The 252,472-nt window shown below is 35.2% G+C and overlaps 9 protein-coding genes and 3 long non-coding RNA genes across 13 annotated transcripts; 7 read left to right on the forward strand and 5 right to left on the reverse strand.

The window, feature by feature from the left end:
* Positions 1-30,154: 30,154 nt before the first annotated feature.
* On the reverse strand, positions 30,155-31,901 carry LOC136802131 (uncharacterized). Its single transcript, XR_010845966.1, has 3 exons — positions 31,700-31,901; positions 31,005-31,153; positions 30,155-30,840 (listed from the first exon to the last, which is right to left on the reverse strand). It is a non-coding gene; the product is annotated as an uncharacterized lncRNA (long non-coding RNA).
* Positions 31,902-41,695: 9,794 nt separating this feature from the next.
* On the forward strand, positions 41,696-44,056 carry LOC136802120 (uncharacterized). Its single transcript, XM_067058839.1, has one exon. It carries the CDS (start codon positions 41,696-41,698, stop codon positions 44,054-44,056), a length of 2,361 nt encoding a protein of 786 aa, XP_066914940.1.
* A 28,499-nt stretch (positions 44,057-72,555) lies between these two features.
* LOC136802121 (uncharacterized protein DDB_G0283697-like) lies at positions 72,556-74,103 on the reverse strand. The gene has a single exon (XM_067058840.1). It carries the CDS (start codon positions 74,101-74,103, stop codon positions 72,556-72,558), a length of 1,548 nt encoding a protein of 515 aa, XP_066914941.1.
* Positions 74,104-75,582: 1,479 nt separating this feature from the next.
* LOC136802090 (uncharacterized) lies at positions 75,583-82,395 on the forward strand. 2 transcript variants are annotated; one of them, XM_067058812.1, is made up of 11 exons: positions 75,583-75,710; positions 75,872-76,304; positions 76,405-76,651; positions 77,019-77,179; positions 77,295-77,478; positions 77,749-78,127; positions 78,296-78,532; positions 78,748-78,909; positions 79,125-79,610; positions 79,841-80,038; positions 80,573-82,395. In XM_067058812.1, exons 3-11 carry the CDS (start codon positions 76,473-76,475, stop codon positions 82,274-82,276), a joined length of 3,690 nt encoding a protein of 1,229 aa, XP_066914913.1. In that variant the 5' UTR covers positions 75,583-75,710; positions 75,872-76,304; positions 76,405-76,472; the 3' UTR covers positions 82,277-82,395. The 2 variants fall into 2 exon arrangements, with proteins under 2 accessions (XP_066914913.1, XP_066914912.1); XM_067058811.1 differs by having other exon boundaries at positions 76,245-76,304.
* A 4,485-nt stretch (positions 82,396-86,880) lies between these two features.
* On the reverse strand, positions 86,881-94,111 carry LOC136802092 (uncharacterized). Its single transcript, XR_010845960.1, has 4 exons — positions 93,903-94,111; positions 89,041-89,177; positions 88,603-88,706; positions 86,881-87,943 (listed from the first exon to the last, which is right to left on the reverse strand). It is a non-coding gene; the product is annotated as an uncharacterized lncRNA (long non-coding RNA).
* A 2,382-nt stretch (positions 94,112-96,493) lies between these two features.
* Positions 96,494-154,190, forward strand: LOC136802093 (uncharacterized). Its single transcript, XM_067058813.1, has 11 exons — positions 96,494-96,647; positions 107,219-107,726; positions 108,165-108,228; positions 108,531-108,596; positions 110,106-110,220; positions 113,849-113,916; positions 115,004-115,646; positions 115,926-116,428; positions 116,710-117,786; positions 153,533-153,597; positions 154,105-154,190. The coding sequence occupies exons 2-10, from the start codon at positions 107,244-107,246 to the stop codon at positions 153,568-153,570; spliced, it is 3,057 nt and encodes a 1,018-aa protein (XP_066914914.1). The 5' UTR covers positions 96,494-96,647; positions 107,219-107,243; the 3' UTR covers positions 153,571-153,597; positions 154,105-154,190.
* A 428-nt stretch (positions 154,191-154,618) lies between these two features.
* Positions 154,619-168,644, forward strand: LOC136802122 (uncharacterized). The gene is made up of 13 exons (XM_067058841.1): positions 154,619-154,762; positions 155,915-156,080; positions 157,127-157,363; positions 157,549-157,664; positions 158,068-158,127; positions 160,161-160,448; positions 160,771-160,950; positions 162,083-162,362; positions 162,676-162,732; positions 163,225-163,266; positions 163,657-163,716; positions 164,490-164,552; positions 166,729-168,644. Exons 1-13 carry the CDS (start codon positions 154,619-154,621, stop codon positions 168,642-168,644), a joined length of 3,609 nt encoding a protein of 1,202 aa, XP_066914942.1.
* Positions 168,645-175,742: 7,098 nt separating this feature from the next.
* Positions 175,743-185,217, forward strand: LOC136802123 (putative autophagy-related protein 11). The gene is made up of 24 exons (XM_067058842.1): positions 175,743-176,579; positions 176,901-177,114; positions 177,482-177,703; positions 177,883-178,051; positions 178,210-178,331; positions 178,504-178,688; positions 179,047-179,051; positions 179,315-179,407; positions 179,512-179,598; positions 179,700-179,786; positions 180,076-180,135; positions 180,383-180,457; positions 180,755-180,829; positions 181,339-181,404; positions 181,680-181,864; positions 182,283-182,355; positions 182,731-182,967; positions 183,090-183,164; positions 183,327-183,353; positions 183,453-183,536; positions 183,681-183,737; positions 183,851-184,030; positions 184,173-184,229; positions 184,777-185,217. The coding sequence occupies exons 4-24, from the start codon at positions 177,991-177,993 to the stop codon at positions 185,130-185,132; spliced, it is 2,247 nt and encodes a 748-aa protein (XP_066914943.1). The 5' UTR covers positions 175,743-176,579; positions 176,901-177,114; positions 177,482-177,703; positions 177,883-177,990; the 3' UTR covers positions 185,133-185,217.
* Positions 185,218-191,904: 6,687 nt separating this feature from the next.
* LOC136802094 (uncharacterized) lies at positions 191,905-209,835 on the forward strand. Its single transcript, XM_067058814.1, has 9 exons — positions 191,905-192,070; positions 193,958-194,087; positions 194,673-194,908; positions 195,092-195,234; positions 195,905-196,219; positions 198,217-198,981; positions 209,011-209,061; positions 209,485-209,535; positions 209,806-209,835. Coding segments are annotated over exons 3-8 (1,443 nt in total). The 5' UTR covers positions 191,905-192,070; positions 193,958-194,087; positions 194,673-194,741; the 3' UTR covers positions 209,487-209,535; positions 209,806-209,835.
* Positions 209,836-210,226: 391 nt separating this feature from the next.
* LOC136802124 (uncharacterized) lies at positions 210,227-218,638 on the forward strand. The gene is made up of 15 exons (XM_067058843.1): positions 210,227-210,310; positions 210,670-210,695; positions 210,924-210,957; positions 211,291-211,377; positions 211,539-211,583; positions 211,719-211,808; positions 212,045-212,116; positions 212,383-212,442; positions 212,616-212,651; positions 213,267-213,615; positions 214,446-215,498; positions 216,256-216,785; positions 217,004-217,067; positions 217,673-217,746; positions 218,397-218,638. Exons 1-15 carry the CDS (start codon positions 210,227-210,229, stop codon positions 218,610-218,612), a joined length of 2,820 nt encoding a protein of 939 aa, XP_066914944.1. The 3' UTR covers positions 218,613-218,638.
* An 11,439-nt stretch (positions 218,639-230,077) lies between these two features.
* LOC136802095 (uncharacterized) lies at positions 230,078-245,442 on the reverse strand. The gene is made up of 22 exons (XM_067058815.1): positions 244,595-245,442; positions 244,324-244,371; positions 243,225-243,377; positions 242,496-242,714; positions 242,020-242,061; positions 241,344-241,453; positions 240,712-240,956; positions 240,357-240,566; positions 239,789-240,234; positions 238,537-238,689; positions 237,808-238,026; positions 237,332-237,373; positions 236,656-236,765; positions 236,024-236,268; positions 235,669-235,878; positions 235,101-235,546; positions 234,713-234,961; positions 234,465-234,526; positions 234,076-234,211; positions 233,828-233,889; positions 233,511-233,574; positions 230,078-233,221 (listed from the first exon to the last, which is right to left on the reverse strand). The coding sequence occupies exons 1-22, from the start codon at positions 245,372-245,374 to the stop codon at positions 233,006-233,008; spliced, it is 4,467 nt and encodes a 1,488-aa protein (XP_066914916.1). The 5' UTR covers positions 245,375-245,442; the 3' UTR covers positions 230,078-233,005.
* A 3,230-nt stretch (positions 245,443-248,672) lies between these two features.
* On the reverse strand, positions 248,673-249,457 carry LOC136802096 (uncharacterized). Its single transcript, XR_010845962.1, has 2 exons — positions 249,288-249,457; positions 248,673-248,997 (listed from the first exon to the last, which is right to left on the reverse strand). It is a non-coding gene; the product is annotated as an uncharacterized lncRNA (long non-coding RNA).
* Between the last annotated feature and the right edge of the window lie 3,015 nt (positions 249,458-252,472).

The raw sequence follows: 252,472 nt of genomic DNA on the forward strand, positions 1-252,472 counted from the left end.
TTTACGTTTACTCAGTTCCAAGCGATTCAAGTTGTTATTGTTTTGGGTTTCATACGTTTAAAGTTTGTTGTAAGTTTACCATTCGCATACGTTTTTTAAGGACCGTTTCTAGGGGTGACGTTAAACGTTTTCAAGTTTTATGGGTTTGTTCATTATATTCCTAGGTTTCGGACTGTAACCCTCTACGGTTTTTATCTCTAGCAGCCCAGTTTTCAGAGACAGTCAGGGCACCCAAATTGGCGAACGGGGCTAGAGAGTTTTTAATCCAAGAGGGTCAAAGAACGAGATTAGCACTATACCATCGTGTTTAAGCGTTTTTAAAAGGGAGAAAGTTAGAGTTAAGGAAGTGTTTATGATTAGGGTTAGGATTAGGGTTAGGACTAAGATATATATTTACGATTAATTTTTACTTAGTTAGGATATTAAATTAATTTTTATACGACTCAGGATTTGGTACGGCTCCTACAGGATTTGGTACGGCTCCTACTACCAGAATACATAAAACTGTCTCGAAATCGAGATTTTTGGTGTCAGCTTATTCTTTCCGTTTTCGGTTTTCGTTTTCGTGTTCTTCATTTGTGAGTTTTTAGCTGTTGAATAGAGTGTCTGTATTATTTTCGGAGAATTAGGAAATAAATCAATTTGTTTTCGGTTCGTAGATAAGAAAATAAGTTCTCTTAATGTATGAAATTGAAAGCCGATAGCACAAAAAAGCATTTTAACTCCTTCAGTACTGCACATGGCGTTCTAAATCTAGATTTAGAGCGCCATGGTACTGCGGGAAACTGAAATTTAAGGATTATTCATAGCCACGAAAATAAATAAAATGTTTAAATTCCTTGGAGAGCTCTTCCAATATCTATCCCTCCAGCGTGCCATCTTTTAGAATTAGGTCCTCGATCATCAAAATTACCGGCAGCCGAAAGAATCGTTCATAAATGAAGGAAAATTTAGCTGGGCCGTACAGAAAGAATTAGGCTTAAAGGCAATAGGTTATTTTCTTCTCTACTATGAATTCTTGCGTAATACTTTTCCCCAAATTTCTTTATATTTTCTACGGGATGTGATTAATAGCTCATATAAATTTATCTTTTTTAATAACTTCAAGAATATTGTACTCCAAAAATCGACATTGAAAAGCTCCAGGAATCCCACATAAAAATAGCTCAAAAGCATGTCTTATTTTTCGAATATCCCGCTAAGGAAGGTAGATTATTAAGAGCTAGCTGAGAACTTATCCTGTAGAGCCAATTTGTTGTCATAACAACCCTATTGAGTTTTGATTTACAAAATATTTGATCAATATATTATCATAAAAAGTTATTTTTTCGGATGAATGTACTTTATTATTTCTTTATTTTATTTTCTCGATAATATCTGAAATACTTATTTTTGATGGACAAAAAGAATTTTTTGGAAAGGAATGCGTTGAACTCTTTGTCTAAAAACATTATTTGCCTCGAAAATAAACTTTTTTTTCATTTTCAATCGCCATAAAAGTTCATGGATGGTAAATTTTAATGTCGTTATGCCGCGAACCCAGTCCCTCAATTCGCTAACTTTATGATGCTCACAAAATGTTTGTGTTTATTAAGTCTATCAGTACACCCCTGTCTCACAGCCCCGGTGGAACATTTTTCCTCAGTGGGGATAAAAGCTTATATCGAAATCCCAATAATGGACAAATTCTATTGTTCAAAGTTAAAAATCCAGAAACTTTGAATCAAAATCAATATCCCAGTGGGCTGAAATTTCAGCCAAATTTCCCAGTGGGGCTGGGGTCCCAGTGGGTCTGTAACACAGAAGTGTTTCAGTGAAATCAAGTGACTCTGGTCACAGATTGCCAAGATTTTAAAAATGATTTGTAGTGTTATTTCAGTTATCAATTGAGAGCAGGATCTACTTTTATGCCTTATGAGCTTCACATGTTTATGGTTTCACGAACTTCACAAAATTTAGATCGAGAATTTTTTACTTATACTGTTTCGAAAATAATTTGACCATTTCGAGTCAAAGTTTGACCCATAGAGAGACTGAATTTCGAATCTTTTGTCCATTTTTTAACGTTATTTTTGCCATCCTTAAACTTAAAGAGACTATTTCCCAAAAATTTCAGCCAAAATTTTCAAATTTTAGTCCAAATTTCAAGAATTTACGACCCTTTTTTATTTTCGTAATTTGTTTGTTATTCGTGTTTACCTATGCTATGGACAAAAAATATAAACCACTAGTTTTGAACAAACAACAACAACGGACTTAAAACTTGACTATTGCCACGCCCAGTGTAAAGGTCCTAGAGGTAAATCTCAAGTCTTGTATTTTAGGTTGTTAGGCGGGGCTAGAGCCATTCTGGGTTATAATTTGCGTGATGTCTAAACTATTTTCTTTTCTTAGGGAAAAGAGTAATAAATAGCCCTAATCCAAAATATAAAAACATTGAAAACAAGTTTTAACCCTGTCTTATCACGGACCGCGTGTGTTTTCAAAAACGTCCGTCGCGACTTGAGATCTCGTTCGAAGGGACTTTCGAGCGAACTGAGTCATAAGAAGAAATAATTGACAGTGAATTACTGTTGACGGACTGTTAAAAGTGATGGACAGGAGGAATATTGGTTCAGCTTTTTGGCTCGCATGAACAGCTGGTGAGTTTTAACATAATTTTAAATATCCAGGGGAGAAAACAGTAGTACAGTATCGGTCAAAGTATAGTATGTTAAGAATTTGGGTTAATTCCTCGTTTTTAGTATTTTAAAGTTCGGGCGAGAAAGTTGCTTTTGGGCTATTTGATAGAATCTAATATTTAAATTTGGGGGGGGATTTATAGACTTCCAAGCCATATTATGAGCCCTATCGGACCGTTCTTGAACTTTCGGATCCTCAGATCCTGAGGTCCTAAGTTTTAAGTTTCATGTTAAAACTCTGAGTTAAAACTCTACCCTTCCAACCTAAGTTAGAGCGCTTCCAAATCGATTGTGGCTATAAGCAAGATTTCGTGGGAATTTCCCTTTTTTCTCAAATATTACGACCATGATTGTAGACGTCACGTCGCATTTTTTCTACGCCAATTAACGAGATGAAAAATCCCGGTTTTTGGTGAGGTGCTCGCTATTCATTCTTTCAATCACTTTTAAAAATTAGTAAATTAGTACTTTTTTCGTTTTTTAGCTTTGGCGTTTTGCGTTCTACTGACGCAGGGAGTCCCGGTTGCCGTCAATAACGCAGACAACGTCGAAATGTATTTAAGTTACGGAATTCTACAAACCATAAAAGTGCCGGAATCCGAGCAATGCTTCGAGAACTGCATCGCAATGAGTGAATGCCGATCTTTCAGCATATCAAAAGAACAATCGCTGTGTATCTTGAACAATGTGACAAAGGAGGACGTACCTCATTTGGGATACGTTATCACAAACGAGACGCATGTTTCTACTCTACCACAGCCTAAAGGATTTCGATATTTCGAGATATTACAAAATTGGGGACAAGCTGGAGTTTTTACAAGCTCCTATTTGATTTGGTTGGTCGTTTAGATGTAATAAAAGAATCTCATTACTTTTTCTAAAGAACGCGTCATCTCTATCACTTTAAATGACCAATTAGTGAAGTATCTTGTAAAAACTCCAGCTCATCCCCAAAATTGAAGATATCTCATTTTTGATTTTCTTAATTTATACTATTAATATTGTGGAAAATGGTGTTGATGCATGTATGACGTGTGAAAATTAATAGTTGATATTGCTTTGGACCAAGTTAATAGATGGTAGTCTTCGGAGGCTTTTTTTAACATTTCAAGGACTTTGACTAAAACCATTTCCGATGCAAATACAGTTGATTCTCTCTAATTAGATTTTCAAAGGGGATCATTCATAGGCGAAGCGAGATACCCTGCAAAATTTATAAGGGAGTGCAGACATATTCATTTTTTTTTATAAAACAAATACAACCAATCAAATTAGATTTTCAACCCTAAGTGACTAAATTTTGGCTTGGTGACTAAAATTAGGGCCGACTAAAAATTTGGCCCAAATTAAAACTTTATAATTAAGCTTTCCTTAATCCATTTTTCATATCGGTATTTCCTTGGAGCAGATAAAGAGGAAAAGAGTACTTTAGTTATTAGTCGGCTCTTAGTGACTTACTAAATTTTGACGAGGTGACTAAAATTAGGGCCGACTAAAATTAAGGCCAACTAAGACTATGCGAAGAAAACCGAAATACCCAATTAAAACGTTTAAAAGAAAACGTGTGTGCAAAAGGTTGTCACTTTGCCCGTACCTCTCACAGACCTTTTTCACTAGTTCAGGCGACAATGGCTCTTTTTGGTTTGAAACTCTATGCTCTGAGGCTAAACGTAATGCTCCTTTGAAAGTTAATTCTACGCTACAAGACAATCATCAGTAGGGGATTGATATCCTTTTCTCAAATGACCCCATCTAATCCCTGTCAAAGCGTTAGTAATTGTTCCTGGTTGTTTTTTCTCTCTTGATAGGTCGTTCAGGTACAAACAGACGTGAAAAGGGTCTGCTGGTATGGCTATAACTTCATCATATTGGTCACTCCACTTTACCCACGCATTCCATCCATACGAATACTTTCTAGCTGTGCTCTCTGCCCAGTTGGCGTCAATTAGTTTACACAAGTTCTTGCTTTTCTCACGAAGCTCTTTATTTTGAATACTTTCCAGTTTCTCCTCCAAACTTTGCTCTTCCGTGTTGAATTCATAGTCGATGGAGGTGGATTTAGACAGAAACTTGAGACATTAGCATCTATGCTAGAAATTGTGCTTTTTTATTAGAACTAGAATGTTCCGTGCAGCTAATCTGCCATTATGGAATAAAATACGGAACCAAAGCAAAATAGATAAAATAAACAAAGTAGATACTGAGTATCCTTGTAAATATTAACATCCCCCTTGAGGGCAACTTTCTCCTTTTTACTTTTGTCCAAAGAGAAATTGTTCGAATTTGAGTAGATACTGTTTCTTTGGTGGTTTCGTAAAGATATCAGCAACATTGTCCCCGGACGGGACATAATCTAACAAAATACTTCCTTCATCATAACATTCCCTAATGAAGTGGTAGCGGATATCTATATGCTTCGCTTTCGTATGCTTCACAGGATTCTTTACGAGTGCTAAGGCACCCTGATTGTCATTTTTGACAATAATTGGTTGCGTTTTCGATTGGAGTAATTCGTTGATCAAACGATTGAGATAAATTGTCTCTTGACAAGTAATTGATATAGCCATGTACTCAGCTTCACACGTTGATAAAGCGACAGACGACTGCTTCTTAGACTTCCAACTGACAGCAGGACCTTCTGGGTTGAGACTAATAGAGTATCCGGTAACGCTTCGGCGGTCTTCCACAGATGTAGCCCAATCGGCGTCGCTGAATGCATGAACACGAAGAGGGGTTGATGACTTTCGGAAGGTCAACTTGCGATCAACAGTCTTCTTGACGTACTGGAAGACATGTTTTATCATTGCGCAATCTCCAGGATCAGGACAGGAAAGATGTTGAGATAGTTTGGTTACGACAAACGATAGATCAGGTCGGGTACAAGTCATCGCATATATCAGGCTTCCAACCATTTGACGATATTGGTGGTTGTCGTATATTTGGTGTGTGGCTTCAGCGTACGAATTGATGTTCTGCTCACACGGTGTCGTTCTTGGTCTACAGTCATTGAAACCAAAAGTTTTTAGAATGTTCTCCAAGTAGTGACTTTGTGACATGGTGATAGTTTCATCTCGGTGTTCAAATGTTATGCCGAGGAACGTGGATAATTGTCCAAGATCTTTCATCTCGAACTTAGTAGATAAGCTTTCTTTGATTGACTTCAGGAGTTGCATTGAATTTGCTGCTATAATAATATCATCGACCCAAACTAGTAGAATGACTGTGTCTCTCTCGTTACGTTTTGAGAAGAGACATGGATCGGATGCAGACTGTTTGAAGTTAAGTTCATTGACAACATAGTCATGTAAGAGTTTGTGCCAGTTGCGGCCGCTTTGCTTAAGGCCATATAACGATTTCTGCAACTTCCAAACTTTATTTTCGATGGCATAACCGATTGGTTGAGATACGTAGATGTCTTCATCGATAGGTGCGTGTAGAAAAGCTGTTTTGACATCCATTTGATGAACGATTAAATCTTCTTGAACAGCAAGTTGGATCAGTGATCGGATTGTCTCCATACGAGCGGTAGGTAAAAAGGTTTCAGTGTAGTCGATTCCTTCGATCTGGCTATAACCTTTGGCAACATACCTTGCTTTAAATGTTGGTTGATCTGGGTCACCTTTGACTTTGTATACCCATTCCCCATCGACAACGGCACGGTTGGTTGGCGGATCAGTTAGTGTGTAGGTATCATTACGTTTCAGTGACTGTATTTCGTTCTCCATGGCCATTTGCCAGTTTGATGCTTCAGTGCAATTCACAGCTTCATGGTATGTGACTGGAGTTTTGACATGATAGCAAAAATCAATGTGGACGTGATTGACAGAATCTTTGTCTTCGACTTTGGGTTCTTGCCGGTTCCTCAAAGGATACGACTTTGGTTGTGATGGTTCAGCTCTGACTGGTTCTGCTTTGATTTCGTGGTCTTTGGCGTCGACCTTAACTTCAGCTGGGTTAGCTGGTTCAATATGGAAATCTGGCTCAGATGCATCATCACTGTGCTCGAAACGATCAGTAAATTTAACAAGTCTATGTTTCATGACTGTTCTGTTTTCAGGGTAGTAGACGAGAAAGGATGGGCTGTTTCGATCGTAGCCCACAAAATAACCTTTCTTGCAACGTGGATCTAGCTTCTTCACGTAGTTGTGGTTGTATGAGTAACACACGGTACCAAAGATGTGGAGCTGGGCAATGTTAGGTTTTCGTCCTGTGATAAGGCTGTAAGGAGTGGTCTTGATGCGTTGAACATAGTATCGGTTTCTGATGTGTGTTGCGGTCATCAATGCGTAGGTCCATAGATATTTTGGTAAACCTGAATCAATGATGAGTGCCCGGGCCATCTCGAACAGGGTACGCCAATTTCGTTCAGAGGGGCTCCCCCAGGGGCTGGCGTGACGCGTGAATGACCCTTTTTTCTGTCGTGAATACGTGAATTGGACTTTTTCAACGCGTGAATACGTGAATTGAGATATCCGCGTGAACGTGAAAATAAGATTTTACCAGCGTGAATTCGTGAATCGAGATTTTGAGCGTGAACGTGAAAAGCAAATTATTGTCTAAAACAAAACTGAACAAGACGACTAGAAGTCGAAAATTTCGCCTTAAATAAGACGAAGAAGAAAATAACATTGAACTCCTTGGAGAACAATACACATAATTAAAACTTAAAGAGGAATGCGGAAAATTAATAAGATAAACCTATTTTGAGTGAGTTTAGAACGAAAGGCAAGGTAAAATTTTACGTCATTTCCGGTCGAAAATATCCAATATTTTGAATTCGAAAAGACAAAATTCAAGATTCCAAGCAATCCGTACGAAAGTTTTCTTTCGTTCTAGCCGAAAATCTGCTTTCGTTTTTCAATGAGCAGAGAAATACTGGTTGGTACAGGGGCAAAAACGGGTAACTTCAGTCTCGATCTTATGAATCTAAAAATGATATTTCCAAGTATTCGTAATTCCTAAATTTCGATAGTTCATAGTTCATAGAAAATAGCTAGCAATTTACAAAACTACAAGTATTGTGCAAATTTGGCTTTTTTTCACATCCGGTGGATTTCCGGCTTCCAAAATAATAAAAATTAGTTTTCAGTTTTTCGTTTACATAAATGTCACATTTCGAGTAATCAAACCATACAAAGTTTACATACCAAATCGTTTTTTTTTTCAACAGGAACAAATCACCAGACATTTCGAAGATTGAGGTCAAGTCTGGATACGTACGTCGAAGAAGTCACAGTGGAATCATGGAAATCGCGATAAGAATTGTTATTTTTGTATTATCAATGGTCGGTTGGTGGCTGAGCGCGACAGTTGATATACTATAGAAATGCAAATCATAAAATTTTATGTTTCCGATGAGCAAATACAGCATAGGTGAAAACGGATGAAACGATAATATAATACAATGACTTTATGCACATATTATGCAGTATCGATGTTGGCGATTGTATCGAATGTTGGTGATTGTAATGAAAATTTTCGAAGCCATTCGACTCTTTGTTTAATAAAGACTGAAAATGACGACCATTTAGGATAATTTGAGATTCAATGAATTCAAGCTGCATTAGGATAAAATACAATTACATCGATTGTAATAATTCCAAAATAGAGAATATATATCCACTTATACCACTATTCAACGTTTCAATAATTATCCTTAGATATCAACCAAAATGCATACATATATAGATGAATCAATTCACTTGCAATGCACTTCCATATTTTTTTCATTCCATATTTTTCCATATGTCTAGTTTTTAACTCTGTGACAGTCTTTTTGATTTTTGAGTAGGCAAATGAATAACAAAAAGAATACAAGAAAATAATAAAACAATTAACAAAAGCCTAAAAAAAAAAAAAATTAAAAAAATGTAGAAATATTACTTTGTTCTGCTTTGTTTTGAAATATAACAATTTAAAAAAATCTAATAATTATGAAAAACAGAAGAAAAATGATAAATATAAAAAAAATAGGAATAAATAGGAATAAAAAATAAATAATAAATAAAATATACAATTAAATAAAATCATAATTGCCATATCCATAGGTATGTAAGTTTCCTGACGAGATAGTAATCAAAAATGAATTATGAATGAATGAATTGCATCTTTAAAAAACTAACTGACCTTGTTATTATATAAGATTTTTTTCTACCATAGACCATCCATAAAAAGACACTCAAATATATTTGACCAATTTCTCACACTCTCCCCAACTTCATCTGCAAATGTCAAATTCAACAGAGCAACAGAGCCCTCCTTTTGGTTAATGCAGAAAAAAAGCCTTTCTCCCCAAAGAATAAATGTCTTTTAAGTATAGTCTTTAAACGTCAGAAAACTTACATAATAATGGACGGGGTGGTGGGATGACCTTAATTGCATACTTCCAACAGAGTTAAAGCTTCAATCCTTAATTACAAAGTTCATATTTTCCAGAATCAAACATGTACTGATATCATATTAACAGATTTTCGATAACATCATTGCTTTAAAGAGTATTCCTAGTTTACTCAGTCTATCACAAAAAATTTCCTTTGATCAATTCATAAAAAAGCACCTATGACAACAAAAGCAAATGTATCTGAATCGTTGGCTAATTTTCTGATGATTAATTTTTAAGTTAGGTAGAATTTGCTATAGGAGAAAAGGGATACTATACCCTTTTTATTTGAGATAATTTTTTTTACTTCCTGCAATTTTGACCACTCAAAACTAATCATCAGAAAGTTGAGATCATCCACCACCCCCAGTTTTCAACCCCCCCCCTTGTCCCGCCGGGAATGGCCTCTGACGGGTATTCTAAGCTAACAAAGTCAGCGATAATTTGATTCCATCATGATCGGATAAGTTCACACATTTACGAATAACTTCAATATCATACTCGTGCACCAATTCCTTATGTGTCCAAATTTGATCAAGCATTTTCCCATCGATATGTGTTGGAAAGTTCGGAACTAAATCATAATCTTGGAGAATGTCAGCCAACAATTGATCATGCTCCATTTCAAAGCCGTCCATGTTAAAGTCTCCTAAAATGATATCAATTGTGTATCTTTCAATAAATTGAGCAAGATTGTAACAGAACCATCACGTTGAATTCTTGAACTTTTATAGAGAACCCAAAACACAAAAATTCCTTTTCAGTAAATTCAGCTTTTCTAAATTTTACAAGAGAAAAGCATGATGAATGATCATACTCATCAATGTCAATAAAAGAAGGAGAATGACAGACAGTAAACACTGTTGAATTTATGATGGTCAATTTATGACTAAGAATATAATAAGGAAGCTTTTCATGAATATTTTGTTTGTCTTCCTCAGAATGCTCATAACTCATCTGTGTCTCTGTCAGACATAACAAATCATTTTCATACAAAAATCGGTCCTTTTGAATATCAACTGCATGTCGTTTTAAAGATCTTACATTCAATAGGCAAACATTTAAATTAGAACTGCACCTCATAATATCTGCAACTCTTTCAACTTTGTTCTGACGCAATCGTGTGTATTCTTCACTAACTTTATCACTACATACAAAAGCAACGTCGATATTGACCAGTAAAGTACAAACCATTTAAATTTTTCACTCTGCTCATTGCAACATACATTTGGACCAGCATTGAACTTTCTTTGCCTTGCAGGTCAAAACTAACGACTACTGAATCCAAAGTCAATCCTTGAACTTTGTGCACTGTACAAGCATAAGCTAGCTTAAGAGGAAATTGTGGTCCGAGAAATGATAGGTGAAGTGTATGGGTTTTTTTTGTCAAAGGAAAATTTACCTCACTCTTTTCAATGGGAACAGTTTCAGTGGCCTTAGCATATTGGTCTTTACTTTGAGCTTTTATTCCAGCCGTCTTATCGTCTAGTTTAACATAAATTAGCTCTGCTTTATTATTTCTGAATTTTACGTCAGTGACGGTTCCAAGTTGACCATTGATCAACCTATCCTCTATATCAATATTACTAATTAGCATTACTCTTGCCCCTATTTTCAAATCAAATAGAACTGATAAGCCACCTGTATCGTTAAGTGGCAGGTTTTTTAACCTTGGTAATTTGAGATTCAGTAAAATCCCTTGGATAAACGTCTATAGCTTCTACATTTATTGTTTCCGAGGGCAGAGTATCTAATCTTTGAATATTGTGAAGATGGACTGAAAGCATTTCTGCAAACAAATGCAATGATTCTATTGGATAATCAGGATGTTCTCGTGTTATCAGTCTAGATTTAATCATACTTTCATCATTACTATTCAATTCACCTACTCTTACATTGTTCAAGAGATCAATGAAGTCAGAGTCATCCTTTTGACGCATAATCTCATCTAATTCAGCTAGTTTGAATAGGTGCCATAATTTGAATGCACCAATAATAGGTCCCTCAGTTGAAAATACTGGACTTTGAAAAATTGGAGGTAATTGAAAGAGGTCTCCACAAACAATGATACTTTTCCCTGCAAATGGTGTGTTGTCATTTACTCCAAAAATTTCACACAATCTTGTATGGATGTTTAAAAGCTGTTGCGACGAAATCATAGATATTTCATCAATTATTATCAACTTTACATGATGTAATTTATTTCTAATGACAGTCCTTTGTTTGTCAGCCATTTTTCTGAATTTTCCAACTGGAATACTCAATCCTGTGTGTACTGGGGTGCCAGATATATTGATAGCTGCTATACCAGTTGGGGCCAATTTAATAATACGTGGCTTCTCTAGCTCATCACTTTTATATGCTAGGACTTTTGACAAACAATTGTAAATACATTTAATTAAGTGAGATTTTCCTACGCCCGCACCACCTGTTAAAAATATTCTCAATGGTTCTAGTAGTACAGGATTATTGGACTTGGAATTTTGCACATACATTTTTCCCCCCAATTTAGTACTATATCAAAAATATCTCTTTTGCTTAGAATTTAAAAGATCTTATATGGGTATTGATTTGGTCATCAGTTTGCAAGCCATGAACTGTTTGAGTAAATGGTGCAAAATTTTGTTCGATATCATGACTTTCATCATCATTTTCACTGTCTGATGAGTTGCTCATTAGGTCTTGTACTTCATCATTTTCTTGTTGAGCAAAGGCATCTTGATTATGCATAAGGTCATTGCGATAGTTTTGAAGTACTAAATCAACAAGATGACCATCAGGTTCAAAAATTTGCTTGTTTTCGTTAACAACTGCATTGACTTCATCTAAATTGAGCTTCAACACATATGAGCCATCAAGTTTCAAATCATTCTCTTCTGATCTAAATGGGTAAAACAACATTAGAATATGGTGGGGAAAATTTTTCTGGATGTTTGTTTTTTTGTTAGGAGTGTAGTATCTCAAAACTTTTGGAACTTTACGAAGCTTAAGTTTTTCCTTACTGTTGAGTAATTTGGCTGATTTTGGAAGTGTTTGGGGTTCTTGATGATTCACTGCACTTGTTGAATCATCTAGTACAGTAGGCTGCCAATAATTTTCATCATTTGTATTTTTTTTTGTGTCTAATGTATAGTTTTGCACAGAATGTGGCCATAACACATAGTATTGAATTGCCCCTGTGTTTGGACGGTCAATATATCTGTTTAACATATTTCGTTTGAAAAGATCATCAGAATCCTCAGGCAATTCCTCAATTTCTTCTTTTGACTTGAAAATTCTGTACCTTTGATCAGGTAAGTTAGTGTTAACGAATGAAATAGCAGGAAAGCATTTTCTAAGCCACAGTTCAGGCATTGTTAAGTAAACTGCTTCCTGGATTGAGCATTCTCTATTAGAGTTGTAAACTTTGGCAATTTTAGACATTTTCTCAAACTGACTGTCATTTGAATCTTTGGCCTGTTTTAATGCTTCTTGCATTGCAGTTGAACACTTATCTTATCTTGTATGCATTAAAAACTGGCTGAATATCGATATTGGCCTCCCATGCTAGGAGGCCTTCTGCAAAATAATTGTTGACAAAACAAGAATATGGGTCACGTTTTAGAAACAAATGCTGATCTTTGTCTGGTGAGATTGATAAGTAATATTCATACGTTTCATAATTTAACCCTAAAGAATCCAAAATTGTATCAATAGATCCAATTTCAATATAATCAGGCTTATCAGGATCCAGAATGTTTCTCTTTTTAGGATGCAAATTTGTATCTATATACTCTTGAACAGTTTGGATCACATTATTTCTAGCAACCAAAATATCATGTTTTTCAGTTTCAGGTAACCCTTCAGGAAGTGGTTCAGACAAAATAGTACGCTTGCAGAAAAGTTTTCCAAATTGAAATCGGCATTCATTTTTGCGATATTTACTACACGTTCTTGAATGGGAGTGTATTTGATACTTAGTGACTAAATGCCATAATTCAGGACTTTCTTCCCTATCAGGAACATTAGCAGAAATAACACTATCTATGTGTTCAATATACTTTTCTTTTCCATCTTCAAGTTTTGGGACATCTTTAGCCCAAAGCAAACAATGATCATGTGGACTACCCCTGAAAGTAAATTCTACTCTGAGAGCATAGTATGTAATTTTTCCAAGTTGGCCATCCATTATTATCTCTTTGAAAAACAACTCTTTTCTATATTGATATTGACGCACAAGCACAATAGGATTGCTATTAAGTAGGGCACATCTAGATTGGTAATCAAGAAGTTCATGATCAGTATCAGCATCCCCGCTTAATTGTCTGATAATGGTAACAAATTCCTCCCACCGTAAATCTGCACAAGAGAGAGTCATAAAGTATGTTGGGACACCAAGTTGTTTAACCATTGCAAGAACATCAGATAACATATGTTGCCAGTATGCAGGGGTTCCTTTTATAGTACTCATAAACTTGTATGCATTATCAGATGCTACACAATTTTGAATTGTATCATTAAAATTATTTGCTAATAGTCCCGCAGTCAAGTTGGAATTTGAAATTCTCATTGCGATATTGATCTTACTTCTAAGGTTAAGCTGTAGTAAAGTTTTGTGAGCAAAAAAAATGTAATCTGAATCCGAAGCAAACTTTTGAGTGTAATTTAAAAGACGCTGATTAAAGTACTTTGTTGGCGACAATTTTATATCTCGCTCTACGTTATAACCAAATTTCCCAGTAGGAAAAAGATGAGGATGGGCTAGCTCTTCACAGAACTCATCTTGTGTTAATGAATTGGGGGTTTGACCTTCACCTGGAGCTAAAATTGCATTTTCATCATCTAAAATAATATTTGGCACTTCTGATACAATAACTGTTTCACATGTTGGTGTCCGATACGCACTGAGTGGATCATCAGAATCAAATTCATTCTCTAATTGCTCTTCAAAAGGCTTAATTAAAGTAACTGTTGTATCATCTACAAATCTTATATCATTGGAAGAAGCGCTTGATACAGAAACCATTATTTGATAAAACCCTTTCAACATATTCATCATTAGTTACTTGGTCGATGATTGACATATCAATATGTATATCATGATACAAAGGATTATTATTCACTAAAAAGTCCAAAATTTCAAAAACTTTTTGTCGTCTTACTTGCTGCGAAATAACAGGGTTTTTGTAGGATATCTTTCTTTTTAATTCAACATTTATTACCCCACTACTATCACTTCCTCTAGGAAGTACTTTGCATACACCTGGTGTTTCAATGGGAACATTGCATATTGCACCTTGTAATTTAGGGGAATTCTCCTTTACGCATTATCATGACTTTAGAAAATAAAATTCTTTGAGCCACTAAAATTCTTTCCAGTTTTCGTATATCATTTAGATTATCTGGGAGATCAAAAATTTGAAGCTTGTTAGTAACAGACTGACATGGGATTTCTCCCTTTGTTAATTTTCTATGACAGGTTGTGCATACGTAGAAATTACCATCGAACGAGGTTACAGGATTAAAATTTTCTATTTCTTCAAAGTTGATTAATGAGTACTTTTGTTCATCAAAACCAAACACAGATTTTTTAAACATACTGCGGTTACACATCACACAGATGTAAGAAGGACCCTCCTGTTTCTTCTGCCTGAAGTTTTTGACCCTTTTTCCTGAATTAAGTTTCTTGTTGTTAATGTAAGTGAATTTTGCAGCCTTGCGCTTATTTTCTTTTTTTCGTGTTCATGTTTTTTCTGATCCTTTATATAATTCGCGAAAAGATTTTGCAGCCTTGCGCCTATTTTCTTTTTCGTGTTCATGTTTTTCTGATCCTTTATATAATTCGCGAAAAGATTTTGCAGCCTTGCGCCTATTTTCTTTTTCGTGTTCATGTTTTTCTGATCCTTTATATAATTCGCGAAAAGATTTTGCAGCCTTGCGCCTATTTTCTTTTTCGTGTTCATGTTTTTCTGATCCTTTATTTAATTCACGTGAAGATTTTGCAGCTTTGCGCTTCTTTTCTTTTTGGTGTTCGTGTTTTTCGCTACCTCTAAGTTCTTCAAACCTTCTTTTGCGGGACGCTTTTTTTTGCCAACATAATACCTCTTTTGAAATCACATTTTTGGTATTTTCGTATGAGTGAAAATTGGTTTTCAAATAAATGACATTAAACAAATTTGCCTTATACTCAGATCTTATGTAATTCTTTATTTCAGTAATATTTTCAAACTGCAAAAGTACTGACGTACCGTACCGATTTCACCAGGAACTTGATGGCCCTTTACATCTCTACTATGGGAATCAAATACAAAATATTTTTCATTGTAATGGAGCACACCTAAACAATTTCCAGCTATTACTAAGACTGCACCAGAATGCTGCAACAACAGTTCTTCATTGACAAAATTAACTGAAATACCTTCGTTCTCAAAATATCCTTCAACGATGTTGAAATCTAGTGAACAGATACTATTTCCAACTGCAATAACTTTCTGGAATTCTTCAATTAATGGTGATTGTCTAGTGATGCCAAGATTTTTAAAATTTAGATCCCCTTGATTCAAAACATAATCCAAATCATGAGTCTTCCAAAGTGATAATTTTCTGAGCTGTGCATAGCAAATGGCAAAAAAACAATTGGATGAACATTGTATACCAGCAGCCTCGCCAAACTTTGAATTTCCTTGATGAAATGAACCTTGAATACTTTTTATCTCTTCCTGTGGTGGACCTGGATTAAGTTCTACATCACCTGACAATAGTAATGTATAGTTCGCTTTAAAAGTAATAAGAACTGGCTCTGGTAAATTATACCCTGCATTATTTGGATACTGAACAAACATTCCATTCTTCGAAAAATGCATAAGGTCAAGAGGTGTTTGAATTTCAACTATTTCGTAAGAATTAGGGATTGCAAAAAATAAAAGTGTAAAAAGTGCTATGAATCTAACGGGTTTCAATAATCGAGAAAAAGTGTTTTTAGAAAATTTGGAGCCGATAAAAATGGACTTAGAAATTGACTTCACATTTCTCTGAGCTGTGTAGGCAAAGCCTCCTATCAACGCACGGTATGATTCAATGGATATCATTTCAAAACTAAAAAACTATATCTAAATCTCTCTGAGACTCAAATATTTTCTAAGGTATCTAAATAAGATATTTGTAAAAGCTGACAATGCAGCTTGGTATTGTAATCACTGACAATGCAAGTGAGTTTCTTTAAAGCTGGTCGATACGTACACAGCTGATGCCTCAACAGAATTCAGTGGCCCGTAGTGCATGAACCTGAAGGGAAAAAAGGCCTCAATCAGATTTAGTGGCCCGTAGTGCATAAATCCGAAGGGCAAAAAAAAAGCAAAAAAGAAAAAAAATGCCACAATCAAATTCAGTGCAGTTAATGAATGAATATGAAGGGGCAAAACAGGCTTTGAACAGTTCTGAGGAGCAGAGCTGCTATGCAAATATGAAAGTAAATACTTACTATTTCTTCTTTAATTTAAAGTAATTTTGATTAAGTTGATCTCACGTTAACAGCTGTGGTCACAACACGACTGGACTGGTTTGGACTGGCAGTATACTGGCTGGCAGCCTTAGCTACCATATTTGGCACATTTGATAAAAAAAACTACCCGGATGTGGGATTGTGAGCATTGATTGGCTAAACAGATTGTTTTGATCACGTGCTCACGGAAAACAGAACGCCCGACAAAAAACGCCCACACGCCATTATTTCGCCCGAAAAATTTTCTCGCCACGCACGCACACACACAGAAAGGCTATCGTAATACTTTCGCTAGGCGAAATTAATAAAGAACGTCATGAATTCTTTAAAGCATAATAAATTTCTGATTTTCGGAAATAATGGTTGTAACTACTGCCTACTAACTGCCTTTCTACATGTAGTTTATCTGAAGCTTTTATTAGATTTGTTTGCAAGGGTCCCATAAGCTCTCATTGAATTGTTGTAAGTTTAGTTCGTTCAAAATCTCTTGTTCCTTTGCACCTAAATTGTTGAGTTGTTTCTGAAAAGACAATTTTTTTCCTTGACAAGGATGATTAATTTTTCAAAAGAATTTATGTCCTCTGCAAGCAAGGCACTGATGCATTTTAGTCTAATCGATTTCATGTTCTGAGAGACACTCACAAATATAATGCCCCCATTTGTTACACGAATCGTATTGAATCCAATCACGATTAGAATCATACTTTGATGTTATACACTGTAGGGATTCCCATTGTTTAAGCTTAACCGAACGATTTTTGGTAGAATTTTTTACATGCTCATCGCACTTTTTCAATGTCGGGTCTTTACTGGCCAATTTAAATCTGTCCAAAAGATTTTTCAAATCTATTACACACACAAAGATACTTGAATTATTTTTTTTTGAATTTAAATCAAATCTTGCTCCAGCTTTTTGATTTTAATATGAGATTTGTTTGTATCATCAAGTTCAGAGCAGTTTTGCTCTATCTAATATACTTTATTGCAGGTACTAAATTCTTAAAGTTTTCTAAAGGAAAGATTGTGAAACCAACTATAGAGTTGTGGTCCTTCTGTTTTCTGAATTATGGCCATCCTGAATGTTTTCAGTAAAATTTAGCACATAATCATTCAAGTCTCTTTTTTTCAATGCCACATGCCTTGCCATTCCCACCATGGTCTCGTAGGTGAGAAAGCACAACTAAGTCGGTCAAGGATAGGAAAGTCCTTGATGAGCTAGTGCTTTGTCTAAAAAATCATAATCTCCTCCAAGAAAAACCTTCACTTTTTCCCTCTTAATCTGAAATTTGGATTTTGCATTTCAAGAATTTATTCTTTATAAGAAAACATTTTTCCAATGTTTTCTGGATTATCTGGTGCTCATTTTATTGGTCGAAAATCTGAGCAATGAAACCATTTCTGTGGCCTGGGCCACTGACATTTTGCCTTGAATATTTATACCTATCAAGTTTGCAGCTTTGATAAGATTAGTTTTTTTCAATTTTATCAAATTGGCAATAAATTTCTCAACTTCTTTATCTTCCTGTAACTTATAATAAGATCATAACTGTGATAAATATATATAATCTAGGGTTACGACACTTCTTGGATCCCCAAAATGGAACACCTTTATGATTATGGACCCATTATGGACCCGTTACAATTGCGTAATATTCAAGAAACATGATGTAATTCTTTATACGGAATAAGTATTCGAGAATAAATTTAAAGGTTTTCCTCGGAAAATTTAAAAATCCTTTAGGTTATAATCTAATAAGTGATTACACATTTTTATAACCAACAGAGTTGCGAAGAGTCCAGCCCTGAAAATTAAGCAACTTGGCTTAGCCCCGAAACCGATTATGAACTAGGCAAATGGAACACATGGCATTTCCGGCATTATTTGGCGTAAAAATGCGTACTGGAGGGGTATTTTTAATTACCAAATTCAAGATATTTTAGCATGATTTTAGGTAAAAAGTAAAAATTTTGAAAGTTTCTAAGAATTTTTGGTTCAAAACTCATAAGGAACTTTAGCTTTAGGGCTGAAATCCTGAAAATCCTTAGCAACTCCAGCACCGAGCCGTGGTTGCTTACTTTTAAAAATATTTGTATGGCCTTTTTGTAGAAAGGGAAGAAAATTTCGCAGCATTTAATTTCGCGATTGAGCCGAAACTTAGGCTGCATCTATCCCGAAATAGTTTTTGATATAGGGGATGCAAATCGGGCCCACAAACAACTTGCAGCTTAGCCTGGAGATCCATGCTATGATTTTTATTTTTGATATATTGATGGCGAAATATATAGAATGGTATGGGCTGCGAGTTTTAATTTCCGAGATAGCCAATCAAATTTTGTTATTTTTTTACTGGTCACACTTTTTTAGAGGAAGCGCAACCTCCGAAATTAGATTTTTGTTTTAGTAAGTGAGGACAGCGCTAAATTCGAATTTCCCACTGTAAATGTTTTGAGGCAGATTTGTCTCACAGGTCATACCCGTCCTGTATACATCAGATTATAAAAATACAGGATGGGTCTCCTGTCTACTTGCAAACTTCGATAACGGCTATGAAGGGTGGAGAAGGGGTGTTAAGTAAATCTGAATTGGACTGATATGAATGTTCGTCAAACAAATTTGATGTTTTTTTACTTTTGAAGAACTACAAAAAATATGAATAAAAGTAAATTTAAAAGTGAAAAAAAATAAAGTCTAACGTGGCTTGTTAGTGCCATGTATCAGAAGCAGCCGCCGGCGGAATTTTTCGATATATCTGTTCTTTTTTTCCAGGAGAGAAAATTTAACAAAAAAATCTAGGAACCATGTCCTTTCGGAACACCTGCTTAGAATCCAGGAGTCGGCTACAAAATATCTGTTCTCAAAATCCAGGATCATGTTCCAGAAAAACCACCTCAAATTTTCCAGCATCCCCTTGGTCGAAAATCCAGGAGCAAGTAATCAAATAACACATCAAATTTTCCAGGAGCCTCAAAATACCGATTTTTTAAAAATTTCGCTGATTGGTAATTTTGTTAATTTTCGCGGTTTTAGACCCAGATCTACCTTAAGAGAAGAAATTTTATCGAATTTGGCGAATTGCCTGAAAATTCGTGTTTTTACCCTTTTTCAGCTAAAATATTAAACAAAGTCATTCGTGCAAATTAATTCTCGCCAAATTTAGAAATATTTTTGAATCGCCAAAATTTCTTCTCTCAAGGTAATATATTTACAGATTCAAGACTCGCGAATCTATCAAATAGAAGGTTCCTGGGCTTAATTACATTTGGCTTTATTCGGATTAAATTACGCGAGCCAAAAAAGTCGTGAAATCTTTTGGTTTTAATTTCGCGAGTCAAGAGTTTTGAAAATTTTAGCGAATAAGCCTGAAGCTTAAAATGGCCATTTTATGTCGAGTACGGACACTTTCATCGGTTTTCTGCCGAAAATTATTCAAATTTTGCGTCAGCAATCTCATGCGTTTTAATGTAGCGGAAGTCCGAAAAATGTTAACTTAAACAGATTTTTTTAGTACGAAGAACACTATATGTACTGATATCATTACTTTAACGGGGTCGGAATACCGTAGAAAATAATCTTTAAATACCATCACCGACAATTTTTAGGCCTATTTCGCAAGGATAGGTATTTCAACTGCAACAATTGTTGATGAAATAAGGAGCAAGGAATACCCTGCTGAAAATTTCATTTTTCAACTGTTATTATTATCTCATTATATCAAAAGAACGTTCTAATTTCGATGTGCAATAAACATAGAGGAGGTGAAGTTTAGTGACTGAGGAGGGGCAACAATGGTTTGTGCCAACGGGAGTATGATAGAGAGATTTGACTGAACATTCAAAATTGGATAAAAGCAGAGAGCTGCCTTCTCATCAAAAGCACAACACCTAAAAACTTCAAAGAAACCGAATACTTTTTTGAGAAGACCCCACTCACGGGGGTGGAGGGAATAAAGACAGAAAAGTACACATTGAGTTTTAATTATTTTTTCTTTTTCTCGAATTATTGTTTGGGCGAGGTCGGGGCTTGGACAAACCAAACCCACGAACCCAACGCCTGGTCGGAGTTGTCGTTGGTCCCGTGCTCCCTGACCTCGTAAAGAAATTCGCGATACGTACGTTCTGTAATAAAAAAAAGAGTATGATTAATCTAAGTTTAGATAACCAAAACCAGACATGTTCATATTTAGACGAGTCTAGGTAATGTTCTAGTTGGTGAGTTGGGGAGTTGCTAGTTTCGAGTCGGGGGGTTCGTAAAACTTTACGGCGACCGAAAATTTTCTAATTTAAACTAATGTAGCCCGAAAGTACAAATTTCAAATTAGCCAGTACCAAACATATTATTGACTTTAAGATCATGAAAATGGTAAGGTGCTGGCTAGCAAAGCCAAAATACCTAGTACTGTTATGTCATTGTCATAATGCTGACAACATGACACGTTCTTGTAGAAATATTGACAAAATCTTTAAATACAATGATTGTCAAACAAAGTCCCCAAAAAATATTGATCATACTGCAAGTGATGCTTATTGTATAAAAGGATATAAGTTGACAGTCATCTTAGCCTCAAAAAATTCGTAGAGATTATAGAGCTAGAAAAATAATGACACTTTCTTTTGTCATTTTATCATTGGAATTGACACTTTTTAATAAAAATTTTGATCACATTATAAAATAAAATGGTTCTAAAGTCACTTTAATCAAGAATTATATTTATACTCAATGTGATGCAGGAAATATAAATGGATATGAATTGACAGTAGAAAATAGCTCAGCGCACGTGTTAAAGGCAAGCATATTACAGGTGGTATATGTATTATACGTATTATCCGTATAATACGTATTAACCGTACATCCTGTGCCCAAGTTCAGGAGTTGCCAGAGACTAGTAAACTAGTCGGTTATTGCTTATAATAAAACGTAAACACTAATTAAATATTCAGCGCGCATGAGAGAAAAGGAAAATAAATGAAATTCAGAAAAGACACGCAACCTCACCTCTTCGATTCTTTTTATTTCGAGCTTGAATTTTTTGTGTATGGGTCTGTTTTCAATGACTAGTTTACTAGTCTAGAGTTGCCATAAAGCCATTATGGTAATAACCGGGAGGGCACATTGCTATACATTGTATTATACGTATTATGTGTTATATATTACTCTCATATTACATTTACTTTCAAAATCGTACTTTTGATGTATGTTATTCTTTTTCGGTAGCCGGTAATTTTTTAACTCCCCAGCTCGAAACTAGCAACTCCCCAACTCGAAACTAGCAACTCCCTAACTCGCGACTAGAATAGTTTCCAAACTCTATTTAGACCAATTCATTTTAGCACCCATTCATGTTATGTTAATACAAGTTATAAACCGTTTAGTGCAGGGGTTATGTATCAAAAAAGCTTCTCGTGTGCACAGGTTTGTTACAAGCAAACTAACTTTTGATCTGATGCATTGACCCCTCAAGGATTAAGAAAATCTTGGGCTACAAAATTCTAACACCCCTGTTGCCATGGAAAATGACGTCATTGGTTACCATAGCAACAAAAAAAGCCGTCAAATTCAAAAGTTTTTTTGTTCCATTCGAAAGAGCATGAAAAACTGGTAAAGAAAAAGGTCACAACCTAAATGCAGATATCTCGAGATGTTAAGTAAATGTGACAAAATGACGTCATAAATGATGACGTCATCGAAAAATGAAAAAGGGTCCAAATTCAATTTTTTTTGGCTCATTCGAGAGAAAACCTTCTAGGGAACAAAAAATATTACTACGAAAAAGCTTGAAAATCATTTAAAGAAGCCAAAATTGATATTTTTGATTTTTGCCTGTGAAAGGTTGGAGCTTGGGGGCACGCCCAGCCAGCAGATTACAGGCAAAAATTAAAAATATCAATTTTGGCTAATAGCCTCTTTTAAAATGATTTTTGAATGGTCCCTTAGCTTACGTAATTTTGAAAAACGAAATGTCCTGGAGCTTCCATATTTTCCTGTCATATTGGAGTATAAGTTTCACTTACCGATGCATTGCTCCACGGGATGACTACTGATTTTCTTTGCTTTCAACTCTGAAAAATAAAACAAATTAAATTATCCTTTCCGTAGAGATGCAAATGTTTCAAATAATATTGGAAAAAGATTTCACTTGCAGAAGAAATTGTAAAATTTAGTTGATTGCAAATCTTGCAAAAATCTTCTTTTGACTTGCACAGCCGTAAATAAAAATACTCACCGGCTAATTGAGCTTTTAGGCTTAAAATTTCAGCTTCTTAAGCCTCGATCGTCGCTTGGTCGGTGAGCTCGGAAGACATTTTTATTAGGAGATAAATCTAGACGAGAAAGATGACAATTTCAACATTGGAACTCCGAGTGGTTTACAACAAACTTTCCCTTGATATATCCGCCAAATATATTAACAGCCAATTCGATTGACTTCAAAATATGCCATTTTTGCCATGATTGCCAATTATTTTGCATTCGATTGACAAAAATTTGGCAAATGTGACAAAATTTGAGTGCCATAAATGCCAAATAAAAAAGATGTGGTGAATCTGGTCTCCATACAAAACACTGTTCCCACGAGACCTGTGTTCTTTTCGCTCCAATTTTGCCACTTTTGCCAAAGATTTTAAAAAATAGAAGACCTTCCAATGATAAAGCAAAACAATGCCGATCGGCAATTTGATTGGTTAAAAAATCGTTCGCTTTACAAACGCCGACAGAAAACTGCTGACTAAGCATCACAAAACGGAAATCATAATGGCGGAGTAGCGATGTACAAATTTGCCATGAAGCTGTGATCTTTTGACATTGAAATTGTAGATTTGGCAAAGTTGGTGAGTATGGCAAATTTGGAAGTCAATCGAATTGGCTGTAACATGATTGCAATTCTCACGAAAGTTAATTCGGCGAAAAATTCTGAAAAGCTGATTCGCGAAAGTTTCTTCCCCTATAGCAATTGGATATATAAATAAACTACAGTTGACGCTCTCTAATTCGATATTCAAGGGAGATTGTATTTTCATCGAATAGACGGGCTTATCGAATAATAGAGCGTCGTTTGAAAGTGACTTTTAATTTTATCGAAAAAAGGAACGTATCGAATAATAGAACGTCGAATTAGAGAGCATCAACTGTAAAGTGAACAGCAGGAAAAGGGAGGCCCGGAAAACCCGAGTTACAAAAACCCAAGTTACGACGAATGTGACGTCACAAGTCTCAAATTATGACGTCATTCGTCGTAACTCGGGTTTTCCGGGCCTCAGGAAAAGGAATTGACAACTGTAATATCTCATTCGCTACAACAATAAGGCTCTCCAATAGACTACAATAGACTTTATAAAACATCCAATCTTCTGTGACATCTGATCTTTCTACCTGGAAAATCAGATTAAATAGTAAAACCAATATCAAATACATAAAACTTAACTTTCAATCTTTCTTACTGTATCCTTACTGGTAATGAAAGCTAAGTGATATGCTAAGAGTACTGAAGGTTTGACAAGATTCCAGCCATTTTCATTTGGATAATAACTTTTTACGAGCTTTATTTATGCGCTGTCAACTGTCAAAGCGCACACAATAATTTTTCACTTTCGTCTTCATGAGAGTATTTGTGATTATATAAAAATGCGTTCTGTTTCATGACCTTAACGTATCAGGGGGGGTCAGGGTCCAGGATACCAACCCAGGGCCCAAAAACCTGACTTTTTGAGATTTGAAATTAGTAGACACCACCACCCCCTAAAATGGTATCAATACCAACTTGAAAATCCCAATTTTCTAAAAAAGGGGGACCCCCCCCCCTAAGTTGGTATCGATACCAACTTGAAAATCCTGATTTTTCTGAAAAAGGGGGACCTACCCCCCCCCCTAAATTAGCAATCAGTAAAAATACAAGAAGTTATATGCATAGGATACTGCATACAAGGGACGCTAAACAAAATCTGTGTATGTTTTTAGTCAAAGAACATTCCTCTTATTAATCACTTATATTATGTACCACACTTTAGACTCCTGAAAATGAAAACAAGTTTTTCTCATTCTAACACAACGTAAATTAAGTTTCTTGAACTAAATTGGCAAAAATGTATCAAATTCATAAAACTAGTTGATAGACTAGACTAGATAAAAAACTCATTGTATTAGGCATGCCTAGAGTCTTTGTAACATAGCCTATATGATGAACGTTATGTACAGAAAAGTTTTATCACGACTAAAAAAGTTCTAAGATCTGCTAAGACTTGATTCAGTTTGTTCAACTCTATAAAGATTTAATTTCAATTATAGAATGAAGAATTCTTTCATATGGAATCAGGGTATAGTGTAGACGATTCAAAAAAGTTTTTATACTTGCATTGTACAATATTTCAAGTCTCATACCAATTTCAAATTCAGCAAAAATTTAAAAAAGGGGGATCCACACCCTCAATTTGGTATCGATACCAACTTAAAGATTACCTAATTTTCAAAAAAAGGGGGACCTACCCCCTCATTTTGGTATTGATACCAACTTGACTTTTTAAAATTTGAAAAAAAAAATTGACACCACCCCCCGACCCTGGGTTTGGTATCTGGATCCTGACCCCCCCTGAACGTATCTGATAAAAATCGTCAACAATTATTCTAAATGAAAATGGACGGACTTTAAGACAAAACAGGAAGAATTCAATCTAAAAAATTACAAACCATCCCTTACATAGAAATAGGTTAGTCTTGAATTTTCGATCCATTTGAGGTTACTTGAAGGGTAACAACAACCTGAAATTAAAAAAAAGCCAAGAAGGAAAAAGGCACACAGAAACCAACAGCGTTACACTTGAGGCTGCGAAGGTGCTGGGAACATAGAACATAGACCCCCCTGCTGAAAATTTGCTTCCATTTGCTGCTCTGGTTGTATCTTAAGTGGATTAATTTGCGTGAAGATTAGAGTTTTCCTCAAAATTCGCGAAAAACTAATCATATCTTTTGTTGAAACCCTTAGGAAAGAAAATAAAAGAAATTAGTTCAAAAAGGGGCTGATTCGCGAAATTTTATCCTCGCGTAAATATTTTCTGTGCTCGTGAAAATAAGTCCTTATTTTTGAAAGAAATTGGCTCGTGAAAACTTGGTGAAAACTTACATTTAATTTTCTCCATATCCGAGCCTGGAATATGCTTAGTGTTATGCTTATAAAAACATAAAAAGCGTCTGGTCCGCCCAACCACCCTTTCACACTGTGTTAAATTTCAAATGTATAGCAAGAACATGTGAAAAATAAAGGCGTAAAAGTAGTTTATAAGCTATGCAAAAATAACCACAGTCATTAGTTCCGTGTTGCTTCAAAACTTTAGAAAAATAAACATTGAGATAGGTAAATTTGACACAACTGCTTTTGTAATTTTATATCAGCTTTTGAGTAGATGCTATCATAAACATAGACCTTCCCATTTCGACCAGTCAACAACACCAAATGGTTATTTCTGACATGGTGAATTTGAATACTTTCATCATAAGTGTTGACTGGCATCAGGTTGTTCTTATCATTTTTAGAAATTTTAGCACCCTTAATAGGATCTTGAATACCCTTAAGGGCTGGGTAACTTCTTTCTAACAATGTCATTACCTCTTTCAAGAAGTTATCTTTTAGCCAATTAGTTTGACTCGAGGTGTAATTGACCGGTTGTTTGATTGGTTTAGTAAATGGGGGTTAGTAGTTAATATGGATAAAACCAAACATGTGAATTTCGGTACTAGTAAAATGTCAATTTGGGTTAGAAATGTGAGACAAATTCTTAGCACGGCGATCTCGCTCTTTACAGGATTGGCTTAATTAATGGAAGTTTAATTACGTTGATTTTGTTAACTTTTCTATCGTGATGTCTTGTTTCTAAGATTACTGACCTTTAAAGCAAAATAAGTCGCTGATTTTTTTTTTATTTGAAAGAGAAGTAATTTTTCTTCTTAGAACATCCATATAATATAGAGTTCTTTATTTTATTCTTGGTTTAAAACGCTATTAATGCTACTTAGATTTTTGCAGAGCTTTGTATAATAAGCTCAAAGCTAGGCTAAAAAAATTCATAAAGGAGTTCTAAACTGTGATGCAATGAATGATTTTAGCTGAGGATCCTATATGTATAGAGTTCGTTAATAACATTCAGTCCATTGTTTTCAATTCCAAAACCAATACCGCTTTCAAATACCTTATTGGGGGAAATAACGAAAATTCTGAGGGGGTGACAAAATTTTTCCCATACATTTATCACCCGACCGAAACTTTTACCCAATTTCTTTATCACCGATCGAAATTTTATCCCCCAACCAAATTTCAAATCCAAGTTTTTTACGCCTTTATCAACCGAAATTAGTGTTTTAAACATCGAATTGCAAGGATCTATTTTCAAGCTAGTGAAGGAAACCAATTCATTTGGACAATTTAGTCGGGTGGAAAATGCCTCTAGGTGACGAAATCTTTCCCCGAACTAATGAAAACCCCGACATTTCTTTCCCCGATAAGGTAGTAAACGAGTGTAGTAAATAATAATAATAAAAGTTCAATCTTGCTACATAGCTTTTTGGACCTACCTCCGGGTACCCCGGTGGAGGTCCTTTAAATTAACCCATGTCCGTCCGTTCGTCCGTTCGTTCGTTCGTCCGTTCGTTCGTCCGTCCGCTTGTTCGTCTGTTGCCAGCTTTTCTCGGGATTGCCTCATTAGTTTTTTCTGATTTTTTGCACAATGATGCAAAATGGCAATGGCCGAGTCCGATTTTTGAAAAAGAAAATTTTCCGGCCGAAAATGCCGGAAATATGCCGGAAATCGCCGTTTTTCTTGATTTTCATTGGACTTTTTCCTTATAATTGGTTGTTTTTTCACTCAAAAACATTATTAATAGCAATGCCCACCATCAAGCATGTTTCAATTTTCAATAAAATTGATATTTGAAGCCGGAACTATTCAAAAATCGCCGGAACAACCTCCTATTTTCGCCGGGAAGACAGTATTTCTTGAATTTTTCGAGCTGTACTTTATATTTTTTTATGAAATTTTGCACACTGATGCAAAATGACAATACCTAAAATGTGACGGAGCGAGATTTTCGAAAAACATTTTTTTCCGGCTGAAAATGCCGAAAAACCCGTTTTTTTTTTACATTTTCTTGAATTTTCATCCTTATTTTTCTCTGATTTTTTGTAGAATGATGCGTATTCGCAATGCTCAAAACATGACCGAATTAGATTTTTGAGAAAATGTTTTTTCCGGCCAAAAAAACCGGAAATTTCCGTTTTTGCAGATTTTCATTGAATTTTTTCGTTTCATGTCTTTGTTTTTTTCAAACAAAAACATCATTTATAAGAATAATTTCCACGATTAAGCATGGTTCAATTTTCAATGAAACTGATTTTGGTACAGGAACTTTCTAAAAATCGCCAGAACAGCCGAGAATCGCCGGATTCCATGAATTTCTCGAGTTGTTCTCGTATTATTCTGCATTTTCATACTATTGTTCTCATTTTTCAATTGTTTTATTACATCAATCTTCAGGTAGGTCCATTCAGCATGTAGCTTGTTTTTTTTGTTTTTTTCAATTTACAGTAATATATATTTCTCAGGTCTATCGACCTCTTTGAAATAATCATACAGTTATAGGCGCACGGTAGGCCTCTTAACCAGTCGTCTTTACAATATTTCATTTTCAGTAACGGGTTTGTTACAGATCTTCTTAATTAGAAAGACAAAAAAGTAATGATTAGATAAAAAAATCTGAGTCATTTTAGAGAAAAAGATTCAAAAAATAATATTCAAATTTCAATATTCAATAACATTTTTTCATTTGAAATATGTTAGCTTACCAGTTGAGCTTGTTGAACCTGCTTCATAATATTTTTGCAGATATCCTTTATGTCCAAGAAATATAATTTAACATCTGGATCCAGCTTTGTGCAAAAAATCAGAAAAAAAATAATTAGCCAATCCTGAGAAAAGCTGGCAACAGAAGGTTTTAAAAGCATGTTCCAAAGTTTAAAAAATTTTAAAGATTGCTGTTGATTTTTTTGTCTTCTTTTCATGATCAACAGCCTCACCTCTAAACATTGACGAGTACTTATATGCAAAAGCATGTTGGCTAACATTAGCAATCTGGATTGTCCTTGTGTGTGGGTTTGATGGGTTTGATTTTAATGTGTTTGAATCTCTTATTTTCTTGACAACATTCTTCTCCAGGTTTAATACAACATAATTGAGAATGTGCTGGTCTAAATAAGAGCAAACCATCATACACGGCTATTCAGCGCAAGCCATTCCCGCGAAGCTTTAGATTTGGGCGCTTTATGTAGGCGAGAGGGCGGGAGGAGCAAGCTTAGGGGCGTAAATTAATGCCCTTCATTAAAGTTGCTATTTTGAAGGGGTATTAAGCTATGAAATAAAGTTTTTTCATTTTAACAGGCAAGTAGAACCTTTCTTTAGAAAGAATTAATCAATATCATACCATTAAAACACTTTTCTTTGCTAAAATCAGTCTTTGAGAGCGTGCCTTTCAAGCTTGCATGCCCGGGGGGCACTGGGTTTGCGGACTGACGGTATGTGCGGGCCAAAAATTGGCTTTTAAAATTGCACCCTTACAGTGCAGCAAAAATCAGTGAAAATCATACCCTTAGAGTGCATTTTCCCCAAATTTTCGATCCCTTTCGTGCAAAAAATGGTCAAAATTCTAGCATTTTTGGTCAAAATATCTAGGTTTTTCAAGAATTTTCTGAAATTTCTACCTTTACAGTGCATCTCTAGTTTTTCCGACCCTTACAGTGCATTTTAAAGATGTTGGAAAAGGTACCCTTAGGACCCGCACATACCCGTCGGTCCTTTTGCCCAGCTGCCCCCCCCGGGCTTGCATGTCACCAAAAGAATGGCTCTGATTCGAAATACGAATGGAGATTGACGTCAAAGAAATATTTCATTGATTAGACTAAGGGCTGGTAATTCCCTTTTTAACAGTTGGCAAGTCATTGTCATTTTTTAAAAAGGCGTATTCAGCCAAAATAAACCACCTATTTCAGTAAATTTTCGCTTCGGTTGTTTCTTCTTTTAGCACCGCCATTCTGAATCCACGGGAAACGAAACATTCGAATTGGTCCAAAACATTCGAAAATCCTAGTTCCAGTCGGCAAACCGCGTTAAATTTGCGCGGGAAACAAAAAAAAAACAAGCAAACTCGTGGCCTAGTTGGCTTTAGAAGCTTCTATTGTTATACAATTGTATGTTTCTTTTAATTCTGAAAACAACCTAATTAAAAGCTGGAAGAAAAAGTCTTCAAAATTCCATGCAGCTACTTAGAACTGCTAATAAAAAGGTGAAAAGAGAGGGTTTACTTACAAAATAAACAAGACATATTTGGCCAAGGTCTAATGTGTCATCATTTAAGATATATAAAAATTACTACAAACGTTGACAAGACTTGCATTAGGTTTTAATTCATCTCTTGTAAATATTTTCAGTCAGTTGAGGATTTAATAGGTGTACAATAATGACTGATTACATAAGGATATATAAAATAAAAAACAATCGAAAATAATCCACAATATTAAATAACAAGAATATTTTTCTAAATATTATGCTAATTAGTGAAGCAAAAGCTCATGGAAAGTTTAAGGCCTGGAGGGTGGTCCAAAAGTTCCAAAAGCTTTCTAGGCTTTGATGGTCAAAGAAACCTGCCTGTTAGCTGTAGAATTCTCTACTTCAGGTTCTATTCCTTTATAGAAGTAAAAAGCTTCATTATCAAAAATGTTTGAAAAAGAGTTTTGGTTTACCAATATTATGAAAAGAGTTTCAAGCTACAATTAATAAGAAAATGGGGGACTAATCCAGCTGATGCTAAGTAGTATATAAATTAAAAATCATCGATCAAATATTGTCAGTCCAGTCATCTTTCACACAAGGTACATACAACATTCGCACCCTCGATGGGGGACTCTTCATTAAATGTTAATTTAATAAAGTATAGACTTTGTCTAGGTATATATTGAATGATGGACTGACTAAAAAGTGCAGGTTTAAATATAATTATGAAATACAATTATTCATTATATTATCAGATTATAATCGTGAGAAAAGGTAAATTTAATACATTTCTCATCCATGATCAACATATGTAAATAACAAAGGTCAGGTGTATAAGTTAATGTTCTAAAATACCAAGAAATCTATTCATGAAAGTCATCTACCACGTCATAAAGCCACGACATGAATTCTATTCTGCTGTGTATGTCATTTCCCAACCCGTAATCATAACGTCTGCTTTGAAAATCAGTATTCGGTTTGCAAGCAATAAATTGTACCTGAAAAAAAAAAGGATTGAAAATTATTATAATCATATGAAAAATTGACAATTTAAAAATGAAATTGGACAAAACATTGTTTGACAATTTAAAGGTTTTGTGAAAAAATCAGTTGAAAAGGTTACTGTACAAAATGTTCATCCAGTTTTAAAAATAAAACTTACTAGATCTAAGCCATTGCACGAACATTCAACAATGATTATTTGTACTGACCAAAAGTCAAGATGAACAATATGCATTATCAAGCCCATGGATTTCAACGCACAGCGCCATTTCGTACGAGCAATCTTGACAAACCATGCCAGTCAATTCCCTAAAATTGGAATACAATAATGATTGTGTTAAGTCTGTTATTGAAATATCCATCAATCAGACAAGAAAATTGCCGAGTGCTTGTGGTACTCTGTAGCTAATCTAGTCATTTTCACCCACAGTTACGCCCTGCGATATAAATGTCACTTTTGCATTTTACATATACCAACTAAGAGCTGAAGGTTGAATTATTTTTACCTATTAGGAATAGGGATGGCTGGCTCTACGTAGTAATGCTACTAATCAGATTGTAAGGAAAGACTTTGTTTATTGTGGCACTATTATATATCGCGGGATACAAAAATAGTTGGTAATGAAGCTTTAAATTAGCCTTTAAATTCTATAACATGATGAAGCTTGGTTCTTAAATAGGGTTTGACATCAATAAAAGTAATTTATAGGCAGTAGCTAGGTCTTAAACTTCAAGAATCACCTTTGAAAACCACTCACAAACAGCAGTAGTGACATAATTCTGGCGCAAAATATAGTGCATCTTCGAATAGACATAGCTTCACAGAAAAAAATGACAATGATGTAGAATTTTCACCTGCTGGTAGCATGATCTTTCTCCTTTCCAGAACATCCAAATCCATTCTCTAAAGCTTGGGCATTAAATTTCCATCAGCTTATCCCTTAAGCATACTTTGAAGGTGTCCTCAAACTATAGTCTAAAAAATTCCACATTGCTCGAAGTAGGATGCACTTTTCTGACTTCTGATTTTTGGTTTTTTACCTCCAAAGAATTTGGTTTCGAGAGGATTCTTCTCCAAATTTCTCCGATTTTCAAAATTTTTCGTAATTCAAGGAACAAGAATGAGCAAAAAAGATAAATTTTGAGGCCGCCAGCCACCCGAATAAAAACACGCGATTTAAGGCCCCATCTACACTGCGCGATTCTCTAAGCTTCGCAGCCGTGCATAAGCTGTGTGTTTTTTCCTTTTTTAATCTTGATATCTTCATCCTGGAGGTTTGTATCGTATGCTTTCCTATCTTTGACTGTGTGCATTATGAAAATCTGTTGTTTTTTAAACCAAAATATGCTTACGCAGCAAAACAAAAATAAACGCTGATAAGGCAAAAAATATAGATACGGGTAATTTGCAGAACGGATATGTTTTCGGCGGGAAAATGTGCGTGATACTTCCAAACTGAGATCGCAGTGTAGGTCCCTAACTCGACAAACAACAAAATCTGGTGTCCTATATAACTAACAAGATAAATAAATCATACCACCTTTTACATTTTCTTCAAACATTAAAAAATCAGTACCATGTACCATGTCCAAAAATTAATTATTAATGTTATACAAAAGCCTTTTGTGATCAAGGCTATAATATTCTCATATTTATTTATTTTCTATTTCTAATGCACAGATGTACAGTATGGAAAAAATACAAAATAAGGCATTAACCAGGCGGTGTCAACCGAACCCTATCGAACCGATTTCCGTAATCGAACCATGGAACAAAATCGAACGATAGCTGTTCGATTACCGAAGCCGATCGAACAGCTATCGTACTTTACGAAAATTTCTTGATACGTTCGATTTAGTTCGATGACTGTTCTTTGTTCGATGAAGTTTGATTGATGTTCGATAGGGTTCGATTGATGTTCGATGAGTTCGATTCAAGTTTGATGTGGTTCGATGATTGTGTCGGATTAATTCTACTTTTCTTTACCTTTCAGAAAATTACGAAGTTGTTTAATTTAATCAAAACGCCGGCGACGTAATTGTGCAGTGGAAATTAATCTTGCCGTCCAATATGAGGATTCCCAGCCAGACAGTGATGTAATTCGCATGGCAAATATATATCTTTGCACTTGCCAACTCATATGACTGGAGGAATTGAGTAGACACAAAGTCAAAGTCAAGAAGCTGTCAGTGATTGTGCTACAATTCCAAAACCTATTCTGGTTATTTTGGGGATACGGCACATCCTATTAATACTCCGCTCAATATAATCGGAAATCCTCGTGTGGACGATAATTCATGAGAGAAGTGGAAATTGAATCATCTAGCAGGATCCTAGGACATTTTATTTCAAAAGTTTATTTGATACGCAGTTAAAAATTTCTAGACAGATTACCGAAATTACTGAAGTACCCCCCCCCCCCCGTCGGGTGGGAGTAAAAATAATAATGTTCGAGAGAGATAAAGAAGATTTTCACGATTCTAATAATTTTATTTATTCTTTTGGTAAGGGATTTCTGAGCCTCTTATTGTTGAACCTGGAAAAAAAGAATAGGAAATGTACAAAGAACCCTCTCATCAATCACAATCAAAAGAAACTTCAACTACTTAGAGAAAGATCAACCGTCTATTCTTTTCCAATTCAACATTGGTTTGTAATCGTCATTTTTGGCCTTTTTTGGTTGTGATTGTCGTGGAGAGAATTGATTATCTAGAATAGAATCAGGATACACGTTAAAAAGTTTAATGAGTTCAATGATTTCAAGAGTTCTACTTTTTTCTGACTAAAAGTCATCAATTTAAAAGTCTCGACTTTAAGAAATAAGATTTTGAGCTTTAAAATTCACGAGTTTCTCATTGACATTTGAATCTATCAGATTATCCCCACTTGTCAAATATTTTTTATAGCCTCTTATTCTATATTATTAATGTAAACCCGAGTCGTATACCTCTTTACCGGATTTCCTCGTATAACCGTTCTTGTTCTGAATTGTCGTCCAGAAATCTCCTCATGTTATACCAAATTGTCCCAGGTCCAATAGACTTTGGCTCCTTCTTCTGTTTTAAAAGATCATTAAATGTGCCTTTCGAACGGCCGAAATGCTTTGCGCATTTTTTAAGGTTTGAATTCTTTTTCAGCCATGTATTCATTGACGCTTGAATGTCCGTCCTCTTGGAGTCACCATCAACAGCGGACAAGCTTTCTGAAATCTAGTAACGAAAATTGATTAACATATTAAGAGTTCAATATTAATTTAGAACATTTAGCTGAATAGGAGAAAATTCTCCCTCGAATTTTTCTTAGCAAAATAAATTTCATATTGAAAAATACCGTTAGTATGACGGTAGGGCTTTCTCAGAAATATCAACAACATGAAGCGATACGTAATTTCTCAATTAAGAACAATTGAGCCTCAGCCAAAATTTACTGGTTCTTATTAAAATGTGTGTAACCAAGTGCAATCAGAAAATAAACTTACAGACATGTCAATAGAGGACAGATCAGTGAAATCCAATCCTCCAGCAATGAGGTATCTAGTGACTTCGTGCATATCGGTGTTTTCAAATGGAAGCTCAAATGACTGAAATATAAGAATACAATCTTGTTAATTACGTAAACCAATACACCTATGTTTTAACATCGTTTTAGCGAAAGGCTCATCCTCCACATCCATATAAAACAATACCTTGAAAAAATGATTTAAGTCCTAGAAAAAGCAATAAAAAATAGCAGAGAGAAAAAGTTTGATTGGAAACCTACTGGAAAAGTAGAATTTTTTGGATGGGAAACGAGGCCACTTATTTTCGATCTGAAATGTGCCCCGCGCGTGTTTTTTCTCACGATTCTACTCGTTCCTAATGCGATTTTTGACATAGTGAGAGAAGTGACGATTGGTTGGACCAATTTTGGAACGGACAGTATCTGCAGTAGTTTATGTAAAAAAGTCACTGAAGCCATTGGCAACAATGCTTGGATCAGAGCTGAGATGGCCATTGACACGAATAGATGAAGGAGAAGATTTGGAATCAGATCCTATGATATCTCTGATCCCTTCCCAGACTTTCAAAATATTTGTAGCATGAACAGAGAAAAAACTGGAATAATAATTATTGTTACTCTTACGTGTAAGAGTAACTATGAGATTTTTGTATGTTTTATATCTTTGATAGTAAAAAGATTTCATAATAGGGTCCTTGATTTGAATATATTTCCTAGAATAAAATTGACGTTGTGAGATTGACTTAATAATTCCGTGGGTGATCCATGGTTTAGCCCGATTTTTTTGTTGGCGTTTGGTCACAATAACAGTTGGGACATATTGATCAATAAGGTCTTGGATAAGATCATAAAAAGTTTTGAAAGCTTGATCAACATCTGTTATATGATATAATTTATTTACCCAATCAATATTAAGAAAATCAAAAATAAAATCTTGTTGTTTAAAGTTTTTCCAGTCCTTTCGAAAGATTTTTTCATTCTTTGGTTTTACAGAGGGATCACAGACAAGATGAAATTGAGGAAGTGAAAAGTTACGCTTTTCAGAAATTGAAGAAAAAATATTGTCAATAAGTGTCATGGAGTGGTCAGTAATTCGGGTCGGAAGAAAAATATTAGGTATAATAGAGTGTGATCCAAGGTTGTTCAAATAAGATAAGATATTGGGATCCGAAGAAGTATTCAACAGATTAATTTTGAAATCACCTAGCAAAAGAATTTGTTTATTTTCTTTGTTGATTTTATTCAAAAGTGGTTATAGAATTCATCAAGCGAAAAAAGAGGGTGTTTATAGATGGATCCAACAATAGTATTATCAGTAGAATTTAGATGAAGGATTTCTGCAAAAGTAGATTCAAGAAAGGTTGGGCTATACCACATAGAGTCAAGATCTTTGCGGGGCTCAAAAGAGAAATTGTTCGAAATGTATAACATAGTGCCACCTATAGAAGCTTCTGAAGGCATGTAAATTGGTTCCTGAAAATTTTTCAAGATTAAAGTTGAAAGATGGTTTTTTCCCCTTCAAAATACGGGTTTCGGTGATCGCCATAACATCAAAATTAAAATTGAGTTTAGAAATAAGAGTGGTAAGATCATCTATGTGTAGAGCTAATGATGCAATGTTAAGGTGAAGAGAAGAAAAAGAGAAGGGCCCGCTTTCATGGGCAAGTTTTTGGAAGTCAGGAGTTTTGTAGTACTTACAGTCAGCAGCCATGAGATTATCAAGGGCCAGACAGTTGTTTTGGCATTGGTCAGAAATTAGGTGAGTATTACGAGCAACATCAATAAGTTTAGGGTTTATGGCACCAGGGGGGAAGGTTTAGATTTGAGATTAAAGGGAAGAGCCCCAAAGAGACATTTGGGGCAGTACCAGTCGTTAAGACTGGTAGATAAAAATTGAAATTCATCAAGAGTTAAGCCTGAGCATTTAGGCGAGTCTAAAGTTTGCAGGAGTCACAGAATATAGAGTTTCCTTCTTCTTTGACTGTCTTAGAACATACTGAGCATGGGAATAGTGTATGCATAAAGTAAACTTACTTAATCATGGTGAGTCACAAACAAGACACAAATAAAACACAAGATTTGTAAAACGATAAAAAGTGTGCAGCTAGGCTGCAATTTTGAATGAGGAAGCAAAAAATCAAAATAACAAAAAAAAAACCGAAAGTGAAAGTAAAAAGAAACTTGCGTGGTTGTCATCTAAACTAAAAAGTGGGTAATCACATCACAGAGCAAGCGAAAGGGAAAGAAGGAGTGTCCCCGTAAGATGAATTATCAAAAATAAACAAACAAACAGAGTTTTGAAGTTACAGTTGTTTTGAAATCAAATCCTTGAAATATTGACTGTAATTTCTCAAAATGTTCAATCTTCGTGTTGACATCTTCACCATTTTCTATGGTAGAAATAAAAATTGAACCGTTGTATGCCCAGAATCTGTCTATGAGTTTTCCATCATAAAGTTTTTTAAACTGACTCCACAAGAATCTGAAGTAGGGAGCTAAGTTACAATTTATAAAAAGTTTATCATTAATTCCCAATTGTGAGAGTTTCCCTGTCGTCTCGATTTGACTCAAGTTTTTCTTTCTCTGATGCAGAAGGTCACAAAATTTACGATTAACAAATCTCACGATGGTCCTTGGTGTCTTTTCTTTTCTCTTCTTTTTCAAGCGATGGCAGGCTTCGATATCTTGCTTTTTAATTTTGATTCCAATGGTATCTGCAATGCCTATCACTTTTGATTCCAGGCCTTCCTCATCATCCTTTGGGATTCCACAAAACTCAATGTTGGTACGCCGGTTGTACTGTTGAAGATTATTTAGTTCAGTTTCTAAATTGACAACTCTTTTTTGGGTGCTCTGAAGTTCACTTCTAAGCATTTTATTTTCATTTTTTCAGCTGTTTTATGATGTCATCCTTAGCTTTATCCTTAGGTTAACTGAGTGGTGAGATGTGTTGTAAGTTCCTCTTTAAGCTTAGTAGTCTCATTTGAAACATTTCAAGTGTGAATGATGGTTGTGGTTCAAAAACTTCCTCAGTTCCTGAAGAGGAGGATTGTTTTTTCTTGCTTCCTCTTTTAACCATTGTGAAGGTACACAAAATGTAAGATCAAAAATTAAATTTGACTCTCCCAGATGTAAGTTTTACATTAGCAAATCAAAAGTACGTCCGACCTCTATGAAATGACGAACACGATTGAAATTTTACACGAAGCCCAGCGTTGTCATGGACCCACTCGACCCCATTATTTTTTGCTAAATAGTAAAGGTTTATAAAGGAAAGAGAGAGGCATTTGGCTCTCCTTCGTATTTTATGGCCCAGCTTTGTCACATATACTTAGTACCCAGTCCACCTATTATATTGATAAATCTCCACCGTAGGGGCTTCCGCCTACGTACGTTTTACCACTCTGAGAAATTTTAAAAATATTTAAATAATTTGTGTTTTGTCTTGCTTTATTGTTTGGCTGATCAAAAGTTGAGAATTCAAAAAGGGTTTGACGTCAAACATTTTATCTAAAAATAGGAAGAAAGGAATTTTCTGTCTCCTGATTTTCTTATTGTCTGGTGCTTTTTACTGATTGGTTGAATGTTAGAATGAACACTTATTTATTATGGCACACTATTCCTTATACAGTGATCTTATTGTTTGTTTTTCTTTTAGTCGATTGGCCGAGGATTTATCTTTGAAATTTGAACAATAATTTCTCCTTATTTGGTGAGGCTACGTTGTTTTCCCCTTGCTTCCTGAAACTGCCCAAATTGCCCAACAATCCTTTGATTTTCCAGATTTTTTACCCTTGCGGTGCACACCTACTTTAACCGACCCTAGTGTTTACTTCCACAGTCCACAAAACCTGCCCTTTTTACGCCAGGTGTACGGCACTGACAGTAAAGATCAGTTACCTTGAGTGCCCCAACCTCAGGTATCCATGATCGGTTACGGGGGAGAGTGAGTGAAATTCAAAATTAGGGCCTCAAACTTACTTAACAGCTTTCTCTTTTGCTAATGGTGACAAGTGACCGCTAAACAAAGTTTAAAGGTTTGTTAGCACTTCCCTGAATTCATGACTTGGCATTAAATTTCGAAAATTCCCGACTCCCAAAGGATCACGCTTAGTAAGTATTAAGTTCATAAAGAAAGCTTGGAATTTTTGTCATAACTCTGGGCCATTGCAACCATTGAGTTTAAACCCCCAAGGGGCTATAGTCGAATCTCTAACCTTTCCCAGGCAAGGTTAAGTGAAACCTTACGATTTGCGCCAAAGTCATGGCGACGGATTGAATCTAGCAGTCGGAACCACTACATAGAAATGGCAACTATTGCCTTAACGGGAAGTATTTCCCGAACGGGAAGGTGAAAATATCCCGAATAGGAAACTGTTTCCAGATCGAAAATTTCATCACTTTTGTGTTTCCCGTTTTGGTCAAGAACTTTTCATCGTTCCCGAACGGGAAGTAAAATTTTGTAAACAAAGCAGATTTTTGCTTCCCGATCAGGAAAAAGTTTCCAAATAGGAAAGTTTTTAATTGGGAATGGGGAAAGTAGAATTAAGAAGCGATTACCCGGTGGATTTCTTAACTACCCTGTGAAAAGTATTTTTACACCCTATTTTACAATAGGCATCAGTTATTTACCTTCCACGACAATTTCCGGAGTGCGCAGAGGTCACATTCCCGATCGGGAAACTGGCTAATTTCCTGATTCGGAAACCCTATCCAGTGGTTCTGACTGTCTTGCAGTGGTTTCTTTCTTTTTTAATAAGTACATTTTTCTAATTCTGGCCTTGTCTAGCAATATATTTTACTTTCAATCCGGCGTTTGTGTAGTCTGGAGATCGATACTCTCTATTCAAACTTACTCAACACAAGTAAAAATCACATTAGAAGCTACTCATTGAGAGTACTACTGTTATTTCTATATTATAATGTTTTAACTAAATGCTACACTTCGAAATCACACGAACAGAGTAGACGGGTCGTATCATTTGAGTGGTACCAAGAGATTCGAGTCTAGCCCCTTCGGGTTTTCAAGTCAGTATTGTAACAATAAAAGCAACGTTTTGCCATTGTGACAATAAAAGTTGATTTCAAAATTGATTTCAGTTTTAAAGATAGTTTTAAAATGCATTTCTATTTCCAAATGAAATAAGAAGTGACTGTTGACTTCGATTTTGTATTTTCTTGAAATTTTCGCAACCAAATACAATAAAAAGCCATCTGTAAAGCGATGTCGATCAAGGTAAAGACGCTCGTTGTTAATAGTCGTTCTTTTCCTGTGGACATAAAAGAAACAAGCAACATGATGTATGGACCTACCTGATGACGAGAATCAGATAAAAATAGGACAAATAGCAAGAGAGTAAAAAAGTGTAGTGACCAGCTTGAATAGATTACCGTGAGTACACGTTTTTTTATAAGAATACACATTATAAGAATGTCCATGATGAAAATAGCCAAAAAACTAAGAATATGCTAAGAATATCACCATCATGGAATTTTGCTACTAAAGCTAAGAAAGCATGGATATCCAGGCTAAAGCTAAGAATGCCATTTTAAGAGCATTTTTAATTATAAATTATCAATCTTTCCCAAGTTAGGCTCACTCCTTTTACAAAAGTGCCATTTATGCTTGAGACGTATGTACTAAATGTTAAATCTAGTATGAATTAGGATTCTAACCTAAGAATGTGCTGTAAGAATATTTCAGGATGATTCTCCCAAAAAAGTTAAGAATATCCATGATGAAATGGATTTACACCATTCTTATAAAAAAAAGCGTGTATCACAGCTCAAATTAATATCGACCTGTGAAGTATTGTTAAAGTCGTATGACTTGTAGTCGTAGATACTGGGGTAAATAAATATTTTAGCGTGATTTCCCTATTGACGATAAAAGGAGATTTCCCCCAAAATTAAATAAAAGGCACTTTTTGGCACAAATTTGCCCAAATATTATATTTTCGAAATTCGGGCTCCGTCACTTTTTGGGATCACCACTTTACATCACTGTGCAAAAAAACAGAAAAAAACTAATGAGCCAATCCCGAGAAAAGCTGGTAACAGACGAACGAACGGACGGACGGACGAACGAATATCAGTTAATTTGAAGGACCTCAGTGGTAGGTCCAAAAATTAAATTTAAAAAAGGGCCAAAGTACGACCTCGTGCCTCGTTAGTAACAGATTTTCGAACAGATTTATTTTCGTCGCTCATTATTTTAATGCATCAATGAAATTTCAGATATCTATCAAAAAGACAAACAGATTTATTTGTTCTGAAATACACGCTTTTTTATAAGAACCAATATTCAGGCTGGGGTTAAATTGTCAGGCTTTATGTTCTTACAATGTTCTTATTATACTCAGTTTCTTTTTATAAACTAAAAATAGGCTTGCGGCCTGATGTCCCATCCGCACATATCCTTCATCTGCCAACCCTAGTACCCCCCTCCCCTCGGGCCTTAGCCGACTAAAAAACTGTAAAAAATAATTTTGATAGAAATTTGTTATGTTTGATGATATTCAAAATAATTTTCTTACTCTTTATTGTTTGTTTCACTGGGCTCCGTCATATATCCATGCTTGCAGTTGTAAATTGCTACTTTGGAGCGAAAGGGCATACAACCAATGGTAATCTCCCACTCATATGTTTCCAAAAGTGACGTTTCGAATGCCGTGTATTCAGTGGATAGTAAAAACTTAGTCTCATCGTCAATTTTAAGGAAGCGATTTCCATCGAATGAATAAAATGTAGTGAAGTCTGTTATTGAGCATTTCCTAAATCTACCTGAATATCTATAAGCCAGTGAAGTACCATACTCACAGTATAGGGTTAGAGGTTTCGCCTTCTTTTCTATTATGTAATTTACTCCTCCACATTTGAAACAATATTTATTAGGAACTATTAATTGATTGAACTCAAGAGTTTTCAAATTTTGCGCTAAATTCTTTGCTTCTGCAATAAATTGATAAAGTCCGACTTTACCGCAATCTTCACCAAATATTTGTTGAAAACATTTTTTAGCAAATACTTCTGATTCGAATGTTCTTTCGCCATACACACGGTAATACGGAAAGAAATTCCAGAGTGTTGTTTAACTTTATTTTATACTTTTCATCTAAATATAAATTATATACTTATTAAAACGGCTAATTTTATTTCGCAATGGTGTAACATAGATATTTTTAACGACTTTCTTTTATTAACTTTTTAACAGCTTTTAATTGTTTTTAGACTGATAAATTTGTAACTTTTTTGATTTCTAATTTTACTATCTATAGCACTGATGATGGCATAAGACCGAAAAGCTTCTACTTCAATTTTTAACAAATGTTGTTCTTTTTATTTAACTTGACATGGCAAATATATCGAATTCAACTAAACTACCGAAAAGGATTGCCGACAAATACAACAAGCTATATTGGTTATCAGTAAAGTTACGTAAAACATCAGCTAATTTTGGTTTTGTAAAGAAATGTTTAAATCTACATGTAACACCGAAATTTGCTCAAGTAAATGGCCAATTCTTGAATCGTGATGACAAAGACAATGCTGAGCGTAGCATTATACTCTCCAACGCGAAAAAACATTTTCAAACCTTAAAAACTGTGATTACCGAACACCGTGAAGCAGCGAATGACCTACTATCTGTTACTGGAGTTTTACTCTTCAAAATCCTTCACCGAAGAATCCTACATGCTTCAAAAGGTATACGTTCTTCCTCATTCAAAACAAAACTGAATAAACTATCAAACTTCTGTATTCACAGCAAAAATCATCTCAAACCCTATCGAATTCCTGTTATCAACTTATCTTCAAAGGATCTATCTGAGAAAGAACTTTTACAATTAAGCTACGGTTTGGATCAGAGTTTCGTTGACAAAAATAAACACGTGAGAAAGAACATAGCTGCAAATCTTGAGACACTCGCGCAATCGATCGATAAAGATGTGTCGAATGAGCAAAAGGAGGAGCTTCATGAATTCTTACGAGCATATTGTGATATGTTTGACAAAAACATTAAAAACTCAAAAGACTTTACTTACTCCAACTTAAAACGACTTAAAGAGGATGATTCTATCGTAATTATTCCGGGAGATAAAGATTCATGCGTCGTAGTGATGGATAAGGTTGATTATGTTAATAAGCTGAACACTATGATTGATGAAGGTATTGATAAAAAAGTATATGAAAAGTCTGAAGAAGACAATACTTTAGTTGATTTGAAACATTTTCAAGACTTTTTGTATCGCAATTTTCGAAAATATGAGCACTACAAAGATATGTGGCCAACTTCATATACGCCTGCTAAATTATATGGTACGGCTAAAACACACAAGTTTAATGACATTTCTAAAGTTACCGTCGAATCCTTGAAATTCAGGCCCATTATTGCACAGACAGGGACCTGTTGGTACAATGCCGCACAAGTGATTTCCAAATACTTGAAACCACTTTACACATGTAACGAATATATAATCAATAACACTCAGGATTTTCCCAAAATGATCCAAGACCAACCACCCCTTACAATAGATGACGAATATGTTTCATACGATGTTGAGTCACTATTCACAAACGTTCCAATTGATGACACGATAGACTACATTTTAGATCAAATCTATGTACATAAAAAACTCCCGATAATTTGTACACAGCTGATAATGAAACGTCTATTACTGAAACTGTCTAAAGATAGTACATTCATCTTTCAATCGCGCCTTTACAAACAGATAGATGGTTGCACCATGGGCGGACCTCTCTCAGTTACTCTTGCCAACATATACCTAACCAAGATCGTCCCAGTTATCAAACCACCTCTCTACAAACGCTATGTTGATGATATCATTACGAGAAGAAAGATTAGAGAACCAGATCATCTTTTCCACGCCATGGACAACTACCACAGAAACATTCGTTTCACAATTGAAATACAACCTACCAAGTTCCTAGACAGTAATATCACTCTAATCGATGGGAAAGCAGTAACGTCTGTACATAGAGAGCCAAACAAATTACCCACACATTGGTCATCGAAAGTACCCAAGAGATATAAGCGTAATGCGATAAATGGAGATTTGAACAGATCCTATCGTATTGGCAACGATTTTACAAATGAAAAAGACGTGATTAGAGATAAATTCAAGAATGCAGGTTTTCCTCCACGTTTCACTGAAAGTGTGATTAAAGATTTTGAAACTAAATTGAATGATGATCGTCTGATACCCGAATTTCTGTTTGAAGAGAAAAAGAAATTTGTCCTTATTGAGCTTCCTTTCTGTGAAAGTAATGAATTATTATTTAAACGATTTATATACAAATTAAAATCTTTTACCAATGATAAGATTGATTTCGCAGTTAAATGGTCTACAAAGAAAGTGAAGCAATTATTTAGTCCTAAGGACAAAAACCCACACCCAGCATGTAAGATTTATGAAGGTGTATGCTCGTGTGGTATGAATTACATTGGTGAAACAAACCGCAATGTGGAAACTAGATGGTCAGAGCATAACAATATTGCACATAACTCTGAACCAGCCAAACACCTGTTAAACCACCCTGACCATGAGTTCCAATGGAAAGTAATATTAAATGCACCTGGGAACACACGATTACGCAAAAACTTAGAGGCTGCTCTCATTGCCCTCAAGAGACCCATTCTTAATGACCAATTAGATTCAAAACGGCTAATTTTATTTCGCAATGGTGTAACATAGATATTTTTAACGACTTTCTTTTATTAACCTTTTTAACAGCTTTTAATTGTTTTTAGACTGATAAATTTGTAACTTTTTTGATTTCTAATTTTACTTTCTATAGCACTGATGATGGCATAAGACCGAAAAGCTTCTGCTTCAATTTTTAACAAATATTGTTCTTTTTATTTAACTTGACATGGCAAATATATCGAATTCAACTTATTAAAAAGAATACTTTAATAGGGTTGTCGTGCTATCAATACTACTGTATGTATGTTAGCCTGGGTATCCAGACTCAAAATTTCAGAAAAAAACACTCTTACCTCAACGTTCAAAGTTTCTAAAATTTTAGAGTCTGGTGCAACTAAAAAAGTTGGGTAAAGTTTGTTTGATACAGCCTGTGAGTGAACCCTTGTTGACAGACTATCAAAAATTTGTAAACCCAGGCAGACACACATAATTAACTTACTGTAAAACCTCTTTTACAAACTCAAAAAATTTTCAAAACTACTTTAAGCTACATCAAAACATCAGCCACATTTATAAAGGCTCTTTTCCAGCGGCCATTTTGTTTAGAAATGAACCTGCGTTTTCATTTTCATTTGTTTATCTTTTTTTGCAAGGTCAGCTTTTTCCATATGCAGGGACAGATATCCCTGCAGACGAGTTACTTGGACCAGACCGTAAACCAGAGACAAAATATTAAAAAAAACTAGACGGTAAAATAGTTTACGGTCTGGATATCCAGGCTATATGTATGTGTGATAAGAAGATAATTCTTTCCCAACCCTTCTATTAGAGAAATTAATTTTCGTTATGGATATTAATTCAGAAGCCCGTTGGTATGTGTGAGTCGTAAGATTACCTGATTACGTCAAACTAGGAAAAACCGCTTTTCAAAATTCCTAGTTTTCGAATGATCGGCTGCGAAAGGGTTAATTCTAAGGCGACTTTTTGTACTTAAAACCAAAATTTGGAAAACTTCTGAACCAAAAAAAAAAAAGATTTGAATGAAGACTGTGTATACCTTATAGTTTGAAACTTTGCAAGATAGGAAGTCAAGAATAGGTTAATGAGTATTTCTAAGAGAACAATTTCTGAAATTGTTTTTCATTGCTGGGTTCTGACAGAGTTGAAAGTTGTTAATTATGGCTATGTGCACAATTTTTTATGTCTTAAGCCCTGATACCCATCAAATACCTCCACTATACTAAAACTTAAAAGAAAGATAAAATTTAATGCACATGCATTGAGAAATTTCAATTGTCAATTTTACGTTCCTAAAATTAGAATAGTTGAAATTAAAAAACACAATGAAACTTTCTTCAAGCAACATTCGATATCTTGGAAGGATTTATGTACAATCTTATGCGAGCTTCTACGGTTCATATATGCCATTATTTCTACTTGCTAGCAATAACAGCAATCGAAATAGTCAATATGATATATTCAACCTATTCAACATATGAAAAAAAATCTTCCGCATTTCGGAAATTATAATCCTGTTCACCCTATATTAGTAGGGGGAATTTTGTTCGATTTTTTGGAATCGCTCGACTGTTTTGTTAGAAGCACTTGTTATACATTTTTGGAAAGCTAAGGGGTAGGGGAATCGAAATTACTATGTTTCCAATTTTTTTCGGACACTTTGGTGTGATTTCCGGACAAATATGACGGTCTCAGGCAAAAATCATAGGGTTAAAAATTAATGAAAATTTTAGCTCGAGAAAACGGAGACCTGTTGTATATTTTTGGAAAGCTCTCAAAAAATTAAGATAAGAGATATATTGCAAGTATAGGTGATTTCTGTACCTAACTCGAGATATTAACCCTTGAAAACCGTGTTTTTCAGCCAGAAAGGCTTTTTGAAGCTCAATATCTCGATCTATAATCTTTATACATAAGTTTTGAAACCCACTTTTATCAACCCACAGAATTCATTTATATTTTTATTGTTAACCTGTTACTTTTTGATGCGAGCTACACGGCTTTTTGCGCAACGTGATTGGTTCTTTTCGCATGTCGACGGGCCTACACTGCAGAGTTGCCCGTCGTTAGGTAAATTCATTGTGATGTCACTTTTTTCAAAGGAAAATGAACACTGCGTTGACATCATTCGTTCTATTTTTTCATTTTTCACGTCAGAAATCAGAACTATTTTTGATCTCCTTTCACTTGTTTTTTCGCTATTTTTCACTTTTTTTCTGGATAAAGCGCGAATAATCAAACGAAGCTTTTAAAAGGAAACGGTTAACAAATACAATAATGACCGTTTTTTCGGGCTGCACTGTGAAATATTACCCTTGGTCAACTTTGTAAGTTCGGTCGTTACTTGACCTCGGGCAATATTTCTCAGTACAGCCCTCACTAACCGGTCATTATTGTATTAATAACACCAGACGACATCTGGCACTAATAAAAATACACGTTTTTTTATAAGAAAATCCAAAATTTTTGATGCCTTCGGATGTTCTTAACTTTTTGAGTTTTAAGCCTAAAAGTTTTCTTATAATGTTCTTATTTTTATCATTTTTTGAGTGTTTTTGTCCATTTTCCTAAGAAATTAGTTGTTTTGGAGTCAAAAAGGCCTTAAAATGTTCTTAACTTGTTCTTATTATTTTGGCCATCAAAGATTTATGTTCTTATCTATATCTTATAAAAAACGTGTCTCAAATATCTCTCCAAAAACAAAGATAATAACAGAAGCCTAAATTTAAATTTGAATTTAGGTTGACCTAACCATATATCGCCGTGTCAAATCAAGACAGACTTAAGTCCATTTTTTCGAAAAATGAGTTAAAGGCATACCCCCCTATTTCAGCATGCCCGCTTTCAAAAAACGGCCTTAAGTCCCCCAAATTCCTACGGAAAAGTGGTGTTTTTTGCGATTCAAAAAAAATAAGGATTTCAGATTCCTCAATAATATCAAGCATAAAACAGCCTTAAGTCCTAAGGTTCAAGGAAAGAAAGCCTTAAGTCCAAAATTTTTTCTTTTGTGGACTTAGGGCTCTTTTAATTTGAAACTTTTATAATTTCATGTGACTTAAGCCAAATTATTTGTTGTGTTATATAAGTATCTCCATTCCACTGCAACGTCTTCATTCGATTCATTTTTCTTCAACAATATACAGTACAGTGCAGTTACTTCATAATTTTGTTTTTATTGATTTGTGAGTGTTTCAGAGGGTTGACAAAGTTTTTTTTTTAAAGTTAAAAGGATGATGCCAATTTCTTTTTGTTACAGTTTGTTTTTCTAAAAACTGAAAAGGCCAACCGCTAGCTAATTAAACCCAATTAAAAATGCCTGAAAAACAACGTAAACTACAGAGACGAACGTTTTGAGAAAAGAGGGCCTTGTTTTATTGCATTGACGTGTATCTTAAGAAGTCTTGAATTCATGTGGCCCCTTGTGTCTTTATTGTTTACAAAATGGAATAAAAAGTTTAAACCAAAAGTCGAACGAGAACACTCAAAACTTGATCAGCGGTGGAAGAAACCAGGATGTTCAGAATACAAAATACAGCAAACTGAAAATTTTTCTTTAAAACCCTAGGTTTTTGAGCCTGTCTGTGTTAATATTTTATTCCTTGGTATATGGCGATATACTACTGTATGAAAACAAACAGAAAGAAGAAATTTTTTACCACTTACTCTTCTATTATTTTGTTACTTGCATCCTCCACTTTAAGCAATCTTCTGAACCATAAAAAGAAGATGTCAAATCGCCAGAAATATTGACAAAAGGATTTCCATGACCATCTTTTCTTCGCGAAGTTTTGCTTTGAAAAATACTCTGTCGCCTCAAAAAATTTTATGGAGAACTTTTATAACCGGCCAGTCAGATCGCCGTATTTCATTTTTATTTTCAAGAAGTAGTCGGGGGGTTATTTCAACTAACTATTTATTAACTGACAATTAGTAAAAGTAATAGGAACATTTTTTTTATGCCTGAATTGGAAAGGTATAAAAATAAACTTCATATTTTGTGAAATTCTTGCTAAATGCTCCATTATTTGCATTTACAAAATCAATGTCATGAAATATTGCACCCCCGGCTACAGTCATGTTTGTATACACTCGTTACCAGACTTCCAATCACCGGTCTTAATAACATAATTTTGGGCGTTTTACGGACGTCTTTTAGACGTCCTGAACAAATCAAGTCCATTAAAGACGTCTTAAGGACGTCTCGATTGGACGGGGACGGGCTTTGGACGGGCGGACGTGATTTGGACGTCATATAGTCGTCCTCCGGACTTTCTGTGCCCACTGGGACGCAACTGAAGCAATTTTTTCTTTTTTAGTACTAAAAACTGAAATTCGGGGCACCAAAGCTACCCTTTGGTACCCCTTCCTTTTTTACTTTTTTACATTCTGCTGCATGGAAGACAATTAACGAACTTACAGGTCGTAAGGATCACCCTTCCATCCAGCTAAAAGGAGGCTCTTCCAAAAAAAGAAGAGAAAACTGGTTAAACCATTTCAAATCTTTACTAGATAATCCACCTATTCTTAATAATGATACACTTCCTCTGACCCAAATTTTTGATGAGCTCGATATTTCCACCTCTCTTTTTACCTTAGACGAGCTCACTAAAAGTGTCAAACTATTTTCGAATGACAAATCTTCCGGTCTTAACAATATCCCAACTGTACTCTGGAAAGACCCAGTCTTTCTTGATCTTCTGCTTGAGTTTTGTAATCACACCTTTGAAAACTGCAGTTCACCATCTGCTTGGTTAACAGGTGGTATTATCTCTTTTCCTAAAAATGGTGACTTGACTTTAGCTTCTAATTATAGAGGCATACCGTTGATGCCAATCGCTGCCAAGATATATAATAAAATGATTCTAAGGCGCATTTTGCCTGTACTTGATCCACTGCTTAGGAAAAACCAAAACGGTTTCCGCAAAGGTAGAAACACTCTTTCCCAAATCCTAGCAATACGGCGTATTTTAGAGGAAATGCGAAAACTCAACAAAGATGCCTTACTCTGTTTTGTTGACTTCAAGAAAGCTTTTGATTCAATATCTAGAGAAAAAATGTTCTAAATTTTAAAGTTATATGGTCTTCCGGGAAAAATTATTTCATCCATTAAGGCACTTTATGTTTCTACGAAGGCTAAAGTTGTCTCCCCCGACGGAGACTCAGATACTTTTAATATTCTTGCAGGAGTCCTTCAGGGTGATACCCTTGCTCCTTTCCTTTTTATAATTGTTATAGATTACGTTTTAAGAATTTCCGTTGATTTATCAAATGAAAAAGGGATCAAAATAAAGGAACCCCTCCGTACACGCGGTAAAGGTTTGTTTTTAACTGATCTTGATTCTAATGCTCTCAAACTCCAAACTTTTAAAGGTTTCGTCGAGCCAATTCTTCTTTACGGCTCCGAAACTTGGACAATGACAAAAGCTATGCTCAAAAGTCTGGACGGCTGTTATACTAACCTTTTAAAAAGGGTACATAACTGCACAACCCTGTAGACAAAATTTCTGTTGTAAAGGCAGAGTCGAAAGATGTGACATCCATTTACTATAACATCGAAAAGCTATTTTACTGGGGTAATGCGACACCAATAAGTTTTGTCGATTTCTCCAAGAAAGATCCGTTCAAAATGAAATCTAAAGCTGAATTGTCCACCTATTTCGACTTAATTGGATTTGAGCTTCAGGTTGATAAATCAAAGATCATAGAAATTAAAAGGAACTATCAGCCCGTGTATCAGCAAAACGGAAGGAATACAAGACCAAGAAATTTTCAGCAACACAACTCAACTTTGAAGACTCTGATCCCTGCTTTGAAGCAATCTTTATCTCGGGAGATGACATCTATGGTGCCAAAAGCCTATCCAAAACACTTTTCAAGATATCTGCAAAGTTTGATGGGTTATTATATTGATTAAATTTAAAATTGAATTTATCCATGCAAAGTGACATCATTTCTATTTCAGGAAAGGCGATTGTAAAAATGTATTGACCTACTTAAAATTTTTCAATACAGGGTGTCCTATAAAAAGTTCCTGTGTCAGAACATGACTATAAGTAGAAAATGTTTATAAGACAAAAACTATTATTTACGTGCATTTATATAATGTATTTATACAATGTGATCGTATATGTCTTTAATACGTTAACTACGTTTATATCATATAAAATTATTGCGTTTCTGTGTCACTGTCACCATTTATTAACTGTGTTTCCTTAGAGTAGACGTACACAAAAAAATTTTCTACTTGTGAACAGAAATATACGAAGAGAATGTGATGATAATCCGTTGTCGCACGCTTTATCCCTGTTTGGTTTAAATATTGTTTATTTACTATTTTCTTTGCTTTTAAGATACGGAATGATTGCGTCTTTAGAAGAAATCGGTTCCTACTCAACATTATGAAGAGAAATGGTGTAGCTTGTTTATACTTCACTGGCGATTCCCTGCTTTTCTCAGATTCAAAAAATGTTTTCAAATGCGGTATTTATGACTTTATATGCAACTCATAATTTATATTATGTCCATAATTAATTGATTTTATTGTCCATTTCACTTCTTTGAAGAATGTTACTGTCAATTTAACGTTTTCTAAATGACGAAATTTCTAAAAATTGAAAATTGAAAAACATCTTTTTCCTAGAACAAATTCACGGCGGACAGAAGAAATCGTTCTAACTGGAATCCTGAAACTTTCGTCGTGTTGAATAAGTTAACCCTTTATCATCTTAATCATATCTTTCTTAATCAGGTCCGATCAGGTGTGAAAAGATTTTCGACTTTGGAGCCCATACAATTGTACCCTTTAAAAACTGAATCTTGATTTTTCAGAAAAGCGTCAGCTATGTTTACGGAATTCTCACAAAGGAGTTTCAACCTTTATTGGCAATGGTAGAGAGGGCAATATAGATGGCAAGTCAGCTGATTGTGAGCTGTTTCAGCCTACAGGGATGTGTGTAGAATTTGGTCATGTTGTTTACATTTGTGATTCACGTACATCTTCCATAAATGTTGCTTCGACTATGAAAGAGACCGCTAGATTCCTGCAATCAATCAACTACCTGATGAGTGCTTCTACCTGATGAATGCGACGTTAGGTATCAGTTTTTTTTTTGGAACATGAGTACTTCATAGAACTTATTACTAATTCCAAATAAAATCAAAGCAACATTAGGTTAGAAAATAGATCTTTAAGAATCTTTTTTTTTCTTTATTGAAACAAAAACACGTGTACACTACGAACATATATTACAAAACATTACTTAAACATAAAATATAGTCCCTCCCCCCGCTAGGAACAAACGTTATATCGCCAGAGGTACTAGACTATGTAAAAAATAAATAAATAAGTAAATAAAGAAAAAAAAAAATCTTGGAGAAGAGAAGGAAGCTACAATTGTTAGGTAAAAGCCTAAAATAAAGCACCGCTAAACCTTCCAGTTTCGTTAAGAAATTCAACAACAGAACAAAGAATAGATTTATTTAGATTTGAACTCAAACTTTCATCCCCATATAATAAAAGCCGACAGAAAAAAGGAGGGTTAAGCGGCGAATGAAAAATAATGCCTAGGGTCTGAAGTTTGTCGAACAAAGATTGTCTTGCATGGGAATATATAGAGCAGTGCAGAAGAAAGTGCTAAGTGTTTTCAACAGAGTTAGTTCGGCAACCACAGAAAGGGTCTAAAGTGTCGCGGAAGCCATGTCTAAATTTATGCTCGTTGAGATGGCTGAAACCGACCCGAAGTCGATTAAGAAAGATCACTCCTTGAATGTCAGGAACATCAAAAACATGAGATTGCTTGGGTCTCAAAAATTCATAGATTGCTTTTTTGAAAGTTTTAATTGAAGGTAGATCTCTTATGTTACCTCCCAGAACATTCCACTGAGATATGCAGTACGGAAAAAAAGTGTTACGGAAACGCTCAGTTCGTATATTAAGAGGATAAATAGGATTTCTTGTTTTAAGGCCACCTGGTGCTGTAAGTCTTACTGGCAGGTAGTTACGTAAATACGAAGGGGCTAAATTATTAATAATTTTATAGAAGAATGTCATTCTTCTAGCAAAGCGTCTGTCAGCAAGACTTTCAAGACCAAGTTCTGAATATAGTTTTTCTTGAGACGTTCCACGAAAACAGCCTGTTATAGCTAAACAGGCATTATATTGAATAGATTCAAGCTTCTGCACAAAGGTAGCATTTCCTGGGCGGTCATATACGATATCACCATAATCAAGATGAGGCCTAATGAAAGATTTATAAATGGTTAGTAGAGATCTCCTAGGCACATGCTTGCGAAGTCGGTTAATAAGACCAATTCCTTTATTTGCCTTTTTTATCTTCTCGTCTAGATGGCGATCAAATGAAAGTTTTGAATCTAAGATTAGACCAAGATGTTTCTGGTACTCACTGGTCGCGATATTAGAATTATTAAAGGAGATTACTGGAACATTAGGAGGAGTGAGTCTACAGGTAAAATAGACTTCAATGGCTTGCTTAGATGGGTCAGGGTTAAAAAACATCTTCCATTGATGAGCCCAGTCAGTTATCCTGGAGAGATCTCTGTTAAGTACATCAAGGCTCAAGAGTTGATCAATCACAAGAGAGAATAAAAGAGGTATCGTCAGCAAAGATCTTTCGGTTTTTTGACTCAAGGTTTTTTGGAAGATCATTAATATAAATTAAGAAGAACAATGGACCAAGAATCGAGCCTTGAGGTACCCCAGCATTGATTCGCTCCCACTCAGATGTTTTCCCATTCAACACAACTCTCTGATGCCTATCGTTAAGAAAGCTGCGAATTAAGGAAAGCAACGGTCCAGTCACCCCATAAGATTTAAGTTTAAAGAGTAAGCCATCGTGCCACACCCGATCGAATGCCTTTGAAATATCTAAAAACACCCCCCCTGGTATCTAGAGAAGGATCTTTGTCAAACCCTGTATAAATATCATGCGTTATGGATAACAACTGAGAAATGCAGGAATCCCCCTCCCGAAAACCAGACTGACAAGGAGAAGATAAGTTATTGTTTTCAAAATACCTGTAAAGTGTATCGTAAATACACTTTCATATATTTTTCCAAACACAGGAAGAAGAGACACTGGTCTGTAGTTTTTGGCTATGCTCCTGTCTCCCTTTTTATAGACAGGAACCACGTTACCTTTCTTCCACTGTGATGGGAAGATGCCAGAGTTGATAGAAAGATTGAATATGCTAAGCAAAGGTTTTACTAGAGACTTACCACAGATTCTGACCATACGAGTAGAAATATTATCCCACCCATGGGCTTTGTTAACATTCAAAGAATTAATAATAGTCTCGATTTTTTCTTCTTCAAATACAAGATTATCCAGTCTAGAGTTAGTAAGAAATTGTTCAGGTGGCAAAACACTGCCAGTATCGATAAGTGAGCATTGGTTTGAGAAAAAAAGAGTTAAAAATATCGGCCTTCTCAGAAACATCACTTACAAGGACGTTTCTTTCATTTCGAATAGGTGGAATTTTCGGGGTTTTACGTACGTCCAGAAACTGCTTCAGAGTAGACCAGTATTTCTTACTTCCCATGTTTGGATCATTTAAAGAGTTGCCAAGACGAGAAAAATAACTATCCTTGGCAGTCTTGATGGCCAATCTGCACCTGTCAACCATGTCATCAAGTGTCTAACCATCTAAAGGACTTCCCCATTTTCTCCAACGACGATATATCTTAGCCTTATCCAAAAGCATCTGCTTAATCTCAGGAGTCATCCATAACGCATCTTTGTCTCTAATGGTGATATTTTTATTTGGAACAAATTTAGAAATAATATTAAGTATATATTCAGAGAGAAGGGAAACACGAGGAGGTTTCCCAATCAATGGCATTCAGGGCAAGCACGATTCCCCTCTCATCAGCACGAGAAAAGTCCCAAATCTTGCGTTTATAAGCTGGAGGGAATATAGTTCGAAAGTTTAGTTTTACGAAGGGTATCTGGTGGTGGCAACGTGGATTAAGTGAAGGTAAAACCCCGGAATCTAAAATAGGAGTCCGCGAAGATGAAAAAATAAGATCAATGCAAGTAGGAGAACACCCAGGGCGAAGATGAGTCGGCTCATCAATTAGTTGATGTAACCCATATTGTGAAGGTAACTCGCTAATGTCCTCTCCCTGAGAATTTGTAATATCACCAGTCCACCAAACTGAGTTTCTTGCGTTAAAGTCACTTATATTTTATATATATTCCTAGATGCCATACCTTTTATCTTGATTTACAGAATATTATCTGAGTTACAATCCAGACCCCCACCAAATAAAACAAATGAATCAACTGAGGTGCCAGATGATTTTGACGAGTCTGTGATAGAGAATGTTAGTGTAGCTATTTCATATTTTTTCTGTGCAAATCCTATTTTAAGGTTTTGAGATTATGATTAAAATTCTGAAAATATGGGAGCGCCAATCTCTTATAGTTGTTTTTCTTCATTATTCTAGTTCTTTCTTGTTTTTACTTGTTTGCCGTCCTTTCGTCATTTTCATATACGTCTCTTACTTGGTGCTCTCAAATTGGAGCTTACAACCACTCTCATTACATTTTTATTATAATTGTATTATTCTTTTTCTCAGGGAGATGACAAACATGAATTGGTCCGAAGTACCAAAGTCTATGTTAACACAGAAACAATGACGAAGGCACATTTAATGCCACTTGCTGGGGATGTCATCCCATTTCTATTGCGACGGTTAGTAAATCAGTTTAAGTCTAGAAAAAAATTGAGAGAGAAAAATATCCTTCATTCCCAATGATTTTTCAAACTTTTCTTTATGATCAAAATTTTTTAATGAGCAAATAAGTTGCTAAGAGCTCGGGCCTCAAAATGACCTCAGAAAATAGAGAAAAAGAAAGGAAGCAAGAATTTCTGAATAAGTGTTTTTTTTTCGCATTTGGCATCAAAAAGCATATCTGAGGTATTTCAATGCAAGATTTGATATATTGGGGATACTTTCATCCATCACACATGTTTGAAATAGTTACTTCAGTTTTTTTTGTATATATTTCAGACTATTTTCACTACAAAGACTGGCAGGTGCCTCCCTCCTTGAACCTAAGGAGGGGTCAAAACGTATCAAGAAGAATGGACTGAAGCCATTGCCAGAAAACATTAATTGATGTTTTTGAAAAGTATTTTTTTCCATACAGTGAAATGGCTTACAACTTTATCGTGGAAGTATAATTCTACTGATAAAGGATTTTAACCCTATTAGCCCCAGGGGGGGGTAGAATCTACCACGCTGGAGTTCTTTTGTTTATATCTCAAAGAAAAATTTTTCAAACGACTTGAAACTTTCTGACTTTTAATAAAATCTTATTAAGAGTACTTGTGCAAAGTTTTAGGGTCATAGGTTGTCCAGATCAGGTTTTATGACTTTATTGTGAAACATGACATAAAACCCAGCTTAAATCGCTTAAAACTCAAAATTTTAAAGTGCTGATAACTTCTAAACTATTTATTCAATAATTTTCAAATTTTGACACGTGATAGGCATTGATAATACAAATTTAAAAAATCAAAAGAAAATTTTTGAAAATGATGACGTCATCATTTATGACGTCATCAAATTTTGAAAATTTTACTCATCTTCAGCATAGATTTTAAGAAAAACTCTTCATGGAATTTGCAAAACCGGCAATTATGTTAAAGAACAGTCTTTTATCTTTCAGAATCTTCAAACAGAATTGAAATATCTTTATTGGTTCGACTGTAATAGACATTTTTGTAAACCATATATTTGGGCTTTTTTCCGACAGGTGGAAATTTTGTGATGACGTCATCAGTTTTTGAATGACGTAATCAAATTTTTTTTTCTTCCTGGAAAATTGTATCATGATGGAGAACATCTGTACCAAATTTCATGGCCATAGCTCTTCTAGATCGAAAATAATCGAGGGTGGTAGATTCTACCCCCCCCTGGGGATACAAAAGTCAAAAAAGCTTGGGGCTAATAGGGTTAAGATATTTGACTTACATTTTTCTAGCATTTGTTATCAGCAATAAACTTAGACCCAAGAAGGTCTACCTAAAGAAGAAAAAGAAAAGTAATGACAAAGGAGAGGTTGAAGTAGAGGAAGAAGAGGATAAGGAGTTCAAGACGGATAAAAAGGGGGGAAAGTATATTATTAAACTGGTTAAGCCAGACAATACTTCCTGTAATGAATACATCAGGAGAACATTTTATTCGGCTTGCCGTTATGCAGGCAACCCTAACCTGGTCTGGCCTGATAAGAAATAGGATGGTAAGATGTGATTTTTTGGAAATGTGAGAACTATTGGATTAAAGGAAGAAATTTTGGTGGGAATTTAATTTGGCGGATGGCTGAAAAAATTTTTCAGAGGGAATTTAATTTGGCGGAACGGTACTGAAATTAATTTTGGCGGCAATTTAATTTGGCAGACTTTGAGTTTAAAGGTTCAAAATCAGTTTGAAAATGTTGAAAATACGCCCATTTAGGGCCTAAATAGTGAAAATCGAACGGACTATGAGAACTTAAATTTGGCATGAACTTATTTAGGTGGATGGTGGAAAAAGGGAACCAATTCAGCAAAAACAGCAAAATCCGCCAAATTTTCTTCTTACCAAAATTTCTTCCTTTAATGTATCTCATGATAATATTTTTGATAACGCACAGTTTTGTTGATTTAATAACATTTGAATCATTTTCGATGGGTAAATTTAAACTTTTTTACCATCTTTATGAAAAAAGTGGTAGTGAAAGGATTTGAGAGATAGAGAAAATTCTGATTTCTTTTGCTGTAGATATTGGTTTAACATTTATCATATATTTTTTAATTTTCATTTCACCCTCAAACTTATGTAATTTTTCTGATTTCAGTTTTGTAAAAAAAATTGACAAATAAGACTAACTTGAAATGAAATCATGCCCTAATGTCCAGCTCTGCAAGTTTTATCTTACAAAAGTGAAAGACTTGTGTCTGGGGTATTTTTTTTGCCTAATGCAGCCTAATGAGCAAAAATTAATAGCACAATGTTTGAGATAATCTGCTTGAGCACAAAGAGATTTTTTTTTTGAGAAAGTTTTTTCTATACTCAAAACTGTATTCTTTAGAGGGAAAGGCATAACTTTATAATTACAAACATTGAAAGAATTTACTCTTAAGATCTTTTACCCCTTAACATTCTATTTCTAGACAATAAAACAAAAAGTATTACTATAAAATGAATTGAAAATGTTAAAAGTGTAGTCTGGTACTGGTTGTAATGGTGATCTGTTGCTGACTCCAGTATCAAGTCAATGAAGAGTCACGTTTTCTGTTCTGGTTATTCAAGTGATAATAGGCGAAAATGGTGGGAAAATGAAATTTAACAGAGCCGATATACAGTCAATATCTTTAAGAACTAACTTAGGTAGGAACTTAAACCAGTCAGTGTTTTTTAACAGAAAGCTTCTATTGGGGATTGACATTTTTCAAGATCAGAACCCCTTCTGCACCTTCTACACTATGAGCATACAGGGAAATTTGGGTTAAGTTGGTTCTGTTATTAGAAGTCTCTCGTCCTGGTCTCAAATTGTATTGCATACATGTTTTTTTTTATAAGCATAACGCTTATAAGCATATGAAGGCTCAGATTTGCAGATTTCCTAAGCATAACATAAGCATATACGCTAGCCTGAAATATTTTTCAAGTAGCCAATCTCTTTCTATTCAAAAAGGTTTGCAAGTGGTCAAGTAAAAAAATACATTCCACGGCTAGCCACATTCCACTGCTCAAAAGTTTAAATGCTTTTTGAATCGAATATTAATTTTACTAAAAAATTTCGTTGGGTGAATCAAAAGCATGATAATTCTTAAGCATATAATAAGCATATTCTATGTCTGGATGCTTTGAAAGCTTAAGCATACTCGAGCCTGACCAAGGGGCATACACTTGCTTATAAAAAAAAAAACATGTAATCTTTCTAAGTATCATTAGTCGAGCTGTATGTGGCAGAAGAATAAATTGAATTCAAAAGCTATTCAATAGCTATTCAAAACCTTTTTAAAAGCTCACCTGTAAAGCTTTCTAAGTAACATCCATAAAATCATCTGAAAGGCAGACATGAGACCATTCAAAATGCATCCAATGAATAATTTGAAAGCTATCCAATTATTGCTTTTGGATTACTTTCCAGATGGCTTTCTAATACCATTCCATCAATTTTGATCTTTTCATCCAGAAAGTATCCGTAAAAGCATCAAAACAGTATCTGTAATCACTATTCAAAAGCTATCTTGGAAAGCAATCAAAAAGCAATAATTGGATGGTTATTGAATTAGCAACCAACTAGTTTATGGATGGCTTTATTTAAAGCACAATGGATTGTTTAAGAATGGCTTTCAACCATTTTTCAGATGGCTCTGATAAAAAACTATCTTAAAGGTATCTCTGAACACAAGGGAAGGGGGAAGGGGTATCAAATTTTTGGAAAATCTTTGCGTACGTACTATATGGACTATATGGAAAATCAGTGTAACCACTCCAATATTCTTTATTATGACCCCCCATTTTATGATTTCTCTACTGGAGTGTCCACCCCCCTGCTTATTCGACCCCCTTACAATTAAGCACATAAGAGTAGCTCAAAAACATGGGTTGACTAAAAACTAGTGGTAATATTGAAACCTAGTGAAACATCCTTTCAAAAATTAACTGAAATTTTTTTTGTTATTTCAGGCTTCCTGTAGAAGTTACAAGTGGTTCTAGAACGTAAAGCCTCTATTTGATTCTATTGATTTTCTTTTTTAATTTACACTCCTCTTATACTCTTATATTCTCACTTTGTTAGTCCACTAACAAATGTTAATTAAGATGAGAATCTGTGACAAGTATATCTGAATTATTTTACAATTTTGTAGCCAATGGTCTATTGTTTGACATTAGAGGCCATCCATATTTTAAATACACAGTGAAGGGAAGAGGCGCTTTAGCCAAGGTGTACGTCTTTTGATTAAATCACATCATTCCCTTTGTTCTCTGTGTGTCAAATATTTGGAAAATATTTATTGATGCCCCCATGACTGCTAAGAAGAGAGCATATTAATGGCCATTGACCTGATACAGGTTTCAACAGAGTCTCTAATAAAGATTTCTTTTAAATTTCTTTATAGCTTTCAAAACCCGAATGTTGTCATTTGCGCTAAGTGTTTACACACTAAAATAGTCAACCAGAACTGTCTAATTTGCAGTCAAAACGATGCCTTTGATGAGTCAGCTCGAATTGATAAAGAAAAGGAAAATAAATCTACATTGTCTGCTAATCCAGCAACCCAAAATCAGTCTTCCGCATCCAATCAATCTTCCGCATCCGATCAATCTTTCACATCCAATCAATCTTCCAAACCCACTCAATCTTCCACACCCAATCAGTGTCATCAGTTGCTACATCTTCACCAGTTGCTACATCTTCACCAGTTGCTCCATCAACACCAGTTACTCCATCGTCACCGGCTGCACCATTGTCACCAGCCTCTCTCAGGCAGCAAAGGCTTTCTGTGATATCACGATCAGGTAAACTCTTATTTTTGTTGATTTTCGTTTTGTTCACTTTATTTTTATTCTGGTCTTTAAAGCGTTCACCATACATGAAGACTGTATGAAGACTTATGTCGAGGGTAGTGTTATCCAACTTTTCTTAGATGTAAAGTTTTGTAACAATAAACATCTACAACATCTGACAACAAACGTCAAAAGTCAATGAAGGAAAATGAATAATTCTTTTTTGGACTTAAAATCCTTTTTTTGGACCTGGAGGTCCTATAAATTAATCTTTATCTGTTCTTTCCTTTGTCCATCTGTCTGTTACCCGATGGAGGCAATTATGCAAAATTGGGTACGGGGATGTGCTGCTGATTAGGGTCCCTTTTCTAGGCTTTGAAACAATCTGACGGGGTCCCGTATTTACTAATGTTCAAGATGTGTACCTGACAGGGTTGACTTTTGGTTATTTTGAACAATTTTCAGGGTAGAAATTAGAAAATTTTAAACGTGTCGTTAGTCCCTAGTGATTATGCCCCTTTTTTTCAGTAATATGGGGAAAAAACTTTTACAATTGGAGGGTTTGCACTCTGAGAGGGCCCACGTCTAATTTCCCCAAAATTGAGAGGGTCCCATTTACTGACAGGTTTTTTTTACTTTATTTTTATAACATTTTCGCAATGTCAAATATATTGCAACGCTCGTGAAAATTTGACTCGGCACTAGACATTCCATTCGATCAATTGTACTCTATCATCTAATTTTCACCCATCAGGACTAAACAACAGTGTAACAGAAGATGAAGTGATCCTGAGAAGACGGGTGACATTGAACAGATTGAATATCAAAATGCAGCTCATTGAACTTTTCAGCGAGCCTAATATATCATCTCATGACTTGGACATAACAATTATTGCGCCTAATGGCAAAGAAGAGCTTGGAGTTGGCACGTGAAGCATTCTGTTTGTTTCTTGAAGAATTGTTTGTTAGTTCAGCAGGAAGAGAGGAAAAAATACCCACCATTAGAAATGATATGGGGCGTGAAGAATGGAATGCGATTGGTGAAATGCTTGTATATATCATAAAATGATATATGGCCTTTATGTCCTCTTGGTGAAGAGCAGATTACACCAGAAGATCTATTGTCATCGTTCAAAAATTTTGTAGCTCTTGATGAAAAGGAGGTGATGGAAAAGATTGGAAGGGAAGATTTCGATGACATCAAAGATGGCCTCGTGGAAATACTCGACGATTATAACTGTAAAACGATGCCATCAACTGAAAATATCAATGAGCTTCTAATTAAGATAGCTCATGCAGAGCTCATTCAAAAGCCGCGATATATCGCCAACTGTCTCGGCGAAGTACTTAAAAATTTCAAGAAAATGCCCCTGGATAGTATAGAAAGTCTTAGAGCTTTCTATAAAACCAAGTTACCAACTGTGCGTGCCACAATTAAATGCATTTCAACACGTCAAGACACGCCTGGCAAAGTCAGGGTGTTTGGTTTCTTAACTAAATATCTAAAAACTCTTAACAAAATGGACTTTTTATAAGATTCGTTACTGGTGGAGATTTGTTACCGGAGGTAATAACTGTTGATTTCGTTGATAACCAAGACCCCAGAATGCCAAGAGCACAGACGTGTACCGGGGTTCTGATGTTGTCTACCACGTATGCTTTGTTGAGTGACCTCACCCAAGATTTCGCCAATATTCTCCAATTCCCTGGAACATTTCGTTTCACTAATGGTTAATCACAAGTCATGAACTCTTGATTGGATGATACAGTTACCAGGATTTTTTAACATTTACTCTAATATTATTTCAATTTTTGATCTTAGTTTGTTTTGACAACCGATTATTAGGGTAAAAGTATTTGGTTGAGTGGAACAACTATAAGAAGATGCTAACATTTACATTTATATTCATATTTATGAAATAGTTTGAAATATTTCGATTTGTGTTTATTTTAGGTTGTTTTGACAACCGATTTTAATGAAAAAAGATTTTTATTGGATGTTACAATTGACAGTTTTTACATTTACATTTACATTTTTATTTACATTTACCATTATTTTCATTTTGATATTCGATTTGTATTTATTTTTATTTGTTTTGACAACCCAATTCCAGGGGAAAAGCTTTTGATTGCATTTTATAGTGTTTTATTAAGAGCTGTTTTCATTATTATATTTGGTAGAGTATTAATTGTTTAGATGTCAAAAAAGGATATAAATCCCACAGCCAAAAAATTGGCACCTGTTTGTATATTTTACAGACCAGAACAGGTTTCCAGGCTAAAATGAATTTCTTTTCTCCAAAGTGTGTCATTTAACATATCGTTGGAAAACATGACATGCTTTGAAAACTTTTCATTTTATCCTCCAAACCTGTTCTGGTCTGTAAAATACACAAACAGGTGCCAATCTTTAGGGTCTGAAATTTAAATCCACTTTTGACCACTAAACAAAGTTTCATGCTTGTTCATCTTTGTGCACAAATTATATGGCATTTAGCACAGCTTTCTTTGTACAACAGTTAGAGGAAAAGCTTACTGGGATAGATCTGTGTTTGTTGAAAAAGATTGTTACTTATCGTTCACATAGCTCTCCCTTTAACCTAATTTACTGTAGGTGTAGCCTAATTTTAGTTATATTTTGTTCATTATTATTTTATGAATTTTTAGCCTATATTTTATCAATCGTAATAGGGGTTACGCACGGAGAACGAGTCTCGTGTTCGCAAAGCGAAAGGGATTCTATAGAGCCCACTAGTTATATAAGAAGAGGTGGAGGCTATCAATCTGTTGCTCAAAAGAATATCGTACTTTTTCCCCGAAAATTCCAAATCACAAAGAAATTCCGAACGAAAATCTAAAATTCCATAAATCTAAAAATTACAACTTAAAACGGATCAAAACTCGGGATAATCAGTTTTTTCGTAATTCTGAAAATAATAACTCGGGAATTCCGGTAGCCTGGGTATCCAGACTCAAAATTTCAGAAAAAAAACTCTTACCTCAACATACAAAGTTTCTAAAATTTTAGAGCCTGGTGCAACTAAAAAAGTCTGATACAGTTTGTTTGATACTGCCTGTGAGTGAACCCTTGTTGACAGACTATCAAAACTTTGTAAACCCAGGCAGACACACATAATTAACTTACTATAAAACCTCTTTTACGAACTTAAAAAACTTTCAAAACTACTTTAAGCTACATCAAAACATCAGCCACATTTATAAAGGCTCTTTTCCAGCAGCCATTTTGTTTAGAAATGAACCTGCGTTTTCATTTTCATTTGTTTATCTTTTTTTGCAAGGTCAGCTTTTTCCATAAATTATGCGCGCGCATCGAAAAATATCAAAAACCCCGCGAAAATTCTGCTCAGTGACTGGGCGCGTACTGACCAATTAGAGACAATCGCATATGCAGGGACAGATATCCCTGCAGACGAGTTTCTTGGACCAGACCGTAAACCAGAGACAAAATATTTAAAAAAACTAGACCGTGAAATAGTTTACGGTCTGGATATCCAGGCTAGAATTCCGGGTCTCTATGATTTCGAATGTTTTTGTTCGAAAATCTTGTTAGATTCGAACAAAAAAAGTTCCCGCCGAAAATATAAACATCAAAATAAAGAAAAAAATTTTCGATCCCGAAGCTTCAAAATGCAGGAGCTTTTTCAGAGATATTATATTATACATTATACACAGAAAAAGAAGAGATATTGTATTTTTTCGATTGAGAAGAAATTCTTCATCGTTGCGTTTCTCTATCAGATTGATAACACTTTTCAATGTTTTTGTTTCGATGCATGGATGAGAGAAAATATGCATACTGGTTTAAATTATAGCTATATAAATCGTGGTCTGAAACAACCTTTTTGCAACAAAAACTATGGGGAACTTTTCGACTTTCAACTATCGCCAAGCTGTAATTTTCGAAATAAGAAGTGAAGTTGATTGTTGAAGAATTGATGCTGAAAAGTCAAAGACACAGTTTTGCGGAGGATTTGGAGAGACAGGAGAGACCTTTTTACAAAAATCCCTTTTTACCTGGTTCAATCAAAGACATTGAATTTCCCTTGTTTTGTTATGGAAAATATTCTTGACAAGTATTAAAGAATTTCAATTTTTTATGCATGCATTGATAAAAAAACTGTTGGGTTTTCACGAACGAAAGTGCCGAAAGCCGAATTTATTTGCTTTGGGTCGTAAAGTGTGTCCTGTAGTTTTGTAATAATTTCTTTATACTTCATCAGATTTAATTTCACTGAGATTTTGGAAAGAATAGAATAAGAGCTCATCAAAAAACTGTTCTTTTTACGTTTTCTCATTAATCATTCTGAGAGTTCAGTTCTTTTTGGCTGTTTTGTGTTGATTTTCTCACATCGCCTACCCAAATGTTAGCCAATTTTCATTTAAAGTCGTCCTAAAGCCTCATAACACCCCTCTCTCATTGCATTCTCAATAAATTTTCCGATCCAAAGAGGGGTTAGCCATTTTCAAACTCCTTTCCGATCTCGAGTTATCGCATTTTATTTGTTTTGATGTCATCAACTGAAAATGGCTAAAAATCCAGCCAAATTTGAAAGTCCTACTCAAGCCTTACAAACACTCCTATCTCATTCCCTTTAAAATTTCCGATCCAAAAAGGGATTAGCCATTTCCAAACTCATCTTCAAACTCGAGATATCGCATGTTTTCTATTTTGATGACGTCATCAACTGTAAATGGCTGAAAATTCAGCCAAATTTGAAAGTCCTACTCCAGCCTTATAAACCCTCACATCTCATTCCCCATAAAATTGCCGATATATTGAGGGGTCAACGACCTCCCAACTCCTCTTCAAGCTCGAGATATCGCATTTTGAAGTTTTTCCCAAACCCGTGACGTCATTGGGTCCCTTTACCCCTAATGTTGTCATCGGTAATTTTTGCGGTCAACGGGTACCTTGTGCCCCAAGGGTCCCATAAAAACAAAAAACGTCAATTTTTTCCAAGGGAAAGTGGGTTTTTGAATTTGCAAAAGATTGACACTGCAACGGCCTCTTCTTAAAGGACGCTAATTTTCCGAAAATTTTCAAAGTTGAAACATTCCAGAGGCTAAACATGTTGGAATAGCGGCTAGACGAAAAAATCGTGAAAAAAACAACTGAATTTCCATTTTTAGGTCCCGCATATTGTAAATTTTGTATATTTTGCTTACGCGCATGCGTTTGCCAAAAGAGTCGCACTCCGAAAATTTGAGAATCTATTTTCAAAAATTAATGAAATTATATAATATCCGTGTAGTAAAACACTGAACATTTTTCTGAAAACACCGACCAACCTCAAATTACATACTGTTATATGATAGACTGACCCTCCCCAGCTCCACCGGCTGATTGGTTATAAAATCATCAAATGTTAATGTTGGTGAATTTTAATGGAAAGGAAACTCGTTAACTACACAAAATGTCAGAATTTTCACTCTAAAACCTTATTAATGAAGAACTAGGAAAATCCTGATGGAATACAAGATAGAATGATATATTTCTTTATAAGAACAATTTCATGAGAATCGAGGCTCAAATCGCCAGGGTATAAAAACAACTTTAAACACAAAATAGCAGAATCACAAGAATTGGAATTGCAAGAGTTCTTACAAAATATTAACATTTGAGGTGAAATAAGCAATAAGCAGGTAGGTAAGATTTACAGAGCATCTTTTCCTTTCAGAATAGTGTCAATTCCCTCTAGCTGTTTTTTTCCAAGTTGGAAACCTGTAATGCTGGAACAGTACTCTTGTAAGGGGCCAAGCGATGACAACAATCCTTAAAGATATAACAAAAATTATTTTTTCGCAATTTAAAGGTTAATTTTGCAATCTTAAGTGATAGTCCCGCTGCTGAGGTCGAAAATTGTTTCGTTTCGTGATACATCTCTTAGATCTAACTTTTTTTGGTGGAAACTCGCGAATTAGTATGCGTAGATTACAAAATCGAAAAGTTTCCGCGATTTTCTAGTGCAAGTGTCGAGAAAATAGACTTAAAAGTTGACTTTTATCGAGTTAATCGATTTTAATCGATTTTCATGAACTTAACAGTTTCTAGGTCATGAGTTTTCACTTTTATGATGCATTTTGCTTGTAAATACTAAAAGCCATCAAAATATTACACTAATAATTAATTCAAGCGATGAAAATGTAGGAAAAACGGCTAAAATCGATAAAATCATCGATAAAACATCGAATGTCAACTGAAAAACTCCGAATGAGTCTGTAGACTTCAAAAATTGTCTGATTTGGCTGAAATTTTGCACACTTGGCCCTTGGGTGAATATCTGCAGATCTAAGTTTTCATTTTTTGAAAATTTTGATTTTTGGGGTCTGGGGACGAGTTTTTCGTCAAAACGAGGCTGAAACTTAGGGGTGGCCTGCAGACCTCAACAATGGTCAGATTTTGCTGAAACGTTGCACACTTGGCCCTTGGGTGAATATCTACAGATATGATTTGTCATTTTATGAAAGTTTGGATTTTTGGGGTCCGGGGACGAGTTCTTCGTCAAAACGAGGCTGAAACTTTAGGGCATACTGTAGACTTAAAAAATGGTCTGATTTGACTGAAATTTCGCATATTTGCTGCGTTAGTGAATATCTGCAAATCTAAATATCCAGTTTTTTAAAAATATTTATATTTGGGGTCCGGAGACGAGTTTCTTGTGAAAACGAGGCTTTGCGTGGGCAGCCTGTAGACTGGACAGGGTTAAATGGATGAAATTTTGCAAACTTTTCCATACTGATTTTCCTTTTTTGAAATTGTTTTGAAAGACCAGAAACATGTTTTCCGTCGACGACACTTAATCCATGGGAAAATTTTTACGTTAGCTCCAAAGAAAATAAAAATTACTTTGCTGGATCATCTTCAGTTAGCGAAATTTGTAGACGAATGAACAAACAAACTTTGACACGAGGAACAAACACTTAAAAAGATCTTCAAGATCTTTATGTGGAGTTATGATATGAGCGTATAGTGATCGTGTCACTGCCAGGACTGTCTAGAAGCAGCCGGCGAAGCAATTTTTTAGAAATATGTGTTCTTATTTGCTAGGAGGGAGCTTTTTATGGTCTTCAAGTTTTTTTATTCAAATGATGTGTTCTAATTTCTAGGAAACCTGTAGCTATGTCTCCCAAAATTTATCATTATTCCGTAGAGGATGTGTTCTGAAATTAAAGGAGAAACCTTTTGCCTACAAAGGGGCCCTACAAATGTCTAATTATTTCCTTGAAAGATGTGTTCTGAAGCTTTCTTTAGCTTTCTTTAGCTTTCTTTAGCTTTCTAGGGCTACCAGGCAACAAGAACACACCAATTTTTCATAATTTTTCGATACCCCTGTCTCATTGCATCTCAGAACACATCAAGTTTTCTAGCTCCTACATGTGTTCAGAACACCTCCTAAAAAAGATCACCTCGTCGGCTGCTTTTGACTGTCGTATATATTACTAATCTATAGTCTGAGTAGGTTTAAACGCCGTAGGATTTGTAGATGAGAACAAACGAGCACTCGTTTTAGACCAATATCGCATTAATCTTGTATATTTTTTCTTGATAGTGGTTGAAGCCTAGTTTTTTATGATGGATTATATTGATATACCTCAACCTCGATCCCTGCGTATTATTAGCTTTTTGATTCTTACTGATAGCGCTAGATAATACCCTGGCATTGGCTGGTTTTCGATCGTTCTTCTTTTTTGAAGTCGCTGCATTGCAGTGTAACTTTGTAACGTCAGAATATTTCATGACGTATTGTTTTGAGAAGTTCCCCCTCTGAGAGGGGGAACTTGCATCAGCCAACACCAGGGTATTCTCTGGCGTCAATCAGTAACGTAAATAAAGCCTGGGATACACGGGGACGAGGTTGGATATACCTATCTCGTATTGCAATATGAGGGGACCTGGTTCTTTGAGTAAAATAGATCTCAATCGCTTTCTTCACCCTTGAGGTTGAATCAAGGTTGATAAACGTCTTTAAACATTTCTTCATTTTTTATCAGCTCGATAAGACGTCGTAATTAATCCAGGAATATTGAAAAAGTGAGAAAGAATCACCAGAAAACAAAATTGATTTTGTAGATAATGTTTATAATAGCAAGCCTTTAGTTATTACCTCACTTTGTCTCCTTTATTATTCTACACGGGACCAACGTTCGGTATTCTCTATTCAGGAAAAATTCCTAGATTAATCATGCACTACTTTTAATAGCAGCCTAATAAAACCTCCCGTTTCCTCCTGTTCTCCCTTCCTCCTCCAATGAAAGAATGGTTCTAGGTCAGAGATCTCTGCCACTGAATCAAGGGATGGGGAAGTTGATGTTCAAATTATCGACCCTTTTTACGCCGGCTCTTATTGGCGTTATTTTAGAGCTCGTGGCCTAACGGACCGGCGTTAAAAAGGCCAACGTAAAAAGAGCCAAAATTATACATTTTAAACCTAAAAGCGGTGTTTCTTTTTTTTGAACCATTTTTTCGCAATCGAAGTGGCTTTCTGAACAAATTCAAGGTGGAAATTACCGAAATTCTTGCCTCGTATCCAAAACTTAATGTAAATAAGTGAATTTCGAATTTTACTCAAATTTTCCTACTCACAGATGGCATTTTGATGAAATATTCTGTCATAATTTTCTGTTTTGAAGCCTAAATTAAATTGCAGTTTTTGCAGGTTTTGGTGTTATTTGCAGCCCTTATTGGCGTAGGCCCAAAAATGGGCAGTGGCGTAAAAAGGACCGATGAGGTAATATGAATTGTCACTGCACTGAATAAAACGAGATATAAATCTTTCTTGAGAGAGAGAGGTACATCCCTGTGTCACGATCTGGTGGGACCACTCTACTCATTGAAAATAGTTGCCTTAAAATCGTCCCGCTAAGAAAGATATGCTGAAATTCCAATGAAGTACAGTAGTTCATGAGATTTATCTCCAGAAGGAAAAACTAAACTTTTGGGGCTGAATCTCCATCTCTACTTTTAAAGTAGAAACAGTAGGATTTTGCATTATATTTCGCCACATTAAAAATCTTTACCCAGTTATTGAGACAGAGGTGCAATTTTCGATAGATTTTTAATCATCGGGATTGATATGTCAAGATCAAGAATTTTCTTCAAGTCAGTAGCATGTTTATTTATTTCTTCAAAACAAAGCTAGGATGCGCGACATTTTAAATAACTGCGGCGGTAGCTAAAGCTTAAGGAATTTAGCAAATCAGAAAACTGAGATTTTCCCTTGAATTTTTAGCATACCTGCCGTACGACTTCTATACCTTTTAAGTTTTACTTTATTTGACACGAAATTCGATCATGATGTTTCAGTCAAATAAAAGACAATTTCATCAAAAAAAGTGAAGACCTTAAAAACATCGCAATCAATATCTTTGAAGAAAAGAAGTTGCATCTGCCCTTTAAAAATTGCGATTGCGAATTTTTCTTTTAGGGACGCTTGCTTCCAGGCCCTTTGTGCCAGAGTTTATGTAATATAAAATGTAAACTGTTGCCCCAAAAACATTCAGCCAAGGGAACAAGTCTGCTTCAAAATACTACTGCCACGCTGCCCCAAAGTTTCAAAGTTTCAGCCTCGTTTTGACGAGAAACTCGTCCCAAACTCGTCCCCAGGCCCCAAAAATACAAATTTTCAAAAAAAGGAAAAATTGGATCTGCAGATATTCACCCAAGGGCCAAGTGTGCAAAATTTTAGACAAATCCAACCATTTTTTAAGTCTGCAGTGTGCCTTAAAGTTTCAGCCTCGTTTTGACGAAGAACTCGTCCCCAGACCCCAAAAATCCAAACTTTCAAAAAATGACAAATCATATCTGTAGATATTCACCCAAGGGCCAAGTGTGCAAAATTTCAGCAATTCTGACCATTGTTGAGGTCTGCGCAGGCCGCCCAAGTTTCAGCCTCGTTTTGACGAAAAACTCATCCCCAGACCCCAAAAATCAAAATTTTCAAAAATTGAAAACTTAGATCTGCAGATATTCACCCAAGGGCCAAGTGTGCAAAATTTCAGCCAAATCAGACTATTTTTGAAGTCTAGAGACTCATTCGGAGTTTTTCAGTTGACATTCGATGTTTTATCGATGATTTTATCGATTTTAGCCGTTTTTCCTACATTTTCATCGCTTGAATTAATTATTAGTGTGGCCCTTTTGATGGCTTTTAGTATTTACAAGCAAAATGCATCATAAAAGTTAAAAATCATGACCTAGAAACTGTTAAGTTCATGAAAATCGATTAAAATCGATTAACTCGATAAAAGTCAACTTTTAAGTCGATTTTCTCGACACTTGCACTAGAAAATCGCGGAAACTTTTCGATTTTGTAATCTACACATACTAATTCGCGAGTTTCCACCAAAAAAAGTTAGATCTAAGAGATGTATCACGAAAATCGTTTTCTAGCCACTTTTTTCGATCTCAGCAGCGGGACTAATCACAGTGGAAAAATGCAAGTCTAGAAAAACATAATTTTTGTCAATAATTTGATGAAGAATACTTCAGCCTTTCTGAAATTTACACAGGAGCTGCACTTTAAATATATACTTGATTAATTTCCATTTACGCTTGATCCTAATTATCTCCAATTCAAAAAGAACAAATGCAAGTGTCTGCTTTCAAATCGCAGTGAAAACTTAAGTCTAGAAAAAATCATTTTTGCGTCAATATAATTTGATGAAGAACTTCGGTCTTTCTCGATTCACATAGGAGCGGTACTTTAATATACTTGATCAATTTCCATTTACGCTTTATAATAATTATCTCCAAGTCGGTCCAAAAAATTAAACGTAACTTCCAGTGAAAAACGCAAGTCTAGAAAAAAATCATATTTGCGTCAATATAATTTGATGAAGAACTTCGGTCTTTCTCGATTCACATAGGAGCGGTACTTTAATATACTTGATCAATTTCCATTTACGCTTTATAATAATTATCTCCAAGTCGGTCCAAAAAAACAAACGTAAACTGCCAGTGAAAAACGCAAGTCTAGAAAAAATCATTTTTGCGTCAATATAATTTGATAAAGAACTTCGTTCCTTCTCAAATTTACATAGGAGCTGTACTTTAATATACTTGAACAATTTCCATTTACGCTTTATCAATATTATCTCCAATTGTCCAGAAGAACAAGCATATAAAATGTCTATAAATGTATCAAATAATAAAAAAAACACTCAATTTCGAGAAAACATTATTTTTGTGAATAATCAGATAATTAAGCTGTGAACTGTAATATATATACACTCCATCAAATTCCAGCAATTGTTGGTGGTTATTCTATATTCAAGTCCAAAATGAAAAACTATGTTTTCATGCTACAAAATAATGAGGTCTAGCATAGGTAAAAGAATAACTCACAATTCAGGAAAAAACTTGAGCAAATAAGTTAAAATCTTCATACTTTAAAGAAAAGAACATCCTAATAATCTAACTCCAGTGTTGTATCTTCCTTAGTTATAAGTTTAAAAGCCACTTCAACAAAATATAATGATTGTATATAAAATAAAAGCTGGCAAGAGATAAACAACGAACGAACGAAAAAGCACCGCTTTGGCAGCCATATTGAATTGTTTTTAACACATATCGGGAAACCAAACTTAGCCCGATTGGATGAATTGAAAGCGTATCCCAACCGGAACACTGCCCTAAAAAAGCTTGAGAGTAAATACACAGATCGGGAGACCAAACTTAACCCGATCGGATAAAAACTTTAGAAATCGGAATAAAAAAACCAAACTCTTAAGGCCGGTTTCCACTTGCGCGCGCTACGATCGCACTTTTGGGCTTCAATCCTTTTTGCTTGGAAAAAAGATTACGTCATAAAAATGTAGCGCGCGCTTGAAAAAAAAGTTGAACACATTTCAACTTTTTTCAACCGTTACGTCAGTTCGCGCCAATGGAGTTGCTTCATTTTTCTTTTGACCAATAGCGTGGAAGCTTTGCTCGAAAATGCGCGATCGAAGCGCGCGCAAGTGGAGACCGGCCTTTAAGCGTCGGCTGGAAAAAAGGGATTTGAAGGGTCATCGGGGCTGACCAATTATCTGGCAAGATGGTGAAATTTTCATCCGACACGCTAAAGCTCTGAAGGTCGGGAAAATTGGCCCGCTCCCTTTAGAGCTTTAGCGTGGGCGGCCGCCAATCCGCCATCGGAATATCAGATAAATTTCTAAACGGCAATCTCCATTAACACGACCTCGACCCTGACCCTGACCCTGGAAAAAGGCCGACCCTCGACCCTTGGAAAAAAGCCGACCCTCGACCCAAATACAATAAAAAGCCGACCCCGGCCAAACACAACCTGACTCAACTCTGCGAGGGGGAGAAGGTTTCAAATCCGCAGATATAAAAAATGACGTATTTCAAATTAAAGACGCAATGTGATTGGTTGCTGGCTTCAAACTATCTTCACAGCTAAAATGGTAGATTTTTTTTTTTTTTTTTTTTTTTTCAAAATTGTACCACTCCACCTTGGTGGGCAAAAAAATTATATGTCTAATACAATTTTTTCGCAAGTACTTTCGGTAGCTGTTCTTAAGAAATATAAAAGATTTTTTTAAATTTTTGGAACTAGCCTAGAAAATTTGGCTTTGAAAAATTTTTGGAAATCACAGAAAAAAAATTTGAATGTATGGTGAAAGCTCCAAGAGGTGAAAACGGCATGAACTAGCTACCTACTATTCTTTGCTTTAAATTTATATAAAATGTTCTATCATTGTTTTGAAAAATTCTATAGTCGTATTTATCTTATCCAAATTATCCGTAATAAAAATATCATTCATATCTATCATTTTTTCGCCCGGCCACGAAATTTTCGTTTTCATATTTCTGCATTGTACCACGTGTTCAGTTGTTTCGTTTTCTATCTCACACCCTCTACATTTCCAATCACGCTCTGTTGCTTTGAAGTTCATCTTTAATTTTATCATATTTAGTTTTTGTATAGTTGTTTTGTCTTTTTTCTTCTTTTCTTTTTCTTTGGTTTCGTATTTCGTTTCTTTATACAGGTCTGTATGGCATCGGTGGGTTTACGTAGTTTACCGGCGTTTGATACTGGTTCATGATGGGGTCCCATTGTTGCATTGGTCCACTTGATGGTATCGTTTGCTCGTTTGATTCTGGTTGTTGTGGTGGTCTGTTCGTTTGGAATGTCGACCCTAAAAAAGGAATAGAGTTTTTATTAGGCATTTGGTCTATTTTTTTCATCAGTTTTGACATAAGTGTTTCTAGTTTAGTTATTCGTTCATTGTCATTTTTTGTTTGTCTTTCAGTCAGTTTGGTCAAGTCACTTATGTCATTAGTCTCCCTTCTTGCGTTTTCTGTATTGGTCGTTCGTAAGTCACTTTGCTGTCTTTGTCTAAAACTGTCATGTCTTTGTCTATAGTTGTCATGTCTTTGTCTATAGTTGTCATGTCTTTGTCTCGGTCCTCTTTCGTCACTTTCATGTCTGTATCCTATGTCAGCGTGTCTTTGACCGTACGTTGTACTCCCCATTTTTTGTTCTATTTGTCTGTGTTGTCCTAAGCTGTCACTGTAAGATTTGTTTGAAAAGATACTGTTGGAATTTTCTCTTCTTTGTTGGGGATGATTGTATCTGCATTTGTCTTCGTATTTGCACCATCCATTTTTGCTATAGAACTTGCAGTCCTCCACTTGTTCATGGTTATACCAGCAACTGTTTCCAAATATGCATTTTCCTTCTTTATAGAATTTGCATAGTTTTTGTTGAAGTTTGTCTCTTTGTCCTTTTTCTTTTTCAGATCCTTTTGATTTTTGTGATTTATCTTTACTTTCCTTTTCAAGTTGTTTGTTAATTTCATTTGTTTGATTAATGCAATTATTGAGGTTTCTTACTGTCGCATTCAGTTCTTCATTTTTTCCTAGTATTTCATTTACTCTTTCTTCACATTTGTTCAGGTCCTCTTGCTTCTTTTTTCCTTCTTTTTTTAGTTTTTTGTTCTCACTTTCAATGTTCCTCATTTTATCTCCTATTTCTTTGAGTTCTTTTTCTTTTTCCTTAATTTTACCCTCTAGGTTTTCAATAAGTTCTTCAATTTCCTGGTTTTTATCGTTTTTTGACCTGGTTTTGTCTTCACTATCGCGTGAATTCCAGTTTGTCTCACTTTTTCTGTTCTTTTCTTGACTCCCTCCTTCCATTTTACACCAGAAGAGTAGTCCTTCGCAATCTGTACATACCCAGTGTACTTCTTTGATGTTTATACAACCTTCATATTTTTTCTCGATTTGATGACACTCTCCACATACCCATGTCTCACATAGATCACACTGTATCCATTCAATGAATTTTTTGTTTCGTTTATTTGTCTCTTTGTCTACTCTACACTTTCCACATACATTCTCCCGTTGTTCTTTATCTGCTGGGTTTGGCTGTGTTATCGCCTCAGCAATTTCCTTCTTCCCTTCTTCTGTTTCTTCGTCTATATTTACAGTGTCTATATTTACATTTACATTTACATTATCAACATCATTTACATCATCATTCTTCGCTTTTTGCTTATTTTGTTTTGTTTTGGTTTTATCCGCCATCTTGTCTTTCGCAAACAATATCTTTTGTCAGAGATACAGATGCGACGGATGAATCGTGCACAAAAAGTGAAATGCTCTGGTCTGTCTGGTCCTGGTGTGGTGCTTTGATTATGCTGGATGTTTGGCAGCTTAGATACCAGTACTGTACTATATTTTGTCAAGGCCAGGCATTCCGCTCACAACTTAGCCACCTCAGCAGATACATTTATCTATTTTTTTATTTATACTAGTTATTATGTAGTGATATAATGAACATCCATACAGCCATAATAATATGAATGAGATAATGCTACTTAAAATAAAAATATATATAGCTAGCATAGATATATAGATATAGATAGATATATACTGTTGCTAAGCCTGCAATTAGGTGGGTTGTGAGTAAATACTTTCAACAGCCCCCTCTCTCTCTCTAATTCGGTCCTTAGTAGGGACTGAAACTTTTCCCTCCAGGTCCAGCGCGCAGCAGCCTCAGTCAGTCAGATATATGACCCTTCTGACGCACTTGACTTTACAAACACCGGACAAGCAAAGTCCGGTGTTTGTTGGACGAGGATACTTTTTAACACCGGACAATCTCAACATCGGACTGTCCTGTGCGTCCGGTACGCATTATTTTGAAAAACATGTGTCGGATGGTGTCCATCCAGAAGTAAAAAAAACAACACCAGACAAAAGGTTTCCAGTGTGGCTGAGGGATACTTTTTGGCACCAGAGTGTCCAGTGCATTGACAGGGTCGTCCTCAGATCTGATAACTTCGGCCTTCAAAAAAATTATGTAGATTTTTTATATAGATATTTTTTAAATTTGGGGCTTGTCAAAGTTCAAAGATCTTTCAAATGGTGCAAAATCTATTTCTCTTTGAATTAGAAGCACGATTAAGTATTTTTCTAAGCCTCTAGTCTTCAAATTTTAACCTGACAAAATGAAAGATTAAGCTTCAGAATGGCCGGTAGAAACTACGAAATGACTGGTAATTACCACCGGTCACCAGCCGTTATTTTGGCGATAGATAAGTTTCGTAACATTTGGTGGGGATTTAATTTGGCAAATTGGAAATTTTGTCATCACATTAAAATGGGCAAAGATTACTCAAAAATATACTAAAAAGTTGTAATTTTTCGCATAATTCTTTGTTTGTTAAATTTGGCGAATTGCTAAATTTGGAAATTTTGGTGAGGATTTAATTTGGCGAATTTTGGCAAAATGATTTTTTTCAGAAATTATATTGCTGGAAATAATCTTTTCAAGGATATATATATCATATGTTAAAATTCAATAATTTGTTTCAAAATGGCAAGCAAAACAAAGATTAGAGTACACTTCAAGCGAATGTACTTTAGAAACAAAATCATTTATCCTGTTTATACTGACTGAGGGCAAGAAATAAATGCTTTAATTAGTGCTTTGTTATTCAATACACCATCACATTCTCCTAAAGGTCTATCAAGCATAAAAAACCACCCACCTTCTATTTCAGAGATCTTAAAATGAAAAAAAAACAACTTTAAATCCCAATTAAATCAGGAGAAAATATCAAATACACAGTTTTGACTGCTCAAGAAATTTATATTCAGTTATATCATGGATTCTGAAACTATTCAAGGTACAATCTTTTTTTATTTTCTTTTGAATATGAAAAATATTAATATTTATTCAACAGCACACAGTTAATAGAATTATATGTTATGAGGAACAAAACTGAACCAATACATGTGACTAATGACATAACAATTGACATACATAAACCTCTCAATTTTTTTACAGATTAAATTGGTTGGAAACTTCGATTGAACATTTTGGTTTATGCCAGGGAGTCTTTTTTCCATTTAAATTTCAAATTATCGTTAGCGCTATTACTGTGCTCATCTTGTATACTGTATTAAAAGAATATTATTACTAAGGTTTGATTCAATTATGGCGTTAACTACTGTGACAAACAAATGACAACATGACAAATACATATACCAAATAAAAACATAGACCAAATCTTATTTTTGTTTAAAAGAGACAATGTGACAGAAACAGAACACCTTTCAATAATAAGAATTATGTTTGTACATATTGTTTTCTTTTTAAAAATTGATCGCACTACCATTTTTAGAAAATGGTGATTTATGAAATTTCTGTTAATTTTTAGTATCACAGCCCATCAACTCACAGACAGGATTATCTTCTGGTGAATCAAGTAGTGAACAAAGTAAGAGCAAATATTTCATTTGGTAAAAATCATAGCCTTGTAAAAGCAATTTTGGTTGAAATGTTATATTTATGTTATATAATCTTCATTTTCATTTCAGCTCTTCAGAATGAAGCAATCAGCCAATCAATACTTCTCTCGAAATGCTTGGAGGCTGCCTCTTTGGATATGCTCTATCAAAAAATAATAAGTGACAGCATCACTGATCTCCAATCTCAGACCCCTCCACTTATACTATGTGAAAGGAAATTGCTGACTTTATCTAGTCATGTTGGGTGTACGGATGGTATTCTGTATGCAATGCCTTTGATAGCAGAAATTAATGGTGAAAGACATTTATACATTAGGTAAATTTCGTTTCAAAATCTTTGATGACGCTTTCGGTGAATCGAATTGGGTAACCTGCTTCTCTAAACAGAACAAGCATCCCACACACTGGTCTTCTAAGATACCTAAAAGGTATAAACGTAATACGATTAATGGTGACCTAAATCGATCATATAGAATCAGTAACAATTATAATAAAGAAAAGGAAATTATCAGAGAAAAGTTTAGAGAAACATTAGGTAAAGAATTTGGCTTCTACTTTAAGTGTTCGCTCTAGAATTATTTCAATCTCTCTTTTCCCATGACACTTTGTATCAACAACTGCTTAAAATCGAAATGTTTTATTTTTTAAACTTATTGATTTTATTTGTTTGCATTAAATTTCAGGTGTTTTGAGTCGGGTGTGTACAAAGGCTACTTTGATCAAACTGAAATGTTTGGTGAACTCATGGATCAGTATGAAATCACCAAGAAGTTTGTCATCAGGATATACACAGAGTGGGATGTTCTTGCTGTTTATCACACTGAACGAAACAAACATAAAAAGGGTAAATAATTTTGAAATTTAGTCTTTTTTACCAATAGTTGTATTTTTGTTATTACTGAACTGAATTTTTGAAATTGTTGCCCAAACTATATTCTATTATATACTTTTTTATTCAGGGACTAAGCATTCAACAACATTTAAAAGGCTCACAACACTCGATAAACATTCAATCGATAAAACCATTAAATCAGCACACGACTCTTTAAAGGAAACATTTAAAAGTTTTGCACCTGGTTTTGTATTTTATTGCCGTAGAGACATGTCTCATACAAATCGAAATACTGATCCCAAAGATAACCAGTAAGATAATACTTTTCTTTGGTTCTCTACTGTCTTTTCTATTTGAAGAGAGTATTTTTAGAAACTAAGATTATGTACAAATTCGCCTCTGTGAAATATTCCACTTTTACATTACAGCTGTTCTTCGAACTCGAACTCGGAAATCTAATTTGTTGAATTACAGAGAGTTTTTTAAGAGACCTAGAAAATTCAATAGTATCAGGGATAGAAAGAATTAGGGAAAGTCTAGTTCGCTAAAAGAAATTTTATTTTATTTCTTATTTTTCACAGATTTTACTTGATTGAGGGTCTTGGTGCATCCGAACTCTGGTTTAGAAACTTTCAAGATTATGGAACCGAACATCCAAACGACCCATATCCAACCGTTCTTGAACAGTTCAAAGGAAAAGAAGAACTTTCACTGATCGAGCAATTCCAAGTTTTATCCCATGTCCCGAATCTTCATTCTTGGGCTTCTGAATCAAAAAGTGGAACGAAAAAACAACAATATTTTGCTTCAAATGGTTACTCCCCTCGAGATATCATCTTACGTGCTCTAGATGACATTCATTCTGACATGGAAGAAAAAGTCTCATCTATAACACCTATCTACTCGCTGATTTTATCCAAACAATACCATGTCCCGAAAGTGTCTATCCACAAACAAAATGTAAGTGTTAAACTTTTCACGTTATATGATTGATAAGATCCATTCATTTTCTAGTCTTCGGAAGACAAATCATAAAAATTGATATAATTACTACAAATAAGAAATGAAATTATGATGATTTTTTGCGATAAATCATTAATCTCGATATCCTAAATATTTTAAATTTAGAAACGGCGTACTTGCAATCAAACTCACCGGCGAAAAGTATTGGACAAGACGGCTTTGCTAGAGCATCTTGACCACCCTAATTTTGTTCAACCTGTGTATGAAAAGTTGGATGTTTACCCAAATTTTCGATACAATATTTTCAATCACGGGACGATCGTTTGGCGTGAACTATCACAAAACCAACATGTTGTGGTTATGAATGATTACGACTCCGATAATATTAACGGGAACGTCAAGGTTGGTATAAACCATTAAATGATATACTTTGAAGGCTTTAGATAATTTTTTTAGACGAAAAAAAAACCGATTCGTAATTTACAATAGTTGTAAGATGGAAAAAGAAGGTGTCTTAAGATGATTGGCTGCTTTTTGTCATTTTTATCATATCTTCTCTCATTATTGGTATTTTTCCTTGAACATTCTGTAAAGTTTTGACGCCTTTTATTTCATAGTTCAACCACTACGCCACTGTCACATTAAAATCGGAAAATTATGTGACAAGCGTTACTTGCAGTTGTGGCGTGCAAAAAGCCCTCGAAACTGCGGCCAACGATTCCCAATGGGATGGAATCAAGTGCTGTCATATAAGACTTCTTAAAGAAATAGTTCGTGAGGTAGGAAATTTATACTATATGAGCTTTTAATTTTTTTTGTTCTATTTCTTTTCATGATGCAGCTTATCGAATATAAATAGTGGATTTGACTTAAAGAGTTAGTTGTGTAATTATAAACAAATATGGAAGTCCAGAAAATGATTTCGACTCTGCTCTTTTTATTAATATCACTTTAATTTTACGCATACCTAAAATTCCCTAATGATTTATTACAGTTGGATGTTGACGAGGAAAGAGTTTTCAGGCATAAACGGCCGGAAACTCAGGTTGGTACGAAGATTGACGATGGTTTGAAAGCTGCATCGTCTGAGGTCCTTCCACTTCCGGCGAGTGCTATGGACATGGAAAAATTCTCTGTACGATCTGACGAGGGTCACCAATTTGTGCATCTTTTCCGTTCGAATACGAAACAAAAAGTATTTGTTATTTGCAAATCTGGTATTTGTTCCAATAACAAGGAGGTCAAACTTCGAACTCTGGATCAAGCGAAGTTGTGTCCCCATCTAAAAGTATTCAAAAATTACATTGACCAAAATTGGCAAAAACACGCATTATTAAAACAATACGGTTCTAAAGATGATGGTGAAACTACTGTTGAAGTTAATGAGAGCGACGACGATAACAATGCTAATAATGATGATGATGATGTAAATTCAAATCCCCCCAACCTTGCCGATGTTGTCCTAAACGATGATGATTCGGTAAGAAATTTCTCGATCCAAAGGATTCTATATTTTTCGACTAACAAAGTTGCTCTGCCAGGCTCTGCTGAGCTCACTAAAACACTAAAAACACTCAGAACTACACCAGTAGGACTCGTTTCCTTGGAATTCTAAGTGAAACTTGTTTTTTCTATGGTTCACCTTTTTAGCTCTCTTTATTATTGTTTTTCCTTGTGTTCAATTCGACGCTTTGTCTTGTTATTTCTAAGGTTGTCAATGGTTTCGATCGCACCACGCAAACTTGGAAGTTTTATTCAAAATTTCCTCGAGAGGTTTCCAAAGACATGGAGCATCCCGATCTCAAGAAAAACGGTAGAAAGAATCTTGAGTACGCTGCAATGTCGTTTCGCGAAGATTTTTACCTGTCATTTGAGCCGACGCCCACTTCCGATGTTTGCAACTGTCAGGTAATAATTTTTTTGTCGATGCTTTGACTTTATATGGCGTTTAGATAAAGACAAGAACTCATGTTCATTACTCTAAGATCTTTAGATTGAGAATAAAGAGGTTCAGATTCTCACGAAATGGGGATGTTTACAGGAAAGCTCCTTTAAATGCTATAGTTACTATCTTAAGTGGATAAATTTTGGCGTGGATTTAATTTGGCGATTGGCCAAAATACGATTTTTGGTGGGGATTTAATTTGGCGATAGATCAATTTCGTAAAATTTGGCGGGGATTTAATTTGGCGAATTGCCGAATTTGGAAATTTTGGCGAGGATTTAATTTGGCGAATTTAATTCCCGCCAAAATTTATCCACTTAAGGTAACATTTAATTATATTTTGATTTTGAAGACTTTGCGATAATAGATCTCTGCGATAATAAACTTTACCAAATTCCTCAAAATCAAGAGAGTTTCTACTTACAAAAGCTTTTATGCTTAAAGTTACTTAGGGTTCGCCCAATTTTTTAAATGTTACTTTGTTTATATCTGTTCAGCTACCATGGAAGAAAGATGACGATGGGAACCTCATAGTGCTACCCGATGGAAAAACGACCTTTTATACACACAACTGTGCAATTGACTGCGATGTCTTTAAGTTAGTTTGTCCCGAGGAAAAGTGTGTCATTCACTGGGACGGATCAAATGAAAACATTTTCAGGCTCTCCCAACAAGTTGCGGTGGCAGAACAACTTCTATGGGACTTTGTCAATCGTGTTATCACAACAAAGTGTAATTTTGCTGCCTTTTGTCAAAACATTGACCAAATTTACACGTACAGTGGGTCTCCGAAACGTTTTATTTCTCCGAAGACTTTTTTGAAGGTTTTTTTTGCATGGGCTAGTAATCAAGGCCGAGAATTCCGACGGTGTTGTCCTTGGTGTGGCAGTGCTCCTAAAGTCTTGGCTTGCGACGGAACAAAAGTTGGAATACTTTGTCAAAACCTTCACATTGATCCGATTGAGACAATTCGTGACCCTGAAAACGAATTACCAACGCAATCAAGGCGGTTTGATCGTTGTTTTATCGCATACCCTAAAAAGGCGGATGGTGAAACTGTCGAGAGATACGCCGAAAAGCTGAAGAAGTACCGTGAATCCAGGGATTTCCTTAAGAATGTCACTTCTTCAAATCCAGAAAAACTATCTGAAATCCAGATTGTTGATAGCCAAAAGAAACTATTCGAATGTCTGCCAACCGATGCCAAATCGCTGTTTACCATCTATTTCGAGAGTCCAAATGTCCTATCACCTTCTCAGATCGAATCGACGAGGAAGATCTTTCATTTGCTAGCCTTTGACGCACCTCTAAGCACTTTCCTTCCCTTTAAGCTTCTGTTATCTATTGAATCTCTTCTTTCTGTTGATCCTGTTACTCCTGAGATATTTTCTGATGTTTTCCTCAAATGTGCGAAGTTTAATCGGTTGCTTGGTTCTTTTCTTAAATCTTTTCGTCTGGGAAATAAACTTCATATTGAAGCCAACAAGCTACTGCAGTACCTGTGTAAGCGTGTCCGTGAAACACATGCTGGCTACCCTGACGTTCCTGAAGCTGGAAATTTTGGAGATTACAACCCTGCGGAACGTGGCCAATTTTATTATTTTTCAGAAACTGGTCAACAGATCAGAGAGAACAGAAATTTTTCAATCAATGGCAAATCAAGATCAGGTTGTCACGATGACCAGCCTACCACATCCAGCTGTAACAAAACGTACCCCAACAAATCAAAGAAAGGTGCTTCATTTTTATTCCTTTGGTTCTGTCCTAGTCATGGACATTGCTATGGTGGCCACATTGTAGACGGTCCGGAGGGCAGAAAAGATCCTGCAAGCTCCTTGTTCACGTACTTGGAAAAGCCACCGGATGCATTGTTTTATGATTTTGCCTGCAGCTTTGAAGAGTATACGTTGAACAGGGAGGCGCTATTCTTCATTCAAACTTGTTTTTACCACGATTTATTCCATGGTTTTACCCATAATTGTTCTTCACTGTACAGTGCGAAAGGTTTATTCGGTATGAACTTTAACACGTCTATTTGTGAACAATTTAATTCATACCTCCAATGTTTGAAAGCATCGGCTAAGCATATGAGCCAGAAACATTTCGTCTTTTATATCCAGTTTTTTATCGATTTGTGGAATTACCGTAAAGAACATAATTTCCGTACCAAGCTGGCATGTGCTTTAGCTGGCTCAATTTGAACTAAACATTCTAGTATTGGATTTGATTTTTCTTTGGACTAGGATATTAGTTTTCTCAATTTTTATTAGATTTATAATGTATAAACTACGTTCAACAAAATATTTCGATGTATATTGTTTTTCTAATAGTGGGGTCGTTTAGCATAATTTACGAGAAAACAATATGATCTAGCTGAAACTTTCTCCAGACCTTCTCTATAGGATGGTTATGCCTCAGGAAAAATTCCCCTAAAATCCCACTGGTGGAACATCCCTTTTTTGGAACATTTCCTTTTTCCCCAGGCAAAACCCTAAGGGCGAAATTTTTTGAAAATTTCAAACTCATTTTCAGACATTATCAAGTATACCATTCGAAAGCTCTCGAAAAACTATATAGAAGACTTTTAAACGGGTATAGCCGATTTCATTACCTAACTCAAGATAATTCACACAGAAGATGCTGTTTATGGTCAATTTTGACCAAAGTGTGGCGAAAAGTGGAACTTGCGCATGAAATATCTCGAGTTAGGTAAGGAAATTGTAACCGTTTAAAAGTCTTCTATAAAGTTTTTCGAGAGCTTTCGAATGGTATACATGATATTGTCTGGAAATAAGTTTGAAATTTTCAAAAAATTTCGCCCTTAGGATTTTGCCTGGGGAAAATAGAAATGTCCCAAAAAAGGGATGTTCCACCAGTGGGATTTTAGGGGAATTTTTCCTGAGGTATAAGCATCCTATAGAGAAGGTCTGGAGAAAGTTTCAGCTGGATCATATTTTTTTCCTACAAACAGCCTGTATTTTTGTAACACGACCACACTATAAAGACTGTTACTGTGTCATGTCATCAATTCTTGATTAACTAATGGTGGGCTTTCATGAGCAGACTTAACATAGGCAAGGTTAATTTTTTTATAGCGTTTTTTTATTTTTTTACTCATGATAGATTTGTCAACAATTTAATTCCCGTTTCAAAGAAGTTCATTTAAATTGATTTAAACCGGCTTTGCGATGATAATTGCTTTTAGATTGCAAATTCTGTTTAGATTTTTAAAGAAAAACAAATAATTTCAGAATGAAATTAAGATATTTGTCTATTTTTGTTTTGATGTGTGTGAATAAACCAAACGCCAATGTCTTAATGGCCTATAGTAATCAGGTTAAATTGAGTCAAACAATCTCAAAACTCTTGTACAAAAACCCTCCCCCATAGACAAACAGAGAATACCGATGAATTAGTTCGACTAAACAACCTCTTCGATGAAACGCCTCAATCTTAAAGAGGGATGTTCTTTTTTAAACAATAAGTAGCTGTATGGAAGTAAAATATGAAGGAAAGCTAAATTTTATCAAACACGCATTTCAAACAATACAAGAATTTTCTTAGTCGATAATATGCCTTCTAAGACTCTAAGATAGTCCCTAGAAACATTTTGATTTATCACTTTCAAGATTTTTCTTTCTTTTAGTCGATAATATGCCTTTTAAGACTCTTAAGGTAGTCCCTTGATACTTTTTAGGAGTTAAAAGTTCGAGCGGAGTGGGAATTTATCACCTTCAAGATTTTCCTTTCATTTAGTCGATGATATGCCTTCTAAGGCTCTAAGATAGTCCCTAGAAATATTTTGGGAGATAAAAATTCGAGCGGAGTGGGAATTTGTCACCTTCAAGATTTTCCTTTCTTTTAGTCGATGATATGCCTTCTAAGACTCTAAGATAGTCCCTAGAAATATTTTGGGAGATAAAAATTCGAGCGGGAGTGGAAATTTGTCACCGTCAAGATTTTCCTTTCTTTTAGTCGATGAAATGCCTTCTAAGGCTCTAAGATAGTCCCTAGAAATATTTTGGGAGATAAAAATTCGAGCGGAGTGGAAATTTGTCACCGTCAAGATTTTCCTTTCTTTTAGTCGATGAAATGCCTTCTAAGGCTCTAAGATAGTCCCTAGAAATATTTTGGGAGATAAAAATTCGAGCGGAGTGGGAATTTGTCATCTTCAAGATTTTCCTTTCTTTTAGTCGATGATATGCCTTCTAAGACTCTAAGATAGTCCCTAGAAATATTTTGGGAGATAAAAATTCGAGCGGGAGTGGGAATTTGTCACCGTCAAGATTTTCCTTTCTTTTAGTCGATGATATGCCTTCTAAGACTCTAAGATAGTCCCTAGAAACATTTTGGGAGATAAAAATTCGAACGGAGTGGGATTTTATCACCTTCAAGATTCTACTTTCTTTTAGTCGATAATATACCTTCTAAGACTCTAAGATAGTCCCTAGAAATATTTTGTGAGATAAAAATCCGAGCGGAGTGGGATTTTATCACCTTCAAGATTTTACTTTCTTTTAGTCGATAATATACCTTCTAAGACTCTAAGATAGTCCCTAGAAATATTTTGGGAGATAAAAATCCGAGCGGAGTGGGATTTTATCACCTTCAAGATTTTACTTTCTTTTAGTCGATAATATACCTTCTAAGACTCTAAGATAGTCCCTAGAAATATTTTGTGAGATAAAAATCCGAGCGGAGTGGGATTTTATCACCTTCAAGATTTTCCTTTCTTTTAGTCGATGATATGCCTTCTAAGACTCTAAGATAGTCCCTAGAAACATTTTGGGAGATAAAAATTCGAACGGAGTGGGAATTTGTCACCTTCAAGATTTTCCTTTCTTTTAGTCGATGATATACCTTCTAAGGCTCTAAGATAGTCCCTAGAAACCTTTTGGGAGATAAAAATTCGAGCGGAGTGGGATTTTATCACCTTCAAGATTCTACTTTCTTTTAGTCGATAATATACCTTCTAAGACTCTAAGATAGTCCCTAGAAATATTTTGTGAGATAAAAATCCGAGCGGAGTGGGATTTTATCACCTTCAAGATTTTACTTTCTTTTAGTCGATAATATACCTTCTAAGACTCTAAGATAGTCCCTAGAAATATTTTGGGAGATAAAAGTTTTAGCGGATAGTGGGATTTTATCACCTTCAAGATTTTACTTTCTTTTAGTCGATAATATACCTTCTAAGACTTTAAGATAGTCCCTAGAAACATTTTGGGAGATAAAAATTCGAGCAGAGTGGGAGTTTATCACCTTCAAGGTTTTTCTTTCATTTAGTCGATAATATGCCTTCTAAGACTCTAAGATAGTCCCTAGAAACATTTTGGGAGATAAAAATTCGAGCGGAGTGGGAATTTGTCACCGTCAAGATTTTCCTTTCTTTTAGTCGATGATATGCCTTCTAAGACTCTAAGATAGTCCCTAGAAACATTTTGGGAGATAAAAATTCGAGCAGAGTGGGAGTTTATCACCTTCAAGATTTTTCTTTCTTTTAGTCGATGATATGCCTTCTAAGACTCTAAGATAGTCCCTAGAAACCTTTTGGGAGATAAAAATTCGAGCGGAGTGGGAGTTTATCACCTTCAAGATTTTTCTTTCATTTAGTCGATAATATGCCTTCTAAGACTCTAAGATAGTCCCTAGAAATATTTTGGGAGATATAAATTCGAGCAGAGTGGGAATTTATCACCTTCAAGATTTTTCTTTTAGTCGTTGATATGATATGCCTTCTACTAAGACTCCCTAGAAACATTTTGGAAGATAAAAATTCGAACGGTGGAGTGGGATTTTATCACCTTCAAGATTTTACTTTCTTTTAGTCGATAATGTGCCTTATAAGACTCTAAGATAGTTCCTAGAAACATTTTGGGAGATAAAAACTCGAGCGGAGTGGGAGATTATCAATTAGCCCAAAAGTGACTTTCTCGCCCAAACTCCAAATTTCGGCTATTATATCGAATTCGATAATCTTACGGAAGATAAAAGATTTGTTTTGAGGACCAAATTAATGATTACATCGAAGGTATTACCTCAACACATATCATAAATGATTACGTCGAAGGTACTACCTCAACACATATCATAAATGATTACATCGAAGGCACTACCTCAACACATATCATAAATGATTACATCGAAGGTATTACCTCAACACATATCATAAATGATTACGTCGAAGGTACTCTCTCAACACATATCATAAATGATTACATCGAAGGTACTACCTCAACACATATCATAAATGATTACGTCGAAGGTACTATCTCAACACATATCATAAATGATTACATCGAAGGCACTACCTCAACACATATCATAAATGATTACATCGAAGGCACTACCTCAACACATATCATGAATGATTACATCGAAGGCATTACCTCAACACATATCATAAATGATTACGTCGAAGGTACTCTCTCAACACATATCATAAATGATTACATCGAAGGTACTACCTCAACACATATCATAAATGATTACGTCGAAGGTACTATCTCAACACATATCATAAATGATTACATCGAAGGCACTACCTCAACACATATCATAAATGATTACATCGAAGGCACTACCTCAACACATATCATGAATGATTACATCGAAGGCACTACCTCAACACATATCATAAATGATTACATCGAAGGCACTACCTCAACACATATCATAAATGATTACATGATTATTTGTGTATACCGACAAAGTTGTATTTTGAGTTCTCCCTCTTTTTCCTTTGAGAGGGGGAGAAAGTGCCTACTTCGTGTGGGGTTTACCGCATATGGTCACGTACAAACGATTGAAATTGTGAGTTGATATTTCAATACTGTCAAACTAAATAAATACAATGAATGAATGCTAATAAATATCTAGTTCGTACATGAGTAATTGATAATTGAATATTTGTGAGAGACTAAGTCGAAAATGAGCAAAAACGACAAAATCCAAATGACTTAAAAATGGCCAGAAGTCAGTGTCTGAGGTCAAGTAGACCACGAATACAATACTGTATGAAAATGTGAATATAAGAGCTATGAGTATATAATATAATACATAAAATAAAATATCCAGCTATATCTAACTTAACCTTAACCTAAATGCGAGAGAGAAAAGAAAAAAGCAAAAACAAGATTGCTGGCTTACTAGTTAGGCAATGAGTGGAAACGTGTTGGTGTGGCCATTCAGGTAAGTGTGATGGGACAAAAAAACAACTAAGACTTGTTGACTTGTCTTCAGTTGTTAAATGATATTTGAGTTTATAATTTGAGTTGACTTGAGCGACTCCGGCTGAGGTCCTTATTCCATGTCTGCCATGAGTCGTGAGAAGTGAGAAGCTGAATGCCTTCAGGCCTCAAATACACTTATTGCACCAAGTTGTCAAGGCAACAAAAAAACATGATTTTGAGAGCATGATCTCAGGTTGGCAAAATAAACTAAAATCAAAAATGATAGCAAATCTATGAAAAATGTAAACAAAATCTAAACAAAATATGATGGCTAAAACTATAAAATATTCTACGATATAAATTTTATGAAATTTTCTTTTTTTAATTTTTATAATTTGGTTTTATAATCAATAACTTCACAATTCGAAACATCAAAAATTTCAAAAAGAACCACAAATTTAATTAAAACTCATTGTCCGTATAAAATATGTATTCTAAAAAATTTTATTTCACTGAAATCTTTCCAATGAATAAAAAATATTCCATCACAAACAATGCGTACTACAATCTATTAGTTTAATTTATCAACAACAGATATCTCAGTTCAAGAATGTTCGAGTTTATGTTTTCTCTTAAAATCATTGAATGGTCCAATTAATGATATTACATCCAGTTTTGCTATCGATCATTAAATACCTAAGAAAAAACAAACATAGAAACAAATCAAAAATATAATCAAAATTCATTAGGTCTGTAGGAAAACACATTTCATAAGAATATCTTCTATCAGAATATCAGGATGAAAATCATAAGAATACCCTAAGAATACCCTCTAGGGTGAGTTTCACAGATTTTGATAAGAATACAGTCAATACAGTTTTGTATTTGATTAACAGAAAAAACTGGGTTTTAGAATACGTTAACAAGATTTCACCCTCAATTCTGCCAATTTCTTAAGAATACTTGACCCTCATCCAAAGTACACTATTCTTATAAAAAAAGCGTGTACTCTCGGGTACCTAATAGCCGTCCCCCCCCGCTAATTAATTTTTCGAAAATTTTCCACCCAGGACATTCTTATTCCAACCCCCCCGCTTATTAATTGTTGGGAAAATATTTTTGAAAGCTCCCTTTTTTGTCTTCATTCTGCTGTATTAGCCTCTTTTTCAAACATTTTCCACCCAGGACATTTCTATTCCAACCCCCCCGCTTATTAAATTTTGAGATTTTTTCCAACCCCCCTGCTTATTCCAACCCCCCCGGCTATTAGGTACCCGAGAGTATGTAAAACAAAAACTATGCAAAAATGCTTTGTAAAGAAAAAGCAAAAAAGCACCCTTTATAACCCTTCTCACCTCAAAATGAGCTGAACTTGAAAAAAAGACTGGATACTCAGGTATAGCCATATTCATCGAGTGCCAAGGAAGCAATTATTTCTGTTCACTGAATAAGCAATCACCTATAGAAAGGATATGTCATGATTAATTTTTTTTATTGCCGAACTATATTGTTTAGATTTCTCCAAAATTAGGATATTAATATATGACATAATACCGATAGAGTGCCAAATTACTTAACTACACAATTTTTGATAAGAGCTATATAGATCGATCATTTTCAATTATTTTTTTATTAAACATAATTGTGTTTTTCAAATGTTGATATATAAGCTCTTCAAATTAAGGGTATGCCTTTTGCCTTCAACTTGTCCCGATCGGATTGGAAATGTACAGAATAACACGATAATACATGAAATGCTTGTGGTAATTAATCCAAGATTATGAAATACACACCTCTTTATTTGACTAAGGATAACTAGTAACTCTCTCGACTCGTCTCGTCCATATGACGTTATCACAGAAATTTGCAAAACTCCAACTTGTTCCGGCTGACGATTCGGATTGTTTCCTAATAACTTTTTTCCAATGCACTAAAGAGAGAGAATTAAAAATCGAAAAAATTTCACAGATTTTACAGACACTTAAATTTTTGAGAAAATCTTTTCCAAATCCTTTGATAACGAAAAGTTTACTTCAAATGGCCCAAATCCAAATGGTTACACAATGGTTAAATTTCCTCAAAGCCTAAAAATCGGCTTGGATTTTATAATGTTCATAATAAGAAAATTCACATGAATTAAATAAAGCAACATTTAGGCCATTTCGAAAAATGAGAAACTATTGTTCTCTATGAACTGAATCAGACTAACTACCTGAATTTATTGCAAACATGAAAAAAAGTTAGCAATTTGATTGGCAAAAAGAAGGCCTAAATCTCTCCTAAAGACTCGGAGAATAAGACGAACGTCCAAACTCGAAAAATATATTTAAAAAACAATGTACCGTATGTAACGATAACTATTACTATTTGAAATATATTAATTGTTTCTTTTATATAAATTGGCATTGTTTCTAATAATAATACCAGTTCAATCGATAAAACAGCAGGGTTCTTGAAACTGCTTGAAAAAGTAAAAAAAAAATTTATTTGAATTCAAGGAATTTTTTGAGTTATGCATGAATGATGGATTAAATACTTAGCCTTAAGAGGAAACAGAAAATGCATAATGTTAAATATTATCTAATCTAAAAATCATATCTTGTAATATAGCATGCGTTTTGTTTTTTAATCCAGAAACTTGCGCGATAGCCTTAGGTCTGCCGTAAGCTGTCAGCATAACAGTCAACTTTGGACTTGAAGTTTATGTTCATTGAAAAGCCGAATCTCATCTTTAAGATGCTCTGTACCCCAAATACATAAACATCGGTCGAATATGTAGCACAAGACCCGTTGAATAATTCGGTAGCCAAATGATTTGAACCTTGAAACTTTTTTAAGACATCTTGTATATATTGTTTTTGGTGGAAACGTAAACCCAACTATTCTAGGGGAACTATCAATAACAATAATGTTGTCTGTAATAAGATGGTTATGAATGAAAAAGTTAACAAAAAGTTAAGTCCGTCGACAACTCCCTCGATGATCGACTTGAAATTTGAAATAGAAAATATGAAAATAGATTTTAGTGACATTTCAAATAGACTTGTGCCATACTCAAATTTCATAACATGAGCAAATATCCCGTTTGTGGGGACCAAACTAAATGCCGAAACCACATTTGCGTGATTTCTATCTAACTTTAGGAGACGATGTTCGTGACTGAGGACGGCTAAGCTATGAAGACCAAAACTCTCTGGCTTATTTGTTTTCAGTACAACAGATTCTCCGTTGAAGAGGGTGACTTTTTCGGCAATGCAAAACAAACCAGGAATTCTTGCAATATGGTATCACCTATATGAAAGGTAATAGAAAAAAGTGAGGCGTCTACCGTCAAATTAGAGTGTCTTTCACCTAGCTGTTCTATTATTTATTGCATTCGCTTGCTTTCCATTCATTCTTTTCAATTTATCCGTCTGCCTTTTGCCGTTTCTTCCTTTAATGTAAATTTGAATCTTTTTCGAGGCCGAGTCTTTAAAAATTCAAAAAAAATAAGTTTGCATGTCTTCGAGGTACTGTTCAGGTTGTTCAAGTTTTATGAATATCGTACGTATGGTATACTACTCTGCTGCCCTTACTTTATAATACCTTTTGAAAGTGTTCAAAAGTATAATACTTTGCTTCTAACATTTTTGGATTGATTGTCGGATAAATTTGGTTTAACCATAATGCTAAATTAGAAAAGAATACCTTTGAGTAGGTTTTCAAAGTAAAACGGGTCATTACGTAAGTATCTTTGGTTTAGCCTTTTAAAGGGAATAGAGATTTTTTTTAAAGGGATGACAAAGAAATAAATCCTTCTCTTAATTAGATTACATTATCTGTGAATGTTTCGTTTTGTTTAAGTCGTGATTGTATATAAGTAAAGCTCCTCAGGTTGGACTATATATGCAAATGCATCCTTAAACATAGTAAACTAGCCGGTACCCGGCGTCGCACGCCGGTTAAGCTGTAGCTGAACGCACTAAAAGTCCTTTGGATGTTGAAGCTGGCTTAAAAAAGCGATCAAATAAAAAAAGAAATCTGTACAACGTTTAACTCTAACCTTCCCCGGATGTCTTATCTTTTAACCATAAAATGACGTACACACTTTTTAGCAGTAACGACCAATGAAGTATAATAAGCCCGAAGGGCTAGAAGTCAATCTCCTTGGTAGGATTTGAAGCCAACAAATCCTACCAAAGTTGCGCAGCCTTGAGCGGCTCGCCTGGTTTTTACACAAATGACAGATTAATACTAAAATTTACCTCTAAATTTCGAAAAAAATATCAATCGTAAACAAAGGAATTGCTAGATTCAATCTGTCGTTAAAAATGCGGCGCATTTTTTAAGGCTTCACTTTTTCTTGCCTGAGAAAGGTTAGAGATTGAACTTTAGCACTCAATGATAACGACGGCTTGAATATTTTTATAAGAAAAAAGAAGTGAACTAATTTTTTCTTATGCTTTATGTCGCCCTTTGAATGCTGTTGTTGTCCACAAACCTTTTTATGTTTTGATTTACTTTTGAAATATTATTTTCTATGAAATGAAATTGTTTTGTTTTGAAAAGAATTCGAATGTCATTAATAAATACGATCGTTAAATACATTCGAAAACTTTTAAAACAAAAGAAGAGAGAAAAAGGCAAGTCTGTGCAGAAGTTAAAATTACTAAATGTAGATGGGCCTTAAATTTCAAAACAAAGGCTTAATAAAGTCTAAACCAAGCTCTATCCGATCTTTTGCAAATGGCGCGAATCCAATAAAACAAATTTGTGGAGCAAGAGACTAAAAGTCATAATTTTAAAACACAAACAAAGCGAAAACGAAAGTGGTGACACACAGACACACAAAGCACCGCTATCAATATATAGAAGAACATGAAAGTGAACGAGAAAATGTGATTTAGGTTCCCTGCTAATTTTCTTTATTTCCTATTTTTTGAGCAAAAGTGCCAATGATAGACAGTTCTACAGTAGCTAATTTTACTTTTCACTAACAAATAATAGTGACCAGACCTTTCATAGATTAAAACATCACATTTTGCTTGATACTTTACACCTCTGCTAACCACTGATTTTACGCTCTTGATTCTTTAGATTTAGGTCCACATCAGTTTTACTGCCAATATATAGAATTTGTAAAGACAATAAATTTAGTGATCATTATTTAAATATAATCAACTTCTTTAAATAGTCCATCGCAAGAGACAAAATGGCCACATGATGTCTTTATTGCATTTTGATGAATCTAATCTCTTTGATTGGAGTATGATAGCTATAAATGGGTGACCAAGGATTGAAAAATCGTTATCTACAAAACTTTTTTGAGCACATCATTGTTTTATTACTCTGTTTGTCTGAGATTTGGAGCTGATGATAATCACCTCAAGCGTTATGAAAGTTACCCCAAACGGCAGTAATACCAAAAAATGGTAAGCATAATGCTTATATGTAAGGATAAGTAAGCCTGGGACTGCAGTCGGAGGTAGGGGAGGATGCCACCTTTTTCCCTAAATTGCTCCAGTTACCCTTGATCTTTCTCTTAATTGCTGAGAATCAAGCAGAGCGGCATCAAGTACCATTTTGGGAATCTTTTTATGTCCCGACTGGGGATTGAACCCATAACATTGCACACCATAGCTGGATACTCTGCCACTACACTATGGTTGCTGGTAAGTATATATAAAAGCAGATACAAACCTTGCAAATTCCTAACAGGCTATTTTCCAAGCACTCTTCCTTGCCACTGTATCGGTCGGAAAAATTGAGTTTCAATGCAGTGGTTTAAAATATCACCCACCAAGGTTGGGCGACGAAGAAAGTGTTCGCCCTCTAAATGTCCAAAATAGGTGTTTACTCATGCATCTTTAATAGGCTAAAAATTTCTAACTTAATTTTGAAAAAACCTTGTTACTTATAAGACTCATTGCAATACAGTACAGTTGATATTTTCAAGTTTTTGTACCTTCATTTCTCCATTTTAGAAAATTGAGTTTGAAAAATCAATTTGAAATTGAGTTTTTGCCACAAAATAACTGTGGCAAAAATAATAATAATTAACAGTGCTTGAAAAATACCCTGCCTAAACACTGCCTTTTAAACGTATAACTGTAGCTTCAGTTCACAAAATTTGAAAAAGAATCTTCAAATGTAAATAAGAGAATGACATTCAAATTAATCTGCCTGTTGGCTGATTTTTTGGAATAGGCTATTGTGTGGATGATTTTTTTTTAGGGTGAGGTTAAACTGAGCATGGAATCAATCCATCAGTGTATATATAAAAGTGTATATATCGCTGTCATCAAGGAAAAAGGTCAAATCTCAAAATTAGTGTCTGAGGAAACTAAGAATTTTTCTGTTTTGCTAACTTTAAATTTTGAGATTGGCCCTTTTTCATGTATATAGATGGGATCCCCCTCACTATGAAAAAAGGGCCAAGCTCAAGATTTAAGGTTAAGCCAGACAGAAAAAATTCTCAGTTTTCTCAGACACTAATTTTGATATTGGATCTTTTGCCTTGATGGCAGCGATATGAATTTGCAAAAAAGTCATTAAAGTAAATAAAATTTGTTGGAATTCTTGGAAAATTGTTTCAAGGAGGTTACAGCTTCTTTCCCAAGAATGGGGAGTTCACAGTTAAGTTATAAACTCTAAACTGAATATAAAAAATCCAAACCTTCAAATTCCTTTTGTCTTGTTACCTAAACCAAACTTTTTGGTCCCTGCCATTAGTCTTGGTAACAGCAAAGAAGTTATCATGGATTCTGTTATCATTAGCCAAGAATATGCTGTGCACCACAAAAAAATCTTTTGAAAATGACCAAAATAAATATGTTGGATGGATGGATGGATGGATGGATGAATGGCTACACAATTAATCAATTTTTAACTGAAAAAGAGCATATAAAAATGATATAGTTACCATCTATTATACCTTTCTAGAATCCAAATGAATAGCCCTGTTGCTAATCAGGATGTCATTTTAGAATAAGTACTTAAAAAAATCATTCCAATATTTCTCTGACTTGTCTACTTGGGATAAATGTTCTGAAGGTGAGTCGTTTTTTTAAGCCTTAATTGTGTTCAATTACGATTATGTTTCAATCCAATTAAATTGGCCAACTCCTTTAGAGCATAAGCGCCCTATGCTGACCAATCAATATTGCATCATCCAAAGTCATTTGATTTGAGTTCAATGAACCGCGTATTAAAAAATACACAATTTCTCTTTCACACTGAGTAGGCTTTTAAATTGAAATATGAAAAAAATCCGTAGTGGAAAACACACGTGCGAATGTGAGCGTTTGACGTCACTAGCGTGGCAAGTTACACACTCGCTATTTGTTAATCTCATCAGGCGGCAGGCGGTAGGCGGTTAGGTGGCGGGCGTTCTCTAATTCTCCATTCAGTTAAAAAGGGCGCGCTATCAGTGAAAGTTATCGTGACATGTTATGACAGAAAGTATGATTGATAAACTTGGTGGAGTTATCAAAACAAATTTGTTGTCAAAGAGATTTAACAGTAAGTGAAAATAGAGGCCAGATATCAACAAGTCCAATGTTGCGTACACTTGTCCCAAGTTGGAGCAGTTGACGGTATATACCAACATGATTGTCAACATTCATCACACACGGCAATTTCATTGGTTGAAATTTAAAAAATCCCACTTTTCGATGGAACAGTTACGGAAGCCACTGAGAAGAAGTCACCGCTTTCGTTTTATTGCAGATTTTGATATAAACATTGCATGGTAGTTAGTATGCTTAGCTTTTACATGGTAGCAGAAAAAGAAGCTCCCAGCAGGTAAGCACAGGCCAGCAAACCAGAGCTAAAACCTGATAACAGCTGGTTGCTATAATTTTCTTACAGGCACGGTAAACCTCTGAAGGCCCTTGAAAATTAATCATCTGAGGAAAATAGTCCTTCCATAGAAAATTCGAATGCAATCATCGACCGATTGAAATTCGATTGTCGAATGCAATCGAATCTCAATCGAATATTGCCGCAATTTTCAGATTCGATTGATATTTGATTGATATTCAATTGTGTTCAATTGAGATTTGATTGCCTTCGATTGCGCGGTGCTGGCGGTTGCGTCATGGTTTCGGTTCTTTTGCTTTGCTAACATGTGGTTTTATAATGTGACCTAAGGATTCGACCTGAAGCGAGTAAGGGCAGGATAAGAAAAGTAAGTGTTATCGTGAGGGTGGAAGGAAAAATTGCCAAATTAGGTCACATGACAAATCATATCCTTTCCATACGGTTGAGAAAGTATGACAAAAGTGGTGGATTGTATCTTTTCGGGACATCAGAGGGCGTCAAACACTCTTCTTTGATTTACGATGGAAAATCGGCCTTCTTTAGAGCATACTGTAGAGCAATCAAACGCAGTCGAAAGACGATTAAACGACAATCAAACGCAGTCGAACAACAATCAAACCAATCGAATACGAATAGTACCCAGAATTTTGATGATTGATTGAGATTCAATTGCGTCCGACAATCGAATCTCAATCGGTCTATTGCATTCGATTTGGTTCGACTGGTTCGATTGTTGATTCTGTTCGATTGAGATCGTCTGGTCAGAAAAGAAAGTAAAAAACTAAATTTTCTTGATACAGCGCCCTAAAACCTATTTCGTACCACAATCACGCATCTTTGTTGTCACTGCTGCTAATCCTTTTAGAAGAGCGCGGCCCTTACACTTTTGAGAAAGCATATTTGTCAGATTGTTTTGTTTTCACCCATCCCTTTATTTACACAAGAAAACAATCATGATCTGAGCACACAAAGATTAACCATCAGACAAAGAGTAGTCGTCCACCACACCCCTTTTATTAGCGAAAAAATTCAATTGCCATTAATCATTTAAAAATATTGCTCAATTTCTGGCCCATACCATGGGTAAAAAGAACATTTTTTTAGCAATAATAATAATGGGGGCCGGTCCAAACTAAAATTTCCTGTTTTCCTCTCTCTGATATGTTAGCTCCTCCACTTTACAATTTAAGGCCCTTAAATGATGATAAATCAAGAGACTTTGATATATCAACCAAGAGCCAGGTTCCATAAATCTTGAAAATCATTAAAACAGATCATTAAAAAGTATTATTAGAGCAGCTACCAGCTACGCTACCAGGACAATTGAACTACTCGCTACTAGGTCTACCATCTTTATGGATTCCCGCCTCACTCAAGTCAGAAGCCAATCACATCGCATAATTCTATAACATTATGTCATTTTTTATATCTGCGGATTTGAAACTTTCTTATACTGCTGCTCAACCTCAACTCTGCTCAACCTCAACTCTCCACAACCTCAACTCTCCACAACCTCAACTCTCCACACCAATTATCAGTGCTGATGATCAATACAGATCCACCTATAAAAGATACAAGAAGATTGTGGATATATCATCAGGTAAAATTGCCTATGATATTGAATTACAAATATGAAAGGCCTTCAGTTTCCAAGTGCTTTTTTTATCTGAAAATTCTTGCCTTTCGTCCACCCCCCTCTATCAATTTTTTTCTGGAAGAGCCCATTGAGTTGATGGGAAAATTACAAAACATGTCTAATTTTTTCATCATTAATCCATCATCTCCCTCCATCATGTTATTGACTGTGTTTCGTAGTTTTTGGGTGACTTTGAGTGAGCGTAATTCTAATGAACATTTGAAATGCAGGACCAATAGAGGATGCGGGCGTTCCGCAGGATGCGGATTTTGGACAAGAATAGCTAACAAATATGTGAAATATCTTTAGAGAGACAAAGAGAAATAATAAACTTCTTTCTTCTTTTTGACTCAGACTACTTTTTGACTTCATAACATTGATTGAAAATAATCTACAATATAAATGTAAGCCCCCCTTGCTTGCTATCCCCCGCTTTTTCATGAAAATTTCTGATCCCCCTTTCTTCATTTTTTCGGAAGGTGTCATCCCCCCATTAAGAAATATCTTTAGAGAATAAAAAAGAATGCAATGCAATAAATGCAATAAATATCATCCATTTATTTATATTTTCATAACTATCTTATATTTTATTTTACAATTTTAGTACTGTAGGTCCACATCAGTATTTTACTGCATTGTATACTTTACAAAACTTAGACCTTCTTTACCAAATAAATTAATAATAATAATAATTAAGATTTAATAATATTTGCGAAAGTAAATCTAATGAATTTATGCAAATAAAAATATATAGAAGAAAGGGGGCGATGAGCTATGTTCAGTCTTGAGTATAAGTCAGCATTTATTTTCATTTTTCGTTTGTGCTCAAAAACACTTTTAAACAGTGCAGTACATCTGTAGATTGTTTTGCCTGTATGGACGTAGCCTGGAGATCCATGCTATGATTTCTTATTCTATATACTGATGGCGAAATATATAGCATGGTATGGGCTGAGAGTTTGAATTTCCCAGATCTTAATAACGGTTGAAAACATAGCCAATCTAGCAAATTTTATTATTCTTTTACTGGTCACACTTTCTTAAAGAAAGTGCAAGCTACGAAATTTGGTTTTATTTTAGTAAGTGAGGACAGCGCTAAATTCGAATTTCCCACTGTAATTTTTTTGAGGCCAAAATTGGACTCACAGCTCTGACCCGTCAAGTATTCATCAGATTTAAAAAAAATACGCAGACGGGTTCCTGTGTAGTATGGACAACAATCATCAGCTAAATGAAAATCGTTAAAAAAATATTCACATTATATATATAATATGCAATGGCTTCTTCGTTTGAAATTCTGACGTTTCTGAGCTTTAAACTACTATATATTTGTTACCTTAACCTAGGATTTATTTACATGTTTTTAACGTACATAAAAAAAAACCCGAAAGGGGTACTTAGTTGTACATAGAGAGTTTTTTTTAAAGAATACAGATACAGATACAGATGCTTTATCTACTCGCTTATCTATCACAACTCGCTACTTCACATCTTTTTTCACTCTGAACAATAGCGAAGCTCCCAAAATTTATGGGGGGTAAAAGTTGTTCTAATTTCCAGAGGGTAAAATGATTTTTGTTCGTCCACCCTCACTTTAACGTATCAAAAAGATTTTTCCAAGGGTATTTTTGTAAATTTTCCCATTTTCGGAAGGTATCCACACATTTTCAATAATTTTTTTTTTGTTTTGAAAAGGTTCGTCCACCCCGTATGGTTTTTTAATGAAACAGCCCAATGCCTGAAAACAAAATTTTGCTTAGGAAGGGCTGGGAAATAACAGAAATTTAAAAGCTGTATTTTGTAAAACATTCAATAATTGTGAGTTCATGATTATGCACCATTGCAACGTCTTCCAAGATCAGTTACAGCTTAATTGAGTGCATTAGAGGTTCAGAAATAAGCCTGAAGGAATGTGACATTTTCCTTTAATTATGAAAAAAATTAAAATAAAGCACTGGAAAAATCACTTGCTGGGATATTTTAGTGGCAAAAACAACTATTTACAGTAAGTCAAATGACGGAAATTATTTGATTCACAATGCATTGTTAAATCTATATATAGGTATTTTTTGGTATAAAAGAAATCTCCCCAAAATATAAGCCCCTAAAGTTTAGGCATAATTTGACCTGAAACAAAAGAATTTTGTCATACCACGCTAAATTATACAACTTTTTTAAAGCAACAACAAAAAATTTGAAATTTGCCTCTATGAATCAAGGACAGTGACGTATGTGAAGGGCAGAATAGAAAATTTTCTTCTGTAGAATTGTTTGTTAACGTTTTAAGACTTTCTTTAACAAGCTTTTCCTAGTTTACAAATTTACAAAATTTTCATATATTATAAATTTTAATCTCCATAAATTCTATTCATAATGACTCATAAAGGTAAAACTTTATTCTCTCTATTACTCAATTTATGGAAATTATGATCCAGAAATTCATCAAGATAATAAAAATTATATCAGAAGCTGCCTTTGGAAGTATAAATTTCATTGGAAAACAGTTACAAAGAAATTGATACTTAGCTTTAAACAGAAACTCAATTTAATATTTCCAAAACAAATTTGACTTTCTTTCTTTTTTGTAAATTAACTTTGGTAAAGGAAATGTATAATTTTGAATTTAAGAAGATGTATGTACTATTAGCTTAGTTGCAAACAAACTTTGACAAAATATGATCACCTATTTTGTTATCAAAGGCAAAAATAATAACATCTACTTTTTCCTAAGAGCAATTAAAAATGACAAACTTCTTCTATTTATTTCAAATGCATTATCTTATCAAAACGATCAGGAACCACATATTTTTATTTTGCTTTTTAGGCAAAATACTCAAATCTGATTAAATGCAATAAAACTAGCTGCAACAAGGATTTTTTTGCAACGAGGTGTTTGTTTGAGGAAGAAGTGAAGAAAACTTGTTGAACAGAGATTATACATCACCCCTGGCACTCTGGATATAAAACAAGTAGATAGATAAAAAATACTAACATACAAATATCAATCAAGTACTTGAGGAGGCCCCCCAGCGGTTTGCGTGATAAAACTAGCTGCAACAAGGATTTTTTTGCAACGAGGTGTTTGTTTGAGTGAAGTGAAGAAAACTTGTTGAACAGAGATTATACATCACCCCTGGCACTCTGGATATAAAACAAGTAGATAGATAAAAAATGCTAACATACAAATATCAATCAAGTACTTAAGGAGGCCCCCCCCCCTGTTGCATGGAGTTCACCACTGAGGATTCTCGTACTGACGTATATTTGTAATCAAGGATTCAAACAGCTTGCCAGAGTGAAAGAACTGTGAAGGAGAATCCAAAATGTCAAAATGATTTGAAGACTATCATTGATTGACTTATTATGTTTACATTATTTGATATTTAAATTGAGAAAATGACTAAGTCCTGAGGTGTTGACTCTCTGAGTGCTACATGTCAACTGAACTCTTAAGAAAAGTGGACAAGCTGCCATATTTATAGAAAATCTAAACCAAGTTGGCCATAAATACTAAAATTATGAAAAATAGCTAGGAAATGCAAATATGATGAACCAAGTTGGCTATCAAACTAAAATTGATATAAACTAGAATATACAAAATAAATTATCATAAATTATGCAGAAAACCTGGTTTTCACTGAAAATACTGAAAAATGCACTTAAAAGAAACCAGAATAGACACAAAAACAAATGGAAGAGACTCAAGATAAAATGAGATCAAACTTGAGATATTGGTAAATTTTGCAGTTCAATATTGGTCAAATTACACCCCCAGCGGTTTGCGTGATGGCGTGATTGGGAGTTTTTTCTTGCGTGATGGCATGATTACAGATTTTTTTTGGCGTGATGGCGTGATCAAGATTTTGGCGCGATGCGTGATAGGGCAAAAGTTTGAGGCGCGATGCGTGATTTGGGCTATTTTTTCGCTATTTTTTGCGTGATTACAAATTTTAGCAATTTTCGTGATGCGTGATGGAGAAAATCTTTTTGCGTGATGGCGTGATTAGGGGTGCCACTGGGGGGGGTGCCTCCTTAAGCATACAAACTTTGGCAAGCACAAAGTTTTACTAAGCCGCAAAAATAACAAAATTTACAACATAAACGAATTAAACAACAAAAACTCGTTTTTGCAAGTATAATAAACCTTCCTGAATCAAGGGATAAAGATAAATGTTTTCACACAAAATAATAGTAGGGACAGATACTTCTTTTAAAAGTTTTATTGAAATTTTTCTATTTTGTCAAAAAACGTTCATGAATGGCCTTAAAATTAACTTTCCAAGACATTAAATTTTGGGAAAAAGGGCCAAAACTCACAAAAATTGCCGAATTTTCTATGCCCAAAGTATATCAAAGTGTATAAAACATAAATTACCCTCTTAAAAAGTTATTAAACAAAATATGGTGTTCATCTGTCATATGTTCGATATGAGCTTGATATAGCTGAAGCATATCTGGAGTGAAATTTGGAAACTTCTTTCTAATGCATTTGATGTGGAGGTGGAAATACACATTTCTTAAATCTTTAGTGTATATCATTGTGCCATTTTCATCCCTTTGGATAGGGCGATAAGCCTTGCTGATTACCACCAAAATGTTTCTATTTATAAATTTGTTGGCTCCATGTGGGCAACCAAAGCAAGTTGAAGTTTGTCCGGGACAAAAATTCAATAAAGCTACCATGAACGTTCCTACTGTTGGGTTAGGATATGTAGGAATCCTAGCAGCTCTTGTTGTTGTCCTTGTTGTGTTCAAATCTAAATAGCAAATGGTTTTATTATAGATGAGTGTTGTGATGATTGATCATAAAATAAAGGCTTAAAATATTGGTTCTCCATCATTCAAGTAAAAGAATATTTCCCTTTTGTTAAATGATTATTTTCTTTCAAACTCTAATCTCCTGGGAAAACTTAGAGTTCCAGGCCTCAATTTAAGATAACAAAACATTTTCTTCTTATTAGTAATTGTCAAATGTCATAAATCCAGATACAATTGTCTTATTACCTTCTGGGTTTATTTGCTCTCTTTGAGTTGCTAATTGGCTCAACAACCAGAGTCCTGACATATTTGAGTCTGATGTCCCAACACCTGTATACAAAGAAATTTCCAATGAAAACAGGCTGAATGTTACCCAGTGACCTCAGAATACTTTTAAAGAAGAAAAAGGAGTTCACCTTCTCAGCAAATAAATTTATTAAAAATTGAAAAAAGGAAAAATATTTCATCAAATCATCAAAGTATTTTTTTAATCACATAATTAATTTTTGTTTACAAGTAAAAAATCCCCAATTAAATTTCGCACAAATTTTTGTGATTTTAGGAAAGGCAGCATCGATAGCCGTATGCTAAAAGGGGATGAAAAATGGTGGCTGCCTCAAGTACATAGTCACACTTAACTAATCAATACACTGGGCTCGCTAAGAACTTGCTGGTCTCGAATCTAGAATTTGACGGAATTAATTTTACATTCATTAGCCTTTAAAATTGCCTGCCTTAGTAGAATTTGTGGTCTAACACAGTACTTTTTTCAGGAAACCTTTACCTTTACAGTTATTTTTAGGATGATACAATTTATTACCTCTTGTTCGTTCAACTGGAGTTGGTGCTCTTTGAATGGTGGTTGATGGAGCGTGATTAATTTCTTCTGCGACTAGAAATGAAATCACAAAAGATTAGATTCTATTCCATCCGTTCAAGTCTCAATTTTAATTTCGAATTCTCAAGAAGGCTCTTTGTTCAATAGTGCTTTAAAGATGATACAAATTTATTACCTCTTCTTCTTTCAACGGGAGCTGGTGCTCTTTGAATGGTGGTTGATGGAGCGTGATTAATTGCGACTAGAAATGAAATAAAAAAAGATTAGATTCTATTCCATCCGTTCAAGTCTCAATTTTAATTTCGAATTCTCAAGAAGGCCCTTCGTTCAACACTGCTTTAAAGATGATACAAATTTATTACCTCTTCTTCTTTCAACGGGAGCTGGTGCTCTTTGAATGGTGGTTGATGGAGCGTGATTAATTGCGACTAGAAATGAAATAAAAAAAGATTAGATTCTATTCCATCCGTTCAAGTCTCAATTTTAATTTCGAATTCTCAAGAAGGCTCTTTGTTCAACAGTGCTTTAAAGATGATACAAATTTATTACCTCTTCTTCTTTCAACGGAAAATGGTGGCGCTGTTCGAACAGTGCTTGATGGAGTGTGACTTATTTCTTCTGCAACTAAAAGTGAAATAAAAAAAGATTCTATTCAATCTCTTCAAGTCTTAAAAAATTGAATTTGAATTCTTAAGTTAAGAAGGCTCTTTGTTCAACAGTGCTTTAAAGATGATACAAATTTATTATATACCTCTTCTTCTTTCAACGGAAGTTGATGGTGGTCGAAAGGTGATTGATGGAGCGTGATTAATTTCTTCTGTGACTAAAAATGAAATCACAAAAGGCTCTATTCAATCTCTTCAAGTCTTAAACAATGAATTTGAATTCTTAAAAAGGCTCTTTGTTCAACAGTGCTTTAGGATCATAAAAATTTGTTACCTCTTGTTCTTTCAACTGGAGTTGGTAGTACTGCTCGAACGGTGATTGATGGAGCACTAGTAATTTCTTCTGCAACTAAAAATAAAATCACAAAATATTCTATTCAATCTCTTCAAGTCCTAAGTAAGTTTGAATTCTAAAGAATGCTTGTCATGACAGCTTAGAGTGAGTGTTTACATATAGATCATCATGAAATATGAGAACATTAAAAGAAGCCATACCTGGCTTTTTCCTGTGACTTTGAAAATGTTGCAGTACTTCTTCTTCAGTAGTGTATTTTTTGTCACAAATTCTACAGGGAAAGTCAAGTCTGGCTTTGTCTTTTCTTGACTTGTTCTCTTCACTTTGTCTTTTTTCAACTTCTTTGGACTCTCTTCTTCTTTCAATGGAACTTAATGGTGCTGATGGAACGGTGATTGATGGAGCGTGACTAATTTTTTCTGCAACTAAAAATAAAATCAAAAAAGATTCTATTCCATCTGTTCAAGTCTCAATTTTAATTTTGAATTCTTAAGAAGGCTCTTTGTTCAACAGTGCTTTAAAGATGATACAAATTTATTATATACCTCTTCTTCTTTCAACGGAAGTTGATGGTGGTCGAAAGGTGATTGATGGAGCGTGATTAATTTCTTCTGCGACTAAAAATGAAATAAAAAAATATTCTATTCAATCTCTTCAAGTCTTAGAAAATTGAATTTGAATTCTTAAGAATGCTCTTTGCTCAACAGTGCTTTAATATAAAATGAATTCATTATTACCTCTTCTTCTTTCAACAGAAGTTGACGGTGCTGTTTGAACGGTGATTGATGGAGTTTGACTAATTTCTTCTGCAGCTAAAAATGAAATCAAAAAAGATTCTATTCAATCTCATCAAGTCTTAAAAAATTGAATTTGGAAATTGGTGGTAATGTTCGAAAGATGGTTAATGGAGCGTGATTAATTTCTTCTGCGACTAAAAATGAAATCAAAAAAGATTCTAATCAATCTCTCCAAGTCTATAAAAATTGAATTTGAATTCTTAAGAAGGCCCTTCGTTCAACAGTGCTTTAGGATGATAAATTGAGTCAATTTTTCTTTTTCAAAAAGAAACAATTTTGAACCTATGAGATACTGGAATAACCTGGTAGAACCAATGACAATTGATAGAAATATGAAAAAACCAAGTTCATTGAAAAGATTTAAAGGCTAGTGGGGGGATGAAGAAAAACTTAGATTCTAGCCACTGCCCTACTCAAAAAAGAGCGTATGATAAATATGATGAATAGGAAAAATTGCCTTCCAAGGTTTTTAACGACTAGGTTTTCAAGGTTTTTCCAAAAAAGTGACAGTTTTCAAGTATTTGACCGTTAGGTAGTTCATTTTCAAGTTTCAAGGTCCCATATACACCCTGTTTATGATGACGTCATCAACTAAAATTGTTTTCGATAAATTCTTATGATAAACATTAGCATTTTTGTGTCAAGTTTCAACTCGAGATCAAAATTATGGAAGGAACCCCCGGAATGCTTGATAATAATAGGTTTTAAGCACAAAACCTCTCTCAAATTTGAATCCTAACATCAGAAGTTATTGCCCTTTTTGTCTCTACTACAGATTACATTGAAATAGACTTTACAATGAATCATTTCTGTTATTTATTCAGTAATCAAAGCAGTTTTTTTCTGTGAGACGGAAAATTTCTTGATAGAGATATTTTGGTATACAGTGACACCCGCAGGCCATGGATTTTTTACCCCCTAGATTGGCTAGAAAGGCAAACTAAAACTTGTTAATTAAAATAACTCAGAATGTTCATAAAATGCCTATACAGTTTTAATACGAGATTTCTTTCTGATGGAATTATTCTAGAGAATAAAATCACTATTTCTTGCTTGATAGCCATTTCTAAATGAGACGGAAAACTTTGACAACAATTTCTGGGAGACCGAAATCCGTCTGAGACTTTGATCACTGATTTATTAATTCACATGTTCAAAGAAAAACAACAATAAAGACACCAGTCAGACGCTCGAATAGCTTCCCTTTCGATAAAAAGAGGTTGGACTTGAACCAACTATCATGTCGGTGTCAGTTATTGTGTTTGAAAATATATAATACAAGTTTGTTCTCCTATTCAAAAGGGTTTGAGGATTGTTTCGTATGAAAAACTTTTTACACTTTTTCTGCAACTTTCCACTCTAAATGAAATACCTAGGCTATTTCTAGTAGTAACTCTTTGGTCAAAACCACACCTTTCACTAAAAATTAAATAAGAATCTATCAAATACCGTTCGGAATGATTACATACAACAGCAAGAAAAATGAAATGTTTCCTGTAGTAGAGGCCACTGTGTCTTCCCGTGTGCAGCAGCTTGGGCAAAGGGATTTTATGATTGAATATTGTTCCTTGAATGTAGAAGATCGAAATTTGAGAGGTGAGACCGGGGGTGTGACCACCCGTTGCCATGGAGACTGACGTCATTGGTTACTATGGCAACCAAAGTAAAAAGTCGTCAAAATTGAAATATTTTTGTTCAATTCGAAAGAGCATGAAAAACGGGAACACACGGGAATCTTTTTCGCGACATACTGGCCCCTATTACTGTTTAAAAATCATCATAAGTAAGACATAGTAATAACAATAATAATTATATGGTTGATTACATTTAGCTTAGATTTGTAAAGGACGAGCGGGGCGATAAATCCGTAATAGCCCCGCTTTTTTGTAATCGCCCTGATGTAAACAAAAATTTCTATTGGTTGAAAGAAAAGTATCGTACAATATTTTGATTGGTTAACAAAATATCGTACGAAATTTTTAAGCCAATCAAAATAAGAGTGTCAGTCGAATGTCGAATTTATAGTTTCGAATGTTTTTATATCTTTCGAAAAGAATAGCGATTGAGTGTTCTTCAATTCTTTTTTTGACCATATAATTAACGCGGAATAACATGGTATTCTCGGGTGATTTTGGATTAATAACCCCTCACTACGTTATTAATCTAATATCACCCTCTAAACCATTTTATTACTAGTACTAATGACTAATATTTTAAGTGACTGGCTATAAAATAATGAATCAGCAGCATTTAGGCAGCTGAGCCATTTTCTCCCCCAGCCAGGGGCCACTTAAGACCACGTTTTGTCTTTCAAAGTTTGAAGTAAAAATTCAAAATGGCTGTGAAAAAATGATTAGTATTACTTACCAGTAATATTGAACTGAACGATTGCACTTTCGAAAACCTCAAGTGAATTAAATTTTAATTTAATTTTGGAATTTTTGACGACATTTATATGGATAATATAAGGATGTTATCATTACATGAATCTACGTATTACAAAGTATTTGAAAGTTTCTCCTTGACGGTGATTTGAAACAAGTTCGAATTATATAAAGATTAGAATAATGGAAAATTGGCTAAGCGAGAGTTTTACTGTAAAAACTTAGTTAATAATTGAAAATAGAAAATAATTGCTCGCTCATTTTGTTAGATCAAAAGTCAACAACTAGTGACATCATTCAAAAAAGGTTGTTCACTTTATCTGAAAGTATGCCCCAGCTATAGCTTATATGCTAAAAAAGAGAAAGCAACTGAAATCATGATCTTATGCTGATTCCTTCTCAAAAAATTACCTGTAATTTAGAAGTCGTATCATACTTAAACATGAATTCATCAATTGACGTTCCTTCAAACAACTATAAATAAAAATAGATATGAGGTCAGATGAGGTTTGGCTTAAAAACATTAACGAACATATCCCTTGTTCACCTCAAAATTGTGCCCTTAAAGAATACATTATACTTATATAGCCTTCAAATCTAAAGGCCGTTCCACTATATGTTACCTGTGGACCTGGTGTGTCAACAATGCCAACTTAGAGTTTCTGATCCTCCCAAAGCTTTTACAACAGATTTTGGTGTGCTTGATTTTAGCGAAAAAATTCAAACTGAAGTATATGGCTTGAAAAGTGTTGTAAAAAGAAATTTTATTCATTTCATGATACTGTATATCTCTTTCAGAATACCGTTCCATGTAAGATGGCTTATGACAAAAAGAGTGTGTGATGAATTTCTCTCCATTTATCTGCCAAATTATGAAGTGTCGCCAGTCCCTGGAGATGGGCTTTGCATCTTACATTCGTTTGCCAAGGCATTAACACATCTTAAAGGACAAGCAGTGGCGACAATCGAAGTTGGACAAAGAATGGTCAGGGAGTTCCAGGAAAATATCGAAAAGTATTCATCATTTACAAATGAAAATGTTGACATTCTAGCTCAAATCACCGAGATTGCGAATTCACCACTGTCCAACTACGATGCTGACACCACCGACCTTTTTTTCCATGCTTTGGCCGAGGCATATGGAGTAAATATTGTTATCATTCAATGTGATGAAAATAAAGCAGTTACAATGACAATATCACCAGACTCGTGCGGTCCTTATGGTCTTACGTTATATTTCTTTCGTTGTATCTCCCTACACTTTGATCCAATCATTCCAACCAGAGATAACTCAGCACCGTCAATGGTAAATATGGAAGATCTTTAAGGTCTTTTTCGATGATTTTCGAAATTTTGATGCATTTTACGTCAGGAGAAGGGGGTATCCTAAAAACTTTAAATAGGGTAGGGAGTATTAAAGTTTTCTGGAAAAAATCCAGCATCATGCAAGGAATATTGACCCTGAGTCAAAATGACAACTGTCTTATAGGGATGATGAGCTTTACTAATTGTCCCTCAAGCTTTAAACAGAAATTTCGCGAAAGCCAGTATTTTCCAAAACCGTCTTTTGTATTCAGAGACTTTATAGAAAAAAAAGTTACTTTCAAGTTTAAAAGTTATATCAACCTTCCTGAAATGACGGCATCATGCGATGGTAATCTGGATGATAATCAGAATTTTCTAAGATCTTCTGGACTCTTGATAATGATGTTCGTTTTGATTTTATTTTTTATTTTTTATTTAGGGCAACGTCAGTGAAGGAGTAGAATCGCTGGTAGCTTCAAGTGACGAAGTTCCTGTTCCCATCCGTAAGTGAGCTTAAATACAATAAACATGTACTTTTTTATTACAAGTTTATTCATTTATATTTTGCCTGCTAACGGAACGTACTGAAATACTCGCATTTGATTGACGAAGTTACTCGTGCTACCAGTTCACTCTTTCACTACTTACAAGTTTCCCATATTCCCCGCTAGCTAAAAAGTATTCCGAATTTATCATGATTCTACTTATAAGTGAAGTCGCTCTTCAATCAAATTCATTGGGAAATAAAGACATACCTAAGTATTGTGCTCCGGTTGCTAATCTCTCTTTTCTTTACTTCGAACAGATATAGATCTTGTGGAAAGTGACAATGATGAACAAGAAATGCCACCTACGAAAAAAAGGAAAGAAGGTTAGAATTTTTATGACAACTAATACAAATTATTCATTGGAAAAACTGATTTCTAAGATTCTTTTATAATGAGGTCAGTTGAGTTAACAACTTATAACAATCGGGCAAATTGTGATAAAAACATAAAGTTTGGCACAGAGGTCAAGAATGATCAACTTATCAAGTGTCAAATGTCATGTGTCACTCCAAAATATGTCATATTATGCATCGTTGGAAAGATAATTGAAAAATGAACTATTTCTTTGCTGACACTAACTTCTGAAAATGAAATCAATAACAGTAAAAATAAAAACAAGTTCAAAAATTGAATTTTTTTAACATGGCAGGTGTTTTAGCCAAAACTGGGGAAGCAAATATTGGATAAATTATACGATTTTCTCTTTTACAAGCAATATAATAGTCAATTATGTTAACAAAATATGCGAGCGGAGTGTATACAGAATTGTTTGGGCACGTTGGTTTGGGGCATTTTTTCTCTTCCTGTTTAAAAAAATGCTATTTTTGGACAAAAAAGGAAATTTTGAAAATACTTCAATTCAAAATCAAACATAAATCTCTCGATTTGTGTTGAATTAAGTGAGTGAAGCTTTGTGGCCAATAAATCTTAAAAGGAACGTTTGGTCAATTTGATATATTGGTAGTACTAAGGCTGATGATATTTCTCATAGAGTCTCTGAAAAAAGCAAGTAATAGAATTAGTCGTAATAGTTTAGCAGCTATCATTCTTGACTTTCTCCTGAAGGAATGGGTACAATTCCCATTCGGTGCTGTTCATTTCTCGGCAAATAAATACATCTGCTCCTGGGACATAAATATAAACCGAAGAAACTTTCATTCCCTGTTGGAAATGAGGCCTGGGGTGTGCTTAGGTCAGCACAGTTAATTAATTAGTAGTAGTAGTTAATTAAAGCACTTAATCCAAAAATTCTTTTAGTATCTCACAACATAGCAGGCAGAGCGCATATACAATTCTAAGGAGACGATCCCTATTACGCTTATTTCGGAACTGGACATCTCGTTAGAATTAACGGTCACATAGGAATACCTAATATACTAATAAAGTTACATTGGCAACAAGTGTAGTGGAATATTTCTAATTGACATAACAAAAAGTAGTTCAGTTCAGTTTACATTTATCTTTCAAACTATGCATAATATGTTCTGGAGTGACACATGACATTTGACGCTTGCCCCCCTTGAAATTTTGATAAGTTGATCATTCTTGACCTCTGCGCCAATTTTCATATTTTATCACAATTTGCACGATTTTTTTCTAATTGTACTCACTATTACGGTTTACAAATTATAGAAATCTCTTCAAATTAGTCTTTTTTCAGCGCGAATTGCATTTGCAATTCAAAGATTACTACATTTCAAGCCTAACCTGTGTTAATAAACATTAAAAAATCCCTCACAGAAGCAGCTACGCACAGGAAGACATTACAACCACTATTAATTTGAAGTTACAGGGTAATGCCGTTAGTTAATACCCCTGAATTACTTTTTTAGGAGACGAAAACGATCACGACGCCAACGAAGATAACATTTTATTTGAAATCTACCGTAATTTTGACAAAATGAGCGATGATGACGAGATTGAGATAACAGGCTTTGTTCCACCAAGGTACATTTTCAAGTAAAACGGCTGGATATCTATTTTTTTGATTCCTAAAAAAGTTTCCTATGCATAGCAGCAAACCCCCCATCGCGAAAAACTATGAATTCTTTGAAATGGACAAAGTTTTGTTGCGTCGCATAAAAGATGAAACTTTTTGGCACTTTTTCAGGAAAATTTCATAAAATAGGGGGGTGGGGTCATTATAAAATGCTATTGGGGTGATTTTTCCGAAAAATTGCAAAGTGACCCCCTACAATTAAGCACACAAGAGTAGTGCTATTATGCTGTATTCCTTAACGCTCTTAACAAAGAATTGTCTTTATAAATAGCTTTTTAATCAAATCTCTTAAGAGTAATCAAGAATTGAATTGCAAAAATGACGTTATAGTAAGTAAAAGCAATGAACCAATAACTCTACATTCATACATAATATTTAACTCAGGAATGGCTTACTATATGTATATCTAATAGCTAGTTATAAGAAAATCATATAAGAGCATGAATCTAGTAATGTCACCCAAATAAGTGAAAAAATTTGGAAAAATAAAGTTTTGAATTTCACTTTTATTCCTGGATAATCTTTTTATTAATGACTTCAATTTTCAGAAAACATAAATATCAGGGCTTAATCAAACTGGCTTGGTCCAGAAATTTGACCTAGAGTAGTATAAATCAGACAAATTTGGCAAAAAACTCTTTGTAGTTTACACTTCATTTGAGATAAAATATGCATAATCTAATACTTGTCTTAGATTTCAGTCCATGGCTAATATATTAAGCTGCATTGAAAAGCAATTTTTACCGTCCAGTAAGACATATTTTTCAAATTCTGACACTTTTCCAGAAGAAAATCTAAAATACTAAAAAATATTCCCATAAAGTTTGACTTCATGAAAAGAAAACTGGCTATGATCATGTAACTTCATTCTAGATTTGAAAGACTCATTATAAGCTTTCAAAAAATTCAAAAGTTTGCTATAATCATTTCAGTTGGTCAATAAAAAATTAGAAAATGAAACTTTGTTGGTTGCGGACATAACTTTTTGTCAAATCTACTTTAAAATCAGCAATAAACATTAAACTGAGTAGTTATTTGGCTTTTAATACTTTGCTGTACTTGAACCAAAACTTAATCATTGAAATTTGTTGTCTTGAATAGGCTTTGTACATGATTTCCTGAAAATTGAAGATTAATCTGTAAAAGAGAATCCAATCATAATATATCATTTTTTGTCATAATCTAATTTTAAAAGTTAAATTTTGACCTTGATATTAACACTGTTGTACATCTTTACAATCAGTAAATATGATTTTTCCTTGAGAAGCCACTCAACCTTTTCAATAGAAAGGGTTAAATGGGTAATAATGCTATATTGCGGACATAACTTTTTTTCTTCCAGGGTAGAACCAAAGAACATTTTACATCATTTATTTCAGGGGGGGGGTCAGTAGTAAAATCTCAGACATATATCAGTAGTAAAAGGATTTTTACGATTTTTTACATACCACCACCCAGACTCTTGGAAGAGGTATTTTACTACCCTGGTAGTAAAAGTTTTTGGGACAATTTGTCATGGAGACCACCTATTTTTTGGTTGCTTTTCGGACTGGTTTTACAAAAAAAGCTAAAAAATTATTATTTCTGTGACACATTTTTCACTTAGTGCAAAAATTCATGTTTTGCCCTTAGAATTGAAGTCTTTTTTATATTGACAAAAAATTTCGAGAATCTTTTGTTTGCAGGAAACAACTTTCCAACAGAAAATTTTTTCAAAATTTTCAGATTTTTTCAGAAAAGTCATCCAAAAAATTCAAAGAATTACAAAAATAGTTAAAATTTGCTAATTTTTTCAACATTTAACACATAGATACCACCCATTTTAGTATTTAACTACCCTGGGTATTAAATTTTTTTTTCTCGATTTTTCGTCACACCACCAACGTAGTAAACGTCATTATGTCTGAGATTTTACTACCGACCCCCCCTGTTTATTTAAGATTTTGGAGTGTCTTTTAAATTCTGTTACCTAAATTTAAGGAATATTCGAGACTAAATCAATATGGAACCAAAAGATTTGGTTTGGTTTGATTTCAGTTATTACAGTACATGTTTTTCTTTGAAAAGAACAAAAGAAGACTCAACAATGATATTAAAACTTTCTAATATTTCTAATAGAAGAACAACCCTAGAGGACAAAAAAATGAAAAAAGCAAGGAAATGCATGGTACTTACAAATGTAACTCTTTAGTATTGTCAAAGTGTTAGCATAACTGCTTAAGAGGGTTAAAAATCTGGTAAATACTTTAAATAGTTATGTCCCCAACATACAATTTGCTACAAAATATGACTCAGAACTATTGGAGCAATTCTAACTAGTCTGTAAGTGAATGTGTAGTAGATTATGTTGTGTGAACACTTCACGATGAATTTAATATGCAAATTAATGCATGATTTATCCTTTATTCAAGCTCACAGGTTCAGAACCATCATTTTCAAAGAAACAAAAAGTTTATTTTTCTGTTAAAATTTTCATCTTGGACCTTAACTATAACTTGGCATCAGAGTATTTGTTTTCTATTTCTAATAGCCTAAGCATTACTTCCATATAATAAAACATCATGCCAGCTTGCAAATACACTTTATCAGCAACATTTTAGACGAAATAGTGATGTTCGCAACATGAAATACATATGAAAGAGGTAAATAAACTGGAAATCTTGCCAATGGAAAATAATGAAACTTTTTTTTGGTTGTAACAAACTTTAAATTACCTTAGATGCAATAATTTGTCAAAGAAACCTAAAATTGGTGTTTGGAGGTTTAGAAAACTTCATGATTTGTTGCGGACATAACTGATTTTTGGATAAACTGTTTTGTTTCACCGTCTCCCAACAAATAGCCTTTGAGACTTCAAATTTGTATAAAATGACCCCAAATGTAACCCTTGACATGGAAAAATGATTCAGCTGAGTAAGGAAAACTCCTTGAAAATTTTAAAGGATTAAATAGTGTGCGGACATAACTCAAAAATGTTAACGGAAACAAGACGCTGTTCACTTCAAAATAATTTTTCGCGTTGACTGGTGTTTTTTTGCAACTTGCGCTAGTTTCCCATTATCTGGGAAGGATTTAAAATGTAAAAACCAGTGAGCTATAAAGCTTTTCAATTTTTTTCTGTGTCAAATCTGTGCGGACATAACTTTGTGAACGGAAAAAGTTATGTCCGCAACATTTTTGATTTTATATGCCAAAAAAACTTTTCTTGGTGGTTCTTTACTGTGTTTTTCATTTTTCATATCCTCTGGCTGTGAGAACAACAAAAAACAAGCTGGAAAAAGCATGTTGTTGATGAATTATTATACAATGATGTTGATCATTTTTTTAAAAACCTTATTTTCCGTTCACATTTTGAAAGAAAGCCCCCTCTAGGAAAATTTGAGTACCTGTTATATCAGAAATGACTGTTTAAGCTTGCCCATATCAAGATTGACCAGAAACAAAAAGATTTGATATGACTATATACCTATAGAGATTTTAACAAAGCCTCTACTGTAATTAGGAAAATTAATAAATCGAAAAGTGGGCCACATTACCAGATTCATGCTCATGAATTTAATTGACATCTTGTTTTAGTATCGAAAGTCAAGTAATCCAAGTTGAGCCGTTAATTCAAAGTGACAATAACGTTCAAAGCAAAAATGGTATGTATAATAGTTATGTTTTTGAGATAAAGAATAAAGCATGTTTTTGAGTGAATAGTTTCAAAATAAGGGAGGGCGATTGTGACATTTTTTTGAATTTCAACCAATTATAATCTTTTGAAGATATCTTCCAAAAGGACTAAGCTGAAAGTTTGAAATATATGAGACATGGTTAAGCTGAGTAAAACAACTATTTGTAATTGTACATCACAAATTTTAGTAGGTTACTATTTGAGATTTGAGAATGAATCAATCCTTGCAGATTTGCGGGTTACATTGACATGCGGGTGACATACTTTTATGAAAAATTTGACTTTGTAGCTTATCTTATACATCGATTTTCACGTTTGTAAGAAATTTCAACCTCATAGGAGTGTTAAATCAAAAGTTATGGCAAAAAAACAATAATTGTTAAAATGATATGGGCAAAAGCGTAAATGTAAATGATGTTTTTTCATGTCTGAGAAATAGATAATTGTGAGTTTTTGCCTGCTTAAAGCATCGGAAAACAAATTTAAGATTTATAATTTCGCTGTTGCCACAGAGATAAATAAAACTTAGTATTGTTATAAACCCAAATTATAAAATACCATTAAAAATTAATTCTCCCATAATTTTTCCAAAACCTATTTGATTCGAAAAAGAACTTCAGTAAAAATAAGGTCATAAAAATCTTAAAGGGAGAATGTTCTCATTAAAGCTATACTTTGAGACAACATACGATCTCGCAAAAATGGAAACACCATTTGTGATTGTCCAAAAATAATTGACATTGAATTATAAAAATTTTTATACTAGAGAAACTAGCAGACTGTCTTTGTGCAAAATTTCAAGTTGTATTTCAATGTGATGCTTGAGATATGAAAGTATTTCTAATGCCATACCTCAATTAAAACTTAAAAAATCCTTCCTATTTCAGAAAGTTCTTTTATAATGAACACTATATCCCCTCACTTGAAATAAATGAAAGCCAGCTGACTCCCTTATTATTTTCTCTTTTTTCAACCCATCAGAAAAGTTCTTTATTTTGTTTTGATTGTTTAGAAGTACTGCATCTCCCTTAAAAGCATTTTTATTAATATTTCAGCTTCTGAGAAGAAATTTCTTGATAGCAACCCAAATTTCCCGATATGGAGAACTTTCAATTCTCACGTTGAAACTGAGAAAGCGGCTAGCTGGATTGTATTCAAACAGTACCAAGAATCGGAATTATGTTCATTCAATCCCCAGCTATGCAACCAAAACGCATGCTTCTTGGTCGACACTGCCAAACTACCACACCAAAGAGACATTCTTTGTGATCTTCATGGAAAGTGGAAACACACGAACACAAAGCACTTTACGTATCGCAAACGGAACCAGTTTTTGGAGAGTACTAAGCACGAGGAATGTATGGTTGGCCACAATATTTCTGTGCAGAGGGCAACATACTACCACAAGGAACATAAGGACTTTCATAAAGTTGTGGTCACCGTTTCAACTTTCCCAGTGGTATTCTTGCAATACTACTTCGATGGCCAAGAACACCTGGTCATACCGACGGAGCCACATGGCAATACAAAAGGCCCTAAGACCCCATTCATTCGAACGAAGCCTTCTGTCGTTGACAAAATAAGAAGTTCTAAGGCAACACCAAAACAAACTCAAATCAACATTTACGACGAGGCTGGTGGCTTTTTAAACATGTTGGGTCCAAATTACATACCAAGAAATCGACATCAAATTTATAAGTAAGTGTAATTTGTGATTATTTGTCCAAAATAGAAACCAAGAAAAGAAAGGTGTATTCTAGGGGCTTTTCTACTTCTCGTGTGTACATCCGCCAAACATTACATGTACATGTACATTTGCTCAAGAAAAAAAATTTCTTTGGACTTCAATTCAAACTTAACAAGATTATACACCAATCGATTACAAAGTTTATGCTAATTAAGAATCCATATAAAATAATATAAGTTAAAAAATCCATAATTTGCGATTCAAGCTTTGCACTATAAATTCATTTTCAGCCATAAATCTCCAAAGACGGACGAAATCGTCGAATTAATGGATGTCCAAAAAAAGGAGGGGAGAACATCTGCACGTTTCATTCGCGAATTACAGTTAGTTCCTGAGCTAAGCGTCTTTGTGTCGTCTTCACAACAGCTAAAAGATGTAGAGCGATTTTGTACAAAGACTATGAAATTTTGTGTGTTTGGGGTGGATGCAACTTACAACATGGGCAAATTCTTAGTGACAGCTACGACTTATCGCCACCTAATGTTCCTCACCAAAGAGGGTGTACATCCTGTAATGTTGGGGCCCAGCCTTGTACACTCAGGCAAGAGTGAGGAGTCCTACCAAATGTTGCCAATGTTCATGATCAAAGAGCATCAACCAACCAAAGACGTCATTGTGAGGGGAAATGATTCAGAAACAGCCCTCAGAAACGCATTGTCCGATTATTTACCAAATGCTCTGGAAATGCTCTGTGATCTACATATGAAGCGTAATGTTGAAGCGAAATTGATAGGTAAGAGTGGATAAAACCTTAGCCGGGGAAAATATCGGGGAAAACTTAGTCAGGGAAATTTGTTCAGGGTATTTCGGTAATTCTGTAACTTATAAAAATTTATGTATTTTAAGTATAATGTCACAATCCTGGTATATTGCAGTCAATGGATTTACCAGACTGAAAGCAGCGTAACAAACGAATAGACGGGTCAAAAATAATCTCTCTACATAGGTTTTTTACTAGCTGCTCTTTATTAGCTCCCTTTAAATGTTTTGAATTTACTTTTACTCATTTACTAGAGCTTGCCGTATTGCAAGAGAGAAAGACCGAAATAATGAAGGACATATTTGGGAGAACTATTGGGAATGATAGAGAATCTGGTTTGGTAGACTGTGTCGACTTGAACAGATTTGAGATTGAATGTGAAGGTTTACTGGCAAAATGGAGCTCCTGGGGTGAAAAGGCTCACAAGTTTAGACAATATTTCCAGACCAACAAGATGAATGATATCAGAAACTGCATGTCAGCAGAACTAAGGAAGCTGACTGTTCTTGGATATCCACCAAAGCCATACACTCAGAATGCAAATGAGTGTGTCAATTCTGTGTTAAAAAGAGGAACACCACCGGAAACAACAAGAAAGATGTCCCTTAAGGAAGTGGTTCAATCGCTGAGAGCCATGAATGATGCTCAGCAGAAAGAAGTAGAACTTTCTCTGATTGGCAATGGAAATTGGAAATTGATCCCCACATATAAAAATGCGCTGAAAGAGTTGTCAAACTACTCAATCATGCTCCCTCAACAGAGGTCAAGACTTCAACAAAAGTTCAATAATATGGAGGTCAATGGAATCAACCACATGAGTTCTCTGTCTGTTTCACCGGAAGATTGTGGATTGATCAACCCACCATTTTCAGTTTTAAGGGAAATCTTTGCTGACGCTGTCAAAATCAAAGATAATGGCATCCTTCTAGTTCCAGGTGTACAAACTGTGCGAATCGCCCAAAACCTACAGGAACCAACTAAGCCGTTAACAGTCACATTTTCAGAAAACGGAGTAGTTAAATGTGACAGGTTGTGCCAGCGGTTCACAGCTTACAAGATTTGTGAGCACACCCTTGCTGTGTGTGAAAAGGAAGGAGTACTCAAGAAGTTTATTGAAAATCTTAAGAAACGTCAGAAAAAACGCTACAACACCTTATCAAACATAGTTAATGTTGATAAAAACAAAAACACCGGAAAAAAATCAACAAAATCAACATCCAAAAGATGGGGAGCAAGCAGCAAGAAGATTACTCAAGCTGAGTTGGTAGACGCTTTAGCTATGACAGACCCTTGTTTTCAACAATCTAACAACAAGCAACAACCTATACAAGGTATTTTCAACATTTTAGCTTTAAATTCAAGTTCTACGGAGTGCATCACAAAAAACACTTTGACTTTAATTTCCTCCAAATCTACAAATATTGAAGAAATTGATTCATTATGGTTAGGTAGATCCTGTTTAAAAAATAAGTTTCAGGGAGTACTCATAAATTTCAAAAAGGGATGAATCAAAATTGTTTATTCAACATGATGACAAAATACATAATGCTAATTTTGATCAGTGGCCCAACAAAATTAACTTCACATTTTCTTTTTTTTAATACAAAAAAATTCATTGTTACTCAGAAATCGGAATTCTTTTGAATTTGAAGTATTTCAAATTTTTTGGTATTCTATAACTGGTTTCAAATATGAGTTGTTTACAAAATAGTCTTTATTAAAGCAAAGATCATTGATTAGTTTGATTAGAATTAAGTCCTAAATAAGGGAATTTCCCTAATTAGCATCGAGACCACGCCCGTTTTGTCAATAAATTTTGTCCACGATTAATCAATGACATGTCCGGTCATAAGATCAGGTGTTTAGAAATTGATCCAAATTCAACGAGGGGACTGAGAACTAGCCAAACTTTGCAATTTTCGTGTTTTGAATCCTAAATAAGGGAATTTCCCTAATTAGCATCGAGACCACGCCCTTTTTGTCAATAAATTTTGTCCACGATTAATTATTGACATGTCCAATCATAAGATCAGGTGTTTAGAAATTGATCCGAATTCAACGAGGGGACTGAGAACTAGCCAAACTTTGCCAAATTTTACAATTTTCGTGTTTTAAGTCCTAAATAAGGGAATTTCCCTAATTAGCATCGAGACCCCGCCCGTTTTGTCAATAAATTTTGTCCACGATTAATCATTGACATGTCCGGTCATAAGATCAGGTGTTTAGAAATTGATCCAAATTCAACGAGGGGACTGAGAACTAACCAAACTTTGCCAAATTTTACAATTTTCGTGTTTTAAGTCCTAAATAAGGGAATTTCCCTAATAAGCATCGAGACCACGCCCGTTTTGTCAATAAATTTTGTCCACGATTAATCATTGACATGTCCAGTCATAAGATCAGGTGTTTAGAAATTGATCCGAATTCAACGAGGGGACTGAGAACTAGCCAAACTTTGCCAAACTTTGCAATTTTTGTGTTATGAATCCTAAAAAAGGGAATTTCCCTAATTAGCATCAAGGCCACGCCCGTTTTGTCAATAAATTTTGTCCACGATTAATCATTGACATATCCCGTCATAAGATCAGGTGTTTAAAAATTGATCCAAATTCAACGAGGGGACTGAGAACTAGCCAAACTTTGCCAAATTTTAAAATTTTCGTGTTTTAAGTCCTAAATAAGGGAATTTCCCTAATTAGCATCGAGACCACGCCCGTTTTGTCAATAAATTTTGTCCACGATTAATCATTGACATGTCCGGTCATAAGATCAGGTGTTTAGAAATTGATCCAAATTCAACGAGGGGACTGAGAACTAGCCAAACTTTGCCAAATTTTACAATTTTCGTGTTTTAAGTCCTAAATAAGGGAATTTCCCTAATTAGCATCGAGACCACGCCCGTTTTGTCAATAAATTTTGTATAAAATTCATTCTGAAATGTTCTTAGATGTGTTCTTAAATTTTCAGACTACTCTAAATCGACAATATGATACAAAATAAAGAGCACTTAAATTTGGCAAAATTTGGACAATATTTGACTCTCGACTTTTGAAGATCCACCCCTAAATTCGGTTAAAACTGCTTAAAAAGAGGAAAAAATTGTAGTTTCTTGTCATTTTTTTCCAAACTGAGGCTGGGCATGTTCTTAAGATGTTCTTAATTTTTCGACGAATTTCAGCCTATATGTTCTTATAAACTAGGTTCTAATAAAAAAAAAAACGTGTATAACACTACAAGGGGTCACGTAGCTAGTATGAAAATAATTGAAAATTTTCCCGACCTTCAGAGCAAAGATAATATAAAAGCTAAAGCTGGATTATGGCGCGCCAAAAGGCTTTTTAATACCAACTTTTTTTTATAATACCAACTTTTTTTTATAATACCAACTTTTTTTTATAATACCAACTTTTTTTATAATATCAACTTTTTTTTATAATACCAACTTTTTTTATTATAATACCAACTTTTTTTATTATAATACCAACTTTTTTTTTATAGTACCAACTTTTTTTTTAGTTCGAAGTTTTTTCATAACACCAATTTTTGTCTCGCTTACTATGCGTGTATAATCGATCAAATGTAGAAGGAGTCTTAGCGCGATTACACCTAGCCTGGAGGCCACTTAAGGTTTTTTGATAGACTGGATGACACGATTCTCTAATTTCATGATATGCACCACTGGAGTCTTCCGAGAATTTTCAAAATATTCAACCCAATACGTCACTTAAACAATAGAAAAAGTGACGTATTGGGTTGAATATTTCTAAAAATGTAGGAAGACTCGCCAGTGGTCGGCCAGTGGTGCACACAGATCTGTAAAGCCCGAAGGGCTAGATTTGGGGCTTTTATCAAAAAGTGAAGCCTAGGTTTGGAAGAATTTCCTACCAAAGTCACGTGACTAAAATATGCAATTTCACCGGTTTAAGAGGTGTGAAATAGCGTTTGCTGCCTACTTTTTTTGATCTCGCGCTCCGAAAACAATTAAAATGCTAGATCCTATCCATCGGCACGAAATTTAAAAAGTCAAATTTTTGCTTCACTTTTTTTTGCTGGAGAAAGCTTAAAGTTGCCTATCTAGCCCTTCGGGCTTTACAGATATCTGTGGTGGTGCATCCACATTCCTTAGATTTTCCAGTGAAGAACTGTAAAGGTCCGTCTACATGGTGAAAAAAGAAAATTGACTAAGCGAGACCAAAAAAATTGATATTATAAAAATGAAATATAGTGTTATAAAAAAAAGTTGATATTATAAAAAAAGTTGGTATTGTAAAAAAAAGTTGCTATTAAAAAAAAATTCTGATATTATAAAAATGAAAGTTGGTATTATAATAAAAAGTTGGTATTATAAAAATGAAATATAGTATTATAAAAAAAAGTTGATATTATAAAAAAAAGTTAGTATTAAAAAGCCTTTTGGCGCGCCATACTGGATTGAGCGCCAGCTTGCTATTGAAGCGATTTCTTTTGATTTCCCTTTGATTCGCGGGTCTTTGATGTTGCCGCGCTTTTCGATGTGTGGGACACTAGATTTGGGTCGGGCATGCCCGGTTTTTGAACTTTTTGAAAACGAAAGTGATCAAAATAATTGAATTCTAACCTAAAAACTGCAATTTTTTTATAAACTTCTTAACTATCCATATGTTCTGTATTTTATCAAGATTTATCTTACAAACTTACAAACAGCATAACTCCCGAGCATTGCACGGACTGACGAGGTTTTTGTTTTCTGCCGAACACTTTTTTAGCTAAACACTTTTCTTTTCGAAGTTTAAAAGTTGTTTTTATTTTGTGGCTTTGAAGAAAAATGAGTTAGTTGAATTGAATTGTAATGGAGAATACTATTTGTACAGATGGAATGTAAGAACATTCGAGAAAAATTTCCAAGGTATGCAGACTTTGTAGAAAGAAAATCAACACAAACGAGTCCAACGTCAAGACATCTATGTGTTCAATTGAAAGAAAAGACAAGATTTTGATGCTGTTTTCCCATGATGTTTCAGATGATGATCCCCTTCAACACCCAACAAAATTGTGTCACAATTGCTCCGTCAAACTGAATAAAGTTGAATATGATGGCCAGTATTTGAGTTCTACGATATTGCAGAGTTTAAGCATGATGATAGTTGTACGTTATGTAGATTGCACCGACTAAAAGAAAACAAGTTTCCACCACAATGAAACAATCCAAGATTTTTGACCTTGATACTTTAGTTGCAATTACTAAAGAGAATGGTTTCATACTGCTGGAATTATTGTCAAAGAAAATAGTAAAAATTGCTTTGTTGGACAAGGACAATGTTATAACACTTTTGTTTAAAATATGATCTCTCTTGGATGTTAAAGGTTTATCAAAGAGACATAACGCAGGGATCGTTCTTTCAAAGTCTTCCAGTCATTTTAACAGCTAATAACATTGAAAGTGTGCTTCAAGATCTGAAAGAATGCTAAAATTTGCATAGGAAATGATGATTTCCGTGAACTAATTGAATACAAGGTTGAAGGGTTCGAGTCTTTTTTACCGAATGGATATTTAGAGGACCAGGAACTAAATGTTATGACCACTAACTCACTTATCATTCGAGCTTCAAGTTGTGAGGTTCTTCTTTCCAAAAGCCATGGACCAACTCGATGTGATTTTTGTTCGAAGCAAAGGAGAGCATTACTCAAAGTCAATCGAAAGCTTCCAAGCATTACATTTTACATTATCTTTGTTTTAACTGGTGGTGGTGGGTGTTGTACAGTTGACAGTATTTATTGTTACATACAGATGACAGATAACTGATAAACTTTTTTATATACCTGCATATATTTATATTAGATATATTTTAAATGCTAACCATTTTCAAATCTTCAAAATTTTCTAATCTGATTATTCATGCATTTCTGTATGAAATTGTCTTTTTTGCAGTTTGCTTTGACATATCATGCATGGATCATGGATATTAAACTCTTATATTTTCAACTTAAGTAAATAGTTTCTGTATATTAGTTTTTAGATATAAGAAAGTTTTGAAGAAAATAGGCATGTAATTTCATGTTTGAAATATACAGCTACAATTCAGCTTCAGAGATATTTTTATAAATAATTTTAGAAAAAAAAGAATTTCTGTTATTATTGAGTTCAGTCCGAGTCCGAACAAAGCTCGTCTTTTTTCGTTGTTTTTCTCGTAAACGTCAATTAAAAAAAAAGAGAAAATAACGCACTCCCATTGGTCCGCTCATAATAGAGCGCAAATAAATAGCTATTCATGATATGCACCACTGCAATGTCTTCTGACATTACATCACGGAACCAATAGCTCATTGGTTGAAAGTGACGTAAAAGCAGTCAATACGTCACTTTCAACCAATCAGCTATTGGGTGGAACGGAAGACATTGCAATGGTGCATATCATGAATTATTACGGTCCCACACATCGAAAAATAGAAAAAAAATTTTTTTCATACTCTCTCTAGTCTAGCAAGCTAGACGACTAATTCATACATAGTAGAAATAAAGCAGAAAGTAATAAAGGGAACAATTTTAGTCGTCTAGAAACCTTTGTGCACTAACTCCAAATAAAAGAAAAGTGTCAATATTTGCAATTATAATTTTTTCCCGCTCAAAATAATTCTCGAGAAAAACATAAGTGTGGATTTGTGTATTGAAAGTTTTTCATTTGAGTTGATTTCGTTTTGAGAGTTTGTTGTTGCTTGATAAATTGTTTTCTCGCTACGCAAGTTTCTGCGTAGCTAGCCCCTGTATCTATAAGGCTTGAACACCGGATTCTTCCAGTCGTTTATACAAACTAAATCCCGTTTTATTATTATTAGTATTGGTATTATTAGTATTACACGCATTATAAACGACTCCAGTCTATACTCTCTCCAACTTGTTTTTATTTGCCCCCGCAGGAGCGTAGCGACGAGGAGGCACTCATAGTTTCACGCATAGATATTGGACTGGAATCTCGAAATTTTGTTGTTTGTTTTGTCGCCCAAGCATCCCCGTAGTTAGTCTCTTCCGTAAATGCTCGGTTTTCATATTACGTTATATGGTATTATCATTATTACATATTACAATTTTAGTTTTGATTTAGGTTTGAAAAGCTGAAGCGAGTGTTATAAATGCAAATCAAAACAGTGTATGATATAACACGAATTACAATATTACTTGTGCAAATCAAAACAAACAAAATGGCAGACTGGTTATGATGATGATGAGCTGATTCATTGACTAGAAAAAGTGTTCTAACTACTGTAATTTAGTCAGAAGTTCACTTCAGCAATGATTTCAATTATTTTTCCAGAATCTTTAAAGAAATTTGCTTAAGTTTTCAAATGTACATTTGATATTTTTGTTCAAACTCTAATTTATTTTTGTCTGTCATTTTATTGATAACTTCCTTTATTGTTTATAGGGCTTCTTGAGCTTTAAATACCATCATATGGTCGTCACTCGAGAAAGTCCTTCTTAACTTAGTAAAACAACCGGCAAAGTACAAAAAAGATGAATGTACGCATATGTAAAGTTGAATCCAAACGTGGTTGATTTTTTCTTTTGGTCTTCAAAATAATTTACCTCACTTAGAGTGTTTTTACGTCTTTTCAGTGTGGTAAATCTTTTTCAAAAACCTGAAAAAAGTTTGTTTACTCGTTAAACTTTACATGCGCACGTTAAGGCATTTAACGGTGGTTAGACTAGGTACACAGTCAGTCTCATACAGAAACACCATAAAGGGAAAGTATATCGCTAGCTATAAACTCAAAAAGTCTAGCTTCCTGAAGGCGCGTCTCTTCATTGTCTGCGCTGCGATCAGCTTAGAGAAAAGATTGAATCATGAAAAAGGACTATGCACTTGAAAAGAAATTTAGGCGCATTTTAACTTTTCTCGACTGTACGTCTGAATGAACCACAATGGCATTCCTTTACTTTTCTTTTGACCGACAACATAGAAGATTTTGCTTGAGAAGTGCAGTCACAGCGTACGCTAGTGGACCCCGGGCCTTAACTAGGATAAGTGAGTTTCTACTTCACCCAACTTAAGATGGCGCAGAACTTTTTGATAAATTTTATACGCAGTATCCTCTTGACTATTGTTTATTAGGCAAAGTAGCAACAGAGAAATGTTGAAATATAGCAGCCAATGAAAAAAAACAAGCTATTTCTGATTGGTTACCTTGTGGATTTATTCACTGCGTATGTCCATATATTTTGCCTACAATCTAAGATGTCTGCGACATTATTAGAAAAGGTCTATTTAGTGAATAGTAATCATGACATATATCGTTATAAGAAAGAAACTAGGAGAAAAAACAAACAAACAGGAGATGTAAAAATCAGTAAGATAATGGTACCATAAACTTTTTAAATATATTTTTGAGAGGCTTTTCCAGCTTTTCCTTAAATTTTATTAAGTTATCAAGCTGCATGAATTTTTCAAGTATGTATTTTTTTATAATGGAATATATTTTTTTTTCAAGCAAACGCCTCAATCAATCAATCAATCAATCAATCAATCAATCAATCAATCAATCAATCAATCAATCAATCAATCAATCAATAATTAAATCAATCAATTATTCCTGATTATTTTTTAATGTTTAATCTTTTAAAGCATTAAAGCTTTATAAGTGCATGACATGATCTTTATGTGGGGGGATTTAGTGAAAGCTATGACTAGTATTCTCTTTGTTCAGAGCTTTAGCGTGTCGGAAGAAAATTTCTACATCGGGTGCCAGATAATGGGCTCGACTTCAGTAACTTTCGAATTATTGATTATTTAAAGGTCTGATTGCAGCAGTTTAACATTTTGAAAAAAATGAAAACTCGATCCCAGGCCCAAAAATCAAAATTTTCAAAAAAGAAATATGGTTTGTCTCTTACTTAGCCAATCAGATTGCTTATATTTTTCAAGTTCAGGAAAGGAAAACAAAATTCGAGTTATGGAGCCAAAAAAGGGGAACATTCGATATATGGAGGTTTTTTATAAGAGTTTATTAGGAGATTTTCATGCTGCCAACGAATTGTTTGAGTTAAGGAGACGTTCGAGTAATAGAGGTTCGAGTTATGGAGACTCTACTGTATTTAAAAAAGTAAGCTCATCTCCAGGATAAGATGATAAAAACTTCGTGCATTACGATACGCTTATAAAAAAGTGTAGGCTAGAAAAATAGAAAAAATGGCTCGGTACTGAAAGGGTTAACAGCATACACTCTTTTTTATATTAGACTGAAACAATAGGTCTATTATTCTAGACAATAGAAAAAATAAGAATAAGCCTAGGCTTAACTCAAATTTCATGGTTCTTTTGCAATAGCGTTATACTTATAGTAGGGGTCGGATTTGGTGGCACTTCCATGGTATACTCTGAAATACATGCTGATGTCAGCCCGAAAGCTGATTGGCTTAACCGACAGTTAAACGCGGTTTAAGAGTATAGCTAAAACTTTGTTATGTTTTCAACAGTAAACGAAAGTGAATGAAGACAAAATGTAAACAAAAGGATTGCAAAGAAGTTTTCGAAAAAATTCACAATAGAATGTCTTCATTTAAAAATAGAAACACTCGATTTCATTCAAAAGAAAAAGACATTCTTTTTTTCTTTCAGTTTTATGTAAGTCTTTTTGTGTTGTTGTTGAACATTATAGTAAATTATATTCACTTTTTTGAATATATTTTTTGGAATAAAGTCACTTTTGGTTTTTGTCATGATCCAGCACTCCTAAATACTCCTCCGTATGGAAAATATACCATGCGTCGTTCCCTTTAAAAATTACACCGAATGTAAACCTCAGATTAAGCACAAAATGTATATTAATTGCCCCCGCAGGAGCGCAGCGACGAGGAGGCACTCATAGCTTCACGCATAGATATTGGACTGGAATCTCGATTTTTTGCGAATTGTTTGTGCGTCGTAATCGGCTTTCCGGCCAATTAAGTGTTCCGCAAAAATATGGCGGTAAATTATACAGCGGTAAATGTTATACACATTTTCATATTACATTATATGCTATTACCGTTAATTATATATTACATTTCATTACTTTTGATTTAGCATTGAAAAGCTGAAGCGAGTGTTATAAATGCAAATAAACTAGCCGAGGCTGGAAGGTCAGCCAATAGAGCTTAGCTAGATAGCTTTAATAAGTGGGTTAACAGATGTAAGAGATGTACTGAAACAGAGTAGACCAAAAATGTTGAATAATGTACAAAATGTGAAACTTGATTTAAAATTATTTAAAACAAGCCTGAGAGCTCCTCCAACCCCCCCCCCCCACGAGAAGATCAAAGTATACTTCTCTTTAGCATTGTAGCACTGTTTCTACGACATCAAACAATTAAGCTATAGTTCATTACTATAAAATAAAAGAGAAACATAGTGTAATTAAAACTTTTTGTTAATTTCATTCCAGTCAGTTATGATACATTTTCTTCTGTTGGATGTAGACAATATCCATATCTAACCAAAGTGTTATCTAGAAATAAATTAGCAAATTGCCAAAACGTCAGAACCAAAATAAAGATATCCATTAAATATACATAGAAATTGTACTTTTTGTTTTACTTGATAAAACTCCAATAACACTTTAAACTAACAAGCTACAAACTTTAAGTCACAAAGCACAAACTCCAGAAAAACACAATTTGCATCAAAATCTTTGCAAAACGTAGTTCATATTTATAACATTTCAACAGGAACTGTATTTTGGTAGACTTGGTCAAATTACAGAAACCATTTGTCAGTTGTCTGCAAGGCCAATGAGTACGTAAAAACTGACTGCTATTCAGTCAAAGCCATAATTTGGCAAGGTCAGAAAAACATAATTTACATCCAGTCTTCGTAAATAAATTTTGTAGTTTAGTACCGTCAAGTTACACAACATGCACACAACCATCTTGAAGACTTTGCTGGTCGCAAATGATAATCGAAAGCAAAACTTAAAATTCATAACTATTCAGGGAAGCTCATTTTCCCCCCATTTTGCTTTAAACTCCCTTTTGATTGGTCTATGAATTTGGGCGATCGCTTTACCGCCTTGACAGAATAAACACACGACCATAATAAATAAATTCAACAGGGCAGCGGAGTAGCAATTAATTTCAACTGTGAGTCCTCTCTTCTGTGCCAAGCACTGGCAGTGTTTTTTAAACTTTAAAACAATGTTAAATGAAGACCAGATGGATCTGTTTGTTATGACTGTGCAAGTTGTGACGTGAGTGTGCATGTTGTGTAACTTGACGGTATAATTCATTAAATTCTAGAAACCATTTTTCATAACTTTCTGCAGTCCGCTTTCTGCAAGTCTGATAAGAGATATGTATAAAAAGTTATCGCCATTCATTCCATTCCATCATTCAGTCAAAACGTGCGCCAAGGTTAGAAAAGGTTAGAAAAACACAATCTGCGTCCGGAACTGCGTGAAAAATAGTTAGATCAATTTCAACAAGAACTGTATTAATACAATAATGACCGGTTAGTGAGGGCTGTACTGAGAAATATTGCCCGAGGTCAAGTAACGACCGAGCTTGCGAGGTTGTTGCGTTGACCGAGGGCAATATTTTCAGTACAGCCCGAAAAAAACTGGTCATTATTGTATTTGTTAACCGTTTCCTTCAACTTTGATTGATTTTTAGCGCTTTATCCAGGAAAAATAGCGAAATAAAGCAGAAAAAACAAGCGAAAAGAGGTAAAAAATTGCTATAATTTCTGACGTCAGAAATAAAAAATGATAGAAATGATGTCAACGCATTGTTCATTTTCCTTTGAAAAAGTGACGTCACAATGAATTTTCCTAACGACGGGCAACTCTGGACAATGTAGGCCCGTCGTCATGCGAAAAGAACCAATTGCATTGCGCAAAAAGCCATGTAGCCCGCTTCGAAAAAGTAACCGGTTAACAAACATTAATATTAATATAATTGATCAAATTTCAAAGACCATTTGTCATAATTTTGCAAGTCCAATAATAGGAGATGTGATGTCATCATTTGGTTCCCGTCATCTGACCGACCCTGATTTACGCTCAGCAGGTAGAGTTGGAGAGTCGGAAAGCTTTTCCGCTGCTTTGCTGGATTTCCAATGTCGACCTCTGCACGCTCTGTGTTTACAAGTTTTCAAATCGAAGTAGCGAGCCGCATGCTAATGGAGAGTAAACCGAAAACCAGTTTATCCACGGTTTCTCAATTTCTTAATTCGGATCAGTCCACACGGATTCCCTTTCAACAAGATGTATAGCTGCTTCTTAAAAGAAAAATATTTTCGACCGACCGACCGACCGACCGACCCCCACTTTTAAAAAAAATGACGGGAATCAAATAATTTTTTGCGATTCGCCTTATCAAACACTTCCAAACCAAGTCCAAAAAAGCACGATTGCATCCAGGCTTTATCAAATTTAGACAGTAGCTGTACTTTTGTAAACTTTATCAAATTCCAATAACATTATAACACCATCAATCCCACCTAGAGGAAACAAGAAAAATATGTTTTTATTGCAAAAACTAATAAAAAGCAGCAATAAAAAGTATCAGAAAATTCAACATAAACAAAAACTTGAGCAAACGGCTTTAAACCTTCAAAAGATGTAGAAAAAGAATCCCCTTGATGAAAATCATGTGTTTGATTTGCCGAGTTAAAAAAATAAATGACAGAAATTGAAGCTTGCAACAGATTTACACTGGAAATACTTTGGTACAACACTGACTTATCACATCTGACTTATCGCTTGAGCCGCCATCTTGAAACACCACATTATGATAAACAACGCACGCTAAAAGTACCCAAAAAGTTAACCCGATCGGAAGAAAGTTTAGAAATCAAAGTGAGATCGATCGGGAAATCGGATTTTTTTTTTTGCCGTCTTATGGAACTGGACGTGGAAAATTTTACCTATTTGAATGCTCAGCTTAGGCTGACCAATTATAGAAAAAGTATATAATTACACCATAACACGAATTACAATATTACTTTTGCAAATCAAAACAAACAAAATGGCAGACTGGTTATGATGATTAGCGGGGCTCCCCCAGGGGTTGGCGTGACACGTGAATGACCCTTTTTTCTGTCGTGAATACGTGAATTGGACTTTTTCGGCGCGTGAATACGTGAATCGAGATATCAGCGTGAACGTGAAAACAAGATTTTTCCAGCGTGAATTCGTGAATCCAGATTTTGAGCGTGAACGTGAAAAGCAAATTATTGTCTAGAACAAAACTAAATAAACCTAAATCTGTAAAATTTTCAAAATAATCAAAACTTTATAAAGTTTAAAGATAAACAAATATTTTTTCCTTATTTTCCTGAGGGCGCATTTTGTATTATTTAATGACAACTTTTGTGATGCAAATACTGCATCTAACCAGAGCGTTTTGAGCCAAACAAAAGTCTAAAGGAGAAAATTTTCTCCGTCGGCGCTACTGATGTAGTAGTCACTTATGTTGGTACTAAATGCAGTACACAAAAGGATACCGCACTAACTTGGAGACAGGGAAGGGTATTTGCCCCTTCAATGAGTAGGTAATTCTAAAAAATCTTGTATGAATGCATCATCAAGCTTTTAGAAAAAACTCTTGTGACGCCGCTTCGTGTACGACAGGTACTTCACTCGCCGTACCAGTTTTTTGCCAGTAAATAGTCAGTGTTGAATATAATCAAAGATTTTGAATGAATTTTGTGACCAAGATTGCATACTTGGGTAACAATAGCGTGTTAAGACCGTTTTCTCACCAATAAAAGAGCGAAAATTGTCGCAATTTTTCGCGCTGGCTTCGCTCGCGTTCTTCTTTCCAATTGATATTTCCTTCTATGAGACAAGGATCAAACTCCGAACCTCGATGTGACATCTATTCTCAATTTAAAAGATTTTTATATTGGTCTGTGACGAAGAAAATTGGGCGGGAAATCCTTAAAGCTAAGGCTTAACTTTGCATTTGCCTTAACAAGTAAATTCAGGCAGGGTTTATACCACCGTGTACGCGTCAGAGAGGTAGTACATCCCTGTCTCAGTACCCCGGTGGAACCTTTTTCCTCAGTGGGGATGAAAATTTCTACCGGAATCTCAATGGGGATAGAAACTCTATTGTTTCCAGCTCAAAAATTCCAGTGGGGATGGTTCGGGGGGGCACCATTTTTTCAGTTCAATTTTCAATGGGGATAAAACCCGAGCAATTTCCCAGTGGGGTTAAAATTGAAGGATCTTTTTTCTACCGGGAGCGTTTTTTTTTCACCGGGTCTGTGGCACAGGGATGTGGTAGTTCTTTCTAACTTTGGCGTGACAGACCTAAAACATTGCCCTAAAGGGTCGACACTATCGAAAATAAGATTACAAAACTGCAAAAACTTCATTTTGGTGAAAATGTTTGGTATAAAAATAAGTCAAAGAGCTTTAAAAGAGGCCATAAAAATGCCATACTTAGCCCAATAAGGTCACAATCATTTAATAAAAGAATTAACAGCAAAATTATTACGTGAACGTGAAAATGGTTTTTTTCGCGCGTGAATACGTGAATTGGCAAAAATCTGAACGTGAATACGTGAATTGAGGGTCGACTGGGGGGGCCTCATTAGCTGATTCTTTCGTCTTCGACTGGAAAAAGTGTTGTTTTGTATGTCAAATTTTGTTTCTTGTCTTTAAAACTGAATAAATACTGTAATTTAGTCAGAAGTTCATTTCAGCATTGATTTCAATTCTTTTTCCAGAATCTTTAAAGAAATTTGCTCAAGTTTTCAAATGTACATTTTTGTTGATATTTTTGTTCAAACTGTAATTTTATCTTTGTCTGTTATTTATATTTTATTAATAACTAGCTTTATTGTTTATAGAGCTTCTTGAGCTTTAAAGACCATCATATGGTCGTAACTCGAGAAAGTCCTTCTTAATAAAACAAGATACCGGCAAAGTACAAAAAAGTTGAATGTACGTACACATAAGTAAAGTTGGTGGTTGAATGTGTTGAATGTCAATCAATGTTTTTTTTTTGGTCTTCAAAATAGATTTACCTCACTTAGAGTGTTTTCACTGTTTGTTCAGTGTGGTAAATCTATTTTAAAAACCTGAAAAAAGTTTGTTTACATTCGTTTAAATTTGCATGCGCACGTTCAACTTTTTCATGCAGTTGTGATAGCCTAAATAACTTACGCTCCAGGGGTTTGGTGAAATAGCTCCAATTCTAGCTTTCCAAGTTAAGGCATTTAACGGTGGTTAGACTAGGCACACAGACAGTCATACAGGAACACCATAAAGTGAGAGTATATAGCTAAAAACTCAAAAAGTCTAGTTTCCTGAAGGCCCGTCTCTTCATTGTCTGCGCTGCAATCATATCTTAATGGCTTCAATCCTTTCAGCTTGGAGAAAAGATTACATCATGAAAAAGTACTATGCACTTGAAAAAAAATAAAGCACATTTCAACTTTTCGACTGTACGTCTGAATGGACCACAATGACATTATTCCTTTATTTTTCTTTTGACTGCAATCACAGCGTACGCAAGTGGAGCCCGGGCCTTAACTAGGATTGGTTTAATTTAGATGGCGCAGAACTTTTTGATAAATTTTATCATCTTATCATCTTACTATTGTTTATTAGGCAAAGTAACAAAGAGAATTGTTGAAATATATAGAAGCCAATGAAAAATAAACAAGCTATTTCTGATTGGTTACCTTGTTGATTTATTCACCGCTATATATTTTGCCTACAATCTAAGATGTCTGCAGTATTATTGGAAAAGGTCTATTTAGTGAATGATCATGACATATATTGTTGTAAGAAAAAACAAACAAACAAGGAGATGTGAAAGTCAGTAAGATAATGACACCATGATTTTCGAAATATGTTTTTGAGAAGCTTTTCCAGCTTTTCCTTGAATTTTATTAAATTGTCAAGCTGCATGAATTCTTCAAGTATTTTGTTAATGGAATATGATTTTTTTCAACCAATCAATAAATAATTAAATCAATCAATTATTCCTGATTATTTTTTATGCTTTAATTTTTAAAGCATTAAAAGCTTTATAAGTGCATGACATGACCTTTCTGTGGGGGCATTTAGTGAAAGCTATGACTAGTATATATACAATGTATAGCAATGTGCCCTCCCGGTTATTACCATAATGGCTTTATGGCAACTCCTGAACTTGGGCACAGGATGTACGGTTCAATATAAAAGGGGTTGCGCGCGTTTCAGAACTCTTCCGTCCCTCCACTCTGTTTGCATAGCAAAGACATGCGAGAGACGAGAGTGACAAAAAAAGCCGTAAATGTTTATAAGTTGCGAAGCGATCCAGAGCTTCCTCGATTATTGCAAGTTGTAAACAAAAAAATTTAATGACAAACAAACGCCGTATATATATTAAAGTATGATGAAAACACTCTCAGGGGATTTTGAATTTAAAAAGAGTTGTCGCAATACACAGACTGTACCCTTATAATCATAAAGGTTGGTGAGTCCAGTCAAAACACAGATTTGATCTGTAGCGTCATGCTTCACCTTACACCTTTACTTTACAAAATTTTCTATAATTTTTTTGAAATAAGGCACAACAATTTTTATTTATTGTTCTACAGGAAGGCCTTTCAAAGAATACAGTATGGGTCAGACCTGGTGAGCAAGTCAGCATATAATAAAATTAAATCTCTGAAAATCTAGGGTCAGAAGGTCAAGATCTAAAAAAATTGTAACATTTTGAAGCACCAGACTTTTTCCTCTTTATTGATGAATGATATTTGTGTCATTTCCATTGTGATATTTTGAATTCATCTAAGTTTTGGGATGAATTTACAAATTGATTTTCAACTTGTTCAGTTGCAAATTCAATATTATTATTTTTAAAAATAGGGTCGGTCAGGCCTGTAGTACAACAAATTAATTTGGTCTCACCTAATGCCAAAAAGAAAAACTTTCAAGCCAGGGAAACTATTTCATTTTTCCAGGGAAACAATTTCATTTTTCCAAAAGAATGCAAAAAAGGCAAATTCATGACAAAGTATTAAACCACATTTTAAACGCATGCAAAGGAAAGTTCATAATTCACGACAAAAGTTTTCCAAGTTTTAAATCCATGTTGAAAGAAATCTCCATATTCATGACTAAAGTATTCCACATTTTGAGAGCACGTGGAAAAAAATCTCCAAATTCACGACAAAAGTTTTCGCCATTTTAAACGCATGCGAAGGAAAAGTTATAGTTCACGACAAAAGTTTTCCCCATTTTAAACGCATGCGAAGGAAAAGTTCATAATTCACGACAAAAGTTTTCCACGTTTTAACAGTTACATCAATATGCCTTCTTACCTGTCTTTAAAAATATAAATAAAAGTAATCACGGAAAAGGGCGCGAAAAAAAAGACATAAGTGTGAGAACAGAGTAATCAAATTTGCTAGAAAAGGTACCATTAGAAGTCATAAAAAATCAACCTGAATAAATGCAATCGGAATTCCAGAGAACTTCATAATTCCCCAAACAACATTACATTACTATGTCAAACTCCCATCACATAAATTTTACAATTACGTCAGAGTAGACTACGCTCGCCACCGAAGAGGTTTATTTGGAAAGGGTAATTACATTTTATTGTTCGCTTCTTTTTTAAAGATTGGCCGGGTTGGAAAAGTATGAATTTCTGTGTACATGTTTTACCTACCCCAAATATTTAGGAGGCTGAGTTTTAAACGGATCGTCAAGTTGAAACAACGATGTAAAAATAATAGATATCCAACTTTTTTCATTTGTATAGATTTTCTTATAGCTATCCGTGTAATGTTATGTGAACTTTGACCTCTAGAAAAATTTTTTTAGAGTTGTGTCGAATATATTATCTTAACTTATACAATAATAAAAGCCGGAGGCATTCCCGGTACGCTATAAAACAATTCTAATAAACTCCTTTTAAAAATAGCTAGTTTGGGAAATTTAATAAATAAATAAAAATTTAGAAATTGATTTTGGAAATAGCTTCAGCAATTTCAATGTCATTTGATTCAGTGAGGTTTTGGTCTCTCAATGACCGTGAACCTCTAACACACATGATAATACAATTGTTCAGGGCAAATGAAATCTTTCGATTTATCCAATTTGTCACGATATTGTAGTTAATTCCACGCTTTTCAGCAATCATTTGGCCGAGTCTCTGATAAAATTTTCTACATTCGCGTCCTTTACCTCCATTTGAACAGAATACAAGGGGCGTAAAGCTCCCATGCTCAATCTGAATCACACGCTCATTGTATGCCCTCTTCTTCTCTTTTTCGTTAATTTCGTGAGCTTTCTCGATATCCATATTACCATAACGTCCGGCTAATGGGTTAAACACCCTTATATCGAAAAATGCCTTCTGATATGGAATCCAGAAATCCCTAGCACTCACATCCAATCTTGCTTCATTTGACTTTATAGAGCCTTTTGACATCTCTTCACCAGTGATCGCCTGAAGCGGAGGTTCAATTCGTACGTCCTTACAGATCTCAGTCAGAAGATCGGCGGTGACGTTTCTTAAGATGTTATGACGCAATGTAACAAAACCCCCTTTCTTACAGGATAAGGCATGCTGAAGATCGAATCGTGCACCACATGAACATGTTTCGGGAAGTCTGCTTAGCGGTTTCCCGTAGCGTATCTTGATGAGATCCCAAAACACACCTTTGTCGAGTTGGTAACCCTCCTCTTTGAGTGGGAGAGTCGAGAGCCAGATTGATGCTCCTTTCGTCGAGTTTATTTCGTGTAAGCGTTGCTGCGTTGTTGTCATGTTCTCGAACACGTGATCTGCCTTCGTTCGATGGTTTTCTCTGCGAAAAGCCTTGATGTTGTTCTTTATTTTTCGCTGTTCGTTTTGATCCAGATTATATGATCGTTCTTGGTTGGCTATGTTGTTAGCCAGACTTTGTGTCATCTCAATTGAGTTTTTGAACTCGTTCTTGGCTTCCTCAGCAAAGATAGGTATTCCCAGCCCACCCATGCTTGGTGGAAGAGAAAATAGCTTTCGTTCATTGCCTGTAGGCTGGATACCACCAGTGATGTTTGGTATGAACTCTGTTGTAATGATGTTATCGAGCTGGTGTAGAAAATCGTCAATGCCATCTATTGTTCGCATAAAGTACGTGATTTTATGCTTGTAGCCATTTATAAAGCATGCATAAGCTTCATGTGGAGCGAACTTTGCAATGTTAGATAGCGTTCTGATTTCATTTGACCAATTAGTGATTTTCTCCATCATGAAGTCTCTGCGGAATTGAAGAGAGCCAACAACTGCGCCAAGATGTTTACGTCCATTTGTTGTGATTTTGATATCTGAACCAACGAATACAGTTTGAGCTAGGTCAACATTGTGAGGTTTAACGATCAACCATGACTTTGAAGGTTCAGGAAAGTATCCATATTTAGGACCAAGTCGGCAGACTTCATCCCATAGAATCTTAAGGCCAACCAGCTTGCCAACACCAGCAAGATCATCTGCGAATGCTGCAATCTTTGCATCGGCTGAGATTGATTGGATTCTTTCGACACTTCTCAGGATCAAGGGAATTATAGCAATAGCATATATGAACATTGCTATGGGATCTCCCTGTGTGGTTCCCTCCATTGACTTGATTTCAGCACCACCAATGATGAACAATCTTGCTTGGTATTGGTAGCAGTTGGTGACAAACGTTGAGAGGGACGGACAAATGACTTTGGCATTATGGATGAACGCCATGCGGTTCACGCTGTTAAATGCATTTGCCGCATCAATGAGCAGAACAGCTTCGGTTTCTTCATTGGCAAATATTTGTCTGATTGCGTGAACAGCAACTTCCGATCCAGCTTCTTGACCAGCGCAGACTTGAAGGGAACCAACACTTTGAAGGACATCGTCTTTAACGACGGAAGCAATGACCTTTCCAATAATACGTCGGAGTACTTCACCAACACCAATCGGGCGGATGCCAGGGTTTTTGTTCAACGGGATAAGACGACAGGCTAAGATTGGCTGAAGTGAATCTTCAGAGTGAATTTCTGTACAAAGAGTTCTAGCAAATCTCGCCAATGCTTTGCACAAATCAGTAGACTCTTGACCATATTGTTTGGATGTCAGCAATCTCTTCCAGCCATCTCCATCCATTCCAGAGGGTCCAGAGCCACCTTTAGTTCTTGCTGCTGCTTGACGAATTGCATCAGCATCGATTTCTTCAAAGATAACAGGATGGACTTCGATTGGTTTGTCTGTTAAGAGAACATCGTCTTCAGCTTGTTGTGGCTCAGGATGTTTCTGACGAAGTATCTCCAGTGTCTCATCATTCAAAGGGACGATACCATCGACCATGTTATCACTTAGAAGTTTGATGGCACCATTGACATTGCCCTTTGACATCCGCTCAATGAATTTTTTCGATGTTGATTTTATCGAACTCACAGTCTTTTTTGGCGATTTTAGACGATCTTGAATCGTTGATCCTTCTTTAAGAAGATCAAGGATGAATCCTTCACTCCATTGTTTCATTCTTCTTTCCAGTGCTGCTTTGTGGTCTTTCGACTTCGACTTTTTGGATGGCTTTTGAAGGAGAAGCGCTGGCATTATCATGATGGTCTTTAGGGCGATACTTTTCAGTGGTGAGTTCTCTACCCATGCATTGATCAGCCTGGTTAATTCGTGGATGTATTGTTTACCAGCAGCACCTTTTGGAAGAAGAAATATGTTTTTCTTCCAGTATACAATCTTCTCGTACGAATGGTTCACCTTTTTTACAAATGAATCACCATCACAACTTCCCCATTTGAAATCGTAAGGCTTCACTGGATCTGGCGCAGATGGTGGTGGATCAGGAGGTTTTGGGGGCAGCTTGTTGGTATCTGTTGTGGCTTGTTGAAGGACCTCGTCACTGATTGATGTCATTGTTGTGTTTGTGGTCTGAACCTTGGTCTGGACAGTATCTACTTCTGGCGGGGTTTTTTCCTTGCAAGCTTTTGACTGCATATGTCTTTTCAGCCCTCCAGTGGTTTTGCAAATTTGTCCACATTTTTCACATTTTATGGTTGTTGAGATCTCTGAGTCTTGGCTGGATGCCATTTCTCCTGTCTTCTCGTAAAACACCAGCCAGGTCTTGATGTATTCTAGACTCTTCACTCTGTCGGAGAGACGCGTCTACCTCCTGGCTGCAGAGGATTTTTCTTCTGGCTATATATTCGAGCCAGTCAGTCTATTTCAACTGACCTTCTGCACCCTTGACTACAGGCGTCTTTTCTTCGAGGTAATTGTTCGCCCTCTCACTCCGGCTACCTTGCAGCGGCAGTCTTTTCTTCAGGATTTTTCGACCTTATCTAGCACCTTGACCTGGGTTGAGTTGGTTGAGTTTCGTTGTTTTTGTGTTGAAACGGTTATTAAATTGTAGCTTACAGTAAGTAGTTTCCTTGTCAAGCAACTTTGTAGAAGAATCAGCTTTCTTTTGACTTTACAATCGCGTTCTTCTTTACATGTTGGTTAGAAAGTGTCGTATTAATGGTTCTATATATTACGTGGTTACATTATCATCGCATTACATATATAACTGTAGCTGTTATACTGCTATAATACTATACTATAATTATTATGCATTATGATTCGTTTCCTTTTTTTAGATCTTGCCGTAGAAGCTACTGATATCAAGTCGGTAAGCTATCAAGCCAGTACTAAGCTGTCAATTTCGTAAGGTATCAAGTCGGTAAGATATCAAGCCAGTAAGCCATCAAGCCATCAAGCCAGTAAGCCATCAAGCCAGTAAGCCATCAAGCGATCAAGCCATCAAGCCAGTAAGCCATCAAGCAAGTAAGCCATCAAGCAAGTAAGCCATCAAGCCAGTAAGCCATGAAGCCAGTAAGCCATCAAGCCATCAAGCCATCAAGCTAGTAAGCCATCAAGCCATCAAGCCATCAAGCCATCAAGCCAGTAAGCCATCAAGCCAGTAAGCCATCAAGCCAGTAAGCCATCAAACCAGTAAGCCATCAAGGCAGTAAGCCATCAAGCCAGTAAGCCAGTAAGCCATCAAGCCATCAAGCCATCAAGCCAGTAAGCCATCAAACCAGTAAGCCATCAAGCCATCAAGCCATCAAGCCATCAAGCCAGCAAGCGATCAAGCCAGTAAGCCATCAAGCTAGTAAGTCATCAAGCCAGTAAGCCATCAAGCCAGTAAGCCATCAAGCCAGTAAGCCATCAAGCCAGTAAGCCATCAAGCCATCAAGCCAGTAAGCCATCAAGCCAGTAAGCCATCAAGCCAGCAAGCCAGCAAGCCATCAAGCCAGCAAGCCATCAAGCCAGTAAGCCATCAAGCTAGTAAGCCATCAAGCCAGTAAGCCATCAAGCCAGTAAGCCATCAAGCCAGTAAGCCATCAAGCCATCAAGCAAGTAAGCCATCAAACCAGTAAGCCATCAAGCCAGTAAGCCATCAAGCTAGTAAGCCATCAAGCCATCAAGCCAGTATGCCAGTAAGACATCAAGCCATCAAGCCAGTAAGCCAGCAAGCCAGTAAGCCAGTAAGCCATCAAGCCATCAAGCCAGTGAGCCATCAAGCCAGCAAGCCATCAAGCCAGTAAGCCATCAAGCTAGTAAGCCATCAAACCAGTAAGCCATCAAGCTAGTAAGCCATCAAGCCAGTGAGCCATCAAGCCAGTATGCCAGTAAGACATCAAGCCAGTAAGCCATCAAGCCAGTAAGCCATCAAGCCAGTAAGCCAGTAAGCCATCAAGCCAATAAGCCAGCAAGCCATCAAACCAGTAAGCCATCTAGCCATCAAGCCATCAAGCCAGTAAGCCATCAAGCCATCAAGCCATCAAGCCAGTAAGCCATCAAGCCAGTAAGCCATCAAGCCAGTAAGCCAGCAAGCCATCAAGCCAGTAAGCCATCAAGCTAGTAAGCCATCAAGCCAGTAAGCCATCAAGCCAATAAGCCATCAAGCCAGCAAGCCATCAAACCAGTAAGCCATCTAGCCATCAAGCCAGTAAGCCATCAAGCCAGTAAGTCATCAAGCCATCAAGCCAGTAAGCCATCAAGCCAGTAAGCCATCAAGCCAGTAAGCCATCAAGCCAGTAAGCCAGCAAGCCATCAAGCCAGTAAGCCATCAAGCTAGTAAGCCATCAAGCCAGTAAGCCATCAAGCCAGTAAGCCATCAAGCCAGTAAGCCATCAAGCTAGTAAGCCATCAAGCCAGTAAGCCATCAAGCCAGTAAGCCATCAAGCCAGTAAGCCATCAAACCAGTAAGCCATCAAGGCAGTAAGCCATCAAGCCAGTAAGCCAGTAAGCCAGTAAGCCATCAAGCCATCAAGCCATCAAGCCAGTAAGCCATCAAACCAGTAAGCCATCAAGCCAGTAAGCCATCAAGCCAGTAAGCCATCAAGCCAGTAAGCCATCAAGCCAGCAAGCCATCAAGCCAGTAAGCCAGTAAGCCAGTAAGTCATCATGCCATCAAGCCAGTAACTCATCAAACCAGTAAGCCATCAAGCCAGTAAGCCATCAAGCCAGCAAGCCATCAAGCCAGTAAGCCAGTAAGCCATCAAGCATGTAAGCCATCAAACCAGTAAGCCATCAAGCCAGTAAGCCATCAAGCCATCAAGCAAGTAAGCCATCAAACCAGTAAGCCATCAAGCTAGTAAGCCATCAAGCCAGTAAGCCATCAAGCCAGTATGCCAGTAAGACATCAAGCCATCAAGCCAGTAAGCCAGCAAGCCAGTAAGCCATCAAGCCATCAAGCCAGTGAGCCATCAAGCCATCAAGCCAGTAAGCCATCAAGCTAGTAAGCCATCAAACCAGTAAGCCATCAAGCTAGTAAGCCATCAAGCCAGTGAGCCATCAAGCCAGTATGCCAGTAAGACATCAAGCCAGTAAGCCATCAAGCCAGTAAGCCATCAAGCTAGTAAGCCATCAAGCCAGTAAGCCATCAAGCCAGTAAGCCAGTAAGCCATCAAGCCAATAAGCCATCAAGCCAGCAAGCCATCAAACCAGTAAGCCATCTAGCCATCAAGCCATCAAGCCAGTAAGCCATCAAGCCATCAAGCCATCAAGCCAGTAAGCCATCAAGCCAGTAAGCCATCAAGCCAGTAAGCCAGCAAGCCATCAAGCCAGTAAGCCATCAAGCTAGTAAGCCATCAAGCCAGTAAGCCATCAAGCCAGTAAGCCATCAAGCCAGTAAGCCATCAAGCCAGTAAGCCATCAAGCTAGTAAGCCATCAAGCCAGTAAGCCATCAAGCCAGTAAGCCATCAAACCAGTAAGCCATCAAGGCAGTAAGCCATCAAGCCAGTAAGCCATCAAGCCATCAAGCCATCAAGCCAGTAAGCCATCAAGCCAGTAAGCCATCAAGCCATCAAACCATCAAGCCATCAAGCCAGCAAGCCATCAAGCCATCAAGCCAGTAAGCCATCAAGCTAGTAAGCCATCAAGCCAGTATGCCATCAAGCCAGTAAGCCATCAAGCCAGTAAGCCATCAAGCCATCAAGCCATCAAGCCAGTAAGCCATCAAGCCAGTAATCCATCAAGCCATCAAGCCATCAAGCCAGCAAGCCATCAAGCCAGTAAGCCATCAAGCTAGTAAGCCATCAAGCCATCAAGCCAGTAAGCCAGTAAGCCAGCAAGCCATCAAGCCAATAAGCCATCAAACCAGTAAGCCATCAAGCCATCAAGCCATCAAGCCAGTAAGTCATCAAGCCATTAAGCCAGTAAGCCATCAAGCCAGTAAGCCATCAAGCCAGTAAGCCATCAAGCCAGTAAGCCAGCAAGCCATCAAGCCAGTAAGCCATCAAGCTAGTAAGCCATCAAGCCAGTAAGCCATCAAGCCAGTAAACCATCAAGCCAGTAAGCCATCAAGCCAGTAAGCCATCAAGCTAGTAAGCCATCAAGCCAGTAAGCCATCAAGCCAGTAAGCCATCAAGCCATCAAACCAGTAAGCCATCAAACCAGTAAGCCATCAAGCCAGTAAGCCAGTAAGCCAGTAAGCCAGTAAGCCATCAAGCCATCAAGCCATCAAGCCATCAAGCCAGTAAGCCATCAAACCAGTAAGCCATCAAACCAGTAAGCCATCAAGCCAGTAAGCCATCAAGCCAGCAAGCCATCAAGCCAGTAAGCCATCAAGCCAGTAAGCCATCAAGCTAGTAAGCCATCAAGCCAGTATGCCATCAAGCCAGTAAGCCATCAAGCCAGTAAGCCATCAAGCCATCAAGCCAGTAAGCCATCAAGCCAGTAATCCATCAAGCCATCAAGCCAGTGAGCCATCAAGCCATCAAGCCATCAAGCCAGCAAGCCATCAAGCCAGTAAGCCATCAAGCTAGTAAGCCATCAAGCCATCAAGCCAGTAAGCCATCAAGCCAGTAAGCCATCAAGCCAGTGAGCCATCAAGCCAGTAAGCCATCAAGCCCTCAAAAATTTTCGTGGAATTTAATTTTGCGGTTCACAGCTCAATATTCGGAATTTTTGCGGAATTTGATACCGCGGTTGAGGGACTATTTTGATTACCATATGGACTATTTCGCCCTAAAAGGACCAATTTTAGAGGTGAATTCTCAAATCCGGAGAATATTCGTGTTTCGCAGATTTGTCGGAGCAAGCCGCTAGGGTTTTAAATAGTGATTACCGTTAGTGCCAGCCACTAAGGACTACTAATAAACAGGGCAGAATAGGGAGTGGTGTCTAACTGCCAATTGTCAAATGCACTTTGTATCTCGGTGTACTAAGTTCGAATAGGGCCGTGCTGTCAGCCTGGCAATAACTTTTGATGCATTAATTTAGAAAACTTTTCCGAAAAAATTAAAGCAGTTCAATTCTTTGTGGACAGAATGAAAAAACTTCGAAACAAAAGGGTTAATTACCTATTAAAACTTAGCACTTTTTATAAAAGAAGGTAATGCAACATATTATTAACGTCTTTTTAAATTTCATATAATCATAAAACGTCATTTTTACAATTAAATTCTTAATTACTCTTAAGGCATTCGATTAAAAAGCAATTTATAAAGGCAATTCTTTGTTAAAAGGGTTAAAGAACCTAAAACATAACTTTTATTTTCAAATACTAAAATCAATTTTCAGACTATGGTCAGAGCTCTTAAGACGTAACCTGAGATCAGATTGTGGTTGTTTTCTGCCCACCTAAAGGGATGGGTGAAAACATAACAATCTGACGAATAAGCAATCTTGAAATCGTAAGGACCGCGTTCGTCTAATCATCTGATCGTCGTCTTCACCGTATCAGTTTTTAACTTTCTGGCGCACAACAAGATTCTTGTTGTAAAATTTTCTGCGGGAGAATATTTTCCTCTGATGTATAATTTCTATTTTGGTGTTTTTGCGACCCTGCCTGGGACTCGTGGAGGTTAAAAAAGGTACCCTGACCAGCGGAGTTTCCCCGTAACCCATCTTGCCCTAGTACCCCCCCCCCCCGGGTTACCTTCCTTAAATTGAAGAAAATCTTGTCGGACGAATCAGTTCGTTTTCTTTAATTTCAAAGTTTGGTGAAAATTAAATCAGCCATTTTGGCAATTGGGTGCTTTTCTAATCGGACAGATAGTTCCAATCGGACTGATAGTCTTGGATAGTCATATTAACTTTATTGTTTTTCTCCAGCGGGCAAACTTCATAATTTTTGTTCATGATTAAAAAACTCAAAAGCACCCACGAATTTTGTGGATAGAAAATATAAAAAATTATGGCCTCTGTCTCTATGACCTTATGAGAATTTTATAGTATTGGGGATAATATGAGGACCTAAGTAAATGCCAATTTGCTTTTAATGAGTGGACTTGCAAATTCTATTGTTTACAGTTCAAAATTATACCAAAAATGTCTGTGTTTTTTCAATAGGGATAAGGGTACTTGCAGTACTCAAACGAGTATAAAACTTTAGGGTATTTTTATGGCTGACTTTTCACTCACTAACCCCAAAATATCGCTGTATGCAAGAATGTATATTGAAAATGCTGCCGTTTTTATTCAGCTGGTCCACAAATAAGGGAATAGATAAGGAGATCTCGCTAAAACTTGAAAAACTCTTCTCCATAACTCGGACGATTGGTTTGAGCTATAGAAACTCTACTGTACTACGTTTTCTGTTCAAAAATGTTATTTGAAACCTTTCCAATTTTGAAATAAAACAGAAACCTGCAGGAAATTCAATTAATTTGACTCTAAAAGAAACGCAATAAGTAACCTGTCGATAGATATTTCAGCACATTTTCGTGTCTCATTTGAAACAAGCGATAGCCTAATTAGATATAAAAAAATCACGAATATTTCATAAGGCCAGCTGCAATTCCGACATTACACCTACATTAGCCTGACAAAATTCTTGTAGACTCGTGTTGAAAAATAAATTTTCATCTCTAAAAATGGTTCATTCTTGGCATGAAGGTTCTCTTATCTCGTCCAAATTCTTTTCACAATTTGGGGAAAGTAAAAAAATTACAATTCCAAGGGTGTACTCACGAAAACAGCATGGTGTCCTTACATCTATCCTAATCGTAAAGACTCTTCCGAAATTTGAGTTTGATATCTATCAAAGACCAAGAGACTCCATCTGAAGAAATATTTTGCCACTGGCAGATTCAGTCTATCCGGGTCAGTGAAACAGGGGTGTTTACTAACCACCAAAAAAACAAAGAATCGACAGGGTTTTACTACAGTGATAAGCGGACACCATCAGGGAAAAGGAAACTTTAGAATCTTTTGAGTTATGAGCTCTAATTTTGGTATTAGACAATGTCAAGGTATCAAAAATATAAATTTTCTGTCCGAAGTACTTTTCTAAAGACACGACATAAGTCATGAAAGAGCTTGAAGAGAAAAGTTGTTGAGCCGAGAAAATCTAGCTTTCATGAATCAAAAGGTTCTTGGGAGAGATGATTTACCAATTTTTTTGACCCAGGCAAATTCAAGTTCATTGACTAGATAAAGCTTCAAACCTATGTAGAATCAATTTGTACAATCAAACTAAAATCTGTTAAAAATAATTTAAATGAATCACTTGTATGCTAATTAGAGAAGAAAATATAAGGTTTTGGTCATTTCGTGCCAAAATCTTTGCCCACTGTGTGTTCGCCTTTTAGAAACTTTTTTATAAGGATCTGACTAGGAAACGGCCGGGGAAAATTAAATTGTCCGCTAATCAGAGATGTATGTCCACTTTTAAGGGCTCTGACCATAGTCCAAAAATTGATTTTGGTATTTGAACATAAAAGTTATATTTCAGGTTCCTTAACACTTTTAACAAAGAATTGCCTTAATAAATTGCTTTTTAATCGAATCCCTTAAGAGTAATTAAGAATTTAATTGCAAAAATGACGTTATGAACTTTAAAAAGATGTTAATAATATGTTGTATCACCCTCTTTTACAAAAAGTGCTTAGTTTGAATGGGTAATTAACTTTTTTGTTTCAAAATTTCTTTACACTGTCCGCAAAGAATTGAACTATTTTAAATTTTGCGGAAAATTTTTCTAAAAAGATGTGTCAAAAGTTATTACTGTTTTTTTAAGCAAAATCCGGATGAAAAATTGATGAAAAATCACTATTTTGAAGATTTCGAGACAAAGAAGCATTTACAAAAATTTTCCGCAAAAATTTTTATTGTTCGGTAAAAGATACACCATCTACTGCGAAAAATTTTTCAAAATGTTTTTTCTTCGCCGAAACTAAGCTCTTCAAAGTTTAAATACTCTTCCTCGCAAAAGTCTTCATTTTCTTCTTCATCAAATTTTTTCAATGCAATTTTTGAATTTTCAGATTCAGGAATAGTTTGTCTAACAGAAAATGTATAACATGCCATAGTTTTGTTGGTTACATCAGTCAGAAAACACATTTTAAACCCGGCAATTATGAAAAATTCACTATGGTCAGAGCCCTTAAGAGTATCCTTTTTGTAATCTAAATATTTAAAGCGAGTTTGAAACTATAATTTTCAACCGTTCCAGATGCTTTAAATTTCTAAAAGCATTTTTCATATCCATCTGAGCGAGTCCCAACAAGGGGCTGTCTCGCTGTTCTGAACATGGGATTTTAACAAGTGTAGGTCTGCTCGATCCAACTGCAGTAAAATAAATTTTTTTTTTCCTTCCACATAGAAGACTTAAAAATGAGTTTAAAACATCATAGCTCTAAAGATTGATACTTTGGGCTCACCCATATGAATTTGAAATTTGATCGGCCCACTGATACAGGGATTCATTAAACAATTTATGATATTTAATTTCAAAATTTAATTCTGTAAATTTATTTTGTAATTTTTTAAATTTTGCGACTTTAGTAACCTCGCAAAACTATATTCTTCTTTTATCCTGCTCCCAAAAATGAAATCTGCTTTTCCCTATCGACCTCAGAAATTTCCGATCCCTTAGAGTATCATTTTAATTTAGTAGGGTCACATATAGCATAACTTACAGGAAAAAATAATATAAACCTGAAACTTTCTCGAGATCTTCTCTATAGGATACTTATGTTACAGGAAAAAATCCTCTAGTGAAACATCTCTTTTTCGGGTGATTTCCATTTTACCTAAGCAAAACGTTTTAAAAAATTCTAACTCATTCTCCAGACTCAAACTCAATATCATGAGAAAAAGATTACCTTTGCGGGAAAAATATCGGGGTATTCATAAGTCAGTCATTAATTTTCGTCACTTTTCCCCAACCAAAATTCGAATTCGTCACTTTTCCATGCAAAAATTAAATTCGTCACTTTTCCATGACCAAATTTGCAATCTATTCACTTCCATCTGACTAAATTGACCGAATGAAATGGTTTTAGTAGGTTTGTTTAAAAAAAATGTTCATTTTGTGAAGGATCCGTGATTTTTGTACATTTTTGATACGTAGGTTGAAATTCGAAGTACAGTGGGGTTAGTGTCCGCTAATTAGAAGTGTCCGCCTTTTAGAAACTTTTGATCTCGGAGCTCCAATTTTGAAATTAGGCCATCCCAGGGTGTCGAAAATACAAAATTGGGGTCTAAAGTACTTATCTGCAGACCTAGGCCATAGAAGAGCTCGAGTGACTGGCAAGAGGTTAAATCGAGGTGGTAGGTACGGACTTGAAGTACCATTGATTTATGATTTCTTTGGCCCACCTAAATTCGTTGAATGGGTCAAGGAAAAACTGGAAATTTGTAGAAAGAATTTGAATAATAAGACTAGTGCTTGAAATAAAAATATCTAAAAATGTTTTTTTCGATTTTGGACGTCTCTGACCCGTTTGATATTCAATGTTCGCTAATTGGAGAGCTAAAATAGGGGTTTTGGCCATTCCGTGCGAAAAGATTTGTCCGCTAATCAGAGGGTCCGCTAATTGAGTGTCCGCCTTTTAGAAACTTTTTAATGAGGATTTGACTAGGAAACGGCCGAGGAAAATGAAATTGTCCGCTAATCAGAGGTGTCCGCCTTTTAGAGTGTCCGTTAATTAGAGGTTTTACTGTAGTATCAAATTTTTATCACAATCTTGTGCTGTCACAGGACTGTTTTTCCCATTCCCCAGGTAGACCTCTCTAAGCTCCGAAAAATTGACAAAAAATGACAAAAATTTTAAATCTGTAACCACTTAGCAATGCGAAATGCGAAAGTCGTGAGTTCGAATCTCACTCCAGTCCTCAGTTTAGTAGTTCGCGTCCTGCGTAATAGATTCACTTTTACCCTTCGGGTTTTAATTTTATTTGTTAGTTCCAGTCTAAATTAGGACCCGAAACAATTCACCCAGCGGTACTCTGGGACTGAATGAGTTATCTCTTGTAGAATTGTTCCTGCTGGATGAATTGTGATATTTCTAATGTAAACCAATCGATAATTCTAAAAAAAATGATGACCTATTCCCTGTTCAGAAATGCCCTTTTGTTCTCTGCCCTCTTCATTTTTCTTTAGTTAAAACTAGAATCTCAGAACAGCGATGAATTTTGAAAATCGATGCTGAAAGTGCCAATTTTTTCTGTCGTTAAATGAGGTGAAGTTAAGAGTGAAAATCCTTAATAACTGCAAAAATTTAAATTTTCAGCCGTTACTTTGAGATACCCCTGTCTCAATGACACAGTGGAGGGGGTGAAAAATTCACAGGGGTGTCTCTGAACACATAGCCACAAGTTTTCGTTTTCTGGGAGGGCCAAGATGAGAAAGATTTTTGCCTTTTTTAAAAAGGAATTTTAGGGGAGAAAATCTTCACATTTTTACCCCTTGTTTGGCCTTGTTTGGCTAAATTGCAGACCTTTTTGTATCTTGCGCGTTTGCTTAATACTTTAAAACATTAGTGTTTACTCAAAGTGCCGGGCTAACTCCTCTGACATTAAATCTTTTTGATTAAATCTGATACAAAGACGATTATATATGATGAAGTTGATAAACTAAATGAAAGCACCGCAAGCAAAATTTTTTACGACTTATGGGTTATGTGAAAGGAAAAGCAACCAATAAAGAAATTCTTGATATTTACCGGTTATTTTAACTCCCTGTAAATGTTGACCCCCCAGCCCGGGGGGGTCACTCATATGATCTGGCCTACGTCATGTGCCGCGCTTAAGGGTGGGGTTTTTCTGCATTCCAAAATGCACTGTAAGGGTGTGTTTCTGTGAGATTGCACTGCAAGGGTCGAATTTTTAAAACAAATTCAAAATAATTGTTAAAAGGAAAGGTTTTTACTTCTCGTTTGTTTGAAAAAGTTTCTATTTTCTGATAATTACAGCTGACATGAATAATTTTCTCAGCTTTTCTTTGAAACAGAAAATTTCCCAAGCTCCTTCTCTTCACGCAGGTTTACAGCTGAGAAATATAGTGCACTATAAGGGTTGGGTAAATCAAGAGAAAATGCACTGAAAGGGTACCTTTTCAGCCATATTGAACTGCACTGTAAGGGTACGATTTTGAAAAGCAGATTTTGCGCGGCACATACCGTCGTTTCGAAATCGAGTGCCCCCCCCCCGGGCCCCCCAGTTAATATAAACTAGGAAATAATGACTCCCCTAGAGTAGAAATTTCCTAGGAAATATTGACTCCCTTAATACAATAATGACCGGTTAGTGAGGGCTGTACTGAGAAATATTGCCCGAGGTCAAGTAACGACCGAGCTTGCGAGGTTGTTGCGTTGACCGAGGGCAATATTTTCAGTACAGACCGAAAAAAACCGGTCATTATTGTATTTGTTAACCGCTTCCTTCAGCTTAGATTGATTTTCAGCACTTTATCCAGGAAAAATAGCGAAATAAAGCGAAAAAAACAAGCGAAAAGAGATAAAAAAATTTCTAATTTCTGACGTCAGAAATAAAAAATGAGAGAAATGATGTCAACGCATTGTTCATTTTCCTTTGAAAAAGTGACGTCACAATGAATTTTCCTAACGACGGGCAACTCTGGACAATGTAGGCCCGTCGTCATGTGAAAAGAACCAATTGCATTGCGCAAAAAGTCATGTAGCCCGCTTCGAAAAAGTAACCGGTTAACAATAGTAAATAATGACTCCCCTTAATAAAGCTGAGGGAGTCAAGATAAACCAGTTCATCATGACCCCCCCAAAGTAGTCATTGTTTGTTCACACTACTTTACAATATATATCCATACATAAGGGCCCTTTAGCATTCGTATTTGAATGGCTTTGCAAGATATTCTTCCTTCGCCTTTCTAATAGATCTTCCAGGTATCATTTTAAGGTCCTTAAAGAAAAACTTTTGTACTTTTCTTTGTTTTATAGCCGTGTGATCTGTTTGTTACAGTTTTTACCAAAGTTGTCTTTTTATTTATACAGTACGTCCAGGAGAAATTAGTCCTCTGTTTTAAAAGTGCCATAGCCTTCGATAGAAAAATTAATTTTTCATAAATTTTATACCGTTAGAAAGGAAATCTTCCATTCAAAAGTACAAAGACTTTGCTCAAAAAAGATTTCTAAAACTTAAAAATCAAGTTTTTAACTAATAGTTATGTTCTTAACAATTTTAACGATAAATTAACTTGACTTATCAAAAGAAAACCGGTTTGACAACTTTTATAAGATTTTAGTTTTAGATTTTTTTAAAATCAGGCAAAAACTTTTACATTGCGATTTTTATACCATTGTAATCCTCGTAAAATTCCGCATCGAACCATTTAAAACTTTTCATAATAGCACAATTATTTAAAACTTGTTATTTAATAGCACAAGACATGAAAAGGTTATAAGCATAATTTCTTATGTAAAATGATAGATAGAAAAAAGATTTAATTGATTATTACGGAGCCACTGAACTGTAGCATTGCTTAAATCTTCGATTTTCCTTTATGTTGTGAAGCTTTTTTTGAAAAGTTATACTTTTGGAAAGCCTGATAAATGCTCCATCTCACTGTGGAAGAATTTTCAAAATTGGCCAAAAATTCGAAAAGCTATACCACTTCAAAGACGGAGGACTAATTTTTTATGGACGTACTGTATCTAACTTTCATCACATTGGGATTACTGTAAATATTTCTTCTAAAAGATCACTGTGACAAGCGCATTCTCTCGTTGATTTCTATTGTCCCCTGTTTTTCAGATTTTAAACCTCTTGAGAATTGCTTTAAGATGCTAAATTTTGCTAATTCGTTACTTTTCTCGTTCAAGGCTATGAAATAAGAATTTTTTGCAGAGCTGACTTTCGTCGTTGACACCCACCTTTTGCCGAAATTCTTTCATTTTTCAAGGGACTTTAAGAATTTTCAGAATGTATGGTATTCCGCAGAACAGATTTTTCACGTGATTGTCGGTAGACACGAAGTTTAAACGTTTATTCCTCATTCGGTTTCTCGCCAGTATTTTGTAACATGATCTTACAAAGAGGGAAGTATACAGTATACAAATTTTGAGCCAAATCTAAAAATTCTTGAAGGAAATGCTTCCCTCAGATGGAGTATTTCTCTTACGGGGTTCTGTAGAGTTAGCCCTGGATAGCCAAATGAATTTTTAAATAATTTTGTCATAGATAATAGAGGGGAGTCATTTTAAACCAAAGGGGGTTAAGATTTCCTAGGAAATAGCAACTCTAGGGAGTCTTCATTTACTAGTTTATTTTGAGGTGGGGAGTCACTATTTACTAGTTTATTATGACTGGGGAGTCATTATTTAGGGGATTTAATTTTTTTTGTCACACCGGAGTAATCTGAATAGTGCAAGATTTGGCTGGGGTTAGACTACAACTTTCCAAATTTTGACCGGGTTTGAAATATTCAATTAACTTTGACCGGGTCACTCATTTTTTCACCGGGGCTTGAAATTAGGCCATTTTTTGCAATTTGTTCTACCGGGTTAACCATCGTGGCGGATCTGACCGAGTCACTGACACAGGGGTGTTTTACGCACGAAGAAAAAGAAAAAGTCATACTGGGTTTTTTGTGATTAGACATAATTCAACTCCACGAAAATTATTTGAAACACGTCGGAAACGATACATGAAATTTCTGATATAACAAGATTCTGGGATGGGAGGTCATTTTTGGTATTTGTTGTGAGTCAATGTATTGGTTTATTTGATTTTTTCTTATCTTTTTCATCAAACCCTGCATGTTAGAGTTCAGAGAGAAACTTTTATACTACATGCTGGTATTATACCACCCCTTTTTATTCTGCGTTTCATTTCAACAATTTTGGATAACAGCAAATTTTAGAAATATTTTGTGCCAAAACAATATTCTAAAGAGCATTTTGTTATTCTGAAAATTTGATTTTTTCGCTTTTTAATCCCTCATAATGTAAAAGAAAGATTCGGTTGTTGAGAGCGGAATTTCAGTATTCATTGGAAATTATTGTTCTCTAAGTGAAATTCGTGCATATTAAAAAACAGCGCTCTTATAAACTCATAAGAAATCTTCACTTTTTCAGTAATGATAACTAATGCAATTGCTTCAAATTTGAAAAGAAAACCGTAAATCGAAACAGGCCTTTCAAAACAGAAAGAAAACCGCTTTCGGCGGAGAGGCCCGGAAAACCCGAGTTATTTTTCCCGAGTTATTTTTCCGAGTTACGGAAAACCCGAGTTATGACGTCATTTTCAGAAAATTATGACGTCACACTCAAATTTATAACTCGGTTTTTTTTCCTTCCATTAAATTTTCGAGTTATTTCATGAATTTTAACTCGGTTTTTTTTCCTTCCGTTAAATTTTCGAGTTATTTCAAAAATTTTAACTCGGTTTTTTTTTCTTCCTTTAAATTTTCGAGTTATTTCCAGATTTTAACTCGGTTTTTTTTTCTTCCATTAATTTTTCGAGTTATTTCAAGATTTTTAACTCGGTTTTTTTTCCTTCTTTTAAGATTTCGAGTTATTTTTCTTCCTTTAAATCACTTGCTAACAAATAGTTTTTAGTTTTCTTTTAAATTGGTCCACGATGTATACATCTTTCTTGATCTTCTTTCATGTCGTCAACTGCCGCAAGCATTTTCTTTTTCGCGTCTCATGCTTTCTCAATGGAAAACTTGTCCCCAGTACCTTAGCTGTAACAAAATTCTTTTAAGAGGCTTTGGGGTCTGGTATCTAAGTTCCAATCGAATCTAATTAACCTTTGAAAGAACGGTTACCTGTTTTTGATTTTAATATACGTAAAAAATGAAAAAGATTGGAAAGAGAAAAAAAACTTTTGAAACCTGTCAGTTCAAAAGAACGTTTATACAAAATTTGATTATTTTTTTCACTTGCGTTTTTATTCATCCAATTAACCAACTAAACTAAAAACGTAAAAATCACGAAAACAGACACCCCCGGAGATATTATTGTTTGGAATTGGATTTCACCCCCTTGTTGTTTTATGTTGTTAAAGAAACTTTGAATTAAGAAGTGAGAAATCGAAAGGTGGTGCACCATACAATAAGGTATTTTAGCAAAAATGACATCAATTCGCTCGAAATTTTAAAAGAGGGGAAAAAACCGAGTTAAAAATCTTGAAATAACTCGAAGAATTAAAGGAAGAAAAAAAAACCGAGTTAAAATCTCTAAGGAACGGTAAGGAAATAACTCGAAAATTTAAAGAAAGGAAGAATAACTCGAAAATTTAAAGGAAGAAAAATAACTCGAAATCTTAAAAGAAGGAAGAAAAACCGAGTTAAAAATCTTGAAATAACTCGAAAAATTAATGGAAGAAAAAAAAACCGAGTTAAAATCTGGAAATAACTCGAAAATTTAAAGGAAGAAAAAAAAACCGAGTTAAATTTTTTGAAATAACTCGAAAATTTAACGGAAGGAAAAAAAACCGAGTTAAAATTCATGAAATAACTCGAAAATTTAATGGAAGGAAAAAAAACCGAGTTATAAATTTGAGTGTGACGTCATAATTTTCTGAAAATGACGTCATAACTTGGGTTTTCCGTAACTCGGAAAAATAACTCGGGAAAAATAACTCGGGTTTTCCGGGCCTCTTCGGCGGATCCTCTTTAAAAGTCTTGTAAATTTAGGTCAATAGCTCGAAACAATGTTTGCCACATAGTGGGTGGAGGTTTTTTTCTAAATAATTTCGTTGGAACTTTGGGTATGAAAAAGATTTCAATCATTAGAGACGAGCACTGCCTAATATACAGGTAAAGAATTATTTCCTTTTTCGAATTTTCCGCCCGTTTATGAAAAAAGCCAGTCGTGATAAAACCTGAGACTCCGAAAAAAGAATTCCTACTGTGAAAATGTTGTTCGTGTTTTACGGAGCCCTTAATTAGATTCATCCACAGCTTGCCCATCTGCCATCTTTTAAACGCTAATTAGATCTTTCAAACAGACACATAAAGCTTACTTGACTCCCACCTCGTTCTTTCTCTAAAAGATATCAGCCTGTGCTGAGAGGTTTTGATTACTTATTTTTCAGAAAGGTAAATTCATTGATGATTACTCTCTCATTACTTCCCTTCTCCTAAAGAACCTTTAAAAGTCTTTCATATAGTTTTTCGAGAGCTTCCGAATGGTATACTTGATAATGTCTGAAAATAAGTTTGAAGTTTTCAAAAAATTTCTCCCCTTAGGGTTTTGGCTGGGGAAAAAAGAAATGTCCCAAAGAAGGATGTTCCACCAGTGGGATTTTAGGGGATTTTTTCCTGAGGCATAACCATTATACAGTGAAGGTCTGGAGAAAGTTTCAGCTAGTTCTCATGTTTTCCCGTAAATTATGCTAAACGACCACACTGAAATAGCAAGTCTGAAAATTTCAATTTCATTTTTTTTAGAAATTGATCAATCGAGAAAGAATGGCAAGCCAAAATGACGACAATAACCTTACTCCAAGAAAAAGGTTTCTTACTTACACTTTATTTACACTTTTTCCTTAAAATTTTCATAGACTTATCCCAGGGTCCACTTAAAGCTTTTTTATAGACTGGATGGTGCGATCACGTTTTCACTGGACTCAGCATCAGTGGCGTGGTGGCAGGGGGGACCAGGGGCAAGCCCCCCCCCAGCGGAGCCCTTTTGGGAAGGGGCGCCAAGAAGGATTTTTCAGGCGCCCATATCGAAAGATTGACAAATGAAAAAAACAAAAAAGGCGCCCCTCATCACCTCAAAATTTTCTGCCTCGCTTCGCTCACACACTCTCTTTTTTGTGTCCATAAATTTAGAGGGGCGCCAAAAACAAAAATCTTTAAAAAGGGCGCCATGTTTGCCTTGGCCAGAGAAATTTTCCCACCACGCCACTGCTCAGCGTCATAAGAAATTATCAAAAAGCAAAGCTCAGCCAGAAGTAGACTCTAGTCTAGATCATCTTTTGCATTTTTTATTGTTAATTCATATCTTTATCTTTCAGCAAACCTTCTGCCATAGAGGTGAAGAATGGATGTATCTATGTAGGAGGCAAAAGAACAACGAATTGGAGCCCAAGAATAATCGGGGCAGTGTGCGACGAAGGAGATACAATCGAGGGGTATATCTTTGAGCACCCACCATCAACCGTCACTGACCCAGCAAAGAAAAAGTATGCCAAATTAAATACTTTACTTTGAAGTATTAGATACTCCGAATTTCTTTGGGCAGGGGAACAAGTCTAACATGGTAGCATTTTAAAGCTCTGTCCCTTGGCTTCAAAAAAATCACTTTTTGTTCATCAGGAGCTACTACCAAAAATTTTCAAAATTTAGTTCTTTTCAAAAAGGGCTCGTTCAAATACAAGCTGTTTTTTTGGAAAAACTCGAGAAATTCGCGAAATATAATCTTCCTGAAAATTGAAATTGAAGTTTGTATTGCGCAATTTAATTACCACTTCTTCTAGGCGATGGAGGTCGTACCTGACTAACGAAAACTTGTCCAGCTCATGGGGGATCATGAACAATCTGGAATACAGAGAGTACCTCAAGACAATACAGACAATAAAAAATACAGCCGATAAATATTTGACTGAATACTTTGACCATCTAACGGAACAGTATGACAATTCACCAGAATGTATCAAGCTGATCAAACTAAAGGTATGTTAATTTCATAGGTGCAAGGCCTGAAGTTCCAAAATATCCACCTGACAATCTTTTATCGATTTTCAGGGTTAAAGTTTTGCATCAAAAATTATCAAAAAGCAAAGTTCAGCCAGGAGTGGAATCTAGTCCAGGCTTTACAAAATTCTGTTTTTTCTCGCATCTTCTCTACCGTGTTTATAAAATATGCTGACAAGGCAATATTTCCGACTATCAATTTTCACACGATTTTGAAAAAAAAATCAAGTTTTAGATATGTCTGACCATCAAAAGATATTTTAAGGAAAAAAATACGGAAAGGGCGTCAATCCTCCTTCAGTCCTCTACCAATGAAGTATAAGCCCGAAGGGCTAGAAGTCAATCTCCTTCGTAGGATTTGAAGCCAACAAATCCTACCAAAGTTGCGCGGCCTTGAGCGGCTCGCCTGGTTTTTACACAAATGACAGATTGAAACTAAAATTTACCGCTAAATTTCGAAATAATATCAATCGTAAACATAGGAATTACTAGGCTCAATCTGTCGTCAAAAATACGGCGCATCTTTTAAGGCTTCACTTTTTCTTGCCTGAGAAAGGTTAGAGATTGAACTCTAGTCCTTCGGGCTTTAAACTCAATGTCCTCTACCTGTTGGGGGTTAATAGTATACACTCATTTTTTATAAGCATACTGAAGCTCAAATTTCCAGAAAAATTAAGCATATTATGCTAAGCATACCTTGAGACTCAGCCAAAGTAATTTTTAGAATCATAATTTCCAAAACTTCAGAAAATAACAGAAGAATGAAGAAGAGAATTACAAACAAAATTCGAAAAATTGTGGATTTTATTTTGTTTAATGTCTTATAAATAACACAACCTGGTCTCTTAAGAATGTACACTTTCTAAACTTACATAACTTTTTTTACCAAGCATAGGGTTAAGCATAGTGAGCTTCAGCCGAAATTTACCGTATGCTTATAAAAAAAATGAGTGTAAATACAGACCTTCCTGGTGTGTTTGGGGAATTAAGGCTTACGATCCTGACTCTTTAGGGATTTTCAGATAGACCTGTTTTTTTACTGGTTGCCTTTCGTTTTTGTCTTGGTGGGTATTGACTTCTCTTAATTAGGGAGCTATTTCTTCTACTGATAGAATTCTCTTCCTTTTACAGTGGCAAGGAAAACAAACGAATGGTTCTTTCGGTTATTGGACAGAAAAACGTGGTACCAAGGTGGTGCGGTTTTTTAAAAAAGTTGTCAATGAAGTTGTGGAGATAGATGAAGAACAATCAGGCTTCGTGGTAATCGGAGAATTCAATAGGAGCCTTGTCCTCAGTGGTATGATCGAATTTTATTATTAATCTCCACAAACTATATTAATCCTTTGCGCATTTGTAAAACATCCTTAAGATTTCGAATATCTTTCTATGTGCGGAGAAACTCTTTTCTCAACTTCAGTTGAGTTAGAATCTGAGAATGTGTGTGTCTGTGTGTGTGTACTTTAGGCAAACAAACTTTCGCGAGCAGAAACTTTAGCGGGGACGAAAAATCGCGAAATTCACGACATTTACTTTCGCGAATTTAACGAAAAAATATTTTTCGCGAGCATGAACTTTCGCGTAAAATTGAGAATTTTCACATGAAAAAACGGCTTAGAGGAACAAATACTTCTTGGATTGGCCTGAAACATTTATCTTGTCTTTTAGGAGACTAAAAAGTGACATAAAAGTTACATTTTATTCAAAGTTTACAGATTTTCTATTTTGTCGAGAATTTTTCGCGAGCATAAACTTTCGCGAATGACCTTTCCTAGAATTTTTAAATACTTTCGTGAAAAGGGTCGAAATAGCGCTCCGCAACGCATATGTCATAATTATTACTTTTCACTTTTTTTTGACATTTGTACGAGTTGCAATCCCACAATTCAACACGGCTCAATTAAAGTTACGTGCAAGTTGTTATATATCTTTTGTCAAATGATGCAATTAACGTGCAAAAGAGATTAACGCAAAGGTTTATGGGATTGGAACTCGTACAGACACATCGAGAGTAATGATTATGTCAAAAATAAAATCTGTTTTTAGATTCAGCGCGGTGCGCTATTTGCAAAAATTGCAAAAGTTTTTGCTCGCGAAAGTTTGTACCATGAATGTCCCAAAACTTTGGGGCAGCCTGGAGACTTCAAAAATTGTTCGATTTGGCTGAAATTTGGCACAATTGTTCATTGGGTGAATATCTGGGGGAGTTTTTTTCATTTTTTGAAAATTTTGATTTTTGGGGCCTGGGGATGATTTTTTCGCCAAAACGAGGCGTGCGACGCCGGGTACCGGCTAGTTATTTATGTTGTTTGAAAATCTGTAAATGTCGCAATCTTTGAATTTTAGAAAATTTGAATGGAAGTTTCAAATCTCTCGTTGAGGTGGTTCAGAAGAGTTCTGGCTCAAACTTTCCTGCCGCTGTGCAAATCTTTGGTGCAGCATTTATGGCACTCAACTTCTCATCAATAATGAAAACTTTCGGCTTCGTACCGATGCCTATTGTCATCGGGCCCACTGGTACGACGAAATCAACGATTACAAAACTAGTGATGCGGTCTGTTGGTGTCACCAGTAACATCTATGGTAAGGTTCCTCAGATTTTTCATTAAAAATCCAATCTCCAAAATTAATAAAGTGAAAGAATTGGCAATAAAAATGGAAACTACATTTCTTTTTGCTTGAAGATGAGTGCTATAGAAAAAATAATAATATGATGAAAGATGATGCAAAGCTACAAATTCACTAAAACTAGCTCCCTTACTCTTTAGATCCTACATACGCTTCAATGGCAGAGTTGGTTGCATCAGCCCCGATCCCTCTGCTGTGGGAAGACGCTGAGAATTTTTCTGTTTTGGGAGAGATGGCTATGCTTGTATACAATAACGTAAGTTTCCAAAATTTTCCATTCTAGCAGTATTTTGTAGAGGCAGTGGTAGTTTTGATCAAAAGTTCATGGTGTTACTTGAACTTCTTCGAGCTTACTTACAATTTATTGAAAACTTACAAAGGTTTGAGTATTTAATAAAATACAAGAGAAAAAAGAGGCCATTTCGTTTTAATTCAGGCCTCGCATATCAGTATAACTTTCCTCCCAACGGTATCAGAAAGAAACTCAAAATAATACGAGAAATAATATTCTTGGGTCAAGATTTTTACAACAGCAACAGAAAGTTTATGCCTGTCTTTGATTAAAATTTTACGAATATCTAACATTAGGGGTCAGTTTTGCTATATGCTTAACCGGTCATGAAATAGGATTCTCCAAGTAAAATTATTTTCTTTTTCAGTCACAACGCTCAAAATGCGATAAAGGTGCCGTACAGGCAGGTCCACCCTTGACAATGCCGGTATCGACAACAAATGGTTGTTTTTTAAAGAAAGTTACCGATCCGGTTTTTCATGAAAGGTGAGTAGAGAAACAGACAACGGGTGATAATACATAAAATTTAATTAAATCTAGCGCCAATTTAATCGCAAAATTTGAACAAGGGGTCCCAGGAAAAAATTAGCTCCCCCCCGTGAGTTTTCAGTCCCCCTGAAAGATTTATGAAGTTTTTGTTAGCCCCCAGGACTTTTGACCCTAGAAAAAGATTGACCCAGTAAAAAAGGGTTTTCTAATGTGAATTGCGTTCACTTCTAAGTTTAAGATAAAATATTTTGCACACTTTCTATAAAGATATCGTGGCGCAGGCGAAGATTTTTCAGATTCATGAGCTTCAATTTCAGCCAACCATTAAGCTGAATTATGTTAGCCCCTACGTTAAGTGGTGAGATTTTAGCTCCCCCAAGTACATAGGTCCCCCCAACCAGTAGGGGAGGGGCTGACGCTATGTCGAACCATAAAAAAGCCTGTTCAAAGACTCACTCACACACTGTAATGTGAATTAGAACAGAAAAAAAATTTACGACTTGAAAAATATTTCAGGCTAGCGTATATGCTATGATTATGAAATGCTTAGAAATTCTGCAAATCTGAGCCTCCGTATAATAAGTGTTAAATTTAAAACATGTACAGTAAAACACTTTCTCAATTGTGTGCGTGTGTGTGGGTTTCTAAATTTTTGGGCAGCCTAGAGACTGAAAATCTAGGGATCTTTTTCTCATTTTTAAAAATTTAGATTTTGAGAGCCTAGATAGACACTGGTTTTAATTGTTTTACAATCGGGCCTATCAATGATTTGAATCTATTGAAGTTGAGACTAGTGCGTATGCACTATGTGGGGTACCACTTAAAGTAAATTTTCAACTTAGTACCTTGTGCAAATTTTGCCTAAAAAAAATGCAGTCATGACCAATGACTTTCAGAAGAATTATATGAAAAAATGTACTCTTGGCGTGGTACTTACAAGTTACTTTAGGCGTACAAACTTTCGCGAGCAGAAACTTTCGCGAGATCGAAAAATCGCGAAATTAACGACATATACTTTCGCCAATTTGAGAAAAAAGTGTTTTTCACAAGCATAAACTTTCGCAAATCGTAGGATAAAAATGAGAATTTTCGAATAAAAATTGCCTTTAAAGTGAAAGATATTCCTTAAAGAGACATAACAGTATTTGCGAAATTTGTAAACAAACTGTATGCAGCGGATACAAAATCAAAACAAATGTCACATGTCAAAATAAAAAATCAAACCAAATATGGCTAATTTTGATTGTTCAATTGTTTTACAAGTTTGTTTTGGACACGTGATTTTAATTGTTCTCTTTAATGACACGTGGTTTGCGCAATGTTTACATTTTACTACTTTCATGTCCCTTTAAATCTGCTAAAGACGATTGCTCTTCGAGTTTGAAAAGGCATTAAAGGATAATAATATGCCGAGAATTTGATATTTATTACAATTTCAAGGTTTTATAGATTTCAAACCTTTTTGATAATTTTTCGCGAGCATAAACTTTCGCGAATTGCCCTGTTTAGAATTTTCAAAGACATTTACTTTCGCGAAAAAGGCCAAAATTTGCGAAAATCGCTTCTGCTTGCGAAAGTTTGTACGTCTAAAGTAGTACACATGTTTGGTCCAGTACCCCCAGCTATGCAGTAAAAAAGGAAAACATAATAGACTACTTAATAGAAGCTGGATAGATAGATTTTTGACGGATTTGGGCAATTTCACAAAATAGATATTTTATTAAATAATTCACATTACCTTTGTAGGTGTACCAAATTTGATAAATGACCTATCAAAATTGTAATTCATCCTTTCTCGTCCCAATGAAAAAAGGTCTTATTCTTTAAAATCATATACCTTCAGAAATTTCACTTCAAAGAGGCTATTTTAATTCTGACACCCTTGGTAAATAACCACCCACCACCCTTTTTTGAGAATTGAAGAGCAATGATTAATAAGTTATTAAAACGCACAAACACTTTGTTTTGTAGGTTCATCTCGAGAGTGTTCTCGTTCCTTTTATAAGAACAAACACGGAGCGTCTATCGGTAATCACAAAGCTAAAATTTGCTCTAGACGTTACCAAAAAGTCATCAGACGTGGCCAGTTGTTTTACCCAATACATTGGCTTGGAAGACTGCATCGGCCCTGGTATCATTACAGATCCTCTGATGAAGAAAATAAACACCATCTTAAAAGAAGAGGAAAAATCTTTATTCAAACAGGGCGACCCGAGGTCAGATCAAAATTATGCTCTCCTGATGTATTTCACAGGAAAGGTATCATTGCTTAAAATCAATATTTTTCACAAATAACCTGTTTAAATAAGATAATTTTAAGACTGTTTTTATCGACCCATATAGCCTTTTTATTTTTTGAAAAACATGAGCTCTTAAGATTATCTCAATCTAGATTTTTTTTAACCGTTGTTAAATTTGATTATTGTGCTTCAACACGTACTACGAAACCCACTTCAAAAAACCTTGACGAAACTTTAATTTTCATTTGATAAAAAATGTGGCATGACGGAAGGTTGTTGATTCTCAGGTTCTCAGTAACGCAAAAAAGAATTGAAACAGATGATAATCCTTTTCCTTATAGATTTTACTTCAAGCTGGACATTCGATGGACTCGGTAATGAGTCTCAATCAAATATTTTTGAAGATGCATCTTCAGCCCTTCATGAAGATCTCCGCCCATGAAAAAAAAGAGGAGAAGTCAGACGACGATCTGGTTAAATATGTCAAGGATATGGTGATAAAAGCATCATCCATTGTTGAGGTATCGTTGCATTAAAAAATTTTACAAGTTCTTAAAGACGAAACACATAAAATTACCTTTTTGTGGCAATTGGAGAGAATTTTCCTCAAATTTTGATTGATTTTTACCAAATGAAATTTTGTAAAAGAGGTCCAAAGAGGTCCTACTTGCATGTACAAACGCTACAATTTGTAAATAATTAATAGACAAACATACATCTGATATGATGACCATCCATCATCAAGAAAATTATCTTCTCAAAGGCTTTATTTGCATCATTTTCAGTTGTTCCGATGTGTTATTTATCGTCATAGGAAAGCATTTACAAGTATTTTTCGAGCGTGTTATCTATTCTAAAGAAGTAAAAGCAAATAACAAATTAGTCGAATAAATGGATAAAATCACTAATTTTAGTACCAATAAAATATTTTTAGTAAACCACTGCGTGTCACTAAACGTCCGTGATGACTGAGATTTTCTAAGGGTGGGTTTTCACTGAGACTGTCTGGCGAAAATCGATTAGCTGAAACAAAGAAAATTGATAGGAAAGCATTGCTGACTCCCAAAACAGTTGTCAAAGCGTTTACAACCCTTTGAATTTGAAAAAAAATTTATTAAAAATCATCAACTCGCATATCAAGGGATTTAGAATTACAGCCTTCTAATGAACATTTTCTGTGACAAGATTCCTCGTCTTTTGTATCAAATCAATTTTGTTTGCTCTTCAACTCTATCGGGAAAGAAAACACTTTTCCCATATGACCAATTTTTTTACAAAAATATCCCACTGCACATTCTGCTACTTCTATGGCAACCAATTTATTTATGCTGCCTTTTTCGCTTGATTGGTCATTAAGCCAAGAGAGGTCTACCCCTCTCTTGGAGAACAAAAGGTTTAATGACCAATTTTCGACGTTAAATCTGGAATGCTGATACGAAGCGATCAAAATCTGATGTTAAGCACGAATCTTCATTGTATATTTTTTACAACCCTTAGAAATTTATGAAAAGGACCGTTGATGAGAACCACTTATCTATCTAGCGTAGTGAAAAAGCAGCCCTAAGTACCCCCTTCTTGTATAGTATTGAAAAATGAAAGTGAAACAAAACCACAGTTGAAGCTATAATCTATTAACTTTTTATCACAATTTAGTGCACCAACTACTTGAAAGACTGCAGACACTCGACAAATTTACTTTGCAAAGCAAGTTGCCTGGCCATAAGTCTAACGAACGTCGCTAGACTTTCAAATGAAAAATTGACGGACTCTGAGGTGAAAAGGATTGGAAAGATTATAACGAGTCAAAGTTTGGGATGCACGGGGAAGAAAATGCTGGCCGGGCGAAAAAATGCGAGCGGAAAACAGGAACACGTTAATTGTGTTCATTTGAAAATCCATCTGTTCGATGAAGATTTTCAAAAAAAATATAGAGGTATAGTTTTTTTTCTAGAAATACCTGGAATGCATCAATTTTAAAGCTAGACCCACCCTTTAAATGATTATATTCTGGATCTTCAAGAAAATGCTATTTTTTGGGGTTTCTGCTGAAAATGTTGAAAGAACAAGTTGCAAAAGAAGTTTGATACTTGAAAACCCACCATCACAAGGAAAAATCCTCAAGATTATGATGACAGCTTTGTTGGTCTTGCAGGGTCTTGCAAAATTGCCCCAAGGTCAGATCTTCTGCATAAACTATAAATTATAAATTGCATAAATATTGCAAGAAAACTGTTCATATTGTTTAGAGGTGAAGAATGTATCGGAAAAACTCACTGAAGAGGAAAGCAAGGCAGCAAACTCAGGTAAGAAACATATATGTCAATAAACATTAAAATTTGATATCGAAAAAAGGATTACACATCTACTTATCATATAATTAAAACACCCCTGTGTCACAGACCCGGTGGACCCCCCGCCCCGGTGGAAAAATAGGCCAAAAAATCGTCCCCGGGGGTAAAAATACCCTACATTTTCTACCCCACTGGGAAATTGCCCTATGGTTCTATCCCCATTGAAAATTGAATGGAAAATATTGGACTCCAAAACCTTTTCCACTGGAATTTTTGAGCTGGGAACAATAGATTTTCTATCCCCATTGGGATTTCGATAGAAATTTTCATCCGCACTGAGGGAAAAGGTTCCACCGGGGCACTGAGACAGGGGTGTATTAAATATTAAATATACTCGTTAAATTCACTTTTTAAAAAGAATTCTAAATTCTGAATTTAATTCAAGGTGGATGACTTTTGTTAAACTTGAGAGTCAATTCTTTATGCTTTATGAATTTTCTTTAGATGGTGAAGAAATTTCTGGTCTGTCTGACATCAATAATACTAGTAAGTTTAGAATACTTCTTTTTTACTTATTTGCAGCTAGCAGGTTGCAGGTTTCAATTTTCATGTTGGATTTTGGGGTACCTTAAGGGAACTTTTTCTGGCGGGAACTAATTTTGGCGGGCAGCAAAAATCCTAAACGAAATTAATTTTGGGGGGGACTTATTTTGGCAAATGACAGCGTATATTTGTTCTGTTTTGCCTTATTTTGAGAAATTTTGATGAATTTCAGGGCTCATTTAGGCCAAAAAAAAACGAAAAAAAAATTTCTTTTTCATTTTGGTTGGATCTAAATTTTGATATTTTGACCAATAATTTCCAAATTCCTGAAAGGTATTGGATAAGTCAATCCAGGGCTAATAAACTTAGATATTTGTTACTTGTTACTTATAGTTGACACTGATGACACGGATAACAAACATAACAAGCACCCAAAATTAAAGAGGAACATAGGTAAAATCAGCGTTTAATCTGAATCCCAGCTCTTTTTTCAAAAAGTACTTAAGACATATCCTGTAAATTCCCAATTTTCAGTCAGTTACAGAAGAAGATTTTATTCAAAAGCATTCATCTCTTCATCCGTGTTCATATAAACTGCAGTCATATTTGAATCATTCTTTGACTATAATTGTCAAGTATATTTTAAAACTCTTATCTCACTAGAGTTAAATCAAACAAATGTTGCATTTGTACTAAAAAGATGGGAGCCTTCTCAATCTTATCATGATCTTTTCAAACTCTACTTATATGGAGGCATTTTTAAGTGTACTTCTAAGATCACAAAATGTTAGTGGATGCCAGCAGCCTACGCATTAAGGGTATTCTTATAAAAATGTACTTTATTGTCTAAAATTTTTCAATTTTGCTTCCCTTCTTTACTTTGTTGAAATCGGTCATTTTTGATTAAATGTTTGAAAACTAACTATACAGTATGTAATAGTGATTAGCTTTACAAAATCCCTGGGCTGAACGAGCATTTAAAACATGCTTTCTGGAGACAACCAAAACTGTAGTTTTTGGTGACTTCTTCATTACATACAGGTCCAAAAATCCCATATACCGTCCTCTATCAACAGTTCATATTTCCAGAATATCGGGAATGCTTTCTTAGAAAGTTATAACCAATAATCTGACGACATAAAAACTACCTTAAGAGGATTTTGTGTGGATTAATTTTCGGACAAAAACTGACCGAGATATTTAAATATGGTAACTTTACTTTACAGGCGACACTGATGGCAAACATACCAAGGAACCAAACAAGAAGAACAAGCAAAACAAGAACAAAGGTAAAATTAATTCAAGCAGAATCCCATGTTTCAACAGACAAATAATCTTAAATTTTGAACAGAGAAAAAAGAGAGTGAGAATTTCAAAAGAATGAAACAAATACGTTATAGAGCTAATATCGCAAGCAGCCGGCGAGGCGACCTTTTTTTCCGATGTGTTCTGAGAGCATATCTCAGCTAGAAATTTTGATCTGTTCTGATCAGTTCTTTGAAAATTTATCAGCTAGAAATAATGATGTGTTTTGACGAGACAGGGGTATAATCAAGTTCTTCTAACGTGTTCTTGGGAGGTAACCCTAGAAAGCTTCAGAACACATCAATTTAAGGAGACAGGGGTATGATCAAGAGAAAATTGATGTAATGTTGTTACCTAGTACCCTAGAAAATTTTAGAACACATCTTTCGTGGAAAAAAAAAACAAATATCTTACAAGTATATCTTGGCATTAGGTTTCCTTTTCCTTATTTCTTTGGAAAAACACACATTTAAATCTGAAACGTATTTCTACTATTTTCATAATTTTCTTTCCAAAATATGCTAATTAGATTTCTAAAGCGCAATGACTGAAAGCAACAAAAATACCTTCCGCCATTCTGAAACAATTTTTAAACAACACCATAAAAAATGAAACAAAATGACATCATCCCAATCGAAAAATATGACTGCAGCATTAGACAAGACCGCTATCATACAAATTGTTTAACCACCAATGAAACCGATCATCTCCTTCTCTCTATACTTCAGATGCGTCCATCCCTGTACCCATCCAATATCCACACTAAATACAAAAAAAGATCTACAGAAGAACTCCTCGAATTATTCAACATACCAAGAATCCCACCAAGAAGAAAACCAAAATTCAAAACACCATTTAAAAAGAACAAGACCCCAAACAAAACCAACACCCAGCTCCAACCACTGATAACGACCACGATAGCGCCCAGAAACTCCACTGCCACTGCATCACCTGTATACACCACTGGATCCCTGACACCCTCAACCACCAAAATCACACCTCCCTATAACACAACGAATATCATCATTCCAACATTCTACACACCTCACTTTACTCTTCCAAATGGTACACCTATACGGTCACCTTTTTATAATAACCGTATGAAAATCAATGAATCACTGAAACTAATAATGGAAGAGATACAAGCAAAAGTCAATAGAACAGCAAATGATATCATCCGAAAGAATGAACTGATCAGTATTTTTTGAGCAACAGACGTTCGTCATTTTCAAACATTTTAATTTTCAACAAATTTGTTCAATTTTAACCATATTTATATATAGAAATAAACAATACTCCCATCATCAACCTCCACCTTGTTTCCTTTTAAATCTGTGTCTTCTCTCGCCAACCTTTTTAAATACATACATATCTATCAATAAATAATATATAATATATATTATTATTATTATTATTTTTTGCATCAACCCTAACGATAATAGAAACATATTGATATTCTATACGCCACCCATCTCTACTTTACTCTACAGAATGAACTATCACAACTACGCCAATTCCATCGAACACCAACATCTCATAACCAACAGACCCAACCGCACAACACTATACAATGATATTAATGGTAACGCCTTTTTCCCAATTCGAAGCTGGCCATCACACATCACAAACTGCTTCAATGAAGGTCACATATCAGACAAAGGAACATTTAAAATCCTAACATTTTTTTATGGAAATGGAGGTTCACCATCTCTCATCATTCCCTACTTACACAGTACGTACCACCAAAACAAGAAGAAAAAACGATTTTACCAAATCAAATGGATTTGCAACAACTTGGAAGCAAACTCTAACAGATGGTATTATTATGACATACAGCAAATGAAATATCTAAAATTAAACGGACAACCTAGATAAAATATTAAAAACAATGATCGATTCATCCCAAGTTCCATATTTGTCAAATTTATCAATATTTTATTACACAAGGCTTTGTCAATTTTATTCTAATAAAGTCAATAAATTCTATTTCTCACAAACACGAAACTTAATTACAATATTTCTTCGGTTTTTATATTTTTACATTCACCTAACACACCACAAATCCACACCTGCGTAGACTCACATCTCGGTCTTACACTCTCCTTTAATTTCAAACAAGCCTTCTATTTTAATTCAACATATAACACTTCTCATCCACAGCTACAAGATGTACCACAACAACAACGCACATAGAGAATATCGCCTACCATCCATCCACGACCTCCTCAAACAATCAAAAATATGGAAACAACCTCCCAGAAATCAAACGAAGAAAACTAGTCATCCAAGAGCACACCAAAAACTTTAATGCCAGATTAATCCACAACCTCTCTGACCACAACCTTACCAATGAAGAACATCTCGTCCTTTGCAGAGGCCTAAATTACTCACCAGGCATTCCACAATTCAAATTTCAATCCAATCCAACCCAAGTATATAACAACCTGAAAAGACACATCGACATCAAAATGTATTTTGACGAAGAACAACAAAACAGCAATCAACAAGACAATAACAACAACCAGCAAGACAATAACAACAACCAGCTACCGAAACTCCCTAAAAAACGAAAATCCGACTGGACCCCACCTGCCACACAAAACGAAACCATCAACCATTTCTTCGAGCAACTCTATAACTCCGAAATCGAACCAAGACCTACCGAACGAAGACAGCACAGACATATCTTGACACCTTACAACTCTCTCTTAAACAACCACAACATCATCATAAAGAAAGCGGACAAAGGAGGAGGTTTGGTCATCCTCAACAAAAAAGACTACATTGACAAAATCAACAAAGAACACCTCAACAACACGGACACCTATCAAGAACTAGAAGACGACCCAACCCAACGAATTACCTATGACGTACGCACAACAATCCAATACCTCACTCTCAAACACTATATCGACAACGCCACCGCTAAATTCCTCCAACCCCCTGACCAACCAAGAACTCCAATTTTTTACGGCCTACCTAAAATCCACAAAACCAACAATCCCCTTCGCCCAATAGTATCCGGATTTGACAGCCCCACAGACAACCTATCACGCTATCTTGCACACTATCTGCAACCACTGGTGGAATCCCTCCCTACATATTTGAAAGACACCAAACACTTCCTACAACTGTTAGACACCTGGAACGAACCACTAGACAACATCACCATGATAACAGCTGACGTGACATCTCTCTACACCAACATCCCACATGACGAAGGACTAAACACCACAACAGAGTACTACACTGATCACCGAAGACTACTACCAGACCACGCTCCAAACACCACTACCATCAAAATCCTACTGGACACAATCCTCACTAACAGCAGCTTTAGATTTACGGACAAGCACTATTTACAAAAATCAGGCACGACAATGGGGGGACGCTACGCACCACAATACGCCAACTTGTTCATGGGTAAAATAGAGACACAAATTATCAATGAATTCACCAACAACGTTTTACTATGGAGACGTTTTATAGATGATATCTTTATAATATTCAAAGGCAGTAACGAAGAACTGGCAGAACTTAAATCATACATGAACTTACTACACCCCACCATAAAATTCACTTTTGATCAATCACCAACCACTATCAATTTCCTAGATGTCCAAATCACCATTTCCAACAACCAATTTTCCACAAGCATCTACCGGAAACCCACTGACCGTTCTCAACTCCTTCATTTTGAATCCAACCACCCTTTACACACAAAAGAAGGTATTGTCTACTCCCAAGCCCTCCGCTACAACATGATTATCAGTGATTCTCAAACTCTCACCAATGAACTCCACAACCTATCCAAAATACTCCTAGCCCGTGGCTACCCTCTCCGTATCATCAACGACAATATCAAGAAAGCGCTCACCAAGACCAGACATAACCTATTATACGACAACAAACAACATGAAAATAAGAACATCCTACCGCTCATCCTCCACAATGACAGAGACAAAAATATCCAAAGCAAAATCCAAGATGCTTGGTCAACAATTGAACAGGACGCTGATCTATCAAATATCCTTAAAAGACCCACCACTGTGTACAAAAAAACAACAAGACGCTAGGGACTAAACTCACTTCCTCTGATACAAAAATTTGAGAGCTCCAAAATAAAGTTTTAAAGTTTTCATTACATTTTTATAAATGCCTGATTGCAAACATATCCACTTACTCATTTGATCACATCGGACCAGGCTCTAATCCTCCCCAGACTATCCTCCCCAGACTATCAGTTTTTGTTTGTTGTTTGGTCATTCCATCTAAGGAACATCAGAAATAGCTTCTCATTTTCATTGTTTCTTACTGCCCTTGGGTTTCACACAGATATGTCATTAGATCTGCCTCACATCACGAAACATCATTATTGCTTTGCATTCCGAAAAGCCTCTTTGTTTGCAACCAAGTTGTTACAATAATTATCAATAACACTTATTTATAACAACAACCACATCGCCAGGCATTTGACCTAAAAATTATTTATTTTGTCAACCTAATTATGTTATATACTTCATTCTTTCAATCCATTTATAATCATCTTATCGATAATTTCCAAACCAGAAGAAAGATCAAACATCCTTTCTACTACTAAATTTTCAAGCTTCATACTATTCTCCTACATACCTACAAGTTTCCACTCCCTCTCAACACAAAGAAGTTGTCCCCCCTTGTCCCGCCATCTTTGTCTAAGTACCCCACGTGAAAATCAGTTGGTCTCGGTCGGGTTTTTCACCGCTATCGCCTGGGTTCGATACCAATCAGTGACCTATGTCACACTCTTTCACCATATTTTCCGGTCTTACGCACTCTGCTGACCCCTCATCATTTTGGCCTCTGTTGCAACCTTCTTTCATTCTCACTCAAACTCCTCCTTTCACTTTCGATTTAACGATTTCTCAATCCCTTTCAACACGTCCGAACCCCACCAGGACAACTTTGACAAACTGTCAGGATTCCGAAATAGCAACACTCCAATGCACAATTTTGGTCTTCCACACACTCCATGTTCTACATCCCCTCGCCATCTTGGATTGCAGTCCTTTCACTTTCGATTTCTCTCTTTCACTTTCGATTTCTCGATCTCCTCTGGCACAGCAAGTTCGAACCCCACTATGATACTTCTAATTTCAATTTACTCCAAATAGTAATACTTCAACACTATATTCTGGTCATTCACACACTCCATATTCTGTCAATCCTAAATCATCCTGACCTCTAGTTCAACATTTTTTCTGCCACTCCCTTCTTTCACTTTCGATTTCTCCCTTTTTATTTTCCCTTCTTGATTTCTTTCAGCATAAGACCAAAGTCCAAATCTAAACGGCACCATGAGCACGGCCTAGAGCACTTCCAATCCCAATTTACTCCAAACAACAACACTAACAATACTTTACCATCACTTTCACTCTTACTTCCGTCCAGTTTTCCCAAACGACCCACAACTTCCTGGAATTCGCTACGGGAAAATGCAACAACAGTAAAGTAGAAGAGGACATTGCAGTATATTCGCTTCCTTCGTTTCCTTGGTTTCTGTTTATATGGTACATCCAATATAATAATTTTTTTTTTTTTGTTTTCATTTCTATCACTCACTTGCACAAAACCTGCAAAAAGCATCCACGCCAGTGAAAAAGCCATCAAATCGTTTTTAAAGTCATTTTCTACTTTTTACTATTCTATTATCACCGTTGTCACTTTTTACTATTCTATCGTCACCGTTTTGGCTGCTGTTGCTGTCGCTCGTTGGTCATTATTTATTATCTTGACAATCGCCAAGTCAACGTAAGAGTATTCTCTCTACTATAATTTACTAATTTACTATTATTCCACCATTCATAAACTTCTTATTTTGATAATAATACATTCAGGGGCGTTCGCCATTTGTAGAAATAATCTAATAAAAAATTTCTCCTTACTATTTGAGGCCTGATGGTGCAGTGGATGGGTAACTTCACACATCGGAATCTTAGGGTCTAAGGTTCAAAACCTGCTCAAGTACCATTTCACAACGAAGCTTACTTATTTGATTTTCACCATTTATGTCTCTTTGACACATTTTCAATGATAAAACAATGATAATCATTCATATACAAATCTGAGTAATAAAAAAATCAATTTTTGATTTAACATCTCTGATACATGTCATCCAACCTATCAATCAATTAGCAAATCAATTAAGTAGCCAATCAATCAAATAGCCAATCAATCAAGTAGCAAATCAATCAATCAAATTATTTATCATTGTTATTATTTTATTTATTTTTTTTTTTTTGTTCACACTGTAGTGGCTGCAGCACTACAGAAACAATTTGCAGGATGAGATGGTGGGTGACTCTAGAGTGGCAAGGAGAGCTTACTCCAGGATCCGCACCTGTCTCCAGGCACCCCCTTGGTGGGGGTGTCTCCATCTCATCCGTTGTTCATTTTAATTTCACATTTAACAATAGAGATCTTCTGCTACAGCAGTCTTCATTGCATAAAATCTGCAATTTTAGTCTATTTCACACCCCAAAGACATTCTACCAGATTTTTTCTTTCACAGCTATATTCAGTTACCAGTCTTGGGGCTCTCAAGTCAAAACCAATAAATATGCAAATATTGTGCATACTCCACCTCAAGAACACAGAAGGTTCCCTTCTTATTTCAATTTTCAATTTTTTCACATAGACTCGACATATTCTCACTTTTAACTCTCTTGGCCTTGGGACTTTTCCAAAAGCCGATTAAAAATAAAATATTTTTACATGTTCCAACAAAAATACTCATTTACAAAATTGATGTAACTCTGAAAAATATCATATTCAACAAACTTCGAAACCTCAAAAATCCAAAACTTTACATAATTTCGAACACTTTGAGGGGTCCATCAATTTCATCCACTGATATTTTACAAATTACATAGCTGTTTTAGGATAACAATCGCAAATGTCCCGAAATATCACACCAACTTTATCCTACCTGGAGTAATCCTGGTTGGATACTGGATGATGTGATATTTTATAAAAGATACATATTTCAATTTCAAACATTTTGAGGGGTCTATCAAGTTCATCCACTGATATTTTACAAATAACATAGCTTTTAGGATAACGACCGCAAATGTCCAGAAATATCACACAACTTTATCCTACCCGGAGTAATCCTGGTTGGATACTGGATGATGTGATATTTACAATAGGAAGAAAATTTTCTTACAGGATCGAGCATAAGAAAAAACTGCATAAAAAATAAGGATAAAACTTATGATTCATATTCGGGAGAAGACATAACTTGGACCCCCAATATGGACCCCATATGGGACCCCATTATGGACCCTAGTGGGGTCGTTTAGCATAATTTACGAGAAAACAATATGATCTAGCTGAAACTTTCTCCAGACCTTCTCTATAGGATGGTTATGCCTCAGGAAAAATTCCCCTAAAATCCCACTGGTGGAACATCCCTTTTTTGGAACATTTCCTTTTTCCCCAGGCAAAACCCTAAGGGCGAAATTTTTTGAAAATTTCAAACTCATTTTCAGACATTATCAAGTATACCATTCGAAAGCTCTCGAAAAACTATATAGAAGACTTTTAAACGGGTATAGCCGATTTCATTACCTAACTCAAGATAATTCACACAGAAGATGCTGTTTATGGTCAATTTTGACCAAAGTGTGGCGAAAAGTGGAACTTGCGCATGAAATATCTCGAGTTAGGTAAGGAAATTGTAACCGTTTAAAAGTCTTCTATAAAGTTTTTCGAGAGCTTTCGAATGGTATACATGATATTGTCTGGAAATAAGTTTGAAATTTTCAAAAAATTTCGCCCTTAGGATTTTGCCTGGGGAAAATAGAAATGTCCCAAAAAAGGGATGTTCCACCAGTGGGATTTTAGGGGAATTTTTCCTGAGGTATAAGCATCCTATAGAGAAGGTCTGGAGAAAGTTTCAGCTGGATCATATTTTTTTCCTACAAACAGCCTGTATTTTTGTAACACGACCACACTATAAAGACTGTTACTGTGTCATGTCATCAATTCTTGATTAACTAATGGTGGGCTTTCATGAGCAGACTTAACATAGGCAAGGTTAATTTTTTTATAGCGTTTTTTTATTTTTTTACTCATGATAGATTTGTCAACAATTTAATTCCCGTTTCAAAGAAGTTCATTTAAATTGATTTAAACCGGCTTTGCGATGATAATTGCTTTTAGATTGCAAATTCTGTTTAGATTTTTAAAGAAAAACAAATAATTTCAGAATGAAATTAAGATATTTGTCTATTTTTGTTTTGATGTGTGTGAATAAACCAAACGCCAATGTCTTAATGGCCTATAGTAATCAGGTTAAATTGAGTCAAACAATCTCAAAACTCTTGTACAAAAACCCTCCCCCATAGACAAACAGAGAATACCGATGAATTGGTTCGACTAAACACCCTCTTCGATGAAACGCCTCAATCTTAAAGAGGGATGTTCTTTTTTAAACAATAAGTAGCTGTATGGAAGTAAAATATGAAGGAAAGCTAAATTTTATCAAACACGCATTTCAAACAATACAAGAATTTTCTTAGTCGATAATATGCCTTCTAAGACTCTAAGATAGTCCCTAGAAACATTTTGATTTATCACTTTCAAGATTTTTCTTTCTTTTAGTCGATAATATGCCTTTTAAGACTCTTAAGGTAGTCCCTTGATACTTTTTAGGAGTTAAAAGTTCGAGCGGAGTGGGAATTTGTCACCGTCAAGATTTTCCTTTCTTTTAGTCGATGATATGCCTTCTAAGACTCTAAGATAGTCCCTAGAAACATTTTGGGAGATAAAAATTCGAGCGGAGTGGGAATTTGTCACCTTCAAGATTTTCCTTTCTTTTAGTCGATGATATGCCTTCTAAGACTCTAAGATAGTCCCTAGAAATATTTTGGGAGATAAAAATTCGAGCGGGAGTGGAAATTTGTCACCGTCAAGATTTTCCTTTCTTTTAGTCGATGAAATGCCTTCTAAGGCTCTAAGATAGTCCCTAGAAATATTTTGGGAGATAAAAATTCGAGCGGAGTGGGAATTTGTCACCGTCAAGATTTTCCTTTCTTTTAGTCGATGATATGCCTTCTAAGACTCTAAGATAGTCCCTAGAAATTTTTGGGAGATAAAAATTCGAGCGGAGTGGGAATTTGTCACCGTCAAGATTTTCCTTTCTTTTAGTCGATGATATGCCTTCTAAGACTCTAAGATAGTCCCTAGAAATATTTTGGGAGATAAAAATTCGAGCGGGAGTGGGAATTTGTCACCGTCAAGATTTTCCTTTCTTTTAGTCGATGATATGCCTTCTAAGACTCTAAGATAGTCCCTAGAAACATTTTGGGAGATAAAAATTCGAGCGGAGTGGGATTTTATCACCTTCAAGATTTTACTTTCTTTTAGTCGATAATATACCTTCTAAGACTCTAAGATAGTCCCTAGAAATATTTTGTGAGATAAAAATCCGAGCGGAGTGGGATTTTATCACCTTCAAGATTTTACTTTCTTTTAGTCGATAATATACCTTCTAAGACTCTAAGATAGTCCCTAGAAATATTTTGGGAGATAAAAATCCGAGCGGAGTGGGATTTTATCACCTTCAAGATTTTACTTTCTTTTAGTCGATAATATACCTTCTAAGACTCTAAGATAGTCCCTAGAAATATTTTGTGAGATAAAAATCCGAGCGGAGTGGGATTTTATCACCTTCAAGATTTTCCTTTCTTTTAGTCGATGATATGCCTTCTAAGACTCTAAGATAGTCCCTAGAAACATTTTGGGAGATAAAAATTCGAACGGAGTGGGAATTTGTCACCTTCAAGATTTTCCTTTCTTTTAGTCGATGATATACCTTCTAAGGCTCTAAGATAGTCCCTAGAAACCTTTTGGGAGATAAAAATTCGAGCGGAGTGGGAATTTGTCACCGTCAAGATTTTCCTTTCTTTTAGTCGATAATATACCTTCTAAGACTCTAAGATAGTCCCTAGAAATATTTTGTGAGATAAAAATCCGAGCGGAGTGGGATTTTATCACCTTCAAGATTTTACTTTCTTTTAGTCGATAATATACTTTCTAAGACTCTAAGATAGTCCCTAGAAATATTTTGGGAGATAAAAGTTTGAGCGGATAGTGGGATTTTATCACCTTCAAGATTTTACTTTCTTTTAGTCGATAATATACCTTCTAAGACTCTAAGATAGTCCCTAGAAACATTTTGGGAGATAAAAATTCGAGCGGAGTGGGAGTTTATCACCTTCAAGATTTTTCTTTCATTTAGTCGATAATATGCCTTCTAAGACTCTAAGATAGTCCCTAGAAACATTTTGGGAGATAAAAATTCGAGCGGAGTGGGAATTTGTCACCGTCAAGATTTTCCTTTCTTTTAGTCGATGATATGCCTTCTAAGACTCTAAGATAGTCCCTAGAAACATTTTGGGAGATAAAAATTCGAGCAGAGTGGGAGTTTATCACCTTCAAGATTTTTCTTTCTTTTAGTCGATGATATGCCTTCTAAGACTCTAAGATAGTCCCTAGAAACCTTTTGGGAGATAAAAATTCGAGCGGAGTGGGAGTTTATCACCTTCAAGATTTTTCTTTCATTTAGTCGATAATATGCCTTCTAAGACTCTAAGATAGTCCCTAGAAATATTTTGGGAGATATAAATTCGAGCAGAGTGGGAATTTATCACCTTCAAGATTTTTCTTTTAGTCGTTGATATGATATGCCTTCTACTAAGACTCCCTAGAAACATTTTGGAAGATAAAAATTCGAACGGTGGAGTGGGATTTTATCACCTTCAAGATTTTACTTTCTTTTAGTCGATAATGTGCCTTCTAAGACTCTAAGATAGTTCCTAGAAACATTTTGGGAGATAAAAACTCGAGCGGAGTGGGAGATTATCAATTAGCCCAAAAGCGACTTTCTCGCCCAAACTCCAAATTTCGGCTATTATATCGAATTCGATAATCTTACGGAAGATAAAAGATTTGTTTTGAGGACCAAATTAATGATTACATCGAAGGTATTACCTCAACACATATCATAAATGATTACGTCGAAGGTACTACCTCAACACATATCATAAATGATTACATCGAAGGCACTACCTCAACACATATCATAAATGATTATATAGGAAACTGCTGATTGCTTTGAATTAAAAAATGATATGGTATATCTTTTTTCTACTTTCCTTTTTTATTGTTGTCCAATGCCCAAAAGAAGATGTGGAGTAGGTCATACAAGATGAGTTCCTGAAACCTATACAGCCCAGATTTTAGAAAAACATTTGAGTATAAATAGAAACTCTTTTTCTAAAAAAAAGATGATAATAACTTTTTACTCTATATTATGCCATTACTTGATAGATAGATGGTATTTTATGATCTACAATGAGACTGGGAATCTGAAACTGAGGTAACATACCAACATTCCAACATTTACAATATTTCTTTTTTCAACTCAGGCCCCGATGTAGAAAGCTGAAAAGAGCAAGCTCGAATCAAATAATCAGCAATGATGATACAATCACATCTTTTACATTGAAAGGAGCAATTATAATGACAGGTGACCATCACGCCAATCTTAAAACGGATCCTGCCACACAAAAATACATGTTTACGGATGAGGAGGAGTTGTTGGAAAACTTTCAGAGCTGGATGGTGAGGTCGTGCCACCTGAGCCCTAAAAACGCTAAGGAATATCGGGCACATGTCAAACACGTTTGGTCCAACATTGACATAGATCTCAAATGCGGACCTTCAACATGCTTTTCCCCTGAAAGACTGCAAGACGAATTTTATGACAAATTCGTATCAAAAATGAAGAGAGAAATGCAGAAACCGTTAAACCAACAAGATGATTTTTATAAACCATCGACAATTTCATCTAAACTCAGTGCGGTTGCAAAATTCCTGAAAATTTACGACAGAGAGAAGGATATTTTTTGGTCTTACCTTCAATGAAATATCCATATTCAGAGAGCAAATTAAAACCCATACAAAAGGTTTGTCTAATGGGTGCTTTTATATTCATGTTTAAAGTGAAACAAAAACAGCAAAAGATTTTGGAAACAAAAAATGGATTTGTAAAAATTAAATCTGTTCTACATATTTCAAGAATTAGGGCTGTTGTTTCTTGGCATTATATCAGATCATTGCCGTATCATTATATGATGTATAACTCTAAATTTATCATTTTATTCTATGGTAAGAGAAGGGGTCACAAAGACTGGGGTATCGATACTTTTAAGAATAGCCCTGACTCCTATCAAATACTTTGACCTGTTTGGAAAAATTCTTATTGTTGAAACAAATTTTTATTGCAGGTCTTAGTCCCGACATCGCTCAACGGCAGCACGATGTCAAAGAAGATAAGCTTCAAAATCTCCTTCAGGCTAAACACTTCGTTAAATTTGGGGCATCAGTTTATGTCAAAGAGATCGTGACAAAACTCAAAAGCAGGGAGGATTTTAAACAGTGCGATGCTTTTGCAGCACGGAATATCCTCATGATATTCACTTGTTTTGTCAATGGGCTCAGGTAAAATATTTGTTAGATATATCATTCTTTCAACTAAAATCATGCATCGGTCAAACTAAACTTTTTTTCGAAGAATAATGTATTTTAAGAACTTTTTCGGGAAAGAGCGAGAAAAGGTAAAATTTATAGCCGAAAGTCAAAAATGGGCTAGCAACTTGGCTTTTGTTCAATCAAAAAATGAAAGCAATGATTGATGCAATCAAATAGAGCTTGAAATTCTTTTTACAATATATTGCACCAAGTCTCCTACTCAAACTTACAAAACGTCACAGTTATTTTTAGAAACAAACCCTGTCACAATGAAGCTAGTTATCAATAAACTCTGTTATTTTTACATTCTGTTTTGTTCTTATATTTTAATCAATAGAACTTCAAATTTAATGAACATGAGCATCCAGGATTTCGAAAAAGCCGAGTTCGACAAAGAATTCCATGCATTTGTCTTGAATAATCGTTTATATAAAACAAGTCTTCTATACGGCGCAAAAATCATTGTGCTCTCTAAAATACTCCATCGAATGTACAAAACTTATTTCAAGAATTGTCGCCCTTTATTGTCAAAAGATGAAGGTTTCAGTGATGCAAACAGGTATATTACTACTTTCATTGTGCCTTAAAGTTAAGACATCGAAATTAGTAAAAAAACATCTGATATTCGTTTGCCCTAGCCTGGTGAATTTACTTAATAGCAACAGAAAAAGACACCTCAATCGGATGAGCGTACTGTTTTGGTGCAAGAAGTGATTGGTATCTCATGTGTTTTTACAGGCCAATCTTTCCGTCGAGCAAAAGTGGGGAGGCTTTGAATCAAAATGGTATCTCAAAAGCATTTCAAACCACTTTTGAAAGATCCAAGATTCTGGAAGGCACCTCTCGATGAACTTGAGTCCAACACGAATCCGAATCGCAATAGCCACCGAATTCGCTCATCACAAGGGTAACATACTATTCCTTTTTTTTTAGAAATAAAAAAAACTGTGCGAGCTGAAACAGATTCAAAGCAACCCAAGGCACCAATACAAAAAAAAATCAATAACGTTCAATAAATAAATTAAAATTAAAATAATAATGTTCAAAATTTTACTGTATCATCAGGTGAAGATTACAATCGCTTTGCGGAGGTGTTTTTAAAACACCGCCCATCAACTAGCAAGAAATTCTATGTACAACGCTTCATGCACCGTGATGCCATCATGATGAGCATGAAGTGTTACGATGTAAGGTCAATTTATTTTAATTTTCAGATATGTGAATGCTTCTATATTCATGACGTAAAATACTTCTTTTGTGGTCTCTATAAAAAAGATGTTGTAAAAATCCTAGAAATCTCATTAGATAATACACGATTAAGAGATTTATTTCTGAATGTCAACTTTTGGTTTGTTTCAGGTCTTTGAGATTGATAAATCATTGCGTGATGCTGCCACTTCTTTTACGAAGAGTGTCTGCAGGATCAAACCAAAGTCAAAGAAATTATTTGAATGGTTGAAACAGAACAAAGCCATCATCAAAGAAGAGATAGGCGAAACATTCACGGACGAAGAAAATGGATCAGGAGCTAGGAAAATTATTATGTAAGTAAATATTTGATCTGAATTTCTTTTGAAGCGTTGTTTGAACATTGAATTGAATAGTTTAACTAATTGCAGTGTAAATTCCATGTTAAAGTTTTGCAAAGAAGGGTTATTTTATATCCTAGAATTATTCTTCTATTGCGATTAGTTTTGAATTATATATATTTTTATTTTTATTTTTGTAATTGTGGGATTGTGTATTTGTTGTTTTTGTTTTTTTCGCTGTGTTAATTGGTTGGTTTACCATTTTTGTCCTTGTTGCGTTGAGTTGGTGAAATAATTTCTTCATTTTTTGATTTGACTGTTTTGGCATATAACTTGAAATGCGTTGTTTCTGAGTTTTAATTAGCTTTTTCAGATACAGTATAATATCGCTCCCTTTCATCTATTTACCTGAGTCGAATAGTTTATAGTGGCCAATCACAGCTCCAATTCCCTTTTTTTATTTTTTGACGATGCAAAAATTAGTTGTTTTTCTCTTTGCAAGTTTTTTATCCATGGAATCACTTGAACTTGCTTGGCTGCTTAAATGAATCCCTGATTCATTTTCAAATAAACTGCTTAATTTCTACAGCAATCTGTTGGTAAGCGTGTTGAATTTATTTTACTCTTTTTGTACATTTCAGCATCAACCAATGAAGACAAAGAAACAGAAAAATCAGTGAACAAAATTCTGAATGAAGACATAGAACTTCCTTCTAAAAAGGCAAAAGTTGATGGTAAGCAATATCTTTTGAAAATTTTTTCTGATGATAGAAATCTCTAACGAAAAACAATATCTAAGTTGATAGTTGATATTGCTAAACTACTTCAAAAATTTTAGCTGCAACCACTAAAGATCGAAAAAGCGAAAGAGTGGCGGAAGAAGATGAAGAAAGAGATGAAGTTCCTTTAAACAAAACCAAAGTTGGTAAGCAATGTCTTTTGAAATTATCACCTGATGATATATATATCTAACAAACAATATCTAATTTGATAGTAGATATTATGAAACTCTTTCATGAATTTTAGCTGCAACCACTAAAGATCGAAAAAGCGAAAGAGTGGCGGAAGAAGATGAAGAAAGAGATAAAGTTCCTTTAAACAAAACCAAAGTTGGTAAGCAATGTCTTTTGAAATTATCCCCTGATGATACATATATTTAACAAACAATATCTAATTTGATAGTAGATATTATTAAATTATTTTATAAATTTTAGCTGCAACCACTGAAGATCGAAAAAGCCAAAGAGTGGTGGAAGAAGATGAAGAAAGAGATGAAGTCCCTCTAAAAAAACCAAAGTTGGTAAGCAATGTCTTTTGAAATTTTTCCCCTGATGAAAGATATGTCTAACAAACAATATCTAAGTTTCTAGTTGATGTTGCTAAACTCTTTTATAAATTTTAGCTGCGACCGATGAAGACATTGATGGTGACCAAACCAAAACCAAAATTACAGACAGAGATGGTAAGGAAGGCGTTTCTTAACAAATCTTGGTTCACTAATGTTTAACCTTTTCAAAATTTTGGATCTTCAGACTAAGAAACAAATCTAAAGATTTCAAGATCTGGATAGGGATTGTATGAGGGTATATCTCAGTTTGAACTTAACCCTAACTTAGCAAATTGAATATTATTCATCCCTATTATCTAAAACTTGAGTTCAACTTAGTATAATGATTCAATCAGACTGTTTTAATTCTTCTTTCTTTTAGACAAACATGATATTCAAAAAGGTGTTGATTTTGGTATTCAATTATGTGTTGACAGATCTCCTGGCGTAGTGATTGGTATACAATAGTTTTAACTTTTTGGAAGAAAACAGTTCACAATATTTGCTCTTACGTTTCGTAGGACAGGTAGTGAAAGGGTTTTTAAAAATGCCAAAATGACCCCTGTTATCACCTTTGAGTGGAATTCACAATTCAGTGTTCGCAATTCTTTTAAAGCTAATTCTGATGAAGAAATATTTCGAAAACATATAAATGTTGGGCAAAGTAAGACTGAATAAAAGGTCACATGAAATCTGAAACTGCTTAAAGTATGCAAACTGACTTGGTATTAATAATACATTTTGCCATTTTCAGAATCTGTCGATGAGAAAACTCTTGAAGCCTGCAGCCTCGGCTTGATTGAAAACCTGTTGAGGGAAATTGCAATCGGTATGAATTGATTAAATTTGATTTTCATTTTACTTTGAATATATTATATATTTAGAGGACTAATTACCCTTTCATTGTAAGATCGTCTCTCTAAGAAGAAAAGAATTCAGCAATTCTTATGCGGGTTTGTAGTTCTGACAGGAGAAAACATTTTTTTTCATATAATATATCTTTTCTTGTTATTTTTGTCCTCAAACGATGATCTATTTTAAATGAGAATTGAAACTTTGAAGATTTGTTTCCTGGTCTTGTGGAAGACCATAGAACATCTCTAAATCTTCTGAAATGTCTAAAAGGCTAAAGGAAGCCGCAAAAAGGGGTATTTTGAGGTAAGTTTTTGAAATGAATCCATTTCAAGCCATAAAAATAATACAGACCCGTGTTCCCATCTTTGGGGTAAAGGGACTAAGAAAAATTTAAAACTATGGATCCTCAGCTTGCTTCCTTTCACTCCTGAGAAAACCTTCCTAAGATTGTTTTTTACAATTCTCTTCGAATTTCTTCCTTAGACCTTATCAATGACGAGAATAAAAGGTTAAACGAAAATTTGAAAAAGTATTCTGATACTCAAGTAGGTACGTAGCAAAGTTTTAACTTTAGTCCCCCCTTTGAAAAAAGAAACTAAAGTTAACATCGGGTTCAACTATTAGAACTTTAATCAAATGCAGTCGTTAGACGAATGGGTTTAGTTCTGGCTGCTGATGTGCACCGGTTCCTTAAAGACTTGATTATTTTTAACTTTGGTTTTACTCTCTATGCTACCGTCAAGGGCTAATACGTGATTACTGAAGCATCAATTAATTCATGATGACTAATTATTTAGTTTATAATGATTTTTTTCCACATTTAGTTATTCCAATCAGTGTTAAAAAGGCTCATTATATTTTCAACATTTGCCAAAAAATGACGTTGCAAGATATTGCCAAACATTTCTCCAACCATCGCACATTATTTAAACGTTTTTCCAGTGGGCAATGCGAGTCGTACAGATATGATGCATATTTTGGTATCCGCCCAGAGTCAACATTGATTAAAGTAAGTCAAGAATGGACTGCTTTTTGATGTCAGCCCAAGCTGGATCTTTCCAAGGCACTTAAAATAATATTTGATTTAATTATATGTTCCATTTTGAAACCTTATAGTTGAACAAAGCATATATTGTTCAACGAACGGAATTAAGTTTGTACATTGTTGAGGGTAGATGGGATAGGTCTTTTAGGGTAGTTAAAATATTTATCTAGGGTTCATAGCATTTTCCTAGCATTAAGTGGTTTGTAATAATACACTAATAATATAAATTTGCTTTTGGACAAATCATGTATAAAATTGCTCTGATTAATGTTCAATACGACTTTTCACTTCTTTTGAAGATCGTAAAAATCAGTGCATTTCTATGCTAATTCCAATATTTTAGGTTTTACTATTTTTTTCTTCAAACTGATACTATTTTTAGCAAGGAGATTGTCGTATGAAAAGTGTGCGCATCAATATTCTCCCAAACATGACCTCGACTATCATTGTCCATGGTGAGTACTCCTCAAAGATCTGTTAATGTTCGTGCTTATAACTGTGTTTCATTTTCAATTTGCATTCTTCAAAGTTGTACATACTGCGAACAATATTCATAGTTTAAAAGGGGAAGTAGAGACTTAGCCAAAATTACTTGAAACTTTAGGGATTACTTTGCAGAATGTACAAATTCAGGGTCATGGAATTAAGTCATTTTACTAGGAGGTAAGTAAGTAAAGGTTAGACCTCCAATAAAGGGAGGAATACACACTCCTATGCACTCTACTAAATTCACAAAAGTAAGTCACTGTAAGATTAGGGCATAGAAAACATAATGAAAAAGAACAATTTCTGGTAGTTTCAGTTCACTAAAGGATGATTCTTCATTTTAGATGTGTTGCGACCCGACATTGAGCAGTGTCTAAGCGAAAAGCTTAAGAAGTGTCTTCCTCCATCGATAAAAACAATGGCCATTGAAACAGCCAATTTTCTGATGTATGCACTTCTGCCATATGCGCTAAAGGTCATTATCATGGAGGAAGCCGACCTTCAACATACGGAAGCTCAATATTTCTTAGATTTTTGGGAAGACTTGCGACACAAATCTCCTCAGGAAGGCAATGAAATCGGTAAATTTTAGGTCCTTAGTTTTTGTGTATATAAATTCGATGACTATTCATGTTTCTTTTAATGAAACTTTAATTTTTTGTTCTTCAACTCAGACTAAAATACTTTTTCATTGCCATTTTAGAAGACGAAGAAGGAGAAAGTGATGAAATTGACGACTACCAACCCACGATGATCGCTAAAGAGGATCTTAATATCAGTGAGTTATCCCTTTTGAACACTACCCGTATTTTGTCACTTCAAAGTGCCATCAATTTCTTATTTTGTTTCATCTTGGTTCTTGGGAATTTTAATATCAAAGTGACAAAGTTTGGTTTAACAAATTTCTTGGATTCAAAAAATTTATCAATTGTCTTTTTAGGGTGTGGTTTGAAACCATTTGAATCTGGTAAGTTTTTTTTATCTGACGTATCTAACATGCTACGATGCTAGAAAGGAACTTTTCTTTATATACTTCTTCATATACTTTATTTTCTTCATTTTTTAGAACAGCAGAAAGAAGTAGAAGGGGGAGACGAAGTAGAAGAAAACTACCAGCTGCCTAGCATGACACATAAAGGAAACGTTTGTTGTAAGTTATTCATTCGTTTTGAACTTTCCCTAATTCTGTGTTAACTTTTTGGATCAGCGTTAAGCATATAAAGCAGGATCCTTTAAATAGAAAATAGTAGGTCAATTTGATTTTATTTCAATGTTCTTTTAATTTTATTTTTAGTTGCTAATGTCAAACTTGATGATATCATGGCCTCTAAAGATAAACCTGAAAATGAGGGTCAGTAACAAAAATTTTTAACACAAAGTCAACATTAAACACTACCTTTCATTTACTTTATGTAATTAATTTTCTACAAATCTGAGCGGAATCCTTTGTCATTGCATTCTTAGAAAATCAAAAAAAAGAAGGAAAAGAAAAGGAGAAAATGAAAGAAGTAGACCTACAAGAACAAGAAGAAGAAGAAGAAGAAGAAGAAGAAGAAGAAGAAGAAGAAGAAGAAGAAAAAAAAGAAGTAGGAAAAGTAGTAGACCATCAGCTGTCTAGCATGGTATCTAAAGAAAATCTGTCTTGTAAGTTATCTGTTGTGAGCTTTCCATCATTTCATTTTAACTTTTTTGATCAGCGTTAAGCATATTAAGCAATATCCTTATTATGAAAATGAGATATTGTCTCCTTCATTTTAATTCGATGCTCTTCCTATTTTATTTTTAGTTGCTAATGTCAAATCTGATGATGTCATGACCTCTAATGATAACGAAAAGCATGATGGTAAGTGGTATAAATTTTTATTGTTTTTGACTCAAAGTGTCAAACCCAAACGGTCATATTCTTGTTACAAAAAGACTGCATAACTGCCACTTCTACAGCAACCACTACGACTGAAAACGTCTAATTAACATTCATGTAGTGTTAAATGTATATGTTAGATATATTCATAGTGGCTCTGGATCACTTTGGTTAGATTGTAATCAATTTGACTATATCAGACCTGGAAACAAATCTTCAAATTTTTCATTATTGCCATCTAATCAATTAAAAGAACACAGGCATATTTGAAAAATTCTGTCTTATTTACTTTATTTTGTCGCTCCAGCATATTTTGTCCCAAAATCTCTGTCTCTATCATATAATAATTAACTAACGTGAAATTGCTACAAGGTGTTTCATTCTATTCGATCGTCAGGCTGTTCGGTTTCGTTTTTTGCAATATACCGTTTCATACTGAATTTACAACCTTAAAATTGCTATGTGCTCTTACTTGCTTAATTATCCCGAAAAAAGGTTAATTAATTCACCTTATTTTATATATTTCCAGACTTAGCAAGGCCTAAATACCGACAGGAGACATACGATCCTGAAGATTGGCACAAAACCAAAGTATTTACACGTACTCAATTGCTGGTGATTCTTTACATCGTACGAGAGGAATTGGGCGAAAAGAAGTTCGTTGGTTGTAAAACATTTTATGGACTCCTTAAAAAGGAGTTAGACAAAGGATTTGGACGAGCTACGTTTTTGCAAAAAAATGTAAATTACAAATGGGTTGTCATCAAGGAGGTGCTGCGAAATATGACAATAAAATTGAGGAAAAATACAGAGAAGGAATTGAATGGTTTTAAGAATATGGTCTATGACGCAAGAAGGCTGTATAGTTATGATCAACAGCATTAATATTTTTTATATGTTTACCTACCTTTCTACAGTTTGATATTAGCCGAATTTTCTAGGTTTATGTTTTATAAGATTTTGTTAAAAATATGCCTTGAAAAAATTACAGCGGTTTCCAAGCAAAATAACACAAAGTAAAAAACTCCGAGTTAGCTTACGAGTAATTATGTTCTTTGCCGTAAATATTAATCTTTGATGCTGCGCCAATGATACCACTTCGTTTACATTATTTATATTTCTGATTAAATTACTCTAAAAGTCTTTAATTTTTGAAAATTATTGAACTTTTCCGCTTCTTATTAGAACTCCTTTTTTGTTTTTCTAACTTTCTGTTTTTAAGTTGAAGTTTAGTGTAGTCAAGTGTTTTCAACTCAAAAATGATGCCACGTGACATGTCCTTGTTAATATTTGTGTCGCTGCAAGCGATTTAGAGCACATTCAAGATCGGCCAGGATCGGCCAAGTAATTCTACGGCCAAAATCGGCCTAGTTCGGCCAGGTCCGGTTCGGATCGGCCAAGTCCGGTCTGGATCGGCCAATAACGGCCAGGTCCGGTTTTGTTAAGTTACAAACCTGATAAAACAAAAACAGTGATGTTCGGCCAATGTAAGACCGGTCTAGGCCGATATGGTCCGGTCCAGGCCGATACAAACCGGCCCAGAACGTTTTACGGAAGCCAAAATACTGATTATAAGCAAAATTGTTTTCAAACAGTTTTTTCGTCGTAAATGACATACTCCCCTGTATTTCATAACCTTGACTCACTCGCTCTTATGAATCCATTTAGAAAAGATTATTAGAAATCCTCCTTAGAATAGAATTGCACTGTGTCCCTTCGTTAGTTTATTTAGACATCCCTGTTTCATTCACATATATCTCCCCTGTAATAACTAGCATGTCAATATTTTTCTTCGTATTTCTTACACAGCTAGTAAAGTAACACCAAAACCAAATTGAACAATTGGTTGTTTCGACCTTTTAACTAACGACAGCTTAATCTCTCAAAAAGAAACTGTTACTTGCCTTTTCCTTTGCTGATATTCCAATAATACAGTTATCTTGATAATTTATAATCTTAATTTTTAGCTCATGAAAAATTATTCTCGTGACGGTTTTCACTCTAGTGAAAACATAAAAATACTTAAACATAAAAAGGTACTTTTCCTTTTGCTTTTGTTTAAGAGTCAGAGACTTTTCAAAACATTTGAACGTTCTCTGGAGTTCATTCGAACACTTAACAAAAAGATTCGAAAGTTTTTAGGCACTCGAAATTGTAAACAAAAAAATACCGTCATACGAAAAAGATTTGCTTGTTTGTTTTCAGACCGGACTTGGCCGAATTTGGCCGATTTGGACCGGTCTAGATCGGCCTTTGTTTAGAGAAAAGATTAAGAAACATGGCTCAGCTAAGATCGGCCTAGATTGGCCCAGATCGGTCAACATCGGCCAAATTCGGCCAGGAACGGTCCAGACCGGTCCATATCGGCCAAAATTTCGGATTTTTAAGGATCGGCCCATTTTCAATGTGCTCCAAATCGCGTGCAGGGACACATTTTTGTTTTAGCATTAAGAGCCATTTTCTGTAAGAGTGGGGCAAAATTTGAGCATCCAGATAGTAAGGAATTTTAAATGATCTCATTTTTGGATATTTTGTTCTTCAAGGTGAAAAAATAAGAAATCCAAAAGGACAAGTCTCAAAAATCCATAATGGTGGATTTATGGGGTTTTAAAGATTTTGCGAAAATTCAAAAAAGCCAAAAATTAGCTGAGATAGCAATTTCTAGCCCTAAATACTTTTTGCGCCCTAAAGATCACGTGGATTTTTTTTCATATATTGAAACTATACCAAAAATACTACCAAAATCCAAAAAAAAAAATTTGTGACCATAAGGGCGCGCGCAGCTATGGTGGCCCAAAAATACAAACTTTTCAATTTTCGGTGTACTTTGAGCTCATTTTGCAGTCCATCTAGAAGAAATTTTCACAGAAAATTGAATAAGAATGAAAGAACACCATTTGGACTGCCTAAAAATCAAATTTTCAAAGTCTGAAATTTTCTCAATATGGCGCCATTATGGTTCAAATGCGGTAATAATTTTAAAAAGTAGCATCTTTGAGCTGCGCCAGCCGTCTGCGCCCCAAAATCTGGAAAATTTCACTTTGAGGGTCGGATAGCCCACCAAGTTGACTTTCAAAAACAACAAACAGAACTTTGTGATCTCTAACCATCATAGAAAAAAATTACATTGAAAAATTTTTTTTGCTTGTCCGAAAACGTCACTTTTTTGCTATTTTGACAAGCTTTGCAGCCTTTCAACAGCAGTTTGCAAACATGAAATTTGACAATCTATTCATAATTTACTTGAAATATTATCTAAAAGACCCAAAAAGTGATTTAAAACACTTTTTTATCACATAAAAAGACTAAAATATCTGTAAATAAGTAAATTTTAGGTAAATTTGGTGAATTTGGGTAATATGAAGAGCCTTTTTTTTAATCTTCAGAATAAAGAAAGTATGATACCTCACCCTCTTAGAATTTGATCTAATGATCTATCACACAAGAAAATAAGACTCTGAAAATTTCTCTTTGATATCTCAAGTAGTTTTGCAGATACAGTGTCTCAAAGATAGGCTACTAAGCGAAAATTGACCCCTAAAAAACATGAACTCTGGTGGGGAGCAGATTTTGAAAGCCAATGAATTTTTATTCAAGTACATTAGAAAGCTGATTTACAGTGGATTTCAAGAACTTTTTGTAAGGAATCAGAAAAAATCAAATTGAGTCTCCAAAATTTTCCCCGAAAATCTCTAGCACCTCCTGTAGAGGGCTTCAAACTTTGCGTAATCTGGGTTTGGAAGCACTTTTAGCTATCTACTGATGGTCCTTGTGACTTTTTTGAAGCAAAATTTTGACCTGAAGTGGTTTACTGGTGGGTTTTGGCCACAAAAATAACATTTTCAGGATTTCCATCTTTGCGTAACCGTCAAAAATGGCCGAAAAAATTGCTATTTTTGCAGATCTGAAGCAAAATTCAAGATGGCGAATCTTTTTGCGGCAACAACAAATCTTTTTGAAACTTTCAGCAAGGCTTCCTTAGTAAGTCTAGTTTATAGCCTCAAAAAATCTCAGTGGATTTTTGAAGCCTCATAAAGATATGATCGATTGAAAATTTGCTTAACTTTGTTGTTTTTTTCCCTCTTAAAATGCTAAATCAGGCCCACTTAGGGGCTCTAAAGGTTAATTTAGGTCAAATTTTGGTCTATCTTCTACACCCAACTAATCATTGGCATTAGGGGGACAACTGCAAAAAATTTCAGGTCATTTCCATCAACAGATGACATTTTATGACAGTTTCTTTATTTTTAAGTACAGACAATGTAAAAAAATGAGACTGACATCTGGCCTTTCCTACCATTCCAGGGCCTATATTTCCAGGAAAAACCTCAACCTTTCACAGTTTGGTGAATATTAGTCTTAAATATAAGCAGGTTACTTCAACTAAATGGCTTTAACAGTACTTAATTCCTATTCAGAAACTTTTTAGACTCATTCAGAAATCCTACTTTGACAATAATTTGCGCTTTACCGCAAAATTTCTAAGTCCAAGTGTTGTGATTAACTTTTAGACTGTACAATATCTCTATATTAGTGTACACTAACAACCTTACTTGTTGATTCTTAATAACAAAGCAACATTGCTAGGGTGATATTTTACAATGCTGTTTAAATGTTCTGGACAAGAAATTTTGGACAGTCTAAAGCTAATCACGACACTTTGACTCTTTGCGGTAAAGCGCAAATTATTGTCAAAGTAGGATTTCTGAATGAGTCTAAATAAAATGTTTTTGAATAGGAATTAAGTATTGTTAAACTCATTTAGTTGAAGTAACCTGCTTATATTTAAGACTAATATTCACCAAACTGTGAAAGGTTGAGGCTTTTCCTGGAAATGTAGGCCCTGGAATGGTAGGAAAGGCCAGATGTCAGTCTCAGTTTTTTACATATTCTGTACTTAAAAATAAAGAAACTGTCATAAAATGTCATCTGTTGATGGAAATGACCTGAAATTTTTTACAGTTGTCCCCCTAATGCCAATGATTAGTTGGGTGTAGAAGATAGACCAATATTTTGACCAAAATCAACCTTTAGAGCCCCTAAGTGGGCCTGATTTAGCATTTTAAGAGGGAAAAAACAACAAAGTTAAGCAAATTTTCAATCGATCATATCTTTATGAGGCTTCAAAAATCCACTGAGATTTTTTGAGGCTATAAACTAGACCTACTAAGGATGCCTTGCTGAAAGTTTCAAAAAGATTTGTTGTTGCCGCAAAAAGATACGCCATCTTGAATTTTGCTTCAGATCTGCGAAAATAGCAATTTTTTCGGCCATTTTTGACGGTTACGCAAAGATGGAAATCCTGAAAATGTTATTTTTGTGGCCAAAACCCACCAGCAAACCACTCCAGGTCAAAATTTTGCTTCAAAAAAGTCACAAGGACCATCAGCAGATAGCTAAAAGTGCTTCCAAACCCAGATTACGCAAAGTTTGAAGCCCTCTACAGGAGGTGCTAGAGATTTTCAGGGAAAATTTTAGTCTTTTTATGTGATAAAAAAGTGTTTTAAATCACTTTTTGGGTCTTTTAGATAATATTTCAAGTAAATTATGAATAGATTGTCAAATTTCATGTTTGTAAACTGCTGTTGAAAGGCTGCAAAGCTTGTCAAAATAGCAAAAAAGTGACGTTTTCGGACAAGCAAAAAATTTTTTACAATGTAATTTTTTTCCATGATGGTTAGAGATCACAAAGTTCTGTTTGTTCTTTTTGAAAGTCAACTTGGTGGGCTATCAAACACTCAAAGTGAAATTTTCCAGATTTTGGGGCGCAGATGGCTGGCGCAGCTCAAAGATGCTACTTTTTAAAATTATTACTGCATTTGAACCATAATGGCGCCATATTGAGAAAATTTCAGACTTTGAAAATTTGATTTTTAGGCAGTCCAAATGGTGTTCTTTCATTCTTATTCAATTTTCTGTGAAAATTTCTTCTAGATGGACTGCAAAATGAGCTCAAAGTACACCGAAAATTGAAAAGTTTGTATTTTTGGGCCACCATAGCTGCGCGCGCCCTTATGGTCACAAATTTTTTTTTTTGGATTTTGGTAGTATTTTTGGTATAGTTTCAATATATGAAAAAAAATCCATGTGATCTTTAGGGCGCAAAAAGTTATTAGGGCTAGAAATTGCTATCTCAGCTAATTTTTGGCTTTTTTGAATTTTCCCAAAATCTTAAAAACCCCATAAATCCACCATTATGGATTTTTGAGACTTGTCCTTTTGGATTTCTTATTTTTTCACCTTGAAACACAAAATATCCAAAAATGAGATCATTTAAAATTCCTTACTATCTGGACCTGCCCCACTCTTACAGAAAATGGCTCTTAAGTTTTTAGTTACTTTATGGCATGAAAATTTCCGCCATGAAAATTTTGCGGTTTAGCGGTCGAGTTCAGAAAATCGCGAAATTAAAATGCCGCAAAAAACTATTTTGGAGCTCAAACGCGAAATTAAAATGCCAGGAAATGTGATTTTTTAGGTCAACTGAAAAAACCCAAACAGTAGAGTCTTTTTTGCAAAAAAAATGCAATCGAGACGAAATTCTCTTGTACCGTGAAATTAAAATGCCGCGAAATTCACATTTTGGCTTCAACCGTGAAATTAAAATGATCGCGAAACATGTAATGTTTTAAAAAAGTGAAAATTTTGTGAATCATTGTAAATATTGTGACAAAACATTTTAGCGAGATCTGTAAATTTGATTTTCAAAAGTAAAAAATAGGGTTGTTGTTTCATGGTCTTATTTCGGACTAGGAAATAAATTTAAGAAATTTTAAACGAGGTTTGCTTTTTGAAGACAAGTTATGACGCCTGCTGAACATGTCAATTTTATTTAAATTTGCTTTTTTTTCTTTTGTCCAAACATAAAAAAACTGTCTAATCAGATTGGATTTTTAACTGTATAGTGTTCTATAGTGTATTTAAATGTTAATACGACTCTATATATCTAGGACTATTTTTAACTGTACATAACCTTACTGTTAGTTTTTATTCTATATTTTTATCTGAAAAAAGAAAAAAAAACTCCATTTTCTTTCTGACCTGTCCAAAAATTAGCTCTCAGCCAAAAGAGTAGTAAATTGTAGGGCTGATCACGTGACTATTTTGGTCACGTGACCAATATATCTATATTCTCATCCGTTTATTTGTTTTCTTACAGATAACTAACTACAAACAAAAATAAAAAATGGATCAATCCACTGTAACCATAGTAACAGATTTTGAGTTGGAAGATGACATGTCAGAGGCTGGGTTGGATGTAATGTCGTGTGGGAAGTGTTGTGGTGTGGCTTTTATGGTGTCAATGTTCTTGTGTGTTTTGTTGCTGTCTGTGTTTTTGTTGGTTTGGCATTTCTTGTGAAGTTGTTCAATGTTTTGGTTGGAAATTTTTTAAATGTTTATATTTTTGTACATTTCGATAACGTATATATTTTTGTATTGTAAACAGTTTTTGTATATGTTTCAGGAAGATATCCTCTAAATTCATTAAATTTTGCATTTAATTTCAATTTGAAAGTGTCAAAAATTATGCTCTCAGCCAAAAGACTTAGTAAATTTTAGAATGGTCACGTGACTATTGAAAAGTGTCAAAAACATGCTTTCAGCCAAAAGACTTAATAAAATGTAGAGAAAACGAAAGCGAAAGTGATCACATGACCTCTGTTTAACACAATATTTCTATATTTTGCTCTACTTTTTAGATAAACAATTCTAAATAAATAATGGAAAATGCTGTAATTGTACATATAGACTATAGAAACAATGTTGATGATGTGGCGTCCTGTTGGTGGTGGTGGTTGTTCCTGTTTGTGCTGTTTTTGGTGGTATGTTTTGTTGTGTTATGTTTTTTTTTCTGATTGTTGAAATGTTGGTATTTGTTGTTGGTATTTGTTATTTATTTTATAGGTTATGTCTTAGACACTTTTTAATGTATATTTTTCAATAGTTTTGTATGCTTTGTAAATATTTATATAGGAAGAACTCTAAAGTCATCTGAAATTGATGTTTTCAAGTTTTCTATTTGACAAAAACACGCTCTCAGCCAAAAGACTTATTAAAATATAGAGAAAACGAAAGTGAAAGTGATCACGTGACTTTCTTCTAATTACTGTATTTCTATATTATTTTTATTTTATAGATAATTAATAAAAACTACGTACCATGCTGGGTACATTACAGGCCACCTAAAACCTAATTTTATGGGAAGCTATTGTATTTTCTAGCAAAAAGCAAAAAAAAATTAGAGGTTAAAAAAGTCACTTTAAAAAAAATTATCCCACTTTTTAGGTTTTTGTAAAATCGCAGGCACAAATACCGTATTACTTCGAATAAACGCCCGGGCCTTTATTTAATTTCTAAAAGAAGGGAGCGTTTATGAAATTATTTTAGTCTAGATAGTCGAATATTTAGATCAAATATACCCTTTGTTTAAGTTCTTTATCAGGATTTTAGTGCAACATTTTTTTGGCTCAACGACTAAAATAACATCGAAAACTGCTCTGGTTACAAGAGATGAAAGAAAATCTTCCTTTTCAAACCCAAACACTGGGATTGAAGTATTAGAGTCACAAGTTTCTAATAAACGCCCCTTTCCTAAAGGGGCGATTATTCGAAGCAGGCGTTTATTCGACGTAATACGGTATTTGTGTTCATTAAATAATTTTTCTTTTACGAGGGGCGTTTATTCGAGGGGGGCGTTTAAAAGAAGGGGGCTTTTATTCGAAGTAATATGGTAAGAGAAAAAACAATTAAGTGTTGGCTTTTCTTCTTGTTGACTTCTCACCATTTTTGAAATCTACATAAAATTCTGAAAAGTTGATATATAACATGCATAATGGTCACAAGAAGTAATTTTATCCATTCTATTCTGTATTTATGATAACTTGACTTTAAAATAATAATATTTCTTACAAATTCGGAAAATTATACTCCTATTGAAATCACATAACAACTTAACTGAAATTATTATGCTTTAACAGCTAAAAAAGACACGGATACGAGCTTTTCAGAGCTTTTTGCTTATAGCCTCTATAAAAGGGGTGTTAATTCTGGGAAAAAATTGGGTTTTGAAAATTTTTGAGCAACCTTACAAGCAACTACAAAAAATGTGTAAACTGATTTTTGAAACTGGAACTTTCTAAAAATCACCGGAATAGTCGAAAATCGCGCCGAAAAAACGGTTTCTCTTGAATTTCTCGAGCTGTACTTTATATTTTTTTCATGAAATTTTACACACTGATGAAAAATGTGACGGAGACAAAAATTTAGGAAATATGCCGGAAAACCGTTTTTCCATTTTGTCGAGATTTCATTTTTATTTTTTTTTCTGAATTCTTGCACAAAGATGTAAATCAGCAATGCCAAAAAGTCCAATTTTCAAGGAAAATTTTTTACGGCCGAAAATGACGGAAATATACAGGGAATCGCCGTTTTTGCAGATTTAAATTGGATTTGTTCTATGATCTTTGAAGTACAGTCGACTTTCCATAAATCGAACCTCCTCAACTCGACTATCCCCATAAACTCGAACTCGAACGTTTTCCGGTCTCTTAAGCAATTCTGATTCTCTATAACTCGAATTTCCTTAACTCGAACGATTACTGATTATCCCCTTGGTGTTCCAGCACTTCCACTTGCTCTGACTGCAATCATCAGGTGGGTCCAAGCAGCGTCCTGGCTTGCTCTGTAACAAATTTTATTGCTTTTAATAGGAATTGGTTGAGAAGGAATCATCCCGACAAAAATCAACACGATGCCAACCAAACAGATGAGCACAAAAGAAATACATTATTATTGATAAAAGAATGTGGAAATCTTCTCATGAGAAGCGAAGATGGAGCGGTAATTATCACATTTTATGACTAAACATGGCTGTGTTTGGATTAAGAGCCCGAGGGGCACTCGGTTTCTAAACGACGGCACGTGACACCAAAAAAATAGCTTTTAAGATCGGACCCTTACAGTTCAGCCTTTGAGCAGTAAAAAGGTGCCCTTTCAGTGCATTTTACCGAAGGTTTCTGACCCTTGCAGTTTAGTTTGATTTCATAACTTATCTTGCTTAAAGCCACCTGAAACTGAGCCTGAGATCAAATGAAACAGGGTGCGAGTCAATGCAATTCAACAGTCTCAGAACACACCCTTACAGTTTATCCAGCTAAAAGAAGACCCTTGTAGTGCACTCCATCGGAAGTACACCCTTACAGTGCATTTTGAGGGTCTTGAAAAACCTACGCTTAAGGGCGGCAGATGCCGTGGGTCGGACCATATGAGTGCCCCCATTGGTTGAAAAAATCCTACCGGGTCTGCGAGAGTGTTTTTTAGCTAGAATTGGTAAGGAGAGTTATCTTTCCCAAAATATTGAGTTAGTATAAATTTATATGTTCAAACCTTGCCTTTTAGATCTACTAACTCATATTTTTTTAATAGCTGGAAAACAAATTAGATGTTGTATAGGAGGCAGAAGAAATATTTATCGAACCATATCGTATTGAAACCATGACCTCAACGGAGTTATTGATCTATTCGGACAGGATAGCTTACATCGTTCAAGAAATGCTCCATAATAAAACTGAAATGAAAATGAAACTGTGGCAGAACCTGATTGACTTCGTCAAAATTGCTATATCTCGTAGATATGCTCTCAACAATGGCTTTTGCATAACGTAAGCTTTTTAACCAACTACTTAAGCCTTAAGCTGCCGAGTACTTTTGGCTCAATAAACCTTTCTAGATCGAATTTTACAGCAAAATGACACCGATCCTGGTTTTAGTTTGATTTTGATGATATATTAGAGGTAACCAACTGCTTGTCCATCATAACCAAAAAGGCTGAATTTTCTCCTTAGGCATTCAGATGAGCTTAAGCTAATCAAGTTTGAAGATTGTGGTTGTGTAAACACAAGAGAAAAGGATTTTGTAACGATTGATAGTGATACAGAATACGATACTGATGAATTTGAGACAGAAAGACCACCATCCAACCAGAAAGGTAACGAATGGTCTTTTCAGGGTATAGAACCATAAACAAAGAAAGGCGGTTATCAACAACACTTGCTTCGCTTCCACAAAGTGATTGACCCCCAAACAGAATTCGTCAAAACTTCTATTCATAAGGATATCATTCAAAGTCTTAACTTCGAAAACTGACGAGCTGACGAGGCGATCTTTTTTGGGATGTGTTCTGAGGGCATGTTAAAGCTAGAAAACTTGACGTGTTCTGAAATAAGGTACTTGTTGTACCCTAGAAAGCTTCAGAACACATCTTTCAATGAGAACACATCAGATATTCTCTTGATATTACCCCTAGGTATTATCAAGAGAAATCTGATGTGTTCTTGTTCCCTTGTAACCCTAGAAAAATTCATAACACATCTTTCGAGGGTATAACTAAGTACTTCACAACACAACACTTCAGAACACATTCTACCATTAAATAAGTTTAGGGAGAACAATAGTGGGATATAGTTTTCCTAGAAATCAGAACACGTCATTTTGAATAAAAGAATCGAAGATCACGCAACAAGTGAAGATAAGAACACCTGTTTCTCAGAATTGCTACTTCTGTAACTTAAGGGCAAAATACAATGCACCCCCTTCCCTGAACTTAGAGGGGGGGCTTAACCAATTTTGCTTGATTGGGGACGATTTTTTTTCATCAGATTGTTTGAAGTTGAAATCCATCAAAGAGTTGAAGTCCCTTGCTAAATCAATGAATTTGGATACTTCACAATGTATTGAAAAGTCGGAGCTGTTAGACATTTTATCTCCTGCGATGAATCTATCCCAAAACACATTCGCTAACGTGCAAAACGACTTTCCTGCTACTTCAAATGACGACAGTAATTCTTCAAATGACGACAGTAATGATGATTCAAGCACCGAACTCCCCACGTATCCAAATAATGAACAGTCAAGCAACGAAATTCCCGAACCAAAATCTGAAAGTCCTGGTAATCACATGAAATATAATACAAGTAAGTTTATTTCAAAAGATTCTGATTATTGTGCTGTACAAGGGATGAGAGCTTGTTATATTCAAATTTTACCTCAATTGTATAAGTTTAGGAAAAGACTGTATCTTGTCTAAGTATCTCGGTGGGATTTTACAGCACAAATGGGTCTTCAAAAATAAAATCTGTACAGAGGGTTAAGCTTTTGGTCACAGGTGTGACTTTTAGTCACTAGTGAGCAGCAAAAAATTACCTTAAGTGAACTTATTTTGGAGGGAACTAATTTTGGCGAAATTAGACAAAATTTGCCAAAATTAGTTCACGCTTAAATTAAATATTTTGCCTACTCACCAAAATAAGTTCCCTCCTAAATTAATTTATTTGTTTTATTGCCTAAGTAATCCCTGAAATTCACCAAACTTGCTCAAAATAAGGCAAAATAGGTTCACATGTGTTTTGTTCTAATAAAGAAAAAAAAATGTGACAAAAAAGAGGTGAACCTTGAAAAAATTTCCGCACTAGGTTTCCTGGTACCGTTAGAAGCGGAATTTTATGTTGTTTAACATACTTAGAGCCTCATGCCCTTGGGCAAAATCCTTCATGAAATTAGACCTGAAGTGTACTATTTTTGCCCAAAAATGGCAAGAAAGTGGTGTCCTGGCAAGAAGAGGCTACTTTTAACTTTCAAAAAAACTAACTGCACAACCCTGTCTCACCAGATATTAATAGTTTAAAAAAGGGGGGGTTCCCTTCCAAAACGGATCCTGTAACCACAATGAGTAAAACAGTGTTAAACTCTATATGAAGCTTGCTAGCTTCAAGGTGAAAGTGCATTTGGATAGCGCTGACTTTGAAAGCCTTAGAATAGCTTTGATAGGCTTGATCTGATTATCATGACCATACGTTTAGAATTTCAATAGTGTTAATAGCTGACTCAGGGCTCCTCTAACAGAATTTCGAGCACAATGTAGATACCAAAACTACGTAACGAGCAAGGCACGATTTGACTGAAACTCATTTACCTATATTTAAAGTCTCTGAAGGCTTAACTAGTTCAACTTTATTAGCCTGTTTGATGTCTTTTGTCTTGTCAACAGGACCCACTTTCAGGGCATTTTTGGGTAATAAAGTGCCTTTCAGGTTTGATTTCATGAACCTTTTTGCCCAAGAGCCTCATGGTGAGGCTCTGGGTATCTTAATCTACATTAAATTGCGCTTCTAACGGTACCAAGAAACCTAGTGTGGAAATTTTTTCAAGGTCCGCCAGAATAAATTAGTTCCAGTCAAATTTAAAAATTTCATCATCGCCACAATAAGCTCCCGCCAAAATTAAGAAATTTTAGGATTTTTGCTGCTGGCCTATTAGTTCACGCCAAAATAAGTTCCCTGAAGGTAGCTTTTTCACCATTGTTGCGCGATTGAGCACCTTTCAAGGGAGCAATAATGTCTATTTCACTTAATTGCGACTTTTTCGAATGTTTTGAGCCGAGGTTTCGGGCTCCAAACATTCGATTTTTTGACGTCTCTTTAAACTTTAGAAGCTTCTGCAATAGCGAAAATATTGAATTTGCATCAAAACACTTGAAAGGCTTCTTTTTTCGATACGTGCATGATTTTGTTCTACGTCACTGCAGTAATCAAATTTTTATTGTAAATCACTCTTTTGCGAATGGAGATATAAATTCAACAAAAACATAGACATAGAATACAGTTCTTAAATACCCAAGTCATTTAGGATGATTGCAAAAGTTAGTTTTTCGAAGGGAAATCTGCACAGATTTGTGCATTTTCCAGGGGTAAATTGAATAAAAAAGAGCAGATACACGAATCCTATGAAATAGGCTAATTATCAAAGTGGAACTCTCTAAGAAGTGGGATGAATGAAATAAATCCCAGTTTTTGGCGAGGTGCTAGACTAAGCTATAGTCTAAGACAAATCACTATCCAAGAAAAAAGTCTTTATTATGGTCCATTTTCTGACCTCAAGTCGTCAACACTTCTCCGTGATTTTTTTTCAACAGATTGTTTGAAGTTGAAATCCATCAAAGAGTTGAAGTCCCTTGCTAAATCAATGAATTTGGATACTTCACAATGCATTGAAAAGTCGGACCTCGTAGACATTTTATCTCCTGCAATGAATCTATCCCAAAACACATTCGCTAACGCACAAAACGACTCTCCTGCTTCTTCAAATGGCGACAGCAGTGACCAGTCCGATCCTGATTCTCCCGAATCTATTAATCGTCCATCAGACAACGACTTTCCTTCAACTGAAGAATCTAATCAAAAGCCACGGAAAAGGAGTACGCATAAAGATTCTTGGAGCTTTTGTCCTACAATTGAAATAGACAAATTACCGTACAATATTGATGGTGATTGTATCTACCAGCTCCCTTTTGACGCCAAAAAAAGGATGAAATCTTCAACTGATGGTCGACCCTGGGATGAGTGGGTTACGTCCAATTCAGTCAAACATAACGGAAGGCGAAGAAGAGCAAACTGTCTTGGATCACCAGTATGCTTGAACGACGAGTGTACTTTCTTAAAATTTTACAACAAAAGAAACCGAATCCAATTCACAAAATCAAATAAGCGTGCCATGGACGCAAAATGTAAAGTGTGTGGTCTGGTTGCCGTTGTCATTCAATGTCCCGCCGTCAAGATCTGGGAGTTTGATGAAATACAATCCAAAGTTACAATCAAGCACACAGGAAAGCACACGTGCGAAGCCATCAACGTCAGCGAGGTGCCAGAAGCTGTTTACACACGATTTGCAGCCAACCCAGGTACAAATAAGAACTTTTTTTGCTAGTCAAGGAAAGTGATGTTCTTGACGCACTTGGTGGTCTTTAATCTGTAAAAAAAACCACGTACTAGTCTACACAATAGACAGCTCCAGGCTTTTAGGCCTTACTCTTGGTCTATAGGCACTGCTATAAGCGGTCAAAGATGTTTATCAATAGAGATTTCCAATAAAAGAATGTTTAAAACACAGCTGATTGGCTTAGGTTTCGAAATTCTCTATTGTTTCATTAAAACCTCAGTGCGCATGCGATTTATCCGAAGAATTTCAATATTCAAAACAAGAGCAGTGCTCATACCCCGAAGAGTAGGAGTTTTACGCTCAAAACGAAGGAAGATATGACGTAGCCTAACCACGTACTGCTTCACTTTTTTATTAATTGAAGTTTTTTTCAAGGGATGAGAGCTTATTATATATAGATTTTACCTCAATTGTATAACTTTAGGAAAAGACTGTATTTGATTTATGAGAGGTCATGGTTTTCAAACTATCATGCAACAGTGTGAATACACCCTTATTCTTCATACTGTTGCTTGGAAAATATGGGAACAAAGAATTGCACATAAAAAATATTCCATAAAAGGGAACTGATTTATTTATGTTTCAGTTAGTCAGTACTAAGGGAACTAATTTTAGCAGGAATAAATTTTGGATTATCGCCGCGAATGCCTATTGTAATACTTTCGCTAGGCGAAATTAAAAATTTATTACAGCAATCAAAATTTGACTGTATTGCATCACAACAAAAACACGCTCTTTTCTTCTGTTAAAGAGAAAGAGAGAAAAAATTTGATCCCCACTTCTTTCTCAAAAATGACGCTTTTTTGAAGACGATTTTTTTTTAATTTTCTTCATAAAATTTGAATACGTGAAGCAAATTTAAAGTATGATAGCTCAAAATTTAAATTAGTCTTTCCTCTTTCTAACGTAAAAAGTTTGGTTTATAACATTTTTAGTTTTCTCACAACCTCAATCCAAACTTATTTATTCATAGAATTATATTTCACAGGTCTATCGACCTCTACGAAATAACTTTAGATTTATAAATTGTCTAATTCTTCATCTGTCGTCCAGTCTTCAGAAGATATGGACAGAAGAGAAGACGTTGTTTTGGTCTTTGTCCTAGGTTTTCGAACTAGGCGAAGGTTTGTTCTAGGGCTTCCTCTTACATGCCAAACGAAATCGTCATTTTTTGAATTCATTTTTTTCGCCTTTTGGCACATATCTTTAATAATTTTTCTTTCGTTGATGGTGAAGTCGTCTGTGATGCTATAGCCACCAATTTCATTGAATCGTTTCAGCTTATGCAGATTTTTCATTATCCGTTCTTTTTCCTCTATACTTTTTAAGATCAACTTGATTGGACGCCAATGTAGCCCTTTTTGGTTTTGTCCAATGCGATGATGGTGGGACGGTTTGATATCTTGAACGCCAATGTTACCTAGTATACCTTCAATATCTATTTTGTCTTGTTCCTGTTGTTCCTCTTTGTTGTCTACCTCTAATTCCACCATTCCATGTATAATAATATTTCGTTTTCTTGATTCGATGTCTCTTTCTTCATTCTTGTTTTCTTGTTGGTGTTCTCTCACTGCTGATTTGAAATTATCCTTGTGTTTCTTAGTTATTTCAGCGTATGTTTTTTCTGATGTTTTCTCTATGTAATTCGTCGTTTGCTTTATTTCTTCTTTTATAATCTGCTTGGTTTTTATTTCAAAGTCAGCCATCTTATTGGTTAAGATGTTTTCGATATCGTTCTTAAGGCTGCGGTTCTTGGCTAGCTGGTTGTTGAGCTTTTTAATGACGTCGTCCTTCTTCTCAATCTCCCTCTGCATCATATGATACGAGTTCTCACCTATTTTACTCATTAGAGATCGTGTTATCCGCACGCAATTCTGACATAGATATTGTTCGTTATAAGTGTTGGCAAAAATTTGCAGCTGATAAAGCGGTAATTGTGTGCACTCGTAGTGTACCATGCGGTGGCATTTTCGGCATTTTAGACGGTTTTGGTCATCATCATCTGAGTAGGAGGTGGGAGTGCATGTTTGGTTTTGTTTAGCTTCTTCAAATGGTTGTTTTTCTTGCTTTTTGTCGGTTTTTTCGTTCATGTTTTTGATTTTGCTAAATTTCAACCATTTTTGAAGAACTGCACAAAATGCGTGTTGACTAACTGACAAACGTGTACACTTTTTTTGAAACACCCGGTAGCAAGAAGATTTGAATATTTCTTGGATTGTGTCGCACACGGAGATTTATGTGTGGAACTCCCTGGATATTTCACCAGACAGTTTCACTAAACCCCGAGGCGCAGTGTACCCTGAAAGAGTACAATTTAAGAAGATAGTAAATGGACGATTGTAACTTCGATCGAATGAATTTTATATTTACATAAAAGTGATCACTAATATTTCAATAACTCCAAATAACTGTTCCTTAATATAGTTGTCTAAAAAATCGATAACACGATAATATCTCCAATTGATGTTATGGAAGGTTCCAGATCTAAATCAGTAACAAGTCTCTTTACTAATAGTACGGTTCGTAACTCTCTAGCTTTCCAGCATGTTTCGACTCTCCAGCACGCTTCCGACTCCCAGCACGCTCTCCGACTCCAATAATGATTTTGTGATTCCGGTATTTATAGTTTTTAGTTCTATGAGTATTTAGAGGACTGGATTTAGAGCCTGGGATCAATAGTCACGTTGGTTTAGTTGTCCGCGTCCATTCATTTGGTTGGGATTGCTTCCTCGATCCCAGCTCATAAATCTTTCAGTGTTGTGCGTAGATTGATTCAGTCTCTTGGTTTTGTTCTCGATTATCTCAGTGTGTCAGTGGTATGTAAGATATTAGTCACGCTTGGGCTAACGGGGTTGCAGTCCGTTTTCCTCGATGATCTTCATGCGTAAATCTATTCAACGTGAATGGTATATGATGATTTTCCATTGACTGAATGCTGGTAGCTAGAGAAGGTCTTTTCATGGTCTATTCCTGCGTAAGCACGTTGGACTTGAATGGATAATGTAGATTGTTTATAGTGGGATGAGTGATGTTTTCTCAAAATATCTCTACTGTCACACCTCCATATAATGATAAGTGACGTCCTCGTCACTAAAGTATTTATTTCAAGTATAAAAACGATTCTCATACCATGTGCGCCTTTTCAACATCCATTCCCATATGTATATAAAAGTCACTAGTATATGCTAGCTTACCAGTGTCTCGTCAATACACATCAAAATGAATGTCTGGTATATGAACATCATTTCGTATTCTTAACAATTCGCTTGGGTACCCTTTCCAATTTCGACTGTCTCTATTATTCATCATGTATTTTTCGGCCTTCTCTATTATTTATCATATTTGATGCGTATCGTGAATTAGTTCGTAATACAACGCCACGTTCATCGAAACGATGTTTATCGTGAATTAGTTCGTAAAAATACGCCACGTTCGTCGAAACGATGTTTATCGTGAATTAGTTCGTAATAAAACGCCACGTGCATCTTTGTGTTATCATCGACTTTGTTTTTCAATTAATTCACCAAAATTTTGCTTCTTTAAAAATTATTTCCCATTCTCAGTAAAATTCAAAAAAAAAAACAATTAAAAATCCTTAAATTATTCCACAACTTACGAAAAAATAATTAATAATAACGAAAACTCGAGTTCCTAAAATGCCAAATCTAAATATCAAATTTTACGTACAATATGTCAGAAGAGAAGAAGTTTTGAAAGAAAAAAAAAAGTCAATTTTGAAGTTTATCGGCAGTAGGACACCCATTCATATTGATTCCATTCCTCTAACCGTCTTTTTAATGTAGATGTCATGTCCCAAGGTCTTCTGTTGTAGCTGTAAATTTCTAGCTGTTGTAGGTCTACTTCGGAAAATTCAGGGAGTGAGACATTTGGATTAAAGTGGCTTGGGTTCCAATCCATTCGGTTGGTGATGTGAGGCCTGTTTTTGTATTTCGAAAAACGGCTGCTAGGATGGCCTACATTTGATTTCAACATATCAGCCGCTCTCAGGCCAATATCAATTAGTAGCTCATGGTTGTCAATGTTGCAAGGTTGTTTTGGAGGTGTCTCATCTATTATCAGGATGTTGAGAACTTTTTCCGCAAACTCTTCTCCATAGCTTGAATTCATAAGTTGGCAAAATACTACTTTTAACATTTCGAACACTCCAAACCACTTTTGTCTTTTGATTGATGACTGTATTTTAAGTTGGTGAAGTTGGAGCGTGTATATATTGGTGACGTAGGTATCCCAGTAGTAATGTGGTGTAGCTTTGCCATATCGGCACATTGTGTATGTTAGTTGGTGTCGAATATTAAATAGTAGAACTATGTATTTCTCCCTAGATATTTTACGGGAAATTTTTATGTGGATGTTTTTACAGTCTGAGTCAATCAGAGCCATATAAGCGAGCGATTGAAGAGCATATGGATCCGTTCGTGGTCGTTCGTTTGCCCATACCACTTCCTCGTAGCATTTTAGCCAGGTGAGTTGACCGAGCGATAAAAGTTCATTTTTCTTCTCTTCTTTAAAAAATTCAAACATTTATATCAAAGTTCACATTAGTTACAATTAAATACTCATACTTCTCTTCTTTTACAGTAACTTCCAGTAGTAAAACAAAACAAAACTCCTCAAAAAAAATTTTACCCATATAGTTATATATACAAAGTTTTTCCTTTCTTTCATTATTCATGTAGGGTTCGAATTCGACATTTAGCATTCAATCTCTGGTATTCGGTTGTACCATTGGATTTTGATGTATTATGCATGATACCAAGGATCATTTTTTCGGAATTAGATATGTATTGGTTTAGAATCCTTGGTACCGGAAATTCGATAACCACAATATGTTTTGTTCGCTCTGACAACACTTTTCCAGCTCGAACATGCAAAATGGTTGGTATCTTGACAAATTTACTTGTGAGATTTCCATTTGGTAAATATTCTTCGTCTGATGGATTCTTGATCAAAGTGAGAACGTACAGGGTCGCAACCGTCAATGCAGTAATAGCGGCTATAACTGCTAGGATACTCCAAATTCTGGGTGTTTCTTTTCGTTTGTTACTCGCAAAGAATCTCTTTCTCCTGCTCGCACTGGTTATGGTTTGTTCTGAAAAGTTGATGATAGCCTTCTCCGAGCTCAAAATATTCATTCCAATGATTACATCTTCTTCAATGTTTGGGACAACCATAAATTCCTGGGTTTTCAATGACAGTGGGTCTGCTATGCTAGCTGGTATGATTGCACTTCCAGCAGTCTCAAGGATACCCCCAGTAACTGATGCTAATATAGTCCCTTCATTGTGGGTCAGGAATGGAGCGATTTCAGCCTTATCCCAAATTCTTTTGTTCAATAAGGAATGACTAGAACCAGTGTCCACCAGAGCAATAAAGGTCTTTGTTTCTCCTTCTATGGATAAATAGACTTCTGTCTTGATGCCATGTTTTTGCTCTTCTTGGTCAGTTGATCGGCAATGTATTGCCAGTACATGTCCATGGTGTCGTTTGGTCTTATGGATGTGGCTTCTTTTCTTTCCAGTATGAACGTACGTGAAGAGATCCCTCGTAGCAGGTTCTTCTGTTACTGTTTCGAATGTTTTCCCATCATTAGGTGTTTTAAAGCGATGTCTTTGATGATGACGGTGGTGACGTCGTTCCCTATGCATTTCTTTATGGGAATGTTCTTCGTCTTTTTCTAACCGTTGCTGGGCTGGTGAGAATTCCATTTTGGTATTTTTCTTGAAAAGTTTTATTATGGAGCCTCGGTTCAGGTATACAAAAGCTCCAATTAAAGCTAGAAGGACGACCCATTTAATAGTTCCACCGATTCCACCAAAGATGTTGAGGATACTTCCTATTCCTTTCCCAGCAGATTCCACTGCATCGCCAGTAGAAGTGATGATATTACCTGCAGCTGAACCAAGGGAAGTAACAATCTTTTCATCCAAGTTACCAACTCCAGTTAGGACACCTTGTATTCCACTTCCTAAAGCTCCAATGATTTGGCTTGTTCCTCCTGCAGCGGCTTCTAAAGCTCCTCCAAGTCCAACTCCAATACCAGTGAGAAGGTCGCCATTTCCACGTTCTATCATGCTATTGGTAAACATCCACCTGACTTGTTAATTCATCAATTTTTCTCCAACCCCTCCCACTTTGACCTTATTATGACCCCCTTTATTAATTTTGAAAAGTATTTTCAGCTGTCAGATATAAAGTCCAAAGTCCCCTGTTTTTGCACTGATCATCCTTATTAAGGCTAAATTTATAAAAAAAATTTTAAGGGGGAGGTTAGGAAGTACAATTTCCAACCACCAGAAATCTCCCTCCCCCTGTTCTCTTATTAAAATTTAAAAACTTTTATGCCTGTTCTTTCCTTTATTCCAACTCCCCCTTTATTAGCCATCTGAGAGTAACTTTAACATATTGGAACCAGTTTATTTTTGTTTATCAAACTATGTTTTTATGATTATCTATATATTAATAGCCGTAGTCTGTATGTGTGTTTGTTTTTTGTTGGTTTGTTGGTTTGTTTTTTGTGTGTCACTTTCGTTTTCGCAAGCAATGTTTTGTTCGTTTAAAAGATGACTTTTATTTTGTTCTTGCTCCACAAATTTGTTTAACGATATTCGCGCCGTTTTATAAAGACTTTGTTTTGATTGATAGATTAGACTTTTTCTTTTTTTTTTCTTTCTTTTCTTTTGTTAATTATGTTTTCGAATGTAATTAACGACCTTATTTGATTTGAGACATTCGAATTCTTTTCAAAACAAAAGAAATTTTTTAAACAGAATCTGTTAAAGAAAAGAACAAATATAAAATAAAACTCAAGAATCACATAACAAGTTTGTTAGAACAACATCAACATAAAAAATACATTCAAAAGGCGGTAAAATCTAGAATTCTTTCTTCGTAAAAACGGACCTTTAAACATGTATGTCGATAATTATTTTGCTGTAAATCTAAGTCATTGTTGAATTTGAAAAATTATTGAAGTTATGACGAAGTTATTTTATAAAAACAATATAAAATTGCGCTATCTATCAAGCTTTTTTGTCTGCGTGTCCTAGCTGCCTTCCGGGGGACTATGGTTGCGAGCTGACTTTCGGCCCTGCCCCTCGGACCCTTAGCAGAATAAAGAGGAGAAGAAACAAGGGAAATTGTGTGAATTTTTATTCACTTTTTGGAACTAATTTGACCAAATTTCTATCTTTCTGGGGGCAAAAAGTTGAAATTTTCCTATTTTTCCGATTCTTAGTGGGACTGAAGTTTGATTTTCCGATTTTTCAAACTGCCATGTTTCAAAAAGGCACACTTAAGGCCGGCACACACCCATACCCATACACTTCTCTTGCCTAAGTACCCCCCCCCCATCGGGCTGCCTTTTTTCGACGAATCGCGTGTCATGTCTATTATTTCACTCCGCTTATCTTGACATCAAAGTTTTCCTAAACTTAAACATCAAGAACTACGGAAAATATAACGCAAGCGAAGCGAGAAAAAAAATCTAATTGCAAGCCGTCTCGGACGTCGCCGGTATGGTGTAATTTGGGAATGATGCCCTTTCTGTTTTCTGATTATTTTTGCCACAAAAATCTTTTTCAAAATATGGTTAAAAGATACATCACCCGGGAGGGATAGAGTAAAACTTTGAAGAGAATTCTTCCCTTAAATTTTGATTTCATCGTGTTTAAGCCACCTTCCCAACATCTCAAAGGACTATAAATGCGTTCAGCAAACAGCTAAACCGGCGTGCGACGCCGGGTACCGGCTAGTTGACTTTAAGACTGTTCTTCTAAGTAGTTCTTTTAGAAAATTGAGACATATTGTTGAGCAAGAAACAATTACATTCATTTTATTTTTCCGTCCTTTGCTCCAAAGTTGGATAATTTAAGGAGATAACTCTTATAATGTGTTGAGGTTTTACCGGGACAATGACACTACGGTATCTGAAGAGTGTGATGAATTGCGTGCTTTTAATGCGCTTGTGTCCCCGAAAGTCGCCCTTTTCAGTCCGAAAAATAATCTTGTCGGTCTGGAAAAAAATCTCATAGGTAGTTCATGAGTCCCAAAAAAATCTTGTGCCCTGTTTGTGGGTTCGAAGATTTATCTTATGCGTTTTTTGTGGGTCTGGAAAAAATCTTGTGTTTTGTTCATGGATCTAAAAAAAAGCAGAGAATTCTTGTGAGTAAAAAATAGACTGCACCTATCCTCTAAATAAGTTTTGTTATAGGGTTTGCATATCGTCTTTTTTGTTATTGTACATGTTTGTTTTTTTATAAGCATACAAAAATCCGAAAACAGGCTCAGAGATGCTTAGGTCGAGAGCTTAATAAGGCTGAAAAATGCTTGAGGGATGCTTATATCCTAACATAAATCTTTCGAGGATGCTTACAAAAGATAGTAAATCAGGCTCAAAATATGCTCAAATTTGCCTATTAGAATTCTTGGTTGAGTTAGAACATACGAAACTGGGGAAAGGGTGAAATTTGCTTTGCATTGGCTTCAAAAAAAAAAACAAATTAGCTGTACTAAACTAGCTGTACGTAGGCTCGAGGTAATGCTTAGCAAATGCTTAATTTTTTCCCATATCTGAGCCTAAATATGCTTATAAGTGCAATGCTTATAATAAAAAACATGTACTAAAAAAGACATAGACAAGTTTAGGGTGATAAAATGGACATAAAAAGTGTCTGTGCGGTAATGGGCGGCTAGGGTCCAAAAGTTGTAGCAAGTTTTAAACATGTGTTCTGTGTCATTGCTTTAAGACCTTTGAACGTATTTGATATCATTGACACTCATTGAATGAAAATGGACAGACGAGAAAATTTTTCTTGTACACACAGAGTCTGCATAACAAATGTGATTCTATTTTGAGCGATTCATGACTGAATTCTTTAGCTAACATTTTGAATTTTGGGCCGGGGGACCATTTTTCAATATTCTGCCTGCCCAACTCGATTTAGCTCCTGCCAAATTTTTTCCACCGTACTGTCCCGGTAATTCTCCCACCTCGAACAAAACGAGTAGCAATATCGGAGAATTCGAGAAACAATATTCTTGTATCATTTTGTTCCGTTAAAACCCAAAATTTTCAAGAAGTTGTACATCTAAAACCAAAACGATACTGTAGTTAAGACTCATTGGTTGCTCATTTCGTACTAATTTTAGTGAGAAAATATTTTACGGATTTGGTAGTTTTGATCAGAATAAACCAAATAAAGCTCTCTTAAAAATCCGTCAAATTGAGTACCTGTCAAATTTATTACTTTCACCGGATTTTGTGCAATTCAAAGCCTTAACACTTTTCTACTATCGATTTTACCCTATTCTGACCTGCCACTTCCCTCAGTGGCCAGATTTAATTCGCGCTAGTTTTGTTCACCCCCGTTAATTCTTCTATCTCATACATAACGAGTAACAATAACCAAACATCCGATGAACCAGCCGTATTTGCCATATTTGTATTCATTTTGGAGCAAAGAATAATTTGCGGGTTTTATAATTTGCATGGATGCCCCAAATACTTTGGGTTAGTCTTGAGAAAAACTTTGTTGGATTTGACTGAAATTTTACACACTTTGTTCCTTGGCTGAATATCTAGCGGTATTTTTTAAATGTTTAATACATTGCGACTTTTGATTTAACTTTTTCCAATTTTTGTCCACCATTAGTGTCCCGGTAATTTTTTTATCTAATAACGAGTAATAATATTGAAGAATTCGATGAACCAGCCCTAGTTGTCTCTTTGTCCCGATAAAACTAATCTTTTCAAAATGAATCAAGTCAAGATGATAAGTGTAAGGATACATATTTGGGTACTCGACCAATGCCAAAAATGTGTATTTTCTTGCTTTTGAAGTTGTAATTTGGACCACTACCCCTTTTTTAACCTGGTACAAAGCTAAAATCTGCTTTCAATATAGGTACTCTACCCCTACATGACCTGGAAATATCAGGGTCCAGGTCCTTAAAAGTATCACTTGTTTTTTAGAACGCAATATCGAAAACAATCGGCACCAAAGATTTACAAATTCAATCCTCTGTAAGAGTTTTTTTTGGATTTTAATTTTGTTCGGCCCAAATAGGACATCGTGCTCATTACTTTAATGGTATTAGTGAAATGATTTTTACATGGGTTTTATCAATGACTGTAAAAAAGAATGAGCAATTAAAGGTTTTTCGCGAGACAAATTTTCGCGAAAGTATATCTTGCGAAAATTAATTCTGCGAAAGTTGAATCCTGCGTTTCATTACGTTTTACGCCTGTGAGAGCAAAATTCGTAGTTCGGGTGTCAGCGTTATACATCGTTGTATATGCGTGTCTGCGTGCATGGAAGCAGCATTGTCTGGATAGTGCTATGAATTTCTATTTGAAAAAGGAGGAATTCCTATTTCGCAAGGAGTAATTCCCTAATGGGAAGGGCTTAGTTTGATTAATATCAATACCATTAATATCTTTATTTAGAGTCCATTAACAGAGCAAACTGAATGTTTTGGTCGCAATTCTTCATTATCGGTAAGTTGTTTGAATTTTAACTATTTAAAAGGAGTTTTGTTTTTAACTATTGAATTCTCTGAGAAAAACATAACCTCTTACTTAAAATACCAATTGATAGGCAAGTGGTAGGGAAGCTATGGAAATTTCTGAGTCCAATTTTAGTGCCCTTGTATTCCATAACGATGGTTATTTAAAAAAGATTTTTGATACAACTATGTTTTAAGGAAACGCTTTACTGTGTCGAGTAATTTTATCGAGTTTTGAAGTTATTATTTTTGCTTTTGACAGACCATTAGAAATCAGCTGGAAGGCGGAGATTCTGACGAAGATTCTGATGAAATCCCAATGGTATAACCTAGCTTCAAAGCTTTCCACATCCCACTCTTTTTCATTCTTTTTTTATAAGATTCCTAAAGGATCAAACTTAAAAAGAGTCTTGGGATCTTTTTTCTAATCGAGTCGTTCTTGTTCAATTTACAGATAACTGAAAGAATTGCATTGCATGTCTTTAATTTGGATCAATAAAACATTTGTTTGGAAAGATTCTTTCTTCTATTTTCAGACCCCTATACGAAAGAAATCAAAATTGAAGTTTAAAAAGGTATTGCTTGCACAAATTTAATACTCTATCTACTGTCTTCAATGTTATCTTCAAAAGATTCGTTTCAATAAAACTACTATTTCTATATAATTTTTTTTGCTGTAGGGCATGAAACGTGTTGCAGAAAAGCTGGAAGATGATGTCATATTTTCAAATGAAGAATCTGGTTCAGAGTCAGAAATATTGCCAATGGTAACTATTTTGAATTTTATTTCAATAAAATGTTTTATTTTATTAAACAATGTTCTGCGCTGGTTTAAAATCGTTCGACATATTCTGATTGCCTCACAGCGCCTCCCAGCCTTATGTCCTATTTGTTTTAAGAGACGTGTTAATATTTTATAGTGAAATTTAGTGTTATTAAACTGATCATCGAAAGTCAATCTATAATATTCACACTTCTTCTCTGTATTAAAAAGTTCTTTGTACTCGTTTTTAGCAACAGACCCTGAACGACAATAAATTAAAAAAAATCTGTAGATATTGGGTCTGGTACAGACAAGTAAATAATGGTAAACTATGGCATTAATGCAATATCTATCTTTTTTCAGATTCAAACACCAAGTCCCATTGCCAGGTAAGAACTATATAGTTTTGGTGAACAATTTGATTCAAACCTTTTATTTTGGGTTTAACAATCATTATGCTTAATCGCATGTGTATCATGCCTTATGCGGTTAAAATCTTTGAAAGAGTGTGTACCATCTCCTCTTGACTGTACAATTTTTAGGAAGAGTATATGAATCGGGCTTATGGTTGTAATTCGACCCTTGAGTATAATCTTTTTATTTTCCGTTTTTTGTAGCAAAAAAGTGAAGTTGAGCAATAAGCTATTGGAGGTATAACTGTTCAGGTTGTAGACACTAAGACGTTTAAATACATAAGTTGAGTTGTAGCTTTGTTTTAATAGTAAGAATTCAAGTATTGCAAGAAAGCTTGCCGTTTGTTTATCAGACTATTTCATTTTTTATTGTGATGTATACACTGTTACATCAGGGTCTATGCGTATAAGGAAAATTCCTAACAATATAGTAAATGCCATATTTTAGACGTATCTGTATTTGTGTCAGCTGCTCGAAATCCCATATGGTAAAAGGCAGGTAAAAACCCTGCTCCAATTCTTTTTCGGCACACTGAATGGTGTTTGCTAAATTTTTCTATCTTCTCACTAGTACCAACGAGCAAGACCTTACGCCTGTAATTGTGGAGAATCTTTCAAAATAAAGCTGATGTTTGATTATCACATTAAAAGCTGCAAGGTGAAACATTGACATTCAATCAATACAACTTTGTTTGGTGATCATTAGCAAGTTTAATTCTCTAAGCATATTGAATTTATTGGTGTTTCATTGCTCAAAATTCGATGGTTTTGGAAAAATCAAACAGGTAACTCTAAATGTTTTTGTCGTTTTTATTTTAGCAAAGTGACGGCACGAATCAGAAGATTTTTAACCCAGAAGGAAACGTAAGAATTTATACACTTCGTAACTAAAAAGTTGTGGCAATCCTTGAACTTATATCTCAGTGGAAAAGGGATTTAAATTAATGAGGCTCATAGTAAGGAGTAGATCTTTCATGTGGTAATAATTTTATTATCTAGACTGGTGGTCCATTCATTTGCAGATGCGAAAAATCATTCATAGTCAAAGGCGTGTTTGATATGCATGTGGGAAAATGTCTCATTAACAAAGTATGACCTTTTTCTTTTATTTTCTAAAAGTTAAAGAATCCTTGTCAATTGTATTTTATTGCGATTACTTTTTAAAACTACATTCCATGTTAAAGAAAAATTCTTTTTTCCTCGGTTTTTTATTAACAAGATCCACTATGCACTCCCAAACGGATGTTTTCGAATTTAATAGCATACGTCATCAATCTGTTCAGTTGATTTTTAATTTGTTTTTAATTATTTATTGTCTTGTGCAGCGTGAAGTGTCGCCATCTTACGAACTTCGTCCTCGTAAAGTTCTTATCCCAAATGACGAAGCTGACTCCCAGGTATTACTTACGTCTTTATATACAGGAGCAATAATCAGTGCAACCAGGCAACACATTGGAGAATAGAAAAACCTGAAGCCCCCCTTTTTTAAATAGTGTTTTTGACCTATAACGAGAGGGTTGGACTAGATTTCTGTTTTATTCACGATTTAGAACGCAAAACACTTAGATTAATCTCCCAAAAAGATAAGGGACAAATGCCTACGTATTTTATAAATCCAGCATAAATGAACAACACAACAGTCTTAAACAATCTTGGTTTTTAGAATGAATCAGACGTTGAAACGGCAATAAATGACAGTGGTATCGACAGAACTGTGAACGAGGTTAGTTAAGTACAGTTTTAAGTCTTTCCTGCCTGCCTACTAAAGTTTGAGTACAAATAGCATTCATTCTCTCTTCCTATTCATATTTTCAGTCAAGGAAATTGTAAAAAATGTCGGCAAAAATACTATTTAACATAGCCTCTTTAACTTTCATTCAAACAATTCGTTTTCAGAGTCAAGAAGAAGGTAGTGATTCCGATGACTCTTCAGTAAGTACACTTATTTCTCTTTTGCTTAAAATCCGTAGACTAGTAGTAGGCAAAAAATATTTCTATCTAGGTTATTATGGAATTTTTTCTCCAAAGTTTGCTGACATATTTTTCTTACTGACTCAGTTCTGCCAATTTAGATTTATTTTATGTCACTTCTTGCTATTTAAGGCCTTTTGAACGACTTTTATTCCCATATCCCCATTTTATCACCAAAATATCCCATAATCAACAAATAAAACTATTTGGTTACCTGCCAAATTGAATTCTAACAAAAATTTGTACATTTGTGGATTCAACGCGAATATTTTTAGGAACTAATATTCTAAAGTTAAGATATGACGATTTTTTCTATGAACCATTGAAAGAACTAATTATTACGACATAAATTACTACACCAAGCAGAGACCAATGATGTAGTAATTTGTTGTAGAGCGAGGTGACACTCTACTCAACAATGGGCTAAATTTCCATTTTTATCTGGTTATCCCTTTAAATCTTATTAGTTGTAAAGTACATGACTTTCCGTGGCGAAGACATAAACAATAAGGATTTACCCTGAAGCTTGCCAGAAACTGCACCTATTTGTAACGGCTACTTTATTTATCTTCTTAGTTGGATGATGACGTTCGTGATCCAGATTTCAACCCTGACCAATCTGCTTCTGAGGACGATAGTAACGACCCCCTTGACGAATTCAACGAAAAAGAAATTGAAAATGCAGTCATTAAAGTTTTAAATACGTCTTCAATTTCAAACGGCACTGAAGAAATAGCTGTCAGGCAAACGAATAACGAAATAGATGACGAAAATCATACAACGAACTATGGAGATGAAAGAGAAAATGACAATGGAATCGACAATGATATTGGCGATCACGAGATTGATAATGGAATGGGTGAATTACAAGCTGATGAAGAAGAGCAGCAATCAAGTAATAAAAAATCAACCGAAGAGTTAGTTGGTAGGTTAAATCAAATCGCATTTTTTATGTGGAATTTGCATTTCAAGTTTGTTCAGTATAGGGAATAGAAAGCGTAAGGTTTTAAGGGGTGTGTTGTATGAAGAATAAGTTGTTATGTCTTCACTACCTTAATAAGGGGACTAATTTCGGGTGAACTAATTTTTGCGAATTAGTTCTCGTCAAAATAAAAGAAGTAACCTGTGAAGATACGGTACAACAAAGGCCATAAAATTTCAGAAATTATTTTAAATTGACACATCATTGGAAACATTTTGAACCGGAGACCCTTCACTCGTTATACAATGTCCTTGCCAACTGCGCTAACTCGTTTGTTTAAGGCTTGAAGTAATTGGACTCTATTTCTTTTAGATCAGCTATATATCGCGCAGATAGGCGAGGCAAAACAGTCAAGTGATTTAGCCTGGAATCGTTCATTCACTGTAATTTGTGAATAAATATTTAAATATAAAAATAAAATAAACAAATTAAATACCTGGTCCAAAAGTTGCTACCTCGCTAAAATAAGTTCTCGCCAAATTTAAGTTTTTTCATAATTTTCCAAAATGACCCCTAATTCCCCTAATGTGATTCGCCGAAATTAATTCTCGCCGAAATAAGTTCCGTTAAGGTAAAATCATAATGACTGATTGTAATATTGGGTTGTAATATTTAGTTTTAATAAAAAAAATTTCTTTGGAACAAATATTCGCAGAATACAAATTACAAATTCACAAAAATTAATCCCAACGAAAATTAATTACATGTTTTGAGGGTACACTGAAGTATAATAATTCTGTCTAAATTATTTTTTATTCGTTTTCTTCTTTAAGCCGAGCGATTGAAGGACGGGCACAAGAGACATGCGTGTTTTTATTGTGGTAAACTGGAGCACCCCATTACCAGACATTTCAAAACTTATCATAAAGAAGAAGAAGAAGTGAAAGCCATCATGAAAATGAAGACGAGCAAGGAAAAGCGGAGGTTGTGGATCGTTCTGGAAAGAAAAGGTGACCATAAGTTTAACAGCCAAAGCTCGACAGCGAAATTGGTTGTGCGAAAAACTAAAAACATATCCGAAAAAGTCCCCTGTGTTTACTGCACGGGTCTCTTTGCAGCCCGGTCCCTGTCGAAACATGTCAAAAGGTGCCCCTCAAAGAAGAATCAGGAGTTGAAGAAGCCGCTGGCAGCTGGTCGCATGTTGCTTTCCTCCGACAAAGCAGACGGCAAATTTGGAGACGTCCGCGAGCACATCGTAGAAAAAATGCGCGCACGTGATGAAAACTATCTTATTATGAAAAATGACCGAACATTATTACTGTTAGGATATTCTCAAATGCAGCTAAAAGAAAAAGACCGTTATTGTGATATACGGTACACAATGAAAACATTGAGCAAATTGTTAATTGAATTTAGGAGCATCACTGGTATGCACAATGCCACGAGCTCGAGTCTTGTCCAAGTGAAGAACTACGATAACGTACTCAGAGCTGCAAAGAATTTGACAAATTACGAGGGGCCAAGGAAAATTGGAAAGCCGAATGTGATTCGAAAAATCGGGTTCTCTCTTTCCAATTTGGCTGTCGTTGTCCGGACCGAAGCTATCAAGGCATGTGACAATGATCTCAGAGAGCAGTGTCGATCATTTTTGGAACTATATGAGGTAGATTGGACAGCCTTTTCAGTGAACGCGCAGGCCGTCTACGAGGATCGAAGTGCAAATGCGCCTCAGAATTTACCATTGGAAAGCGATGTCAAGTTGTTCAAACAGTATTGCGTTGACGAAATCACAAAAATGTTGAAATATGATTCCTTCTCAAAAGATGACTACTCGTTGCTTTCCAATCTCACACTTGCAAGGCTGATGACCTTCAATGCAAGGAGAGGTCGGTATTTCCTTATCCGTTATTCATCAGAATTCGTATTTAGTCTGGTTACTCTAGGGTCTGAGTGTAATTGAGTATGTAAATGATCATTTTCATGAACTTTCAGATGGCGAGATAGTTGAAATTTCTTTTTGTTGAAAGGGATTTGTATTGCTTGTAGAGCCTGTTGTGCATATTGTAAATGTTTGTAATAATATGTGTAGATTTGCCACCAAATGAAAATTCCTTAGCAACAGCGTGAGGAAACGAAAAATCCGCTATTATGGAAAATCTACCACGCCTAAAAACCTGACCAAACCTTTTTTCATCTGCATCATGACACCTAAACAGGATTAGAAGTCAAAGCCCTCCACACTCAATTACCCTCAGAACCTGAAAAACCCAATGGGTCCTAGAACTCTCAGCAACAGTTGATTGAAAAAGACTTTTTAATACAAATCCCTGTGAACAAAAAGAAATAGAAATTTCAACTGTCTCGTCATCTGAAAAATCTTGAAAAATAAGCAAGATTTTGAAATATTTGATTGATTTTGAAAAGTTCGATTAACTTGGTACTTCAAAATAGCTTGGAACCCTTGATGACTACTATCTAGATCTACATTTTTGAGCCAAGTCCAAAAGAGAAATTTTGAAATATACTAAAAGAAAATGATATGGTTGATAGGGTTTAGATCAATCTCATATAGCTGTTGGATATCAAAAGTGCAAAAGCTTTGAATTTGGTTATATTGAAATGCGTTTATATATTTTCATTCAGGCTCAGAGGTTGCAAGGTTAAAATTGGATCGTTGGGAGGGGGTTATGGACGACCGTTGGAAAAAAAAGGAGTACATCGATCTCATCGATGACGATGTTGAGCGTAAACTGGCCGAGAAATTGAAACTTTGTTATATCGAGGGGAAAAAGAAAAAGAGGTCGAAGAAAAAGAAGAACCACGTTCCGATACTTTTCCCTGAAGAATGTGTGGAGGCAATTCAACGTCTAGTCTCTTTCAGGGATAAATTTGTAGACGAAGAAAATGAGTATGTTTTTCACTCCGGCGAGCTCTACATTAAAGGTTGGAACGCTTTGCAAACCGTGGCAAAGGAAATTGGCGATCGTTTGACATCGCCAAAGTTACTTACGCCAACTAGGACAAGAAAATTCCTAGCCACTATCTTACAACTGATGCAGCTCAACGACGCAGAGCTGGGCTGGATGACGACTCATATGGGCCATACGAAAGATGTCCACCTCGGCTTCTACCGTCAGGAGGATTCTACGATTGAGCTGACGAAAGTGGCTAAGGTACTTAATTTTGATCACTTGTTAACTACCTCGCATTTTATGTCTCTAGTTTTGCCAAAATTTCAGATGAGGCCAAAACTTGAGATGATTTGATTAATGGACTGGTTTTACAAATATTTGGAACGCTTGGTGAAAAAGAACCAAGACAAGAGCCTTGAAGTCCTATTTATTAAACAAAAATTGAATGAAGAACAAATATGAATTTCTTTTGATTTAAGGTGTTATGTGCGGTGGATCAAGGGGTAGAGTTGAAGAACAAAAAGATTGACGATCTCCTAACGGGTAGGTATTTTTACGTGTTCAGTATGAATTTAATGCAGGGTCTAAGTGTTGTACTTTAATTGCCGAAACGTTCAAAATTTACAAGGTCATAAGCACAACTGCATTAACTTCGGAAAGCTTCTACCGTGCAACAGCTCACAAAAAAGTATATAGAAAACTTTGAAGGAGTAGGCCGATCACAAGTTGTTTGACCTAGAACTACCCTTAGATGGCCAGATTTGGTCGTGAAAACCAATTTCTATATAACTCCAGATCATTTCAGAAATCGACTATACTTGTTTAAAAGTCTCCTATGTATTCCTTTGAAAGCTTTAAGGTGGTTTTTGGTAGGATGTCCCAGCCTAGATATTTCGTATTTCTGTCTGACTACAATCGCTTATGAAATATTTAGTATAAGACCAGGTCACACTGAAGTCCACTTCCCTTTTCCATTGTCCAGCTATTTGTTATACAAAGTATTTTTTTATAAGCGTTGGGTGAATTTTTCAGAGCCTCATTTTTGACAAAATAATTTTGTCACTTTATTAATTAATTAATTAATTTTGTGAGTAATTCTTTTCATAGAAATATTGTTCCTTTAATCCATGAATATTTTGAATCTATAGAAAACAATGTTGAAGAGAGCAGGACTGAAGACGCTGAAGACAACAATATTCAGCAGCAGCGAGAAGACCCTAAGGTTAGTCGCTTGGTACATCAGCCCAAATTATGTTTACCTTAAAGTGAATATATTTTCGCGTGGATTTTTTTTTTTGCGAATCGAAGATCTAAAATTTTCACGTGGGCAAATGTTCGCGAATCTGCTACTTGTTCACCTAATTTCGTTCATTTTCCGGGGCAAAAATGACGATTTTAAAATTTTCGCGAGGACTAAATTTCATCCAATTTAATCCACGCGAAATTTAATCCACCAATGGTAGATAGACATTTTTTTGCATTAGCATGTATCATCTTAGCTTTTTTGACATTACACGCAGGCGTGTGGTAGTATCAATGGGCCTTTGTATACTCAGCCAAATTATTTTCTGAAATATTGCACTCAATCTTGAAATGTAATTTGAATTGAGAAATTTCGTAATGTAGCCGCTCGATTTTTCCTGTAATTTCCTTGCAATGCAGTAATAATTTAGCAGAAAAGATTGTAAGAGTGCTGCAACAGAATAGATCTGATCTGTAATTTTTTCTGTTAGAAAGGCTTTTTCATTAGACGGTCACATTACTTTCAGGTTTCAAGTGCGTGCGATGCCTTTGATTGCATTGCAGGATTGCAGAAAAGCATACTTTAGCTTTAGTCATGTAAAAAAAGACAAATCCTTTTTCTTTTTCTAGAAAACTAAGAAGACGTGGAAAAAATGGACGAAAGCCGAAACAGAAGCATTACATAAAGCATTCCAACACCATGTGAAATCAAAAGTCAAACCAATGCAACATGAAGTCCTAAATGCATTGAATAGGTACCCAGTACTGAAGGAGCGGGGAGTAGACAAAGTGAAAAATAAAATAAGTAAAACTATAGATATTTTGAAGAAAAAAAGTTCGGACTAAACTTTATATTCAAAAGTTATGGCGATATTTATTTTACAAAAACATATTTAACGTTTGTTTATATTTTTTTTGTTATTACAGTATATACTATTGTTCATACCTTGAGTTCGTTACAACTTTACAAGAAAAAGATATTTTCCAGAAATTCACTTCTACTTACTAACTTTATTTTGACATAGATTTAAAAGAATTTCCTGCTAGAAATATAGGCCAGGCAATAAGTCTTAGTCATAGAATATTTTGGTTGTTAAAACTTTCATACGGTACTTGAAACATCTGACATACACGTTTTTTTTTTTTTAAGAAACTAGTATTACCAAGCAGCCTCAATGTTTCTTAAGAAATCAGCCTTTTGAGCCTTAAATGTTTCTTATATGTTTCTAAACTTTTTGACATAATCAGCCTATTTTTCATGTTTTGATTGGAAGGTTCTTAAAAAAACGAATTAAAAATGTCATTTTTTCATTTTCAGCCTCAGCATGTTTCTTAGATGTTTCTTAGTTTTTGGGCATTCTGAGCCTCATGTTTCTTAAAAGTGTGTTTCTTAAAAAAAAAAAAACGTGAACGTTTTACGTACAAAACCGTAAAGTCTTCGAGCTCATTGAAATCTAATTGCACAAATGCATTCATCTCGAAGCACTGATAGAAAATTGGTGCAGTTTGATATGGACTAGCTTGCCCAAAAATAATGCGAAAATATGAGTTTTACATTAAACAACGTCGTAAAGCCCGGTAAACGAGGGGTAAGGTTAGCCAAAGATTTTTGAAGTCTGAAAAATGTAACTCCTTACGCTCGCACACTACTTTTAGCTTATTTCAGGGTGGCCACTAGTCCTGGAAAGTCCTTGAAAGTCCTGGATTTTGTTTTAGTCCTGGAAAAGCGTCCTGGAAATTCAGAAAATTGATTAAAGTCCTGGAAAAGTCCTGGAATATTTTTCCTTGTTAGTCCTGGAATTTAACCTTTCTCTATAAGCGATCAAGCGTGAAGGAATTTGTATTCTGATCAGCTATTTATTGCTTTTATTTTCTGTATTCTAATATCTTTGTTTGCAGAAGTCATAAATATTGTCAAAATCGTCAAACATAATGGCATACTCTCGGGTACCAATGGACGGGGTTTGGAATTAAGCGGTTGGAAAAAATCTCAAAATCTAATCAGGGAGGTTGGAAAAACTTTGGAAAAGCAGGCTAATACAGAAGAATTAGGGCAAAAGAGGGAACTATCAAAAACATTTTCCCAAAACTTAATTAGCAGGGGGTGGGGTGGAATAAGAATGTCATGGGTGGAAAATTTTTCAAAAAATTAATTAGCGAGGGGTACACATATTAGGTACACAAGAGTAGTTTGGCTAAAAGCCAAAAGCATTATCGTCTAAAAACTGGTTCCTATGAGACACTTATAAAACACCAGCTTTATGAATACACCCATTGAAGTTTTTCAGAATATCACGTCCTATCTTCGAAAATATTATCTTGTTGCGTTTCAAAGAGATAATCATATGTTTCTGTTTCTAAAAAAGTGATATTTTCCAATTGTCGATGAAAACGATGATGCACCACTAAAATTGTCTAAATTGGCTTTTCGGGGGAGAAAGGGAAAGGGGCGCCAAAACTTTTTTGTTAAATCTTATTAAAAGTTGGACTTTGTGCGTCTTAAACTGCGCCCTGAAATCAATTTTGGTGAAATAATTTTTCAAATTTTTCATGCTTGCTTTGCTCGCAATAAGATTTTGGTAATTTTTTTGAAATCTAGTTTTGCAATTTTTTTTGACAATCTAGCAGTTTCGAATGGTAATCTAACTGTGCGCTTCATGACCAATTAGCTGAATGCAATTTAAAACATATAACCCAATTTTTTTAGCTCGAAAAGTAATTCGAAATCCGTATTGGTTACTTTTAAAAAAAAATACAAGAGTAATGTACGGTTAACTCTCACTTTACAAAATCTTTGTCGCCTAAAAATATCCTCAACAAGTAAGACAATTTGTAAGATTCTTTTTAAAGCTATGTGATTGTCTATGCAAATCTTCTTTATTGGCCCAGCTAGCTTTAGCGTAGTGGGCCTTTCATTAGCATTCTGCCCGGTGTCAGTGTGTAACAATTTACTAGGCGATACGCGTTTTATTTCAAGCACAGGCTAGTACATATTGTGAAAAATTTGATTGGCTGAAACATGTCTCTTTAGAACATGATTGACAGAATAAAAAACAATTTTGCAATCGTCTTTATTGGTTAAAAACATAAAAGGAGAAAATACAATTAACTACTAAAACTATAAGAATGTAACAGATGTAGTACGTTTTAAGAAAAACAATGTGATTTACACAGAGTAACAAACCTTCTTCTCTTTAGGAATATGTTCTTTTAAAAAAGTTGTTTTTATTTTTATCTATCATGTGAACAGTTCAGTGAACAGTTCAGTTGTCCACGTGCTAGGAACAAGACACTTCTGTATATAAGATTAAATATTTTGATTTATTTCTCATCGTTGCTAATAAGAGTGGTTTAAGACGTCTTTGGCTTGTACTAGCGACTTTAGGTACAAATCCTCTCTGTTACTTAAGTCTTGTTCAGTTCATATTTTTATTCGCTTCTTGTCTTCTTGGTTAAAATCAAATTGGCCCATTCTCTATTTCGTTGCTTTATTGGGGCAAGTTAGAAAAAGCTTTGCACCTCATTTTTACGTTAATATTTTTCACATACATACACGTTTTTTTTTTTATAAGGAACACGTTTATAAGGAACTCGAGGCTGAAAATGGTTCAAAAAATAAGGAATTGTTAAGGAACTGCTCAGGCTGAGAATAAGTGGATTTGAAAATAATGTATGTACCTTATTATACTAATTTGACCAAATTTTGATCTTTCAAGGGGCAAAAAGTTCTAAATTTCCTATGTAGTAAGGAACTCGATAAGGAACTTTGAGACTGAAATTCTCTGTAAAAATAAGGAACTCCAGGCTCAGAGCGAAGTTAAGGTTCCTTATAAAAAAAAAACGTGTAGCTCAGTTCCGAGAGAAAATGCTTTTCTTTTAGGATAAAAAGTCCTGGAAAAGTTTAAAAACATCCTGGAAAAGTCCTTGAAAAGTCCTGGAATTTGACTTGTTTTTTTGAGTGGCCACCCTGTTATTTTGCAAACGCCTGTTTCCCCCCAATCTCGTATTCCAATCATCTCTAAAGGGATGTGGCGAAAATGACATGCTTAAAATCCCATTTGATATTCATTCAAAATCTGCATCAAAAACTTCAAATCAACAGCCAACCGGGGAAGATCCTTTTACGGTGCTCGATCTGATTTAGTTTTCCCCGTCCATTTCGGGTTTCACAATGACTCCTAATTCATAGCTCTAGTTTGTTCCAATAAACCTATGTAGTCATTTATATTTCCAAACACCGTGTCCCGGGTGTTCGGATGTCACGGCAATGCGTCCTCTTCATTAAAAGGTTAAGATCGTCACGATAAAGCCGTTTATATTTCCTAACTCCGTGTCCCGACAAAGTGCCGAAATAATTAACAAACCCCGTTCCTTCGGGTGTCACGGTAATGCCTCCCCTTCATTCAAAGCTTAAGCTTGTTCCGATAAAGTCGTTTATATTTCCTAACTCTGTGTATGTCCCGGAAAGACCTTTAATAATGATAAAATATTAAGTCTGTCCCGACAAAGTGCCACAATATTTTACAAGCTCGTTCCTTCGGGTGTCACGGTAATGCGTCCTCTTCATTCAAAGCTTAAGCTTGTCCCGATTAAACCGTTTATATTTCCTAAATCCGTGTCCCGGAAAGACCTTGAAAAATAATAAAATATTAAGTGTGTCCCGACAAAGTGTCAAAATAATTTTGAAAAGTAAGCTATGCTTAATTTTTAATGTCGAAATTAAGGAAATCGGAGATGGCAAAAACTTATAGCTTCATCCATTGAAGCAAAATTGAGTTGTAAAAAAAATCAGTATTGCTTCTTACTTTTTCAAAATCAATTTTATTTTTGTCCCGGTAGAACCACAATCTATGTTTTGTTATGTTAAGCTTCATTTCATATTTTGTTGTATTTTCGGGACAACCTAAAAAACCGTTAAATGAACAAAAGACCCAATAAAGACTAGTCTGAATCGCAGACCTCTACAAAACCCTAGGTAGTATAGGTCTGCTTAATGATCTACCAACCGCTTTCCGATTCGGTTTTTTTTAATTCGATGTATTTTACAGAATCTTGGCGAGTTAATAATTTGATTCACATTGATATGCGCACATAAACGATCCTTTCGAACGTTTTCAATGGAATGTTTACATTCGAAATTCGAATCCCAGACCAGAAAAACAAAACAGAAAGAAAGATAAAAAACAATCTGATACGCGAATTTTGTACAGTCTGTAAATTTATTGTTGACTTTTGCTTTTATAAGATATCTGGTCTGTAAATTTATCGAAGTTTTTCCTTCAGCTTTTCGGTCGAAGCTCAAAAATACAAATATGAACAAAAAAGTCAAAAAAGTGAAAGAAAATAACCAAAACACTCCAATTTTCAAAAGAATTGAAGCTAAGTACATGAAAAAGATAAACACAAAGGCCACACAGTATCGAATAGTGAAATGCAAAAGCTGAAGAAAAGTTCTTTGTTTGTTTTAACATTTAACAACCAAAACAACAACACTCTCTTTTGTAGTCATAAAGATTCAGAAAGATTCAATATAACCCTCAAAATGTACTGTATACACATAACTAAAATACCTTGAAATAATCTGCAACATATCTGTAGAACTGACAAAACAATTATCTGGAGCCAAAGTGATACGAATCCAGCGTGGTAAAAAATTATGCACTCATACAAGTCCAACTTCAAGCATCAAAATGTAGTTTTATGAAGCAAAATTTTGTTGGTGCACACAGAAGATACATCAGGGCACTTAAATTCAATAAATCTAATTTCTAATCTTTTACAAAATCTCCACATTAAACAAGAAAGGAGGAAGAAAAAGAAGCAAACTTCCTTCCGCCTATTTTTTTTTCGAAATCCAAATATATTTTCCAATCTATGATTTGGTGCCTCACAGAAAATGTAAACATTACGTAATGTTGTATTTGTAGACACTCGCCAGCTAAAAATGTCTTTAGCCGTATATCGGCTAAAGGCGGCAAATCTCTGGACAAAGGAAATATAGCTTATTAAGCATCCTCTATTAGCCTCCGTCTCGGAAGAGGACTGGGCCCGAATTTGCGGACGTTTTCACAGTTTCACTTTCGTTTTCGGCTATACGACAGCGTTTTCAAGCAGAAAGCAGAGGAAATCTGTGAAATTAGGGCAGGGAATGCTAACCTATTTTTCCAGTGTTTCTCAAGATTTGAGCAAGATTATTGTTCTAGAAAGTTCATAAAGGCCTAATAGTTTCAGATTAGTATGATTTCATCAGAAAAAAACATTTACACCAAAGCTCCTTATTGATATGTGAAGGCTACCAAAAATAGCAATGTCCTCCATCAGAACAACTTTCACATGAGGGACAAGGACAGTCAAGAAGTCTACTTTGTTGAAAATTTGCACAAGATACTTAGAGAAAATGGTACTATGGAAGCCCATTCTATACTCCTAAATAATAGTTGAAAGATCAGCAGTTGAGAGGGTTGATTAAAATAGAACTCAAAGCTCACAATAAAGTATAGATATAATATTTGTCCAGGAAGAACTGGCATGTTGTTTGCTTTGTTTTGGTGTTTAAAAATATGTACTTATCAGTCCTAAAAAAATACAAATTCGAATATAATGAGGGCAATGAGTCTCTGGTTAAATGAGAAAGGATTATACTGAAAAAATACTACTGTATGTACTACTGATGAACTAAACTCAAAAACTAAAACTTTACCATAAATTTACATTACGACAATTTAAAAATCTATCTTTAATAGCAACAAAGAAAAAAACATGGCTCAAAGTTTTAAAAACAGAGCTAGTCAGAGCTTCAATTCAGTAGGTATAGAGCTTTCAAAATTTGAAAACAGACACTTCATTGGTTACTACAAGACATACGGTTTTTTCGATTCATGAAAAAAATAAAGTATTTATCAAAAAAAGGTTCTCTTTTTTTGGTAATCAATTCCTACAAACAACAATCAATATAACAGTTTTTTGAAAACCATCCCACAGTGTAAACATTATCAACCAACTAAACCCACACCGCCAAAATTGTAAAAATAAGTCAATATAATTTCTATCAACAATTTCTCGTAAAATGTTTTTTTTCCAACATTCTGATACCAATCATGGCTGGAGGTATCATGTGTTGAGTGACTGTGTGGCATCTCATTGCTTTTAATGACCACAATACCAAACATATCAACCAAACAAAACTGACGCCAAGACAAATCTGTCGATTAAAAATTTGTATGAAAATAATAATTGAAACTTATCTCGTAAAATGCTTTTTTCAACATTCTGGAGGTGTTCAAAGTTAGAGGTATCATATGTAGAGCCAAGCAATACATGAAAAGTCATTTGCTATCCCATTTGCCATGAGATATATGAGTCAACAAATCAAACAAAAACCAACAAATCATGTCTCTTCACTTTCATGTCACATCGTGTTTATATGGGGTATCAGAAAGCCAATCCACAAGAAGAGCCATCTTCCTTTATTATGGAGTGTTCCAAAACTATTGGTAGGTTGTTTGGAAGTAAAGAAACCCACACAGTTTGTTTTATTTTGAAGATTTAACTTGAAAACAAACTGCATCTTTCCAGCAGAAACTCATGTTTCAACCTGCTACATAACATTGGTCAGTCGGGTCTGCTACTAACATGTAATAGTTTTATTATAGCCGAGCTTGAGAATCCGTAGGCAGAACTTGTAACATGTATTATGTGTATAATTATGTCAGTCGACTTGAATCATGATACATTACTTACATTTCACTGGATGCATTTTTGCTGTGAAATTATCCGCAAAATTTTCTGACCGCGTTCTGAGACGGAGGCTAATAAGGAGCACGAATCCGTTAGTGGATGCCAGCAGCCTAAATAAAGACACAAATAACGCTATAAAAATTACCGGGACACTTTTTTGTCCCGGTAATATTTTTTGTCCCGGTTATTCCTCAAGTAAGGATTATTTGTCCCGCTTAAGCAACACATGAAAGTTCTCCAGCAAAAAAAAGTGAAGCAAAAATTTGACTTTTTAAATTTCGTGCCGATGGATAGGATCTAGCATTTTAATTGTTTTCGGAGCGCGAGATATAAAAAAGTAGGCGGCAAACGCTATTTCACATCTCTCAAACCGGTGAAATTGCATATTTTAGTCACGTGACTTTGGTAGGAAATTCTTCCAAACCTAGGCTTCACTTTTCGATAAAAGCCGCAAATCTAGCCCTTCGGGCTTTACAGATCTGTGCTGCTAACCCTGAGTATCAGAGGCCGAGTTTTCGAAGAAGATATCATACGGCCAAGTGTAGAAATTTTATCTTGCATGTGTCAATAGAGTCACTATAGAAAATACCAATCAGACTGTATCAGTATACAGGATGTCCGGAAAAAAAGTATCGAGCCGTACCCATAGATTTATAAAAGCCCGAAGAGCTAGATAGATGTCGAGCTTTGAGCCATTGCAGGCAAAAAAAGTGAATATCAGAAAAAATACTGTTGCTATTTTTTTTTAAACCCACGATACTTCTGATTAGTCAATCGCTGAAATTCTATTGTAATGTCACGTAACTTAGGTAGGATTTCCTACCTAACCACGGCACACTTTTCAACAAAATCTTTACATCTAGCCCTTCGGGCTTTATAAATCTATGTCGTACCACTTTTCTATGTAGAAAAGTTTTTGTGTGTGTTTCACTAAATTTGCAATGCTTATCAAAGTTTCTCTCTGTGTCATATTAATTGTCATGGGACAACTTTAACAAAAAACAAATCTCAATAGCTTTAACGTCATGAAAATTACTAAGAAAGTTAATTAATGACCGTTATAAAACAATTATTCTTTTGGTATATATGTTCTTACATTTTGTTAAACACTACGAACATTTTCTGGAAGAACTCATGAATTATCAAATGCAATCAACCTTCTACTTAGAATCATGTTCGAACTATTTTTTTCCGGACACCCTGTACATGATTACTATTGACGAATTCCCCATAAACCTCCAAATGTAATTCAAATGAGTTTTTTTCGAAAGAAATCTTCAACATGATTACAAAGTGTATAACAGTAATTACTAAACTTAGGCACTTCAGTCACGTGACTAAAAGTTGTCGCGAAAATTTAGCGGGGAATCGTTTCTTTATAAAGACGGGGTTTTGGATTTTTCAAAAAATAGTATACATTCTTCTATCAAAATATGGCAGGGGGTTTTACCAGCCTTTCATAAAACAAATGAATGTGTATAAAGCCCAGATGACTGCCTGAGTTTCTCTCGTGTGTGCTGAAATTATTGTTTTCCCCAGTAAAATTCTACAGAGCTTTGAAAATCTTTTTTAATCATAACTTTTTGTAAACTCAATTTTTAAATATAGCACACCCTAAGTGTATAAGGAAAATTATAAATTATAAAGAAAAAACTTAACTTTCCAAAAACTATAAACACTTTATATCCAGTGTATTAGAGACCATGCCAAAATTCAATATTGTGATTTTCAAATTTCCAACATGACCCCCGTCCCGAAATCACTTTCGACTTTGCACGTTTTTTTCGAGATTCCGGAAGATTTCTTTAAAATTATGAAATTTTCTTCAAGATTTGGAACGTAAATAAAGTCAACTGGTCAAACAAGTGAATGGCATGATCGAATAAAGAAAAATGTTTTTCATTGTGGTAGCGCAGCAGTTGTATGAATATTGACTTCACACTTCTCAAAGAATTCGAATTTTAATTTACCAAAATGAAATTTTAGCCAACGTGGCTTCTTTTGAAGAAAAATTTAACGCAGACTTGCTAGGGAAATATAAAACATTTCCTTTATTCAATGTCATTCCCAAAGCCACTTTAACCACTTTTTGATTGTACATGTTTTTTATAAGCAAACAAAAATTTGAAAACAGGCTCGGAGATGCTCAGGTCGAGCAAAGCTGAAAATAAGGATGCGTATATCCTAAGAAATGCCAAAACAGGCAAAATCAGGAAAATACATTTTTCGTAGGCTCAAGGTAATGCATAGCATATGCTTAAATTTTTGCTCATAGGAATTGCAATGCTTATAAAAAACATGTACCTACTGCAATGAAGGGGGAGTGGCTATGAGTTTTTACATCGACCTCTAATTGAGCCCCCTTGAGCCCCCTTAAACCCCGTCCGTTTCTTTGCTAGCAAAGCTAAGAATGAACTTAAATCAATCAAAAGCAAATTTTTTTACACCGAGTGCCCAATTTTTGACCAATCGCCTATCACCTATCCTAACTACTTGACCAATCGGAAATGGCCAAAGGTATCCAACCATATTGAACATAATTGAAACGTTTACTAAATTTCGATCTTTTTCAGTTGAGCTTATTCGTGAAATTTTAAGGTTTCGAAAGGATTTGGGTGTGTGTAGTGTGTGTGTGGGTGATATCAAATTGGGAGAATTTTGATCATTTTGGGGCCGTTTAGTTATTGCGCGGATAAGAATTTTTTTATCGGGACTTAACCGTTTAATATTTTGAAAAGGTAGTAGTACGATTTTGATGGGAAAATCTTGTTCATATCAATTTATCGTATATCGACTTTAAATCTGCATCTAATCTTCAGAGGAATTTTGAAATAGTTATCGTGAGATACCTTGTGAAAAGTTTCACATTCTTTGAAAGATCTTATCAAAAAAAATTGTCTGAGAAAGAAAAAAGTGGATGACTGTTGCTCAGATTTTGTGGATTGGGGACGAGTTAGGATGAAAATGTTGTCGTGTCCTTTGGATGTCGACCATATATGTAGATTTATTCATTAATTACACCAAGGCGGAATATTTTTTCATGCTAGTAGTTTCGACCTATTGAAATCAATCAAATCTGAGGGCTGGAAGGTTCAACTTTCAATGGGATTTCTCGGAAAAAGTCATTTGTAAAAGAATGTCAAATAGCCTTTATTTCAAACGTCAGTTCAATTGACATGAGGTTAATACACCTCGCCACACATACTTTAAATTGTGGTATTACAAAAGAAGGACATTTCTCAGAATTTCTATTTTCTTAATAGGACACTCATTGATTGTATCAATCCATCAGCAAAAGTTTTTTATGAAACTTCCGAGGGTTAGTTAACTGCAGTAAAAAGTGGCATGGGATAAAAAATATTTTTCTAATTTAAAAATTCGCCCTTTCTTTATTGACAGCACTAAATTAGAAGAATAACAGCGATATATTTTGGTTTTTACACTTTAGTTACCCAAAAGGGCTGAAAATATGCGAAACGGATTAAGCACAAACCCGCTGAATCCGCATATTACCTTCAAATCCACCTTTCTTAATTTTTCGTCCTTCAAAATTCGAGATAGCATATTCGTCAGTTTTCACCCATCCCTTTAGAGCTTTGACGCGGTGGGCAGAGAACAATCGAGAACAATGACGATCTGATCTCATGTTTAAAAACATTTACTTTAATCGGTAAAAATCTTTTTTAAAGACCTAAACTAATCTGCTCAAAAATATCTTCCCAACAAAAAAGATTTGTCCCTCAAGTCTGTAATGTTTCAAAGCAAAAGATGAGACAAAGGATAAAAGTAAAGCAAGAATAGTATGTTTATCAGAGGTGTACCCAATATACATGTATAAGCATACAAAAATCCAAAAGCTTATATCCTAAGTAAAATTTTAGAGAAATTTCGAAAATCCAGCCAAAACAAACAAATTCTGAAAATGAAGGCTCAAAGTAATGTTTAACAATTAGCATAAATTTTTGCCATATATGAGCATAGATGCAGCTAGCATTTCCGCGCACATGGCCTGCTTATGCGCACGCGCGAAAGTTTGAATAAAGAAACGACGTCATCTTGAAATGTGAGAGGTCCAGGAATAATGAGGCCTTTCTGTCAGTTCCAAACCTCTACAGATTGAGACAAAAAAACTTAGAAAGTTCGTAAGGTTAGGAGAGTTGCGGAGAAGAGCATAGTGCAAAAGTTATTTTGATGAAGTCGTCGCTTTAAAATGTTGTCATAATAAGACGTGAAATGTCAACTTTTTTCCTCTCCACTCCATCACATGACGAAGCGATGAAAAGAAAGAAATTTTTATGATCAAAAGAAAGCAGGCAGATTTTTATTCTGTTTTTTAAACGAATTAATCACTGAGTGACTTAAATAATATATCGCTTGGTATTTTAAAACCCTTTTACACGAAGTTGTAATTAAGTTATGAAAGAAAAAAAAAGATAAGGGTCTCTTCACATTGACGTCTGCTGTGCACACCTAACAATAAGGGAAAAGGTCGTTATCTTCTCCACTTAAAACCTGGCACACATCAGCTTCTTGAAGTTTGTTTCAAATGGGGGCAAGAAATGAAAACAACGTAATTTCAGTGAATTTCCAATCAAATATTTTTTTAAAATAGAAAAATATTACTTGCCCAATGTGGGCAAAAATGATACTGATCTTGTTCTATGAGAGAAAGCAAATATGAAGTCAAGCATATGTGGAACAGAACAAAATCTTGTGAAGCGAAAGCTGGAACTCTAACAATTTTATTCGTTTTAAATTTTCATAGTACACATTTTTAAAAAACACGACAGAGTTGACCTAGAATGCTTTTTTTATCGTAAGAATATTTGAGTAAGTGTTCTTATAAAAAAATGTGTACAAGAGTAACAGCAACAACACAAAATGGTCCAAAAAACAGACCGAAAACCTGAAGAATGCATATGGAAAATAGGAACACGAGGCGGGGAAAGTTGCTGCTATTAATGAAAGGCAAAATATATGCTTTCTAGCAAGGACAAATTGATCAAATACTTTTCGTAAACTAATTTCACAAAAGCGACCAACTTTCTTTCAAAATACGAAAGAAAGAAATGATTTGGTCCCGTCTTACTGCTATAATAAAAGATATTTTGGGTTGGCTTATAATACAGAAAAAAACCCTAGAGATATCACTGCTACTTTCTTTGAAGTTATCAAGCTAAAACGCTTCATAACGCCATAGGCTTTCCATGTTGTCTCATCAGACAAAAAAATACATATTACCCCAAAAAAATAATACATAGTATAGTAAGGCAAAAAAAACTACCTTTAACAGGTTGGCAAACTTTATGCAAAAATAACTAAAATTTAACAAATGTAAAAAATTAATAAGCGTGAAAACTTTTTCAGGGCAAAGGTTCAAAGGGCAAACTGAAAGGAATCTGTGGAATGTTGGATAAGAAAAAAATTCTTGCTGATCCAAGTGCTTTCCATTGTAAATTGAGTTACGGTTTGAGGGATTGGATCGTTAGAAAGTTTGATGATCTTATCAATCTTTAGTTGTCACGGGAACAAAGCGTTTGTTGTTTTCCGTTTGGCGCCAGTCCTCCCGATGAAGAGAACGGTCGAAAATAAACCTTCGACAAATAATATCAAAAGAATCCCGCATACTCATCAACAATTTGAGTAAGAATAACAAAAAATATAATAGATGACTAAAGAAAATAACGACAAATAATATCAAAAGAATCCCGCATACTCATCAACAATTTGAGTAAGAATAACAAAAAATATAATAGATGACTAAAGAAAATAAAAACTAATAGATCTGGAAATAATATTATGATACAATGTTGTGTTTTTTTTAAGTCACAAAAACACTAACTATAATGACAAAAAAACTTTTGATGAAAGAATATTAAACTAACTTTTTTTCAAATTTATAAATGTCGGCGATCCTTAATCCGAATCATGTTGACAATTTGTTCAAAAAATATTCAAGTCAAAAAAAAACAAAATGGAAGAAGATTCCTGAAGCTCAAACTATAAGAGAGAATATATGTGGTCCTTGAAGGTCGCCCCCCGTCGGGCAGTTGTGACGTCAATAAGTGGTTATTTTGATTGTTGATTCACTCGAAAAATAGAAATTTGACAATTACAGCAAATTTTAAGGTGATTCTGGGAAAACGATGCTACACAAAATGACAAAAACAAAAATAGAGTGGCACGAACAAGGGTGATAGACAAATTCGATACATTATAACAATATACACACACAAACACAAAGAAAAATATAACACGTCATTTTAAGTTGTTTATAACTGACTGTTTTCGATGTATTTATTATTTTTTTACGTTTTATGTTATTATGATTTTCATTTTAAATATACACAAAAATTTATTTGACTTTATGCTTACATGTTATATATATTTATATCGAATTATCGTTACTTTCTTAAAAAAGATTATTACCACCACATTTCAAACTATACTCAGCATTCCGTTGAATAAAACAAAGAAAGCCTTTTTATAAAGAAAAAGAATGTACGCCGTGAAACATTCCGTCAAACTAGACTAGAAAAGATAAAGGGGAAGGTCTTCTTATAAAAATGTCAAAAAATAAAAATGGTTAACGGTAAGTTAGAGGAGGTATGGGATGCCATATACGAATCACATGTCTACAAGACCTATATACATTGAACGTAAAAAAAAAAAAAAAAAAAAAAAAAACAACACATAAGGGACGATACAAACATTAAAGTATTACACAAAACATATATACAAGGTATTAAAAAAAACGAGACAAAAATTACCAGTACTTTATTAAGAAGGATAAAATATAGAATTTAATTTCCCAAAAGAAGTAAGAAAGACCACTGTTCCCTCTTGGAGAACAACCAACAAAACACTTGGCTCCTTAAGAATGTTCTTCAAGAAGTTGATTGTAGTGGCCCCTCGGAGGGTCAAAACCTAAATAATCTGCTCATGAACCACAGTCTATTTTTCATATAAATTTTACATTAATAAATCTACTAATAATATAATAGAGAAAACCTTGAATTACCTAATCATGTAAGGTATTCTAGTTGATTTAAGATAATACCTAAAACTGTATATCAGAGAAGATCTAAAACGTAAACACAAGTGCTTCTAAAGTAAAACTTTTTTCAAATAATGGTAAAATAAAAATATCTACTACTTTTTGCGTCTTGGAGAACCAAAAAATATAAAATGGGGTTTGAAGTGTGACAGAAGAACGAGAACAGAACAGATAGTTATTAAGAATGGAATGCTTGAGACAACCAAAAACCAGTTCAAAAAGCTTCATGAAAGCTGGAGGGTTTATTAAAAGGAAGAAAGAGGTCCTCTCAAACGACTACCATTATTCTTCTACATACCATTACGTCATCACCAGTGAGGATCCAATGAGAGAGCTTCAAACGCGCACACATAATCAATTAATCTTCTTGTAAACATTGAACCGTTACACCAAACCAACCAAATTCTCTCTTTTTGTATTATTTTCATTTTAGAAAATGTTGTTGTTATTGAGGATTCTTCACGTTTAAAATCAAGCCAAACCCTGGAGGAGGTCTTCTTGTCAGTGTCGGCGAGAGAAGGCCCATGAAATCATGATTTGCACTGCTAGTGCTACCATTTTGGTTGGCTGTTGAAGAGGTGTTGTTATTCAACAAATCACTAGATGACCTGGACAAGTTCATGAATGAGGTGTAGCTTCTCTCATCATCAAGGGTTGTTGACTAAGGAAGAAGACATGTGAAAGTCAGACAGCTGGTCAAATGACCATTGAAATAATCTTTGCTGATACGAAATTTATTCCTGGTTCTTTCTAGATAATAATCATAAAGTGGATAAGGATCACGTTTTTGGAGATTTGACAATTTTTCAATGATGCATGAATGATGGTCGATCATCGTGTTTAATTGTGTGTTAATGCCAATTAATTGGTGATGAACTATCCTTCAACCTCTCTGAAGGCCAAATATATAATGACTATCTTCCCGTCCCATAACAGTGATGAAACATTACCTGATGTTCAGAGCTTCTCCCTAGAGACTCGTTTGACGTGTTTCTGTCGTCGGCATCTGACATCCTGGAAAGGAGAACAATTTTCTTCAATGTGACCGTTTTATTTTCTCTATTGATCTATCAATATGGAAAATATGAAACATCCCAAATCTAGTTAGTTTTTTTAAAACGTTAAACGAATTTTAGCTTTGTATTATGGTCTCAAAATGCTTAAGAGGCTTCAAATTAAGATCTTTTCTGAAATGTAATCCCTTGATAGGGTTTTCAAAATTGTTTCAAAGCGTTTTATAAACGTTAAGATTGATCAAAATGGTTACCTATTGCCAGTATCGAGAAGGTTATCCCATCCATTGGTTTTTCCTGTTGTCCATCCGTTACCCTAAACAAAAAATAGAGGCGTCTTATGAATGAGGTATCGGTAATATGTATTGTTAGGCGACATCGGTCAAAATCCATATCTTTAGTTGAAATACTTAACAAAATTTAACAGATTTTATGGCTAAATCAGACAAAAGTGAATGTAACCATGGCCCAACCTCCATAAACGTGTATGATAAATACTTACAGAAGATTTTGGTTCTAATGACCAAATATTATCAAACATTTTGGAGCAATCAGAATCAGGCTTCATGTTGGGAGGAGAGCTTCTTGATCCAAATGTCAAAATGTTTGACGTGTTTCTGTCGTCGGCATCTGACATCCTGGAAAGGAGAACAATTTTCTTCAATGTGACCGTTTTATTTTCTCTATTGATCTATCAATATGGAAAATATGAAACATCCCAAATCTAGTTAGTTTTTTTAAAACGTTAAACGAATTTTAGCTTTGTATTATGGTCTCAAAATGCTTAAGAGGCTTCAAATTAAGATCTTTTCTGAAATGTAATCCCTTGATAGGGTTTTCAAAATTGTTTCAAAGCGTTTTATAAACGTTAAGATTGATCAAAATGGTTACCTATTGCCAGTATCGAGAAGGTTATCCCATCCATTGGTTTTTCCTGTTGTCCATCCGTTACCCTAAACAAAAAATAGAGGCGTCTTATGAATGAGGTATCGGTAATATGTATTGTTAGGCGACATCGGTCAAAATCCATATCTTTAGTTGAAATACTTAACAAAATTTAACAGATTTTATGGCTAAATCAGACAAAAGTGAATGTAACCATGGCCCAACCTCCATAAACGTGTATGATAAATACTTACAGAAGATTTTGGTTCTAATGACCAAATATTATCAAACATTTTGGAGCAATCAGAATCAGGCTTCATGTTGGGAGGAGAGCTTCTTGATCCAAGAGAGGAATTGGAGATGGGTGAGAAAGCATCTGAAGATGAATGATATCCACTGGACGACCCACGTCCTGAATCGATGTAATCGAAAGCTGATGATTTGGTGGACGAAGAACCACCTCCTGTCTTCCAATCGGAATCGTCCTTCACTGAAATGCTCAACTAAAATAACAAGTTCACCACAATGTCATACAATGGTAACTGTGTGATTATCATCAAGACACGAAAAGGCGATGGAAAATTTGCTCAAGTGAACCATTAAAAGAGAAGAAAATATCAATAAAAAGATTCAAGGGCTTACATTTCCAAATTCAGACTTTGTTGGTTTGATCAAATCTTTGAAGTCTTCATTGCTTGCACCACGAGCGCCAACAGCTGTCCTTTGGATGGGCATTGGGTGAGGGAAATGACCGTTGAATGTCGGGTAGTCCATGTTCGGTTGTTGATACTGCATGTAACCACCATTGAACTGTGGTGCTTGTTGAGGTGGTGGTTGGTACACTTGGGCGTTCGTAACGTAAGGATGTTGATTGCTTTGTAAATAGACTTGAGCATGGGGTGGTGGTTGTTGAGGCATTGGTGGCTCCCTCATATCGTAATATGAAGGTTGATAATGCGCTTGTTGTTGGATGGGTGGTGAATACATCGAGGGTGGTTGTCTTGGTGGAGGCGCATTTGGCTGAATGTTTTGGGGCGGCATTTGTGGTGGCATGGAAGCAGCGTAGCCTGGCGGAAGTTTCATCACTTCTAAAGAAATATTTAAAATGAAGGTGATAATCAAGATACTCTTCAAAGAATGATGTAAATTGTTCTAGTTTTATCTGTTTGCGAATTCCATTTTGTGGAAAAATATCCCCAATGGTTCTTACGTTCATTCTTTTTTGGTTGTTGAGGTGGTGAGACTTGAGGTTGTGAGAAGTTGGGTTGATTATTGGCATATGGTTGGGTATATGGACCATTTGGTGGAGGGTGACCATTCATGCTCAAATTCTTCATCTGGTTGTTGATGTCCATTTGCTGTTGTTGTGGTGACCCTTCTTGGTCCATGTAGCCCATCGGGACACGATGCATGGTAGGGTCTGCAAGGAGAGAAATATTGGTTGGAAGCACGTGAAAGAATTATTGCTATAAAAAGTTCAGTGTAAACCGAGTTTGTTCTCACTAGTTCGAAGCATTGAATATAAATTTAAGAGAATAACTTTAGGTAGAATAATCATATCTTACTGTGTTGTTGTTGTGGTGGTGGAAAAGGCTCGTTTCTGACTTGTGTGATTTTTGTCATCTCCACAATCTCATCATCCAAGTCAGCGTTGATGCAGGAGTCTGGTGAACTGCTTGCACGAGAGTTTGGGTACGGCGGCATTCCATTGGGTGCCATTCCGTTCATCATTGGTGGCGCTCCTCCGTTGGGCATGTTGCCCATTTGTGGCGGTGGTCGGTTGTAGGATAGGAAACGTCGCTTGCGGTATCTGATGGAAAATGGTAATCATCGTTTAATACTAATAGGGTTTCTTCGCAGTTTATGATATCGAGAAATATAAATAGGGTTGGAAAGGAGAGAACCTTAGAGGACACCATCAACATTTTCTCACTCGATTGAATTTCACGGATGTAGAGTTAGCTTCAGTCCATGTCTTATTAATTGAGAAGAAAGGTAACAGAAACAGACAGGAATAGATCGATCACACAAGATAATGTTTCAAGGAGGATAGTAAGCCCACCCTAATGAAATTACAATGTTATAAGAATAACGTGTTTCAAGGGTAATTAGACAATATTTTAAGGACAGGGTAGACTATACATGCAAGTTGATCTTCAATTCAGCTTTGAATGAAGATACGGAGAAGAGTTCTTACTTTTCCAACTCTTCTTCAGTGTGTGCAAAGTTACAATTGGAGCCTCGTGGGCAGTTAATCTTTTGGAGAATGTCTCGGCACATGCTCGTTCGATATTTCGTGTTGAACATCTGAAAACGCAACGAGAAAGTTTCATGGAAATTGTCTATAGAGAGTCTACTAAATCGACAATAAAGACCCGTTCAGATGGTACAACATCACTATCGAGTGAAAAGGAATACTGTAGGGAGTTTGAGGCTTTAGTCAAAGTAGGGGATTCTTCAAAACACGACATTCAATCTGAAAGTCACGACATCATTTTCAAATTACCGGCAAACGAAAGATAAACAATATGAAATTTAATCATCCCTGATCGAGTTTAATGGGATTTTGTTAAATGATGGATGAATTTTTTTTATTTTGATCGAGACTACAAAGAACTGTTGAAGTAAGTCATTACACAGTGCGTTAAAAAGACAGAGACAGAAAGGTACAAGGTAAGTGACATACAGTACTGTAAAGACCAAGTTAAGCCCAAGGTTAGATTGATTGCGAAACTTGTCATTATAGCCGTTTAGATTTATTATTCAAGGGTCAAGAGCTTCCTTTAGGGAACACTTAGATGTGTATTATATTTCAAAAGTGAACTTATGCAAGCTAATCTAAAAATGTGATTTAACAATGAAAAGGGTCATACCTGAGCACCCTCCAAATTGCCTTTATTTCTGCTCGCATATTCCTATAAAGATTGAAGAGAGTAATTAGTGTAGTGCTTTTATAAGACAACAAAAATCTTCAATAGGAAAAAGCTTCTAACTCCTTGGAAGTTGAGTTGAAATCTCATAGTTGCATCTCATGGTTTCTTATAAAAACAAAAATGATTATTTGTGCACACAAAATAATGAGGTACTTGAAATAATGAGACCATTAAAAACAATACGCAAATGTGACCTTTTGATAACTGTTACAACAATAAAAAAGACACTGTTAATTGGGCCCTTGGAAACACTATTAAAACAATGTCAATATTGCTGTAAAATATTACACCGGATATGCGGTAATTTCGTACAAAAATACTCTAATGGTCCACTGAACAAATCACATGCTTTACAAAGGGACCACGTGATCACAGCGTGGTTTTGAGGAGTGGAATTTGTAATTGTCAGAACTGACCTTTGAATATGATTGAAGTCCAGTAACGGCCACACTCAGAGATTCCATGCATTCTTCCAGCTGTTCCCAGGAATCCAACACTGCATCAGGACTGGGATCGATGGCTGATAGTTTATCCAAATGTTGTCTCAAACTTTGCAAATTGTGTGGATCGTTTGTCCTTTGTAATGCGATCACTAGCTCTTGAATGCTAGAGGCAAACGAGGCTGGTGTTTGTAACTGGAAATCGTAAAAAAGTCAATATTCAAAAGTGATAAAACAATTTATCATCTTACAATCATCATGTGAATAGATACACTAACAAACTAAAATGTTAATCCGAGGTAATCCGATTTTCTAAATCGGGAACAACATAATCTAGAATTAGCAGATCGACTAATGGAAAGCAACAAAATGTAGTTTTTTGCCAATTTGGAAACGCTCTGATCTTGAAAATTAAGTGGAGAGTAAAAATACGAAACCATTGACAAACATGAGAATAATTCACCTTTTTTTATAAGAACAAACTATATAAGAGCATAGGGCTTCAATGGCAGAAATATTGAGAACAAGTAAAGAATGTTTAAAGGCTTTAAATTACAGACCCTTAAAAATCTATTTCCTTAGGAAAATGGAAAAAACGGTAGAAATAAGAATGTGTTAAGAACATTTTGGTCTTAAAACTCAAAAAATAAGAACATCCGAAGGCTTCCCATATTTTGAATGTTCTTATAAAAACGTGTAACCTACTTTATCAATGATGGATTGCATGTGAGATTTGTGTTCATCGTCTCCATAAAGAAGGGCTGACCATTGCTCCGGAGAGATGTGAAGACCTGCTTCCATCGCAATTTGCACGATCTGTGCATCGTGTTCCTTGCGAAGGGCGGAGTACGTTCGATACTGTGCAAAAAATAGAGGTTCGTTAATTAGTAAAAGGGCTCATTTCAGAGAATTTCGAAGATATAGGTATTTGAATCATCTTTTAAGGTCTGTTAGGCAACGGGATTGAAAGGTTTTTGATTTGATAGTAGAGAGTCATTTCATATCGATTGCAAGTCTGATAAAGAGAGAGTTATGTTATGTGGATATCGTGATGTGATTAACATTATATCAATGACATTCTCTCACGTTCTCCATCTATAAAAAGTGGAATGAAAAATTTCTCTTTCCCTTTCATTGGAAAATTGACATGTGAAAAATTATGATGACATACACACGCAGGAATGTGAAACACGGATAAAGGCTGGCATTTAAAATTCTTACAATATCAGAAAATTCACTTGAGGAAAGTGTTTTTCAAATCCAACCCTAACTATCTAAGAAACAATCTTAATTTGGGAAAAGATCCAAAACGAACGTAACTATGTAAAAATTTTAGAATGAGTGAATTTGATTTTAAAATGAAATTTTGGCTTAGAAAAATCCTTTTTTCCGCTTTTTCAAAAAACATTATGATTCATTGACGACGCTTTCGAGAAAGCAAATAGAAACTGTCCATAGAGAAAATATCAAATCGATTTTATGACAATGCTTTTCTTTTAAGTAGATAACCATTTGAAGGTTTTATTTGATTCAATGAGAAAATAGGACATGGTTTTAATTAAAAGACCAGTGTAGTAGTAGCCTCTTGTAGCTTTATGCTAGCTTCTCTTGGTTGTATTCAATGAGAAAATTTCACAAAAATTGTAAATCGGCAAAAAATTCCCTAACGAACATACTATTTATTACAAGTAGAAACTTTCTCATTCACATGTTTTGTGACATTCAAAAAATACGAAAAGTCTGAACAGGAGCAAAAATACTCTCGTAAAGGGGAAATTTTAAATATGGAAATTAATCATCCTTCACTGAAATGCTCAACTAAAATAACAAGTTCACCACAATGTCATACAATGGTAACTGTGTGATTATCATCAAGACACGAAAAGGCGATGGAAAATTTGCTCAAGTGAACCATTAAAAGAGAAGAAAATATCAATAAAAAGATTCAAGGGCTTACATTTCCAAATTCAGACTTTGTTGGTTTGATCAAATCTTTGAAGTCTTCATTGCTTGCACCACGAGCGCCAACAGCTGTCCTTTGGATGGGCATTGGGTGAGGGAAATGACCGTTGAATGTCGGGTAGTCCATGTTCGGTTGTTGATACTGCATGTAACCACCATTGAACTGTGGTGCTTGTTGAGGTGGTGGTTGGTACACTTGGGCGTTCGTAACGTAAGGATGTTGATTGCTTTGTAAATAGACTTGAGCATGGGGTGGTGGTTGTTGAGGCATTGGTGGCTCCCTCATATCGTAATATGAAGGTTGATAATGCGCTTGTTGTTGGATGGGTGGTGAATACATCGAGGGTGGTTGTCTTGGTGGAGGCGCATTTGGCTGAATGTTTTGGGGCGGCATTTGTGGTGGCATGGAAGCAGCGTAGCCTGGCGGAAGTTTCATCACTTCTAAAGAAATATTTAAAATGAAGGTGATAATCAAGATACTCTTCAAAGAATGATGTAAATTGTTCTAGTTTTATCTGTTTGCGAATTCCATTTTGTGGAAAAATATCCCCAATGGTTCTTACGTTCATTCTTTTTTGGTTGTTGAGGTGGTGAGACTTGAGGTTGTGAGAAGTTGGGTTGATTATTGGCATATGGTTGGGTATATGGACCATTTGGTGGAGGGTGACCATTCATGCTCAAATTCTTCATCTGGTTGTTGATGTCCATTTGCTGTTGTTGTGGTGACCCTTCTTGGTCCATGTAGCCCATCGGGACACGATGCATGGTAGGGTCTGCAAGGAGAGAAATATTGGTTGGAAGCACGTGAAAGAATTATTGCTATAAAAAGTTCAGTGTAAACCGAGTTTGTTCTCACTAGTTCGAAGCATTGAATATAAATTTAAGAGAATAACTTTAGGTAGAATAATCATATCTTACTGTGTTGTTGTTGTGGTGGTGGAAAAGGCTCGTTTCTGACTTGTGTGATTTTTGTCATCTCCACAATCTCATCATCCAAGTCAGCGTTGATGCAGGAGTCTGGTGAACTGCTTGCACGAGAGTTTGGGTACGGCGGCATTCCATTGGGTGCCATTCCGTTCATCATTGGTGGCGCTCCTCCGTTGGGCATGTTGCCCATTTGTGGCGGTGGTCGGTTGTAGGATAGGAAACGTCGCTTGCGGTATCTGATGGAAAATGGTAATCATCGTTTAATACTAATAGGGTTTCTTCGCAGTTTATGATATCGAGAAATATAAATAGGGTTGGAAAGGAGAGAACCTTAGAGGACACCATCAACATTTTCTCACTCGATTGAATTTCACGGATGTAGAGTTAGCTTCAGTCCATGTCTTATTAATTGAGAAGAAAGGTAACAGAAACAGACAGGAATAGATCGATCACACAAGATAATGTTTCAAGGAGGATAGTAAGCCCACCCTAATGAAATTACAATGTTATAAGAATAACGTGTTTCAAGGGTAATTAGACAATATTTTAAGGACAGGGTAGACTATACATGCAAGTTGATCTTCAATTCAGCTTTGAATGAAGATACGGAGAAGAGTTCTTACTTTTCCAACTCTTCTTCAGTGTGTGCAAAGTTACAATTGGAGCCTCGTGGGCAGTTATTCTTTTGGAGAATGTCTCGGCACATGCCCGTCCGATATTTCGTGTTGATCATCTGAAAACGCAACGAGAAAGTTTCATGGAAATTGTCTATAGAGAGTCTACTAAATCGACAATAAAGACCCGTTCAGATGGTACAACATCACTATCGAGTGAAAAGGAATACTGTAGGGAGTTTGAGGCTTTAGTCAAAGTAGGGGATTCTTCAAAACACGACATTCAATCTGAAAGTCACGACATAATTTTCAAATTACCGGCAAACGAAAGATAAACAATATGAAATTTAATCATCCCTGATCGAGTTTAATGGGATTTTGTTAAATGATGGATGAATTTTTTTTATTTTGGTCGAGACTACAAAGTACTGTTGAAGTAAGTCATTACACAGTGCGTTAAAAAGACAGAGACAGAAAGGTACAAGGTAAGTGACATACAGTACTGTAAAGACCAAGTTAAGCCCAAGGTTAGATTGATTGCGAAACTTGTCATTATAGCCGTTTAGATTTATTATTCAAGGGTCAAGAGCTTCCTTTAGGGAACACTTAGATGTGTATTATATTTCAAAAGTGAACTTATGCAAGCTAATCTAAAAATGTGATTTAACAATGAAAAGGGTCATACCTGAGCACCCTCCAAATTGCCTTTATTTCTGCTCGCATATTCCTATAAAGATTGAAGAGAGTAATTAGTGTAGTGCTTTTATAAGACAACAAAAATCTTCAATAGGAAAAAGCTTCTAACTCCTTGGAAGTTGAGTTGAAATCTCATAGTTGCATCTCATGGTTTCTTATAAAAACAAAAATGATTATTTGTGCACACAAAATAATGAGGTACTTGAAATAATGAGACCATTAAAAACAATACGCAAATGTGACCTTTTGATAACTGTTACAACAATAAAAAAGACACTGTTAATTGGGCCCTTGGAAACACTATTAAAACAATGTCAATATTGCTGTAAAATATTACACCGGATATGCGGTAATTTCGTACAAAAATACTCTAATGGTCCACTGAACAAATCACATGCTTTACAAAGGGACCACGTGATCACAGCGTGGTTTTGAGGAGTGGAATTTGTAATTGTCAGAACTGACCTTTGAATATGATTGAAGTCCAGTAACGGCCACACTCAGAGATTCCATGCATTCTTCCAGCTGTTCCCAGGAATCCAACACTGCATCAGGACTGGGATCGATGGCTGATAGTTTATCCAAATGTTGTCTCAAACTTTGCAAATTGTGTGGATCGTTTGTCCTTTGTAATGCGATCACTAGCTCTTGAATGCTAGAGGCAAACGAGGCTGGTGTTTGTAACTGGAAATCGTAAAAAAGTCAATATTCAAAAGTGATAAAACAATTTATCATCTTACAATCATCATGTGAATAGATACACTAACAAACTAAAATGTTAATCCGAGGTAATCCGATTTTCTAAATCGGGAACAACATAATCTAGAATTAGCAGATCGACTAATGGAAAGCAACAAAATGTAGTTTTTTGCCAATTTGGAAACGCTCTGATCTTGAAAATTAAGTGGAGAGTAAAAATACGAAACCATTGACAAACATGAGAATAATTCACCTTTTTTTATAAGAACAAACTATATAAGAGCATAGTGCTTCAATGGCAGAAATATTGAGAACAAGTAAAGAATGTTTAAAGGCTTTAAATTACAGACCCTTAAAAATCTATTTCCTTAGGAAAATGGAAAAAACGGTAGAAATAAGAATGTGTTAAGAACATTTTGGTCTTAAAACTCAAAAAATAAGAACATCCGAAGGCTTCCCATATTTTGAATGTTCTTATAAAAACGTGTAACCTACTTTATCAATGATGGATTGCATGTGAGATTTGTGTTCATCGTCTCCATAAAGAAGGGCTGACCATTGCTCCGGAGAGATGTGAAGACCTGCTTCCATCGCAATTTGCACGATCTGTGCATCGTGTTCCTTGCGAAGGGCGGAGTACGTTCGATACTGTGCAAAAAATAGAGGTTCGTTAATTAGTAAAAGGGCTCATTTCAGGGAATTTCGAAGATATAGGTATTTGAATCATCTTTTAAGGTCTGTTAGGCAACGGGATTGAAAGGTTTTTGATTTGATAGTAGAGAGTCATTTCATATCGATTGCAAGTCTGATAAAGAGAGAGTTATGTTATGTAGATATCGTGATGTGATTAACATTATATCAATGACATTCTCTCACGTTCTCCATCTATAAAAAGTGGAATGAAAAATTTCTCTTTCCCTTTCATTGGAAAATTGACATGTGAAAAATTATGATGACATACACACGCAGGAATGTGAAACACGGATAAAGGCTGGCATTTAAAATTCTTACAATATCAGAAAATTCACTTGAGGAAAGTGTTTTTCAAATCCAACCCTAACTATCTAAGAAACAATCTTAATTTGGGAAAAGATCCAAAACGAACGTAACTATGTAAAAATTTTAGAATGAGTGAATTTGATTTTAAAATGAAATTTTGGCTTAGAAAACTCCTTTTTTCCGCTTTTTCAAAAAACATTATGATTCATTGACGACGCTTTCGAGAAAGCAAATAGAAACTGTCCATAGAGAAAATATCAAATCGATTTTATGACAATGCTTTTCTTTTAAGTAGATAACCATTTGAAGGTTTTATTTGATTCAATGAGAAAATAGGACATGGTTTTAATTAAAAGACCAGTGTAGTAGTAGCCTCTTGTAGCTTTATGCTAGCTTCTCTTGGTTGTATTCAATGAGAAAATTTCACAAAAATTGTAAATCGGCAAAAAATTCCCTAACGAACATACTATTTATTACAAGTAGAAACTTTCTCATTCACATGTTTTGTGACATTCAAAAAATACGAAAAGTCTGAACAGGAGCAAAAATACTCTCGTAAAGGGGAAATTTTAAATATGGAAATTAAGAAACAAACCTTTTCTTGTAACTGAAGCAGTGAAGAGTCGCCTTTACGTTTAGTGACCTGAAAACACACAAAACGAAACGATTTTAATGTGGGTTGAAAGAATCATTTCCAACGTCTGGTATTGTGATAAGCTAAAAGAAGTGTCCGAGGAGAAAAATGAAAACATGGCAACTAACTAAAAAGATGATTAATATTTGAATTACTCAAAACATGAAATGCAGAGAGAGAGAAAACTACCACAGTAAATGTTACAAAAAACCCTAACTTCATTGACACTGACCTTGAAGCATGAGGCACGATATAAGAGTTGAACAACATGTCCAATACTGGTCTTTGAAGCTTGTGTGAATTGTTTCTCCAATCGTTGGACAACGAAAAGGACCAACACTTTTCGTGAAAGAGAGATGCCATCTTCTAAGGACAAAACAATCAGATGAAGAACGGCTTCTTGCATAGCAGGTCCAAGAAACTGGCAACCTCTTTGACGAACAGCAGCCCAAAGAGTAGTAGAAAGCGTCTGAGGGTTTTGATGCATTAGAATGAGCTCTTTGACAGCACGTTCTCCGATGCTTCGTGCAGCTCGCAAAGCTCGCGACCTTCCTTCGTCTTCTGCTAATTGTGTGTGAATCAGAGTCACCAACTTCCGTTGCATGGGCCTGGTGAGGGCACCACTGCCTGTAGAGTAACTATTATTATTTGAAGAGGTGCCTGAGATGACAACGTTTTGTAAGGATTGAGCCAATATTTCGATAGCTTTCTTAGCAGCAGAATATTCCTTTTTATTCTGTTGCACTTCTTCGATTTCTATAGAGTCCACACAATCATTGATTTTGCCACCAACCAAAGAAAGTAACGCATAATTGATCGGTAGCTTCTTGATTGCGATTTGGATCTCTGCTTGGTCAAAAGGACATTGCTGTTTAGATAACTGGAACAAACATGATTGGCAAATACTGTGTCCACACCCTAAACTGATGGGTGGTTTCTGCGTTTGATTGTACTCATTTTGACAAACAGGGCATAAACGAAAGTCTGTCCATTGTGGCGCCTGAATGGGCATTTCTCCTCTGGTGGAGGTCAAAACAAAAGCTGGTGGTCGATCAACAAAACGTCTCGTTAATTCTTAGTATTCTACAAAGTAAAGCGAATGAAATAATGAAATCAATGCATCATTGTGTACTAACCAGAAAATTTAAGACGTCTCGTTAATTGTTAGTTTTCTGAAAATAAACAAAAGAAATATACAATTCAAAACAATGGCACCATTTTGTCTTCGTAAGAAAGACACAAACCGAAATTATCTCTAAAAAATCAGGAGAAATTTTAGTTATCACAACCAAGACAACTATCAGTTCACTAGACAAGAAAGTTTGTTTTCTCCTCTCTCTCTTTTCAAGGGTGGCAGTGGAATTCATATCAACATCATCGCTCAAACGACAAAAAGAAGATCATAAGCTCATTACTCGTTAATGGAAGCTATTAACTTTTTCTCTGTGTTGATGAAATATTATGCCATAAAGTTCGCTCGCTCGCTTGTATGTTCGTACGTTCACTGCTTTCAAAAAGTGTCAATCTCTCCTCATTTTTTTCTTTCTCTGAATACAAATTCAGTAGAAGTGTAGACAGGAATCCCGTATATCACTTCACCATTTTCTTATTTCCTGTAACATCCAAAAGAGAAATTACAGGAAATAAGAAAATGGTTAGACAGTGTTTCCTGGCTAGAAGAGGGGTGGAGAATAGAAAGAAGCTGAAAAACATGGAAATATCTATTCCTATTTTAAAGAATAGAAGAGAAGAAGGTAAGCATAAATTTGGAACAGCTTGCATTTGTCTTTGTGGCCCATATATTTAGTCTTGATGTCTGATGCTAAAGAAAACTAGATGTTAAAATATCCCTGTCGCCTGTGTACCTTTTTGTACACTCACTGTCTGTGTACCTTTTTGTATGGTTGCTGTGTATCTTTTTGTATGTTCCCCATGTACCTTTTGTATATATGCTCCCTGTGTACATTTTTGTACTTTCCCTGTGTACCTTTTGTATGCTTTGTGTGGTCCTTTTGTACGTTTTGTGTGATCCTTTTTGTATGCTCTACCCAGCATGGTCCTTTTTGTATGAGTGTGGTGTGTACCTTTTGTATCCCCTCCATAGGTCCTTTTTGTGTGTTCCCGGGTACCTTTTTGTATATTCCCCATGTACCTTATTGTACGTTCCCAGTGTACCTTATTGTACGTTCCTCGTGTACCTTATTGTACGTTCCCCGTGTACCTTATTGTACGTTCCTCCTGTACCTTATTGTACGTTCCCTGTGTACCTTATTGTACGTTCCCTGTGTACCTTACTGTATGTTCCTCGTGTACCTTATTGTATGTCCACCGTGTACCTTACTGTACGTTCCCGGTGTACATTATTGTACGTTCCCCGTGTACCTTATTGTACGTTCCTAGTGTACCTTATTGCAAGTTCCCCGTGTACCCTATTGCAAGTTCCCTGTGTACCTTATCAGTCAGGGAAATCCCTCAATTGCGGTATACTGCAATTGCAGTAGTTTTCATTTGTGGCTAGCTTATAACTGCTGCATATAGTGCTGGTCAACAAAGATAAACAAACATCGACTGTAAAAATTGTACGCGAAGAAAGCTTTTCTTTAGTAAAAGAATCTGATCTACGGAAAAAATATTTTGTCTGCACGTTAAAAAGATATGATCAATTATGTACAAAAATTGCCTGTTTTCTCCTTGAATCTTGAATTCTGTTTCTTGAATACTGCAATTGTGGTATATAAAAAATGCGGCTAGTTCGAAACGCAGGTCACAGGTCACAGGTCACAGGTCAGTGATGACAGGTTGACTGTAATCAATGTCATTGCAGAGGAAAATGTTTGGAAAACACAAAGAATTATCAAAAAGATAATTCTCAAGCAATTTCATCCATATAAAACCATTTCAAACATCAAAATTTAACCATGTGCTTTTATCGATCTTTCGCAGTTTGCGCCGTGTATAACGCAGACCAGAAAATTTAAAAACATATTATACGTATAACAGGTATATTACATATTGTAATGTTTGTAATGTTATATGATGGTTACATATAATAAAACTCATCGCTCTAAAACTACCTTCTCAGAGAACTCACGAGCTTCTGATTGGTGTAATTTTATATCCAGCCATATTGTTATCATCACATTCGCTATGCTAAATATTTTTGGTGTTTTTCTCTTGTAAGACATGATATTTTGTGATTCTGTCAACATTTTTGTCAAAAATTGTCATTAAGTCATTAAAATAACAATTGAATGATTAATTAGTTTCATCCTTCTAAAACCACTCTCTTAGGGACCTCACAAGTTTCTGATTGGTGCCGTTTTATATCCATTCACACTATCAACATCACATTCTGTATAATAAATATTTTTCGTGCTTTTGTCTTGTTAGGCATCATATTTTATGATTTTGTCATTATTTTTGTAAGTAAGTGTCACTAGGTTGTTATTTTATTCAATTGTCATTTTATAATATCTAAATAACATGTATTACTTTTTTGTAATTTAATGCGTTATGTATTGATGTTATGTTATGTATATGTTATGATCTTATTATCTTTTTTCCGGTCTGCACTTTGTTGACCTGTGACCTGTGACCTGTTGACCTGTGACCTGCGTTTCGAACTAGCCGTAAAAAATGTAAAAGTGACTTTTATACCGCAATTGCAGTAAAAAATTACTACCACAATTGAGGGATTTCCCTGACTACTTATTGCATGTTCCTTGTGTACCTTATTGTACGTTCCCCGTGTACCTTATTGTATGTTCCCCGTGTACATTATTGTACGTTCCCAGTGTACCTTTGTACATTCCCCATGGTCCTTCGTGTAGGCTCTCCATGTGGTCTTTCTTGTAGGCTCTCCATGGTCCTTCTTGTAGGCTCTCGTGACTCTTTTTGTATGTTCCCTGCTGTCCTTTTTGTACTCTCATGTAAACTTCTTTAATGGCTCAGTATATATGCATGGCAAACATCAGTGAAGTCAAGTTTGAAGATATTCTTTATTAGAAAAACAGTTAAAAGCAGTCAAAACGCAATTTACCTTACCTCCTGAGTTTGTCTTTGTTATGCTAAAATATAACAAACCTTTGTCATGCTGTCTAATTACAAAAACCTCCAATCACTACTTCTCCGCCATCTTGTTTCACTTTAAATGCCGTGTTTTAAAATTCCTTAGCTACATTATATGTACGGAAAAGGTTTTCTCCAGGTTTTTTCAATCCCGGGATTAAACTACGAGGGCGGTTCCGACCGCTTATTTTTCTTTCGGCGTTGAGCCCTGGGGATACTTAACAATAAAAGAGATTTTAAGATTAATGTTGAAAAGCATATTTTTTCGATAAATTTAGGCGATACTCAACAAAAAATAAGGTGGTTTTAAACAAATCTTTGACAAATTGGCGTTTCTTTCTGTTCTAATATATGCAAATCATGTCGAAAAAAGAATATATTTCCGCCTTTACTTTCACTTTCGCTTTCGTGTTACGCGATTCCAATTGGATGAATACCGCTCGCTAACAAATTCTGATTGGCCGTAAGTCTTTAGCTTCGGGATTCTGATTGGATCATTTCCCGCGTCACGGTTGAATTTTGATTGGTTGAAAAGTTTCTGAGCGTGAATTCTGATTGGATGAATACCTGAAAAGTAAACAATAGTATGTAAGTATTTTGCTTATCAAAACCTAAAGAATTCCAGGGGTTTTTATTTACTTTGCATGACGATAATTAAGCCCACAAAATACCGAGAAATAAACCCAACATAGAACAGGTGTATTTTGTAATGTAGAATATGATAGCGTGAATCTTTTTGAAATTCTATGTCAGGATTTTTTCTCAATGCCTCGTAACTATGCCCGGGGTACTCGTTGCTAAGACCTTATGTTAAAAACGAAAGCGATTACGGCAAAAAGTAGCGATTTTCGTAATACCTCAAATATTGATACTTGACTGTACTGAACATAGCCCTAACCATCAAGCAGAGTCTCACACCTTAGAGTCTTTTTTTCTCGGGAGATTTCAGCGAATGACCACACATTTGGCATTGATTCCTTTAAAAGAGATTATTTCCCATTATGAAATTTTGAATTTTTCTTTTCTTTCACATTCAGGTGCCAGGATTACAAATTCAACAAAGTTGGACAACCTCTAAAGATGACAATACAATGTAACTTGCTGACAATGATGTAATGATAATGTTGCACATATAATGAAAATACAAACAAAGACAAACATTCTTGCAACAATTGGACCAAGGAACTGAGTTCCTTCGGAATATTCGGAATATAAAGCAAAAAAAAGACTGATTTTGCTTGAAACACAACGTTTTTGATGTAAAAATACTAACAAATTACTAAGGAAGAATTTTTCGCGTGTATTTAATTTCGCGATTTTGTAATTTTGAAAAATTTAAACAGTATTAAATTTCGCGAAAATTTACCAAAAAACTCGCGAAATTAAGTACCCGCGAAAATTTGTAACACGCGAAAATATATACCAATAAGGTATTCATGATGTAATGTTTATACGGGGGCACCCAAAAGACCAGGGTTTTGCCAATAATTTTGAGTGCTGCCGTATACTGTAGTTATAAAACATAACCTCATAAATATCATGAATTGTGTAATTAACAGTGTTGTAAATATCCCCCTTCCGCCAACAACCAACCAACCGAAACTACAATCAGTGCAATAATATATTGGCACCAGCCTCAAAAAAACACTGAATTTACTCACTTCCCTCTCCTAAATCCCCTCCCCCCTAATGGTTGAAGAAGGCAACAGGGCTGCAGACTCAACCATTGATGATTGAAGCTTGGGGGGAGGGGAGAAATAAGTTTTAACATCAAAAATCAGTGTTTACTGCCAAATATTATTGCACTGATTGTCTGTATTTGAGAAAAAAATTTTAAAAGGGAATTCCCTACTCCTTAGCAAAATAAAATGTAAACAAAAAGATCTAAATACAATAAAATCAGCTTAAATTAGTAGTAAACTCACAGCAAGCCTCCAGCGCACATGTTTTTGCCGCCATTTTGAATTGAAAAATTTACACATCCAGTGAATTGAGATTTCCCGATTTTTAAATCCAGTGAAAATGTAAACAAACTTTTTGGCGGGAAATCACAACTTTCGTTTTTAAAATTTTTTAAAACAAGATGGCTGACGCAGATGTGACTCTTCCCTGTGAACCTAGGGATACTAAACGTACCTATTTATTAACTTACAGCCAAGCTGACTTGGCTAGGGTGCCCACAACTGATTGCTTTGCTGAAATTGTTCTTGAGGCATTGGCACAGGGGAAAAGCACTGCAAAGCTTATAAAATGGGCTGCCTGTCGTGAGCCTCATGCTGATGGGGGAAAACATTTCCACCTCATCATGCATCTTTCAAAACCGAGAAAGTGGTCACCGCTGTTCGATTATATCAAGGATAAATGGGGCTTTAACGTGAACTTTCAGTATACAACCCAAGGCTATTTGAGAGGTTACAGATATGTTATCAAAGAAAAACTGGTTGAGTGTGTCGTCCACAGTCCCGATCACCCTGACTTGGCCAGTTGCCGCTCTCCGCAGTCGACTAAAGGATTTGTGACTTCTTCACAGAATGCAAAGCGTCGACGTCTTTCAAAGCAACTGGAGAAAGCCGCACCTGCCCCACCACCTGTTACCCCACCACCCACCAATCCTACTACCGCTCACCATGATAAGGAAACCCCACTGCGACCACCGCCAACAACACAATATAAAACACCGCGTGTTAACAAAGATGACGTTACCCGCTTTATAAAAAGGAACAATTTAAAAACAATCGAAGATTTGTTGGGCGAGGCAAAGAGACGTGAGGTTGAGGGTCTTCCTGATATTTATAATTTTATCGCTCGTCAAAGCGAAATAATGTTGGAGACTCAAATAAAAATGGTTTGGCGTCTTGAAGGGGCACCCGAGGTTGCAGCGCGCAAAAAACTTTCAAGGATGGATGTTATTCTAAGTTTCATGGAAAAGCCTTGTGTTGAAGATTGTGATGGCAAGTGGCTGGAGGCAGCCATAGAAATACTGGACAACAACAACATCAACGTGTTTTCTTTTGCTCAGGCAATGAGGGAATGTCTCATCGTTGGACGTGCAAAATATTTTAACGTTTTTCTTCATGGACCGAAAAATTGCGGAAAGTCTTTTTTATTGAACCCATTGGAGGACATTTTTAGATGTTTCATGAACCCCACCGAGGGAAATATTGCTGGGTCGGTTTGGATGATTGCGAGGTTGCTGTGTTACAGGATCTAAGATGGTCACCCAACCTCATCAAATGGAGCGATTTTTTGGTTTTACTCGAGGGACAAACTGTTCACTTGGCTCGCCCGAAAAATGTCTTTCCCACAGACTTGACTATCCACAAATCAAACAAACTCCCCTTTTTTGCTTCAAGTAAGGCCCCCCTGGTTTTCTTGGACAGTGACAACAAGGAAGTCACAAAGGAGACAGAAATGATGGACACCAGATGGAAGCTTATTAAATTCACTTATTCAATGCCGGAAGAATCGCTAAGGCGTATTAGTGAGTGTCCACATTGTTTTAGCGTTTTGTTGACACGCGGAATGGAAGATTAGTTGTTTGGAGCGATGAGACTTGTGTTGATATTGGTTTATGAGACTAACATGTTGTTGTGTTGTTGAAGCCCAGTTTTTTTCATGCGTAACCAATGCGTAACCACATGCGTAACCAAGGCAAAACAGGAAATTATGTAGAAAATCAATGCGTAACCATGCGTAACCATGCGTCACCACTTTTTTTTTAAAAGTAATATATAATATACAGTGGGTCTCCGAAACGTTTTATTTCTCCGAAGACTTTTTTGAAGGTTTTTTTTGCATGGGCTAGTAATCAAGGCCGAGAATTCCGACGGTGTTGTCCTTGGTGTGGCAGTGCTCCTAAAGTCTTGGCTTGCGACGGAACAAAAGTTGGAATACTTTGTCAAAACCTTCACATTGATCCAATTGAGACAATTCGTGACCCTGAAAACGAATTACCAACGCAATCAAGGCGGTTTGATCGTTGCTTTATCGCATACCCTAAAAAGGCGGGTGGTGAAACTGTCGAGAGATACGCCGAAAAGCT

Source organism: Clytia hemisphaerica, unplaced genomic scaffold (genome assembly GCF_902728285.1).
Source record: "Clytia hemisphaerica strain Z4C2 unplaced genomic scaffold, Clytia hemisphaerica genome assembly, whole genome shotgun sequence".
NCBI classification, from domain to species: Eukaryota; Metazoa; Cnidaria; class Hydrozoa; order Leptothecata; family Clytiidae; genus Clytia; species Clytia hemisphaerica.

Bases quoted from the DNA above. Each gene is read 5' to 3' on its own strand.
- LOC136802094 (XM_067058814.1), top strand. From the start codon at position 194,742: ATGACCTCAACGGAGTTATTGATCTATTCGGACAGGATAGCTTACATC. The intron at 196,220-198,216 runs GTAAGTTTATTT...TTTTTTCAACAG, and splicing joins TCACATGAAATATAATACAA to ATTGTTTGAAGTTGAAATCC. The intron at 198,982-209,010 runs GTACAAATAAGA...CTTGTTTTTTAG, and splicing joins ACGATTTGCAGCCAACCCAG to AACGCAATATCGAAAACAAT.
- LOC136802122 (XM_067058841.1), top strand. From the start codon at position 154,619: ATGAACAATCTGGAATACAGAGAGTACCTCAAGACAATACAGACAATA. The intron at 160,951-162,082 runs GTATCGTTGCAT...ATCACAATTTAG, and splicing joins AAGCATCATCCATTGTTGAG to TGCACCAACTACTTGAAAGA. The intron at 164,553-166,728 runs GTAAAATTAATT...TCTCATCCACAG, and splicing joins CAAGCAAAACAAGAACAAAG to CTACAAGATGTACCACAACA.
- LOC136802121 (XM_067058840.1), bottom strand. From the start codon at position 74,103: ATGGCGGATAAAACCAAAACAAAACAAAATAAGCAAAAAGCGAAGAAT.
- LOC136802095 (XM_067058815.1), bottom strand. From the start codon at position 245,374: ATGCCCATTCAGGCGCCACAATGGACAGACTTTCGTTTATGCCCTGTT. The intron at 243,378-244,323 runs GTTTGTTTCTTA...TTTTTTGCACAG, and splicing joins TGCTTCAGTTACAAGAAAAG to TATCGAACGTACTCCGCCCT. The intron at 234,962-235,100 runs GTAAGCCCTTGA...TTGTTATTTTAG, and splicing joins CAAAGTCTGAATTTGGAAAT to TTGAGCATTTCAGTGAAGGA.
- LOC136802123 (XM_067058842.1), top strand. From the start codon at position 177,991: ATGAACTTGAGTCCAACACGAATCCGAATCGCAATAGCCACCGAATTC. The intron at 178,052-178,209 runs GTAACATACTAT...CTGTATCATCAG, and splicing joins CGAATTCGCTCATCACAAGG to GTGAAGATTACAATCGCTTT. The intron at 181,405-181,679 runs GTACGTAGCAAA...TTCCACATTTAG, and splicing joins GTATTCTGATACTCAAGTAG to TTATTCCAATCAGTGTTAAA.
- LOC136802124 (XM_067058843.1), top strand. From the start codon at position 210,227: ATGAAACGTGTTGCAGAAAAGCTGGAAGATGATGTCATATTTTCAAAT. The intron at 215,499-216,255 runs GTCGGTATTTCC...ATTTTCATTCAG, and splicing joins GACCTTCAATGCAAGGAGAG to GCTCAGAGGTTGCAAGGTTA. The intron at 217,747-218,396 runs GTTAGTCGCTTG...TTCTTTTTCTAG, and splicing joins AGCAGCGAGAAGACCCTAAG to AAAACTAAGAAGACGTGGAA.
- LOC136802120 (XM_067058839.1), top strand. From the start codon at position 41,696: ATGGCAAATATATCGAATTCAACTAAACTACCGAAAAGGATTGCCGAC.
- LOC136802090 (XM_067058811.1), top strand. From the start codon at position 75,689: ATGGATTCTGAAACTATTCAAG. The intron at 75,711-76,244 runs GTACAATCTTTT...GTTAATTTTTAG, and splicing joins GGATTCTGAAACTATTCAAG to TATCACAGCCCATCAACTCA. The intron at 78,910-79,124 runs GTAGGAAATTTA...GATTTATTACAG, and splicing joins TTAAAGAAATAGTTCGTGAG to TTGGATGTTGACGAGGAAAG.
- LOC136802093 (XM_067058813.1), top strand. From the start codon at position 107,244: ATGACAAAAAGAGTGTGTGATGAATTTCTCTCCATTTATCTGCCAAAT. The intron at 110,221-113,848 runs GTACATTTTCAA...ATCTTGTTTTAG, and splicing joins ACAGGCTTTGTTCCACCAAG to TATCGAAAGTCAAGTAATCC. The intron at 117,787-153,532 runs GTATTTTCAACA...CATTTTTTTTAG, and splicing joins CAAGCAACAACCTATACAAG to AAATTGATCAATCGAGAAAG.